Source organism: Rhinopithecus roxellana, chromosome 8 (genome assembly GCF_007565055.1).
Source record: "Rhinopithecus roxellana isolate Shanxi Qingling chromosome 8, ASM756505v1, whole genome shotgun sequence".
Classification (NCBI taxonomy): Eukaryota; Metazoa; Chordata; class Mammalia; order Primates; family Cercopithecidae; genus Rhinopithecus; species Rhinopithecus roxellana.
Window position 1 is genome coordinate 74,721,140 of NC_044556.1, and position 288,358 is coordinate 75,009,497.

General features: G+C 46.9%; 1 protein-coding gene across 1 annotated transcript; it reads left to right on the plus strand.

The window, feature by feature from the left end:
• The first annotated feature begins 9,737 nt into the window (after positions 1 to 9,737).
• Positions 9,738 to 232,687, plus strand: PLXNA2 (plexin A2). Its single transcript, XM_010365623.2, is given in 33 exon segments — positions 9,738 to 10,452; positions 35,446 to 36,713; positions 42,991 to 43,173; positions 112,053 to 112,187; positions 151,241 to 151,341; positions 155,527 to 155,650; positions 157,616 to 157,769; positions 158,375 to 158,471; positions 161,580 to 161,694; positions 169,905 to 170,105; positions 171,917 to 172,013; positions 174,906 to 175,096; positions 193,825 to 193,953; positions 193,955 to 193,977; positions 200,118 to 200,235; positions 202,190 to 202,326; positions 203,553 to 203,720; positions 203,873 to 203,966; positions 208,876 to 209,115; positions 209,760 to 209,903; positions 210,227 to 210,461; positions 211,771 to 211,913; positions 212,603 to 212,871; positions 214,916 to 214,982; positions 215,206 to 215,352; positions 216,001 to 216,160; positions 216,511 to 216,614; positions 220,373 to 220,472; positions 221,450 to 221,640; positions 223,192 to 223,361; positions 225,884 to 226,096; positions 226,766 to 226,916; positions 227,592 to 232,687. Coding segments are annotated over 32 exon segments (5,730 nt in total). The 5' UTR covers positions 9,738 to 10,452; positions 35,446 to 35,480; the 3' UTR covers positions 227,688 to 232,687.
• Positions 232,688 to 288,358: the final 55,671 nt, after the last annotated feature.

Sequence of the window (288,358 nt, forward strand, 5' to 3'; positions counted from 1 at the left end):
TTTGGGAGGCTGAGGTGGGCGGATCATAAGGTCAGGAGTTCGAGACCAGCATGGCCAATATGGTGAAACCCCATCTCTACTAAAAATACAAAACTTAGCCAAGCACGGTGGTGGGCACCTGTGGTCCCAGCTGCTAGGGAGGCTGAGACAGGAGAATCGCTTGAACCTGGGAGGCGGAAGTTGCAGTGAGCCGAGATGGTGCCACTGCACTCCAGCTTGGGCGACAGAGTGAGACTCTGTCTCAAAAAAAAAAAAAAGAAAGAAAGAAAGTGAAGTGCCCAAGTTAAGCACACTGATTAGCAAAAGGAGAGGTCAGAGGGAATTGCAGTGAGAATGCAGCATAGCAGAAGAGAAAGAATGCTGGACTTGAAATTAAAACACCTGGGTTCCAGTAACTTATCTGCCATTTCCTGGACATGTGATCTACAAGTCACTTATCCTCTCTGAGTGTCCTTGCTTCTCTCATTTCTGAAATGAGTTTCTTTTAAAAAAGCAGATACCACTAGTGAAAATATTTCAGCATATATTTATTAAATGACTTACCTGTTACAAGCTCACAATGAAAATAAACTAGTGTACAAATCCTTAAAACTCTGTATGAACAGAAAGTGTCATGGCATCTTAAAAAGGATGGATCTTGAGAAGGTCCTAAAGATTGTTCAGGCATCAGATGACCGTGGGAAGTGAGGTAGGGGAATGCCACATTCCATACTGCAGGATTAACATGGGCGTAGGTTCCGGGGAGTGAAATGAACTTAGTATCTTCAAGGAACCACTACGCCCCGGGGTGGTAGGGAGGAGGCTGTCAGAAATAAGATTGAGCACAGAGGGTAGCGCAAGATTATGAAAAACTTTGAAAGATGGCCTTTAGCCCTCTGATATTATGGTTATGGAGTGTAATTTTTATTCAAGGGGAAGAAAAAAAAAGTGCATGCTTCTCACCCAAACATCAGGACATTCTGTTCTTCTGTGATTGTGCTTCGTGAAAATGTTCTCCTGCAAAAAAGAAAGAAAAAGAATGATTAAGGGAAAAACATACTAGAGCCACATTCATTTCAGCTCCACTGAAAGCACAGCAGGAGAAAGTAGCTGTGTTTGCCAAACTCCAGAAAGAGACACAATTGATGGGGGGTGGGGAGAGGGGAGGGTGAGGCAGGGAGTGGCAGATGAGGAGGAGCGGTTCTGCGTTGTTTTATTCCCCCAAGAAGATATTGTAAATAATGGAGAGGTATCGTACATGGAAGGGGAAATTACTCTGACAGGGCCCTTTTAGCGAGGAAAATGGAACTAAATACACGTTCCATTATTCCTGATCTTTCATTCAACTCTCCATTTACATGGGGGCTTCCCGGAGCTGATGTTTCACTTTTGCTGTCATAAGTAGTCATTGATTGGAGCTGATCATTTCGAAATAATGGCCTGCAACTCTTCCACTGTCGTGATTAACACAGAGTAATAATTATTAACCACACTGTAACTGCAGAGGAGGGGGAAGGCTGCCAGGTTGCCCTGCTTTTCTGAAGCCAGGAAAGTTCCCTGTCATTCCACCAGGGGGGGGTGATGTCCTGGAGAGACCACAGAAGTCTTTCTGCTGGCTTCTCCAGGAGACCAGGAGCTGGGGCTCCCGCACCCTGGGCAATCGCCAAGGCTGGGTTTGCTGTCATATCAGGACGTTGTGCAACAATGCAAAAGCAGGAATTCCACAAGAAAAAGCGGAGGCTGGAGCTTGAGGGATGGGGGAAGAAGAGAGAAGGTAAAGAGACACTACAGGATTGTCCTATGCTCTTGGCCTTCAAAACACCAGGAAATATTGTCAGCTGAACGGATTGAAGGAGTTATAGCCACCCATGACTCAGAAAGATTCGTAACACCAGAGCCGTGAACGGGAGCGTTTATCAAAGGCAGGCAGAGAGAGAAATCATCCGACTTGAGACAATTCAAAGGCAAAATCCTATTTCTCAGCTCTGTCCCTGGATTGCACTCCCTCGTTGATTTTTTAGGCAGTGAGTTTCTCAGGCATAAAAAGAAGTCTTTTTTTTTTTTTTTTGGCATCAACATCCTTCCTCGGTTCTCCAAGGAGAGAGTTGGAAGGGCGGCAGCATGACAGGCTGGTAGTTGTGCTGGGGAGTAGAGTAGAGGGTGCATCAAAGCTAATTCCTGCTTTTTACAGGTGGGGAAACCAAGGCCAGAGGAAGGAAGGTGACCTATATGACGTCACACTGCCAGGGAGTGCAGAGTCAGGAATCAAACCCAGCTCTCCCGAAACCCAAGGTGGAGTTTTTTTAGTTCTGTTTGTTGTTGTTGTTGTTGTTGTTATTAATGGAGACAGCAGCCCTCGTCCTATCAGCATTGATTCTGAGTCAAAAGAAGCCATTCCAGAAAATCAGTGCTGTAGCCCCAGAGAGAAAGAGGAGGAAAGCCAGAAGGCAATGATGGAGAAAGAGAACTGCTTTTGCTGATTTTTCTTTTCCATCCCATGCAGCACTCATAATCCCTGGCAAGAGAGTATTTCACAAAAGAATCACAATGAACTTAATATTAAACTGACTAAGAGGGGAAACCGAAACACGGACCTTTCTTTCTAGGAATTCGAAACTCAGAATATGGAAAACATTGTTAATGTAGCTATTAATTGTTTCATGATGTCAGCGCTGATACAGTTGATTCCTGCCTTTCCAGCGCTCTTGCCACTCCTGGATTTTTCTTTTCAGACGCTAGTAATTCACACCCTGTCCTAAATTTATAGCATGGGGGCAGGCACTGTGGTTTGCACCTGGATGCCAGGATATTTGATTTGCTTAAGCGGATGTTTATTTATTTTTGCATGGAGTGATGGACTTCACTCTGCCAGCCTCCTTTCCGGAGTAAGGTCCCACCCACCCCTGCAAGGCCTAGACCAGCCTTCAACTGTCTGGCTTGAGGCCTCCCAGAACCCCCCAGGCTGCTGCTCGGCATTGCCTTACAGTAGACCGGAGACAGGCCCCCAGAGCAGGGACTGGCTTTTCAAACCAGCCCCTGTTCATCACTCTGGTCACACTCAGGGTTACAGTCCCAGGGAGAACCTGGCACCATGTTAGGTACTCCAGATATGAGTCAGGAAAGAGAAGTTGGAGGCTGGGGACTTAATGGGCTGTCCCTGAAGAGCTTGCAGTCCGAAGCAGGAAGAAATTCTTCTGCTATCATTCTTGTCTTTCTTTCTTCCCTAATTAGGAGGAACTGTGAGTTCAATTCTGTTGGGGTTTGTAGGGCACAGATGCAATCAAGGCGAAGTCAGACACTGGCGTTTTGCTCACCCGGCTCCCCGTGGATTACCACAAAGACCGACTGGCGTGCTCTCTCTAAGGGGTGGGGGTGACACGCGTTGCACCCAATTATCCCATTATTTTGAAAGGCAGGCGTGGCCACATATGTGGTGTTGTACAGGGCAGAGGTGACAGAAGCTAGTAGAGATTTGCATGTATTGGCAACTTCTTTCCTACAGGCCAGCTCCCATTGTTAAACACACACCCCCTATAGAATAGAGGAGAATTGAGCTCATTAGTATGATTGTTTATAAAAATCATGAAAACAATTACAACAACATGCTCTTCTTTGTAAGAGAAAATGACACTCCTGACCCTCGGCAGAACTAAAGCTCTGCGATGCTTTGCCTGATTCATGATGAGTCTGGGGGCATTCTCCTATGGCAGGGGCTCCAGGTCCTTGGCTGGGAAAATGCTAAGAAGCAGGATGAGGCCTGTTGCTTCCCACTTACTGGCATTCGAACTCCCACAGTGATGGGCCCCCACACTTTCATCACTTTCTCCTCTTCAGAAAAGGGCAAAATTAGAGAAAAAGGGGGCCAAATCAGCTTGCATTCACATTCTGACCATACCACATACTACCTGTGTGAACTTAGGACCATCAGTTGACTTCCTGATCATCAGTTGCAGCATCTGTAAAATGGGATGATAAACCAGGCATGCTGGCTCACACCTGTAATCCCAGGGCTTTTAGAGAATGAAGCAAGAGGATTATTGAGCCCAAGAGTTTGAAGCTGCAGTGAGCTATGATCACACCACTGCACTCCAGCCTGGGCAACAAAGCAAGACACTGACTCAAAAAAAAAAAGGAAGGTGGGTGATAATAGCTACTTAATTACCTTGTAAGATTAGAGTCGTGAGGATTAGGATTATCACAGAGTAGGAATTCAATCTATTTTAACTTTTACCATTTTATTTTGATAATTATGGGCAACTGAAGAAAAGGTATTGTTTTGTCTCAATGAAGAAGCTGGGACAAAACGATTACTTCCTATCAGTTCTGTGAATTTCCGATCTCAAAACAAATAAATGGCACTGATTTTGTCCAGTCTTATCCCCACCCCAGAAAGCCCTGGCAGGCCTGCCCAGGAGATATTGAGCCCTCAGAAAGCCTTAGCAACCCAACTGTAGTTCTGGCAGCAACTGTCCTCTGAACCAGGTTGGGCATCAAAGACAGGAGGTCAGTGACTCAGCACAGGCTGGGACTTCCTGGCCAGTGAGGGCTGCTGAGCAGGGGTGGACCCCAAAAGCACATTCGCATAATACATCTCAGCCCATGAGGAGTGGGGCCATGCTAATTCTTATGCAATCACAGCGTGTTCTCCGAGGCACCTCAGCCACCCCTCTCTGCTCTTGCTGCCTGGGAGGGTGTGGGTGTGTACGTGGGCTGCTTAGTAATGAGGACCAACTCCAGCATGGGTGTGCTTTGTGATTCCATAGTGGAAGGTTGGTGGACAGAATCTCTTTTTCTCTGCAGCATTTTTGAGTGGAAGAATAGGAGAGAAAGAAGGACCCCGAGGTGATGGACAACAGTGGCCCCAAAAGCAAAGGGATATTTCTGGTGAGTCCAGCTGATTTTCCTAGAAAACCACCCAAGAGAAGAACTGGAGTTGTACAGTTGGGAAAGAGGTTTGCCTCCGGATGGAACTTTCAGGTTTTAAGAAAACATTCCCATGCATTTGTATAATGCTTTCTGGCTAAGGACATTATTCCACTTTATAAAGGAGGAAACCAAGGCACCAAGAGATTTAGTTTCTCCTTTGGGGGGATTCTTTTAGAAAAAAAATAAGAGAGGAAGGCCCTTTTCCTGACCCTTAGTGCTAGGAATAGAGTAAAAGAAAAGTCCTGAGCCTCAGCCTTCACCTTCCATGCCTGGAGTCCAGTTGTCCATACTTCCCTCCCCCACCCCTCCCCTGAAGCCTTCTGACCTTGCAAATGCCAGAGCCTTGCAAACTGTTCCAGGGACCTATTTAAGTAGGTTTGGGACTGTAGTTGCCTGGGCTTCACAGAGAATATTCTTCTCCCAGAGCAACACACTAGATGGATGGAGGAGGGGAGGGAGGGTTAGGGAAAGAGGACGAGGTATACAGGGACATAAGCTCTGCTCATGGGAGGTTTAGTGAGAAAGGAGTGAAATCCTGCCTTGTTTGATTTGGAGCCTTAACAGGCTTGCTACTGTTTAAAGTACACAGGAAAGTGGGATTTGTGAAGGGAGGAGAGGGGAGGGGAGGGGAGGGGAGGGGAGGGGAGGGGAGGGGAGGGGAGGGGAGGGAAGGGTGACGTCTTTATGAATGGTACTGAGAACCCCGGAGCAGGTGCCCTGTTCCTGTGTCCTGGGCTGCCGGCCCTGTTGCCTGGGCTGAGACCCACCACTCTGGCATCCCGCAGTCTCTCTATTCCATTCACAGCACTTGGCCCACACACTCCAGTCTGGCCTGTCAGACCAATCCCTTTGTTCCTAACAATGTAGGGGATAAGGGGAGGCTGCTCTGCTGCTGGGGTTGCCTGACAGCATCTGCTGGATGAAGGTGAGGTACCTGGTAGGGAGACAGAAGGGACCACATTCCTGCCTGTCTATAGTGGCAAGCCCGGGCTCAGGGCAAGTGAAAGATGACATGCATCTTAGAGCAGAGACCAGTCAGCTTGGTGGTGGCATCAGTAGTCTCAACTTTGGGAGCCAGATACAAACTGGGCAACAGTCAGTGCACCATCCAAACATTGCCCTCTGACACTGGCAAGCAGGAGCTCCCTTGGCTCCCAAGCACAGGTCCAGGCACACATCCTCCTGAGACCACCTCCCAGCCAACTCAAGGCACCGTAAATATATGCATGCACACACTCGCAGGCAGCATTCCCATGCTAAACACTGATAGCTTGCCACCCCCCACCTCTAAGGGGAACAGACTTGATACTGAAAGCCTGCCAAAGTGTGGCTGGCTTCCAGCACCAAAAATACCTCCTGTGATCCGAGGGGCTACTGTACTGGCATCTATTTGTGGGGCTGGAGCTGCTGCTGTGACAGAAAGGACTTCCCCTGGGGATGGGCTAGCTGCCCATTTGGGCCTGTGCTCCCCAAAGCCTGAGAGCTTGCTTTCCAGGGCTAAGGCCTGCTCCCAGCCTGGGAAATGCAGGTGGGAGCAGCTTAGCCAAACCTGCCTTCCACAGGAGAAATATTCATTCTTCACAGGAAACATTCTGTGGCATTCCAGAATGCAGGTGCCCTGGCCTCTCCTACTTCTCTCATTCTCTTGCTTAAGTAATCCATCGAGTTTCTTAGTTTGCTTCTTTGACAAGCAAAGAAGAGACCTGGGGTCTGGAACAAGAATGCAGAAGTGACAAATGACTTTCAAGGTGAGGTTCCAGGAATATCTTGACTAGGGAAGGTAGGTAGGTGGGGGTGAATGGAGAACCCTGTTGAGTGTGCTACGATTTTCCGAAGATGAGAATTTGGCATAAGATAAACATTTCCCCATTCACTATTTTGTTCATTCATTTGATAAATATTTGTTAAATATCTACAGCCTGCTCACAAATGTGTTGCACTACGTCTATCCTTCCAGATGGAAATGAGGATGAACTACAAGGCCCTGACAGAGGACTGGTCAGTCCCCAGGGGCTGTGGGTCTGATATCAGATGGACAGAATGAAGAAGAATATAGTGAAGGCCAGAAACATACAAGAAAACCAGAAACCTCAGAAAGAGATGGATCTGAGGGTATAGAATCTGTAGGGTTATCGCCATGCTTTCTTTAAAAATACGTGCCAAAGCAGTAATTATGACCTATGTATAGTTCTATTAATCTATTTATAAAAGGAAGAAATTTAGTAAATTTGCTCTTCATAAATATTTGCATAATAAATGAATGAATACCCAGATCAAAGGGAGAAGGTGAATGAGCAGATGTAAAGACTAGAGGTTCAGGTATACCGCTGTTGTCTCAGATGATGTCGAATCTAAATACAAACCCAAGGTTTTGTTTTTTTTCTTTTTTAATTTCTCAGAGCATGCTATTATAATTAGATGTTTAGCTAATAAGATCCATATTTATTCTATAAGATCTATTAGGACTAAATATAACAACAATCTTTCCATTTTGATGATACTATTAATTCTTCCAACACTCTTACATATATCTATTTTAATTCCCCCAGCTGTCTGGAGAGTGAAGACAGAAATTCCCATCTTACAGAGGGACAAACCATGGCCTAGAGAAGTCAGAGGTACTTCATCAAGGGTACCTCCCAGGAGATCAAGTTAGCGCTCCTCCCATTGCTATGCTGACCACAGGCTCTTCCATAGTCTCACAGGACTGAGATCTTAGACCCTGTTTAGTGGCAATGTGGAATCTGGATGGCATCGTGCCACCCTGTCAGCCGCAATGTGTTCTCCCACCTGTGTTCCCTCTTTCTCTCCCTTTATTCAGGAAACAGAGGGGAGGCGTGGGGGTAAAAGATGGGGTGAGTGGAGGAGTCTGTTTCATTTCATGCTTCCTTGCTCTTCACTCTAGGATTTATTTCTGGACCACAGGAGTGGGGCTGGAGGGGTGTATGAGAAAATTATTTAAATTGTATCATAATCTTCCCAAGATGTGATTAAATTGAGGCATGGGGAAGAGAGGTGACTTCTTCCAGAGTCAGACAGCACTTGATTTAGAACCAGAGGGCCCTAATTTTCAGCTTGGAGCTTTATCAATTAGATGTCTCCAATCCTACCACTGCTGGTCTTAGGTGTAGCTGGCCAGACTCCATGAACAAATGGGGGAAGTGTTCCAAAATCTTCTAGCATCTTCTTCAAATCATCTTTCTTAAGAAATTGTGGTTTAGATTCATTCTACCCAGAGATAAAGGGATCGACTAGACAGTCTGCATGGGGAGACAAAATCTACTTATAAAAATAAATAAATAATAATACAGGGTAAATATGATAATTTATTGGTGTGTTACCAACAATAAATGCTCTCAAAGAAGTTTGAAGGAAAGAACAAGTATGGATCAGGCAACACAGCTTAGACAGATTCTTTGTGGCTCCACAGGACAAAACTAGCAGGAACCAGTGAAAGTTACAGGAACACAAATTTCAGCTAATTACAGTGAAGGACTTTTGAAGAATTAGCTGATTTCTGCAGATACTGGAGTAAAGCCTGGATCTCCCAGTCCTGTATTGAATGAACGATTGTTCGAGATGACTGGTTAATCCAGATTTCCTTTTCTTCTTCCTCTCTTTCTCTCTCTCTCTTTTCTCTGGCTCCCTTTCTTCATCCCTCCCTCCCTTCCTTTCTTCTGCCCCTACTGCTCTAAGAATTTCGTGCAATTGCTTTTAGGTTTTCTGCAGTGATTTATGTTGTTTTATCGATTTATACCACTGAGGACTGTGGCCACGAGAGGGCAGTAGAGGAAGCTTATCAGAGTACTTGGGCAGGAGTAAACTCGTGTGCGCTCTAACCGCGAGCAGGGACTACGCAGAGCCTGCGAACTCGCTGGGGTCCAGCTTGCAGGCCCCTTCCGAAAAGCAGTGTCTAGAAGCTGCGGAGTTACTGAGACTGGGTAGCAAGGAATCAGTGTCCTTGAGGGCACCGAGGCATTGTCATCCAGAACCCTGAAACCTCTCACCTTAGGTTATTAAAATAAGTTATCTTATCGCCACCCCTCTGATTCCCCTGCCAAAAAGATTCTCTGAATTGGATATAGAAAGCTCTTCTCCCGTCCCCAATGCCCCCATCCAAGTCGGGACTTATCAGATGCCCAGGATCCCTATCAGGGCTGGAAGCTTGAGATTCAATTCAGAGCAAGGTTCATCTTCTCGTTGCAATAATAATAACAACAACAACTTCAAGCCTTATTTGACAGCTTGTTGGCCTTTTTTTTTTTTTTTTTTTTTTTTAATTTACAAGAAGAGGAAATTTGCTCCCACAAATTCCAAGACTCTAGTCTCAACCCCATCAGACAAGCCCCGTTCCTCCCTACTCACTCCTCACTCAAAGATCAAAAGGGAGGTGTGCAGGATGTGCGCGGTGACAGGTGATGCGAATGGCGGGGGAGTCCCTGTCCCTACTGCCCTCACTCACTCTTCCTGTGTCCTGAGCTCCCCGCTAACCCCAATGCTCGACCTTCTATCCCCACCGGGGGCTAAACCAGCTGGGCTCGCAAGGCCCTACTCGAATTCCCGGGCCCTGGCAGCATTTTCCTTGCCCCCGTGGCTACTTAAGGTGGCCGATGGGTCCGGGCTGAGCTGGGCGCAGGACAGGCAGCAGAGCGGCCTCCGGATGCCAAACCTGCTTCTCCTTTGTTGACAGCTTGCGGAGGAGGAAGTCCGCGCGGGCGGGGGAGGGGGCACGGGGCTGGCTGTGGCGGGCGGTGCCAGCAGCGGGCGCGGCCCCAGCTCGGGCGGCCGCGGCCGGCGGGGAGGGGGTTAACGTGCGCGGCCTCTATGATAATGAGCTGCATGGTAAAATAGGGAGGCCGGCGCTCGGGGCTCCGCCGCCGCCGCCGCCACCGCGGGAGCCAGAGCTGCCGGGCTGAGAGGCATCCGCGCCAGACTGGAGCGGGAGGGCAGCGGAGCGCAGTTGCTGGGAATTTTTCAGCCGAGAGGGCAAGCGATCCGGAGAGAGACCCCGCGAGCTTGGGAACGGTAGGCAGCGCGAGCGCCGCAGCTGGCGGAGCAAACCTCGAAATAGATCTGGAAAGCCAGGCTCCCGGAGGAAATGGGACTGTGAACGAACCGGAGAGCAAGAAGGGAAGGAAGCGCCGGGATTGCTGATGTCAGAGGAGCCCGGAAAGTCGCGCTGGAAAAATCTGAAGACAGCCGGGGCTCTGCTTCTTCCCCACGAGAGACACCGCCGGCCACCCCCACACGCCCCCTCGGCGCCTCCGGGTGCCCCCCGCGAGCCGGCGACAGCGCCCAGCGGGGCTGCTGCGGGGCGACGGAGGACTGAGGGGCGCGCGGAGCGGAGACCGCGGGGCGACTTCAGGAATACAGATAAGTGGCTGGTGGCTTGATGTGGATTTTAATGAATTTGGACTCCATGTGGATTTGGTCTTCTCCCTGATTCCGAGCTGCGGGCAGGGAGAGGGGCCTCACGCCGCCCTCAGCAGCCGGCGGCCGAGGCAGACGGAGCGGGGACGGAAGGACAGACCGACGTCGCCAAGCTGGGTAAGCGGCCTTCTCCCCACAGGCGCGCACACCCGTGGCGGCTTCTCCCGCACCCGCCTCTTTGGGGTCCCGGCCCCAGGCAACCGGGCTTGGCCGCGGCGGGCGAGTCTCCGTGTGTGCTCGGCCACTTTTGCGGGCCGGAGCGCGGCGTGCGCGCGATCTCAGGCTCACTGGAGCCGCTGCCTCCCGCCCAGGGCTTCCCGGCCGCGGGCTGAGGGCGGCAGCAGCGCTCCGCGGCGCGCCTCCACCGCGCACCTGCCGGCGCTCTGCGGCTTTGGGGAGCTCGGGGTGGCAAGGCTGTCCCGAGAGCTGGAGCCCAAAGAGGGCCTCGGTGGCACCAGCGAGACAACCCAAAGCCACAGTGGCCAGCGATCGATTTGGGGGCGTTCACTCCAGTGCCAGAGTCCCTGGTGGCCGCCGGCTGTCCCTTCAGATCCGAGACTGGAGATCAGGGAAAGGGGAAAACATCATTTGCGCGGGTTCCATAAGGCTCAGGGAGAGATTCCTAGGCACTGAATGGGTCTAAGTGTTTCATCTCCCGGGACTCCCTTTGCGGTGTATCGCCCAGCAGGGGTCCAGCCCCATAGTTTGAGGACTATGCGAGTGCTGGGGGTTGAAATGGGAGTTTGCTTAGGGTCCCAGAGGCTCCTTACGAACCATTTGAGAATATTTCCTTCCATGTGCTCTTTCTTGCCCCACCCCACAAGTTAGGTAGGGATCCTAGAAAATTCTAGCCCTTTTTATCCATCCCACGGGTAGTCTCTATAATGCCAATCATAGTCTAGATGCCCAGAGAGTCACCAGAAACTACCATTCTAGGTCCCCGAAAAAGTGTCCACCTGTTTGGAATGACCCTTGCCCTAGTGGGACCTACCTACTCAAACTCAGCTCTGCTCAGGAGGGATAGAAATAATGGGGGAGAGGAAGTTGGATAAGAGATTTGAGGTTCTAGGTCATCAAGGGTCTAGAAATGAGAGCCCCAAGAGGTGGGCAATGGAAATATGAACAGGATTCCTGTAGGAATCTAAGATCTTAGAGTGACAGTGGCACACCATAGAAGGTACGCAAGGAACATGAAGGCAGGATCAGTTTGAGGGGATTGGGACTGCCAATCACAGCTTGAGGCAGTCACTTGGGGGCCCGTCGGCTTGGAGGAACCCACAGAAATTTGGGGTCACATTCATTTCCTTCCATTCACGTACACAGTGGACAAGGCTTATGAGCGGCAGGCCAAGATGAATATCTTGGCTGGCCTGGGCTGGACATTTTGAGAGCACGAGTCAGGTTTAGCTCTCCCCTCTCCCCACACAATAGCAGTCTGCCTCCTTTGCTGGGCTTCTTCCCTAGACATTGAAACTCCACTGTTCCCTCTGGGTTGACTTTGGATTCTGGGACCTTCTACTGAGTGACAGAGCCCCAGGAAGAGATAACCTTGGCTGGAGGAATTCAGCTATTCCTAACTGAGCACAACTTTTATGCAATCACCCCAGAAAGCTCCCAGATTTTCTTGCAGCCCTCTCCCCTCTGACCTCCAGGCAAGAGAAGAATTCATTAACTTCGCTCTCTCTTCACAGAGAACCATTTGAACTAATTACCTGGGATCTCTCCTCGGTGGTGTCCTGGGGGCTGAAGGGGCAGTGAGGAGAAAGGGTAGGGAACCAAGGAAACAGAGTGGAATCTGTGAAAATACCCTAGCGAGGTTGTTTTTCATTCCCCTTCTTCCACCCAGCATCACCACCAACCCCTCCTCATCCCGGAACTTGCCCCTGCTGCCACCAGCCAGCATTACCTAAAGGAGCTATTTCCCTCCACTCTGCAGCTGATCCTCTTCAGGGACCCGCTGATAAAGGGAGGGCAATGCAGACTGCCCTCTCTGCTCCCTCACTGTCCTCAGCAAATTGCATTAGGATGGGGGCAAATTGGCTTGCAAAGCAGTTAAATGGAAATGACATTTGGAGCGATGTGCAGGGAAGATGCTGAAGAGCAGCAGTGGTAAAGTACCAAGAGATCTCCTCTACCCAGGGACCATGAGTCTGCCAAGGAAATCCCAGCTGGTCCTTCTTTTTGACAGGGCATAAGGACAGGGGTCCCTCGAAGCCTGGAGCAGGACAGGGGGGCTGACTAGCTTTTCAACCCAAGTGTAAATGAAGAGTATGGCAGTGTCTTACGTCCATCACCCAAAACCATGCCATTACAAAGTTGGTGGCCCCCTTTCAGACCTGGTCTGAATACCTACCCCTGTCTTCAGAGCACCAGGGGAGCATTTACCCTGCAACTCTCTTGACCATCAAAAGCTGCAGATGTGGTGAATGTAAAAGTTCATTCACCATCTGTTTTACTGAAGTCTGCACTTAAAATGAGGTTAAAAAGAAAGCACTCAAAGAACAGCTACCTGTTTCCTAGGTCCCTTTCCCATTTACAAATACTTCTGATTACTCAGCTAATCTTTATTTCATGGGCAGGTTATAAGAAAACACAGGAGCAGGAGGGGAAACCAGTGACATGGTTAAATATACAAGGCAGCAGCTGACAGCAGCCCAAACTCACCACTTTAGGTGCTATGAAATATTTATGGTGCTAGAGTTGTCACTGTTTGGGGGTTTAATAGTTTCTATCCTACCTCATTTTCTATGCTTCCCTAAGATATAGGGTTTGGTATGGGGGAGGCAATTCCTGTCTCCAACAGCACCTCCCCACCACCACCAGCTGTCTCCCTGCATTGCCACACAGCTGTCTCCGCACACACGAACTGAGGCATAATATACTTCTGTCCATCATGGCAAATGGAGAGGCAAGGAGCGCCTAGCCAGCCCCCCACCCCACACCCCCGTTCTGATCATAAAGAGACTGCAGCATTGTGTTACAGTCTGTTAACTAGAAATAATTCAGGACTGTCCATAGGGAAACTGGTAGAAACAGGCTTTGAGGTGCTGGGAGTTTTACAGCTCATGTGCATTCCCCCCTTAGCCCCAATCACCACCGCCCCACCCAGGGGCAGTCTGTTATCAATTCATTATATGTGAATATTCTAATTCTACCCTTCACATATGTTCAGTTCAAACAATGATGAATGGAACCGGTTCCCTTAACAGTTTTTTCACTTCGTTACAAAGATTTCATGCCTGATTAGAGTAAATGAGGGGTGGGTGTGCATCCACTTCTCTTTTGGTCATTTCTAAAGGTGAGCCCTGTGGAGACAGAGAGAAAGGCAGTTCTTCCCAGGGTCAAACAGCTGGTCCCAAGGCGCGAGGGAGGGATGGCTGGTAAGAAGAGCATACCCCCGTCCTCCTGGGCTTAGCCCTCAGGCTCTCCTGGGCCTCATTCCCTAGCATTTGGGCATATGGAACCTCTTTATCTAGCTCCACACTGCTCCATCTGGAATTGGAGGGCACAAATAGAGGCGAGAAACTTCTTTGTTGGGGAGCAGGGTCCCTGCTGGGTAAGAGTGTAAGGGGAGAGGAGGAAGGAAGGGTGCATAGCTGAAATAAATGGCTGAGGCCTGAGCAGTGCAAAAGTTCTCTGCTCCTACAGTTGGTTAACCATTAACCGCCTTCTCTGCCCCGGTTCTGTCTCCCTCTTGGGTGAAAGAATATCTCTGGGAAACTCAGAGGACCAGCAGGTGTTCCCCCATCTCCCCCCTCCTCACCCCAGCTTAACATTCGCTCTGTCTCCACTGTCCTGCCACAGCCCCAGGCTCAGCCTCTGACCCCCACTCACCTCTTCCTCACCTTCTTCCCCTGCCCTAGCATACTCTTCCTACCCACTGCCAGTTGTCCCTTTACCCAGGCATTGCCAGTTGTTTGCAGGGCAGGGCGTGTGTCAGAGACTGGGAAGCAGGCAGGGAGGTGGGGAGAAGCTGTTGAAGGGAGCGACTGGCTTCACACAGGATTTGGAGCAGGAGCTCTGAGCTCAGGTTATAGATAGCTCTATAACCACTAGGATTTTCATAGTGCTTCTCACTGTGGATCTGGCTTGTGGGTGGCTGTTTTGGCCCTTTGAGGTGAGTCCATGTGGTCCAAGTCCTTCCCAAGGCATTCCTAGCGAGTCAGACCTGGAATCCTGAATGTCAGAGGAAACCAGCAGGTGGATGGAAGATGTAAATCAAGATACAGGAGCAAAGGCACACGTGGAAAGACAGAAGTCAAGATATGGGCACAGGCGCAGATAAATGGAGAGAGGGAGGGAGACAGCAAGGGAAAATAAAGACAGAGAGACTGACAGTGTGAATGGGGGCAGGGCAGACAGAGCTCAGAGCGAACATAAAGAGAAAGTGGGAAAGAGAGCCTTGCAGGCAGAAGGGGGTTTTCTGAATCTTCCTGGGCCAGGGAGGCTCCTAGCTGAACTGGGAAGCCGAAGTAGCAGGTTATCTCCACTAGAGGGGACTCTTGAAAGCCAGGCTTGGCCCAAAACAGTGGCTTTTGTGTGTGTGGGGTTTCTTTTTTAGAAGAAAAAACATATTAATAGATGAGATATATTCGAAACTTCCAGCTGTCACTTCCCAGAGACCACAACTGGTAGGGTCCTATTGCCAGTGAGACCTTTGGGCCTCTGTCTGTTTGCAGAGGATGAGAAGGCGCCTGCAGCATTAAGCAGGGGTGCATGGGTTGTGAGCAGCTCCGGAGAGGCCTGCCCCAACAGGTCACGTCTAGGGGTGGGTGGCAGGGAGGGAGTGCATTCTCAACTTAACAGGCAGTCCAATCTGCTGGCTGGCGCGCCAAAAGGCCCTTGCCAGTTCTTATCAGCAACAGAAGTTTCTGGCCCATCCCCGAAGTGCCTTTACATGCCTTCCCATCTCCCAACTCCCTAAATGCAGATTTTTGAGACTCTCAGGTGGTAGCAAAACTGCTCCTGAGGAGACTTTTTTTTTTAAAGACCTTTCAGGAACTGAATGCATGTCAACGTTGTATCGCTGATTTAATCTTTTTCTTCATATTCTCTGTGGGAGTCTTTCTCTGAATTAGAATTCCCCCTTTCATTTCAGCAGAGGACAATACTGAGAGACAGCAGAGTCCAGAGGCCTTTCTCATCTAAGGAGATAATAACTGCCTAAAAGGGGCATGGAAAAATATTGAAGTTTTGGGATGGGCAGGAGGCCAGAGCTTAGCAGCGTCTCTTCCGATCTGATAGCATCCCCTGATAGTTCATCTTGGTTTGCTTTAGCTCAGATGTACCTGGAGGTCAGGGCAGGGGGAAGGGAGGATAGAGAAAAGAAAGAAAAAAAACAAGATAAATGTATCGTGTTATGAAAGTTTAATTCTGCTTTTCTTTGGCTAAAATTACTTTGAGGGTGAGAGATAAAAGGCAGTGGAGTTGCCCTTGGAAAGTTCAACTTGTCTTTCAGAGGGAAGAGGAGGAGGGATCCCAGGGCTCTGAGTGAAGAGCTGGTGAATGAGCCTGTCTCCTCCGTGCCTCCCAACACACACACATTCTCTCCGAGGCTTTGAGAAGACAGAAGCTTCTGACAGAGGAACCCTAGGCCCTCCCAGCCCTCTTGGAGGAGTTGTTCTCCCAGGCTTTCTCTTGTTCTATCTAAACAGCCTCCCTCTCAACTGTAGTATAGAGGGAGAGAAGGAGAGATTCTTGCCCTTTGTACTAAACCAAATAGGATGACACTGAAAGTGGGAATTGGAATTCATTTAAGTTTAAATAAATAGGGATCGATCATCTCTGTGGTGCCAAGAATGTGGTACCTCCCTCCTAATACAAGGATGAAAAAGTAAGAGATTCTACCTTCAGGGCATTTACAGTACATTAAGGGAGGGAAGGAAGAAATTGCATAAGCCAAGTACCCCCAAATACCTGCAGTAAAAGGCAGAATGGCATTAACAATGTGTACTAGGGGTCAGAGGAAGTGAGAGCAGACAGCTCCTCAAAGCCTTTGCTTTAAGTCATGGGAGATGAAGATTTCCAGGAGAGACTCAGAGGTGCTGGAGAACTTCACAGTTTCCTGTGAAGAATGATGACTATTTAATGCTCTTGTGGGCTCCAGCCTCTCACAGCTACCCCTACTTACCCGATTTTTCCATCATTCTTCTCTGAGGATTGTAAATGGACAGCGTTGGAGTTGTTTTCTATTAGTCAACATCCTAGAGCAAGGACTCCAGGGTGCACACTCCCAAGGGTTTTCATGTTGTATTCTATGCAAATTGCATCCCTTTCTGGTACTTGTGGAGCTGGTGTGTAGAGGCCAGTGTGGTGCCTCAGGAAATAATATTACTCATCCACATTCACATTTAAGTGGCCAGAATCCTGCTATCATGCACCTACTCTTATCTGAATGAAGTTATTAAATGGAAGGACCTGAGAGGGAAGATTTGGATTTTATCCCTACACCCTGGCTGGGCAGGGGAGTCTGTCCACTCCTCGGGCTGCCTCTGCCATGTGCTTGCTATCTGGAGAAGGAGCCATTCTCTTTTAAGCTTTCTGTCCATTAAGAGGATTGAGGGATACTAATGGAGAAAGGTTAGAAGAATGAAGATTTCAACTCAAAGAGAAGGTAGCCATTCTCTTTTAAGCTTTCTGTCCGCAAAGAGGGCAGAGGGATACTAATGGAGAAAGGTTAGAAGGACGAAGATTTCAACTCAAAGATAGTCTCTAATCCTATAAAGGAAGGTCATGTTCTCCCTGCACCTTGTCTGAGGCTGGGGGAGCCACATCAGTGATGCTGTCAGGGAACAGACCCCTGCACTGGGAAGCACAGAGCTAGGGCCATACTTAGGCTTCAAGAGGCCTGTGAAACCTTGGAGATTCCATATCTTCAAGAATGATATGGGTACATGTTGTTTTGTATTTCTGAAGAGAAGGAGTTCTTGCCCCCTCCACAATGTAAAGAACCACTAGATCCCAGTCTCTAGAACCTTTCCTAGCCGTCATTTCCGCTTCTGCTCTAGTGGTGGAATGGGGCTTTGGATGAGGAGTTGTAACCCCAGTGCCTCTGAGTGATAGAAAACTCACTAAGTGAACAAGAGCACGCCAGGGACAGCTCAGAATGTCAGGGGAGCCTATGGATTGTGATTGCTCTGTGACTATGGGCAGGTCTTTTTACCTCTGAGCAGGGATTAGAGGGAGCAGCCGGCCAGGCAGCGTGCTCCACCCTTTAAGGGAGAGAGGGTGGAAGGTTCAGGAGCAGAGGAAAGGGTGAGTAGAAAAGCCCTGCCTTGGGGTGTAGAGGCAGGAGGACCAGCAGGCAGACAGAAGTGGCAAGAGGGGATGTTGCCGCTTTGAAGTGGTTTCCTGCTTCATAAAAGCGAAAGGCCTCGGCTGGGCTGGGTAAATATTACGTTGGCCTCTGACCTCCCACCTCCCCTGACTGCTCCCCCGGTTTCCCATTTTTTTCTCCTGAGGAACAAAAATACCTGAAGGAGAAGAGCCAGTTTTTTGAATTTCACTGAGAATGGGGTTCTTAGCGGGAGTCCAGCCCAAGCCGGACAGGAAGACCCAGGCTCCTTCCCTGTCCACAGACAGGAGGCCCCTTGTGAGTCAGCAAAGTTCACGTTCCAGGTCTCCGCTCCATGTTTTTGGGCAGTGGTGTTTTCCAGGAGCAGGGCCGGCTGGGGATTTCACAGTGCCCTGATGACACTGATGCCCCACCCTCACTCCTGCTGCCTAAAACTTTCTAACAAGTCCCGTCACTCTCTGTGAGATTAAAACCCAGGCTACCATGTTTTCTGTAAGGCAAACACCCCACCCCCGAGGTGTATCTGTAAATGAACAAAATTCGAGTCTACCACCCCACTCTGAGTGACCCCCCAGGGGGTCAAGTTCTTCAGCTTTCTTGGCCCACAGACTGAGAGAAAGATCTGAACTGCATGGGGAGCTGGAAGCCACTCCCAGCGCCCTCCTGCGGGAGGTTTAGGCCCCACTGAGATGGTTGAGAGCAGATGGTCAGGAAGAGCCCAGTGTCAAAGAATCAAACAGGAACTAAGTGCCTGCCTTCACACTTGTAGCCCTTCCCGCTTCCTAAAGATTTCTCACCTGTTGACCAGTGCTTACCCTCCATTTGTTCCCTGGTCCCAGGAGGGAGATAAGAGGTTAATTACGCTCTAGCAGAATTGGCTCCTGCCCCTTACCCAGCACCTTGGTTTCTCTGGCTGTTTAATGGAGTGAATACTCAAGCACCCTCACTTGTCTTTGTTCCTGGAGTCAGGCCCAAGAAGAGGGTGTTAGGTAAGTTGGAAAAATGACAAGTGCTGGAAACAGGGAAAATTATTCTAAATTTTGGAACAGGTATAAAAAGCAAAATTAGGGTTATTTTCCCCCTCTCTCTCCAAATTTGTTTGGAATTTTCTGAGAAAAATAAGATTTCATTTAAAGAAAATCTGTATGCTAAAGTATAAAGGGCTGAATACTTGGTGGAGATGGGAAATAGAGAAGAAAGTCAATGGTGGCCCTGCAAGGAGACCACATTCAGGGCTTGTGGTCAACACTTAGCCAGTGGGATTGGAATTTGAATTCTGACTGTGCCGCCCTTGGATTTTTAGTGCCTTCAGAGCTCTAAGAGTGGACACGAATGACACTGTCATAGGATTGGTAGGTTGGCATTGCTATGGGAGTCAACCCTTCATGGAAGAAGAAAAGGCAGAGCTCATGGGCGTCTGGCTGCTTGGCTTCAACAGGGCTTGCATCTCTCCTGCAGAGAGAGCTCCTAGGGGCAGGGACATGGATGGAGCAAACACATCATAAAGTGCGTTAGCAGGAGTGGAGTCCAGGAGCCCAAACTGGACCCTGGGTCTCAGGGATCATGTCCTTGGTAGTACTGATCATCGGTCAAAACATAGCAGGATGTCTAGGGAGAAGCATCAGCTGTCTTCTAGTAGGCCAAGAAGCTCCCTAAGCACCACAAAGAGACTTGTCCCTGTTGGAAGTGCAGAGTGCGGGATGGGGCCTGTGAGAGGAGAGTCCTAGACATCCCATAGCACTGTCCAAGAGCCTGCAGAAAATGGGGGCAGCAAGATGCCTTGATTTCCTTTTAAGAAAGAGTTTGAATTGCAGAATAAATAGGTGTTTGGTGTAGAATACTTGGGAAATGTTTTTGAGCGTTTAATAGTAGCTTTTACCCAGGCCCTCATAGTGGATGTGAAACCCAAGTCTAAACTGGGTAAGTGCATTGCTCTGAATCACACAGCAAGCTGCCATTCACTGCCCTCCAATTGCTAGGAGGTTTGTTTGCCCTAGCCTCACCCACCACACTCTCTTGATCTGCCCACTAGCTACCTTTTCTCTACAGTCTCTTGTCCCTGCACTGTGCCCAGTGACCTCCCCCATCTCTCTCTTCCTTGGTTTTGAGCAGACAGGCATCTCCCGATGACGCAGTATTCCCTGTGAGAACTGACCTCTCCTCTTCTCTACCCATCTGCCAGCCCTCAGCACACACCACAGCCCTTCCATGGTGCTGGGCAGTGTGGTGTCAAAAAACTCCCCCTTTTGAATAGCTCCAACCAGCTTTCCTCCATCCACAGTAAGCCTTGATATTTGCACAGTCAATGGCTCTGGCAAGGCCAAGCTGCCCCTCCCTCCCCGAGAGGCACTGTGGGCACTGTTTGTGTTTCAGTCTCTATAGACTCAGCATTCACAACTTGAAGAGGCTGAGACAATGACCCAAGCAGCTGCCTGCAGACTGTGCTGGCTGGGAGGTGCAGAGAGCTCCAGTCTCACAAGGCTGCGAGGGAATGAGAGGCAGGGAGGGTCGGCCCAGACTGGATTTGCACATCATGCACCTGGGAGCATTCTCGGGCAGCTGTGGCTGACCTGAAGGGAAGGAGGGGTGCTGGGATCCAGAGAACCTTGTCTAGGCCACCCAATTGACTTCCACTGCATGCCCCCAGCTTCCTTGGCCAAGTTTTCCACCAACTGTGCAGTCCCGGGGGCCTGGAAGAAAAAGCAGGGCCCTGGGGAACCAGCCGTGCCTGGCCTGGGGATGGGAAGAGGCAACATTTGTCTGCATAGAGAAAAATAGGAAGCTTCACCTGGGAGAAGAAAGATATATTCCTTGCAAGAAATTTTAAAGTTGGTGCAGCATAATTTCATTTGACTGAACAAGTGTTTATAGAATATCCATATACTGAGTATGGTAGCAGGGAGACAAGTCACTGTCCAGGTTCTTGAGGAGGTTTCAACCTGGCAAGAGAGGGTATGCACACAAATCATGGTCCTACAAGTCACAAATAAGTATTGCAAAAAGAAAGAAAGAGCAAGATTAATCAGAGCTATCCCAGCCTGGAAAAGGCTATCTAGGGAGGGAATGGGCTCTACAACATTTAGGGAATTCAAGCAGAGGCTAGAAGACGGCCAGGTCTCAAGAAGAGATTCCTGCATAGAGCAGAGATATCATAGCTGATAGCTGAGGGCCCCACCCATCCTAAATTCTCTAAGCTTGAGTTTCCCTGTTTGCTGCTCAGTAAATCCAAATTCAGTGGAGGAAAAGGCTCTGTTATGAAGTGGAGTGTCAGGTCCATACGGTTGAATTACAAAGTAAGTAAAGTTCGTTCTCACACCTTCAGGCCCATGGCAGCCTCCTCTGAGCAGGGTGCCAGGAAGGCTAGGCTGGGATTAGCCCTGGTCTCCTCTGGAACCAGAATTCTCCTAATCATGTTAAAATTAACACTCCCTCTACAAACAGGAGCAGACCCCTCTGAACCGAGATTTGGTCAATTCTCTGCTTGCACAGCTCTAACTTCTAATCATTGTCATAAACAGGACGGAAGCAGCTGCTCACTCCAGTCTATTATCAGCTTGGTTGGAGACAGAGAAATTTAAATGACAGTAAGATGCTTAGCAAAGAAACGAAAGTCAGTGTTAAAAATAAAGAAAACAAGACAGCTTGTTTCATCGAAATAGAAGGGTTATTAAACAGCCCTGAATTAATCAGTGATCTGCCACTGTCGGGAATTGAAGAGCAGCAAGGCCAGGGCTGAGAGCTGGGAGGAGATGGGTAAGGAGAGGAGTCTAAGGCAGATAGGAGGCTCCTGCGTTCTTGGGCTGGCTATAGGAACTGTAGAGGTGCTTGGTCTTCAGAGGGGTCGCTGGCAGCTAGCATTCTTTCCCACAATAAAGGGCCAGCTGGGGAGAGGGAGACTGGCACCGTGGTCTCTCCTTACAGATTTGTGCTTTTGGATCCTTTCCATCTGCCACCACCTGTGCAAGCCCCTGGCCATGTCCAGGCCTCAGCCCCTCCCCAGCCTTCCTTCTTTCCTGCCAGAACTGGGCAAAAGCCAAATGGCATTCAGTGGATGGCTAGCAGCTCCCAGCCCCAGACCTTTTCCTCTAATCATTCACAGGGGGTCCCCAAGAATTCAACTCTGAGTCACAGCTCCTTAGACCCCACCTCCATTCGCAAAGAGTAGTAACAGGATATCCTCAACTATGGGCAGAATATTGCTTATGTGCAGGCAGAGAGTATCCTCTTGAGTAAGTGATCTCTTCCAAGATATATCAGTTGGTGACATCTGCAATGCCAGGCAGCGGAGAAGCCAAGTGACATGTTTAACTCCAAGACCCCCCAAGTCTGAGTCCCATTTTCACATCTGGTGCCTTTGCCAAAATATTCAACCTCAAATATACCTAAGTCCTCTCACCTGTAAACTGGTGATGCGGATGCTGCTCTCAACCTCACTGGCTTGAGTAAGGGGTACATTAGTGGGATGATGCATGTGAAATTTTTAGGAAATTGTAAAATCACTGCACAAATACATGTTCATATTACAGTGGGGTCCCTTGCAGACTCAGAACCAAACATCAGAAGAAAGGTTTTCCAGAGGGCATGGAATGCATCTGGGAGGAGAGCAGACAGACGTGCTCACACCTTCGCAGGGGTGTGGAGGGGAGGGCGGGTGGCCAGGCACATCTGCTTGCACATGTGCCTTCATCCAGTGTGGAACATGTTGGATCTTGAGTCAATCACTCCGGGAGCATTTTCTTTGCTCCTTGACCTCCACATTCTTTCTCCTCACCCCTCCCTCTTGCTTCCCTCCTGGGTCCCTCCTGGCTGTTTACCCTTTTCCCGGCTTCTCTCTCACACCCCATTCATCATCCAGGGCCAGATTCTCACTCAGGGAGCTCTTTTCATCTCCTGCCCTAGGTCCTCCCTCCCCAGCCTGCCATTCCCACCCTGCTCCCCATCAGCACATTCCTCTCCCTGTCTCAGCCTCTCTGAAAACTGCACCCTTCACTCTCCCTCACAGCGGGCTGAGGGATCCGAGAGGGGTCCGGGGCTGGGCAGATAGCGCCTCGAGGGTCTCAAATGTCTACTTCCCATGCTCCTTCACCAAGGGGCTGATGCCACTCAAGGTGCTTAAGTGTCCTTCAGGCCAAGTGTCTGTACCTCTTGGCACAGAAAAGATCTTTAAGTGGTCAGACCTCTTCCCAGAGTTCCAGCCACCCCTCAGTTTCCGCATGCCCCTTTAATCCAGCTCCATGGCACTCCCCTTGCTTGGTGTGTATGAGTGTGAGAATGCCTGTTATTTAGGAGAGGCTGTCTGACAGCTAAAGATCTCTACTGCAAGAGCTGGGAGTCTCAGACAAAGAGAGAAAAATAATAGAAACTGCAGGTGGGAAGATACAGGGTGGGGACATAGCCTGCTTAAGAAGCTTCCTCCTGAAAAGGAGTTAGAGTTTTTTTATTGGAAGGCTGGTTGTTGGTTCAGAAAAGCACTAGAGAGAAAGAGAGGCAGGGAAAAAAAGGAAGGAAGAGGAACTTCAGCCTGTGTACCAAGGCGGACCTGTATGGGAAGGGCCCAGAGAATGCGGGACCCCAGCCTAAGGAGCTGGTATCTCAGCATCTTCTCCTCCTCCTCAGGACCAGTTTTCCTCTTTCCTCCTCTACGCCCTTCTGTGCTGCCACAGGTGCCTGGACAAACCAGCAAGAGCAACACAAGTGGTCCTAAATCACCTGAGGGCCATGAGAGGAGGGGTGGCCTGGAAGTCATGGGACCACTGATAGAACTGGTGGGAATGGCTACTCAAGACCTCAGGTTAGCATGGGGAGAAGGTGGGACTAGCAGCACCTTGTTTGTTTCTTCCGAGAGGACTGGGTCTCAGCAGGCAGGTGCTGGGTCACCACATTCTACTGCACAATGATCACCGCTCTCTTAAGCTAAAACAGAACCCTCAGAGTTTGTCACCATCATACAAGGCAGCCCAGGAGATGATGTCCTTGTACAGTGTTTCTCCAAAAACAGAAACAAGAGTAACTGTTGTTTACTTAAAGCTCTAGAGTTTACAAAACAATTTCACATCCATTATCTCATTGATTCTCACCACAACCCTGTGAGGTGTCATTTTACAGCTGAGGAAAGTGAGGCTCCAAAAGGTTAAATAACATGTTCAAGGTCACCGAACTCGGAAGTGATAGAATGAGACTTGAGCCCAGGTCCCCCTCCAAAGGCCAAGGTCTTTTCTCTGTGCCATCCAGCACTGTGAGTTTGACCTCCTTGTTGAAGACCCTGTTCTGGAACCTTCCAAGAGGACTTCCCCCACCCCACTCTGTTGATCACTTTATATTGTGAATTTTTCATTTATTATTATTTTATGCTTTTTATGTGATCCATGATATTATATGGTTAACGACTCTGGAGTGCTCTTGCAAAGACTCTTCCTGCACAGATCTGGATTATACATTCTTCAAAGACAGAGCTGGTATTTTCCCATTCTTCTCCATCTTTCTTCCCACCTCACCCATCTAGCCTCACCCAGTGGGTTCAAGGCAAATAATAGCCAGGATCCTTCCTAAATCATTCACCTCCTTCTTCACTACCTCCTGAAGATCAGTCATGACAGATCCCTGAGCCAAGTGTATTAGTTCAAATCATTTCTTGAGGCCGACTAGCAGGGACAGTGTCCACTGAGGGAAAGCAAATAAGCACCTGGGCCCCGCCTCTCGCTGCTCTCGACAATTCAGGCTGAGCACAATACGAAGTGAAAGTTATCATGCTAGCCCTGCACGGATACCAAGAAGCATGAGATACTGTTCCTGCCTTCAAAGGGCCTCTAATTCAGTGGGGAGATAGGAAATAGTCACATAAAAAAGACAGCCAATGCTGCAATGTAGTGTGTGCCCAAACCAGCAGTTTTTAATCGAGTTTGGAGGAGAGAGAAGGAGGTGGAGAGGCCCTAGAGGGTTTATAAGGCTTTGAAGGATGGGTTGGGTATGGATAGGCAAAGAAGGGAGTGGAAACAAGCATTCCAGGGCAGGGTGTTTTGGGGACTCAACAGACCAACCAGTTTGTTGGGAGAGGAGTCACTCTGGGAGAGGTGGGCAGTGAGGTTCGAGAAAGAAGAGCCAGCTGGGGAAGGACTTGAACTTGGGTGCTTAGCAGTGCTGAGTCTATCTGGGCAACAGCAAGGAGCCATAGAAGGTGTTTCCATAGGTGAATTTCACACTTTGGCCATGTGCCTGGCAAAGTTACACAGTGGGTCTGAGGCGCAAGAAATGAGGCAGCACAAGGCGCAAATTGCAGATATGTGGCTGGATCTTAGCTGCCAATGGGTTTTACCAGGGTCCGTCTCAGAGGAAGGCCTGGATGGTGACAATGTGACTGTCTTAGAAGCATTATTTTCAGGGAGGCAGCATGGGGATTCCTGGTGAAGAGCCCCGCCCTTTGAACTTTTGGGAACCCTAGCTTCTGGAAATGAGCAGTGCTAAAAAGTGCACATCATCTGGCACTAATGGTCACTGTCCCTGAGATAGAGATGAAGCATCACGGATTGGGAGTCATTCTTGTCCCTGGAGAGCTTCAGTGGCCAGCCATGTGAGGCCACTGGAAGTAGAAAGGAAGGTCTGCAAAAGAAAGCAGGAAGTTCTCTCACCTGGGTCTCCTGGGAGCCATTAACATTTTTCTTCAAGAAGAAAAAGATGTGGACAGCTTCAAAGGAGAGTATGTGGGATTTTAGGGTCTGTCGAGATGAATGCCTAGTGTTTTGTTCTGGTTTTTTCTTACTCCATCATTGTTCCTCCTTTTCCCTCCCCATAATGTAAATTAGAGCAGTGTCATTATTTTTGAAAACGTTATGTTTAATGGCAGCATAATATGCCATTATATGGAGTAACTGTAATTTATTTAGCCTTTTAGTTGAGTACTTTTTAAGCTTGCTCTCCTGCCCCATCTCAACCTCAAAGAGTCCCTGGCTCTCCCTTGTACAGTGAAGACTAGATAAGAGACATTTCCAGGCTGTTTGAAAATATCATTTGGAATTGCTCTGAAAGGTGGCTGCCAAGCTAGCAAGCCTCTTGCCACCCCTGGATTCCACCTGGTGCTTGATAACCACGACTCCTGTGTGCCCTACCCCAGCACTGCCCGGTTACCAAAATAAAGGATCAGCTCGGGGTAGACATAAATGGAACTGTGGAGCCTCAAGTTTTGACCTTTAACATAAAGTACTTGCCAAATCTTACTAAACATTCTGGTGAGTTCTCCCAGACCAGTGATAAGAAGGTTTGGCTGAAAAATAAGCCTTAAGAATCTAGGCAGTGTAGAGTAGTAGCGAAAGCATGGGCCTCAGCAATCTTGGCTTCCTAGCTGATACTCGTCAAGTTAGGCTTCCTGAGATTCCATTTCTTCATCTGTGAAATGGGGATAGTCATGCCCATCTTGCAAGGTAATCACACAACTATGGATAGCATATACAGGGCATGTAGCATAGTGTGCCATATAGCAGGTGGTTAATAAATGATAATAATAGTAGCTACTCTTCATTGTTTTCTTCCAGAAAATAAATGAGAGTTTCGAGTAATTTGTTACTTGTGGTCATTAGAGTATGAGGTCTCCTAACGTGAATCTTGACTTGGCTTAGCAAAGCCATATGCCTACTTTTATTTCCTTTTCCTGCCTTTGGAAGGAGCCTGAGAATTCCTTTTTCTGTCCTTTAATCCCGTAATGTCTACCAGAACAGCAACTCAACTGATAAGGTGGTTTAAATAGGGTCCTGTTAGAATCAGGGAAGAGGTGGGATGACCTTCCTTGGACTCCCTTAGCACAGAAGGCAGGAGTGCTCCCACGGCCTGCTTCTCATAGCATCAGAGCTCTGCTAATTTGGAGAATTTCTTTCTGACCCAGTGGGGAGGTGGCCATGGCAAAGCAGGGCTCCTTCCTGACCCTCCCCCAAAGGGGGTTGAAGAGGGCAGAGCCTAAGGAAGGGGGAGCAGGGGATGGGGTGGCAGGGAAGGCAGCTGCTTGAAATTGATTGCTCTTGTAGTTTGGTTTATACCATGCGGCTCTCTCAGCTCTGCCCGGGTGGCGACCTTTAGAATAATAAAGGGAATTCTGGGAGATTTCTGACAGGCCCATGACATATGGGGCAGGTCTGCAGGGTCAGGCGGTATATCTCCCTGCTCCCAGCCCCAGGGTAATGAATCTTGTTTTGACTTTGCAAAGCCAGCTCAGCCAGTGTCCCAGAAAGAAACAGAGCCCCCGCCAGTCCCTCAGATGAGTGCACATCTTGGAACCCTTCATAATTCAGGGATACAACTCCAAACTTTTATAGCCTGTGAGTGGAGAGGACAAACACTGCCTGTTTTGCTAAGGCCCTGGGAGAGCTGGTGTGGTTTCCAGGGCTCGATCAGAGCCTACTGGGAGACCTGGGGAAAAAAAAACAACAGAAATCTCTCCCTGACGTTAAAAGCAGTGGTCCCAGGACAGGGCCTGTGCCTGGAGGAGGACCCGGGGTGGGAGAAGGGGAGATCTCTCCTTGGGGTCTGGTAAGTGGTAGATTCACTCTTCTGGGTAGGAAAAGCGAAAAGAAAAAAAAAAAAAGAAAAAGAAAGGGTAGGGTCCACCCTGCAGGAAAAGCAGAAATCAGCACATCCTAATTCTCATCCCGAAGCTGTCAGGGGCAGAGCAAGTGAGTTCTCTGAGCTACTGTTTTCTGGACTGGGTGAAGGCAGCAGGAGTCAGCAGCTCCTGACTGTTGATACCCCCCCATCTCTGCAAGTCTGCATGTGCATGCACACCCACACCCCTCTTCTTTAAAAGAACAATTCCTGAACCATGAAGTTTGATTGCCTTTCTCCCCGCTGCTGTATTAGTTTGCCAGCGTTGCTGTAACAAAGCATCACAGACCAGGTGGCTTAAGCAACAGAAATTCATTTTCTCCAAGTTCGGAAACTGGGAAGTCCGAGATGAGGATATGAGGATGTTGGCAGAGTTGATTCCATATGATGGCTGTGAGGGAAGGAGCTGTTCCAGACCTCACTTTCTGAGCTTGTAGATGGTCAGATGAGGATGTGGATGTCTCTTTACATCAGCTGGCCTCTGTGGGTGTCTGTCTCAGGCTCCACATTTCCCCCTTTTTATAAGGACACCAGATCATACTGAATTAGAGCCTACCCTAGTGACCTCATCTTAACCTGATTACCTCTATAGAGACCCTGTCTCAGGGACTGGCGCCGTGGCTCACGCCTGTAATCCCAGCACTTTGGGAGGCCGAGGCTAGAGGATCACTTGAGTCCAGGAGTTCAAGACCAGCCTGGTCAGCATGGTGAAACCTCATCTCCACCAAAAAAAAAATAAATAAATAAAAATTAACCAGGCATAGCCATGTGCCTGTGGCCCTGCAGATCCCTGTGGTTCTTAACGCTGATGTGGGAGGATGGTTTGAGTCCGGGAGGTGGAGGCTTCAGGGAGCTGAGATCGTGCCACTGCACTCCAGCCTGGGAGACAGAGCGAGACCCCATCTCAAAAAATCCAAACCAAAACAACAGTAACAAGATACTGTCTCACACATTTTGAGGTACTTAGGGTTAGGCTTCAACACAGGAATTTTCAGGGGACACAATTCAGCCTTTAACTCAATCCCCTGCTTTCTTGCTAATACCCAGCCCCTGCACTTGTGCCTCATTACCCTGCCTCTGTCCCCCATTGCAGAGATGGATGGTCCCTCACTGTCACGCACGTATGTAAGATCCAAGGGCCTTGTCCAAAGCTGAGAGCCACACACAGCCCCCTTCTCACAGTCCCTGCTGCCCCACCGCCTCGAGCATGGGTTCTTTCCTCTTTACTGATTGGGACTGTGAGAGCGTGCCCAAATTTCCATCTCCTACTCCTTGATTATTGGAGTGTGGATGTAGTTTATCCCACCTGTGAAAGGAATCGCATCTATGAAGACAAGCAGGAGATCCAACTTCTTACAGTAAGAGAGGGTGACTGGGTAGAAAATGTCACCCAAATTTATCTTAACACCTCCTAGAGGGGCCATACTGCCATCTGTGTCACCTTCTCAGAGAAGGCTGCCAAGGGTGCATGCAGACAGAGATCTGTTTTCCTCCACTCTCTCCTCTCACCTTCCTTCTTCACTCTGGGGCAAGGTATAGCCACTTCGCTTCACATAACCGCACAGAGTCTAGGGAAAAAATGACATTTGATTAATGAAGCAAATGCAGCTGGTACAGAAGTGACATCTAAATTGTTCCTTTGGTCCCGTTATTTTCCGTAGGAAATTCTTTCTCTCCTCACCCCTCTCCCCCTTTTCCCTTTAAATCGCGTGCATAAAATACGCTAATAACAATCTTCAGTGTCTGTGCATGAGTGACAGCTGAAATAAGAAAAAGACTAATCGTACCTCCTGCAGCCCTGTCACATGGAGATTAAATGAGTCTCTCTCCCCACCCTCTCCCTGTTCCCCACCCCCTCACCCCCACTCTCTCCTCTCTTGGTTCTCAATGAGAATCATGGGCATTTGAATAATAATATTATAGACGCCATCAGGGTGACAGTGGGGAAAAAAATCAGCTCAAACCCATGATTATTCCTTCACTCTAATAATTATTTAAATACCAGATAACTCCTTTCACTCTAATTGAGGCCTTTCAGCCGTCGGCATTACCCGGGCTTTCGCGTTCGCCCTCTCGCTCACCTTGTGCTACCCAACGTGCCTGGACTACCTCTAAGGTCGGTGTTAGGCAGAGCGATGCTCAGAATGCTTGCACATACAGCTGCACAAGGGATATGAAGACAGGTCCTTGAGTAGCATTCCACCCACAGGGACAAGATGGGGCCTCAGACTCTCACATTTAGACCATTTTATTCTCATAGAAATCTTAAACCAAAAGGAGCCTTCTGAGACCATTGGGACCAATTCCCTGCCTCTAGGTAAACTTATTCCTAGGCAGCTTCCAGGAAAATTCGACATCAGAAAATTTCACAATCTCCTTGGCAGGATGCTCTGGAGATCCTCTCTAGACAGAATGTCACCCTTAATATCTAACTTTAGTCCCTTCTGCTGTAGCTCTAACTCTTTGGGAAGAAGGAGCTTTCTGTGCATAGACTAAATCTGACCTATCTGTGGGGTTGTGGCACAGGACACCATAGCCCCCAAGTTGCAGCAGAGGTGATGGTCCTCAGTGTGACATTTGCCTGGGCCTGCCTGGGCCTACAGGAGGACAGAAGCAATCATTCTCCCCGAGGGGCAAAGGAGCCATTCAGTCATGTGTCCTTCATTCGTTCTGCCCCTTAATCTACCCCCTTTGAATCTGCCCTGAGCACCACCTCGTTGTCCAGGCCCAATGCCACACTCACTTCTGCATATCATGGGGCTACCATCAAAGGCATCTACTTTCCCCAAAACAGGACAGCCTGAAGGCAAAACGTAACTAACTCCCAGGACCCTTCCACCTACAACAGAGGAAGCGTCTGCCTTTTTGTCACGAGGTCTGGGTTCTGACTACAGCCTGTTTCTGACTCATTTTGAGTCGCCCTGGTCAATTTGTTTCCTTTCTGTGGGCTGTGGTGTCTTTCATATTAAAAAAAAAAAACTAGTGGGTTGCAATAATCTTATAATCTCCCTCAGCATTCATCCAAAGTTCCTGCTTTAAAGGCACTACTCATTAGAAGGAAGAGCTGAAGGAGAAGACGGACTCCTCTCCACCATGGGAAACGAAGGAGGCTAAGTGACTTCCCCGAACAGCTGCTAACTTCCCTGAATTCACAGCCCTCATTTTCATGCTCATCTTTTCCCTACCACCATCTGGCTCCTCAGGGTGCGTGAGCCCCTTAGTAGGTGCAGCAGTAATAGTAGGCACCCTTTGCTGTTATTGTTATGAAAACTATCAGCTCCAGGATGGTGCTGGAGGTGATGATGATGTTGATGACAGGGTTGTTAGGAATGGAGTTAGTGGCAATGGTGGAGCTACAGATGGGCCCACGGGTATGAGAGCTACTAACATGAACTTTGACTCAATTTAGCAAAATCGTATTTCGAATCTAAATTCTCTTTCCACCAGCTCCTTTTGCTATAAGGGGAAGCCAAGTGGAAACATAGAGGCATGTGCACCCAGATCTCCTGAAAAGAGCAATAGGAGAGGGTAGCAGGGAGGAGAGAATCCTCCGCTGAGCTGAACTGGAAACGCCTGGTTGTCATTTCTTCTCTGCTTTGCCACTGACGCCTGCAGCAGCTGATCAGGATGGTATCAGATGCCTTCACTAGCTGTCACTAACACCTGCCTCCTGAATCCTGATTGGGGAGATGGTGTCATCAGGCCCTCCACATAAAATATTCAGTGGCACTTGCTTCCCAGAGAGGCAAGCGTGGCCTCTCCTTGGCATCAGGAACGCTCTGAGTTACATGTCCTGGGAGACTCTGTTGTTTGGGCAAGAGTCCCAGAGCAGCATTCCCTGGTTTGATACTTGGAGTAGGAGAGAGGGAAACTGGTAGAACAGAGACTAGGCAACTTTTGGCTCTTGAGAATGCATGTGACAAGTGACTTCATGCACTAGACAGAGAGGGATGTGACAGAAAGAAGAAAGCATTATTATTAAGAGAAACCTCCTGAGGTTGACACTAGCAGAAAATTGGGGATAGGAGGAAGTGCTACTTGGTATGCAAAGTCATAGACATGTTTGTTTACCGGTGTCTACCAAACTGAGGATGGGAAATTCATTCTACGACAGATGATGGGATGGATGGAGGTGAGGAGCTGGAAATAATGACAAATAAATTGCTAATAACAAAGGCTAATGTATCTTGAACGCTTAAGATGGCCAGGAACTGTTCTAAGTGCTTGATATGTATTAACTGATTTCATTGTAATAATACTATGAGGTAGCTACTAGTACTAACCCTCTTTTATATGGATAGTTAGATAACATCATAGAATGGCTAAGTACCTTGACCAAGTGTACACAGCTATAGGCTCCATTTGTATCCAGGCACCTATGTTCAGAGCTCATGCATTTAACTATTATATCACACTGCCTCTCACCAGAGGCACAAAGGTGGGCTCCCTCCCTCCTTACTCAGAATGTGGATAGGAAGCCTGGTCTTTGCCCACTGGGCTCTGCTTGGAACAGCTACTTAGTCACATCAATTTGGCATAGAAAGATGAAGGCTCTCAACGTGCCCTTGAAGTCAGCTGTCTTTATGAAGGCCACACTCCCAAGGTGGGGTGCAAACCTCCTTTCACTGCAGGAGACTGTGCCTCCTCTTGACTCCAGTGTCCAATGACAGCTGTTCCCAGGTGGGCGGTCCCTGAGCCCTGTGAGATGAATTCACTTGACTGGTTACCAGGAGCGGCTTATCCCGAAGCAGATGTTGATTGAGGGTGAGAGGAAAATAGCCCAGCTGGAGTGGTCTGTTTAGAACTCCTGGCCTGAAAAATAAAAAATAAAAAAATAAAAAAGCTCCTGGCCTAATCAACGTCTCCAAGTTGGAGTGAAAAACCTCAGTTGCTATTGGAATCACAGACTCTGGGAACTGAAGGAACCAAGCTTCAAAGTAGCATTTTATCTGAAAAAAGAAATCTTATAGGTTGACTCATTCAAGTACCTTTTGTTTTAAGATAAAAAAATAGGCTCATGGAAATGCTAGACTCGTCTAAAGTGAGTGACACTATAATTCATGAGTCACACAGGCAGAATGTGAACCCAGGGTTCCTGAGACTCCCACCTTTCTTCCTGCCCTGTGACCTCATGCCTTGTAGACATCAGGAAAGTTTTTTCATTCTCAGTCTAACTCTCAGGATCCTGTGTTTCCACCAGCCTTCCTGCAGTCTGCAGAGAGGCTACATTGGGACTTGTGCAGTAGTATGATGAGAAGATCACCTTAGATCTATTTCTTTCCGCTTGTCACATACTTCCAGACTTCCCAACTCTGTCACTGGGTCGGGGAGGCCTAGATTTCAAAGGCCCACCCACAATGTTCATCTCATTGTGAATGGGACAGGAAGAATATAAGCAAAAAGAGAAGTCAAGGGCTATGGTGGGATTTCTGCAGTGCCATCTCCTGTGGAGTCTTCAAAGATAATAACAGGCCAGGTGCGGGAGCTCACACCTGTAATCCGAGCACTTTGGGAGGCCGAGGCGGGTGGATCACGAGGTAAGGAGATTGAGAGCAGTGTGACCAACATGGTGAAACCCTGTCTCTACTAAACACACACACACACACACACACACACACACACACACAAATTAGCCAGGCGTGGTAGCACGTGCCTGTAGTCCCATCTACTCTGGAGGCTGAGGCAGGAGAATCTCTTGAACCAGGGAGGCAGAGGCCTCAATGAGCCGAGATCACACCACTGCACTCCAGCCTGGGTGATAGAGCAAGACTCCATCTCAATAGTAATAATAATAATAATAATAACAAAAACTAACACAAGTTAAGTGCTCACTGTCTGCCTGCAACCATGCTAAGAGGTTGGTCTCTATATTGTCTCATTTACTGTCACGACAACTTGAAAGGTACATACTGTAGTTATTCCCATTCTACCAGAAAGGGACATGAGACTTGACTTGCCCCGAATCCCAAATTTGTTGCTGAATTCTGTCTAACAACAACAAAAGCCACTCACTATTCAAACTGTGTCTTGCGAGGGTACCAAGCAGGGAGTTGAGGTGACTGATCTTAACTATATACCATGTCCTTCCATGTTATCTCTGCTACCAGGACCCCCTTCCTTCCCTCGCGGCTCCTCAAGGAGGAACCGCTCTCCACCTGGAACCCAAGGAGCTTTTCTTCCCAGAGACAAAGACAAGGGTGTGCAGAGAATGGCCTATTGCAATTCCCCATCCAGCTGGAGAATTTAAGGATTCTGTTATTTCCTTTCCACAGCTCCTCTTCAGGAATTCACGTCCTGCTACCGGCCTCAGGACATAGCTAAAAATAACCTCTGGTTTCCAAACTGAAAGCTCTGTCTGTTGGGAGGCTTTGCCGGTGTGCGCCTGGGGCCGGAAGGGCTGTGTCAGAGTAACTGAGGTCAACATGAATCTCAGATCCCTGTTGCCTTCCCCTTTCCAAGGAAGCCCAGGGCCTCATGAGTCACCCCAAACACTCCGGGGGAGTCAGGTTGGAAGAGGGAGTCAGGTGGGACCTACTGTAGCACCATGGTGGCTGCCAGGCCGAGGAGCTGAACAAGAGTAAGGGTCATTCCTAAAGAAACTCTAGGGGATTCTCTAAGTGGTGCCTGTTCTAATTATAACCCCATCCAGCCAGAATGGGGAGTTGAGGGAGAAAGGCCTCTCCTAAGCTGCCTTGGAGCAAATTCTCCATCCTTCAGATGTTTCCATCCCTGCCACCTTATGTGCCCAGAGTTCTGTCTGAACTTGCCTGAGAAGGTTGCTGGATGATCTGTCCAGATGAGAAAAGCTTTCTCTGCGCGACAGCTTGCTGCCTTCTCCTCCTGGTGCCGCAGTCACTTCCCACTGTCCCTCTCCATAAGTCAGGACAGTACCGTGATAGTGATGGAACAGGCCCTGATCTCTGACCTCCAGGTCCTGCTCACTGACCTCCAGGCTCTCCTCTCTGACTTCCTGCCCCTGGCCCAGACTGGCCCTGGCTACAGGCTGTCCTCAGGAGCCCCACCTTGCCTCTCTGGGCAGCTTCCTTCGAACAGGGAAGAGTAAGCGCCAAGGCTCTGGAAGTGGAGGAGCCTTAAAGCCTAGGAGTCAGGAGGCAGGGGGAAGTGTAAAGGAGTCAGGGTTAGAGACTGGGCTTTGAGCACGGCCCACTACAGTCCACAGGTCATTTCATGGATGCTGAAACAGTCAGGAGGCCCCAGCAGTGCCTGAAATGAGACTGAACCTCACTTCACCACCCTTTGCTGCTCCTCACATTCTCCCAAACCTGGTACCCCTGCCCCAGGTGGCTGAAGCTGGACTCAGCTAGCCAGTACTCCCTAGCAAGGAGACTGGTTCTCTATGTGTCCTGGCTCCCCATGTGCTCTGCCTGCAGAGAGGCAGAGGTTGAAGCAATTTCCCGAGGACCTGGCTGCCTGGCAGCAGCTGGGTGTCCACCTTGAGAAGGATGGGGGGATCTCAGGAGATCTGCCTGTCTCCCAAGGGCTTTTCAGGCTCCGGAATGGCACATGTGGGAATCCCAGTCTTGTTGGCTACAACATGTTTCCCTTTCCTGGCAAGTTCTAACAGCTAGTGATCGGGGTTCTTCTTGCTGGAGAAGAAAGGGTTGAGGTCAGAGAGGGGCACTCTCACTCAGGGTGACCAGCTCCTCACCTCTCTGTGGACAACAGAGTTTGAGAAAGTAAAGAGATGCAGTGGAGTGAGGTGATGGAAGTCTAAAATAGGAAGGAATTTTGTGCACAATATCAGACTCTGGGAGCAGTTGACCTGGAGAGCCTGGGGGAGGGCCTGCCTAACAAGCTTTCAAAAAACAGGAGCGATTTCCACTGGACTGGGATAAGACGTGCCGGTTGGGTGGGGAAGACTGGCTTTAGTCCTGACATCGGATTGACTGGCGGGGTGAACTTCAACAGCCTTTTAACCTCTCTGAGAAATGAAAACGATGGCTTCAGAGGCCAGAAATAGAGATGCTTTGTAAAATAAAATTTTTTTAAAAAGCAAGTATTCTATAGCATAAAGGCTAGAGACCAAAATAGATAACAGGATTCCCTGAACATCCCTAAGAGGGAGAAAGTATGTTAAAAATAGAAAAACCAAAATTCAGAAGAAAGAGACTCACAGAGCTAAACCAGGATGGGGACCCTGGGTCAGGCCAGCCTCTTCGCTCCTCCTAGGACTTATTTTTGGTCTGACCACTCTGCCTTGTATTTTGCAGAATCATGTGAGGGCCAACCAGGGAAGGTGGAGCAGATGAGCACACACAGGAGCCGTCTCCTCACCGCCGTCCCTCTCAGCATGGAACAGACGCGGCCCTGGCCCCGGGCCCCGGAGGTGGACAGCCGCTCTGTGGTCCTGCTCTCAGTGGTCTGGGTGCTGCTGGCCCCCACAGCAGCTGGCATGCCTCAGTTCAGCACCTTCCACTCTGAGAATCGTGACTGGACCTTCAACCACTTGACCGTCCACCGAGGGACGGGGGCCGTCTACGTGGGGGCCATCAACCGGGTCTACAAGCTGACGGGCAACCTGACCATCCAGGTGGCTCATAAGACAGGGCCAGAAGAGGACAACAAGTCTTGTTACCCGCCCCTCATCGTGCAGCCCTGCAGCGAAGTGCTCACCCTCACCAACAATGTCAACAAGCTGCTCATCATTGACTACTCTGAGAACCGCCTGCTGGCCTGTGGGAGCCTCTACCAGGGGGTCTGCAAGCTGCTGCGGCTGGATGACCTCTTCATCCTGGTGGAGCCGTCCCACAAGAAGGAGCACTACCTGTCCAGCGTCAACAAGACGGGCACCATGTATGGGGTGATTGTGCGCTCCGAGGGTGAGGACGGCAAGCTCTTCATCGGCACAGCCGTTGATGGGAAGCAGGATTACTTCCCAACCCTGTCCAGCCGGAAGCTGCCCCGAGACCCTGAGTCCTCAGCCATGCTCGACTATGAGCTACACAGCGATTTCGTCTCCTCTCTCATCAAGATCCCTTCAGACACCCTAGCTCTGGTCTCCCACTTTGACATCTTCTACATCTATGGCTTTGCTAGTGGGGGCTTTGTCTACTTTCTCACTGTCCAGCCCGAGACCCCCGAGGGTGTGGCCATCAACTCCGCTGGAGACCTCTTCTACACCTCACGCATTGTGCGGCTTTGCAAGGATGACCCCAAGTTCCACTCATATGTGTCCCTGCCCTTCGGCTGCACCCGGGCCGGGGTGGAATACCGCCTCCTGCAGGCTGCTTACCTGGCCAAGCCTGGGGACTCGCTGGCCCAGGCCTTCAATATCACCAGCCAGGATGATGTACTCTTCGCCATCTTCTCCAAAGGGCAGAAGCAGTATCACCACCCGCCCGATGACTCTGCCCTGTGTGCCTTCCCCATCCGGGCCATCAACTTGCAGATCAAGGAGCGCCTGCAGTCCTGCTACCAGGGCGAGGGCAACCTGGAGCTCAACTGGCTGCTGGGGAAGGACGTCCAGTGCACCAAAGCGGTAAGGAGGCACGCACCTCGCTCTGCTCCTGCTCCGTGACACAGGTTCCAACCTTCCTGTCCATGCCCTGGGGCACACCTGCTCCCACACCACCACAGGCCTGAAATGAAAGAGGTTTTCAGACTCAGGTTATCAGGGTCTTATGTACACCAGATACTTGGGATACGTGTGTTGATTCGTTATCATTTCAAATATATGTATTGAGTGCCTATATCACACCAGGTGCTACTGTAAATGCTTCAGGCTTCAGCTGTGAACCATATAGCCCTACAAAGCTCACTGCCCTCAGGGAGATTATATGCTAGTTGCGTGAGACAAATGAACACATAATATATGTTAGTTTGCCAAATGGGGATAATGGCTATAGAGAAAAATAAACAGTGAAGGGGAAGAGGCAGTAGTTGACAGGACTGACTCACTGAGAAAGTGGTGTCTAAGCAAAGACTGAGGATGAGAAGAAAGGGAGTCATGCAGGTGTCCAGAGAAAGCATTCCAGAGAGAGAGAAAGGGTGAGGAGAATGTGCAAAGAATTCAGGGCATGCCTGCAGTGTCAGAGGAACAATAAGGAGGCCACTGCAGCCAGATCAGAGTATATGAGAGAAAGAGCAGCAGGTGATTGGGTCTATCAGAAGTAATGGGCACCAGGTCATGTACACACAGAGCCATAGACCATTGTGGTTCCCAGTGAGGGGGTCAAGTGGAGATCGGAAATCTAAGTCAGAGGAGAGGGAAAGGAGTCTGACTTGACCAATTGATGGAAAACTGGAGAAGAATCAAGAGTGTGGACAAAGGCAAAAGAGGAGGGGATGAAAAGCTGAGAATCCAGACCTGAGGAAAGCAGAGACAAGAAAATCAGTGGCAAGCACTGCCCTGTCAGAGGCTCATGGTGCTATCATCAAAGTATTCACGATCCACTCTTCCTTCCATCATTTATCCAGCCATCCAACCATCCATTTATTTATCCACCCATCTCTCCTCCATTCATCCCCTTTCCTTCCCTCCTTTTATTCTCCTATCCATCTATCCCTCCCTCCTCCTTAGCTCTCTCCCCCATGCATCTCTCTATCCATCCATCCATCCATCCATCCATCCATCCATCTATTCAGCCATTTACCCATCCCTCCATTCATCTGTCCCTGATCCTTCCCTTCATTCTTTCCTCCATCCCTTCATCCACCTATCTCTTTATCCATGCACCCTTCTTTTTTTCTCCCTTAATTTATGCCTCTATCTTTATCTATCCGTCATCCATTTGTCTCTCTAGCCCTCCATCTATCCATTCATCCCTCTCTTTATTCATCCACCATCATCCATCTACCCATCCCTCCATTCATTTACAAATAGTATTGAAGATCTTCTGAATGCCTGGCACTGTACTAGGCACTGGGGATGCAAACATAAAAAGACATGATTGGCTGGGCACGGTGGCTCACACCTGTAATCCCAGCACTTTGGGAGGCTAAGGCAGGCAGATTGCTTGAGCTCAGGAGTTCGATACCAGCCTAGGCAACATGAAAAAACTCCGTCTCTACAAAAAATCCAAAAATTAGCTGGGTGTGGTGATGTGCACCTGTAGTCCCAGCTACTCTGGAAGCCTGAGCATGGGAGGTGGAGGTTGCAGTGAGCCAAGGTCGCGCTACTATACTCCAGCCTGAGTGACAGAGTGAGACCCTGTCTCAGAAAAAAAAAAGAAAAAGAAAGACGTGATCACTAATCTGACAGATCTTAAAATCTAGTAGGAGAGAGAGACACACACAGAGAGAGAGACAGAGAGAGAGAGAGAGAGAGAGAGAGCGAGAGAGAGAGAGAGAGACAGCTGGCAACATAATGTAGTGGCTAAGAGTTTGAGCTTCTGAGACAAAAGCCAGGCTTCAAATTCCGTCTGTGTTTCTTCCTCCCTTCTTCAGAAGCACCTTATCATCTCTATGTTCTCATCTGTGAGATGGGAATGAGAATGCCTAGCTCATGGGATGATCAGATGAGATAATACATGGAGAGATTAGCACCATGCCTGGAAATGTTAGGTTTATCATTACACAGGGAGTTAACAGGGAGTGTGAGAAGTGCAAAAGTAGGTTTCCTATACACAGTGCTGAGGGCTCTGGATCTGCAGCCTAGAAAAAAATATATGAGACCAAGGGGCCCATATGGCTACCTTCTGAGTACTCTAAATTAAAGGTGCCTGCCATTGGGACCAAACACTAGTACTTGAAGCAAGAAAACATCATTCCAAGGCTATGCTTCTATTCCTGTCATCATTTGCTTGGTGTGGTAGAAGAGTCGTGGTTAAGGCTTTGAAGTAAAACAGATGGGGATTAAAAATCAGTCCTACCAGTTACTACTTGTGTGACTTTGGCAAGTTATGTACCTGATCTGAGCTGTAAGTTTTTCATCTTTAAAATAGAGATAATATTATCTTCTTCTGATGGTTAGTATGAGGATCAAATGGAAAATTTATGTAAAGTGCTTAGCACAATACCTGGAACATAATAAGCATTCAATAAATGGGCAGCTATGATTATGAATATTAATCACAGTAGTAAAGAGCCAGGTATTTTCTTAGTTATCTTACTGTTGTAAAATGAGGAAGCTGGACTAGACTAGTCTCTAGTTTTTTGTTTTGTTTTGTTTTTTTAACACCAAAATTATATGGCCACTGGCCTTAACTAATGGGGAGAAGTGGAGAGGAAATGTAACCCTCTGTAAGGGTTAAACGCTTGCAGAGTCCAGCCTAGTTCCCATAACCCAGTGGGGGCCTTGTCAGGAGGAAACTGCTGATTCCTGCCTGCTTCTGAGCAAGAGGAAAGAGGAAGATGACACTCTTCTCTGCTCCAGCGCAGAGAGACAAGCCTGGGCTAGTTACAAAAGGACAGGAAAGGCACTGGGAGAGAGGTGACAGTGAGTGGGGCCGGGACCTTAGAGTGGAGAGCCCCTTGCCTCCACCCCTTCAGTACCACACCCTTCTGGTGCAGGGGCTGCAAGAGGAATGGCCCCTTAAAGATCCCGACAGTCCAAAGGACCAAGACCCGGGGACCCAGAAATATTTTGGTGGCCTTAGAGGGGAATAAGGATAAATGAAAGAAGCTGTGGTCACAGAGCTTGATTTTAACATGACTGGAATAACATGGAAATCTCAGATCAAAAATTTGAGCTCTGATCCCAGAAAAGGGAGGAAGAAGGGGTCTATCACTCATTGAATAGCAGCTATGTCCTAAAGGCTAAGCTTGGCAATTTAAGTGTTATCTCACTTGCTCCTCACAATGACCCCATAAAGCAAGAGTTATCATCCCCATTTTACAGATAAAAAAAAACAAAGGCCCACAAAGACTAAGCAAGTTGCTCAGATCTCCACAGCTATAAGTGATAAAGTGGGGATTTGAATTTAGTTGGTCTATATTACTTCTTAGTCCAGGCTCTTTCTATGTAGCCCTTCTGTTTCCAAGGAAAGCCATACACCAAGCTCTCAACCATTGGAGCAAAAGTAAAGGCACATCAGGTGTTTGGAAATATCTGACAATATATTGAAAAAGAACTTGAAGAGAAAAGAAATTCTAGCCAATCCTAAGGGCTTAGGCTGAGAATAAATCTTTTTTTTTTTTTTTTAATAGTTCTGGAGATTCTAGAATCAATAAGATGGTAGCAAAATCCAGAATTACTAGGTTTTTGCTTCTGCATCATTTCTCAAAAGCTGACTTGGGCTATGCCTGTGCCCAGACTCTGTGGCCTTACCAGCCCTGCAGAAAGTGGGAAAGAAATGGAAGCCATGAAATTAAGGACTTTTAGAGCTCAAAGGAAGCTTGACAATTACTTGGTCCAATACTTTTACTTTACAGATGAGAAAACTGAGGCTGAGACAGGATACATGACATATGAAGGTCACACAGCTGGTTTCAGTAGAGAAAGGACTAAAATCTGGATCACTTTCTTCTTAGCCAGGGCAGTAACTGCCTGGAGTGTAGGGATGAGATGAGGAAGAGAAGTACAAAATGTAAAATGTGTAGCTGATAACTCTGACCAGCCTTTCTAGGGAGCTAGAATTCCCATGGTTGGCTCCAGTGATGTGCTGGTAAATATTAAATAACTGGCTCTATGCAGGCCGGGGAGGGAGAGGAAAGCTCTGGTTTGTAGCCCCTGCCAATTGCCATGGTATAAATACACCTATCCTGGCTGATTTCAAGCATCATGGGATGTCACTTAATGCACAGCTATCCCCTGTGAGCTGGCTTCAGCACACCACAGCTTCACTCCCTTTCTGAGAAACTCATTCCTTCTGCTCTGCGAGGCTCCATATTATCCCAGGTTCAAAAGTCATCTTAACCTAAAAATTTGTTTTCTTTCCTGAAGAATATACACACACAAGTGCAGCACCATCATTCCTACCAGTAGCAGGAGCAGCAGCTCTCTACAAAACACTACGGAACCACAAAAAATGAGCCTCTGCTCCCTTTGGGACTGAGAAGAGAAAGGAAGGGAAGTCCTTGGTTTAAAAAAAAAAAAAAAATCACATGCCATAACTTATAAACCAATTATTCCAAAGAAATGAGGCTGTCAACGAGTGATGATGTGTCAGCCTGCTCTTCCCTGGTGAGGGTGAGAGGAGGCTGAAGGGAGCAGGGGGGCAGGCTGCTCTGCTGCTTTCTATGATTCCTATGACAGCCATTTCCTTCCTCCTCTGGGATGCCTTCGCAGACCCAGAAGGAACAGCTGCCACAGGACGCGGGGCTCTTTCTGGCCCAGATCCTGCAGCCTTTGCCACAGGATTCCACATTGTGCCATTAACTGGGGCATGTCAGAGCATCCGTGCTGGCCCAGCCCTGTGCTGAGCACTGTATACAGAATGCAAACCCCTCAGCAGCCCCTGCCTCAGGAAGCATTACAGTCTTTGTCTTTCATTCTTTTTTAGATGAGAGACCTAAGATCTTGAGATCTTAGAAATCATCAATTTAACATTACCTTCAACAGCCCTACAGGAGGACCCTACTGGTCCAAGTTTTCACAACCAGTTTGTGGCAGAACAGGGAATAGGATCAAGATCTTCCTACTTTCTTTCCAGCAATTTTTTTTGTTTTTCTTTTTGAGACGGAGTCTGTCGCCCAGGCTGGAGTGCAGTGGCGCGATCTCAGCTCACTGCAACCTCCGCCTCCTGGTTTGCACACAATTCTCCTGCCTCAGCCTCCCGAATAGCTGGGATTACAGGCACACACCACCACGCCCAGCTAATTTTTTGTATTTTTGGTAGAGACAGGTTTTCACTATGTTGGCCAGACTGGTCTCAAACTCCTGACCTCGTGATCTACCCGCCTCGGCCTCCTAAAGTGCTGGGATTACAGGCATGAGCCACCATGCCTGGTCAGTTTTTTTTTTCACTTGCTCAAGATGATCTTTCAAATGTGCTCCGGTCACTCCTGACAGACACATTATGGAGCCACACCACCACTCTCTTTAAAGGCTGGAAATACAAAGGACACCACCTCCAGAATTCTCTCTTTATTATATTTACCCAAACATTGTTGAAGATCTATGATGCACAATAGTGGAAATAGCTGGACAACTTAACACAAATCTTTTGCATGCATTATTTCATTTGTTCCTTCACAGTTCTATCAGAAAGGTGAGCAGGTATTATTCCAAAGGAAGAAATTGAGGCATATGTAGATTAACTTTTCCAAAGTGTAAGGTACTATCCAATATTATTATGACACTTCCGATCTCTTTCCAGTATGGAAAGATAGTAGGGAGCTAGAATTCCCATGGTTGGCTCCAGTGAGGTGCTGGTAAATATTGAACAACTGGATAGTTGAATGGCCTAAAATTTCTTGTGCCCAAAGGGAGACCCTACAGCCCAAGAAACAAACAAAAAACCCTCTCTGGGCTGGTAGAAATCCTGTAATGTTGCCTTTAGACTGATTATGCACTGAAGGAACTCTTGTCTGAAATAGAAAGATCCCCACAGAATGCCATGGTCCCGAGGGACATTAAAATAAATAGCTTGACAAATTGATCCTAGTTCTCCTGGCAGAAAGGTAGATGCAGGTGACTCCAGGTGAGTGGAAGGTTACTGCCTGTTCTTTTGTCTGGCTTCATAAGAACCAACATGGAATTTGTGGGTGAGCTGGTGAGAAGATTTTGTCTGCAGCATGTGTTAGGGCCCCTGAACTCCCACATCTGCCTCTCTGAGGCCTGGCGTCCTAAGACTGGAAGTTGGGGATATGAGTTATATAGAGACTCCACCAAGCCTCCACTGTTACTCACCCCAGTTCCTTCCCCTTTCCTCCAGCCTGTCCCCATCGACGATAACTTCTGTGGACTGGACATCAACCAGCCTCTGGGAGGCTCAACTCCAGTGGAGGGCCTGACCCTGTACACCACCAGCCGGGACCGCATGACCTCTGTGGCCTCCTACGTTTACAACGGCTACAGCGTGGTTTTTGTGGGGACTAAGAGTGGCAAGCTGAAAAAGGTAAGAGTCTATGAGCTCAGATGCCCCAATGACATTCAGCTCCTCTGCAGAAAGTCCCTCTTGGAAGGTAGCTATTGGTGGAGATTTAACTACAGGCAACTTTATTTTCTTGGGGAACGAAGGTGAAATTGGGAGGTAAGAAGGGGTTAATTTTGTGACTTAGCTTCTAACTGCTTCCTCCAGCCCTCAGTCATTGGGTATGTAAGGAATGCAAGCATGTTTCAATATTTCCCAAACTTTAAGAAAAAACTTGAAGAAGGTACATACATCTGCAAAAGCAAAAAAAAAAAAAAAAAAAAAAAAAAAAAAAAAAAAAAAAAAAAAACACATTGCTCTTCATTCCCAAATCAAGCAAAACTAAGTTTTTGGTTACGTACATTATAAATCTCCAACATCACAAATCCCTCCCTAGGACCTGTCAAGTTGATTATACTGGTCTTTGTTGAATTCAGAGAAGTTGGTTGAAGCAGATTATTGGTCCCAATTCTAAGACCTGGGGCAAACGGTGGGTGCTGCTCTCTGATGGTGTATGATGCCTGAAGAAAACGCCATTCTCCAGTCTTTCCTTTTCCTGCAATCACAGTCTCTTCCCTTCCCAGCTCCCCACCCAGATGTGAGCTGCCAGGTGGAAGTAGACATTTTACCTTGTGTCTCCTTGGGCACTTCTGCCAGCTGGAGGGCACAGGCTGTCTGGGGCTGGCAGCATGGGAGGCCTCTTGTGCAGCAAGCTGAAGCCAACAGCTTGTGCCTGCTTGTCTAGTGCCTAGGGTGCAGAGAGGGTGCACAATCTGGTTCATTATATGGGATTAGAGCAGCCACATTCTTTCCGGTCTCAGCTAATCCCCTTTTCCCAAGCTTACCCTCCTGCCACCTTTCCCTAGTCCCAGCACCTGTGGATCAAGGAACATGCAAGACCTCGCTGCCTCTCACCCTTTGATGTTGACATCACCCTGGAGCTCTTTCCTTATAATCCATTTAGAGCCTTGGGAGGGATGCTGCTTGGAAATGTGGAAGGAGGGTAACCTGGAGTGAGCCCAAGGAAGAATTTCCATGTTCTGCTTGTTCTGAATTACTGCCAGGGGAGGTGAGAAGAACTAGTCTGGGTTCACCTAGTAGTGCTAAACCCTCCAGGCTTCTTCTGGTTCCCATGATACCAAAGACGTTTAACCATTTCCTCACTTGTGTAGAAGTTCCTACATGTTCCTCTTCTGTGCCCTCCACTCTGCCTGGGACTAGAGACCCTAGCTTGGCTTTTCAGCACGTGGAAGAGAGAAAGAATGTGGTCCTTGTGTTTGCTTTTCCAAAATGGGAAGGGGAGGAGTTGCTCTGTGAAATTCTGCTAAGGTTTAAAAGTGGCTTCTACCAGGAAGCCGTTTGGCTTGGAACCCTGAAGCTGGTTACTTCCCTGCTCAGCCAGGGCCACCACATCCAGTTGGGCAAATTGTGCCTGGCCTAGGGGGATTGTGTTAAGGAGCCTAGTGGGAGTTGAAATCCAGCCTGAGCTCTCCCTGTCACATGATGTACCCTGTGGTATAAACATCTGCCCAGTGGGCCTTCTCTTTCTAAGTCATCTGCCCATAGGGACCACCTTTTCCTAAATGGCACACAGGCTCTCTAAGGGCCAGCAGAAGCCACACAGGCTGGTGTGAGCACCTTTCCCCGACCTTCAGTCACTGCTCCAGGTCATGTGTGTCATTCTGTCTCCTTGATTCTCTTGAAAGTTCCATGAAAGGCAGGGGTCATGCTTTTTGGACTATTCCCTTCTTCCCCTTAAATCCCCTCACCAAGTGTTCACTCATGGGATAGGCTTCAAAACTGCTTTGAAAAACAGAACCATTCTTTAAGGAACCTTAGAGAGTGCCTGGCCCAATACTCTCATTATTTGACAGGGAAACTGAGGTCCAGAGAAGAAAATTGACTTGCCCAAGCATAGAGATCTAAGACAAGTTGCTTCTTGCCTTGACACCCAATTTGGCACCATTTTTACTTAAAGAAGCAGCTCTAGAGCCCAGGGAGGGAGACTGAGAATGATCTTCAGGTCCAGGCTTGCTACAGAGGTCAGCTAGGGGCTAGTGCTTTCACTCTCTTCAGATCTAGATGTGAATTAAGGAATCAGTGTATAATGAATGGATGGATGAGAAGTGAATAAAGGAAAAGGGACCCAACCAGACACAAAGGGACCTTGGGTTGCCTTTCCCCATATCTCCATGCATCGCGCACAGCACACACCAGGGGCTGCTTGGCATCTTTCCAAGTCACACACCTGAGTTGGCCAAGTTCTCCTGGCCTTATTGAAACCCTGACAGACAAGTTGCTGTGGAGACAAGTCAGCAGGTTCAAGGGCAAAGCTGAGGGCGTGGTTACCCACAGCTTGTTCTGACCTGTGAGTTGGCTGCTGCTTCTCACTCTTTGCTTGGCCTTTCTTTGGCAGTTTCTATGAGCTCATGATACCCCTCCTTCCTCCTCTGTGCAGCTCACCCTTCTTTCCCACCCACGCTGCTTTGAGGTACTTGACATTCATATCCAGGCCCCTGCTGGCCTCCCATCTACCAACTTACTTGCTCCCACCCCTCTCCAGAGAAATAACCCATGAAGAATTTATGGAATGTCCCCAGGAAACCCTACTATGGTCCAGGCCCCATAGCTCTTTCAACACAGGAAGGAAAATAAAGAAAAAAATAGCTAAGAGTTTGGAAAGGGAAGGGAAGGCGGGTGCGTCAGAACTACTCACTTCTCCCGGCGTCTGTCAGGCTGTCCAGCCCTCATCTACTGTGGCCTGTAGAAACAGGATGTCCCTGTGTATGGAAGTTTAGAGGAAGCAGAGACTTGCTAGAAGTGATAGGACCACAGGGCGCTCTTATGTGCTGTGTCACATAGCTGCTTATACACTGCTGTCTGCAAGATGCATAGAGAGCACCCTAGACAAGACCACTGCCTTCTGAGCTGCAAACAAGTGGAAGGAACAGACAGAATAAGGTTAAGTCCCCAAAACCTGTATGTGAGGATGGGCGCGGTGGCTCACGCCTATAATCCCAGCACTTTGGGAGGTCAAGGCAGGTGGATCAGCTGAGGTCAGGAGCTTGAGACCAGCCTGGCCAACATGGTGAAACCTCGTCTCTATTAAAAATACAAAAATTAGCTGGGCATGGTGGCATCTGCCTGTAGTCCCACCCCCTTGGGAGGCTGAGACGGGAGAATCACCTGAACCCAGGAGATGGAGGTTACAGTGAGCCAAGATCATGCTACTGCACTCCAGCCTGGGCAACAGAGTGAGACTCCATCTCAAAAACAAAACAAACAAACAAAAAAAACCAGGAGTTTGAGACCAGCCTGACCAATGTGGTGAAATCCTGTCTCTACTAAAACTTTGAAAATTAGCCGGGCGTGGTGGCACGCACCTGTAATCCCAGCTACTCAGGAGGCTGAGGCAGGAGAATTGCTTGAACCTGGGAGGTGGAGGTTGCTGTGAGCCTAGACCGTGCCACTGTACTCTAGCCTGGGTGACAGGGCAAGACTGTGTCCCCCCTCTCCCCCCAAAAAACTATATGTGCAATGCTTGCATAAGCTAAGGGTCAGTGCATTGCAGGTGATAAGAAGACATGCAAAGATTCACCATAAGGGTGGAATAATTCAAACAAAACAGCAACTGTAGTGTGATCAGTCTGCAAGGCTTTACTGAAAAGGAAGATTACCAGGGTCTGCTTATAGACTAGATGAGACAGATGAAGTGATGAGTTGGGGGACAGAAGGGCATTCTAGACCTTGGGTGCCACACTGAGAAGGTACAAAGCACATGCAATGAAGGTCCAACATGCAGAGGAGCTTGGAAGACTTGGACAGATAAGAGGGAAGGGAGACCCCCTGTGAGACTTTAAGCCCTAAGGAGATCAAGCGAAAAGGATCTTGGGATTTTAGCGAACCGTGAGGTTGACATGAGCCAACTGTGTGATACATTACTTTAACAAAGTTAGTCTTCATCATGATAATAGAAGAACAGCTTCTGTGTCACGAGACATAGTGACTCCACTTTACCTTGAAGATAACATCACAAGAGGGTGTTAAGCAAACTCAAGTGCCAGATAAACAAGAGCTGAACGGATGTGGGAATCATGCTATGTGAAAGGGAAAAGAGTGAATAAAGCAGGACATAGAACAGCTGTCTTTAGATAACATAATTTACTGAGCACTTATTATATGTCACATGCTATTGAAGAGCTTTATATCTGTTAACTCATTTACTCTTTTACTCTATGAGGTAGGTGCTCTCACCTCCATTTTAAAGATGAGGAAATGGAGGCCAAGAAAGGTTAAAAAATAATAATAAAGCCACACAGTAAATAAAATAGCAGAGCTAGGACTAGAACCGTGATTATCTGGTTTTACAATCTGCCGGCTTATTCATTAAGCTATGGAAGATGAATTAGGCTTATTCAGTGTGACCCCAGAGGGCAGAATAGGGCCACTGGGTAGGCGTTACAGCACAGCAGCTTTCCCCTTCATATAAGGAAAACATTTTTTACAGCCAGACTGTCCCAGGATGGAAAGAGCTGACTCAGGAGGGAATGAGGTCCTAGTCAGTGGAAATAAGCAAGCAAAGACTGGATGGTCACCAACCAGGGGTGCTGCCAAGGGGACTCCTGCATCAGATCTCATGGTCTTTTCAATGATGCTGCCACTATTTCTCTGGCTCTGTCAGCAAAGCGTGCGATGAAGGAGTATGGGCTGAGGCAGAGAAGAGGAGCAGAAAAAGGAAGACCAAGGACCCCTCGGTGTGGACTTTGGAATGAGGCTGGTTTTGAGCCTGCCCTCAGAGTAGCAGAAAGCCCCTCAGGGTCAGGTGGGAGGGGCTCGGCACAGACACGGCAAAGCCTGGCCAGGATGATGAGGACAGGCAGGCCTGGGGCCAGATGTAGGGGAGGGAAAAGCAGGTTATCCTGGGGCCCAGGTCCAGTTCCTCATGACAGCATCCCTCCTGGTTAAGAATAGGCAGTGAGAGTCCAGATGATACAGACTGAGTGCGAACACCAAAGCGGATGGAGGAAGAGTGGCAACAGGAACTGGAAACTCATTTTACATGATTTTCCAGGTTTCAGGGCAGAGACAGGTGGCAAATCAAGCTCATGTCATGGGGCAAAAGAGGGAGGATGTCAAGCTGAGCAAGTGAAAGATGCCAGGACAATGGAAGGAAGGACTATCTTGGGTTCAGGGTGAAGTTCCTTTGGTTTCTTCCTTCCATTTGCAGCTGCTAAACTGCCACCTCAGCCCAGGTTTCACATCCCTGCAGGGCTCCTCACAGAAGCTGGAGGGTAGTGTTTTGCTGGGGCTCTCTAGCCTCTCAGTCCCAGGGACCTTAAACAACAGCAGATGCTGCTGGCTCTCTTCTCCATCCCCATCAGAAACCTCTTTTGCTGCTCAAGCATTGTGACATGTCCTTTACCCTATCCCTTCAACCACTGTGCATGGCACCCTCCTAGACCCCACAGCATCTGGCAAGGGAGCAGCTGCTAAGGTGTCTACCTCCCTTGAGATTCACAGATCCTTGAGGGCAGGGACCTTCCTTTTCACATTCATCACCCCATCCCCACTGCCAGATACACATTAGGTGCTCATGAAAGTGATCTCAAATGTATTGGGTGTCTATTCTATGCTAGACATCTATTGGTACTAATTGAAATAGAATCAGACACCAACAGTGACTCCTGTTGATGTGGTTGGTTGCAAAGGAAGGAAGGTATGATGTGTTGGGTAGGTCGGTGCCGGGAGGAGGAGGGTTGGCATGGCAGTGGCATGAGAAGTAAAGGAAACAGGACAACTTCTGGTGGGTAACAGGAAAGGAGTTTGTTTTCTGGTTAACAACATCTGGAAGAGGGTGGGGTGGTAATCTCAGAAATGTTGGCTAGAAGAAGGGGACAGCATTTACACCGTTGCCTGGAGGGCCCCAGAATAGTACAGACAGCCATCTACTTCACCTGGATCAGATGCAGGCTTGTGTATAGCAGGGAAGCAGGCAAGAATGCCCAGGGAACCACTGCTTCCTCCACCAGTCTCTGTTTATATGACTCCTGGGATGTTTTTGTAAATCCCCAGAGACTTTCCAAGCTCTGGGGAGGGCCCCAGCCTATTCTGGCACTACCTTCTTTCCCATTAGCTAATGGTGGCCGATGAAATGCCTGTGAAATTCTTAAAGGAAAATTCTTTCTGCCTCTCCCTAAGGGACATACCAACCCAAGGTCTCCAATCCCTGGCCCACAGGAAGCCCTGACGTCCCAATTCTATTCTTCTCTTTGTAATCACACAAACGATTTACTAAGCAAAGCCAGGAAAACTGTGAGCTTCTTGCAGTAGCAGCTTAGGCGTTGGAAAGAATCCATCAGGAGCACCAAACTATTAACTCTCCTCAGCCCTGGGGTTAGTACTCGGTTATTTGATAACCCTGACTGTTTATAAGATACATTTCCATGGTTCTTTTCATCTTCCTCAAATACTTCAACTGAGGGTACTGATCGCCCCTACATTTTTACCCCATTTTACAGATGTAGGAAACTGAGTTGTAGTGATACTAAATGTCTTACCCAAGGTTATATGCTCACCCCCACCCTCCAATGCCAATATTGACATTGGCCTTTAGACTTTCTCTCCAAACACACTAACCTGTTACTTGGCTCCTCTCGTGGGGTGGAGTTGCCTTGGCGGACGGAAGGCCAAGTTGGATGAAAAGCTGAGAAACATGCCTTTCTCTCTGTGCCAGCCCCACCAAACAATAGCCACTCATTCCTCTGAGTGGAAATGATTCACTTGTCTCTCTGTATGAACCCTTGATTGAGTAAACAGCCAGAGCTACAGGTCCACATCTAAGAGACTTAGTGGCTCTCCTGGGACCTGAGACCGCCCGTCCGATACCCTAACTCTCCCAGGTGTCTCAGCAATGCTGGACACTGGGGTGGTGGGGAGTGGAGACCCTCTCCCCTTCCTCAGAGCCTGCATGGAAGGGGTGGGGTGGTGGTTCAGGGAGCTCACCACCACATCCCTAGTAATGAGTTTGGCTCCCTGCCCGGGCTCCCGCCGCCAAGCTTGCTGTTTGTTTTGTTGTTTTATAGGCCTCTTGGGTCCCCAGAACTGGTCTTCTGAAAGCTGGGAAAGGCTGCATTTGGTTGGCACAAGAAAGGGGCATATTTACAGAATGCCCCACTCCCACCCCCTCGACACACACACTCCGGCCAGCACATCTCCTTGCTTGACCATGGCAGGTGTAGACAGGGGATGTCGGCTCTATCCAGAGCCCCAGCAGACCCCAGGGAAGGAGGTCCTGATCTCCCAGAGTCATTCTGAAAGGGGAGAAACTAAAGACTCATTTATTTTTTGTACTTTTTTGTGTCGTTTCTAATATACTTCAATCTTGGACAATTCTTGTATGAGGCATCAGGCTGTGTATTCAGCTGGCTGTTTTGCAGTCTTAACAGTGAGCTCCTGCAGCTCAGGGCTTTATTGCAGAGCAGGTGAAACACAGAAAACTGTGTTTTGGGGACAGGGGGGATGGGCGTCATGATTCAAGCTTGCAGAATCCAGGTGACCTAAATAGGCTATGCAAAATTTTCAAGAGGCCAAGGTGCTGGTGTTTACAGAGGTCCTGTCTTTAGGAAAATACAGACCCTTTTACACCATTAATCCTTGCCTGTCTGTGGATTTGGAACATGGACATAGATCTCTGAGTTGGAAGAGACTTACAAAGACCACCTAGCCCACTATCCTACCTTCAAGTAGGGACTAATTTGCGTAACAAAGAGTATAGGGTCTTAGGAGAGATCCAGTCCTGACTCCATCCTACTAGCTGTATAACCTCTGAGCTTTAATTTCCTCAATGTAAAATGAGGACAATTCTGGTACCTGCATCATAAGATTACAGTAAGGATTAAATGACATAATTCATTATTGAACTGATATTTATTGAATATGTACTGTGTGCCAGGAGCTTGGTATAAAGCAGTAGAAAACAAAACTGTCAAAAATGCCTGCCCTGCTGAGGTATGGTGGCTCACAGCTGTAATCCCAGCCCTTTGGGAGGCCAAGGCAATCTGATCACCTGAGGTCAGGAGTTCGAGACCAGCCTGGCCAACATGGTGAAACTCCATCTCTACTAAAAATACAAAAATTATCTGGGCATGGTGGTGTGTGCCTGTAATCTCAGCTACTCAGGAGGCTGAGGTGGGGGAATTGCTTGAACTTAGGAGGCAGAGGTTGAAGTGAGCCCAGATTGCACCACTGCACTCCAGGCTGGGGGACAGAGAGAGATTCCATCTCAAAAAGAAAAAAAAAAAAAGCTTGCCCTGATGGAAATTATATCTTAATGTGGGAAGTCAGACAAACAACATAAGTAAGCACAATATATAGTATGTTTAGTGGGTGATAAGTGCTAAGGAAAAAATAGATTACAAAGAAATAATTCATGGAAGGGATAGAGTGCAGAGCTTGGGCACATGGGCATATGTGCACTTAAATATTGCTACAATTGTGACTTAACTTGTGAACCTCTATTTTTTTTTTTCCTGTGGAGTGGGGTAGTAATAAACACTTTGCATATTTGTTGTAAGGATTAAATAAAATCATGTGTAAAAAGTGCTTAATGTAGCGCTTGGCATGGAAGTGCTTTCTATTATTACTGCCATCTTTGAGGCTTCCCCAAAACCCCACTTCTTCCCTGGCTCCTTGGGGTAGTGAAGCTGTCAGATCAGGCTCCTTTTCAGTGACATGTTTGCAAGGTCAGATGGAGGAAGAGAATCCTGTCCCCTACTCTTAGCCCTGAGTCATGGGAAAAAATACTTAGAAGACGGGACCAGCTGAGCCGAACTAATCTAATCCTGCTGGACTTTGGCATCCAGTTGCATTAGTCACCAGTGAGAGGTTTCACAGTCTCATATCACCAGACAATATGTACTGACCCCCTCCCCAGGGTGGGGCTGAAGGAAGTGTCAGTTGCCCAGTTGCAGTTTCGCAGAATTAACTAAAACAGGCCCATTCTCCCCCTTTGCATGCCTCCACACCAACCACAATATCCTGTGCTGCACAGCTCTGCCTTGGATGAACTATGTGATCTGAGGGGACCTCAGTTTACTCATCTGGATCACCCATGCCTGCCTGGCAAGATTGCTATGCCTATCGGACATGGAGGATACATAACATCTAACACAGATCTTGACGTAGTAGATGCTTAATAAATGGCAGTCATTGCTGCTACCATCTCTGTTACTGCTAGAGTGACTCCTCCTGCTAGTATTACTACTACCACTCCTCTACTGTTACCATGTTTTTTCTGCCACAGTCCCAAATTCTCTTTGATTCTATTAGTTCATTAATCCCATCTAATTTTCAGATGATCAAGAAGGATTGGAGGCCAGGCGCCGTGGCTCACGCCTGTAATCCCAGCACTTTGGGAGGCCAAGGCGGGCAGATTGCCTGAGGTCAGGAGTTCGAGACCAGCCGGGCCAGCATGGTGAAACCCCATCTATACTAAAAATACAAAAACAAATTAGCCGGGCCTGGTGGTGGGCGCCTGTAATCCCAGCTACTTGGGAAGCTGAAGCAGGAGGCAGGAGAATCGCTTGAACCCGGGAGGTGGAGGTTGTAGGGAGCCGAGATCATGCCACTGCAAACCACAGTCACAGAGTGACTTAGGTCACAGAGTGAGACCCATCTCAAAATAAAAAGAAAAGAAGGATTGGGATATTTCATTACTCTATTGCAGATGGTGATTCTGAAATTCAGAGATTATGGACTAACTTGGGGTTGACTTGTAAATCAAGGGAAGATGTGGAAGTTGGAACCAGAATGACAAATACTTCAGGGTGGAGATGGGCCCAGCATATACCTAAGTCACTTGTGTAGCCCAAGATGATCAAACTAAGAGCTTATGGCTACTTTAACATCTCTTTCCTTCTTGCTAACATGTGCCCCTCTGTCCAGGGAAGCAGGAAATATATGGAGATGAACGTGGTGAAAATGAATCTGGAGCTCTGGCCTTCTGAGTCTCTTCCTGTGGTTATACCCTTCTCCTGGCCTCACCCTCCAGGAGAGTTTCTAGCTCCAAGGCAGGAAAGAGGTTCAGGAGCTGGTGCCATTGAATGTCCCAATCAGCCATCCCTGTCCTACCCTGTGTTCTGGTTTCTATGGCAAAGGTTGAGTGTCGCCAGCTAATCTGGAAGGAGAAATGGCATCAACAGGCTTTAATAACAAATCTGGAATTCCCACGCTTGACAATTCAGGGGAAGAGGCTGGGGAATTGGGGTTAAGGCCCCCAGGGGATAAGATTGACACTAGATCAAGATCAAGCAAGATCAAGAGTCTTCCCTTGAATGTGTATCATAGACTTCGTAGCCGGAGGGGACCTCAGAAAACTGATCTGGTCACTGACTTTGGACAAGTAAGATGTGTATTGTTCTATTTTGTGAATGAGAAAGCTGAGGCCTAGAAAGGTGGAGTGATCTGCGGAAACTCACCCAGGTTCTTACCCACAGAGGCAAGAGCAGAACCCAGGTTTTTGAATTCCAATTTTTGGGCCCTTCTCTATATCATTTTAAAGGACATTTTCTTTTCTTTTCTTTTCTTTTTCTTTTTCTTTTTTTGAGACAGAGTCTTGCTCTGTCGCCAGGCTGGAGTGTGGCATGATCTTGGCTCACTACAACCTCTGACTGCCTCATTCAAGCGATTCTCCTGACTCAGCCTCCCAAGTAGCTGAGATTACAGGCACGCGCTACCACGCCCAGTTAATTTTTGTATTTTTAGTAGAAACGGGTTTCACCATGTTGACCAGGATGGTCTTGATCTCCTGACCTCATGATCTGCCCACCTTGGCCTCCCAAAGTGCTGGGATTACAGGCATGAGCCACTGCGCCCGGCCTGAAGAACATTCTGCGCAGAACATCAGACTGACCTCGGCCTCTCTGGCATGCAGGCATTTTCTATGCAGAGCTTAAAATTGATCTAGGGATTTTTTCCCTGGAACAAGAGTCCAGCTGAGCTTCGTGTACCAGGCCTGACCATACAACCTTGATCTAGCGTGACCAGCATCCCTGAGCCCTCACTCCACATGTCTTGGGAATCTTACCAGAACCTGCCCAGCAGGGAGACTTATTTAACTTCTTGCCTCAGAGCTAAGAAGTTTTGACAAATCAGAAGAACACTGAATCGGGACCCTCAAGTCTTACATGTTAGTCCTCTCTCTAGGAATGCCACATTTTTGGATGGGGATAGGCATAAGGGATCCACTATAAATTAAGCACTTACTGTATGCTAAGCCTGGGCTAAGTGTTTTGTTTTGTTTCAGTTAAACCTCATCAACCCTGGAAATTGTAAAAATCATTGGTCTTATTTCCATTTATATATAACAAGCTGAGGCTCAACAAAATAAGTAACTTGGCAGAGTCACACTGCTACTAATTGGAGAGCTGGGATTTGAATCCAGAGCTCTCTGACTCCAGACCTGTACTTTTAACCACTAGCTTTTTAGCATTCAATTGAACTTCTCTATGCTTCCATTCGTCCACTCATAGCCTACCACTTGCCTGATGGAGAGCTGCAAGAAGATGCATGAGAGGAGGGGGAAGGGCCACCTCTTTGCACTCTTTTGAGTGAAGGTGCCCTGGAAACTCGGGACATGGCAGCTGTCACCTCGGCACACGCTGTCTTGCTTGTGTCCCTCTCCTCAGGCCTCCTCCTCCACCTCCCCACCCCTCTCAGCTTGGGTCACAATGCACAGGGTGGCAGCCTTTTGTGCCACACACAGTCCCCAGCTGACTCCCCTTTCTCCAGGCATCACTGTTTGCCATGAGCTTTCTGAAGGAGAGACAAAGGAGTGTTGCTGACAAGGCCAAAAGCTGCTGGGTAAAGCGTGGGGCCAGGGCCCATCACCCATGCATCCCTCGGAGCCCCCGGGCTCTTCTTCAAAGACATTGTCTGGGATCTTTTGTGTGCCAGTCATACCCATTCAGAGCTGGCCAGGCAAAGGTTTCAGTGGGGAGAAGGAGAACACTGAGAAATGGAGTCATTTTGATCTGGCAAAATTGGAAGAGACATTAATGCAATAGTTAACAGCAGACCACTGCTGGGGGGATGGGCCCAAATGCTTGTTCTCTGTTTATGGGGCTTATGCAATTCCATCAATATTGATGCCTGATGCCTTTGATTCTGACACTAATCATTGCTATGAATTAAATTTGCAGCCATATAATTAGGATTGCTATTAATAGGGCCCTGAGCTAAGCACTCCGATGCAGCGTGTCTTTTTCTTGATAGAAAATGGCATCCTTGGAACTCTGCTAATGGGACACACCTGGAATTTGCCAAGAATGATGTGAAAATTATACATTCTATATTTGTATTGGTCTTTTACTGAAATACCAGCAAGCAAAGGTGAGGCTAGAGGGAGGGTTTTCTCCTACCCAGTGCTGTGGGCAGCAATTAGGTGTCTCTGCTGCTCTTTAAAGTCTTTAGGAAAGGATACGCCAGAGCCAATATTGGTCACTCATGGCCAAGCTTCAGACAGCTCATAGCCAGGAAGTTCTCCTTTATGTCTAATCTAATGGGAGTCAGTTTAGGCTGAGACACTAGCCAACTAAGGGAAGAGGAATTTTCCTCATACCCTAAGCTTGTTTGAAAGAGGCTGAGCCAAACTCCTATTGATGGGCCCAGTTGGGCCTCGTTTCTAGGTGGATGATTAGGCAAGACCCCTACTGACAACTGATTTCAAGGGTCCCCATCCAGAGAGCTCCCTGGGCCACAGAGAACCCGTTAACTTCACACACAAGGATTAGCTCTCTTTCATGTTGAGATTCTTTTCCAGGTAAATTTGCAGCATATTTAGTCACTGGGAAACCCAGTCTTTTCCTGCAATTAGCTCCCAGTTCAGCTTCAGTGACTGTCAATGCCCCATTCACCCTCAGCCTGAGTAATCACGTGTCATCATGCCCAAGGGTTATCTAACCCTTTTCCAACAATGGCACATGTGGTGACCTCCCTTTATCACTTAGAATAATAATTTGTACCAGATGGCACAAGGGATGCATTAGTCCCTGCTGTTTTGATCTTCAGACTGAAAATAATTTTTCTTCTAAACCATCATTTATTGATTTTTTTCTTTCATAGTTTTATATCATTGAGAGAAGACAATGGTTTGAGTTCAAGTCCTAACTCTACTGTTTACTAAGTACATGACCTTGGCCAAGTTATTTAACCTCTTGGCAATTCAGAGTTGAGAGTTCTTGTCTTTAAAACGGGGATAATACTACCTACTTCAGAAAGATTATAATAAGGTTCAATAAGCTTCTAAATCTCTTAGCACAAGTCTAGTACACCTAATAAGATTCCCTGCCCTCCCTTTTTTCTTTCTCCTCACATATACCCAGATACGGAGGAGAAAAGAGATAGTTTTCTTTTCCAACATCTACCCCGGCCCTTGCCACCCATTTTCTGAGTACCACTTTATTTTCCACCCATTCTCAGGGACAACACACATAAAATTAATTTCTCCAAAGCAAATGGCACAATGGAATCTGAATTCCAAATGCCTCCAGTCTTTCTCTCCCCACGCACTGCAAGGGTGAACAGGAGCTTCTTGCCCCCACTGCCATGGTTTCTGCTGTTACTCTTTCTTCTCAGTCAACCCAGGGTCTTAGGTGGACTGAGTCCATTCTCCTGTTCAATTCTCAGGACCCTACCACAAACTCACAGGTGTTCAGCACCTCCATGATAGGGAGAAAGGAGAAAGAGCATCTCAGCACCACCCAAAACCAAGGCTACCTGAACACAGGATTTGCATTCACTTCTGTCCTCTGCCCCACAAATACACTGTACATTTACCCACTCTGTTTAAGTGCATGCTTAAAGTCAAGTGTGTGGCTAGAAAGCAATTGGCTAATGGTCAATATTAGCAGAGAACAATTTTTTTTTTTAACATAAAACCCTAGGAAACAGTGTGTTCGGTTGAGTCCTCAAGTACCTGAATTTTTTATTAATTACCAAACAGGTATTTTACTTTTCATAACTGAAGTTGGGCAGGGATGGGATTCCTGTTGGGTGATTGTTGGTGTTGGTGTTGTTTTGGTTCCTACTAAATAGAAAACATTAATCAGTTCCTTCAATATTGGAAATGTGCCTGCTGTTGGGCAAGTTCATGGTTACTCATAGATGCATTCAGTCACATGCCCAACATAACTATACTCGCTCCCTTCAGTTATCTTGTTGCTAGCAAGATCTTGTATAGTACAACCAAACCCCAAAATTAGACTCCCCCATGAGGCCATATAATGTACCCACCACCTCCCTTGTACCTTCAGTCTTTCCAATAGTCTAATGGCTGCCCCGCTTGAAGCTGTAAAATGTTTGGTAATTTCAGTCTCAGACAGATTGGTGGTATCCCCAGAGGAATGGTCATAGACAGAGAAGTGAAGGAAAAAATATGCCCAACCTCCCCCCACCATCAAATCAAAGAAATAAAAAAACTGTCTCCTTGGTGCCTCCCCAGTATTTATGTCTGAGCTCAGCAGACACCCCTGGGCTGCAGCCAGTCTATGTATTAGCATTAGTCCATTACACTTTTTATGATGCATGTTGCCCACCCCTAACCCCCCCAGAAAAACTTTTTATGACTGTCCTTTTCATTTCTGGATAAAGCTTCACAGAATGGCAGATGCCTGAATCTCCCCACTCTTTGGGGAGCTATTTGTAGGCAGCCTGTCCCAGGCCATAAACAACGGGAGATAAACCACAGCCACTGACAGTAAATGCAGCCAAGGCCACGGAGGTGCAAAAAGTAGGGGGTGGGATAAGCTTGGTGGAGTCTTGTACAAGCACAGTGCCTGGTGGGTCTGTGGGTCTCCCCTACTCACAGAAGGAGAGTCAAGAGACTGGGGCCGAAGAGGTTGCCACCCTCCCAGATCTCCACAAAAGCTCGAGGGAAATCTTACCGCTCTCCCTCATGCCTGTCTCCCCCAGTGAAGCCATGCATCCCTTAACTGTGATCAGAACCAGTCAACTTTCCAATCAGAAGGAGAAGGTTCACTTTGGCATCATTTTCTACTGCCAGCTCATGCTGCTACCTAGATGACTACATGCCACTCATCTCCCACGGATGCTTCTAGATCTTGGAGCAACTTCTTGGAAGTTTCTCTGCCTTCTCCCACTCACTCTTCTTGTAACACCTACCCCTACCTCTTCCTCCTCCACTCTCCAATGCTCTTCTTCTCCCTTGTTGCCAAGTTCGAGTCTTACCAATCCATCGCCACTACTTCTGGCTGATTAAAACTTCAGCGTGGACTCCGGTGGCCATGGTGGTGATATTTATTTATACCACCTTTTGAGCTGTACCCACAAGCAAGTCACATAGGACACTGCAGGAAACAGCACCTTGAGCCAGCTTTGCTCCAGAAAAGATGCCCTTGGGAAAATAAAAACAAATTCTGAATGAATACTAGAACAGTGGAGATTTCTGATTCTTCCTACACACACGAAACAGCAATCGAAAGGAAAGAAGGAGATGGAAGGGCTGGGAGATGGAGAAGGACAGCAGCAAAGCCGTGAATAGTTAGTGCATGGCGGGGTTTTGTTTCTCATCTGCCCCATCTTGGTGGCAGGATGTGTAGATAGGATGGAGGTAATGGTGTTCTTTTTCTTTTCCTTAGTTGGTTTTGGACTCCACATCAGATAGAGACATGTAGATGAAAGTGGTGTGCATTTAAAATGTATGTACACATCAGACTGCTGGAGATTGTAGCTATTATACTGCGTGTATTTTTTTTTCTTTTTTCTTTTTTTTGCAGGGAGCTGCTAAATTATTTATTGGGCACTGAGCTTTAATCTCATAAACCTGCCTTCAGGCCTCAGGCACCGGCAGCCTGAGCACTGCATAAAACACATACGTCGGGCGGGCTGCATGGAGCACTCCGGTGACTCTAGGTAGTGATTGTTCATTTTCACTCAGCCTTTTCCCTCAGATCAGCTCATTAACAGCAGGCAGACCCTATCAAGAGCCTTCTAGTTTTCCCATCACTGTGAACTTGGAAATTGATTTGCATCTAGTAGCAGACAGGGGCCCCCAACCTGAGCACAAAGTACCAGGGGAACTGTGGCAAGAGGCTGTTCTCACAGTCTCTTTCCTTGGCTGAGGGATCGGCCTAAAAAGATGGAGTAAATGACTCCAGGATTACAAACCATTGCTGGATTGTCCAGAGCTATGTGCCCCATGTGCCCTAAGCTATGAACCCCCTTAACTGTTTCCCACCTGCAGAACTCATGGGTGACTGATCCTGGACAAGTGTTTTTTATTTAAAAATTAAAAAACAAATTTTAAATAAAATTTTCAGTTATTTATTTTACATTAAAAAATTTTTTTAGAGACAGGTCCCACTCTGTCACTCCAGCTACAGTACAGTTGTGCAATCATAGCTCACTACAGCCTCCATCTCTTGTGCTTAAGCAGTCCTCCTGACTTGGCCTCCTAAAGTGCTGGGATTACAGGTGTGAGCCACTGTGCCCAGCCCAGACAAATTTTTTATATTTTGGGCATCAATTTGCATTTTCTAAGTGAAAAAGATCTTTATTATCCTCCCTGGTTCCAAGGTCTGAGAGCAACTCTCTTGGTATGAATCTCCTTGTCAGTCTCTTAAATGCCAAGATAATAGTAACCTCCTTAAACTTATTCATTGGTTTCAGTTGTATAAAGAGCTTTCGTAAATATATATATATTGCCCGTTTTGATCTCATCTTGTAATCCTAACAGCCCCATGGGCTGTGATATTGTGGGTGAAGAAAGTGGTCAGAGTGGTCAAGTGATTTGTCACTATCACCCAGTAATGACACTGAGATTAGAACCTGGATGTCCATCCTTTGTCCACACTAATCATTGCCTAGATGTGTGAGCTAAGTAGCATTACACGAGTATGGAAACTGAGGCACAAATCATCTCTGGCACCAAGGGGCCCTAGGGCTATGAGGGAGTAATGTTAACACCAATGCCCTTGTCATGGAAATGTGAGCACAAAAAGGGTTGTGCTTTCCAAACCCTGGGCCTCTGCTGTCTTTGAGCAAACGAAGCAATGCCAGGACTGTCTGGGTTTCATCATTCACTGTGCTGCAGCAGCCAAAACCTTATGACCCTCCTTTACAAAATCAGTAAGAAGAGGATATTGCAGTAGTTGGATGCACAGGGTTTTTCATCTATGTTCCAGGATTCAGGGGCTCCATGATCTACCAGAAAAACGTTTTACAAACATTTGTATATTTAGTTTTTTGTGTAGCGGGCCCATTGCTTACATTAGAATTTCAAAGTTGTTTATGACCCTAAAATATTAAGACCCTTTGTCTAATTTTTTTTTTTTTTTTTTGTTTTTTGAGATGGAGCTTTGTTCTTGTTGCCCAGGCTGGAGTACAATGGCACAATCTCGGCTCACTGAACCCTCCACCTCCCAGGTTCAAGCAATTCTCCTGCCTGAGCCTCCTGAGTAGCTGGGACTACAAGTGTGCACCACCATACCTGGCTACTTTTTGTATTTTTAATAGAGACAGCCTTTCTCCTTGTTGGCTAGGCTGATCTTGAACTCCTAACCTCAGGTGATCCACCTCCCTCGGCCTCCCAAAGGGCTGGGATTACAGGCGTGAGCCGCCGCACCCAACCTGTCTAATGGTTTTTTAAAAATGTGCCTTTGAGCTCTAGGTAGCCACTCCCAATTCCCAACTCCACCCTCCTTCAATCAAAGTGTCTTACTTTCATCTATTTCTTCTAGTAGGGTTAGGAGTATGGTTTTTTTGTTGTTTAAGAAAAAGGTTCAAATGGCAGATGATGACATTTTAGGTCTGCTTGATCATCACATGTTGTGTACCTTGGGTATGTACCCTTCCCTCAGTACACACAGTGATTTTAGGATAAGGGCTGCATTCATTATCTCTCTACCTACAGTACCAGCTAATGTAAAAGACTTTCAATAAATGTTTCAAAAGAAGAAAAGGAGACAAGAAAAGTGGGGAGGGGGAAGAAATCCTAGGACAGGAGCCATCTCTCTGCCCCACTTTTGAGGCACCTTCTTGATGTGAGTCAAAGGCGCTTGCAGGTATGTGCTACGTTTCTGAGTGAGGTAGGACCTCGGGGATTCCTATCAATGTTTGTTGCTGGCCATGGGCAAAGAACAAGGTTCTTGGGGAGTACACATGATTCAGGCAGTCACATCTCATACACAGAAATTCAAGCCAGCAGTGCTGCAGCTGAACCCTTTTGGGACTGCCCTTTTCCAGAGGGAAAAATCCTTTAGCCTCACTTAGCTCATAGCCTCCCTCACCTGTTAGTGCCCCATCTGCAAATCCCAGCAGATGCCAGGTCTGCACTGAAAGTCAACTACAGAGGATTCTATCAACCTTCTGGGGTCCAGGACTGAGTAGACAGTACTCCTCCTGCCACCAAAGTTTCGAAGATGCAGAGCAATGCCCGTTATTAGTGTGTTCATTCATACAATTATTTACTCATTCATTCAAAAAAATGACTATTACATATGGGCCTACTATGTGCTGTCAAACATATTACTTGTTGCTAATATCTGTATTAATTTCATCAAGCCAGTGGTTTCCAACTGGAGGTGATTTTGCAGACATTTGGCAGTATCTGGTGATATTTTTTGATTGCCATGTCTTGGGCAGAGAATGCTGTTGGCATCTAGTGAGTAGAGGCCAGGGATACTGCTAAACATCCTACAATGGACAGGACTTCCTCCCCACAGTGAAGAATTATCTGGTCCACGATGTCAGTAGTACTGAGGTTGAGAAACCCTGATCAAGGCAACCAACATTTCTGGAGTGTCAACTATGTGCTAACCACTGTGCTAAGCACTATTCATTTGATCTTTCTAACAGCCCTGTAACATAGGTACTATATTTTTTGAGATGAGAAAACGAAGACTCAGGGAGATTAAATTATTTTCCCATTTATTCACATAATATGTAGTTATTAAACAACTCAGTATGTAGTGGATTTGAAAAGCAAACCCAGGTCTTCTAGCCTCAAAGTCTACTCATCTGCAAAAGCATGCTAGCTCTCTGCACAAGGTCAGAAAGGAGAAAACATGAAAGAAGTAAGTGATGAAGAAGCATGAGTTTTGGGAGGAAAATGTTGTTCATAACTGCCACTAGAAACAAAAAAAAAAAAATCCCTTTTCTGCCTCCTTCTCTCCCAGTCTCCCATCTATACTCACATACACACACATACACAATCGAACAAAATCCTTGAGGCCCCAGTTTGCCTTCAGGTTTACTTTGGTATGTGGTAATTTTAGCTTGAGATTCCACCCTCCATCCCCCAGCCCAAAATGTTTCTCATCTTACACATACAACCACACTTTTGGCTGGAAAGAGGGTGGAGATATTTCTCCTGCTCCTGAAATGCCTTGATAAAGATCTTCTCTCTGCCAACCTCCAGCTTCTCCTCGTGCTGATTTAGTGCCTGCTGTAGGAGGTGTGGGATTTTATTTGTAGCTCCTGACTGGCGGGCTGTTGGATAGGAGCTGTGTGTGTAGCGGGAAGAATATGGAGTTTGGCATCAGACTATCTTGGTTCAAATCCTATCATCTAAGGGGATGATATTGGGTAAATCCGTTAGCCTTATTGAGCTTTGGTTTCTTCATTTGCAAAATGAGAATGATGATACCTACCTTGCAGGTTGCTCCAAAAGTTAAATGAGGTCAGTTGTGTTCATCTTTTAGTGCAGTACTTGGCAAACAGGGAATACTCAGGAAATGCTAGCCAGTATGCTCATCCTTCTGCCTCAGCCCCAGGTTCGCTTGTCTTTTTTTTTTTTTTTTTTTCTCTTTATCTCTTCTCAGGATCTCAAAGAGAAGGGTAGGAGGAGTCAGGGTTCCCTTCTGGTGGGCCTGCTGGACCATGCTTCCCTCCCTATTCTGGGCCTCCTTTGGGGCCCTGTGTATGGCTCAGCCCAGGCCCTTGAATCAACCACAAGATCACTATCTTTGCTCTGCCTCTGTTTAGAGTCAGGTAACACAGACCACAGCTGCCGCCACCTCCCCAGGCAGGATCATGCGAGTGAGACTTATCACCATAAGACTCTCCCACTTCATCCCTAACTCAGCAGAGATTCACAACATGGCTGGAAGCATTAAGCAGTGGTACTCGTTCACCCTGTTAAAAAGGTAGCCTGAAATCCTTCAGGATATTGAGGCTGGGAGGGATCCCCAAGATGCCTTGTCCTTTTGATTGTCCTCATGACTGTCTTTTTGCCCTTTTCTTTGCGCTTCTCATAGAGAATGTTTTGGAATGGATAGAGACAGAAGGGAAACTCATTCATAGAGAACCTGCCATGCACCAGGACCTTTCCATCCTAAGGTGGCTTATCTCTTTTCCTGGGCACACTACATCCAGCCCACCTGGGACTGGAGTACATGAGCATTGCTCTTCAGAAGAAGAGGAGCTTCCACAACCCTCTGCCATCTTATCTTGGTGACTTCTGGAACCACAGGGTCTGGAAGATCCAATTTTACACATTGCAGTATGCAGTATACTTTCACATTTTTCCTCTCATTTAGTTCTCATAGCAGCTTGAGAGTTGGAGATACATAGCTCCATTTTTTTTCTTTTTCTTTTCTTTTCTTTTTTTTTTTTTTTGAGATGGAGTTTCATTCTTGATGCCCAGGCTGGAGTGCAGTGGTGCCATCTCAGTTTACTGCAACCTCTGCCTCCCAGGTTCAAGCAATTATCCTGCCTCAGCCTCCTGAGTAGCTGGGATTACAGGCACCCACCACCATGCCCAGCTAAAAATTTTTGCATTTTTAGTAGAGATGGGATTTCGACATGCTAGGCTAGTCTTGAACTCCTGACCTCGGGTGATCCTCCCACCTCAGCCTCCCAAAGTGCTGGGATTACAGGCATGAGCCACTGCTCCCAGCCCATATCTCCATTTTGCAAATGGATTGAACTGAGATTCCCATGGATTATTCAGTCAGTAAGCAGTGGATCCTTGGCATAAATCCCTAGTTTCAGGGCTCAAAGTTCACAGTCTCCATGAGGGCTCCATACTCTTGTTGTGTCTTTTCCTCTATCCTACCTAAGACAGGCATCCAGTCTATCTTGCTAGAACCTCTGTGACATGTGATCTCAGAAGGTGTAAAGGACAATAGAACATGGGTTCTTTCCTCAGGTGCCTAGTTGAAGGCATGAGATAAGCTTGCCTCCTTTGTACTTCCCCTCAAGACAGGATCTGGGAGCTCCATTCTCATAAAGATTCGGGTGTGTGGCACTGGTGGTGGTGCAATGTGGAGCTGGGGAAAAGAAGCCCATAATCAGGCAGGCTGAGCTCAGTCCCAACTCTACAGCCACTGGCCTTAGGGAAATCATCCAAGTTCTCTTATCCCTAAAATGGAGACATTGATCATTTCACTTCCTCCTTCACAGGATTGTGGGGCAGATTTAGTGAGATGATACGTGTGAAAGCAATAGTAACTGCACACCACTGCACAAATGTAAGGGTTAGTGCTGCCTTCTCTCTGCTACCTGACCCATCTGATGAGCAGCATCAGAAAGAACCTGACACCTGCAGGTTATATCCCTCAAGTACATGGCCTGGTAATGCTCTGAAGGTGGAGAAAATACTTGCCAGGGACTTTTACAAGATCTTGGTCATTGTGCTAACAGTAAGGGAAACAACAGTTCAGACAGGACAGAGTACCTTGCAGACATCTTCACATAGCACTGGCTGGTTTGCTGTCTCTAAAAAATTTTTTAGCTTGTGAGAGTTTCAGGTTTGCTTTCATGAGTCAGCGTTAGGGAACTAAGCTAAAATCACAGAGCAGAAAAGATTTCAGAGCTCAAGTGTTCAGGTGGTATTCTTTGGAACGCATTTGTTGTTAAGGCTGTTGCTCCTGCTTCCCTCCCTTCCAAATCCAGCCTCCCTATGGTCTCTCTCTCTCACACATACTACAGAACCAAGATCAGCCTCTCTGGGCTGTGTAACAAAAACCATCTTTCTCTTGCTGGTCCATGACATACCCCTGCCAGTCTGGGAGCTATTACCTTTTCCAGATGTGGAATAATTGCAGGGCTAATCACCCCTGGAGACTGCTGGGACCCTTCTCTAAGGGTCTCCAGGTCCTTTCATTTAATCCTCATGACAGTCACTAACAATAAAGAAGAAAGTGGTAGATGCTGAGTGAGGAGCTAAGGTATTTGTCCAGAGACACAGCAAGCTGCATGTAATTCTGGTTCAAAATTCTTAGGTCTGCAAAAAAACTGAAAAATGTCTCTTGTCCCTCCCCCTACCTTCCTACAGGAAGGATTTTGTACAGAATAACATTGCAATTCCCAGGACAGCCCTTCATTTCTTAGCTACTTCTCTACAGATGTGGGGCCACCTACTCTCTCCCCATCCCATTTTCTCCATCACCGCCTCCTGCCTCCAAGCCTACCTTTCTGAAAGATGTTCTTGACACTGTCATTAAACAGCTGCCAGCAACACCTGCTGGCATTCTCTGTTGCAAAGATAACAACCCAACTTTAAAAAGAGAGAATACAAAACAAGAAAGGCTATGGGAGGTGTAGTTGTGGGTTTTGGTTTTGTTTTGTTTTGTTTCTGTTTATTTTTTGCCAAATTACATTTTGTACATTTCTCTGTTGATTCTCTTATTCCTTTGCATTTTCTATTCTCTATTTATGAACCCCCTCTTCCAACCCCCACTTTGAAAATCAAGAAAAGGAAACCTGTTTCAGGATTAAATATGGTGTCAACATGTAGCTAGGATCTGAATACCTCAAAGAAAAGTCACAGGAGTTGTCTCCACCTACTCAAACCTTTAATGGTGAAGAAAGAAAGATGGATAAAAAAAAAGATGGAGGGGCCAGCATTTTCCTCCTACCCTCCTGGGCCTCCTTCCAACAAATGCTGATGCAAGGTGATGAAGATAGCGTTCTCAGAATCTGTGCCTACTGATAACTCCCTCAGAAAGTCATGGGAATGCTTTCCCCACCTGTGCGTGTACACTGGTGTTTTTTCGGTTCATCCAAGGAGTCATTGTAGGGAGGGCTACGTCTTGTCTGCTGCCCCAGTGGTTGCTAAGTCTTGATAGACAGCACTTCTATCTGCCCTGCCCTCCTGCCCACCCACAGAGATGTGGCCCATTCTGAAACCACCAGCACCTCTTCCTTGCCACACCTGTCTCTAAGTGCCACTGGATCCCACTGCACAGCTAATTCCCTTTTGCGACCAGCTGGAGGAACACAAAGCTTATTATTCTTTTAAGACAATAGCTCAAAAGCGATCGTTTTTTTTTTTTTTTTTTTTTTTTTTTCTTTTTTTCTTTCAGAGACCAACAAGGAATAAAGGGGCAGCTTCAGGAAATCGAGTTGTGTTTTGTGTTGCCAGGGGGTTGGGGGCTGGTGAGGGCTGGAGGGGTTGGGTTACTGGAAGCAAGATTCAAGGGAGCTTTGCAGAGGTCAACCCCAAGCAGTGTTTGTGGGAACCATCAAACTGATGACTCTGCTGATTTTCTATAGTGTCATGGAAAAGGATTGTAGGGAATTCTTGCCAAGTCTTTAGAAGAAAAGATATATATAGCTAAAGACATGTATATTTATAGAGAGATATATGGATATATTTATGCCAGTCATGCCAATGAGCTCTGCAACGAGAAGGAGGGGCCTTTAGAGAAGAGCAGGGCACCGGGATCTCCCTGCAGCATTTTCTGGCCCTTGGGAGAAGGAAATAAGAACTTCATTGAAGGCACCTGAATCTGTGGCCTTAATCCTGAGGGGCCCCACCTCCTGGACTGAGAGGGCCTCCTTAACAAGGCCAAGCCAGGAGTTTTCCTTTGAACGGTTCAGTCAAATCCCTGCAGCCTAGAAGACACCTTAGAAGGAAATCTTTCTGGGAGTCTTTGATCCCTGAGGAACCTAATGTTCAGAGAAGAGTGTGAGAGGCAGGGATTCCCTATGGGCCAATGCCAGATGTAGGGAGGGGGCTGATGGGAGGGCTGAGCGCTCCATGCCTAAAAGAAGGGAAGAATGGCCCAAAATTCACTTTTGCTTCCACCTGTGGGCAAAAAGCTTAATTGGACTATTGGGCTTGGAAGGGCCCAGACCCTGCTTTTAGAGGAACTGGGAGGATTGCCTATTTAGCTGGGACCATCTGTTGGTCCTCCGCTTAAGCCTGGGGGAACAGCTGAGGCTTACTGAGAAATTGGGCTAAAGATTCTTTCCAGAAATCTCCCTGGAACTGCATGAGGCGTGTGTGTGTGTACTCTTTGTGATTTCTCTGCACCAGCGGATCTCTTGATGTGAGTGAAGCAGCACAGGCTCAAGGGTGAGCTGGGCGGGAGAGGCTTTGCTGGGTGTGCCCAATATCTGGCTTTAACATCTCTCATTCCATCTCCATCATGTCAACAACTTTCAAGATTGACTGAAGCATAACTGCTTGCCTCATCCCCAGCCTGTGTGCCCCTTCCATCCCTGCCTACACCCACCCCAGTAGAGGCCCTGGGGTGTGATGAGTAAGTCAGGCTAATGACACTACACCCACCTTATCTAGGGCTGGCCTTGGTATCCTTTCCTTGGTTTTTTTAAGCAGGAGGTAGAGATGGGAGGCAGAATATGATTGCAAAACCTGTTTGGCTGTAGCTACCACCTGAATTCCTCCTTTGCTAGAGACAGCCTCCCCCTTCCTCCCCAGGCAAGTTGAATTGCTTAGGACCGGCAAAGAGACTCAGAGTCTAAAGAAAACCTTCAGGTTGGCAGAATAAACATTCTTACCCGTTCTTCCCTCCTCCCTGTCTCAACCCACCCCACGTCTATCCTCAGGGCCAGTTAGCCCTCATTCCTAAGGAGCAGGCTATCATGTGAACGTCTGGAGAAATCAAGAATGAAAGTTACACTTGAGTAAAAACTTCCTAGAACAGCACTGTCCAAGATAACATTCTGTGATGAGAAAAAACTTTTGTATCTGTGCTGTCCAATACAATAGCCATTAGCTACATGTGGCTATTGAGAGATTGACACATATTAGTGTGCCTGAAAAGCTGAATTTCCTATTTTACTTAATTTTAATTAATATAAGTATACATAGCTACCTGTGGCTAGTGGCTATTATACTGGATGGTGCAGTTCCAGAATGTGAAGTAGAAATAACTTAGAAGTCTAGGGTACCGGCCGGGCGCGGTGGCTCAAGCCTGTAATCCCAGCACTTTGGGAGGCCGAGACGGGCGGATCACGAGGTCAGGAGATCGAGACCATCCTGGCTAACACGGTGAAACCCCGTCTCTACTAAAAACTACAAAAAACTAGCCGGGCGAGGTAGCGGCGCCTGTAGTCCCAGCTACTCGAGGCTGAGGCAGGAGAATGGCGTGAACCCGGGAGGCGGAGCTTGCAGTGAGCTGAGATCCGGCCACAGCACTCCAGCCCGGGTGACAGAGCGAGACTCCGTCTCAAAAAAAAAAAAAAAAAAAAAAAAAAAAAAAAAAAAAGTCTAGGGTACCATGAAATCTTAAAGGAATAGTCTCCATCTCTCAGTCCCAGTTGAAAAGGGGGCAGTTTTGTGAGATGCTACGGTGCAATTTCTTTTTCATCTGCCCCAGAATAAACCAAATTCCCAGCTTAAAGCATCAGACAGGCCTCTCTCGGTGATCTGTTTCCCAGGCAAAAGAAACTGAGGGGTGGATAAGCAGGAGTGGGGCCCAGCACTGCCCCCCACCTCCGAAGAACCCCCACCCCCTGGCACCTGGCTCTGGCTTCTCGTCCACAGCAGGGACCCCAGCGGGGACGCTGTGCAGAATGGTGCTGCAACTGCGGACATCTGGTTTTCCTCCCATCTTTGCCCCTTCATTTCTTTTCTGTCAGCAACGACTCCTGGCTGTGGATGGTCAGCAGAGTCAATGAGGCCCTGCAGACCTCCTTTCCGGCTCCCTCTACTCCCCAGTCCCCTGCTGAGGAAGGTTAAGGGGGAAAGTGAAAAAGAGACAGGAAGGCAGAATGAGGGTGAAATGAAATGTTAGTGACATTCAAGAAAGTGACTTCATGGGGCTCTCACTGTCCTCCCTCCAGATTCAGGATGAACCTTGTCTGGTTTATAAGCCATCAGTGGCTTCTCCTGTCTGAGTTGCCAAACTCTTGTGCCCCCACCCTCCATGGCTCACAGCAACACATGTGCCTCCTCCCATATCATGGCAGGTCCATCTGTGACCTTTGTTCTTCTGACCTCTCCCCTAGACGAGGGGGGAGTGCCAGAAGAACTTTCCCTCCCTATCCCAGATTGAATACATTCAACTTGCCTCTCTGTACAGCCTTCCCCAGTCCCTGTGGGTAAACAGGAGGAAGAGAGGAAAGGCTGTCTTTCTTAACGAGGAGGTTAGCAGCCCCAGCTAGATTCCACATGGGAAGAAGTTGTTCCTTTTTCTGATCTTGGCTCCTTGGCTTTTACTGTCCCCCACCCCTAGCCAGGGATGTGACCACCCCGTGAAGCTGCATTAATTCACCTGGTTACTCAGCAGCCAGATTCTCTTCCAGGAGAGGCTGAGCTGCCCATCCGAGGAACGGGCTAGAACCCAGCAGTGCTGGATGCAAACTCCCCACACAGCTCTGCCCAGCTGAAAGGCTGCTCTTCAAACCCCTTTTCTTACTCAGAACTGCAGAGGAAAGCAGGAGAGCCCTTGTTTTGCTACAAAACAGCAGAGTGATGGCAAATACACCTCAGTTTGCCTATCTGCAAAATGAGGAGACGGACTCATAAGGCCCTTCCAGAGCTCCATTCCATGAGTGCAATGTGCCAACATCGCCAGTTGTGTGGGCAGAGCAGGATGCTGTCAGTAGCTATGGAACTGCCATAAAATTCTCTTGCAGTTTTTTGGTGGTTCTGATTTCTTTTTCTTTTCTTTTCTTTTTTTTTTTTTTTGAGACAAAGTATCTGTCACCCAGGCTGGAGTGCAGTGGCACGATCTGAACTCGCCGCAACCTCTGCCTCCCAGGTGCAAGCAATTCTCCTGCCTCAGCCTCCTGAGTAGCTGGGATTACAGGCAGGCGCCACCGCACCTGGCTAATTGTTGTATTTTTAGTAGAGATAGGGTTTCACCATGTTGGTCAGGCTGGTCTCGAACTCCTGACCTCATGATCCACCCGCCTCAGCCTCCCGAAGTGCTGGGATTACAGGCATGAACCACCGCATCCGGCCTCTGATTTCTTAAGGAAGAGAGATGAGCCCATTGCTTATCTCCTTCTACTGGTTTGATCCATTGTGTTTCGAGTTCTAAGCTCTGGAGCTGAGCTGAGCTGAGCTAGACTGAACAGACCATGGTGGAAGAGATGGGAGAGGTACTAAGTCAATTTGTCTTTGTAAAGCAGCTAGAGCAGGGAGGAGTTGAAATGAGATAATAGAAAGAACTTCCTAAATGGGACAGGGTCTCAGGGGAGTGTATGCAACATTTCCTTTCCTAGCAAAATTTCAAAATAAGAAAGTTGGAGGAGAACATTTGCCTCCCAGAGCTATTTTTCAGGACATGATTTAAAATTACAGCTTCTCCTATCTCTCTGCATTCCACCACTTCCCATCCCTGGACCCCATCCCTCCCTTCACAGTGAACTCGGGCCCACAAGGGCCTGGTCTACAGATGGTGGAAAGAGGTGGGCGGTTTTGCCAGACAGCAGGGGTGAGATTCCCTCCCAGCCCCTCTCTGACTTCTGACCTTTGCACCTTTCTTGCTCGTGATCCCTAAATTACTGAGCTGTCTAACCCTCTCTAGGGAGGAGGGAAGCAAACAGGGCTGACGGGAGGTGGAGCAGAGAAAGTATGAGGTGGAGGTCAGGGGTCTTTTCACAGTGTGTTTTGGCAAAGGAAGCCTGTGGAGCTGCCAGTGGGATTGGACTTTCATCTCCTGAGCTGGCCCCCTCACTGGGAAAGCAAAAGCTGTCACTGGAGCTGTGATTTGGAGCATGTGCTCTGGGGAACTGGGCTACATCCCTCAGGGTCTGGTCCCCTGAAGGAAAGACCAGAGAACAGACAGGGCCTTCCCTGCACCCTCCTGCCACCATCCTCCTCAGCCTTAGGAGGCAACAGCAGTGCCTGGGAAGGGGCTTGCTCAGAAGGAAAAGGCTTGGTCTGGCCTGCCTGGGTTGGGAAGTGGTGGATGGGATGGTCCTCAGGGAACCAGACAGCATGAAGCTTCTCTGATGCTTCTTATAGCCCTCAGTGTGTTCCAATCACTCCAGAGAACCTCCCACATGCATTTGTCTCCCAGCCCAGCAAATTAAAATCTGAAAGGAAGGAAGAGGTCACAGGCTCAGAGCCTGGACACTAGAGGTTTCTCGCTGGGTGAGCATGGGAAGGCTTGGAAGACTGGAGTTTGGGGTCACAGAGGAGCCAGGCTCCACCATCCCCTCTCAAACTTGGGCAGGGGGAGACCCCAGAAGCTTGACATGGCCAGGGCCAATAGCGGTTCCTCCCTTTCCCTCCTACCCCCATTTCCCTCATCACAGTCCTTTTTACCCCTCCTGGGGTATCTTCCATCCCAATTCCCCTCGATTGCTTTAAGGTGTGGGGCAATGGCAGCGAATACTCACCAGGGGCAGAAACTTCAGACAAAATCTCTGAAGACTCACCCGTGTCTCCACACTTCTTCCACCCCTTGCTAGCTGTGTTAAGTTAACCACTGTGACTCTCAGTTTCCTCATCTGTCAAACGGTGTAAATAATAGTGCCTTTCTAGGATGGATGTCAGTGTTGTTTGGATTCAACATAAAGCAGATTCAGAGGGTGTAACACAGTGCCTGATACATGCAGGTTAAGCATGAGCTCTTGTGTTTTTGTTTCCCAGGTTTCTTCTCTGTTGGAGGCTCTTTAACGAATAGCGACAGTCCATACGCAGGCAGCCACAGCCACTGCCACTGCCACAGCCAAGGCTCAGGCTATGTGATGAACTGTTTTCTCTGTCTTCTGCCCCTGCTCCCAGCCATTCCGGCAGAGGTGCCCACTCAGGCCTCCCACTGGAGCCCCTCTCCCACCGCTTGAATGCAGAGGCGTTTCTTCTGCTGACAGCCTGAAGACAGGCCATTTTTCTTCTCCTCCCATATAATGGCCTTTACTCCCCTACCACTCCACCCCCCTTTCCCAGCCTTAATGACTTTAACATACACACAGTTCTTTAAAAAAAAAAAAAAAAAAAAAAAAATACAAGCCCCCAGTGAGCTGCTCTAAACCGCCTGTTGTGGAGGAGAAAAAACCCAAGCACATGTTCACAAGTCACTGCATGTGATGACAGGGGCCTTGTGCTAATTTCCTCGCGTTTGAAGCCCCAGGGTGGGGGCGGGGCGGGAGGCAGCCAGAGGAGAGAGACCCAGGGCTTGGGTATTTGCTTGTTCCTTTGATCCTCCTAGAAAATGCTGTAGCATTTAGGGAAGTATTTCATCCTGGGAAATCTTGAAGAAGCATAAGAAAGATGCCTTTAGGCAGGGGTTAGGGGGTGGCAGGGGATACTGTAGAAGGAGGATGCTACCAGATGACCTTTTCTCTCCTTGAGATTCTGAATCCCTACTCTGGCTTCCCTGGGCAGTGGGAGAGAGGACAGGATCTCCAAGGGGAGGCTCCAGCTCAAGATATTTATGGATTTGCTGAAGCCTCCTACCCTAACACTCACACAGTTTCTGCCTCCAGTTTCTCTTTGTGGCTTATCTGGGAGAGGCTAATAGAGCCTCTGGGGCCCTCATCTGCCCCCACTGTGGATAGCATCTAGGATAAGCCTCTTCCTCTGATCTTGACCTCTAGGACTGATGTGTAGTCTATGAACCAAGGGATGGTCTGGTGGGGGAGTAGGGGAGTGAGTGCTGCCTGCCTCTTGGCAGACCATTGTGCCAGGAGGGAGGAGGTGCCTGACCACAGGCAGGTCCGGCAGAAGGGAGAGAGGACAAAGAGCCAAGAGCCCCGGTTGCACCCCCTAGCATGGAAATGGAGCTGGCTGGGAGCCAGGTTTTCCTCTAAATCAGAAGCAAATGCACCAAAGCTACAACCTTACCCCTTGACCGAGGACGGGAAAGTGCCTGTCTGACCTCAAGTTATTGGTGCTATTATCATCATTATTGGTAATATCACCATCATCATCCTGTAATTTACCAGCTTCAATGGCGAGGACGCTTAGGCCTCCTCTGGGCTTTCATGTTAAGAGAAAATGAGTTGTGGCAGCCTCCCCGCCTCTCTCCTCCCCATAACCACCCACAGGGCCTCTGCCCCTGTCCTCATCACCAGAGACTCTCCGTAGCCCAGGCCCAGCATGCTGTCGTGCTTGTGGGGATGCCGTATGTCAGGGCTTACATGCTAGGGCAACGGGGAAAGCCCCTTTGCATGGTAGCACGTGTCCCTCCTCTTTAAACCAAGAAAAAGACTTCAACCCACACCCTAAACTAGTGGTTCTCAAACTTAAGCTTGCATCCGAATCAACTGCAGAACTTATTAAAATGCAGATCACTGGGTCCTACTCCCAGCGTTTCTGATGTAATGAATCTGAGATGCAGCCTGAGAATTTGCATTTCCCAAATGCTGATTTTGCAAGTTCCCAGTTGATGTTGATGCTATTGATCTGAGTACTACATTTTGCAAACCACTGCCCTAAGGGTGAGTTATTGGAACTCTCCTTCTCCTCGCATCCTCCTGGAGACAGGTGTTTACATTTTCCCTCATTCGATACCTTCCAAATTGGGTTCCCAACAAGGAGGCCAAGGGCCCAGGTGCAGTGTGAGTGCTGCTAGCTCTCACACATAGGAACCCCTTGGAGAGAAGGCAGAGGCAGGCAACACCCCCGCCCCTACCCCGAAGATTTATTCTTTCATTTGGTATTTCAGGCCTTCCTCAAGGGGGTGCTGGGGCCAGCCTGACTCATTGTGTAAACCCTTTTTAGGAACACTGGGCCGCAGCCAAGCTCTCCTCCCTCAGTTAGGCCCACCCTCATTCTTCCCCACCTGTTCCTCTAGCTGAGCTTCAGGCTCAGCAGAAAGTGACAATGTCCCTGTGCACACTCTCCCCACGCCCAGTAGGGAACAGGCACCTGGCTGCACATTGTGTACATTAATTTTCAAAGCAAGGCTTCTTATAACTCTTTGCCATAGCTTTCTCCTCTCCTCTGCTCCAAAGAGCTCAGGAATTCCGCAAAAACAGTGCCATGGGAGCATGACCTTTGCTCTTTTTTTTCTCCTCTCGGTAGGATAAAGAGGAAAGAAGGTAGGAATGAACACTTATTATGCTCCTATGGAATGACAGAGGCTGTGCTAAATGCATTGCACATCATCTTCTATTACCAGGAGTGTTTTCTGCCTAATGTTTGTTCAAGTCCTCAGGGTAAGCCCCCTGTTTTGCAATAAGAGGTTTGAAATCTCCAGGTATACACTATACACAGATAACAAGAGATGGGCAAAGTCTAGTCCAGTGATTCTCAAACATGAGAGTGCATCAGAATCACCTGACTGCTTGTTAAAACACAAATTACTGGGTCCCACCCTCAGAGTTTCTGATTCATTAGTACTGGGCTGGGGCAAGGCCCAAGAATTTGCATTCCTAACAAGTTCTTAGGTGGGGTAGATGCTTCCACTCTGGGGACCATGGGTTGAGAATCACTTATCTAGTTCTACAGCCCATTGGTTAGACTTTTGCTGACTGTTATTTTATGTTTAACTCATCAGAACTGTATTTCCACCTCTAGACCAGATTGTACTCTTTCTAAGGTCCCTTGAGGTCACTAAGGAAAAATGTGATCAGCTTGCTAATTCCATGTTGTTTATTCATTTATTCAAAAGATAATAATCATTATAGTAAACACTCATTTAGTGCTTACTAAGTGCCGCTGTCCTAGAGCTTTGCATGTATTAACTCTTAATCCTCATAAATAATCCTGAGGTATCTGTAATTATTATCCCCATTTACAAATAAAGCAACAGAGATACAGAGATGTGAAGGTTACACAGCTGATCAGAGGTGGAGCAGGGATTCAAACCAGGCAATCTAGTTCCAGAATTTGTTTTGCTAATCAGTCCTCTGCATGGTGAGTATCTGTTTTGAGTTAGGCACTATGCTGGATTCTGAATGCATCAGGTAGGAAAAATGCAAAAAGGTGAGTAAGTCACAGCCTTTCCTTTAACAATTAACAATGTTTAACAGTTACAGCCTTTCTTTGTATGAACAATTGGAACATCATAGAATAGTACCAAGACAGAAATCGGTATCCAGTGTTGAGGCCCTAAAGCAGGCAGAATGAATAACTAGGTCTGGGAGAGTCGGCAAAGGCACCAAAGAAAAGTGTGCATGGAGCTTGGTTTGCAATGCAAGGAGTTTTGAGTTGTGAAAGAGGCAAAAGGCCATTCCCCAGCAGCAGCCAAAGCAGTCTGTGCAAAGGCACCGTGGTGAACTGGGCACAGCAGGTTCAGGGGACTATGAGTGGTTCAGTGCTAGAGGAGCCCAGGACTCAAGCAGGAAGGGAGTAGGGCAGAAAGGAAAAGCAGCTGACAGGCAGGCTATGGCTACGTTGTCAGCACTCAAGAGTTTGGACTTTGGTTATCAAGGGGAAACCATTTAAGGTCTTTGGAGCAAACGAGGGACGTAATCAGATGTGTCATTTTGAAAGATAACTCCAGGTTTTAGCTTTTAGTTCAGCATGGGCTACATGAACAGACACAGCAGGAGCTGGCCTTCCCTCGCATCCTCAGTCACTTACATCTCCCTGGGTAAAATCACCCTCTTTCCCTGGCACTTTCTGTCTACCTGGACAGCATCCCCTTATTGTCTGTTTCTCACTGTGGGACTTTTTCTAGTTGATCTTTTCTATTCTTCTCAAGGCTTTTCCAACCTGTACCCACCTAACTCTGACCTTGTCACTCATTAATTTTGCATCCTATTTTTCATGACCCCAAGATATTTGTAGCAATGTTGTTTGTAGCCTAGAAACCCGTGCTTAGGTTGGCCATGACTCCTTGCTCTGGTAGGTAAGGGCAGATGTGGATTCATGCATAATTTGAGGAGTAAAGAAGGGGCGACAGCCTCTTCCTACCCATGCCCGTGGAAATGAATGAGTCTAGAGTTAGTTGCAGGCCACTGGGACCCCTCTGCAGTGCTTACCTGTCTCACTCAACTCTTGTCATCTCATTGGAAAGGCTGATGGGAACCAGTACTAGAAGCGCCATCCCGGGACCTTTATTTTTTCATCTGTGAAATGGCAACAATTCCTTCCCTGTTTATTCCATAGTTATTGTGACCTTAACTCAAACCTGACTTTTGAAAGGCTATTGTAAACTGTAAAGTACCAGACAACTATGAGAGAGAAGGAGGGTACGTAAGGCTGGTTGGTTCCAACAGAAACAGAATTGAGCCATCCATCAATTCACTTCAGACAAAACCCCAAGATACCACGCAGTGGGAAGCCAGCCAGTGTCCAACCCTATAACCATCCCAGTGAGTCCCTAGGCACCTTTTAACTATGTTTTGAACCATACTGTCCTCTGTCTCTGGCTGTTAGGTTTTCTTAGGCACTCTCTTAGGAAGACTGCCTTTCTCCAGCCTGACCTCTGCCCACCAGGGCTTCAGGTTGTTTCTCCCAGGCCCCTCTGGGGCTATGGATGACCTTTCCAGATTTCCAGCCCATTCCCCTGGGGAGCAGTGATTCCTATTATAGAGACAGCTGGCCCCAGGACTCCAGCTCAGGCTTCTCAACAAAGGACTGGACCAAGAAAGAGAACATAGTTGCAGTCAGACTGCCTAGACTGTCACAGGACACAAGCATAGTTTAGTCTCCTCTACCCCTATAGGATCCTTTGGAGGCCATTTTACATTCTTCCTCTTCCTCCAGGCCAGATAGCTTCTATCTCTTCTTACTTTAATGCTGGGCCTTTGTGTCTTTGTTCAGAGGATGCACCAGCCCTGGAGGGATACAGTGGGGGAACAAGAAGGGACCTCCCCCGGGAAGGAAGGACTCTTGCCAAGTGACTGGCTGTATTCCATACTGGAGGCCACATTTCACTGTCGGGTGCTCAGCTAGGATGAGTGGACCCAGTTGGAATGTAGGAAGACTCACACTTTGTTCTTATCACATCCCTGCCCTCTTCCCCTCCACCCTTCAGCCTTCTTTCTCATCCTCCCTTAGTGGAGCTCCTGAGTGCTCTTCAGGTACAGGGTCTCCAGGTGTTCCAGTTCACTCATCATATACCTTTTCCCCCGAAAAGATTCCCAGCAGGATCAGCCAGTCTGCTCACTGCTGTTGAGTTCTGGGTACGGGAGCTCCCACAGAGCTGCTAGTGTGCAAAGTCCTAAAAACAGCTGGCTCCCAGCTGTCCCAGCTCCCCCAAAGGCAGCAAATGGCTAGGGCTGGACAGAGAGTTCCCAGCACCAGGGAGGTATCAGATCAGCATGGGCCAAATCCAATTTCCCTTGCATTCCAGAGGCATTGAGGGAGACCAGGAAACACCAGCTCATTTCCTCAGGGAATTTCTCTTGTATCCACCACTGTTGTCACTTTGCAGTCGTGAACTTGAGGATATACAGGTGGGTGGACACGTGAGGAGGAGAGAAGGCCTAAGGGCTAGTGTGGAGCAGGGGGTGCATTGTGGGGTTTGAGTTTCAGAACTGAAAGCAGAGGAACTGGGCTGGGCCTTGAGCAGAAGTGCCTGGTGACCCCTGTGGCCCTGGTGCATGGACCAGCCTATAGGGGGCATGGGAGCTCCTCAGCCTTCCCACTCTGATGGCTTAGGTCAGCAGCCTTCACCTGCCTCTTCTGCCCTTCCCGCTCTCCTCCCCTCACTTTGTCTTCTACCCCTCCTGCACACCTCCAGCCCGCCTCCTCCATATGGTCTCCACATCTGGCTGATGACCATCCAGAGAGTTTTACAATGCCTTCTTCACTCTCTCCACAGCCCTTACCTCCTCCCACCCCCACCCGCAGCGTCTCCTTCTGACACTGCCTTCTGTGTTCCTCCCTGCCTCCCCCAGGTGCCTCTGCAAGAATAGAACAAGCAGGCAGGCTTTCCAAAGAGTTAGCCCTTCTCTCTCCAGCCCCCAACCCTACACACAACTGTTGGCTGCCAGGCCTTAGCAAGTAAGTCCTCAGTCCTCTCTTTTCCATATTCGAAGCCCCTCACTGACAGGAGCTGAGGTCTGCCAGTGGGCAGGACCCCTCCATGACCAGGCAAGTGGCCTAGACACATTTGTAAAACCCAGTCACATCATGACTCAGAGATTCTGCCTCTGATCCAAATACCCTTCTCAGAGGGGACTTGGCACAAAGGAGAAAACCCACATATTCCAACTTCTCTTTTTTTCAAAGTGCTATCCCAGTGGGCTCCTAATTCTGTCTCCAGCATATGTGCTTCTGTGTGAGTGGGGGTGCTCACATGCACCACATCTCAGCATCCTGGTACCCGCGTGGCATTCCCAGGAGGGACAGAGGAAATGAAAGTCGAGCAAGCAGCAGCAGATGTTGCTGGAGTTCTTCTTCCTGGCTTGGTGCTGCTCATCCTTCTGCAGGTCAGGCTGGTAATGAGAGGATTAATTTTAGTTCCTCTCCTTCTTGGCCCCAATATGGCTGGCTAATGCTAGTTCAGCTGATAACATTTTCATTGGCAAATCCTCCACCCACCCTTGAGACAGGCTCAGCATGCACAGCCCCAAAACCAGATCTGCTGGGAACAGGAGCTTGGCCCTTATTCTTGGACAGATGTGACAGCTTGGTAGCAAATAACCGATCCTTTGTCCCCTTGCTGGTAGAGTGGAAAGAACACTGGACTGGACTGCAGGTGAATCCTGCTTGGCCGTGTGCTAGCTGTGTGATCCTGAGAACTTCACTTGGATTTTCTGAGCTCCAATTTTCTCAGTTCTTAATGAACATAATAACATGGGATGCACAGGGCTTGTTGTGAGGATTAAATAAGATAATATATTCATATGTAGTAAGCGCTCAGCAAATGCTAGATTAAGTCTGAAATCTAAACCGGGCTCACAGTGCAGGCAAATAGAACCGCAGACTTTTTAAGAGACCTTCAAAGACTCACTAATCCAACATCCTTGATGTAGCAGTAAAGGCATTAATACTAGTGGCTGTAATACTAATAAACACATGTGATGTTTTCTGTGCTATCTACTGTTCCAAGTACTTTATATATATATATATATATATATATATATATATATATATATGTATGTATGTATGTATGTATGTATGTATACTCTTAATCTTGCACCAACAGGATTTGAAATGAGGAAATTTTACAAATGAGGGCATTTGGCTTATAGAGGCTGAGAGCCTTGCTCTCGTTAGTGGTAAAGCCAGGAGCCCAATCTAGCAATACTGGTTGTAGATTTTGCTCTTAATCACTACCCAACAACGCCTCTCAGATGTGCCAGTGAGGCAGTTCCAGCCTAGAGGGCATAACTTGCTCACAGTCACCTCGCTCTTAATCTTCTCCCTCTTAGGCCTGGGTTCTTTTGGTGACATTGAACTGATTAGTTACATTCCTTGGGAGCTGCTAGAAGGACCTGTTTTCTGCAGCCAGCCAGCCCTCCCCAGAGTATCCCAGTTACCCCTTTCTTCTCTAATGCTGCCTGAAAGTGTCCCCTGAACACAAAAAACAGCTTCGTGCAGGCTCCTGCAGGGACTCTCGGGTAAGGCCTGAGCACTGTCAGCCCTGCCTTCTGCCAAGATGGATAGTACTACCGAAGTACATGATGAGATCAGCTCCCTGAGCCCTCCAGAATCTGTTAGAAAGAGAAGGTAGCTTCCTTGGGATAGCTGCCACCCAAGAACTCAGAAGCCAAGCTTTCCAGCGGTGAGATAAGTGTCAGGGCATGTGCTCGGCTCAGCCTGCCCAGAGCTGAAATCAGACCCTTGTGACCCCGAGGTGTCATCTGCGGATGTGGGCAGTGCTGTGGGCACAACTAGCAGGCAGAGGAAATGGAAGAGGAGGGGGCAGCGATAACTTGGAAGTACTTAGGAATTGTTTCTAAAAGCAATGTCAGAGTAGAGACCTAGAAACTGAAGGAAGAACTGAACACATTTTTCAGAAAGCAAAATCCAGGGATCCCTGGCCTTTCACAATATGACCCCACCAACCTTTCCAATTCCACAGTACTTCCTCCAACCCAAAACATTACCTCTGCAAATAGCAGAGCCCCAAACAGTGGTTTTCGCACAGGTCTGCAAACAATATGTGCATCTTTCCTTCGGAGCCACTCTTCAGGCTCCTATTATGTTGGTGCAAAAGTCATTGTGGTTTTTGCCTGTTTTCCCCCAGCTCTCTATTTTGACACTGCTTTGCACTTATCTCACTGCACAACATTTGTGCAGAAGTAATTGTGGGTTTTGACTTTTTTTTTTTTAATGGCAAAACCCACAATTACTTCTGCACCAATCTAATAACTGCTAAGATGTACTGAGCACCTACTATGTGCCCCAGGCACTATGCATCATGTGCATTTTCTTAAATTAATTCTCACCACATAATCCTATTAGGGTAGGAGCTATTATTATCATCTTAAAAAAAAATACTTTCTTTTTGTACAGGGTCTCACCGTCACCCAGGCTGGAATGCAGTGACGCAATCATGGGTCACTGCAGCCTAGATCTCGTGGGCTCAAGCGATCCTCTTACCTCAGCTTCCCAAGTAGCTGGGACTAGAGGCACATGCCACATCGTGCCTGGCTAACTTTAAAAATGTATTTATTGTAGAAACAGGGTCTCACTCTGTTACCCAGACTGGTGTCAAACTCCTGGCCTCAAGCCTTGGCCTCCCAAAGTGTTGGGATGAGGCGTGAGCCATCTTGCCAGGCCTATTACCAACATTTAATAGTTAAAGAGATCAAAGGTTAGCAAGTAGGTTATGTAACTTAGGCAAGTTTCTTAAACTCCTGGTGCCCCCATTTTCCTTCTGCTACAATGGGGGACTAAGAATTTTATTTTGAGGTTTGAATGTATTTTGACAATTAAATGATAGAGTACATATCAAACCTTTAAAATGTATCTGGGCTATAGTAAGCATTTAGTAAAAGTTAACTGTTATTATTATCATTACTGCATTAACCATCTCCTCTGATTGAAAGTACCCCAGCCCTTCCCCAGCATGCTCAAATCTTACTAGTCCTTCAGATTCAAGCAGTGACAGTGCCAACATGGCACCCTGCACTACCACCACACTGCTCTTCTTTGATAAGGACAACTTGCCTCTTCCCAAGTCTGTCAAATCCTAAGGAAGCTTACCTACTTACCTTTAATCTATGTCCCCTGGTTCAGATTGCAGCCCATCACGAGATGGTACCACTCGTTACAGCCTGTGTTGGGAATAACACCCCCTCCAGGAAGTCTTTCTTCCTCAGCCCCCGTTGATATCCCTGAATTCCTGCAAGACCATCCTCTATAATATTCAGCGTTTGCTCACTGGCATTACTTCCTGTTATTTTTCTTCCTCTGTCTTGCCCTCTTCAATGGATTGTAGGATTCTTGAGAGCAAGGACTGTATTTTATTTTATTTTATTTTATTTTATTTTATTTTATTTTATTTCTGTTTATACTGCCAGGATATTTATCACTCTGGAGGCACTTAAACCACTTGTTGGTTCATGCATCAACCAATAATGGTTAATTGTTCATTAAAAACAATGTAGATTATAGGGTAAAAGGCGATTTTTGACAGTACTTATTCCTACTTCAAAGGCCAGAATAACACTGGGGTCATGAAATCATACCATGAAACCTATTGGGCTTTGATCACATCAGATTCATTCCATTTTCTTGTGCTTGGTTGAACTAGCCCCTTATGAACATGCCCACAGACAGCTCTTGCCTGCTAGCCAGGCTCATGCCCCAGCTCTGGCAGGCATCCAGCCCCACAGGGCCTCCTGCTCCCCTGCCTCTGTGGGTGGCTGTGCCTCTCCTCCTGGCCATGGTTCAGATCCACCCACCCCTGCTTCCCCCTGCCTGTCAATCACCAGTCTCTGGAGATGGTCCCCAAGGCCCATGCTAGTTCTCCCCAGCCTCCAGTCACAAATGACTGCTTCAAGGCAGGCTGGTCTTTGTTTAATGCTCCTTTCATTTGACTTTGGGCTAAAGAGGAAGATAAATGACACTCTGTCTCTTTAAGGTAAAAGAGAGGCATTTAAAAAGGCCTATTTTTTTTTTTTTTTTTTTTTTTTTTTGCCTTTTAAGAAAAAAAATCCTCCAAGTTATTAGGGGAAAGAAAATCATTTGACTTAAGCAGCCTCTGGCAGTCTGTGATGCTGAGAACAATATACCTGTCAGCATCTATCAGGTTTGGAAAACAAAGCCATCTGCATATGGGGAAATGAAGGGGGGCTGGGGAGTGAGAAGAGGTAGTGAATATCTAATGAGGGATGCACAGAGCACCCCACTCCTAGCTGGGAAAGTTCTGGGAGATCCTGATGTCTGTGGTTGTCAGCGACTAGAAAAGTCTAGACATTTAGGGAGGGAGCATTAAGTCTGGACTTTGAGATTTTTTCTTAATAGTCAATACAGATTTTAGAGTTCATCCAATCTAAGCCATCTTTTTTTTTTTTTTTCTTCTTTTTGTAAACTCAAGACTGTAGAAGAGAAGTGACTTGCCCAAGGCTATACTTGATTTGCGCCATAATCAGGGCTAGAATCTGGGTTCCCTGGCTTTCTGGGTTTGGTTATCCTGTCTGCTGACAGAAGCCCCTTTTCTCACCTGTTGAACACGCTGTTTCTTGTCTTCTTCCTGTCCCCCAAATTCTGCCCCAATCTTTTTTTTGTTCCAGAATCTCTCCCTGTGGACCCCAATGTGACTTTCCAATCCGAGTCTTCTGACTTCCTGGTGCTCCAGCCCTTTGTCCACTTGCCCACCAGGCATACCTTCTAGGACAGGGGCTCTGTTTATTCCCAAACAGGTCCACGTACACTCAAAATAGACTTTTGGGTGCAGCAGTAACTTGCCCTGGGGCTAGGTCCCAGCAACATCAAGTCTGCTATGGAAGACAGAGAAATATCCGTGACGAGTTAAAGTTCTGCCCACAGACAAGGCTGATGGTTCAGACTTGCTGATCGTGTGTGACCTGTCTGAACTCTCCCTGTGTCTTGTCATCACTCCGTTAATCTGCACTTGTTTGTCAGTTTTTGAATGTGTGCCCTGTCTGCATCTGCAGTGTGCGCCCTGTCAACTCCTGCCTGCCCTTGACTCCCAAAGGTCAGTCTCAGAGCCTCTTTTTCCCTTGAGCTCTCTCTGGGGCACATGGAGGAGCTCAGTGCGGGGAGGAGTCTGCCCTTACCCCAGCCCAGCTGTTTCATGTTCAATAACTTGGTCTGAGAGCATCCACAGGCCAGAGTGAGGGCAATCAAGACCCTCTCTAGGGAGTTCATGACAAAGAGTGCAAGCCAGGTGGGTGATCAGCTTGGCCTTATAGAAAACCATTGAAGGGCAGGGTATCTTTTGAAATGAATATGGGGGTGGAATTGAGAGTCCATGATCCTGGAGGAGCCTGGTATTCTGACTCTTAGAGGTCCTGCTTCTTGTGCCTGCTGAGAAGTCCTGTTTCTCTGGCCTCATGTCCTGGTTGAAATTGGGTCTCACTGGGGTACCATGACCTGGCAACAAATGGCTCATTAGAACTGTGTTGAGCCATCAATCTCTCAGGAGCAGTACCTCTCATTCTTAAAACACACACACACACACACACACACACACACACTTTATCTTCTTTTTGTCTTTATTTTCCCTTTTAGAGACTCCTAATCTCTTAGGGCCTGCTGAAAGCAGCAGATAGAACCTTTGAGTCAGACACCTGAGTTTATATCCCAGGCTAGCTGTGTGCCTTGGGCAAGGCACTTACTCTCTAAGCCTATTTGTTCTTCCGCAAAGTGGGGGCAATAGACTTCCCCACATGGCGTTATTATACGAATTGAATAAGAGATGGAATATCATTCATTTATTCAGTAAATATTTCCTGAGCACCTCCTATGTGTTGGTCACTCTCCTAGATGTTAGGGATATATCAGTGAACAAAACAGATCAGCACCTGTTGCATTCTAGTGCCCTATTTTAAATTGGAATGTGTGTGTTTTAACTGAAATCTGAGGGAAGGATTTACATCCTTATACTCCATTCCTCATCTCTGGACAGAATACCTCTACTTGCTATCCAGATGTGGCTATATGTGAAGAGGAGAAAAGAGAGGGGGAGAAACATGAACATTTAAGGAGGACGACTTCTCCTAAATTACACCTTTTAGTCCTCACCGATGGTGTAGGTGTCACTGTCCCCACTTTTCATATAAGTAGATGAAAGCCCCAGAAGCTTTCGGAACTTGCCCAAGGTTTCACAGCCCATGAGTAGCAAAACCAGGATTTGAACCACAGCCTTCTGACTCTAAAGACCTGCCTTTGGATTCCATCAAGTTGCTCCACATAGCACATTCACTTTGTCACTCATCTCAGTATTAATAACTCTGGTCCCCCAAGCCAGAGAGCAATTCTGTGATGGATTTGGGTCGGGTGGGGTGGGGAGTGGCAAATGGGGGGCCAGCACGCAGGTGCTTGTGTTTGTGTCTGCTGAGTCTGTGTATGTGTGTGGGGTTTCAACGACAGGGATCTCAGTAGGGAATTGGTATTTGGGCTGCTAAATAACCACAATTTGTATTAAGCAGAAACATAGTCATTATGCACCACGTGCGGGCTGCTGCTGCTCACTCCCATTAGGGAAGAGCGCAGCTGATGGCACTTTGGCCTGTGGTCTGGTGAAAAGCTTCCACCAGGGGTCCTGAGATGGCCTTCTGGGGACAGGATATTGGGAGGAGGTGGTAGGAAGTAAGAAGAGCAGGGCGCTAGGGCATATGCACCTCAATTTCAGGAGACGTGCTCCTCGCCTCCTACCTCTATGGGCCTCTCATCCGTAAGGCCATTCTGGTTCTCATTAACACAAGTAAATACGCATCCCAGCACTGGGCAGGGGACACATGTGTTGATATTTAATTATATAGTATGCGCTGAGCACATTATGGCTCCTCCAGGGAATGGCAGCTGCAGACAATGAGGTGCAATGGAGTACATTCAAAACTACTTAGTTAATTAATGCATTAGCGGCCCACTTTGCTGTGAGGGGGGTGTGGGAGAGAGGGCAGGGATTTTCCTGGTGCTCTTTTCTCCCTTCCTGTTTCTCTCTTCCTCTCAGCCTGTTCTTCCAGAAACTATAAAATCGCCATAGTCAGGGGAGTCCTCATTAGGAACTGTGGTCCAGGATTTACTGAGAGAATAAGGTTAAAATGCAGCACTGAGATAAGTGAAGCTTGGAAATCATACATGGATTTCCTTTGCCTAGTTGATGCTTATCCCCAGTGACCTAGAGATGCTGGCAGTCAGCTAACTGACATTCCAACGTAGCCCCAAACTCTGCTCTCTAATTTGGGAACTCCCTTTCTCATTCAGTAGCCTCAGGTGCAGACTCAGGTGTGGAGTTGCAGCAACACACAAAATTCCATTGTGCTGGGAGCTTTGTGGTTTGACGTGAGGAAGAAGGAGTGCTATGCCTGACCCAGGTGAAGTGTGAGAAACCGAAACCAGAGGTTTAGAATCCATCTATTTAGAAAGAGACCCTTCCCTTCTAGGTTTCTTTCAATATGTGTTCCCCCCTCTCCTCCCACTCCACACGCCACCTTTAATTTTTACATCAATGCATGAAATCCTCATTCTGTGTTCTTTGCAGTTTTCATTGTTATAAACTTTGTACATTTGTTAATTTTCCTTTCCTCACCCTGGAACCCAGGGACTTTATCTCTCATTCTTTTGAACTCAGAGGCATTTTCCAAACTGCTCCATGTACATTTGTCATTAAGCGTCATAGTTACCTATATTGCTCCCTCTCAAAACAAGCTGCTAAGATCAAGGACTAGATCATACTCAGCATTCTGTGCATAGCACCATACTTTGCACAGGAGGCATTCAAGCTGTATTTGAATGCCTTCCTTATCGGATCTTCAGGAAGTACTTGCAGGTCAATGATCATGTCTTTTTGTCTTTTGGGATCCCTGCTGCCAGCTCAGTGGGCTGAGCCTGCTGAGGGTTCAAGCAATGCAGACCAGTTGGCTGCCTTAGGTCCAAGCCAGCCTAATGTCTGCTCTTAGGGCAGTCACCTAAGCCAGAAATCTCTCGGAGAGAAGGTGTTTTAGCAAATCTGTGACCAGGAATACAACTTCTGTCACTAATTGCTGATGTTATCGAGATTTTTTCCCTTTTTCAAAACCTCACTATTTGTGGTTGATTCCTTTCTATGTTGTGTGTTTAATGTGAGAAACATAATCTGCCCTTATCATTTCTTTGTAGAGGTGGGATGGTGGGGAAGGAGAGGTTCCCTTTTCAGAGTTCTCTCTCCTTGGGCTGTTAGAGATGGGGTCTGCCCATGGAAGTAACTGTCAGTTCATCTGTATGGAAGAAAGAGCCCTCAGTTGTAGTAGGAAGTCAAACCTTAGAGGGAACGTTTCTGAGCAGGAGAGAGGAGTACAGTAAGCACTGAATCAGTTCGTCAATGGGAGTTGTAGAACATTTGTTCTCTCTGATCAAAAAATGAGACCCAGATGTCCTGGCCCATGTGGGAGAGGATGAAGTCACCGGAGGCTTGAGGCCGCTCTCAGTCCTCGGACTCCGTAGTTCTGAGGTGAGGCAGACTGCTCAAGCTGCCTTCTGGTCCTGAGGGAGTGGAGACTAAGGACCTCAAGACCAGCCTAGGGTTCGACCAGCCCCAGACTCACGTAGGGGCAGCTGGGCTTGTGGGGTTTTAAGACAGATGAAGTTGAAAGAGGCTGTTGAGGAGAACTGCCCCATTGGTGTTTTCCTGATGGGAGAGTTAAGGAGAACAAAATCGTGGAGAGAATGGAGGATGCCGGAAGAGCCCTGGAGAGGACGTCAGAAAGCCCTTACTGAAGTCCACACTGCCACTTCCTAGATGTGTGACTTTGGGCAAGTCTCGTAAACTCTCAAAGCCTTGTTTCCCCAAATATAAAACCGGGTTAATTATCCTCACCTCATAGGCATGCTGTGAGGCCTCAGTGAGGTGTTCTATGTAGGAACTCTCAGACACAGTACAGACATTTTCTAAACACCGGGTACTATTACTTCCTCCCATCTGAGACTGTTTCTTTTCCTGGGTAAGAGAACGTAAGCTATAAGATGAATGAGGGCTTGGGTGCCCCCACCAGAGATCTGCTGGCATTGCCAAGGATGCCCAAGCCTCAGGCGGAGAAGGAGGGAGGCCAGGTGACTGCCATGACCCTCATTCGCTACATGGCTCCCCGGGCCTTAGAAAAGAGGCAACATTAATCCCTCCATCTCCACAGACCTTTGCAAATCATTGCAGCAAATTCAAATGGAAGGCAGAAGAGAAGCGGAGGGTCCAGCAGCTTTGGTTCCATCCCTGACTTCCCGCCCCAGAGGCCTCTCATCACTGTAATTCCCCTAGCAAGGCCCCCACCTAAGCCTCTTTGCTAACAGAGTATTTTTAACCTGCCACCTCCTTGCAGCTTTGCCGATCTGCAGACAAGGGTCCCAGTGAGATAAGAGAATCCATTAGTGCCGCTAGAGTCAGGCAGCGCCTGCTAAGTACGTCCTTAGGAGCTCCCTCCTCTGCCCCCAGGGAGCCACTGCTGGACTGACACCCAGGGATCTGAAGGCGAGGCGGGCTGGGTTTGGCGCCTGCGTGAAGGGAGCTCCAGCTTCTTCACTCAGCCCAGCCTCTAAAACAGAGTTTTTATTCTCTTTCTTAGGTGTTTTCAAAGATGGTCCCTGTCCTGTCTTTTTAAGGAGCCAAATTATTCCACTTCTAAGGGTATCAGATACTTTCATCTTCCCTTTTCCCTCCAAATTCTGTGGGGATTTGGAAAGAAAGTATCTCTTAGAAGGTGTCTGGAACTGGCCCTCAATGGAAGACACCACCAAAAAGCAGCTGGTACTAAACCTCCCTGTGAGAGGGAAGGGAAGGAAGGCTCACCTCTGCTCTTACCTTTTGCATTAGGGCATGGGGAGCAAAGAACTGCAGAGTCCTGAACAGGGTTCAGGGAGTGGGGGTAGAGCTCTTGTTTCTCATCTTGCGCCTCCGCAGGTAGATGTTGGTGGTGAATGGGGCAGAGGGGGGTTTCGGGGAAAAAGAAGAGGCAGAGGTGGATTGGGCTGGGAGGCGCTTGCCCAGGAAGGGGAATCACAGATCTCTTCCTCTGCAGCCTGAAGGGTTAAAGGTGTCCCCTAACCAAATGCTCTCTAATGGGGCACACACACACCAGCCCCTTCCTGCTAAGGTCAATTTCCATGCTAAATTGTTCATTATTGCCATGTGGCAAAACACTGTATGGAAGCGTCAGAACCCATAAGTGTGGGCAAAGTGGACAGGTGAACACATGAATACATCTGCCTTCCTGTGCTCCATGGGGAGAAGCGGCCCCTTTGTGGGAGGCAGTGATGAGATCCCACCATGCTGACATCCAAGAATGGGAGAAGGGCATCCAGCCCAGAGGCAGAGATCATCAATTCATTTAGCAAGGGTGTATGGAGCATCGACGTGCCAGGCACTGTGTTCAGCACCGGGGACACCGAACTCAACAAAACACAGGATGGTTGGGAGAAAGGACACCAGCAAGTGGTTGCACAAATAACTGTTTATTACATGGCTGGCCAGTGTTGTAGAGATGTCCAAAGCCCAATAAGCATCATGGAAACCTGTAACTAGGGAACCAGAACTACTGGGAGAAAAGGGATCAGGAAAAGGTTCCTGGGGAAGCGATATTTAAGCTGAATTGCAAGTGCTTTGTCAGCCTCGCTGTCTCATCCCTAATATGCATTTTAGAGCTCCCTACCCCATGCCCCTTGGGGCAGCCCATCCACGTTTCCCACCAGCCATTCTGGGCACAGGTGAGCTCTCTGACTCCCCTACTGCTCCCTCTCCCTCATTTCCCACATTGAGTTTGTTGCCAAATCTTGTCTGTTCATCTTTTCCCTCACCTGCCCTCCTTTCCACCTCCCCGCCCCAGCCCAGGCTGAGACTTTTTTATTATCTGTTCTTGAACTTGCACTGGCTCCTGCCCTGCCTTCTCTAAGTTAGCTTTCACATTTTTTTATATCATTTAATGGCTTTCCGCAGCTTGTAGGTAGGGTATAGCTGAGTCTCTTGAGCAAGGTCTTGGCATCCCTCCACCAGAAACACTTCATCCCTCCCTACATCCCTTCCCCATGCCACTTCTGCCACACTCACACCCTGTTCTTCCAGCTTTGTCAATTCCTCCGTCTTCCCTAAGTGCCCCCGTGCCTTGGCTCAAGGCTCAGTTCATGCCTGTGCCTTGACTCAAGCTGTCCCTGCCATGCCTCCCTACTCTCTGCCTGAGGAAGTGTCCTGTCCTTTCAGGCTTAAGTTATATCACACCTCCTCAGTGAAGCCTTCCTGATTTGCCCCTCTGTAATCCCACGTTTCTTATCATTGGTTACAGCACTTAGCAGAGTCAGCCATGTATGTGAGTTGCTTATATTTCTTGGTTAAAGGCAGTGTGCACAGGGCTGAATGTTACAGACTTTGGAGTGGGATTATTTGAGCTCAAAACCTGGCTCTGTTCTTACTAGGAGTATAACTTTGCACAAGTTACTTAACCTCTCAGTGCTTTACTTTCTTCATCAGGCTTACAGAGATAATAGTAGGACCTACCTCATAGAGCTGTTGTAGGCATTTAATGTCTTCATACAGGTAAAGCACACGGAACAGTACCTGTTTGCTGTTATGTTTATTTCATAGTTTATCTGCCTTCCTTGCCTGATTGCGAACTCCTGGAGGTCAAGAAGTATGCAGGATTCATCTTTGTACTCCCCTAAAAAGATTCTGCTTCTCCCCATAGTCTCCTCAAAGAAAGAAGCACAAAGGGCCAAAGCTAGAAAGGACCTCAGAGCTCACCTTGAGTAGATGCTAACTTTACATTATCAGTCAACTGAGGCCCAATACACTGAAGGACTTGCCCAAATCGCACAGCTAGAAACGGCTCTCGAAACCTAGCAGTCAGGAATGTAATACCCAGGTCTAGCTCACTTCTCTCCTGCTCCCATACAAATGCTATTTCCATCTCCTCTTCAGAGAAGAACAGATGGTTAGTGTCATCTCCAGTCTTTCCTTGGCATATCACTGAGCCACATTTTCCAATCATCCTCAGCCTTCTGCCCTTCCTGCTAATGGATGTCAGCTGTCCCGAGCCCTTTGGCCTTTCTTAATGAGGCAGGTTTTTCTACCTTCCCATCAGGGTGCTGTGCTTCTACACAGGGTGCTGCGTGTTCTTTAAACAGAGAGCTCTAAGGAGCTACAAGCAGGATTTGCACTTGGCCTCAGTGGAGACTCCAGGATGAAGAAGGGGAGAGATCAAGTCGAGGCACACATAGGCTGGCTCCTGCTCCCCGTCTCCTCCCAGCACCTACCCTGCCAGGCACCCAGGCCACATTCAGACTCCTCCTTTTACTGTGGATTCGATACAATCTGGAAAATGCATTAAACATGACACAGAGTAGTTGACGCGTAATTAATAAAGTACAGATTTTGGCTGGAAGCCTCAACTTAAAATAGCACCATGGCTGTGAAGAAAGGGAGGGCAGGGGAGAGAGGCTGGAGATGCATGCGATGAGAACCAATGCTGTTATCTCTGAGAGTAACAGGACCACTTTTCCCTCCAAAGCACCCTGAAATTAGGGAGGGAGGAGAAAGATAACAATTTTTTATATTATTATTAATGAGATGAAGCTGAGGCTGAGAGAGGCTAAATGTCCTGCCCAAGGACACTTGTGCACCACAGGACAGAGCCTTTGCCACTCATCCATGCCCTCAGGTGGTCAGAGTCCACCATTTGCGTATTAGTGAATTACTCTCTCGTGAAGTTGCACATTTCAGGACTGTTTTTAATTTGAGAGATGTTTTAATGGCATTTTGAGACAGACTGTTCTCCCACTGATTCTCCAGAGAGGCTGGAGGGAGCTTCGCATTTTCTTTGAAGAAGCAAAAAATAAAATAAAGCCTTTTCTTCTGCAAGCACGTTCAGAGAGCCCTTTGCTACAGTTAACCAGCCTTCTGGTGTAAGGGGAGAGGTGAGAAGGGGCTTGAGGAAGGAGAAGGAGAGGGTAGAAAAGGCTTCTGTGGTTCATTCAAATGCTTGGGCCTCAGGGGCATTCTCTATTGAAGCTGTATCCCTGCTGCTTTCTGCCAGAGATTCCAGACTGGTTTTCTGAAGCAAAATGCAAATTTCAGCCTAACTAATCAACCCTGATAAGACAGCATCACCTCCAGCCTGCTAGTCATTAAAAAGGACCCAAGGCAGACCTGGGAGACTAGGAGCAGCAGTTCTGGGTGGAGGAGGCTGAGATGGAATGTTCTGGAAACTCCAGAAGCAAATCACCAGAAAGCAGAATTTTGATAACAAAGGGGAAACCAAGGCAGGAAATCCTGATGTGATTCCCTCATGCCACTTGCAGTAATTCCTTCCTAGCTCTACAAGGTAGAAATGAACTTGATCTTTTTAAAACAGCAGCGGAGACATGAGGACGTGTAAAAGTCGATTATATTACAAGGCCCAGTGGGCCCTCTCTGAGAATAATTAATCTATGAATTATGTGACATAGGAAAACAGCACTGGTTTCTGTGGCATGATCTGTGTTGCATTTGTTTCTGTGCCCCAAAGCATAAATGCTATCCTTAACACATAGTAGGTCCTCAAAAATGTTTATGGCAAGATTCAGGAGACCAAAACCAAATCTGTGCTCTAAACCTCCCAGAGGCTTGGTATATCTGTCCACAGAATGGGGATAAAGAAAGCTTGTCTTTCTTCCAGCCTGTTAGGCAGATTGAATGAGATGATGCTGTCCGTGTGGAAGCCACACAACAGTAAGATGCTGTTGGGCTATCAGATATCTGGCTGCCTTGTTCTACCTAGTTCTGTGTTCTCCTTTCTTCCCTCCCATGCCTGGGTCAGGGCCAGCTAGACCGATCTGGCAATCAGAGGGACACAAGGAGTATCTCCTCCACCCCCGTGGCTCCCCTTACAAGCACACTGTTCTCAAATATTCAGAACTTGAACCCAGAACCTTATACAGCTACCCTTCCCAGGGGGAAATAGTTCAGAGCTCCAGAGCCAGAGGCCCAACTGTCAGCTAAATTCCCCACACTAACCCTTTCTACTTCTGGGCGGCGGGGGGTTGTACTAATGAAGGGAAGAAGGGACAGAGAAAAAACGTGCTATCTATCTCTAGTAGCAGAAGGAGTGAGGGAGGCTCTGGTGGGAGAGACGGGTTGGGTTTCACTGGCATTCCATAGCAGGCCTTCCGCGTGCAGCTGAATCAGAGCTGAGGGAGCTGCTGAGGGAGACCAGAGGAGCCTTACAGTCGACTGTGGGCAAACCTGATAGCCCATCTGGAATCCATCCATGGCCTGGCTCCCTCCCCCATGCCCTGAGCTCACTGCAGAAGCCATGGTCGGGGAGCAGGGCCAGGCGCCTCAACCAGCAGGCTGGACAAATCCCCCAAGTGCCAGCCCACCAGCCCCTGCTGCCCCCTCCCTGGCTCTGGAAGCACAGGTTCTCCCTCCCACACACCAGCCCCTGGATTCAGTTACTGCCCCTTCCTCTCTGAGAACCAGAGTGAATAATCTTATGGCTTTGAGTAACACAGAGAGGGGGAAGCAGCATCAGAGATCCGGCCCTCCTGAGGTTATTTAGAGGCCTGATAATGCTAGCTCCAGTCCATGTCAGCAAGAAGTGCAGGTGGGCGTCACGGTAGCACCAGACTTTCAGATCTTCACAGAGGAGTTGACCGGCCCTTGGCTGTCAGAGTCCTAAATCCCCTTGGATGGCTGGTGTCCCCAGTCTCCCATGACTCTAACATCCTAAATGCCCAAACTCTCAAGACAGGAAGAGCAGGAGCTGGAGGACATGGGATTGTGCGAAGAGCAGGGGCAGCCGTCTTCCCGGCAGCCATCTTCCTGGAGCCTGGTACTTGAGCATTGGCTCCGCAGAGTTTTGCTTGGTGATTTTGAGCTTTCACCAGGAATCAGTTCCTCTTCTGTGGGAAGATACTTCCCCCCACAGGATGATCATGAAGATCAAAAAAGAAAAATTAGGTGGTAGAAACAAACAAAATATCGTTACCTTCAGCCTACCCTCAGCCCAGCAGATGACAATGCGGTGCCTATTATGTGGACAAAGGACAGCACTGGCTGGGAGAATCCACGCCCAGCTCTGAGGAGCCCTCCCTAGAGCCTCTAGGGAAGGGGTTTCCCCATTTTCCTGGCATTTCTCCCACTCCCTGGTTGATTGGAGTCATGGTGGTTATGTTATCACCTGCCATATTTTAGTAACCTTTGACCATCGTCCAGCTAGCCTGTGGGGGTGGATGCCTATACGGCTCTCCCTCCCTCTCCCATGCAGAGAAGCACAGTCCTCCCTGGGAGCACAAAGGAATGTGCTTCCTGGGAATACTCCTTGCCCCGTGTGCTGGAGATAGAGCCCACCGCAGGGCTCCGCCACAGGGAAGATCCTGAAAGCCAAGAAAAACGACCCATTTGTTGGAGAAACCGACAGGGTCAGAGGCAGCTCAGACCACCTGTAGGGAATCAGGCCCTTTTGCCCACCACAAATCTCTTTTAACAACAAACTTTGAGAACAGCCTGTTTTCCCAGTGCAGCTTCCTGCATAGTGTTTGCCTAATCTGTCTGTCCAAAATCCCTCTCCAAACAGGAGGTTTCCTGCCCAGCACTGGCAATCAGAGAGCTAATTATCTGGGATTAGAGATGGAGTTGTCGGGGGGGGGGGGGTTCCTTTTAATTACAGGAAAAAATTAGTCCAACTAATGTCGGCAAGGCCACTGGGATTAGAATGGAAGTCCAGGTTTGGGCACAGGTCAGTTTGGGAGGTGGTAGAGTTCCCGTGCTCCGGGGCTGTTGTCTTCTGCCCTTAACTGCCTCTGAAGTCTGCGGCAGCCAGGGGGAAATGCGGGTCTCTGAAGAGTTTTTCTCTTGGGGATCTTGGAGAGGTCATGTGTATGTGTGAGAGTGGAGAAAGACACAGGGAGAAAGAAGCAGAGACAGCACAGAGAAAGAAATAGTGTATGTAGAGACTTGGGGATTGATGGGAGAGAGACAAGGAAGGGAAGGAGAAAGAGAGAGGCAAGTGGGAGTTAAGAGGCGATTTTTTTTTTTTTTTTTTTTTTTTTTTTGAGACAGAGTCTTGCTCTGTCACCTGGGCTGGAGTGCAGTGGGCGGATCTCAGCTCACTGCAAGCTCCGCCTCCCGGGTTTATGCCATTCTCCTGCCTCAGCCTCCGGAGTAGCTGGGACTACAGGCGCCCGCCACCTCGCCCGGCTAGTTTTTTGTATTTTTAGTAGAGACGAGGTTTCACCGTGTTAGCCAAGATGGTCTCGATCTCCTGACCTCGTGATCCGCCCATCTCGGCCTCCCAAAGTGCTGGGATTACAGGCTTGAGCCACCGCGCCCGGCCAAGAGGCGATTTTAAGTAAAAACAGACAGAGGGACACATGTTTCGAGACCACCATTTCTCTCCTCACACTCACTGTGGGCTAGCATTTTTGTGACTGTCTCTTTCAACGGGGGAAGAAGAGAAAGGCATCAGAAGCTATACCTAGGCTTCTGTCCTTCCTTCTTCCTACCTTCCTTCTTTCCCACTTCCCACCCTCCTTCCTCTAGTGTCCAGCACACTGGCCTGGTTTCACAGCACACGGTGCAGGTGACGAATGCTTTGGCCTGGCTGGGGACAAGGATGGCATGAAGAGCTTGGACTCCGCTGGGCTCCCAGTGATCTTGAGTCTCCTCTGTGGCCTAAAGATGGGGCTTTCTGCCAAACGGTCTTGCCGTCTCTCCTATGAGAAGAATCTCTTGGCCAGAAAAGCGTTCATTCATTATTTATTCATTCTTCCATTTTACAAATAATTACAGAGCCTTATTATGGGCCAGACCCATAGGAGTCTGGATTTTTATTAGTGCAGTGGAATACAAATCAACCCCTGGCTTTCTGTTTTGAATGGTATCTCCCCACCTCACCCCTGTCATCCAGCCCCTCGCTTACAACATCGTGAGAGTAGCCTAGACCCTCACTCAGAAACATCCACTGGCCAACTCCTCCTTGAAGAGGCAAAGGATATAAGCACAGAGTAAAGAGACCCGAGAATATTTTGAGGCAGTTTACAACAGGTACAGATTCGTAGGGTTCAAAGAAAAGACCTGAGCATAATTATTTGCATGTATTCATATCTCACTTCTTTCCAAAGAAGGAATTAAGATGACTTACAATAGAAGATTTGGCCAACATGGAATGATAACTGTCTTAGAACTAGAAAGGCCAAGCCACAAAGGGAGTAGAAACACATGTTACCAAGAAGGTCAACATAGGCACCAGGACCCAGCATGAGATTTGGCCTGAGTGTCCCAGCGGCCAAGTCATAAAGGGAAATGAAATGAGCTAGAAATCTTTACACTTTGAGAGAAGGCAGTGTCCCTACTTTTTAGGACAATTCCAAGACATTATATTCTGTAAGTGATTTATCATGTGAGACCTTGTGCAGACATCAGGACAAGAGTTTGACATCCAAATCAGATGCTTCTTTTATATGGCAATTTCTTGTATTAGCTCCCGACAAAGTGCCTAGGCTGTGACTTCCATGCAACAAGCAGCATTCAATGCGTTATTCTCATGGAGTAACAAACACTAAAAAATAAGTTCCTGAGGCTGTGAAGGAAAGGGAAGCTTGCTGGTTAGGCTTTTGTGGTCCAAGTTTGTGGCTTTCTGGAGCTCTCACTTGATTCAGGGATAGAATGCAATTTTTAAGCACCCTGTCATGCTTGGCACTCTGCTAAAAGTTGAATAAAATGAACTACACAGATTCAACTTCTACATCTGGGAATTTATAATTTATGTTGGCACTTAGATGAGGCTCAGACAGCAGAATAAGAGCATTAAAATGATAGACAGTGAGATGTTAACATTATACACAAGACAAAGGTGAGTGTATTTTAGGGAAGTAAATGGATTAATAAAAGATCTTATAATCAAACTGACTCAAGTTTGCATGCCTTTCTAGTACTGACTGGCTGTGTGGCCTAAGGCAGTTATTTAACCTCTCTGAGTCTCAGTTTCTTCATCAATGAAATGGTTTTGGGTTTCATCAGTGATATGGGTTTTGTAAATGATGTGCATGTAAATCATTTACATAAGGTGCCTGGCGTCCTATCCAATTCGTCGTATGTGCTCAATAGGTGTAGCTATGCTCACATTCTAGGATTGTTAAATAAGGATGAGTTCCTAGTGCTGAGAGAGGAGCAAGAGTTTTCTGATCCTCTCCAGGGAAGCTGAAGACTCATTGCCTCTGTTAACGAGCACGCCCAAAGCCGTTTACTTCCTAATAGTCAGGATGTCTGAGGCTGAACAGGAAATATTCCAGCATAGGTCATCTCAGGAACCGGAGAAACCTCTCCCTTTGGTCTGTTTCTATCACAACTTGACTGGGAAAGCCATAACCCTCCTTTTTCTCACCCTGCTTTCCCCACTTAGGAAACGCCCAGAACTTAGACTTTGCTGCCCCAGGGTCATTATTTAGACCATCCTTCCTCACCAGCCACACAGGCTCTCCGTTCCTTAAGAATCGGGTACTCTGTTGATTTGGGGAGGAGAGTTCTATAGATGTCTATTAGGTCCGCTTGGTGCAGAGATGAGTTCAATTCCTGGATATCCTTGTTAACTTTCTGTCTCGTTGATCTGTCTAATGTTGACAGCGGAGTGTTGAAGTCTCCCATTATTATTGTATGGGAGTCTAAGTCTCTTTGTAAGTCTCTAAGGACTTGCTTTATGAATCTGGGTGCTCCTGTATTGGGTGCATATATATTTAGGAGAGTTAGCTCTTCCTGTTGGATTGCTCCCTTTACCATTATGTAATGGCCTTCTTTGTCTCTTTTGATCTTTGATGGTTTAAAGTCTGTTTTATCAGAGACAAGGATTGCAACCCCTGCTTTTTTTTGTTCTCCATTTGCTTGGTAGATCTTCCTCCATCCCTTTATTTTGAGCCTATGTATGTCTCTGCATGTGAGATGGGTCTCCTGAATACAGCAGACTGATGGGTCTTGACTCTTTATCCAGTTTGCCAGTCTGTGTCTTTTAATTGGAGCATTTAGTCCATTAACATTTAAGGTTAATATTGTTATGTGTGAACTTGATCCTGCCATTATGATATTAACTGGTTATTTTGCTCGTTAGTTGATGCAGTTTCTTCCTAGCCTCGATGGTCTTTACATTTTGGCATGTTTTTGCGATGGCTGGTACCGGTTGTTCCTTTCCATGTTTAGGGCTTCCTTCAGGGTCTCTTGTATGGCAGGCCTGGTGGTGACAAAATCTCTAAGCATTTGCTTATCTGTAAAGGATTTTATTTCTCCTTCACTTATGAAACTTAATTTGGCCGGATCCCACTACTGGGTATATACCCAAAGGATTATAAATTATTCTACTACAAAGACACATGTACACGTATGTTTATTGCGGCACTATTCACAATAGCAAAGACTTGGAATCAACCCAAATGTCCATCTGTGACAGACTGGATTAAGAAAATGTGGCACATATACACCATGGAATACTATGCAGCCATAAAAAAGGATGAGTTTGCGTCCTTTGTAGGGACATGGATGCAGCTGGAAACCATCATTCTCAGCAAACTATCACAAGAAGAGAAAACCAAACACCGCATGTTCTCACTCATAGGTGGGAACTGAACAATGAGATCACTTGGACACGGGAAGGGGAACATCACACACTGGGGCCTATCATGGGGAGGGGGGAGTGGGGAGGAGGAAGGGATTGCATTGGGGAGTTATACATGATATAAATGATGAATTGATGGGTGCTGACGAGTTGATGGGTGCAGCATACCAACATGGCATAAGTATACATATGTAACAAACCTGCACGTTATGCACATGTACCCTAGAACTTAAAGTATAATAAAAAATAAAAAAATAATAAAAAATAAAAAAATAAAAAAACATTGCTAAAAGATAAAAAAAAAAAAAAAAAAAAAAAGAATCGGGTACTCCTTCACTGCACTTCACAGGGAGGTCCTGGTGTCAGGCAGAATGAAGGGCATTAACTCCCACCTCTCCTGGAGGGATCCCTTTGTCCAGATTGGTTGTCAGCCAGCCCCAGGCAGCCTCCAGGCTATAGCAAGAGGGGGTGAAGATGGGAAGCCATGTGACACTCCCCTGAACACCCCACCACACCCCCCTGACAGCTGGAGCCCAGCATCCCATGAGCCAGAGCTGGGCAGGGAGGGTGGAGCAGATCCAGTGCAGCCAGGTGTTGGGCCAGGAGTCAGGCAGGCCCCAGGCGGGTCCTCCAGGCACACCCCCTTGGTCTCGCCCTCCCCATCCTCACCCCTGCTTCTTTGCAGCTTCTCTGGTACTTTCCAACTTACTGCCAAATTGTCAAAAGCTATGAGAGGCAAAGTGCTGTTCAGTTAATGATTCCAGTCCCCGGAGAGGTGGAGCACTCTTTTAAGAGAAAAAAAATTCTAGAAGAGTGGGGGTGTGGGAGGGGCAGAGCGAGGGATGCTTTAGTACTTCACACAAAAGCCAGGCTATAGCTCCTTTCGGTGCTTTTTAAGGAGCATATTAGCAGTGGGTAGGTTTGCCCCGAGCTGCCTTCTCTCTGTGGGTGAAGGACTGGAGCCTCCCCCTTGCTTTTCTCTATTTCATAAAGTGAAAAGCGTCTGAGACAGAAGGCTGCCGTCCTTTCGGCCCAGTGGCCGTGGCCCTCTGTGTCCTCAGCGGTGGTCCTATGGAGACCCTAGTCAAACGACTCCTCCTTGCTCTGAGAGAGGCTGCCTTCAAAAGCAGGCTGGAACTGCCACTATGCAAGGGGCTCCCGCTCGACGCACCTGCTGCCCCTCTGCTGCCGCCCCCTCCTCCTCCCCGGAATCCTGCTCCCTTGGAAAGGACAGAGGAGGAGGTATCAATTTCCCCCATGTCCCCCTGAAGAATTTCCTCCCTGCCCAATTTTCCTCCTCAGTCTGGTCCCACCCAAGTCTATGAATCAGAGATAAATCAATCCAAAATCCCTCTCCTTCATGCTTTCCTTTCCATTTTCCCAAATGCTTTCACATTCCTTATCTCATTTGTTCCTGCCTCTGCCTTGTCACGCTGGCATGTTGTGTTACCAGCTTTGTAGATGAGGAAAGTGAGAATTAACTCCCTTGACTGAGTGCCCCTGTGTGGCCTCCACCCCAGAGAGCTAGACATCAGCCTTCACTGGACAATCAACGTCTATCGGAAGGGAAGATGGAAGTGCAGGGCTTGGAAGGTCTAGAAAGGAAATCAGAAAAATCTACGAAGAGACTGCCCAAGGTGACTCTTGTACAATCTCTAACTTCCATTGTCTCTTGCTGTGATCTGGCTTGGAGAGGGGAGAATTTTTTAAGGTTAGTTTTGTTTTGAGTTGGTCCTAGTGTAGTTCCCTCGGTTTGGTCCTCGGTCACCCACCTACATCCTCTGCAGCCAATGCCACTTTTTGGGTGCGGTGATATGGCTGCCCAGGCCCAAGAGCACATGACATCCTAAGTAGTGCCAACTTCTCAGGGGCCAGGAGGATTTGGGAAGGCCTGAGGAGAATAGAGGCTGCACTTTGCCTACCGTTGAGCACACTGGATATTCTGAGAACGCTCAGAGTAAAGGCAGGACAAAATTCCTTCTTCACAGGGCCAAGCCTTGCTTCTCTCTCTCCCACTCTGCAGTGAGATCCGGGCACCTGCTGTACTGTACCCAGCACCAGTGGAGTCTTCACGCTAGCACTCTGCCCAGCAGCTGTGGGGCGTTAGCACAAAAAGGTGGTGGGCATCGAGGACAAGCAGGTGTCCAGCCAAAGAGAACAAGGTGACCGGGGAGGGTCTTGGAGCAGTGATGGCAGGGAGCAAAGAGAGTCCATGGCAGAACAAGCAGATCGAGACAATCCTTACTCGCCACCCCACCCCCACCCCACCTTGATTAGAATGATCTGGCCCCAGAAGAATAGCAATGAATTAATTAGGGGCCTGTTTTCATGAAGCAGCTCATTATTAAAGCCCCTCTTCTGGGAGTGGAGATGGGAAAAGGTGTGAAGATGACAGCTATTCAAACAGAATCTTTTAAAAGAGCTAGACCCTCCCCCAGCTGTCTGTTCTGCCCTTGGGCTCTACCAAGCAGTTACACAGACCAGAGCACACAGGGTACCCCTGGGCTGGCTGCCGGGGACTGCAGGGGATGGAGGCTTTCTGGCCTGACTTCCCTTCCCTCCCTTCGCCTCTTACCCTGCTCCTCAGACCCCAACTCTGACCTCATCTTTGTGACCTCAGTCCTTGCTTTCCACCCGTCTGAGCCAGCAGGGCTTCCGTTTAGTGGCTCTGGAGTTCTTTTCATAGCAGTACCTTGAGTGTTTATATTACTGTCCTCCTAAGAGCTCTCACCAGTCCACTGGGGAGCCAGAAAAGATCATTTCAACAGAAACAAATGTGGATAGTGTGTTTACACGCCAGGTTCCAGAAGATTTCAGATGGGTGGAATGGCATGGAGCAAGATTCCCTCTTTCTCTGCTCATTTTTCTCTAGTGGTGGAAAAACAGGCCTAGAAAAATGAAGACCCAACAGAGTTTAGATCCTGACTCTTTTGCCTACCAACTTTGTGACCTTGGGGAAGTTACCTCACCCTACTATGCCTCAGTTTCCTCATCTCAGCCTTAGGGATAATAGTAGTGCCTACCCCATTAGGTTGTTGTGAGGATTAAATGAGAAAATGTGCATAAAGTCTTTAGCATGACATCGAACAATAATAGGGGTTCAATCAATGTGAGCCATGAGTAAAGTTCTACTCCTGCCCAGTCTCAGCAACAGGGATTCCTTCATTCCAGCAGCCTGTGTTACTGAGAGCCTACTGTGTGCAGGGCAGTACCAAGTGTAGTGAGCCATATGAAGCTGTTCAAAGCATGGTTTCTTCTCCAGGAGCCTATCTTTTTTTTTTCTTTTTTGTTATACTTTAAGTTCTAGGGTACATGTGCACAAAGTGCAGGTTTGTTACATATGTATACAGGTGCCACGTTGGTGTGCTGCACCCATTAATTCGTCATTTACATTAGGTATATCTCCTAATGCTATCCCTCCCCCCTCCCCCCACCCCACAACATGCCCTGGTGTGTGATGTTCCCCTTCCTGTATCCAAGTGTTATTGTTCAATTCCCACCTACGAGTGAGAACATGCGGTGTTTGGTTTTCTATTCTTGCGATAGTTTGCTGAGAATGATGGTTTCCAGCTGCATCCATGTCCCTACAAAGGACATGAACTCATCCTTTTTTATGGCTGCATAGTATTCCACGCTGCATATGTTTACAAGTAACTGTGCCAAGAGACATTCTAGGTGCTACAGGAATTCCAAGGAAGGATTGGTGCAGGCTTCATGGAGTAGGTGGCATTTGGATAAGGCCTTGAAGGATGGTTAGAATCTAGGAGGTAGAATAAATTGTCAAGCAAAGGCATGAAGACCAAAAAGTTGGGGATGCAAATTGGAAAATGGTGAGAAGACCGTGTTAGCTAGACCCCTGAATGACAAACTGAGGAGTATGAATTCCTCTAAATTATTAAAGAGGACAATTGAAGGTGGTGTGTGTGTGTGTGTGTATATGCCTGAATACGTGCCATGATTTACTTTTTTCAGTATTCCAAAAGTAGTGTATGTTCATCATAAAAAAAAAAAAAAAAAAATTAGGAGACTGAGATAAGCAAGAGAAAGAAAATTAGAAACACCTGAAATTTAAGGATTTTGCATACAGAAAAGGCAGGATCAAACAAGTGTTTTAAGAAGATTAATCTGGCAGTGTTCGGTAGAATAGATTAGAACAAGAATATGCTGGAGGCAGGGAGATTTCTCAGGGTATTGCAGTAGCCCAGATAAGAGGCAATAAAGACTCAGCCCCAGCGCACTAGCAATGGGAAGAGAGATTCAATGGCATGGATGTAGGCTCCATTTCTCTCGGTTACCATGGGTTTTCTGCACCATGGTGGGCACATGCCACATGTGTGTGTGTTTTTAATGACTTCTTTTAAAATCTCTGGGAGTCTCCTGCATTTAGGCACAAGCCCAGTGTCAGATAATGGTGCTCAGTGCTCTCGACCTCCCTTCCCATCCCTACAGCTGGAAATGCCATCCTCAGTGTTAATCAAAGCAAAGATTACTGTTCCAGATTATAAAATGCAAGGCAATCTCAGGCCATAGAAAAGAATGAATTAATTAAAGAGAGTAATAACCCTCTTAAACACCCCATCCTTTGCTCCTTTCTCCAGACTGCAGGTGGCCGCCTTTGTCACAGCAGAGGAGACAGCTATATGATCTATTTTGTTCACCAGGACTTATCTCCAGAGGCACCCAGCGCTTTTTAAATGTAGTTTTTAGTCCTAATGTAGGCATTGCCCTACTGTTTAACTTAGAGAAAGCCTAGGCTCTGGAGGGAGGCAGAATAAAAGAGTTCAGGCTTTGGAATCAGACAGACTCAGCTTCGAGTTTCGCTCTGCCACTTTCTAGCTGTGTGATCCTGCAATAGACACTTAGCATGTCTTTTTCTATAAAATGGGGATGCCTACCTCAGAGTTTTGAAGAGTATTCATGTTTCTATCCCTAACTTTTTGCACACGGGTTAACATAGAATAGATACTCAATAAATGTGTTGAACTAAATTTATAAAGAGAGAGAAGCTGTTTGAAAGCACCATGTATATCCAGTCCCAGGAAGTGCTAATTTCCTATTCCTGCCCATTTTTGAGGAGTGAGATGGGCATTTCCAAGGTAGTTAACCTGTCGATATGCCTAATTCTGCCAGTTCTCACCACACCCTATTCCAGAGCGTGGTGAGAAAGGCTGCCCTGCACTCCCCATGGACTTGAAAGAGTGGCTCTAAATCATTCCAGTTCAAAAAGCCTAAGAGGTTCAATTCTATACTGAAACAACCAGGGCATCTCCAGGAAAGGAACCTGTGTGCAGTGTCTTGAATGGAGATTCCGAGTGCCCACACTACTAGAACTTGGGGTAAACAAGTGTTCAGATTTGGCAGAAGTTCCTCATTATTCTTTATTAATTCCTCCTACCACCCCTCCAGCTACACACCCCCAACTCTATGTGCTCCATGTGAACTATTGCTTTGCTTCTGCATGATTTGATTTCATCTGAGGCTGCTTAATGCTTCGGCCGTCTCCGCTGTGTTTATCTTATTGTTTCCCAGAACAATCAAATGCTTCCTCTGCCCCTGGCAGCTTTGTCTTGTTCCTAGAGCCTCCTGACCTGCCCAAGCCTAGAGTTGGAGCAGTGTTTAAAGGTGGGGTTGGACTAAGGCCTGAGCCCTGTGTTCCTGAAACACCCAATGTAATTAACCTCTCATAAGCTCTTGTCCTGGCCCTTGGAGTTCAAAATTCTCCAAAAGTAGAACCCAGAGGTCTGGATTCTTTTTGCTTCTAGCTCTTTGTGTCACTCTCTCCTTAGTGACAAAGGGAGAGACCCCAGGGATGGGGTGCTGGTGCCTCTGTGAGTGTAGTTTATCATTAACTGTAGGAAGGCATGGAACAGAGGCCACTCCTCTTAGTTCTATGAGCAGCATGGACCAGTGATGGCTTGGCCATCCTCATCCACCCTTATGTGATGAGGGAGCAGAGACACCCCAATTTATAAACAGAAAACTGGTCTCTGGAGCTCCTCACCAGCCAATCTCCCCACCCTAACCCTTGAACACAGACCTTACTCATAGTAAATGCTCAATAAATAGTCATTTCATCTACTGTCCTTACTAGCCAGGCTATTAGTTCTCATACTGTCCCAAGATGCAAAAGTCCAGAGAACAAGTGAGTCCTCTGGGGCCTCCTCCCCACATTCCAGGAGAAAGATCTCCATGGCCTGGACCCCTGAAATCCAGGACTCTCTAGCCCCATGCACCCCGCTGTTAGCTCCACCCACCCCTAGTTGAATGTCTAGGGCAGACTCTTAACATGCACAGAAATAGAAATAATTGTACATGGAAATGTCAATCTCCAGTGTCAACCGAAGATTGACCGACAACTCATTGGGGACCAGTCCTGGAAGCACTGTGTGTGTGCATGTGCGTTCATGTGTGTGTGTGTGAGTGTGTGTGTGTAAGGGTGGGCGCAGCAGAAATTCTCAAAGCTTAGAACATCTTAACAACCTCCTTCCCCTTCATGGACAAGAGCGACCCTCGTCCCTGTTTCCTTTCTTCCTCTCCTCTGCTAGCTCAGTGCAAACCACAGGCCAAGTTTTCCAGGCTCCTGCGTCCCCCTCCAATTAGCCAAGCATTTAGGGCCAGGCTCCTAGCTGTCCTCCAGGGAGCCTGAGCCTGCTGAGTTGTGACTCTGCAAGCTTAGTTAACGTTTTCACAGCTCGGAGGGCGGGGCCAGCAACAGGCACCCTGGACTGCCGCCGCTGCTGTTGCTGCTGCTGAATGTCTATGTGAGAGCGTGTGTGTGTGTATGTGTATGTGTATGTGAGTGTGTGAATGTATGTGCAGGATAGAGGGAGGAAGAGTCTCAGAGACAGAACTTACCAAAGACTTAAATCTATAAATAATTCGGGTCATGAAGCTCTACAAAAATAACCTTCAGCTCGAATCTTCTCTCGTAGCACCAAATGCTCAACTGCAAATACACTGTCTCATTAGCTCACACCCAGGGTCAGCCTCAGCAGCACCAGGCTCTCTCCACCTTTCACCTCCTTAAAGGGCTGAACACACACACACAATATACACACACCACACTTATACACACAGACTGCATACACACACCACATACAATGCATATACACCATACTCATGCAACAGACTTACACACACCACACATACATACACATACAACACATACCATACTCATACACACTCACAACACATACACACCACATTCATATACACAACAGACTCATACACACATACTGCATACACACACACCATATACATACACATACAACACATACACACCACACTCATGCACGCAAGACTTATACACACCACACACATACATATCACACATACAACACACATCATATACATATAACAGACTGATGCACACATAGCACATACACATCATACACATACACGCAACAGACTCATACACACACCACATAGGTACACATACCACACATGCCACACACATACACATTCACATGCCACATATATGTTAATATATGCCACAAAAGCGTAGGGTCCTCAGGTGAACAGAGGTAGAAGCAAGTGATAAAGGTCTCTTCTGAAGTGAATTTGAAGACATCAGATGCTGAGACCTGCTGAGAGTGATGTTGAGTCCTCAATAACTCTGTGTCAAAAGTCTCATCCTCTCCAAATGCTCAGGTCTGAGAAACCAAGTTTCTAAGAAATCTGAACTCAGATGTAAAAAGAACAGCTTTGTATTTATATTACACTGTACATTTTCCAAAGAACTCACATTTCCACTCACGCATTTCATCTTCGGCCTCACCTCGTCCAGGAAGTACCCTCTCAGGGCCTCCTTCAGGCCAGGTGAGATGCTGCTCTGCCCCCTATGCTGGTCTCCCTGGGACCCCCATGCAAACCTCTTCTCACAAGGGGTGACCCCTGTGTTCGTGAAGACCAGTTAAATTGTCCATTTCCCCATCCCCAGGCTTCCTGAGGGGATCCTTACCCTTTATCACATATCTGCAGCTCCTAACACAGGCCTAGCTCATGGTAGGCACATGATAGATAAATACTGGACAGTACTGGCATTCATAGCTAATAACTCATTTTACTTTCACAATATCTTTTTTGAGCGAAGGACTATTACATCCCACCATTATGGGACAGCTACAGAAACTATTACATAAACAAGTGAAATGACTTGCCTGAAGTCACACAGCCAATTGAAGAAAAACTTGGGATTAAATCCCAGCCCTCCAGACATGATCCAGTGCCTCCCTCTGTGTGCTGATGCCTTTCAAACCAATCTCTTTGCCACTAAGAAACTCAAGAAGAAGATTCCCAATTCTACTGCTCATCCATAGCTCTTGCAAAACAAACAAACAAATAAAAACTATTACTGCTACTACTACTACTACTAATAACATGATATTAGAGTACCAAATTGCAAGTAAGGGCTCCATAAATTAGGGGTAACTAGAGAAGAAACCGAAGCACAAGAAAAGGAGTTTAGAGGGGGCTGCAGGTAAGCGAGTTAATTGGATATGCTGATTGGAATTGGATATTCAAGAAAAGAGGCTGACATTAATTTCTGTCCAGACATAGCTGTAATTTAAAGGAAAGGTACTAATAGGGTTACTATTTCATTCTCATTTCAACTGGAGGAATGAATACTAAATCTCTGCTGGATTTTACCTCACACACTCCTGCCCCAAAGGCAGCCCTGATAAACTGAGTTTTATCCCCCAGGTAAGGCCCCCCAAAATTAAGTTCTGAGTTTACTGTTGTCCCCAAGAAATAGGAGAATGTCCCACTTTGAACTTGGGATCCTAAAGGGGGAAGAGTGGATGAGGGGGAAATGTGGACTTTTAGATGACCCATGTACTCTGTTCAGCGGCAAGGGCAGCTTTGTTTGCCCCATATTAGCCCCTCTTCAGAGAATTCAGGCTCCAGCTGTGAATCTCAGTTACGCCACTCTCCAGCTGTGTGATCTTGGGAGGGTTGCCTAACGCTCCTGTGCCTCTGAGTTTTTATCTATAAAATGGGATTAAAAATAGTATTTACCTCAGGAATGCTTGGAAGTGTTAAATGAGATCATTTTTGTTAAGTACTGTGACAGCACGTAGCACTGTGGTAGCTATTATTAAGTTCTTTAGGTGAAAAGAACCTTTCAAAATCCAAGTCTATCCTACTGCCTTCAGGCCGGGCCAAATTTAACCATGAAGCAAAAGGGGTTATCCTGGGTTTAAAACCCTCCTGAGGAGATTATAGTCTCCTATAGCCACCCATTCTATAGTAAAGTCTCCAGTTCTTACTAGAGCTAGACTAAATGCCCTTGTGTCGGTTTAGTGGCTCACACCTGTAATCCTAGCACTTTGCGGGGCTGAGGTGGGAGGATCACTTGAGCTCAAGAGTTTGAGACCAGCCTGGGCAACATAGCGAGACCCTGTCTCCCCTCAAGAAATTAAAAAGTAGCCAGTTGTGGTGGTGCACACCTGTAGTCCCAGCTACTTGGGTGGCTGAGTAGGAGGATCGCTTGATCTCAGGAGTTCAAGGCGTCAGTGAGCCATTATTGCGCTACTGCACTCAGCCTGGGTGGCACAGAGTGAGACCCTGTCTCAAAATAAATAAGTAGTTTAGGCACATTTTGTCTTCTGCTGGTCTCAGTAAAGACTGTCACTCTCTTCTGTACCTTGTGCTACCTGGCTGCTGAGCCTTGTCCAAGCAAAATAGCCTGCATTTCCACCGAGGTCAAGTCTTCCCAGAAGAAGAAGTAGATCCCAAATAGAAAAACACACTCCAGTAACTCATTTCACCTCTCCCTGTCACCTCCCTCCTCTGCCCCATCTCCAGTATCCTCTGCTGCCTGGTTGGATTTTGGGACCTGTGCAGCTTGGTGTTGGACTGCATATAACGGCTGGTTCAATTTATTGCTGTCACTTTGTAGGACACCATAGAATAGACTCAATTAGTTGGCTTTTAAAATCCCACTCTTGTTTTGGGACTCCTTGACACTCCCCTCACCACTGGCCATCCTGTTTCTGGCAAAGACAGAGGACAGCTTTGAAACCCAAAATTTCCTGTCCAAGACAGAGACATGCGAAGAATCACAGACTTGAACTGCAGTAGCAGCCTTCTTCCTAGTCACTTCCAAGGCGTTCTCCCCATCAGCCATGTGCTTTCCTCTGGACTCCACCAGCTGGGGCTGGTTTGAACCCCAGTTCCACCATGGATTGGAAGCTTTGAATGGAAGAGTTTCGACAAGATTAGCTCCAGTAATTTTTATAAGTCTGTGATTCTCCTGTGATAGGTACCGAGCAGATTGCTTCTTCTAGTTATTCAGAGAGGATCACTGAGGCTCAAAGAGGTAACTCACCTAACAGTGTTCCATTAGGCAAAAATCAAGCCCCAGGGAAGAATAGAGTCAGAATGGAAACCCAGGATGCCTGAGGCCCAGACTTATACCCTGCACTCATTGGTGTGTTGCCTTAAGGGAGCAAAGGGGATCAATGGAGGGGAAAGATCTCTGCTGCCCAGGGGATCTGCTGCCTTCTCTCTGCCAGCCCCTGCCCCACCTTTTTCTCCTTGACCTGGCCTCCTGGCCCCTACTTTCCATCTTCTCTGACGCCCTGTAAGTATTCTGAAAGCTGACTCAATCTTGGGGCAGATAGCATGGATCAGGGGGTGAGTCAGGGAAGTCACAGACTTCCTGGCCAATATCACCTTTCTCTCCAGGGATTTAGACTGAATGAAGTAGGATAGCTTAGTTCAGGTTCAGTACCAACAACATTTTCTGTTCTAGTTTGGTTTTAGCTCTGACATTTGAGACTTTATGTAGGTTTGATTCTGGCTTCAACTGGTTTATTAAAAGATTGGGGTTGCAGACAGGGAAAAAAATAAAAACCTTCAGATTAGGTCTCTGATTCAGTAAAACATTAATGGTTGGGATTGGTCGTGACCGAATGCAGCAGAGTATGTGATGATAAGTTGTTTTTGGTTCAATTCCAGCTCTAATCTTGCCACGGGTACCATCTGGTCCCAGGGACCACAGAGGAGGGGCCATCACCATGGCATTCATTCTCTCTTCTGACTTGGTGTGCAGGCCTTGCTGAATCCACACAAGTGTTCAGGCTCTGGGAGAGGGTAGAGTCCCACGTGTAGGAAAAGGCAGATGAAGAATATTGAAGTGCCGTTAGCATGAAAATAGCGGACTATTCCAGCCAGCAGAGTGTTAACTGGCCTTCTGGGGCAGGAGATCCCAGACCAGGCCTGAGGGAGGGGCCTGGCTCTGCAGCTCCTGGGACCCAGCCCTGTAGCTGCTGGGACACAGTCAGCACCTTGAGGAGACTTAAATCTCCCTGGAGAGGAGTAACTGTCACAGGGAGGGTGGGGGAAGCACTGAGACACTTTCTCTTTAGAGGAGGGGCACAGTTCAGACTAAGGCAAGAAGCAGGGCCTGAAACCCCCATTTTATGGAGGCAGAAAACTGAGACCAGGCCAACCAGAAGTCATGACAATCATGTCTGCCCTCTACCTCCTGCAACAGCCCAAGAACTTTTGTGACTAAAAGCTATGATTTTCTGTAAGAGTCTTACAGAAATGTGGGTCTGTCTATCTAAGGGAGAATGTCAAGGGGAACCATTTTAATTGTGGGGCACTTTCCCAGACAGAGACCCTTGTTCCTCCTTCTGCTTGAATCTCCTAATCAGAATTGCTCCAGGTTCGAGGGTGGTGGCCTCAGCCCTGTAACACCACTGCTGACTCTTAGAGTCCCCTTGACCCTATGAAAATGAAACAAATGGTCTTCTAACAACATTTCTGGAAGGAGGGGCTTTACTGATAGATGACAAGGCAACAGCCTTGAACAGGAGGAAGCCCATTCACTAGGTAGAAAGAGGGCAAGAGTGGAGCTTAGGGGAAAGTCCCACAAGGGGAATGATGAGGGATGGGAATGGCTGAGAAGAGTTTATTTGGTTCTATTGAGGTTACCTCCTCAAGTTCAGGCCCAGAAGCCTCCAAGTCACCCAACAAAGCAGGTGAGGAGGAGAACATAGTGTCCTTGCCTCTAGACCCTGACCTACCATTTTCATCCCTGGGGTATAGGAACAAGGGCCTCAGGCAAGAATCTGCTGTTTCTACCACCGGGGACTTCCGGGCCAGAGCTTCCCACCCCATGATGGACTCATGGTCTGTTTCCCATGCACCTCGAGTCCATCCCAACCCGACAGGTACAGACCAGTCCCTGGCTCAGGCCCCTCAAGTATGCAGATTCTTAGGACAGTAGAGAAATAGGAATGGAAGCTCTTCTCCCAGTCCCCTAGCTCTGCAATCAATAATGCTGTTGGCCTTCCCCACTTGGCCAGTAAGAACTGAAAACACATCCATCCATCCATACTTGTGTACTTGTTGTGGCATCAGGCATTGAACTTGGCACTTGGGATGAATAAGTCATGGTGCCTTGGCCTGAGGAGCTCTCAGTGTGGTGGGGAGAAATAGGCAGAGGGAGAAGATGATGAAGGGCACAAGAGATAATCCAAAGGGTGTAAGGGAGAAGAAGCCTTAATCTTAAAATGTTCCAGAAAAAATGTCTTTTGACCTCACTTTGATTCAGCCCTAAGGAGTCTAGGATATGCTGTCAGTTGGTGCACAGTTCATGTTCTTTCAACAAGCATTTCACAAGCGTTCCCTTTTATCCATCGCCAGCTGTGTTCCCAGCCACATACTAGTCCTCAGAGGGTTATAAGATAAATAGAAAAGATATCCCTGCCTTCAAAATGTTGACAGCACTTACACACATCTGAAGCAATCAGAGAACAATTCGAGTAGGTAGTCAATACATGTTAGCTAGTACATATACAATGAACAAATCAATTGATTATAATCCTAGGACAAAATGTCTGGCAAAAAAAAAAAAAAAAAGGCATCAAAGTGGGAGCAATTAATTAGCCATTACAGAGGATGGGGAAGGCTTCGTGGAGGAGGTGGGGCTTGAGCTAGAGATGGACAGTGAAAAAAGGCTGGGGTCATGAATATTGGTCAGCAGTCGGCTACTATGCTGGAAGCAAAAAACTAGAAAAACTGGAGGTGGGGCGCATTCAGACCAAGGGCTCCCTGCCACCAACTTTTTGTATGACCTTAGGGACCTCTTTCCTTTGAGGTCAGCATTCAATATAGGGGCCTAGATAGTACTTCTCAAACCCTTATAATAACAGCATCAGCATCAGCTGGGGAATTTATTAGAAATGTACATTCTCAGCCCTCATGCCCACTGAGTCAGAAATCCTGGGGGTGGGCCCTGCAGTACATTCTACCAAACCCTCCAGGTGATTCTGAGGACATACCAGTGTGAGAATTGCAGGACTACCTCGCTGCTTCTCGACCCTGGCTGCTCATTAAATTCACCCGGGGAGCTTTTAAGTCAAAGAAGATGCCTGAGCCCCACTCACAGAGATTGTGATTAATGGATGTAGCCCTGGCATTCATATTTTTTAAGGTTCCCCAGATGATTCTAATGTGCAGCCAGGGCTGAGAAGCACTGGACTAGATGACATCTCAGTCCTTTCTGACTTATTTTGCTAGGATGGGCTCGGAGAAGCTAAGCCAGGATTCCTGGCTTCCCACATCTCACAGGGTGGATTTGTGGACAGTCAGGGCATATGTTTGGGGGCTGAAAGACCCTCCTGGGATCCAAAAATCTTTAATCTCTTAATGAGCAGCTTTTTGATGATTTATATAAATTGTTCACCATTCCTTCATACTTGTCTGAGGCTAAGATACTGTGAACAGACGTTGACTTTCCCATCCCAGCCACCATGAAGGAGTGAGCATCAGCACACACTCACTTACACACACATACAATACACAGTGCTATAAATAGATGTACATGCACACAAGAATAACTGCGTAGGGATATTCAAAATCATTCCCAAGGGTGTATATGCACACACAAATAAATCCACTGTCAAAAATCCCAGGCCCAGAACACCGAGACTGCTTGGGAAAAGATTCCTTTTGGTGGGAATTGGGCTATTTAAAAGAAGTGGCACTTCAGTCTATGGAGTAGTGATTGGAGGTTAGCAATGGTCTTCTGTAAGCTACCTGCTCTGGGCAGAGGCAGGTAGCCCACAGGAGGATACTGAGGGCAGATGCTGAGGACATCCTTGTTTCTCATACAGATTCGGGCTGATGGTCCCCCCCATGGTGGGGTCCAGTACGAGATGGTCTCTGTGCTCAAGGACGGAAGCCCCATCCTCCGGGACATGGCCTTCTCCATTGATCAGCGCTACCTGTACGTCATGTCTGAGAGACAGGTAAGTGATAACAGCCATCTCTCCTTTCCAAACTCCAAGAAACTGCTAATAATCTGTCACCTTTGTTCAGAAACTGTTCAGTCCAAGAAGAGAGACCTCTGGGCTTGCAGCACAGGGGTCCTGAGAGGGGCAGAGTCCCTGTAGGCTTTTGCAGGGAGCTAGAGAAAAGCAGCCGGGGGCCAGCCACTTCCCGGAGGCTTCACTGTAGGCCACAGCCCCTGTCTCAGCAAGTAATGAAGAGCTCTGCAAGAACAGGCCAGACTGCGTGGAGCAGCTTGGTGTGATTAGGAGGTAGATTTACTGCTCTCACGCCCACAGAGTCTGCGGCTCAAGGGAGCCAAAGAGGTGTAAATAATCCGGGCCTCCAGGCTGGGCCCACTCCTGGGAGAGGCAGACCCAAGATAGGGCCCCAGAAGGAAATAAAAATCTTGGCGTGAGTCTTAGACTGGTGCAGAGTATAAGCTGGTCAGCTCTGGGAAGCTGAAACCAGGCCTATGGAGGTGGGGAGCCCAAAGAAATAGACTTCCACCCTCTGTAGGGAAACAACTGAGCAAGTCTTCCACCCTCTGGGATGGATTGAGACTGTGTGTCCTGTGAATATGTGTGAGTAGAGAAAAGGCAAATGCAGAGAGAGCCATGGTGAAGGGAAAGAGAAGCAGGGAAGGCAGGGGATTCATGAGATCAATAGAGACCCAGAAAGCTAAGCAAGGACCTTAGCCAAGCCTGGCACATTCCATTCATTCGGTCAGTGGGTTAATAGTTGTTCAGCAGCAGCAGGGGTCTTGTCATTTTTCTTAACAGGGTAAGTGAAATAAAGGTCAAAGAAATGAGGAAAAGGATTGCCAGTCTGTCCCAGCAGCTGAGGACACTGACTTTGGTAGAGCTGAAAGCCCAGAGAGCTTTCACCAGTTGCTTCCCAGCTCATGTCATTCTCAGAGAATTCTGCAAGAGTTCCAATTCTGCAAGTTGATCAAACTTACCCTTTCCAGAGCTCTCCTTACCTCCTTTCTTTTCGAATGTAAGAAGTCTGAATCAGGGGATGAGGGATGAGCAGAAGAAGTAAGGAAGAGACAAGTGTGCACACAACAGCATTAAGGGAAGCAGTGATGCAGTTCTGACTTGAAAATTAGTTCTTGAGGACAGATGACGTAAATCATATGATAATTGCATGCAAATTACATCCAGATCCTCTTGAATCCACCTGTCTTTTTCACCTTCTTTCATGTGGCCTCTGCAGTTGAAGTATAAACAGGTCCAGATGGGAATTTCGTGGATCTGCAGACAGCTTTGCCTAACCTAGAGTGGGTAAGACAGTCTTGGAAATAAACACTGACCTGTCATTCCAATGAAACAGTCAGTGGGCCCAAAAAGAACTATTTCTGGGCACATATTTATTGGGAACAAAGTGCTGGGAATCATCAAAATGAATGAGACTTAGTCACTACCTTAAGTTGATTGCAACCTAACAAGAGAGAGACAGGTTCTCAAATAGCCCAATAACGTAAGATTGAATTCTATACATGCTCTTTTATCCTGTTCTTCTTTAAGGGAAAATATTATTTGTTTAGTAAAAATGGTGGATGCTTGTGATACAAATTCAAGCAATGCATACAGAAAAGAAGACAGCAGCAGGTCACTAAATCTCACTACCCAAAATATAACACCATGTTAACATTTGGTGAGCACCATTCCAGGACTTATGCAGAAATAGATACAGATAAAAGGACAGATGGGTAGATGATGACCTATATAGGTAGATAAAATGATGGGTAGAGATTGAATAGGTGCACATTTTATGCAATATTTTTCAGAGGCACTGTGTGTAGCAGAGGACCAGGCAGGTAGCTCTGGGTAAGAGCTTTCTTAGATTCTCTGAGCCCAGCAAAGTGGGAAAGAAGAAGTGACCAATGAGACCTTAGTGGGACCGAGAAGGTACCAAGGCATACATTTTAGCTGCATATCTTTTTATCCAATGAGACACTTTCTGAAAATCCATCCGAAATGTAACCAAAGAATAGGGGCTGGGTCAAGGTTGGAGGTGGATGAGTGGGTTTCAGAGAATATAGTCACCTCCTAGATCCATATCTGACGCCATCTCTGAGAGCATCAGCCTGGCCACACCAACTGTCCACATAGCTTATCTGTAAATATCCCTCCTCTGTCCCACCTTCTGCTTCAGGTACCCAGTTCTTGTTACAATCTGCACCAAACAGAGGGGTTTAGCAGTAGCCAGCCACAATGAGCAGAGATAGGAAGAACTTAGGTTTCATGCCATGGACTGTCTCCGGTCAAGTGAGATATTAGTAGGGGGAGCTCCCTGTAGCAGATGGAGCTGTGATTAGGAGGCAAAGTCTAAGGGGGATTTGTGGTGGAGCTCTGAGACCTGTCACCTGGAGAGCCGTGAATTATGTAGAAATAGGTAGCCAGGTGACTTCACCAGGGGCTGAGTCCAAAGATGAAAGCCAAGAACAGCTCAGGAGGCCCATCTGTCTGAGGCTGGCTGTGAGTTAAGTACTCACAGACAGCTCAGATGTCTTCAAGGAAGCAGTTGAATGTGTGGCAGGAGAATAATCTGTAAAAATGAAGCCAGATGTCCTGGGTTCTAGTCCAGCTTGTGCTATCACTGATAATAGAATCCTCTGACAGCTTCAGCTCCTCGTTTGTAGCTGAGAGGAGTTGCATCAGATAACAGGCTTGTCTCTGAAGTCCACGGGTCTGATTTGGACTTCATTTCACCATTCTCTATCTGAGTGGCCTTACACAAGTCACTTAACCTCAGTGTTCTCACACAAGGTCAGTGTGAGGCTCAACTGAGACAACAAATGGGGAATTTCTTTTTATACTGCCTCACATGCCACATTCTATATGGCCCCTTCTAACTCTCATGCCTCATGATCCCATTTCTCAGGAGTATGGAGATGGTGTGTGATGAGGAGGGGGCAGGGGGACATGACACAGCCAGTCATCCTCAGCCTGAGCCAGGAGATCTGTGTTCTAGGCCTGGCCCCACCTCTGACTTCAAGGGTGACCTGGGCCCTCAAATTCTCAGGGTCTCAGTTTCCTCATCTTTAAAGATGGAGGTTATAAATCTAACTCTAAAGTCTCTTTCAGATCTTACAGAAATTTGTTTAAGGGCCTAGGACTAGGACTCTGCTCTGTCTCTCTCCAGAAGATGACACCAAAAGCACAAGAGATGGGCTTGAGACTAAACCAAAAGCACAGTGTTCTCTTTTTCAATTTTTAATTTAAAAATTTTTTTATTTTGTTTTGTTTTGTTTTGTTTTTGAGACAGAGTCTCACTATCGCTCCGTCACCCAGGATGCAGTGCAGTGGCGTGACCTCAGCTCACTGCAACCTCCGCCTCCTGGGTTAAAGTGATTCTCCTACCTCAGCCTCCTGAGTAGCTGGGATTACAGGTGCGTGCCACCACACCCGGCTAATTTTTGTATTTTTAGTAGAGATGAAGTTTTGCTCTGTTGGCCAGGCTGCTCTCAAACTCCTGACCTCAAGTGATCCACTCGCCTCGGCCTCCCAAAGTGCTGGGATTACAGGCGTGAACCACCGTGCCCAGCCAATTTAAAAAATTTTTGTAGAAATAGAGATGGGGTTTCACCATGTTGCCCAGGCTGGTCTTGAACTCCTGGGCTCAGGTGAAAGGTCTACCTTGGCCTCCCAAAGTCCTGGGATTACAAGCGTGCGCCACCACGCCCAGTCAGTACAATGTTCTTAAGGAGAGATTTATGAGGCCACGTGTGCTCATATGAGCATCTTTCCTGAAGGGTAAACACTGTAGAGAAAGCTGGAATGCTGGTTTGGTTATGGATATGTGCAGATGTTCTTCAACTTACAATGGGGTTGCCTCCCAGTCAAGCCACTGTAGGTTGAAAATATTGTAAGTCAAATACATGTTTAATACACCTAACCTACCAAGCATCATAGCTTAGCCTCACCTACCTTAAACATGCTCAGAACACTTACCTTCATCTACAGTTGGGCAAAATCATCTAACACAAAGCCAACTTTATAATTAAGTGTTGAAAATCTCATGTAATGAATTGAAGATTGTACTGAAGGTGAAGGAGAGAGTGGTTGCATGGGTACTCGAAGTACAATTTCTATTAAATGTGCATTGCTTTCACACCACTGTAAAGTCAAAAAATCATAAGTTGTATCATTGTAAACGGGGACTGTCTATATTCCTACTTGGAGGCAGCAATTTAAGACTTTCGAGTTCTCTAAAAGTCCTAAGACCTTTTAAGACATCATGGGAATGGGTTTTTCATCATTTCACTTTCAAACAAACCTCTGGGCAACCTGTCTTACACTCTGCCCCCAACCCTTGCCTCTCTGTTCCCCCATCCCTCCTCCAAACATGACACATGTCATATTCTTGGGGCCGTGACAGTGGAACACATGGTGAGAGTAAAACCAAGTTTCTGGTCTTACATTCTGCCTAGAGAGGTTTTCATCTCCCCACAGAGCTAGAACAATCCAATATAGCACTCATGGGTTCTCTCTCATTCTCAATTAATTAATTAAATGTAATTAAGAAATAGGACTAGTAAGTGTTGGGTCGTTAGTGTCACTGCCTAACAAGTCAATGTTAATGTACTGTTAATAGATCTAAGACTGGCCAGTCCCAGGGGAAAATTTGGGAACTGATTCCCCAATCCTGTTAATTGCCCAGGTGCTCCACTGAGAGGATGCCTGGCTCTTTCCTAGAAAGTCTGCCCCAGCTTCACTGACAGCGAATCAGCAGACGTTATGGGCATGCATACAAGTTGCTCCCATATCCTCAGTGTCTAATGGAAGTCAGACAGCGAGTCCAGGGAAAATCAGGCTATGAGCCAAGTGAAAAACCAAGCAACAAGATGAAAAGAAACTTGATAGCCCCAGTTTTCACCCAACTTGTCAGGCTGGCCACTCCCAGAAAAGGAGTATAACTGTATACACAGGGTGGATGGGAAAAGAGTATAGGGATGGAAGCAATTATTCTATTTTCTACTTTAATTAGTTTGAATTAGCAGAAGGAAGAGAGGCATAAAATGATCCAGCGAAGGGTGAAATGGAAAAAGGGAGTCACAGTGGAGAATGGCTCCGTACAGACTAGAAAGAGCCTCGGGAACAGCAGAAAGGATGGTGATGGGTGTGTGTGTGTGTTTGGAGTGGGTGGTGGGGCATGGGATTCTGTTCTCTTATTTCAAGGCCTGGAGAGGCAAAATAGCATAGATGTTAACAGCCAGCCCATGGGAGTCAGGCCAACCTCCATTCCACAGACACTTACTAAGTACATGGTTTTGATAACGTTATTCAACTTCTCTAAACCTCAATTTTTTCATCTGTGTAATGGGCCTAATGCAATTGTTGTGAGGATTGAGAGAATGTATATAAATCACCTAGTGTCGTGTCTGACACATAGTGTTTTCAATCAGTGGTGGTAATTATTATTACTAGTATTATTCTTAGAACTTCTTTGGAATTTCAGAAAGGGCTAGAAACATCTCCCCCACAAATTATGGCTGGCACAGAATTCCCAGTTTTAGGCAGTGGCCTCCAACTGCCATTCCTCCTGCTTCCTCCCAAGCACTGCCTCAGAAGCCTCTGGCCTGGCCAAATGACAGCACTGGGCTAAGTCTCTCATAATCTGGTATTTATTTTAAAAATCCAGGAATGTGCAGGGCAGACTAAACAGTCCCGCTCCCCTCAATACACAGGCAGGCAGCCCCAGGCCGATGTGTGAGGCCCAAAGGCCAGGATAGCAGGCATCTATAGAGAGAAGGGAAGGGGACCCTGTGAGCCTGGGGCTGCATGCGTGGACAACGGGCCAGAAAGGGAATACCTATAGGGCCTTTCATTTCTGGTTTCTCCAGGTAAGTAACAAAGTCTCATGCTCATTGTGAAAGATGGGTCCGTCACTCTCCAGGTAGTGAACATTCAGACCCCAATTCCGAATGTCCTAGATGTGCTAGTAGTTGGCACAGTGTTCTGGTTATTTATTGTTTTGTAACAAACCACCCCCACATTTGGGGATATTTGTAAAAAACATGTCATTATGCTCAAAGACTGTGTAAGTCAGGAATTCAGATAGGGTGCACCGAAGATGTCTCATCTGTATTCTATAATATCTGTAGCCTCTGCTGGGATGACACGAATGGCTGGAGCTGACTAGAAGGACAAGGGGCTAGAATCATCTGGAAGCTTCTCCTCCTACATGTCTGGGAAGTAGAAGCTGGGATCAGCTGGGACTATTGACCTCAGTGCCTTAGACAAGCCCCTGCCATGTGTATTGGGCTTCCTGACAGCAGGTGGCCCCCAAGACAGTCAGAATTCTTGCTCATGGCAGCTCAGGACTCCAAGAGTGAGTACTCCCTACAAGAAGGTAGAAATTGCATTGCCTTTTTGTGACTTGGCTTTGACACTCAATCAGTCTACCTGCCTCTTCCCTCTGCTGCCCACCACCCATGTGATTCTGATGCATGTGGCCCATGAGCACACATTAAGAACATGATTCCCCGGCTACCAAGGTCATGGAATCACAGCGCATCAGAGCTGGTAAGGACTATAGAGAGCACCCATTCTGACCCCAGAGGAGAAAGATGAGGCCCAGAGAGCACCCTGTTTAGCTGTCCCATCAGCATTGTGCAACACCCAGCGCCCAGCTGGAGTCATCAGAGCTGGATTGATTTCTCCAAACATATGGGGAAGCACAGACAGCTTTAAAGCTTGCTGTTGATTTGCTGAAGGTTGTGTAAGTCCTAAGTGAGGTCTATCAAATGCCTATGGGCCCTGAAAATGCTTTCAGGAAGGGTTTGCAGGAATCCATCAGTAGCAGGATCACACTGCCTGGAAATTGCCCCATCAAGGGTATGCTGCTTATGAATAGCTCTCCAGGCAGTCTTCCTGTGGCAATATTGTCTCATCTTGCACAAGAGCAGGCCTCTCAGTGACTTACCTTCAGTATGCAGGGGAATGGGACCTCATCCCCATGGATTACAGGAAACTGGCTTTTTAACCACATCTGTTTAACGTAATTTAAGAGAGTTGAGGCAAGGAGACTGTCAGCCTGGAGTTTTCAGAAACAAAAATTATTTGGAAAGATTGTAAAGCCACCCTTTCCTGAAGGTACTAAATGCAGGAGAGACACCCCACCACCCCCCAAGAAATTCTCTGCATTGTTTGAAGACCCTACGCAGTGTCTGGGGAGAGATGGAAGGACAGGCCAGACCCTTAGCATGCCATCCACCAATGTCCAGCAGCTGCACCAGAAAACTAATTGTGATTTCCTCAGTTTGGAGGAGGCCCTGTCAACTACTAACCTGGATCTAGAACCAAAAGTAAGAATCCTTTTCAGAGGTGCTATTGTGATCCATGGGGCAGTAAGTCTTCTACCTGTAGCCAAAGCTACTGAACTGTCAAGTCCCTAAGGCACCTAAAGACCTTGGAGAAGGGAAAGAAAACACGTGGGGTGCCATGCTTCCAGATGTCCCCTGCTCATTTATTTTGACATCTCAGACTATTATTTTGATTGTGCACATTTGTTTAGTCCAGGCAATAAGGCTTCCCAGGGTGCAGGCAGAGCATGCCAAGGTATATTTTTACAAGGCGGGCAAAGTCTCAGTAACAGGAGACCTCCCTTCTGCCTGGGCTGGGAGGCCTTGGCTGAGCCTCTGGGGAAGAGAGAAAGTGAGGGGGCAGGGAGGAGAGTTGAGCCTGAGGGACTTTGGGGAGAATTACAGAGTTTGCGGATTAGGAAAGTGAGGATATGTGAATTGCTGCTGCACTTTTGTTTTAAAATGTGTCACTTTCAATCCAAGCCTTTGATGCACATGTGTTTCTGGTTAAGGATGCAGGACCCCAGTGTGGCCAGGAGCTGAGCGCTCACATCAGTGCCTTTCCCAAAAAAAAGGATGGAATCCTGCCTCCCCCGGGGCTGCCGGTGCAGGCAACAATGACCACCTCAAACCCGGGTTTTGATTTTTTCCTCTTTCTTTCCCCCATTTCAAATGTCAAGGAACAAAGAAGCTGACAGGGAGCTGATTCTCTGGCTATTAATATTCTCATCGGAGCATTTTTTTTAAATAAATATTTTCACATGAGGGAAAGGCAATGCAAACCCACCCTATTAATCAGGCACTTGGCTTGCTGTATTTAAGAGAGAAAACTCCAGCCTCTTATTTTGAAATCCTTTGGTTTGGAAAGAAATGATTGAATACAATGCCCAGGCTGGGAGAAGTGGTGCCAAAAACCTCATTTCTCTAAATGGGCAGGGGCTTGGAGACTCTTTCTCTAGTCTTTGACGAGGGATTTGATTTTTCTTTCTAGATAGGTACTGCTGAAGGCTGACACTGACTGCCCAGAGTGATGTTCCTATGACCGGGAGATGGGAAGTTACAATGTCTCACCAGAAGGAAACTTACCCTCCCCCATTCTTTTAAATATGGGGAAACTGATGCCTCCAAAGGGGACAGTCATTTGCCTAGGTCATCATCTGAATTACCAGAAGAATCAGGGTAAATCCTGAATAACCTGGTCTAGCCCAGCATCCTTTCCCAACTTGACAACAGTTTCACTCTGCACAGGCAAGAGCAAACACTGACTGTGTTTAAAACTTTTAATTAGCAAAATTAAAACGACCTAGGCCCAAGAGAGTTCCTGAAGATGTTCCGAAGGGTCAAATTAAAATAGGGAAAGATTTGCATATTGTTTGCATATGCAGACTCATTCATTCAATAGACCATTAAGTGTTGACCATGTATAATGCATAGAGCTGTCCACTGACAAGTCATTTGCATATGTAGATATAGATAGGGCTGTCTTTCTAAGTAATATTCCAGCAAAAGTCTCCTTCTAAATAGGGCTGCCAGAAAGATAAGTACCTTCTTGATTTCTTTCTGCTGTTTTCAATGCAACAGTAGCACTATCATGTATGTTTTTGTATAGCAAAAAATAAAATAGAATCCCTGCCCTCAAGGTGGTCAAATTCTGGAGGGGCGCAATGATGTATAGATAAATCACAAGATATGGTTATTTATTTGTACATCAGAGCAATCCTGTAGAATGTGTTTATGTAAACGCATACCACCAGGAAGGGACCTGTCCTGGTTCCCTCCATAATTGGGTCACTCAGGGGACTCACCCTCTGCCTAACATAAGAATCCACAGCTGGTTTATCCAGAGATTCTCTAGTGAAGAGCAGCCCTTTATTTTACAAAAGAGGAGATGAGAGGTCTGAAGGGGCAGTGACTCCGGAGAAGAAAGGGTGTACCAAGCTGCACGTGGAGAAGCAGACAATGATTGACTATCAGTAGTTTCCTGACAGCCATGGGAAGCAGCCAGCCTGGGTTCAAGTCCTGGCTCTACCGCTTACTGCCGTGTGACCTTGGGCAAGTTGCTTCACCTTTCTGTGCTTCAGTTACCTCACCTGTAAAATGGGCATAATTATGGCGTCTGTTTGAAGATTAAATTAAATTAATTAATGCATAAAAAGCACTCTGAAAAGTACCAGGAACATACTACCTGCTTAGTAAATGGTAGTAGTAGTAATTATATTTTTACGGTTGTGCCCCCATACATCGTCATCAGGCCAAGCCCTGCAGATCATGCTTTGCAAACAGCCACACCTAAAAAAAAGCTTAACCACCCTGACTTGCCTCTCAGCCCTACCTTATTTAAGCTGTGTTGAAATCTAACTAATATTTTTGCTGTGTTTTTCTTATTTTACTTTACAAACATGATCTCAGCTAATACACCAGTCCCATGAGATAAGTATTATTGTCCTTGCCTTTTTTAACAGATAACAAAACTGAAATTCAAGTTGACTAAGTAATTTGCCCAGGGCCACCAAGCTGTCCAACAGCAGGGCTGGGACTCCACCCCACACTTCTGAAGCCAAATCCACACCTCTTCAGCTTCCTGAGACAGCGCCCCCTGGCTGCCCTGTGGCTGCAGAAGGCTCCTGCCCTCCTGTTCTCCCCACACGCGGCTCCCAGTTAGGAAAAGGGTTCAGAGGCGGCTTTCTGGGCTCCAGGAGACCAGCACAGACTCAGTAACTCCTCACTTGACACCTTCAAGAAGATTGGAGTAGTGCACTGTTTTGTTTAAAAAACCAATAAAGGAAAGCAAGCACTGCCCCAGACCCTACATGGACAGTCAGAGGAAATGCCTCTGCAGGTGGTCAGAGTGCAGGGAGAAAAAGCGCTACTCCCCAGGAAGTTACTGTGGAGTTTATCCTGTACAGCCGGCCAAGCACCTCACAAGCATGATCTCCGCTCCTCCCAACAACCTGGGAAGACAGGTATTATCTCCCCCATTTAGCAAATGAGGAAGGCCAGGTGCAGCAATGTTGAGGGATCTGAACTGGGTGTTTCTATGACTTTTAGGAGGCAGAGCCAGGAGTGAAAAGCCTGTCTGTGTGGCTGCAAAGCTCCTGCACTGCTCGCCCTCCCCCGGCACCAGGAGAGCCCATGCAGAGACCCCAGAGGGAGACATCATGACTCCCCTGCATATTTTTCTACCCCCATCCAAAGCTTGTCGGTCTGGCAAAGGAAAAACCTTTGCAAGGAGGGCAGCTGCAGAACACATGGGAGGCATTGAAGCCCTGATTCAGCTTCTCTGGTGCTATTTCTAGTGTGAACCATGCAAACTCACATCAGCTCATTCACCGGCCCTAAGTAAGAGGTTCTCAGGCTCAAGAAAGCATCCTCTATTCGCCATCTTAAGTCTTATCCAGCCAGACACAGGCGGTGGGGCCGGAATGACACCTCAGAGCTCTGCAGCCTGCTTTTCAGCTCCTTCCAGGAGCGCTCCCTTGTGCTCCCTGCGTTGAGTTGCAGTAATTGAATGTGTTTTATTTAGACCATAACATATAGTGCCACTTTGGATTTCCAATTAGGCTTCAATCAGATGCCGAGAGTCTGATTCGTTTTGTTGTTTTGATCAACACAAAAGATGGCAACATCAGAGGAGCCGTCATGAAAAGTTATTTCCTTCCACTGATGACTAGGACAGTTTCTGTAGTGTGAAGATACAGGTTCAGAGGTGTCAAGAGAGGCACCATGCATCAGGGAGAGGGGCGGAGGCAAAGGGGAAGTCAGTGAACCCCTAGAGATAAGAGCAATTGGAAGTCCTGGGGTGCATGGCCGGGACTTGACAAGGCCCCCCTGTATATGTGGGCCAGGGCCCTGGGTGCCCCTGAGGGAGGGGAAAGGTGTTGGTCTCCACCCCAGCAGGTTTCTCACACAAATGGTTCAGGCCTGGCAGCCCCTCTCAGGCCTTTTATCCAGGGAGATCTTTGTGAACACAGCATTCCCATGAGGTGGGAAGCTATAACCACCACCGTTGATTTCTTTAGGGAAGGCCTCTGAACTCCTCAGCCAGAAGTGACCAGCTGTACTCATTTACAGAAATATGTGGGGGCTTTTTCTCACCACCTGTGAGTTCTAGCCAGCCACTCACACATGCTGCCTGTCAGATAAGGTTTCTCAATGGGGTTGATCCTAGGGACAAAATTTGGAATCCAACTTTGAACTGCCAGGGAGTTTATTGTGGGAGAGAGGTGGCAGGATGGCAGAGGGGTGATGGGACAGTGGCCGGGGAGTGGAAGGTAACAGTCTGCCTGTGCCAGTCATCAAGATCACTCACCATGCATCTGAGTCCAGGCCAACTGGAGCCTCCTTTTCCCCATTGATAAAATGTGTTTGAATGCCCCTTGCGGCCATGACATTGGGTGCATTCTTTCTGGCCATCAATGTGTATGGAATGGAAGCTGCATGCACAGCGCTTGGAGGCTGACCTGGGTTCGAGTATGCATGTGCTTGTGAGAACAGAAGTTGGTGGGGTTGGTGAGTGAGATGAGGGCAAACATTCCTGTGTGTTCTGGGGGTGATAGTGTCTACACTATGTTAGTGTTAGTGTCTACACTATGATAGTGTTAGGCTCTTTCATATACCATTGCATGTACCCACTGGGGGAAATGTGTGTTCGAGCCCTTCTCCTCGCAGTTTTATGCTGTTTTTAGAGCCCAGCTTGGCCGCATTTCCAGCTGGCTCTTTGATGTTTCTGTAGCAGGCCAGCTCAGGGACTCAGCATTTCAGCAGAAATCTCCACTTCATAGAGTGCATGCCTTGTGGTTAAGTTCCCCGAGCCTTTGCCACTGTGCCTCAAGTTACCTCCCTCACCTCACCTTGTTCCCCCCAGTTATTATTGGTTCCCACTTTGCAAACAGGTTGGGGTTTGAAACTCCCACCAGGTGGAGAGAAGACTGACTGTGTAATCAGCTGTTGGTGGCTTAGCAAACAGTCTGGGTTCAGCCTCTGTCCCTCAACTAATATTTAATTACAAGAAAGAGGTGGGAAGAGATGCGAGCCAGGTAGAAGGAAAACAGGAGGGGGAAAAATGAACTGAGATTAAAAAGATGTTCTAGCCACTTAGCCATTAAATAGCTCATCAAACAGCCTTTGAGGACCTACTCTGCTCACAGCAAAGAGCTTATCCTTGCACTATCACACATACATATGGAAAACAGACAAGTAAGTAGTGAGTTACAGTACGGTATGCAGAGTGCTGGGATTACGGGAGAGGGTGCCACCCAATATAGCCTGTGAGTCAAGGAAGGCTTCCTGGAGGAGGTGATGCTCTAGGTGAATCGTGAGAGGGGAGGGGGTCACCCAGTGGAATAAAAAAGCAAAGAAGTATTGTTCAAGTTAAGGAAAGCTTGGAAGTGTGAAAGAGTTTGGTATATTCAAGGAATATTTCCCAAAACTTGATACTGGCAGAGCTGAAGGCAAGGATTAGGAGGCATCCATCCTCACAGAATTCCTACAGCATGCAGGCGAGCAGCCTTCAGGCGGGCTCAATCCACCCACCTTTCCTAAGAGGGATTCCCCCAGCCCCGGCTGCTACAACATAGAATTGATAGGAAGCCATCATGCACCCAGCCCCTGGTGTTCTCTGTGGCAAGCTCATCAGCAGGTCCTCTGGACATGCCCTGGATCTAAGTAACATCATCAAGAAAAAAGATGCTAGCTCTGGCAGAGCTCCAGTGCTAAAGCCTGTTGTGACCTTGCCAATCCCCTCCCCTCAGGACAGCTGTTTCTCTGACTGTACAGCAAGGAAGACCTCTGCCCATCCCAGGTTCGTGGGAAGAGGATAAAGGAAATGAGATAGTGCACCCATTTCAGGCATTCATTGTATCATTTCTGCAACATTTGTTGCAGGCAGAGACCTTGCTGTCTGGGCTGCTTCTGTCTCCCCAAGAGATACCACAGTGTTTGGTACTTAGCAGTACTCAAGAAACACTTGGGCTGGGCACAGTGGCTCACGCCTATAATCCCAGCACTTTGGGAGGCCGAGGTGGGTGGATCACGAGGTCAGGAGATCGAGACCATCCTGGCTAACACGGTGAACTGCTGTCTCTACTAAAAATACAAAAAATTAGCCAGGCATGGTGGCGGGCGCCTGTAATCCCAGCTACTCGGGAGGCTGAGGCAGGAGAATGGCGTGAACCCGGGAGGTGGAGCTTGCAGTGAGCCGAGATTGCTCCACTGCATTCTATCCCAGGGGACAGAGCGAGACTCCGTGCCCCCACCCCCAAAAAAGAAACACTTGTTGGAGCTTAGGAAGAAAGAGAGGAGGTGAAAAAAAGAAACAAAGGAAAATATCTATGAAAAGGAGGCATTCTAATTTACTGTAAGGCCTCATCTTGGGAGGCAATTAGAACTGTATTCAAATCTTGGCTCTATCACTCTTTGATATGGCCTGGTGTATCCTCTCTAAGCCTCGGTCTTGTCTTCTGTAAACTAGGGATAACAATAATACCTACCTGATAGGACTGCTGAGAAAGTGAAATCCCTATACAATGCCTGGGACAGAGTGAGAGCCAAACCCTCGGACATGGCTCTAGCTAAGCCCTGTGTTTTCTCCCTGCCTCCATGGTAATCTCCCTCTTTCGCTACCATGGAGGCCCCCACAACTAACATGTTGCCCATTTTTCATCCTTAAGTCATCTGCCAGTTGCATCTATTTCTAGCCTCTGTCTTACGAGACAAGAATAAGGAAGGAAAACAGATAACTGTGGAGGCTCATTTGCCAGTTGTCAGCTTCTACCATCAGCTGATCTCTCTTGTCTGCTTCTCCCTGGGTGCCTGAAAAATCATTGTGACCTTTTATTTACTGGTTGATCTAGTCAGCTCTTGGCTCCAGAACTCTCCTCAGGCTCCCCCCAGCTCTCCCAGCCCTCCATCAGCCAGTGTGAGTTCCCTGCCTCCCAGGCAGAATCATGCTGCAAGACAGGCAGGCTGTGCTGGGCCCTCGGAGCCTCCCTGTCTTCATGATCAGATTCCTAAAAACCTGTGGGCACGGAGAGGAGGGGCAGTCAGAGCTATTGATCTTCCCTACTCACTGCTCCCACCAGAGGGAATTTCTGCTGCAGATCCTCTCCTGCAGGTCCTCTCCTGCAGGCCTCTTGTTCCCACCCCATTTTACTGAGCAGCTAAACTGAGCTCGAGGCTAGCGAGTGGCTGCCCCGGAGTTACTCCATAAGTCAGCAGCATACTCTCTCAGCCTCTCATCCAACTTTTTGAGCTTTACCAGGTTCTTTTCATCCATGTCCCTTCAACCTCTTCTACTCCCTACATCAGCTCCCAGCCTGGCTGGCTGGCCATGGCCAGCAGCTATTTCTGCTTTTCTTTCTCTTTCTCCCTGGGCCCAGCCATGCATTTCTCTGCAGCTCCTCTGAGCCAATTGGACTGAGGTGTGCACCTCGGGAAGTGAAGGGTGGCAGTTGGGAATAGGGACAATTGTAGTGGTGATGAGGAGACAGAGGAGGCTAACAAGTGTGTGCTGACAAGAAGACATGCCATATTGGTCCCTGGAAGGCCAGGAATGAGCCAGGCAGACCCAAACTATGTCTGGATTGGTTGCAGGAGTTAATGGTATATACAGCATAAATGTGACCTTTTGTTTACTGGTTGTGAGTAAATAAAAGGAGTGTGTGTGTGTATGTATGTGTGTGTGTACATGCACACATATGTGTTTCATACCCAGATCAGCTTCTGGAAAAACAATCATCCAAGGTAGAGTATGGCTTTCTCACTTCATTTTCTTCAGGCCATCTCCTTGGACTTCCCAAAGTTTTCATTGCCCATATTGGAATTGGGAAGCCTTATGCCTCCCTCAAATTTGGAGAAAGGAGTTTTAAAAGCCTCTTGTGCAAGTCAGCTCCCTGCTTTCCAAGCTCTCTTCTTGGCCCTTGCTGTCAGCATCAATTTTCTGCAGGGAGTGATTTAACCTTCATTTATTCATTAATTCCTTTTTCCTCTTAACTTCATTAGGTAAGATTTATAAAGGTGCTGAATTGGAAAGGTCACCTGTCCCTGGGCCCAGGACACAGTGTGCCTGCCTCTCTTCTTGTGTGCTTCCTTTCAGGAGTGCTCCTGAGGTAGGCAGGTGAGGAGAGTAGCAGAAGAGAGAGTGAGAGCAGAGCCTGTGCTCCAGGAAGGCAGGGCAGGCAGGCGGATACCATAGGCTCTGAACATGCTTCCAAATTGCCTGCTTACTGTTGGGAGGCAGGATGGCATGGTGGGGAGGATAGGCTCTGTGTTAGGCACATCTGGAATCCTGGCGCTGCCCTTCCTAAGCATCAGCCTTCCCCAAGTTACCTGTCCTCATCAAGCCTTCAGTTTCCTCTTAGAAAAATTGTCAATAATGCTATAATCTACTCCATCAGGTTCTTGCAAGGATTAAATGAGATGCTTCATGAGCACAGTGCCTAGAACACAGCAAACATTCAACAAACAAATTGAAAATCTTTTTTAAAAGATCTTCAGTTTTCCAAGACCAGCCTTGGTAGCACTGGGCAGTCAGTCATTGGATCATGGACCATTAGAGACTAGTGTGCAGGAAATCTATTTGATTCCTCCCCCAAGCAAGCTAAGCCCACATATTCAGTAACTGACCGTACCTCCAGAACCACAGGAAAAGCCTGTGGTTTCCTCATGGGGGAGCCAGAAAGAACCAAACCACCCCATGGGGCCAAGGTTGCTTCCCAGAGTCTAACAGATTTCGAAGAGAGTTAGGGTAAGCTAGCCTCCTCTTCACTGCTGTCACCCTCTGAGGCCCACCCAGCAATCATTCACAGTCATAGACCTTTTTTCAGTCCCTGAGGCCTGCTGGGCTCAGCTGCTAACCATCTCATCTTAAGGTGCTGTCTCTCTCGTTGCCAGTCTCCCTGGAAGGAGGGGATGCAGTACAGACTAAAGAGCATGCAAGTGTTTTGAACTTGTCCAAAGGTCAGAATATCTGCCTGCTGCCATCTCCGTGTTGTCTTTCCTCCTGTGACTGCAACAGAACTCAAAACCATCTCAATCCACCCCAATTGCAGTGAATTCAGTCCTCTGAACTTCTCTAACTCTTACGGCAAAACTGCCTGTCCGGATCTATCTATGTGGTGTCTTCCCCCGTCAGGCTTTAAACTACTTGGGGAGCAGACATAGGTTGGAAGCAGCCCATCCCCTCCCAGGGCCATTTGTGCAGCCAGAACTCAATCAATGTTTGAGAAAATAATTTTAATAGAAAAGCACAGAGGAAAGCGGGCAGGCAAACCTGTTCTATGTGCCAAGCTGAGAATATTGGGTTTGAATATGATCACAGAGGATTACAAGAATTAATTTTATTTTATCTAATATGCTTCGAATTGGGCTTCTGAAATTCAACATGCAAATGTATGCTCCTAGTGCAAATTGGAGCATGCCCAGATTAATGGAGAAAATTCTCATCACCTCGCTTTTCTCAGAATGTGATTTCCCTCACCTGGGATCACCTATTTGTTTGCCAAGGATGAACCAAGGGGTAAATTCTGATGGAGGAAGGAATCTGAGGGCTGGGTCAATCTGACCAGTACCTCCCCATGGCAGGTGGAATGAAGAGAGACACTGAGCAGTGGATGACGGCCCTTCACAGAGCATGGGGACTTCAGGGCAGTAGCCATGGGAAGTCCAAACTGCTCCTCTGGTCCCAGACCAGCCTTCACTGCTATACAGATCACTTCAAATGCATTGTATTAGTTCCTACTATCTTCCCTCGCAGATTTCATGACATTCTTGGGCATCGTTAATAAACAATGCCTGACCTTTTTAGAGTGGCAACCATTATATTATTTCATGAAATATGGCCCTACACAAAAGGCCATTTGGTGTAGTTATTGTTACAGTTTGAAGTGAATTTGGGTCTAACAACGAATTTGATTCTGAGACTTTCACAGTATCCATTGAGAAAACTGGAGATACTAGTCACTGAATAGCCTAAATAGAAAGTGACCAGTGTTTATACCTGAATGTCATGGCTCTACGTCATTCTCTGAGTTTCTGCCCTCATTCTCTAGCTGTGGCCGATACCACTACCACCAAGCCTGGCCACTAAGGACGCTGTGACACGAGCTTGGCCTAGCTGTGGACAATTTCCTCTCCCTGTAATTCAAGCTAAATCAATATTTGAATGTATAGGAAAGAAAGAAGGCCTCACATGTATAGGAAATTTATTTTCTCAACCCTCTTTAGTTGGGCTTGCCTAAAACATAGGGTATCCCTGGTTCTTTTTTTTTTTTTTTTTTTGTCAGAGTTTTGCTGTTGTTGCCCAGGCTGGAGTGTGGTCACATGATCTCGCCTCACTGTAACCTCTGCCTCCCGGGTTCAAGGGATTCTCCTGCCTCAGCCTCCCAAGTAGCTGGGAATACAGGTGCCCACCACCACGCCCAGCTAATTTTTGTATTTTTAGTAGAGACGGAGTTTCACCATTTTGGCCAGGTTGGCCTTGAACTCCTGACCTCAGGTGATCTGCCTGCTTCAGCCTCCCAAAGTGTTGGGATTACAGACGTGAGCCACCGTGCCTGGCCCGGTTCTACTTTTTAAAACAATTTTTATTTAAGGTTCGGGGGTACATATGCAGGTTTTTTATTTAGGTAAACTCGGGTCATGGGAATTTGTTGTACAGATTATTTCATCACCCAGGTACTAAGCCTAATACCCAATAGTTATTTTTTTCTGCTCCTCTCCCCCTTCTGTCCCTCCACCCTCATGTAGGCACCAGTGTCTGTTGTTCCCTTCTTTGTGTTCATGAGTTCCCTTCATTTAGCTCCCACCTATAAGTGAGAACATGTGGTACTTGGCTTTCTATTCTGACAACCACTGGATTGGTTCTACTTTTTATGAAGTTCAGTTTCTTTACCAGTGGCCCTAGACTAACATCTAGTGGCCATGGGGTAATGTTGGTAGACGTCAGTGTAGAGTGAAGCTGCACACACAACTTGGGCTTTAAATAGTTTCTCTCTCTGGGGTCAACTAGGTGGAATAGTTACCTGGCCATTTCTGTAACTCTCCAAGTAGCTTCCCTTAGGGACACATCTCCCTTCGGTTATAGAAGAAAGGTGGTTTATGTTTTTCTAAGTCCAATAACTAGCTGCATCCCTTTCAATCCAGATGAGAAGCTCCTCCAGCCTCAGGAACTGCATTTGGCCCAGGGGTACTGCTTCCTGCTTTCCTGTATCCTAAGGCTACAGTCTTAACATATAAAATTACTTTAAACACAAACAATGACAGATAACCATTAGAGGAGAGTCATTCTTTTACATTGTAAAAATCAAACTGGGAATTGTCACTTTTAAGAGGTGAGAGAGACTTACGGACAGACTACCAAGAGGCCCTTATTTGTCTCTTAACATTAAATCTAAATCATAAAAACCATAGACAAGAGACTCTTACACTTGGAGCTATTTCATTTTCTTTTTTTCATGAGAGGTGTATGGAGGGTGCAAAAGGCCCACACTCGAAAATATCATTTCACTGTGCTTCGGTTTCCCGGATGGTAAAAATGAAAGAATCCAGCTTCCCAATCTCTTAAGTCTGTATATTAATAACTAAACTGGATCAGTGGGATTTCTTGGGGTGAACAGTTGGACAGTTTCCATCATGATACTTGCTTGTGTGGGAGGATATTAAGCTCTTTCACGTTCTTGCTCTGAACTAAGAAATTTAGGAAGTTACTAATATAGGCTACAATATGGATGAACCTTGAAAACATTATGCCAAGTCAAGAAGCTAGTCACAAAGTCTCATGTATTGTATGATTCTATCGCTGTGAAATGCCCAGAATAGGCGAATCCTTACAGACAGAAAGTCGATTGGTGTTGCCTGGGACTGGAGCAGACAGGAGGGAATGGGAGTGACTATTAATGGGTATGGGGTTTCTTCTGGGGGATGATGAAAGTATTCTGAAATGGATTGCGCTAATGGTTGTACGGTTCCTGAATATTCAAAACACCATTGAATTGTGCAATCTAGGTTGGTGAATTTTATGATATGTTAATTATCTCATTAAAGCTCTTATATTAAAAATCTTGGGAAGATCATGTCCTAATTTTATGGCTACTCCAGCACCTCTCCTTCTCCTGCCAACCACCACTCAAAGAGGAAGTGGACACTGCACCATGGGTGACGTCAATGTGTGTATCTGAGGGCTCTGCCATCCTTATTCTCTGTTCCTCTTCCCTTCTCCCAGTTTTCTTCCCCCTGCCGTGTTCTCCTACTCTTTCCTATTCCTTCTATCTCCCTTCTCCTTTTTTCCTTATTTTCCTACTGATCTCATCATCCAATGGGTGCATCTTGTGGGCTTTCCTTAACCCTGGGAAACTTCCTTAAGCCTAGGAAGCTGAAAGGGGCGTGGAAGAGGGAACAAGAGATAGTGAAATTTAACAATCATCATCATAATAAAGTGTTAATATTATTATAAATTATTATTATAGCTGTCCAGGACTTAATTTAATCTTCACAACATTCCTATTAGGGAGATAATCATCCACATTTTGTAGATGAAGAAGTTTTTATGGATAAAGATGAAGAAACAGACTAACATGGCTAAGAAAACCCAGCCAGTTAGAGGCAAAAACAGAATGCAAACCAGGTTCTGTCTGGCCTCGGAGCCTATTCTCCAAAGCATGATAGGACCTTAAATATGAGGCTGGGCCTGGTTATTTATTGATGAATTATAATAGAAGTAATTTGATGGGGTTCCAAACTGCAGTATCTAGGATCTCATCTGTTGGTCTGATATTTATGGCCGTTTATGGGTGATATCTGCGTGGCTCTTCCATTCATTATGGTTTTCATTAAGACTCTAATCCTGTTTAGAAGTCTGTTTGTCATTTTTAACTCTCCTGTTTAATCTTGGGCAGCCCTAATCTTTTTTCACTACCAGCCAGAGGGAGACAGCTCCTGATGGCTCTTTTCTTCTCACAATTGTGTGCAGGTGGGGGTGTGAGGGGAGATGAGTGTGGTGGGCCTGCCTCTCCATGACTGTGAGGGACACGAATGTGTGTGTGGAGTATCCATATGAGCTGTGGTGTGAGCATGTGTGAAGTTCGTGCATGGTGTCACTGTATTGGTGGTATGCACTGTGAGTGTGTCGTATGGATGTGTGTTTGTGTTCATGAGTGTATGTATGTGAGTATGGGTATGGGTTTGTGGAGTAATGGGGTACATATGTGTGTGTGTCGGGGGCTACCATTCATGGTATTTGTATTAGTCTGTTCTCATGCTGCTACAAAGAAATGCTCTAGACTGGGTAATTTATAAAGAAAGGAGGTTTAATTGACTCACAGTTCCACATGACTGGGGAGGCCTCAGGAAACTTACAATCATGGTGGAAGGCACCTCTTCACGGGGCGGCAGGAGAGAAAATGAGTGCCAGCAGGGGGAATGCCAGATGCTTATATAAACCATCAGTTCTCATGAGAACCCACTCATTATTATGAGAACAGCATGAGGGAAACTGCCCGTATGATTCAATTACCTCTACCTGGTCCTGCCCTTGATTACAATTCAAGGTGAGGTATGGGTGGGGACACAGAGCCAAACCATATCAGTATTCTTTTTTCAGAAGCATGAGAAGTCTTGAGTGGAAACCTAACCATCTGTTTCTAAAACACAGAGACCATTCTTGCCTCACATCTGACCTTCCCTGGTGTATAAATCCTCCCGGGGTGAATCTGGAAAGGGATAGAGATTGACCAGGCCCCCTCCCCTAAGACATTCTCAGAGCCAGAGAGGATTCTTCAGTCTAGCTCTCAGTCATGGTGGACCTTACTTAGGTTTCCCTGGGGATGGAAATCTCCTTCCTAGAAGCATTGGTTTACAGAGAAATTCTTCCATTGGGCTCTTCATCCTTGAGGGAGGCTTAGATTTGTTTTACTTTTTCAGTTATTAAGTGTCTACTCCTAAGGAATGAGTAACAAAGGAAATCTACATGGGTGACATCCCATATTGTGTCCTTCACTGTCCCCAGAACACACCCAAATCTCATTCTCTCTGCTTTGGCTTATGGCGTTTTCATGCCCAGGCCACTTTTCACCTCCCCCTTTTCAAGTCTTGCCTCCATGGAGCTTTGCCTGCTCTCAGACCCAAAGGTGATTCCCATCTCTCTGCACCCTGTGACCTCCCCTCACAGACATTATAAGAGGGCCCACAATATTTAGTACTTAAAAACATTCTATCTCTGGGTCCGCCAGGCCAGAACTCTGGGAGACCCACCAGCTACATTTCAACTCCCTACTTCCCTAGGAACTTGGGCATCAAGGCTGAAATGATGGCTCAGGAAATGCACCACATAAAGGCACCTGGCTGAGGGGCAAGTAGGGGCTGAAACAAAGTCCTCATTCATCTTACCAAGCCATGTGCCTAGAGGGGGCACTTCTTTCTAATCACACCAAAATACCACACTGGCAAGTGGTAGTTCTCAAAGGGAGTCTCAGAGAGTTCAATCTTCTTGTCTCAGGGCCTGTAGTAGCAGCCAGAGGAATGCTTAATGAAGAACCCAAAGAGTGCTGTCTGCCCCTCCCCGTGTGTCAAAGATGAAGTCTGGCCTCCAGTCTGTCTTCAGAAAGCTTCACCCCCTCCCTGATGAATCCCACCCCACTCTAATCACCACTTAACTCCACATGCCCTTGTCTGGCTCCAGCTTAATTTTCACATCTCAGTATCTGCCTTTTAGGAGTCCTAAATCTTTTTTTCACATCTTTGTTATGTCCTTCCAACTAGTTAGCAAGCTCTAGGAGGGCAGAGAGCATGTTTTCATTTCCTTTGCTTTTGGCCACCCTTGTGACATCCATCAGAAAACTCTGCACCCAGCTGGGGCTAAATCAGTATTGTTGACACACTGAGTCACCAGCCAAAGGTGCAGAGACACCAAAGCCCCATGCTTAGAGCTAGGAACTGGGCCAGTGACCCCTGTCCCCAAAAGCCAGCTCAGCCAGTCGTCTCAGGGGACACAAATCCATCCACTCACTTCCCTCCTGTTCTGGACCTCATTACCCAAAGAAATGTCCCTAAGGATTAGAAAGCTCCAGAGGCCAGGCACAGTGACTCATGCCTGTAATCCCAGCACGTTGGGAGGCCGAGGCAGGTGGATCACTTGAGATCAGGAGTTCGACACCAGCCTGGCCAACATAGTGAAACCTCATCTCCACTAAAAATACAAAAATTAAATTAGCTGGGCATGGTGGTGCATGCTTGTATTCCTAGCTGCTTGGGAGGCTGAGGCAGGAGAATTGCTTGAACGCAGGAGGCGGAGGCTGCAGTGAGCTGAGACTGCGTCACTGCACTCTAGCCTGGGTGGCAGAGCAAGACACTGTCTCAATAAAATAAAATAAAAATAAAATAAAATAAGAAAGAAAAACAGAAAGTTCTGGAGAAACTCAGCCAATCTCATGGTCTCTTTCTGTGGTGACATAAAGTGCTGGACAGGAAGAGGAAGAAGTGGCCCTAGCCCTTCACCAGACTCACCTTTCCTTATCACTTAGTGAAGGATTGATTCGATTTCTTGTGTTCAGGGGCTTTGGAGGGACTAGAGCTTCACCCCTCCCTCAAGGTGTGTTTGCTTTGGATCAGGGACAGGCCTGTTTGCGGACAGAGTATCCGGAGACCTTTCGCTGGGTCTGTGATATGGTGGCTTTGTCACTCTCCTAGACAACAATGTATATGGCATGCCTGGCCGGTGGCATCAGGGAACGTATCTCCTGCCACTTCTTCCTGGAGACCTCCAATCCTGAGCCCCTGGCTGACCTCCTCCACTTTCACCTTTCAGCCTCATACTCCTGTGCCGCCTCAGCACACTCTCCTGCTCTAAAAAAAAAAAAAGCATTCAGGCAGTCACTAAATAGCAGTATTGATGCCCCATCCCCACATGCCCTAGAATGATAATGCATCACCCGTGGTGCGTATCCAGACGGAGCCAGATTATGCTCAGGTGGTTAAAAGTCCAGGTCTAATTAGAGTTCCAGGGAATCAAGCCATTGTATTATTAATGATGCTCCAGCAATGTTCTGATTAAAACAGTAATTTTAATAAGCACAGCTCGATGCTAAGTGTTCACTGAGCACCTAATTACATCAGTTATAACTCCAAAATTATTTAAAATTCCGCTTTTTTTCACCAGACCCGGCGTGCACCAAATAAAATAGAGACTCAGACAGCTCAGTGATTATTTGCTCCAATTAATTTCCTAAGCACCTGTTTAAAAAAAAAGAAAATATATATATATATGTCTTTGTCTCTCTTCTATCTCCCCCAAGTTCCTCCCACTCCTGTGACCCCCAGAAGCTCGATGACATTGGTTACATTTGAGGCAGCCATATAGGGAGGTCAGGAATAGAAAGCTGTGAGGAAGGTAGATTTGAACAGTCCCCACACTAACCTTCAGGTAAGGGGAGGCTGCAAAGTGCTAATCCCCATTGATTGCCCAGGCAGGACAAGACCCTGGGATGGGGGAGGCAGAAGCACCCAGAGAGGGCTACTAACCCAGAGCCAGTTCCTGACTGCAGCCTTATCTTCAGCAGACCAGCTTCAGTTGTCACATTTAACCATCACACTTGCATCTCCTGGAAGAGGGTGGCCAGTGGGTCAAGGGGCTTCCCTGTGTGGCTGTTCTCAAATTCTTCTGGCCACTTTTGTTGCAAAAGAAACTGCCTGACCTAGTCACTCCCTGGAAGGACACCAGGATTTCAGGAAAAATGGTCTGCTGAACCATCTGAGGGTTGGTGTCCACAGTTTTCTTTTTTTAAACAATTTTATCAGTAAGTTATCCATCTGTACCCAATAAGCCTGATAGTGAACAATGCGGTGCTGAAACTCTCACTTTTTGTGACCCTCATGACAATATGCTAGTGAGGAACAGCAGTCCTTAACATCATCGCACCCAACCCACGTGCTGGGAGATACCATCACAAGGCAGCTTTCTGCTGTCTCCCACTGTCTCTTCAAGATGTTTATCATGAGTAAAGTTTTGCCTGGATCTCAGGCAGGTGGCATAGCTTCTCTGCATACTTGTAGATAATGAAAGCCCTTTTGTTACTCCAGTCTCAAACACAGCCTCAAATCGGAATGATAATGTCCAGTTCCAGACCAGACTTAAACTGTGGACTGATGTGCAGATTTTTTTCCTCCCCTTGCCTAAGCCTGCTGCACGGTCTCCAGTTACTTCTCTCTCTCTCTTTCCCGTTTGCTTTCCCTTAAGTGGATCCACTTTGTAGAAAGGAGAGGGGTCAGAGGGGTTCTTTCTCACATGAACTGGAATTGGCAGCAGATAGCCTCTGTTCTCAGGCCTGGTGGATATTTCTGACTCTTACAGGGCTGGGTTCTTCCTGGGCCTTCAAAACTACCCCCTCCTGAACCATTGCATGGCTGCAGCTCTCATCAAGTGGGTGGTGCTTTCTCTTGACCGGACACTGCCCTCTCGGCTCTGATTTTCCAGTTCTCTCCATACAGATGTTCACAATGGGGTCCCAGCACCACCTCCAGGGGGTCTTTTGGATGAGTTGTAAAATGCTCCAGGCCAGCCCTCCCTCCTAAGATGTTCACGTCTGCTGCAAGGGAAGTACTTGCCCATCCTTAGCCTGCCACCGTTGTGGGGGTGCGGTGGGAGCAGTGACCTGCCAAGTTGCTGCTTTGCTGTGCCTCCTGTGGGCTCACCAGTCTACCTTCTGGGTTTCCTCCTGCATCTTCCTATTCACTTCCAGGTGGTCCTATTGAAGGGTGGTTAGGTTTCAGCCTTCCAAGGGCTCCGTCCAAAAAATTCACACAATCTCTTCTTTTTTATTCCTTCAACCCTTTTTTATTTGAGACAGAGTCTTGCTCTGTCACCCAGGCTGGAGTGTAGTAGTGTGATCCCGGCTCACTGCAACCTCCACCTCCCAGGTTCAAGCTATTATCCTGCCTCAGCGTCCTGAGTAGCTGAGACCACAGGTATGCACCACCATGCCCGGCTAATTTTTGTATTTTTGTAGAGACAGGTTTCACCATATTGGCCAGGCTGGTCTCGAACTCCTGACCTCAAATGATCCTGCCCGGCTCGGCCTCCCAAAGTTCTGAGATTATAGGCATGAGCCACTGCGCCCGGCCCCTTTAATCCATTTTTTCCATCCATCTGGGTCGGGGACACAGGATCAGAGGCGGAAGAATCATGAACCTGGATCTTGAGAATCTACTCCGAAAAATTGTATGGCAGTCTCCCACTTTACCTTAGAACACAGCATTATTATATCATGGTGTCTTCATGGATGCCTTAATTTTAACATCCAGTAATATTTAACAAATGTGAAAACTGAGGCCCAGAGAGGTTAAGGGACTTGCCTAGTACAGTTGAGTACGTGGTGAGGCTGAGCCACGTTCTTCTGACCTTAACAGCTATGTCCTTTCCATGACACCAAAAGCCTCTGCTGTGTTATAAACATTGACTATTTAAAAATTTTAAAAGCCCTCAAGTCACCTAATGGATCCTCGCAGAATACCAGGGGGCCTCAACCACACCTAGAGAACCTTAGCATAGTGCATTTGATTAAGGAGCTTAAAATAAAACCTGGATCATTGGGCAAGTATAATTAGCTTCTCAGCAGGTATTTATAGACCTATTTTGTACAAGAAACTGAAGTGGGAGCATACAGAGATATCTCATAAGAAGAAATAAAAAGCAGAGTCCTATAAGTAATCTAAAAAGATACCTACCTAAGAAGAGTATAAAAAGTGCATTAGAGTCATGCCAATTGGGCAGATAGTCAGATTCTCAGTTCAGAGAGAGAAGTAACAAAGGTTGATCAAGGAAGGCTTCCTGGAGGAGGGAGGGCCCAGGGGTTTGCACATGAGCAGGAGAAGGGAGCACATTTGGATTAGCGGGAATGTATGAGCAAAGGCATGCAGGCAGGACTGCACAAAGCATGAGGGAAGGCCAGGCTGGCAGTAAACATTGACCAAAGGGGTCGGGAGTGGAAACGTCAGCCTGAGTGAGGAACAGAATTTAGAAGGCTGAAATGTCACACTGAGGTGTTTGGGCTATAAACTTCATGAGATAGGCAGAGTTTTCTTGTTGTTTTAGATTTTATTTTCATTGTTGTGTTTCTTTAGCTGAAATTATCGGCACAAAACACTGCTCTTGAAAGCCTTCCCTGATTTGTACTTCTCTTTTGCTCCAATAGCTTTTACCATGTCTCAATCATATTGCCAATATTTCATTATAGTTTGGGAGGTTTCTCTGTCTTCCTGACAACACTATGAGTACTTTGGGATCAAGGTCATATCTGTTCATTCTGTGAACTTAATTTCTACACAGACTATATTTTAGGTGTTTAATACATATTTATTAATAATAAGTATCAGCTATAAGCAAGGCACAGGGCTTAGCATTTTCTAACCCATGCCATCCTTCATGTCTCAGAGGCAGTATGGTGTCAAAGTTGAGAACATGGGCTCTGTAGCCAGCCTGCCTGAGTGTAAGTCCCAGCTGTACAACTTACTGATCACGTGAGTTTAAACAACTTCACTGAGACTCTCTGTGCCTCAGTTTCTTCTTCAGCTGCAGACAAGTTTTATATAACTTATATATATAGCTAGTCTGGTGGATGGATGGATGGATGAATGGATGGTTGAACTCATAGTGGATAGACTAATGATTGAGTAAATGAATGAATAAACAAGCAAATGCACAAAGTATATGTGCCAGATGTATTTCAACCACATTCAGGTCTACTTGGTGATAAATCGAATATACCAGAATGCAAATTCACAAGACCATGCCAATCAACCCACACTGACTAACCCCTGGGTACAAAGCACTGAGGCCATGTGGCCATTGCTGCCTCCATGGAATGGTCTTGGTCCAATTGAGCAGGCTATAAAGCTTCCCAAAGCAACACAGAGGCATGGAATCCAGCAAAGCCTAGGAGCTTTCCTGCCTCTCATATCATCACCTTGCCAGGGTTGAATGCATGAATGGCAGGAATGAATAAATGAGCTCTATACAGAACGGAAATTAAAATGTTCCAATGTAAGTATAGGAGACTTAGGCAGAGATTTAACACATATTCTTATCCTCCATCTCCCTCCCCCTCCCTCTATCCCTCCTTCCCTCTCTCACTCTCTCTCTCTTTCACACACATACACACACACTCATTTACTCACTCACTGCATCCTAGGAAGCTGTGATGGACAAGATAATTCTCTATAGTTCTGCCCAAGGGAACCAGTCACTCAGCATACCAAGAAAAGTCAGAGAGAATACTATCAGGGGGTCTGATGTGTCAGAGAGGACAAGATGCCCAAGTTTTGGATGGTTAGAAAGGAAAGCTGAGAGACAGTGGAGAAGATGCATTCCATGGTGTCTGCTGAAAACCAAAATTCTGTTTTACAGCATGAGGTTCCGGTGGCTTCTTACCTACTCAGAGTCATACAACAGTTCAGGCAGAGAGGTAGAGGCTGGTCTCAGTTTCGGCGCCTATGGATAATGCTGAGCTAGCTCCCTGCTTCCTTGTGTACACAGCTGTTGCCCTGGTGCAGTGAAGAAGGCCTTGGGCAGTCAGGCTTCGCCAAATCTGGTTCTATGTCATACCATTTGATGACACTGTCCTCCCTATGTAAAGATGACCTGGGAACATCAACTTGGGGTTCCTTCATAACTGGGGAAACAGATTCTAAGGGAAGTGTCAAGGATGGAAGATTAGAAAATGAGGAGTCCCTAAGAACCTACATGTTATCAATAACCACAAATGCCAACAGCAGAGCAGGAAGTGTTGCTGGGGACCAAGAGGCAAAAACTGGAGCTCTGTTGGGAGGCAGTGCCAGGGACTTTGCCAAAGGGAGCTAATTTTTATGGTCTCTTTCAGGAGCAGTGATGTCCTAAAGGCCCCACTTTCCCTATTATAAAAGGATTCTCCCAAACATAAATTCTGAATCCTCATCTCAGACAACTCTAAAGGTGGCTTCGACCTTCTATTCAACAACAGCAAAGATGCTCTTACCTCAGCTGTCTGACCAATTTCTTCTTGGGCTCCTTCCCCTGATGATTTCCACTCCAAACCTCACCTTCTATGCTTAAAAAGGCCATAGGCACTTTAGATTTAAAAATGCATTTGGGGCTGGGCACAGTGGCTCACACCTGTAATTCCAACACTTTGAGAGGCTCTGGCGGGCAGATCGCTTGAGCCCAGGGGTTCAAGACCAGCCTGAGTCACATGGCAAGAACCCATCTCTATAAAAAATTTAAACAATTAGCTAGGGGTGGTGGCACATGACATGCCTCTAGTCTCAGCTACTCAGGAGGCTGAGGTGCGAGGACTGCATGAACCTGGGAGCCTGAGGCTGCAGTGAGCCAAGATCATAGAACTGCACTCCAGACTGGGCAAGAGAGCAAAACCGCATCTCAAAAAAAAAAAAAAAAAAAAAAAAAAAAAAAAAAAAAAGAGAGAGCGCATTTGGGATTAACTGGAGTTCCAAACCCCTTCTTTCATGCTCTCTTAGAGACTGGAAGGCAGGGGAAGTAGAAATCAAATGGGCAAGGCCCTGAGGTAGGGGCCTTTTAGGCAGATGCCCAGTTCTTGGATGAAGTCAAGCTCTATGGTAAGGCTAGACTCGGGCTCTATGTGTCCGGGGGCCTCACTGGAACAATGTCTGGGCAAACAACCATTGTGGAATGGATGAGTAGGAATGAATGGGTAAGGGGCATCCCTGCCTTGTCACCCCACCCCATGCCATCATCACCTTTCCCCCTCCTGGGGTAGGGCAGTCAATGTGGGCCCTATAAAGAGCTTTGTAGGACCTGGCTAATCCCAGGCATCTGGTCCCCAGATGAGAGGTCTGTTTTAGTTATTTCTTAGGCCCCAGTTCCCAAATCCTCCTCATCTCCCATTTCCTATCCCAGCTGCTTTTTCTAACTGAATAAGTCCACTGTTGTCATGGAGACAACATAGTATCAGCATCTCTGTTTTTTTGTAGGTCCTTCCAAAAGCCAGAACTTCCTAGAAAGTGTCCTACTTCTACCTCCCTAGTATTTCTGGCACGGAGTCTTCTCTGATAGAATATGGTGTGGTGTTCAGAATATCTGCTTTGCCCATAAGATTTTCTACCCTCTTTGTAGTTTTACCTTGCCCAAGTTTTACCTTTATCCTTAGCAAGCTAAGCTTAATTTGACTTCTTTCAGCCAAGGATCCTGAGTTTCAGCACACTTCCAACATTGGGATTATTTAATAAAGACGGCAGTTCCAGGGGCTGGATGGCTCTTCATGCAAAGGGCAGACATAATTCTCCCCATGTCATAGATAAGCAGTCTCAGCTCAAAGAAGCTTGGTGGCTTGTGTAAGGTCACCCATCATAGAAGCGCAAAGCCAGGGCCCTCTGCAGCTTTTCCATGCAAACACTGCCACCTTCAGTGGGGTCTGCATCTAGAGACTAAGCGTGGTAACTACCACTATTGAGCACCAGCTATGTGCAAGTCTGTATGTACCGACATCACGTAAGCCTCAGAACAACCTTGTGAAACTGATATCAATGTTGTCACCATTTTACAGAGAAGGAAACTAAAGCTCAAGAAAGTCCAACATCTTACTTAGTGTCATATGGCTGATAAGCATAGAAGCTGGATTTGAAACTGAAGGCTGTCTCTTTCAAAGTGCAAAACCAGTACAAAACACGGCCTCTACCTGAAAACAGGTTTCAGGAACAGTCACTGCCCCAGCACTCATCCAAGGGTTTAATTCCACTGTATGGGACCAGAAGTTTCTTTTCGTATTGTTCTCTCCCCTTTGACTCCTGCAGGACCTCTACTGAGTTTTTATGAATGAGGAGAAAAAAAATGTCATTGAAAAGTTCAACCAACTTTGGACTCCTCTCTCTGAGTGATAGATAGGTTTAATTACTCCGAATTACTCAACCACTCTACTCTTCTCCCCCAAGTCATTAAAAATAGATTTTCTCTTTGAACTGCACTCCGCCCTCAGGTCTCCAGATAGTCAGGAGTTCTTAGGAGACAGCCCCGGGGTCAGCTTCTGGTCAGAAGGTTGTGTGTTGCTTTAGTTGCAATCACAGTCTCCGGAAACTCCAGCTGGTTTTCTGGGGTTCTTGTGCCTCATTTTTCTTAATGATGTTGATCATGTGACTTTCACAGCCCAGAGGACAGGCAGGAGGCAAGGTTGGTATTTACTTTATGAGAATTTAAGGGGATCTGGATGCATGACTATTGATTTTTAAAGAAATGGATCTAACACTGAGAACAAACAATAATGAGTTCTTCACATTAATTACTGTGAAGCTGATTCATAGGAAAAATCTAAGCTGAAAGTGTGGGCTCAGAGGTGTTCTGCTTCCTGATGAGCCCCAGAGAATGGTGGGGCAGGTATTGTCTTTATTTCAAAATAAGGAAATGAGGGCTTGAAGCATAACTGGAGTGCTCATGGCGACACAGCTGATCACTGGCAACACCGGGGCAGAAAACTCTCCTGTGGCCACTACCCAAGCTGTGCTAACAGAGGGCTCAGTGATATTTTGTAGGAGCCTCAGATGGAAAATGTGGAGCCTGCTCACAGCCTCTTCTCTTATTGTTCTGATCCTAGTAGGCTTAAAAAGAGAAGTTCAGCCGGGTGTAATGACTCATGCCTGTAATTCCAACATTTTAAGAGGAAGAGGCAGGACAGTCCTTGTGCCCAGGAGTTTGTGATTAGCCTGGGAAACATAGGGAGACTCTGTCTCTCCAAAAAAAAAAAAAAAATTAATTAGCCACGTATGGTGGCACACACCTGTAGTCCCAGCTACTCAGGAGGGCTGAGGCAAGAGAATCTGTTGAGCCGGGGAGGTAGAGGCTGCAGTGAACTGTGATTGCACCACTGTACTCCCACCTGAATGACAGAACAAGACTTTTTCACTTAAAAAAAAAAATCCAGTAGGGAATCTTTCACCCTCCCCAATCTATGTCCCTCTTCACCTTCTGGTATCACCTCTCTTGCTGTCTGGCTCCTGATTCACCCAGCTGAATCATTGTTAGAAAACAGAGAGGAGTAAAATGAGCTAAGAGACTTGCAGTGGTCAGGTGGGTGAACATAATTGCAGCGTCCCGCAGCTTGCCTAGGAAGCAGAAAGATGTTTTTTCTAGGAAGAAGGATGGCCCCAGCGGCTGCTTTTGGGGCAGCTCCAGGAGAGTGGGCCTTCCCTCTATAGTCTTTGCCTCTGTCTGTCTGGATCCCGCTGCATCGGTGTGGGAATTAGACAAATTTAGACTCCAATTTTGTTTATGTTACCCTACAAAGTATATGACCTTACGTGTGTTACTTGAGACTCAGTTTTCTGATAGGTAAAATGGGACTAAGAATACCTCCCTGGAAAGGTTGGTGTAAGGATTAAATGAGGTAATCTGTGTGACATGCCTGGCATGCAGTAAATACTGGATACATGCAGCTGTTGTTATCATTGTTCCTGCTGCTTCAATCCATTCAACAAGCTCGGTCCACTGCCCAGCTCAGGGCAAGGTGGGGCCAGCCAGGAGCCTGCCAGCTGTCAGGAGACCTCAGTGCCCATCACTTCCCCCAGAACCTTAGGCAGCAGATCCAAAAGGACATGATTTCCTTGTTGCCCCCCTCACCTGCTCCTAGCAGGGGAGACTGAGATTAAGGTGTTGCTTCAGGCATCCAGTAGACATCAGCTGTTTCCTGCTAAAGGATAGAAAAAGGTGTGGGAATTTTTCACTGGAGACTTGCTGAGCCAAAGGGGATGGAGGAAGAGGCATGTCAGGAGGGAGGGGGCCTGGACTTTCCCCAGAGGGTCTACCTTGGCTTCTATGCCTGAGAGAATCAAGTCAGGGGCAGGGGCAGGGCTAGACCTCCCCAAACATTGGCCCACATTTCTCTCCCTGTGAGGACTCTGAATGAGTGTCAAGGGAAGGATAGCACACTAGGCTGCCAGGCAGAAAACTCACAGAAAATCAACATCTCCGTGTTAATTGCACCCATTTACAGAAGGGCTTACAAGATTTGGTGCAAGCCTGTGAAGAAGAAAAACTCCACCCACCCATTTATTCCATCAGTTAACAGCTACTGGGTACTAGGAGCTGTAGGGTGAAGAGAAGCAGAAGCCTCACCTGCCCTCAGGTTGCTTCAAGCCTCGTGATCCCTGCTCTGCTCTTGCCTCGGATCTCACAATGGACTCCTGGGCCACCTTCTCCCTCCTCATCCCTCAGAAAGAGCCCTTGCAGTATATCTGAGAAGAGCAAACGGTCGGTCCCATCATGGGCCGTGGAGGGTTCTCCTCCACTTGGCCACTTTGCCACTCACTGCAAGTGAGGACTTAAGTGCCCTTCGGGGGCCTTAATTTCCCGGTGGATCCAGTGGAAATCATAACACATAAAAATACCTGTCCTCTCTTCCTCTCTGGGGAGTTGCGCAGATCAAATGAGATAATATGTGTGAAAGCGTTTCGAAAATGCCAAAACTCTCTGCCAGGATTGCTGTGACTGCGTTATTGATCTCTGTCCATACAGCAGCCCCAGCGGGGGTTTCTCTTCAATCCACCATCAGCTGTGTGTGTAAATGAGTGTCAGATCTTTTCTTGAAAACAGGTTTGGATTGGGGAAAAGAGAAGAAAGTGGCTCTGAGACCCTACAAACCTGAAGGGGTGAAGGGGTGGGCCTGCAGGGAGGGACCACCAAGAGGACGTACAAAGGAAAGGAGAGAGGCCCAGGGAGCCAGCTCCATCAGCTTCAGCTGCTGTGTGCTCTTCCCTGAGCCCTGGGGACCAGGAGGCTGTTGATGAGGCCAACTGGTGCTCCATTCGGGCATCTGTGCCACCTCCCACCCCTGCCACCTGGCTCCCAGCCACTGAGAAGGCCTCTGTTTCTTCCCTTGTGTCAGGAACAGGGGACACGTGTGAGGACAGGTGTACCATCTGGCAGAGGCGAAAGCAGATTCCAGGGAAGAAGGGGATTAAATTCTCAATCTTGGAGGGGCCCACCAGCCTGGGGAACAATTTTCCCCTGTTCCTTTCATCCCTCTGTGTCTCTCTTGCATGATTGCAAAGGAATCCTGCAGGTCGCTTGAACACTGAGTGCTCTTGCCGAGCCCCCTGACGCGAGCTGCCACTCTCTGTCCTCTGAGCCATGACGGTCCTGGTTCTCCTTCTATTGTGGCATCTGTCCCACCATATTGAGATTATCTGTTTCCTTGGTTTTGTTCTCAACTGAACCATGGTCTCCAAGAGGGGAGAGAATGTAGCCCTGATGCCTAACAGAGGGTTGAGCACAATGTAAGTGCTCCGTAGATGTTTAAGGACTAAATGGGCCTCTGGCATGATCCACTGTCAGAATCATGTGAGGTTTTCTGCTTTCACCTCAGGCATTTCTCCATAAGAGCCATATAAGTGCTCAGAACCGTGTGGGTCCTTCCAGGTGTCCATAGAGGGTGGCAGAGGTGCAGCGCTGATTCTCTGTTCCCGAGCTCACTTGGCAAAGGGCACTTGTTCTTATGCCTACCATTGGGAAACTCCTCTGTGGAAAGGGTGATGTGTCGTCTTGCTCCTGACGGGAGTAACTGCCCAGGGGCTCTGTCCAGGATGACTCACTCTCAGGGCCTCTGAGGCCTTCCTGGCCTTACCTTGGATGGTCCAAACACTACACATCTGCCATGCTTTTCGAGGCCTTCAGGAAAAAGACTGGGTCCAGCAGCTTCCCTCAGTTACTTGTCCCCACTGCCTCTAATTATCTGATAATGTGTCTGGCTGTACTAGGCCTGACACTCTGTGGGCTACTCGTGTGCTGAATTAAGAAAGTTGGTCGGGGAAAGAAAACTGCCCCACACTCTGTACCCCCTGCCAAGTCCTTCCCACATGTATCTTCAGCCCCGCTGAATCAGGCCAAGGAAGGCACCAGAGATGTGGGGCCCTGGGACCAGGAGAGCCAAGAACACAGTGTGAGTCACCTTTAATTAAGAGTATTTCTTAAGTAAATGACTTAACAGAACAGTTATATTCATTAAAGGCATAATTACAAGCCATAAGATCAAGCAGAAAAGAATGTCGAGCATGAGGGTGGACTCCAGTTTGAAGCAGTACCACCGGTCCTGGGGAGAAGGCCATAGGGGGACAGGAGAAGGGCACCCTCCCATTGTATAATTACTATCGTCACACTCACCCGCCAGCCCAGCCACCCCCAGATCCCAGCATTCAGAGTGGAGGGGGCCAGGGAGCCTCAGGCATAATTAAAATGCAATAATAATAAACAAATGCTAAGTAAAGTGTCATAGAGTGTCCCATTAAACTCTGAGTCAGCCCCAACAGAGGGCGCTCGACATGGTGGACACTCTCCAGGAGAAAACTCCCTTTCCTTCTTGAGCTTCTGAAGACATCTCCCTCCCCACCCCACCCAGCCCTAGAGCAAGTGCCGGACTGCCACTGGGGTGCACAGTGAAGTGGTTCCTGACTGCAGAGGTTTGAACTTGGTCCTTTATGGACTTCATAGTCGCAGAATGATTAGAACCAATTTCTCACTGGGCATAAAGTAGTCCCTAGAGTACTGTTGCCTTCCCCTACACCCCTAAAATCCCTCTAATTCCTCCCATAGCCCCAAGGAAGAGTGATATTCTGTTTCTTCCTGGCCCCAGGACCTAACATGTAAAAAGACCCACACGGGGAGCTGGAGTCACGTATATCAGTGGTTGACCTGCGTAAGAATCGGCTGGAGAGTTGTTAAGACCCGTTTCCTGGGCCCCTTCCCCAGTGTTTCTGATTTAGTGGACCCTGGATTTTCATGTTAAGTAATGTCACAGGTGACACCAATGGTGCGGGTTTGAGAACCATACACTGAGGGCCATTGCTCCTTGAGAGCCCCAGGCCTGCCTCATGGAGGACGTTGTTTTGGCCAAGGCTAGAAGGCTCGGAGGCATTACATATTCCAGCTCTGTGTTCTTTGCAGTTCTTCCCATGGTCACCCAGACCCACATATCCAGACCTGAACCATCCCTCCCTTGCCCTCACCAAAGGTGTCTGAAGGTGCTTTCCAATGTCTGCTTATATGGTTCTTTCCACCTGGAATGCTCTTCATCTGTCTAAATATTCTTCACTTTTTAAGGCCTAGACACAAACTGTGTATACTCCATTTAGGGAAGCACTGTCAAATAGAAATAAAATTCTAACCACAGGCATGAACTACATGTGTAATGTTAACTTTTCTAGCAGCCACATTTCAAAAAGGAAGAAGAACAGGTGAAATTATTAAGACATTTAACTCAAGATAGGCAAAATATCTAACATGTCAATAAAAAATTATTGATGTAATTTTATCCCTTCTTTCTTTTCCTCAGTAAATCTTCCAAATCCAGTGTGTATTGTAGACTTACAGTACATCTTAATTTGTCCTAGCTACATTTCAAACTCAATAGCCACATGAAGCTAGTGGCTATTGTATTGGGCAGCACAAATGCAGGCAGTGTTTTCTCCTTGCTCTGAATTCCCTCAGCCCTCTTTGAATACTTCTCTTAGAACATGTATCGCTTTCTTCTTTTTATTGCTTGCCTGTTTGCAACTTGAAGGTGCTAGTTGTGTTTTAATGCTGTTGTTGTTTTTATTCTGAAGTGCCTAGCACTGGCCTGGATAGAGGACATGATCAATGAATATTGTCTGACAAATGAATATAGAAGCACAATAATATAAGAGACAGAGAAGGCTCCTGGGAACATCTGACTTTGAGGGTCTCCTCCCGGTCACTGTGACATTTCTTTCCTCTGGTTTGTGTGTGGCTATTACATCTTAGAGGAGAGAGTAATTCAAGTTTTAGACCACCCCCCCACCACCCCCGCCAACTAAGTTTCCTGTTTCACTTTGCTCTTCAACTCAGTGCATTAAAAAAAAAAAAAAAAAAAAAAAAAAATCACCAGGAGGGCCCAGGAAACAGGAAAAATAGTTGTGCTATTGGTTTCATGTTTGGAGAAGAACAGGGTTTCACTATCTCCGTGGCACTTGGCGTGAAAGTGGGCTTTGTTGCTGGAGACACTGCTCCCATTCAGGGCCCCTTTTCCCAGCTGCTGAGGGCTGGGCTTTGTTTTGACAGACGGCCCGAATGCAATGCAGACAGTTGTTTTAATTTGCAGCCAGATGCAGACATCACTCACAAGGAGCCCGAAACCCAAGAAAAGGACGCTAGGCACTGGACCGCCTCTCTCAGGCCTCAGAGAGTGGTTTGGAGGGGGCCAGCGGAAGCCTCCCAGGCACCCTGGGTCTCTGATATCCCAGAGGGCTGATAGTCACCAGGCTCAGGAGAGGCACATTAGAAGGTCTCCTGCAGATACCTGTCTGAAAGGTGTTTCTTGTGAGCATTGTGGGCCATGAGGCAGGGTTCAAGGGTTGTTCTTTAAGGCGGTGTGAAATCAATTGGTGGTGGTGGTGGCTACATGTTATCTTTTAACTGTAAGTTTGTAGAGGACAAAAATCATCAACGGTCTCAAGGAGGAGTTAGGGAAACTGTGGGAAATAGAAAGCTGGAACGTCAGAATTGTCAGGGACTAATGTAGCCTTCCTCTGAGGGCAGAAATCCTTTCTTCCAGCCTTTGGGATGAATGTCATGTTGACTGCTTATGCATCCCTGTGATAGGCGTTCCTTTGGAAAGCCAGGCAGTTGCATGATGTTGAGCTTTTCTGAGCTTTTCACCCGTGAGTCCTACTGCAGCCATACTGCTCCCCTTCGAACACTGGAAAACAGCCTACATGACTACCTTGAGACTCTTCAATGGACTAAATAAACATCCCAGGTTCATCTGCTCTACCTCAGACACCACTTCTCTGTCCCACCCCATCCTGGCCTCTCTCCAGGAAGGAACTCTGCTTGAGCAACGCCCCTCCTAGGGCAGATTGTGGAGACCTGAACTCCGAACTCCCCAGTGTGGGGTGGCTTCTCTCGACCCTGATGCTGTGTGTGTATTTATGCAGCCCATGGTCAAATTAGCTTCTTTCATTATCACATCACCCTGTCAGGTCATATCAGACTTCAAGTTGAGTTGACTTTGAGTCAACTCAAACCCTCAGGTCTATTACACTTGAACTATTTCAAATCAGCTATCCCCCATCTTACACTTAGAGTACCAGGTTTTTAAAAAGCTGAATTGCAAGATTTTATACTCATCTCCCTGCATTTCATGTTTTTATTATTAAAGGGAGGTTAGAGATGTTTAAAGCTGATTATGTCACTGACTTACCGAAAAGCCTCGTAATATGGAATGTTAAGTGTGAAGATGTAGGAAGGATGGGTGGGGACACCCAAGAGAGGAAAGGCAGGCTCATCTCTCTCCCCTCCCACCCACTCTACATCCTACACTTAAGTTTATACTGAACTTGTCCGTGATTGCTTTTGCTCACCACAGTCCTTCAGCTTGGCATATCTTTCCAGGTCTCTGCATCTGACCCCCTCTTACCCTTCAAGGCACCCCTACCCCACTGGTCACCTCTTCTCTAAGTTCCCCAAACCTTCAGCACTCACAGCAATCCCACACAACAAAAACTCAGCACAATGTAGAGCAAGTCTCGGTTTGTAATTAATAACTCCCACTGGACCGTAGGGTTCTGGGAGGGCAGAATCTGTGTGCTGTTCGCTATCGCTTCCCTATTGCTTAGCACCAGAGCTCCACAGCGTTGACATCTGATAAACACTTGCTGAGTGAATAGTGTTAGGATCCGTCCAGAACCTCTCAGGAGGATGGCGTGAAGTTGTCTCCATCATATCCTTTGTCCCCCTGCCAGAGGCAGAACACTGTGCTGCTGGACCACAGGTTATGTTTTTACTTTTTACACATCTGGTAGGTGGGGGACCTCTATGCCCTAACAAATAAGAACCCATTCCCAGCCCAGCAAATGTTTTTGCAGCCCAGCAGCCTCCTGCCCCAGCCAGCAACAGATACCTAGGACGTATCAACTGGAACACTTCAGTCCTCTGACCCCCCCTGCCTGGTCTTTATTGTCACCACTGCTGTGCAGGTGGGGGTGAGTAATATCCAGACAGGCCCAGCTCAAGTCCCTGCAGGGCCCCAGCAGAAGACCAGGAAGAGTGTGCACGGGCTGCACTCTCTGCGGGGGTAGGATCTTGATCTGCAAATTCCCACTTTCCAGGCAAGACAGAATCAGGCAGCTCTTTTCTGTGGATGTTCCCATTTAGCCAGACTTTTCAAAGGATAGGAGATTTACTAGAGAAACTGAATGCAGACATCAGAGAATGGGATAATTGGATCCAGGTGGTATATTTGGTTGGCTGTAAAGAGTCTGTGCCATACTATGAATATTATTTGATGGGAAAAGTTTCTCCTTTCCCTTTTTGAATGTTTTCTGTGTAGGCAGGATGTCTCAGCCCAAGCCCAGCTGAAAGCTCTTCAGAGATGAGTTTGTGCCACTCAATAGCCTTTCAACAGAGTTAACCATTTTGAGTACTTGCCGCTGGCTTGCCCAGCTCTCGGGAGGATGCTAGTGGCAGGCAGAAATAGATGGAGCCTTTGCTGCTACCTCTGGCGAAGACAAGAAGTCTTAGGCCTGCAACTCAGAGATACATTCGGCTTAGCCTACCTGCCTTATGCAGGTAAAGAGATGGGGGACATTGAGGCCATGCCTGCTGCCCAGTGTCACCTCTTTAGGGGAGTTGACAGTGCAAGTGTGAATAGACACAGGACTCTGTGACACACACCTGCTAGTCATCACAGCGTAACCTCACCGTGCCCTCTTTCCTCTCTCTGCCAGGTCACCAGGGTCCCTGTGGAGTCGTGTGAGCAGTATACGACTTGTGGGGAGTGCCTGAGCTCTGGGGACCCTCACTGTGGCTGGTGTGCCCTGCACAACATGTAAGTTTGGGGTATCCTGGAAAAGGGTTTGGCATGCAGAAGACCTGGGCTTTCCTGGAATGATGGGATAATGACAGCATTTTGCAGAGAGAGGAATTGTCCTCTTCAGAGCAGGGATTCTAATCATGGCTTCAGTGTTGAGAATGGGAAGAGGCAAAGAGGCCATGGGTGGGCCTTCTTTCTAAGTGCAGAGCCTTTGCCTCTCTTCTTTCATTTTACTTCCAAATTCAGCTCTTCACCTGCTCTGAAGTGAGGTGCTTATATCCTTGTGTCTTTGAAAGAACTCACAAGGGAAACTGTAGTCTTTAGGTTTCCCCAAAACATCCTCAGTGTAGCCTGAAATAGGTGCCCCTCTGTGCCAAGAGTGTGCAGATGGTGGTGCACTGGCACTGGGAAGCTTAGACTCCAGCTAGCTGCTGTGTGACCCTGGATGGGTCCTCTGACAACTCCAGGCCTCTGTTTCTCCATTGCTGTTTAGGAAAAAATGCATTTCACAGGTGAATTGTGAAGACTAAATGAAGTAATAAATGCTTTGGTAATAAGGAAGCCCAGAAGAGGCTACACAAATCAGAATAATTATCATGGACCCTGTACCCTTGGGAGGACCCTTCTGGCCTCATTATTTCATGATTCCAAGAAGTTTGCATCTCACTTCAACTGGCCTCATCATCTGCCATTGAATACCAACTGAATATAAATGCTAAATCACACTTAAACTTCCTAATTTGAAGAGCCCCAGGGGAAGAGAAAGGGTGAAAACCCCGAAAGACAGGAGCTGGCTAGGAATTCTGTTGCCCAATGGAGTTGGAAACTCCAGGGCTCTGTGCCAGCCAGCAAAGCATCTCCATGAAATGAGCTGGGTTTGGGGTGGAGGCGGAGGCGGAGGGCCAGAGTTCAGGGTCCTGCACAATAGCTCTTGGCTTCCAGCCTCTGCAGCAGGTGTTGGGAGGGCTCTGGAGGGAGGGAGGGAGGCTGGTGCCTCACAGATGCAAAATCTGGACTGGATTTGAGCCCATGAATACTGGGTTCCCCGCTTGGGATTTGGAGGTAAGAGATTCCTCACAAAGTTTTGCAGAAATGCTCTTAGCAGACCTGGACAGTGTGTCTCCATTTAGGTCCGACAAGTGGTAAAAATGCTCATGTTGTGCCCCAGGAATGGCAAAAGCGGGTAAATTTTGGTTCCCTGCAGTGAGGCTGACCCATCGGCCAGCAGGCAGGGTCTTTCCTCGAGAGAATTTCTTTCTCCAAAGAACCTGACAGCCTTCTGCCAGCTCTGTGCAAAGGGCCCTGGGCGGCCTGCCCTCTAGCTCTGCAGTGGTCTTGTCTGGTGGTACCTCCTACTCCCCATGCCTCCCCCACTCTGTCCTCCCAGCTTCAGTGCCTGTGGCACTTCTCCCATGTCGAACACACCAAAATTATAGATCGGGGATTATCATTTATTCAACAGCAAGGAAGTCTGCTTTCCCCGACTTGAACAAGTGCCTATAGATCTATCAACAATGCCTGGGCCTCCCCAGTGCCACAAACCACCCTGTCTTCCTCCTGATGCAGGTCAGCTGTGCAGGTCAGCTGTGACTGCTGGAATGAGCCACATCAGGATAGTCCCAGGTTTCCTCTGTTCCCTCAACTCCTTAACTCTTCAGAGAGTCCTCGCTACCTACCAGGGCACTCATCTCCCAGCTATTCTGCCCCAAGAGCTCATGGAGAACAAGACTTTTGCTGTTTATACCCAGAGGTTTCTCTGCATCTGTTCATTCTCTTCTCCACCAGACCCTCCTGCGGCACTCTCCCGCCTGCCAGCAGCAGCCTGGTATCGGGCATGAGGAGATGGGGGAAGCTGCAGCTCCTGGGTCCCCACGGAGGCCTCTTTAACGGAGGCCGAGGGCTGAGGAGCCTCTGAGGGGTTGGGGGGACTTGAAGCCTTCCTGTCTCTTCTGTATGCCTTGCTCTTGCAAGTGTATTATTGTCTCCAAGGCTATTTATCTCTGTTAGGGCTGTTGCCATAAATAGTATGATAAAAAAGAGCCATTTCAGTGAGTCAATGAGATAAAGGCTCCAGTCAAGAGCTCACTTTAGAGCTATCTTAAGGATTCACTTAAACCTCAATAATTCTTTTCTTTGACAGCATTCATATTTAGATCCATTATGTGCCTGAAAAGGAAGAAGAGAGGAGTTTGGGGGGAGTTAGGGTCGAATCACTGCTTGATTGTGGAATCGCTAGTGTCCCGATGGCTATTTGGTTTGGATACACTGGCACCAGCCAAGGAGTGGGTTTCCAAGTGGCAAGGCAGGCAGCAACCTGAAGCTCCCGAGTGCTGGTGTCACCTGCCCACCTGCCACTGTGGGCAGGGGGAGCCTAGAGCCCGAGATGAATATGCTGGGAGAAACAGCCAAACAAGTTTTCTGACAGAGGCAGCCCTGGCTGCAGCGCCTTGTCTGTCTCTTTGTCTCAAGGCATTATTTCGTGACACAAATATTTATTTAAAATATACCATGTGACAGGTAGAATATCCCAATGAATAAAACATGGCCACTGCCTTCAAATAGCCATTAATCCACCCACAAGATCATCTGCACACTGTCCCACACTGCCAAGACCCTCTCCTATTTTCTTAAAAATTTCTCTGGAGGAGAATGAGAATATGAATCATTATCAGCATCATTAATATTAAGAATATAAGGGCTAACACTGCCATGGCACCTACTATGTGCCAGGCCATTTTCTAAGCACTAACTCCTTCTTACACCAACCCTGTGAAATAGGTATTATCATCATCCTCATCCTTTTTTTTAATTTGAGATAAGGTCTCACCATGTCACCCAGGTGAGAGTGCAGTGGTGCAATCACAGCTCACTACAGCCTCAACCTCCTGTGCTCAAGCAACCTTCCCATCTCAGCCTCTTGAGTAGCTGGGACTACAGGCCTGTACCACCACACCCAGCTATTTTTTTTTTTCTTTTTTTTAGAATGGGGTTCCACTGTGTTGCCCAGGCTGGTCTTGAACTCATAGGCTCAAGCAGTCCTCCTCACTTTAACCTCTCAAAGTGCTGGGATTACACGTGTGAGCCACAGTGCCTGGCCAATCCTTATTTTTTTACAGTTGAGGAAACTGAGGCAGAGAGAGATTAAGTAGCTTGTCCAAGGAGTCACAGCTAGTAGGTAACAGGTCTGGGGTTGGAACCCGGGCTCTTTGGCCCCAAAGTTCATCTGCTTTTCCATGGCTGTACTGCTTTTCAGGTCCCGCAGTCTGCCCTCACTCTTTGGTCTCAGCATCCCACAGTGCTGTAAAGAGTCATTCTAAGGCCAGCTGCAGTGGCTCACACCTGTAATCTCAGCACTTTGGGAGGCCGAGGAGTGTGGATCACGAGGTCAGGAGTTCGAGATCATCCTGGCTAAGATGGTGAAACCCCGTCTCTACTAAAAATACAAAAATTAGCTGGGCTTGGTGGCGTGCGCCTGTAATTCCAAGTACTAGGGACGCTGAGGCAGGAGAATTGCCTGAACCTGGGAGGCGGAGTTGCAGTTAGCCGATATCCTGCCACTGCACTCCAGCCTGGGCAACAGAGCAAGACTCTGTCTCAAAAAAAAAGAATCATTTTGAGGCAGGAAAACAAGGTCTGGAGGCAGGGAACGTAAGACTGATTCACACTTCAGCTCTGATGCAAAATATCCTCTCCATAGACGTACACTGGCTGTAAATGACTTTGTAGCTTTCCTTCATCCTTTTCATTTACATAAGACATACTCCCAGTAGAGGGTATTTAAACTCCCCAAAATTCTGTAACAGGGCCTTTGAGCCCCTATGCTTAGGCCCACTCCCACACTGTGGAGTGGACTTTCATTTTCAATAAATCCCTTCATTCCTTCCTTGCTTTGTTTGTGCGTTTTGTCCAATTCTTTGTTCAAGGTGCCAAGAACCTGAACACCCTCCACTGTTAACAATTGTTTACGTCAAAACTGCATCTCTTATGTTGGGGATTAATCCTCTTCCCTCTCAGTCTGTCCTTAACTGCAACAGAGACTGTCTGGGAGTCACCAAAGCCCTCTGGACTACAGTAAAAGTCTTCTTGAGAAGATAGGACACAGGCCTCAGGGCAGCAAACCCCCATCCTGCCCAGGGGACAATGGAGCCAAACAGATGGGTCCCAGAGGCCTGACCTCTTGTGAATCTGTGTTTGTGGCAGGTGCTCCCGCAGGGACAAATGCCAACAGGCCTGGGAACCCAATCGATTTGCTGCCAGCATCAGCCAGTGTGTGAGCCTCGCAGTGCATCCCAGCAGCATCTCAGTATCTGAGCACAGTCGGTTGGTAAGTAACTCATCCGGGGCATGGGGAGAGGGAGCACAGTGCATGCACCTGTGTGAGTGTGCTCCATTCACGCTTGCACAAGTATCTGTAAATTGATCGGACTTTAAATCCAGTAAGGAGACTTTATGTTTATAGCAAATGTATGGCAATGCCTATTGTAAAGGACATAGTCATTCTCCAGTTTCCCTGCAAATTCATTACCCATTGATCTATTTGGTAAATCTAGATTTTGCATTTAGTGACAACCGTCTGCAACATAATGTAATCCAATACCAAATAACACATCTTTAGTATCTGCTGTATTTACAATTTTCCACTTCCTGTACTCTTAAAGAAATCTGCAAGTTGTGTGTGTGTGTGTGTGTGTGTGTGTGTGTGTGTGTGTGAGACAGAGACAGAAAGAGAGAGGAAAGAATAAGAGCAAGAAAGAGACTGCCTCAATTCGAAGTCAGTGTATGCTTAAAGAGAATATTAAAGAGAATAAAATAGCCCTTAACTATCTGTCAAGGTACAACCCAAAATATTTCATGTCCTCAGGCCCTGCATTATTATTTCATTCTGAAGGTTTTATGAGCATTCACAAATGTTAATTAGTTAATGAACATTCCAAGATTTCAGTTCATTCATCCCCACCAGGAGCTTTTGGCTCCAAGGGAGCTGAGGAAACAAACAGGGGAGTTTGTATCTAAGTCTCTTGGCCCCATGGAAACGAAACTGGGGCAGAGATTCAGCAGCAGACAAATGTGTGGAAAGGCTAGGTGATGCCCACTGAGACTGAGAAACCCACTGCAAATAAACAGCACTGGGTGTTGGTAGGAAGACAGAGGGAAACCTACAGGCTGGGTGCAGTGGCTCACTCCTATAATCCTAGCGCTTTGGGAGGCTGAGGTGGGAGGGTTGCTTGAGCCCAGGAGCTCAAGACCAGTCTGGAGAACATAGTGAGACCCTGTCCTTACTAACAATTAAAAAAATAAAACAAAGGGAAACCTACCTACGCCATCATGGTCCTCAACTTGGAGGCCACCAAGATGTCATCACCATGAACCCTGTGGGCACACCTCATGGGCCAAGAAGCCAGTCGCCTTTCTTACCTACTCAGATACCACTTAGATGCTGTATTGTGGTAATTTGAGTACAAACTCATTTAAAAGTGCGATGGATTTAGAGCAGCATTTTGCCATTGAATATTTTCTCAATCAGCAGATTCCTCAGAGAGTCTGTGATAATTTTTACTATTAAAAGGAGGATCTTCAAATCCAAAAATGCTGAAAACCACTGGCCTAGATGATTGGAACCCATAGGTAATAGCAGATATCAAGCAGTTGGTGGCCACTTCTCTGATCCCCTGAGCTCGTTATGAACCTACTGGTCCTTTACAAGGGAGCTGCTAGAGAACAGAGAGCCCACATGGAACAGAGAAGCAGAAATTCTAGGGAACCGGCAACCTTTAGAAGCAGCCTCTTAATGAATGACAGCCAGGGTAAGGAGCTAGCTATCTTCCGCCAACCTAGTGAGCTCCTGGTAAACCTCCAGGTTGGTGATATTTACTCCCATGAGCCATGCACAGCTAAGGCCTTGTTTGTGAAGGGCTTGGTTCATGACTTACTTTCAAGTTTGCGTGGTGCCTTGCAATTAATTTTCATGTCAAAATGAACAGAGGCTTAGATGGATTTTGGTACCTTTCCCTCTAGCACCCCCACCCGTAGGGCTTTCTGATGCTGGAGAAGATGAAAAAATTAATTAATTAATAATAATATTAATAAAGACCATTGACCCTACACACATTGAATAATTAAGGACTGTAACTTCAGTGTTCAAAGCTGGAAGACCACCTAGACCAACATCCTTCTTTTATAGATGAGGTCAGGGGAGATCAGTGAGCAAAGTGGGTCATAGCAGGGCTGGGCCTGGAGCCCAGGTCTCCTGAGGTCTTTCTTTGGCATCATCTCTTTGCTCCTCCCACAGCTCAGCCTGGTAGTGAGTGATGCTCCTGATCTATCTGCGGGTATCGCTTGTGCCTTTGGGAACCTGACAGAGGTGGAGGGGCAGGTGTCAGGGAGCCAGGTCATCTGCATCTCACCTGGGCCCAAGGATGTCCCTGTTATCCCACTGGATCAAGGTAAGAAGTATCTGCCATGAGAACCACAAATGAGGGGCTTCTCTATACTGAGGAAGCTGGGGGTCACAAGGACCAGGCACAGAGTCTTCTTATACCAGATACTAATATTGGCTTAGACAACTTGTTTAAGTTTGAAAGCAAACTGTCATGCCCCAAAGTGAATTTCAGGAAGCAAAACCCTTGCTCTGCTTTCAGTTAAGGCTACACAGAACACAGCGTCTTTCCAGATAGCCCGTCCTTCCCAGGAATGGAGTGGCTTCCATCAGTAGTTTTTTTAGTGGGTCTCTCCACAGAACTGGGGGCTCAGACCTAATATTTCTGAAATCCTTTCAGTAATGGAACATGGCTGACCAAGGTAAGGGGCTCCATGGAATTCTGCTTCTTCCTCCCTGCAGGCAAAGGAAGTCTGGGTCTGAGGGGTGGGCTGGTATTTACCCAAAGAGAGTCCCTTGGGAGGAGAAGAGACGATTCAGGCAGATTCCACATAGTATCTGCATCCTAACAGAGCCCTGTGGTGGCTTCATGACTTACATTTTATTTTTATGGCTGTCCACTGGGTCCCCACGTTGTTACCCAACCCCGTCCTTTTTTGTTTGTTTTTCCAGACTGGTTTGGGCTGGAACTACAGCTGAGGTCCAAGGAGACAGGGAAGATATTTGTCAGCACCGAGTTCAAGTTTTACAACTGCAGTGCCCACCAACTGTAAGTCCTTATTAGAAAGGGTCTTGCTTTGGGTCTGGGTGTGGGTCTGGGGTTTCTCCCCTTTGATGCTAAGCTCCTTTAGGACAGGAACCATGTTCTAGTTACCTCACAGTTTCCCCATGGGGCCTGACACTTTGTTTGGACAGAATACTATACATAAATATTACCATATTAAACCAAATGGTATTTACTCTCTATAGTCTCTGAATCCTTGGACGCCACTCCAACACAACTAACCCCCAACTCTCAGGCCATGATAGTAAAAAGAGAGTCATAGAACAGGAACCATAACAAAAGTTCTTCATTTTCCATCACTTAGTGGTGACTTTGAAGGTGGAGGCTGACAGTGAGTGGAGTCACCCACAACCTGATGAAGAGGGATTCTGAAATAGGGACTCAGCTATGCACACAGTCACCCATAGAGGAGGAGCAGGGAAGGGGGAAAGTAGCCTCTCTCAGCACATGATAAAAAGACCTCGATGGGGAGGCAGAGCAGAGGACTTCACTCCATCATTTTTTAAATACATCCTTCAAAATTTTTCAGAGGAAGGGAAACCAGACAGGCCAAACCACAGCCTTCAGTGGGGCTTGACTTTAATTCTACTGACCTCACCAGCCATTCCAGCAGCTGAATGTCTGCCAGTTGGTGCCCACACACTATGAGACTCCACAACTGTGTGAGAAGCTGGGAATATTTCACAAGGAAAAAGCAGAAATGGAGGGAGTGAAACCCCTATTTAGTTTCTGCTGATCCTCTCTGGTAGGGAAACTGAGACCCTTTCCACAGAAGCTGGGAACTCATACACCATTTGGTTTAGAAAGAAGGAAGCACAGGCCTCTGTAATAGAGCCACATAAGGGTCATAGGACCAAAAACCCTGGACATTCAGCAAGGGGAAAGGTCAATGAACAGCTCCATATCAGAGGAGGCAGTGATTTGCAATGTTTACGGACTCATCTTTCCCATTGCCCAGGGCAGGAACCACTTGGGATCCACATCATAGTCAGGACTTCAGGGGTATCCAGTCTGTAGGGTCCAAGCTATGGGCATGATGGAGTCAGCAATCAAGATAGGGAGAGGGTCTGTTTGCAGCTAAACCCTAAAGGAATCTTTAGTCATTAGAAGAGGCAAATAAGCTAGTCCTCCTTATTCTCCATTTTTCTGAATTTGATTTTCATAATTAGAATAATCTTCTGGAGTTCTTTGGTCTCTACGTTAGTCAAGGAAGGAGCCCCATTGGGACAAATAAATAGATGTACTGAGAAAGACAGAACAAGTGATAAAAAAGGCCTGGCAGGAACCAGGGAGGGCAGACAGGGACTGAAGCTGAAATAGACAAAGTTGCCCTCTAACCACTGCATTTGAATCCCAGCAAACCCTGCTTTGGGAATGGCAAGCATCTTGGCAACAGAACCTCTTACCTCCTTCTCAAACTCCAACATGGTGGTGATGGAATCCATTGTTTGTGAGAGCAATCTTATCTCCATGGCAACCCAGTATGATGTCACCACTTTCAAATATGTATTGCTATGGCAACACAGATGCTGTCACAGGCAGCAAGTTTTAACAGAAAAAAAAAGCAGGTCTCCTTGACAGCAAAGATTCCATTTTAATGCCAAACACTGTCTATCTTGCCCTTCTTTACTGGAATTCAGTTAAAATTCATGGAATCAAGTATAGTCCCCTCCTTTCAATAATTTACTTTAATAAAAGTAAACCGAGACCCACAGAAAGATTCGTGCTACAATAAAGGTCACAAAGATAGCCAGGGGAAGAGCCACATGTAGCTAGAGCCCCAATAACCATCCTCCTGAGGCCTTTGATCCATTTTCATTATTTATTTGCTGAATCTTAAGATGTTACCAAGAACCAGCCTATCTGAGAGTACATGAGATAGCATGAAGCTCAGAAACTAAAAAAGTCTGGGCAATGGAGAATGGGATAAAAATGCTCTGCATGGGAAGATGAAGTGTAAATGGGCTAACGAACCTAACATACTATGGCCTGTGAGCCGGTGACCCCTGGATCAAGCCCCAACCACCTAAATGTAATCAGAGCCCCACCAGGTGGCGCCAGACTGCAGACCTGGTCCTGTTCATTCCAGATTGGCCTAGTTGTGAAAGACTAGAGTAGGGGGACTGCAAAGAGGAGCAAGACTAACCCCACCTGCAAAACCCATTTCAATTACAATGACCTGATCACACACAGAGAGCCAAAAGAATATACACAGTCTCCAGGTGAAACTGGAAGGAAAGAAGTGTTCACCCTGTCAAGAAAACCACATACCACACACATATCCTATTGTTCCGTGCCTGGGGGAATGGGACAGAGTTACCACTTAATACTGTTAGCTCCCCCAAGCCCAATAACACAGATGATATGAACCAATCGTTAACACTCAAATGTTGTTTAAGAGGTTGAAATAACAGGTAATTTAAGCGCTTGACAATAATACTCACATTTAGCATGGCACTTTTCAAAATCATTTTCTATACATTATCTCATTTGACACCAAACAGCCCTGTGGCACAGACAGGAATGTTTTATTACAGGCAGATGAAGATACTCCAACTCAGAGGGTGAAGTGACTTACTCAGTGTAACCCCAGTGTCAGCGGCAGAGGCAAGTCTATGATCAGATCTGCCTAATTCCTGTCCCTGTGCTCTGTCAGCTACCCTGTCTTTACAAACAGTGAAATATTGGGAAATGTTTAGCTACCAGCATTCAGAAGAAAACCTAGTTTGCAGCATTGCCAAATTCTGTGGCGCAACTATTTCCGCCATGGCCGATTTCAAACTACTACCATGATGTCTACCAGCTTGCAAAATTCCTGAAAATGTGAATAATCAGTTCTCATGAGCTTATACAAGCACACCCCTGCTTTGTAAGTTATACTATTATCTGGTCTCCTTTTCTTTCCAATTTTCTGTTCCCACGAATATCATGGATGGAGAATCCACAATTCTCGAGGCTAAAGGATGGCCCACCAGTCTTCCCTCCTGAGAATGAGACTAGGATTTAAACACAGGTTAACAGACTTCTATCATGCCACATGCCACATTCCATCTTTGTTCTCTTCTTTGCCTCTCACCATCTCTGTCCTTGCAGGTGCCTGTCCTGTGTCAACAGCGCCTTCCGCTGCCACTGGTGCAAGTACCGCAACCTCTGCACTCATGACCCTACCACCTGCTCCTTCCAGGAGGGCCGGATCAATATTTCAGAGGTAAGAAGGGCTCACCCTAACATGGCAGTGTTCCCAGTGAGTCTGAGTGGCCCCTCCCTCCTTAAATGGTCAGTCCAATGGCTTGGCCATTTTCTTGCCCTGGTCCATCTTGGCCATCTTGCCAAAAATTCTGCATGCTAGAAAGTCCTGTTATTATAAAGCTGAAAAAAGTAGCAGCCAATGACCCCAGAGGCAGAGGCTATATCTACTAGACTCCTAAGACTCTATGCATTCAAAAGTGGGGAGGTAACTGGGGGTTGAGACTGAAAGCTTAGAGGAAACATATTCAACCAAACAGACTCCCTGGTCTAGAAGAGCGTAGTGAATGGCATTTATTCTTTGAGTCTAGCCCTTTGGTTGGCTGCAGACATAGTCTAGTTCAATAGAACATTCACTCCCAACCATTCTTTCATGCCAACTTCTCTTCCAACTCTAAAATTCAATGATTCTTTGACTCTGATGTATAACTGGGTGGGTGGCCTTGTAGAAAGTGAGAAAAATTCAGCTAGTGAAAAGAACCAGGCATTGCTAAAAGTCCTGTTTTATTACAGTCGAAGCTCCATCCCTAAAGCCTGACCCACCTTTGTGAGCAACACAGTGAAATATCAAATTTCTTATCTTTCTAATGGATATTCCATTCAATGATTATTCACTGATGTCGACTTTCTTACATATTCATAGCATGTCTCAGGATAGTGAAGCCTGCTTGCTCAATCTCCCTTTCTTGTGTCAAATGCTTTTCGTACCCCAGGGGGGCCACTTGGGTTTGAACAACTATAGAGACCTTATGTAGTCACCCAAATGCACGTGTGCATATACGCATATTCCTCTCTTACTCTATATTTTAGAAAATCTAAAAATGGTAATAAGTGAAAATGTAGCATTATTATATACTACTGTAGTCTTTTTTTTTTTTTTTTTTTTTTTTTTTTTTTTTTTTTTTTTGATTCAAAGTCTCACTGTGTCACCAGGCTGGAGTGCAATGGCATGATCTCAGCTCACTGCAATCACTGCCTCCCGGGTTCAAGTGATTCTCCTGCCTCAGCCACCCGAGTAGCTGGGGCTACAGGGGCATGCCAGCATGCCCAGCAAAATTTTTGTATTTTTAGTAGAGACAGGGCTTCACCATGTTGGCCAGGATGGTCTTGATCTCTTGACCTCATGATCTACCTGCCTTGGCCTCTGAAAGTGTTGGGGTTACAGGTGTGAGCCACTGCACCTGGTCTACTATAGCCTTTCTATGCACATCTTCCTCTTGCACTAGACTACAAGCTCCTTGAAGGCAAGGACTACATCTTACCTTTAAATCTTCAGTGTCTTATTTAGCAAATGTTTGTAGAATGCATGCATGTGTGAAAGAATGGATGAACCAATGACCTCTCTATTTGAATCCCATTGATGGCAATTGTGTCAATTTGTCTAAGATTTCAAGTAATGGAGTCTTGCATCTTCTAATCTTGATAGCAGTGCTGATTGCTTCCATGGCTAAGCATAAGAAAATAGACTCTGCAAGGTTTCTCAAACACATACCCCCTCGAACTCTTCTTAGTTTATGAAACAACAGTTGTTACGTTCAGTCAGAAAAATAGAATTTGCCTGTCTTGAAAGGGAAAAACATAAGTGCCACAGGTGGCTTTTCAAACAGACCCATCCACAGGTGCCTCAGCATGACGAAACCAGGCATCTAGTGCCCTGAGAACCTTTCAGAAAAGCATTTTCCTCTAGCCAGTTGGTATGCTTTGATGCAGCTGGCCTAAAAACCCTACACCAGCCTTCCTGGACACTGGAGATTAATTCTAGCCCTGGAATTCTGCAAGGGTGTGAAACTGCTCTCACTTAGAGAAAAGGGCAGAACTGCAGGGAGGGGTGGGAGTGGGCACCACAGCTTGGGAGCCAATGGAAGAATGGCTTAGAGGGGCAGACCTAGCCAGGAACAGCAGCACCACCATGGGAGGCCTGCGCAGGGGTGAAGTCTGGGCAGTGAGAGTGTGAGACACAGTCTCAGAAACTAACCTTGACGTGGACCACTTTGAAATTTTCTTAATAAAATAGATTGAGGTGGCCCCCAGGATACAGAGAGATTGGGTGAAGTACAAATCTAGAAAAGAAAGAGCAGCTGCTCCACTTTCTCCTGAGGCTACCCACCTCAGGCCAAGAGAAACCCAAAGCCAAGCCTGAAAGCGACCTGCAGCTGGAGCAAGGGCACGAGAGTGTCACTCAAAGCAAGATAAATAAACTCTGCTGGGGTGTGTGTGGAGGCCAGAGAGCTGAGCCCCTGCAGGCTAATTGGAAGCAGGCCTGGCCTTCCTCACACCATTCAGAAGTCACTGAAATACAGCTCCCTGTCAGCCATGGATGAGAGATTCAACATTCCAGGATTGGGCCAAGAGAAACCGTTGCCTCCCTGCAACTCAGGATTAAATTAATAACAAAAGGGACCTCCAGGCAAACTCGGAGACTCCCCACCTCCTTTTGTTTCATTTTCTGTCCTTGATGTCTGTGCCTTAGGGTTGGGGAAGAGCAGTCCCCTTTGTCTCCCTTCATCTCCCCATTGCCCTGAGTAGGAATGGTGGATGGCTGCTCTCTCTCTTATGCTCCCGAGCATTGGTCCCTGGCATGGCCCCAGGAATTGACTGTCCGGAGGGCTGTGAGGGAAGCCCAGACTCCATCCAGCTCCCAGCTTTGCTCAAGAAAGGAAACAGGATGCAGATTCTCAGCAAGGTTGCCAGGGCCACTTCCGGGGCTTCCTAAAATACTGCTTTAGCTCTTAACCACAACTGGCCACATGTTCCTTTTCAGCAAACAGCAGCCAGGCCCCACTCTTTTCTGTCCAAAGTTCTGCTTTAGGAGAACCCTATCCCTGAAAATTTGAGGAACAGCAAAGATGCACGTGCCCAACTTGGGTAGGGTGTCCCTTACTCTCTCAGGCATCCCAGCTGATATTTTCATGTAGTTTGGGGAACTAGAATCCCCTGGATTTCCAGTTAACTGGAAATCCCTTAGCTGTCTCTTTAGGGGTTCCTAGAATATCTCTTTTAGAATTCCAGTAAGCCTCCCTTCCCAACTTTGAGTCAAAATTTTATGTCTGTCTGCTTCCTAGAAACAATATATAACTGATTAGCTCCATTGATTAATATAGCAACATTAATGTATCACACATTTATAATTTCTTCACATGTGCCAGAAGTTCTCAAAGTGTGCTTGGGAACCAGCAGCATCAGCATCACCTGGGAACTCATAGAAATTCAAAATCTTGGGACCCATCCCAGATGAGGCTAAAGATTGAGAACCACTGACATTTGGCATTTCAATGGATTCTCACAACAGCCCTGCAATTTCATGTAATTTATATATGACATCTGTAGTAGCCAGAATGCTAAAAATTTCGGGATTTTGCCCAAGGCTACAGAGAACTCAGGCGTCCAAAAAAGCTGAGTACGGTATGCTTTCTACCGAAAATCGGCCTGTGAGCTTGTTTGTTTCCATGGTCACAGCCACACTTGCTGGCCTGACTTCAACCTGGTCCTTCGCTATTGGTCATTAGGGTTCAGGCTATGGATGGGCCAGCACAAATCCATCTCCACAGATGGAGAAACTACCCACAGAAGATGGGTCAGTGGTGCCATTTCCAGATAAAAAGACAGCCAGCATGTGAGGTAAATCTGCCCACATCTTTCCAGAAGCCTGATGGACCAATTCCATGCTTAGGCTTGACAATGAAGAACAGCTGTGCTAGAGCAAATGCAAGTCAAAAATAAAAATATTAGTACTTATTATATATGCAGCATATATATATAATTTAACCTTAAGTACTCTATGAAGTGGATATTATAGATGAATAGACTGAGACTTAAATAAGTTAAACAGCTTTCCTATGATCATCAAATAAATGCAGAAATTAGGATTCAGAGACAATTTTTCAAGCTTGAATAAGTTAAAGTCCACTGATTCTGCATTTGCACACACATGCGCGTGCACACACACACACACACAATGAATAGACAGTAATATTAACAATTGTTAATCCAGCATATTACCACTTACAACACACACTGATATTCCTCCTTCATGCAATCTAGGTTTGTCAGATATTATTGGCACCATTTTATAGATGAGGAAACTGACTTTCAATTAAACCATCTGTGAAACTCTCTTTAGGTAATGAATCAGACCTTTCCAGCGCTCAGAGCCCAGCAGATCTCTGACGGGCCGCCCCCCCCAAATCTCTTCCTCCCTGGGCCAGATCAGGCTGTGACATGGTGTTAGCAAGCGGGTGTGCACGGGAGGATGTATGGCTTTCAGCTTTTAAAGCTCATCTCCCTCCATGGCTAAACCAGGCCTAGTGAGATGTAGATACATAAATATCTCCTTTATGCCCTGTCCCAGGGGAAAGATAGAACCAAATAAATCCGATTAGCTTCCCAGGATGCTGGCTGCTCTCTCTTTGAAGTCCAGTGGGTGAAGATAATGCCATTTCCACATGGGAGAAGTCGCCTCAGAAGGCTAAAGGGTCCCCAGCACAGAAAGCTGGCAGAGCACAGCTAAACAGGTGGGCAGTGTGAGCCCAAGACTCGTAGGGCTCCTACACCAGGGTCCCTGCTCTCCCTGCACCTGTTTCCTCTTCCCCAGCCTACCTCCACCCCTAGGATATTCCCACAAGTTTAAGTCTTGGTTTAAAGTAAGATTGCTGCTGAGGAGGTGATCCTGGCTCCAGTTGGCCTAGAGACAGAGGAGAACGAAGATGACCCAAAGAGATCACTCAGAAGGCTGTGAGGATCCGAGGTAGCAATCAGTATTTTAAGAATGTGAACAACAGTCTTAACATTCTGCAGGAAAAGCATCTTAGGATGATTTGCTTTCCTGTTCATAGGACAGGTACTATATGTGTACGTACACATGTGTGTGCCTGTGTGTATGTGTATACCCACAGAAGCAAACAGGTTGGAAGGGGCCTCACTGTGTCTAATTAAACCCTTCACCATCCTCAAGCCCCACAGATATTGAAGTTTCAACAACTTGGCTATTTTATGGGATGCCAGTCTCCTCCACCCACTTTCAGCCCTTACCACTGCAATTTCCACCCAAGATGCACAGATCTTTCATGAATATACTCACCAGAATCATCTCACAACCCGAAAACCCTGTATCTACCCATTTCTCAAGATGAAGAAAGCGTACCTGGGGCATCAACCACTTCTTTCCTTTGCCTTAGAGAATAGAAGGGAAAAAATCCTATTCTGTCTGACCTGAGAGTGATCGCCAAATAAAGAAACAAAGCATAAGACTTTCTTTTTCTACTAGAACAATCTTGAGGCCTAGTTCAGCATTTGGGAAGACCCTAATTGTTATCCTTAAATTTCATTCTAAAAAATCTGAAACAGCAGACCATGGGAAATTTCCTAAAATTCTAGAATCCCTTAAAAAAAACTCATATAATGGTACTCATAAAGTCTACTCATGATTCTCCAACCTCCAGGCTGGACTGGACTTAGCCAAGCCGAAAAGATGAAAGTGTGTGTGTGTGTTACATATAGGTAACATTTGTGTTATATATAGGTATTACACATAACATCTATATAAAAGTATACTTTTTTTGGTCCAAGTTAAAAGGATTCAACAATCTTTTTTTTACTAACCCTAGACATCATACTTCCAAAAGCACATCTTTAAGATCCTGCTACTGAAATCTGAATTTGTTGTCTAAGCTCATTAGAGATGAAAAACAACTGCTCATCATTTACAATTCATCAGCTGGTTTGGAGTAAGAAAATTTCTCTCTCTCTTACTCTCTGTCTCTCTGTTTCTCTCTCTCTCTCTCTCTCTCTTACACACACACACACACATACACAGAGAGAGAGAGAGAGACCATTATACCTCAGCCTTATTTCTAACTTAAATTCTAACATTAGATTTGATGGAGATTTTTTAGCTGCTAACAGAAAGTGTTATCTCCTTTTCCATGAGATGCCTGGGTTTCCCTAAAGTGGCGCTCATCCTTTTTTTTTTTTTTTTGGCTATAAATATATGAAAGAGTCTGTCAAGAGTGCCTGCAGGGAATGAAAGTAAAAGTGCAGTAAAGAGCAAGTTTATGAGTTGGCAGCTTGAGTGACTGGCTCCTAAACAGGGACCCATCTGTTCTGGGATTGCCTTATGATTCTCTCTCGTGGAGGCCCTGCCTGCCTGGAGTCCTCACATGCAGGTGGCCAGCTGACAAAGGATGACACCAGTAAGCCTGCAGGTGTGTCCAGACCCTCTTAGGTAGGTTTCTGTGCAGAACTTCCCCCGGATCGAGTTCTTCGTAAATTGTCCTTAGTAAATGCAGACATGCCACTTTAGAAATCACGTGACTCCAAAACCTATGACTATTTCCAACTCCAGCTTTTGAGAACCAAATGCCTTCTCAAGTCTCTTCAAGTCCAGAAGGCAGGCTTTACCTCATCTCTAAAGAATCTACAAAGTTGGAGCTAAAAAAAGATTTTTTCACAGGTCACTTTATTTTATTTTCCATTTACCCTCCCACAAGCAATGACCAAGTGTCCATTACATGTCAAGCACTGACAGAAAGACTGGGGAGATGGAGGTGAGTAAGATGCAGCCTAATCCTCAAGAAGCTCACAGCCCAGTGAGGAAAGCAAATCAAGAAATTGTAATTCTGTGGGTCAAAACCAATCATGGGTGAATATTCATAACCCATCCTGAAGCCAGTGCAGGGACAGGGTCAGGGACAGCCTTGCAGAGAAGAAACTAGGCTGAGTTTGAAGGCTGATTAAGAGGTAATCAATTATTCATTCTCAGAGAAGGTGATGATTAAAAACACAAAAAAGTAAAAGAAGAGGTAATCAACTGAAAGAGAGGTTGAAGTCAGGCAGCAGCAGGAGGAAGATAGGCAGGAGTGAGTGTTTCTGATAGACAGAAAAGCATGTTCAAAGGGCCAGAGGCAGATCCTGTAAGGGAGATGGAATCTCAGTGTTAACCGTACATTCAGTATGGCTGGACTATTATGTGCAAGAACCACAGAGCTCAGAGGGAGGTAGGCAGGGGCCAGATGCTGAATGGCTTGCAAGTGGGGCCCAGAGAAAAGAGGCAACAGCCTGAGCCACACCGTGACAAGAGGCGGCCACAAGAGATTACCTGTGTGAGGCTGTGTTGGCATTGCACAAGGCTTCTTAATTATTGCATTTGCCATTAGGAGGACAATACTTTTATCATTGAACACGTCCTACACCTTGTAGGAAGTCCAGTAATCTTGGCCCCTGGCATCAATGCCAGTAACACTTTCTGCAGGCCCTGTAGCAGCATCAGCCCCCACACATTCCCAGAAGTTGCCCCTAAGAACTACTGCCCAGGAGAAGGGGACAGAGAAAGGGGAGCCTCCTGTGAGAATTTTGCTAGTGATTCCCCGTGGAGGTGTTTCCCACATCATCACTGCCAGGGGCTACCGGGCTCATCTTCCCAAGGAGAGAAGGAGAAAGAGGAGATTGGCACAGTGGGGTGGCCCTTTGACCTCTGGTGGAGAATCAGCATCTAGTCATGGAACTCCAGAAAATCAATGTGTCTTTCTTGCTGTCTCTCTCTCATGGTCCTTTCCAAAGCCCCTCCCTACCAAGACTTTCTTTTTTGGTTTTGTTTTCCAAAACAACATGGCATTCACGCAGGGCCTGGTAATGAAATGAGATTAAAAAAAAAAAAAAAAAAAAAAAAAAAAAAAACCACAGAGCAAGTGTTTAGAGTATTGCTGGGAGGGCTTGATCCACCTCCTGGAAAGCCCAGCTTAGTTGGGGCTGGGAAGCTGAAGCTGCTGATAACGGACGCCCCAGGCATTGGACAATGCAAGGGGCCGAGTATCTGGAGCCAGAAAACGAGATGAAACCCAGAGGTAGGGGTGCCAGGTTGGGGACAGGGACACATGGAGGCTCTTTTATCCAGTGTCTCAGGAGATAAAATCCACAGCCTGCCACACTGTGCTTGAAAATTAATTCCTGCATTGTAACACACACAGCAGATACAGGACAACTTGTGGGATGGGGATGACAATATCAAAGCCCAGGAGCTAAGAGCGATTCCATTTTCCCTGCCCACTCCATGGGCATTACATGAGGTAATGTTCTGCTCTTGGGCAGCCCGCCTGATACAAGAGGGGCCTGCCTGGCCCAGGCATGTAGTACAGCATGAACAGGGGACCTATGGAGCCTCTTCGTTTGTTCCCCCAGGACTGTCCCCAGCTGGTGCCCACGGAGGAGATCTTGATTCCAGTCGGGGAGGTAAAGCCAATCACCCTTAAGGCACGAAACCTGCCCCAGCCGCAGTCCGGCCAGCGAGGCTACGAGTGTGTCCTCAACATACAAGGGGCCATCCACCGGGTCCCTGCCCTGCGCTTCAACAGCTCCAGCGTTCAGTGCCAGAACAGCTCGGTAAGAGAACTCAGGCTGGGCCCTGCCTGGAGGAGGGCTTCCTCTCACACTTGTGCTGGGGCCTCAGTGTGGCCAGCCCTGGCTTCCAGAGCCTTCAAGGTTCACGGGGCAATCCCACATCCCCAGGGACGCAGGAGCCAGCCAGCACCCTAGCCGCTGAGCCAAAGCAGAGCAGGTGACTGGTGCCAGAGGAGACAGTTCGTGAGGACCCTCATGGCAGACACTGAGATCTTTGTGCCCTTTCTGAAGTTGACATTTTAAATTTTTTATTTTTAATTTTTGTGGGTACACAGTAGGTGTATGTATTTATGGGCTACGTGAGATGTCTGATACAGGCGTGCAATGTCAAATAATCACATCATGGACCTTTCTGAAGTTGAAAGAGCACCTCTTTTTGTCTTCAGTGAAACTTGAGCCACAGCAAGTCAACTCCGCCCCACACCCCATTCCCATCCCCGTTCAGGGAGTGAATAACCAGGAGAGCGCAGGCGAAAGCTGGAGAAGAGAGGAGCAGGAAGTGCGATGGGAGGAGGGGAAGTGGGAGGGGAGGGGAAGGAGGAAGCAGTGAATTTCAAGAGCAGCAAGGGTTAAACCAATCCTGAATGGCAGACAGAGAGCATGAGGTGTTTAATTATAATACTAACCCCAAGAAGATCTTTTTGTCTGCCAGCTCCCTGTCTCCGACTGTGGGGGGTCAGCTGGAGATGCGGGAGGGGAGGATGTGACAAAGGTGTTGAGGGAAGCTAATTCGCCTGGGAGAGATAAAGGGAATCTGGGCCTCTTATCAGGGAGCTGTCAGATTCCCAGGTCACAGGCGCTTGATAGAATTTGTAATCGTCGGAAGGCCGCCAAGCGCAAGGGGAAGGGAGATGAGAAAGAAACGGGACACAACAAAGGGAGGCTGGGGCAGGGGAGGGCGGGAGCAGAAGGCTGACAGTGACATGCCCTTCAGAGCTGAAGAGTGGGGTGTTGGGGAGATGCCCCGAGGTCTCCTTCACAGGGTGCCAGGACTGGCCACCCAGGGGTGTTATTTCTGAAGTGTGTGAAGGGCATACATGTCTTCTGTGGGATCAGCACAAGAGAGAAAGTCATAAACTCCTGGCCACAGCTAGAGGACTTTAATGGTAGGGTTGATGAGATGTGTGCCCAGAAAGCTGTGGGCGCTTCTCCTTAGTGGACCGTTGGCTAAAATAGGCTCGTGTGGAAATAGAGGGCCACCGCAGGGGTTGGCCGGGTGACTGCTTGATGAGACTTTCGGCCTTACAAGAGTAGTAAGAGGGCATTACCTCTGCCTCCGGAGACATATGGACTTTCTATGGAGACACGTGAAAAGAGGCACAGCAGATCCAGTGCAAGACAGAAAGTGGCAACACCAGGGGACAGACAGTTTGGGACAGGTCTGCAGGGTTGTGGGGAGGACTCCTGGGGAAAGTAGAGCTGAGCTGGGCTGGAAGAATACGGTGGGTTAAAAGGATGGAGGTTGTAAGGAGAGGGTTGCATTCCTTATGAGACAGGAACTCAACAAAGACAGAGACGGGCTTAAGAAGATGTGTTTGGAGAATGGTAGATTCAAAGCTTTCCACAGGAGAGTTGTGGAGGAGAAGACTGGAGGAGTCGGTTTGCATTTGATTATGCGGGGCACTGAATGCCAAGCTAGGAGGCTTGGGTGGGATTCTATTGGCATTAGTGACTGGGATCCAGGGAAAGGGCATCATAGGAATAATCTGAGCGGCACACAGGGTTTCCCTGAATCCCTGACCCCTGTGATAGAGAGTCACGTGAGCCCTGTGCCTCTGCCCGTCTCCCTGCAGTACCAGTATGATGGCATGGACATCAGCAACCTGGCCGTGGATTTCGCCGTGGTGTGGAATGGCAATTTCATCATTGACAACCCTCAGGACCTGAAAGGTAAGCGGCTACTTTCGGGTAGAAGTTTGATCTTTTCACGACCCGGGAAAGACTGGGGCCAGAGGGATCAGAGCCAGCCAGCCACTGTGCCATGAATAATACACTCCCTCTGTCAGCGGAACCTTTCAGAGGATCCTAAAGCAACATTTGGAGCCATCAAAGGAGTCCTGTTGGGAGCCCTGTTTTATTACAACCAGAGCATCCGCCAGGCGGCTGCCGGCCCATCCACGTTATTCTTTGGCTCATGCAGGCTTTGAAGTGTCTGTGGAACCTGACCTAGGAGAACAGCAGGCAGGAACGTCCGGCCAGTTTCCCTGGAAATGGAGATATTGTTTCCAGTCAGGCTCTTGTTCCCCTGTCCTTGGCTCTGGCCGTGATCACTGCACTAAGAAAGTTTTAAGGCTGCCCTCCTGCTCCTGAGCTGGGCAGGAGAGAGCCGCATGCAGAGTCCAGCTCACATCTGGAGCAAAGAAGTTCAGGAAGGGGATCTGGCTGAAGAAGGAGGGGTGCTCCATGAGACTGACCCTTATTCATCATCCTGTAAACCCATGTCGAGCTCCTCCCATGTGCCAGTTAGGCCCAACCCTCAGTGCAGCAAATACCAAGATTCCACCCCGCTCTTGAGAATGATAAAAGTGACTCCAATATGATGAGCACTCATGATGGGTAGGCACTCACTAAGTAATTTATTAGAAATTATTTTCCTTAAGCATCACAATAACTCTGAGAGGTATGTACTATTATTATTCTCATTTTCTAGATGAGGAAACTGAGACCCAAAGAGATTTAGAAATGGGCCAAGAGTCAGATAGTAAGAGCTGGGATTAGAACCAAGACAGTCTAATTTCAGAGCTCGCAAACTGAGCCACATCACTGTGAGGATCTGCTGCTTAGGCCACCGTGGGATTTAAACTCCTTCCCCTCTGGAATACATTCCTATCCCCCACCCTCCTCCTACCCTCAGCCACATGCCTTGCCACATTTCAAGTAGCTAGGGTTGTCACAAGCCTCTGCTTCCACCTGAGGAGTCAGCCAATGGAGATGGGGTAGTCGGCAAGGCCATAGCAGGGGCTGCAAGTTTTTCAGCATCTTTAGGGCTGTAGCTCCCTGTCCCAAATGCTGCCATTAAAATCAAGGCTACTTAGACTGGGAGAAAGGAACTGAGCCAGGAGGATTATTTTTTTCTATTTCTCCTCATACCCAGGCCAAACTTTCTCACTGCTAAGACATAGGAGACACTTTCCCTGCTGGGAATCTGGGCTCAGATCCCAGAGGTTGCCTTAGCACCTGGAGCTTAGAGAGCAGCCATATCCAAGCTGTTGCATCAGAAACTCTGCTTGTGACTCTCACAATGTTGAAGAAGCTCTGAGAGTGCACAGACAGTGTTGTCTTCACATTCGTATCGCCTCCACCCGCTAGCCTGAGTGTCACTGCAGGCTGTGCATTAGGCTGGATGGAGAGGACCACACTATTTAAAAACTTAGGTTCTAGAATCCAGCAAAGTGGGGTTCACCTGCTGGCTCTTTCACTTACAGCTGTGTGAACTCAGATGAATGGCTGTTCCCCTTTACATGAGCTCATGGGTATGGACCATGTGGTACGTATTTATAGATGCTCAGTGTGTACTCATTCATTTTAAGATTCCCATTTCCTTCCCTCTACCTTACAAAGCAATAAGCATGAGGGTATTTAAATATAGGCCCTGCAGCTGGGACTAAAGGATGCTGGACACAGCAGAGGAACAGGATGAAGACCTATGGGAAGAATGTTAAAATTACACTCTCCCTGGGGCGTGTATCTCACTTCCAGCAATGGCATACCACCTGGTCCTGAAAGCTTGTGTGTGCTTGTCCAAAGGAGTGGAAAAATGAGTTTTACGTGTTTTGCTTTTGGAAAATTCTACTTTTAACTCGAAATCCTAGCAGGCAAGGAGCTAAGACCAGGTTCCTGAACCTGAAGCACAGTTCTACTAATTCGCTGGTTATACTAGCACTTATGAGTCAGCAGGAGACAAAAGCAAAGACAAAGGGTTTGCACACTCCAAATGTTATCATTTAAGTAGCCAGTTTGCCCTCTCTGGGGACACATTCTCAATTCATAAGGGCTGTGAACAGACTGTGTCACCCTCTTTTTTTTTTTTTATCAGCAATGCTTCCCCCACTGCTAGCCACCTGGCCTTTCTTTAACCCCAAGCTGACTCCTCTCTCAAACCCATGCAATTTTCAGTTTGCCAGACAAGACTCCTCTCTTCTCAAGACCTACCATTTAGCAGCATAGCAAGTTGGAGTTTGAAGATTCCAGTTTGGGTCACTAATCTTACTAAGCTCTAAGAGTCATTATCTCTCTCTGAGCCTCATTTTTTCTTCAGTGGAGGAAAACAGCCCTTACTTCCTGCATGAGGACCATATGTGAGAGTGTGAGAGTAAGAGAAAACGCAGCATAAGAATATAGCACGAGTTCAAAGAAAAGATAATAAACATGTATAGGGCATCAGATATGTTACAGGCATTGTGCTAAACACTTAATATGCAGTGTCTTATTCCAACCTCACAAAAAAATCAATGATTATCTTCATGTTAGAGATTAGGTAAGTGGGGTTCAAGGAGGTGAAATCCTTTGTCACATTGCTAGGAAGTAGTGAAGCCGCAATTAAAGCCCTAATCTGATTCAATCTAGAGCCAGAATTCTTAAATAATATTATTCTTCCTAGTGCCCTTAAGTGACTGGTAAGAGGCTCAATTTATTAATTCCCCATCAGTCATTCTTGCAATGATAATGATGATCGGTGGTGTTATCCATGGTGAGGAAGACTTTCTATTACACCTGCAAGAGTAGGGCGTATTGTGAGCAGCCCTTTCTGGTTTCATCTGTGACCACCTGCTCTCTTTGCAGTCCATCTCTACAAGTGTGCAGCCCAGCGGGAGAGCTGCGGCCTCTGCCTCAAGGCCGACCGGAAGTTTGAGTGTGGCTGGTGCAGCGGGGAGCGCAGGTGCACCCTCCACCAGCACTGTACCAGCCCCTCCAGCCCCTGGCTGGACTGGTCCAGCCACAATGTCAAGTGCTCCAACCCTCAAATCACCGAGGTAAGTCCTCCAAGTCCCTAGAGCAGGAAGGGGCAGCCAAGAGCTGACCCCAAGACAGTGGGCGAGGAGTGCAAATTGAGACTCTGTGGACAAATTCTTGGCGTAGAGTGAGTTTAATGTGGGGGGGTGTAGGAAACCTCTCATGTGTGTCTCGACGGCCCCTGTCTAGGTATGAGGTAAGCGTATGGAAGCACATCCTCATGCCTGTGCATGAATGTACAAGTGCATTGGTGTGCACGTGCACACGACAAGGGAGGCAGAGCCAGCCCAGTCTCCCTGCCAGGCTGGCTGAGCCAAGTGAGGAGGAGAAATTGGCTCCATGGTGGGTGAACATTTCAGAAAACAGGTTTAGCTTTTCTCAGCAGAAATGTGATTTCAGGAGCCGCAATTAGCTCAGAGTTGCAAAGCTGAGAACGGAAGAGGAGAGTAAAGGCAAGCACTGCATTAGCCACCGTGCCATTTCCCAGGATTTACTCCCTGTCCCAATTTTTTCATGCATTTTAATAGAAAGAAAAGGAAGTTAATTATCCTGGGGAAAAAATGATGTTTCCAAAATAGCAAATTTCAAAGGAAGATGAATGGATAATGTGGATGAAAATGCAATTGCTTGGGTTTCAAATGGCCTGGGAGAGGAGTCGCTGTATTTAACTCTGGTTGTGTTCTGTGCTCCCTTTTCACTGCTCCCTAGTCTATAACTGTCACTCATACTTTGAAACTAACTGCACCTTCCTGATGGTGACTAGGAATAAAGGCCCGGGCAGATACCCGGTGGTCTGCGTGTTTAAGAAAGGAGGAAGGGGCTGCTCCTTTTCTGCCTCTTCCCTGAGCTGCTGCACCATCCTTTTCCCTGCTTCGTTTTCCCTGCTGGCCAAGGAAAGCAACTCTTGTCCTCACCTATATCACAGAATATTGGGAAACTTCTAGAACATCTCTATGATCATATCAAAACCTCAGATCAGTTTTAAAAAGAAACCCTTAAGATGGAATGGGTGCTGCTAACCTACAGATAGGTTATTTGAAGAGGTAGAAATTATTTATTTAATGTGTGTAAATTACATTTAATCCTCACAACAGCCATGGGAAATAAGTATTTTCACCCCCACTGTACAGATGAAGAAAATGAGGCTCAGAGAAATTGAGTGACGTGCTCAAGTTTATACAGCTGATAAGTGGCAGAGCCAGTATTTGAACTCATATTTAATTATACAACCATTTTTAAATTCTTTACCAAGTACATAAAAGAAGAAGAGGTGCTTCCCCTTCCTTAACTTTTCCTAGACCAGATAGATGCAATCCATCCACAAGGCAGCATATCCCAGACAGTGCAGGGCTATCGGTGGGAGAGTGCTTACTGCATCCAGGCCCTCATTCATCCATGCAGAGAGGAGTTAGGAGAGCACAGACACTGCCTTTCAAAGACAGAGCTACTTCAATCCCATTTTATTCTTGATTGTGACCAGGGATGGTGCCTCCTGACTTTCTCCTGTGTCTTTATGTCTCTGGAAGAGAATGTTTGCAGGGGCTGCTGGCAGTGCCCCAGCCTCTGCCCTCAGACAGCTAGCTTCCTGAGCTGCTCAGGGCTCCGTGCCTTCTCCCTGATTCGAGTGATTTCCGGCCACTGCTGGCCTGAGAACTTGCACTGTTCCGTAATTCTTGCTGCTACAGTTGTCAGTCTCTACATCTGTGGGCACCCATGGTGTGGGGGAGCTTAAATTAGGCAGAGACTTGCTTCCATCAGCACCACCCGCCTCTGCCAGCCCCAGCAGCTGCACCATCCACTCCCCGACTGGCTGGGGCCCCTTTCCAGCCCCAAGGCAAGCTTCTCACTGGGAAACCTCTGCCTCAGCTGCCCCTGCTGGCTGACTGGGGGCTGATAGGCTGCTCTGTTCACAGAGGACACCCAAGCTACACGAGGGCTAATTAACCCCCTGAGGTAATTAGGCTGTAATTGATTTTCCCAGTGAACATATCAGCAGGCATCAGAGGCCCCAATCTCCTGCTGGTGCTTTTCAAGTCAAGGCTGTTGAGAAAGGAAGGAGCATCTTTGGAGAGAGACAAATCCATGCTGTGTCACAAGCCACTCGGCGCACCTCACTCTGAACAGGACATGGGGGAGGGAGCATCCGGGCCTGGAATGTTGTATTCATGATTATCTGGAATATTTTCTTTCATTTCTTTATTTTCATTTCAATATTTTTTTCTTTTCATTTTCTCCTAGCCCCACCCCATCCTCCTTTCCCTGTAAAAGTCATTGTCTCTTTCTTTAACTTTTCATTCTCGAAATAATTTTAGACTTATAAAAAAGTACAAAAATAGTACAAAGAACTTTCATATACGCTTCACCCAGATTTCCAAAGTTAACATCTTACATAACCACAGTGTAATTATCAAAATCAGGAAATTAGCATGGATACAATAATATCATCTAATATACATGCTTTATTAACATTCTGCCAACTGTCCCACCGATGTCCTGTTTCTGGTCTAGGATCCAATCCAGGATCCCATGTGACATTCTATTGTCATGTCTCCTTTGTCCTTTAATCCTCAGTCCTTTTTTGTCTTTTATGACCTTGATACTGTTGAGAAGCACAGGCTAGTTATTTTGTAGAATGTCCCTCAATTTGGATTTGTCTAATCTCATGATCAAATTCAGGTTATATATTTATTTGGCAAGAAGTACCAAAAATTACCTGTACGGGACCTATCAAAAGGGCACCTGAGGCAACTCAAAGGGGATCTCAGAGGCCGAATCTGGGCAATTTGAGCAAGAACATAAAAAATGATAGCTGTGGATTACACCAATAGAATACGAATCCGTGGTTCTTCCTGATAAAAAGAAACAAACAACTAAATAAATAATGGGGGGACAGCTACGATGGCTCATGCCTGTAATCCCAGTTCTTTGGGAGGCAGAAGCTGAGAGGACTGCTTGAAGCCAGGAGTTCAAGAGCAGCCTGGGCAACACAGCAGAATCCTGATCTCTAAAAAATAATAATAATAATTTTAAATTTTGCTGGATGTGGTGGTGCATGCCTGTAGTGCTAGCTACTCGGGAGACTGGGGTGGGAGGATCGCTTGATTCCAGAAGTCTGAGGCTAGAGTGAACTATGGTCATGCCATTGCACTCCAGCCTGGGCGACAGAGAGAAACCCTGTCTCTTTTTTAACTTTTTTTTTTTTTTTTTTTTGATACAGGGCCTCGCTCTGTTACCCAGGCTGGAGTGCAGTGGCACAATCGACTCACTGCAACCTCCAGCTCCCAGGTTCAAACAATTCTCTTTCTTCGGCCTGCTGAGTAGGTGGGACAATAGACATGCACCACCACGCCTGGCTAATTTTTGTATTTTTAGAAGAGGCAGGGTTTGCCATGTTGGCCAGGCTGGTCTCAAACTCCTGACCTCAAGCGATCCGCCCACCTTGGCCTCCCAAAGTGCTGGGATTACAGGCGTGAGTCACCACGCCCGGCCAAGACCCTGTCTCTAAATAAATAAATAGACAGAAAAACTCATCTTTACACTAGAATTCCAACTAAAAAATGTAGAAGGAATTACAGAAATAGAAACCACCATTTGGCAAAGTACACAGTACTAATTGTTTCAGGCGAAGAATGGTCAATGAACACTAAAATTAGTAGATGGAAGTATGATGAGAAATAGGATATTTACATAACCTTAAGCTACCTTCCCATAAGATACTTATTAATTATAACAAGAACAATAGTAACTGGGCAGTGAAGAAACGTGGTAGACCTCACCTAAACCAATTGATCAAAGTAAACAAAGCCAGTAATGGGAAAAATCAACCTCATGTACCTTTCAATAGAATGCTCTGAGAAGGACACAATCTCATCTCTATGGTGTTTTCGGCAAGAATATGTAATTTGCTAAAAGTAACCTTTAAGGAGATTTTCTTTTCTTTTCTTTTCTTTTTTGAGATGGAGTCTCACTCTGTCACCCAGGCTGGAGTGCAGTAGTGTGATCTTGGCTCACTGCAACCTCTGCCTCCCAGGTTCAAGGGATTCTCCTGCCTCAGCCTCCCGAGTAGCTGGGACTGCAGGCATGTGCCACCACACCCAGCCAATTTTTGTATTTTTAGTAGAGACATGGTTTCACTATGTTGGCCAGGCTGGTCTCAAACTCCTGACCTCAAGTGATCTGCCCGCCTCGACCTCCCAAACTGCTGGATTTATAGGCATGAGCCACCATGCCTGGCCAACTCATTTTCTTTACTTCAGCTTTCTTGGCTAATCCCTTCGCACTGGCATAGATGTTTTCCCCAAACCTCTGAATCATCTGACTTCCATGAGGCCCATATCCTTTGATGTAGACCTCCTTGTCCTCAGCCTTCATCTTCAGAATGGGTGCCCTCCTTAGTGCAGCCACTCTATGCAGTAAATAGAAGCCACTTACTACAAAGATCCTTCTTGAAGGATGAAAAGAGAATGATTCTAAGATGGCCTGTGATGGCAGTTGGGGGTGGCAGAATCTCCACCTGGAAATAAGTGGAAGCTGGAATGGATGCTGTCCTTCCTGGGACAGCAGAGAAATAAATGAGATGATCTCAAAGGAGTTCTATGTTAGAAAAAGAAGTGGGCGCACACATAGTTAGATAAACAGCTGTGTTCTTCCGTAACCCCTCCTTACCCCATCTTCTCCATGGCAACCAGGCCCACCCCGAGGAACCCATCTTTTATGGCAGCTTCATGTAGAACAAGTTGTACAGGCTATTGAATTTCACAGTTTGCATAAACTTCAGGTTAGGACCCCCTCAGGACTCACCGTCTGCTCCTTCTCAGCGAGTTCGTAGTGTGATAATGATGCTGTCCCCCGTGGGAGGCCTCCTGAGCTGCTCCCATTTCCAGCTGTCATCATGGGTGTCTGTGCACGTGTCACCTGTTCAACCCTAGAAAGAGGAGATGTGCAGAGGACTGGAAAGCCCATGAGATGCCTGGCCCGCCACGTTTCCGTTCCCCCAGCTTGTGCTTCAGGACCTGCTGGGACCTCAAAGAGGAGGGTGTTAGGAGCCACCCACTGGAAAGGAAGGCCCAGAGAAAAACATTTCTTAAGGAGCCATGAGTAGGCAGGATCCAGCAGTAAAGGAAGAGACTGAATATTTTCTCAGAAGGATAAACTCAGGGAGGGTAACGGGATTTTGGAGCTCACATAACAGAGGTCTTCTTCACTCCAAGCGAGTATATCAGTTTCCCAGGGCTGCCCTAGCAAAGAACCACAAACCGGTGGCTTAAACAACCTGAACGTATTTGGAGGCCTGAACTTCAAGATCAAGGTGTCAGCCGTGTGGGTTCCTTCTGAGCTCTGTGAGGGGGAATCTGCTGCAGGCCTCCTTCCTGGCTTCTGGTGGTTGCTGGAATCTTTGCCATTCCTTGGCTTGTAGAAGCATCAGCCTGACCTCTGCCTTCATGTCCACATGGCATTCTATCTCTGTGTGTGTATCTGTCTCCCTAGTCTTTTTTTTCTTTTTTTAATAAATACCCTGCCATATTGGATTAGTGCCCACCCTAATTATCTCATTTTAATATGATTACTTCTTTAAAGACACTATATCCAAAGAAGGTGCCATTCTAAGGTACTGAATTAGGTCTTTACCATATGAATTTTGAGGAGACAAGAATCAAACCATAAGAGTGAGCATTCTGATCAGAGGGGGGAGATGCCACCATTCCAAATACATTAATTCACTCATTAAATGAATATTTAATTAATGACTACTGTATGCCATGAACTGTGCTGGGCTTGGAAGTTGTCTGTCACATGTATACATGAGTCCTGGTTAGGGAGACTGGGTTATGCAGCCTCTTCCAATGTAGCCCCAGCCTATCCTTGAACATTGGCTACCTGGAAGAGGCTGGAAACTGACTGCCCTGCAGGCCACTGTGCTTCCTCCAAAAGGCCTGGGACAGACTTCTAATCTCCACCCTCTGCAGTTGTGTCCTGTGTAGAAGGAGGTCTGAAGCAGGGATACAGGTCGCCTGCTAATGAGGACACCAACCTCAGGCAAGGAACATGAGCAGACCAGCCAACATTCTAATTCTGGGAGTCTTCGTGACAATTGCTTCTCTTTAACAAGACTCTCCCATGTGCCAGGCTCTGAGCCTACTCCTCCAAACAACCCTGCAAGATGGCTATGATTATCTTCACTTAAGAGTTGGGGAAACAGTGCTTAGAGAAGTAAAGAATTAGCCCAGTGTCACACCCATATCTGGTTAGCAGCAGAGCAGAAGGCAGACTTCCTTCACCACACCATGGTGAGGGGGATGGGGGACTGTTCCTTGGCTATACATTTCCCCACCTCATCCCACCCCAAGTGTAACAAAAATGTCTGCGTCTAGGATCAGAATCCTCTTGGAACTTACCAAGAGATGCCAGACAAATTGGGAATATTGGTTACCCTTTGTACTGAGCCTTAAAGTAACCTTCACTTAACTGTCTTCCTAAACATAATGAGGTCCACACTTACTCCTATGAGTGAGAGGAAAAACAACAAGAAGGGGGTATTGGGGTGCATGTGAGCTTGGGGCAGTCACTTCTTGCCTTTCAGGGGGAAGCATTATTCTAACCCCTACCCCAGTTATTTCTTGAAGCTATCACATTCAGTTGGGTTTTGTTGTTGTTGTTGTTGTTGTTGTTGTTTTTGCTATGCCCACCAATGAGATGGCCATTAAGCTAAAGTGAAAGCTGGATTCCCTGGCCTGGCAGCTCTGACCTCTCAAGCATCTCAGCCTGATGGGAGAGGCCAGACAATGGGGCCCAGGTCGTTCACACTTGCAGGCAAGAACAGATCAGGGTGAAGCCAAGGCAAAGCAGGCTTAAGATGCAGGAGATGAACACCAGAGTTGGTGTGACCAGGAACCCACCACCCTTAAGATGTGAAAGAACATTCCTGTGTGTTCCCAAAGTCACCTGGCACATTGCACCATATGGCCACACTGATGCCAGGCAGTGGGGGTGTTAGGTTTACAGCTGTTTCTCCATTGACCACCATGTAGCTCTTACTTTATGAATTTTTCAACCTCAGTAACTTCTCCATCACCTCCGTAGTCCATGCTTAGGGAATATAAATTCTCTTTAACATTATCTTACATATCTTAGGTACATGTAACTGAGAGAGAAAATCAATTATAGAAAACCATGTACACTGGCCTCTAAAACCAAGCTCAAATAATTGTTGATACCTTAATAGTTTAAGATGATCCATCACTCCTGCTAGCTCCTGTTCTCCACTTGCACAAATAATTTAAAGTAGATTGGTTTTGCCTGGATTCTCTCAGATGCAAATGCATTTGTGAAACTGTTGGGGAAACTGGGACATTTACAAGTATTTATCTGTAAGGCTGCACCAAATCTCTGCAGGAAAGGCCAAAAGCCACCTGCCCAGGGCCAGAGTGACTCACTGCAAAGTTCCCCACAAATAAATAAATAAGTCAGCCAGCTTTCCTGAGAAACAAGCCGGCACTCTGATCTTTCGTTCATTTATTTGCAGGCCTCATTAATATAACATCACTGCAACAAACAGCTAACGGGGAATGGTGTCAGGATGAATAATGGAGTTACTCTGCTGAGATAACAATTAGGTTTTGAATGTACTATCAGCTAAGACAGAGCCAGCAAGGATTCACGCTGGGCAGGAGAGCTGGCACCGCCAATGCCATAGATTCCTACAGAGCTCGTCAGCTGGGCTCTAGTCTACTGTGAAGAGTGCACACACAGGCACACACACACACATACACTCCAAGTGGAAAAGAATACCACAATTTGCTTTCTCAGACCCAGCATCCAGGTGTCTTTAGGAGCCAGGAGGGAATGAAAACGTGCAGCCACAAAGTTGGCATCGCTGCCCTCTAAAGTCAAATGAGTGAGAGGATTAGGAAAGAGAGGAGAAGCTGTCAACACATCCTCGACTTGTCCTCACTGGTTTGTCCTGATTAGGGGGCTCCTCAGGGCAGAACCCTCCTGAAATCCCAATCTTAGACACAAAAGCTTTTAATACAGAGTATGAACATCCACTGAGGATGCTGACGGGGCTGAGGCCATTCTAGAGTGGCTTCTTCAGCACCTCTTCTCCTTCTGGGAGGCTCTGACATTAGTTTCTCCTGTCTCCTTTTACAAATCCAGTGGGCGGGCACTGCCCACCTGCTGGTATCCATGGTGAGAGCTGTGCAGGCCCATCAGAGGGGCAGCCAGTGCCACACTGGGCAACGTCCACACCAACCACGTCTCCTTCTCGAGTCAGCCTGTCTGCCCCTGCCCTGAGTCCCCATCAAGAACAGGATCCAGAGGCTCCACCTGCATAGGATGCTCGTGAAAACAAAGCTACTTTTCCTTTGGACCTCAGCTAACCCCGCTTCCACCTGGATTTCTTCAACATAAAATAGTCATGAGAAAAATCATAGCTAACTTTCACGGAATACTTACCTTGCACTTAGCTCAGCACCTCACATATGTCATCTCATTTCGACCTCAAAACAACTGTTATGAAATAGAAGTTAGTATTGTCATTAGACCCATTTCATAGATGAGGACACTGAAGCACTATGAGGTCTGATAACGTTCTTTTTCTTTTTTTGCTTTTTTTTTTTTTTTTTTGAGATGGAGTCTCACTCTGTTGCCCAGGCTGGAGTGCAGTGGTGCAATCTTTGTTCACTGCAAGCTCTGCCTCCTGGGTTCACGCCATTCTCCTGCCTCAGCCTCCCAAGTAGCTGGGACTATAGGCACCCACCACCATGCCCAGCTAATTTTTTTGTATTTTTAGTAGAGATGGGGTTTCACCATGTTAGCCAGGATGGTCTCGATCTGCTGACCTTGTGATCCGCCCGCCTCGGCCTCCCAAAGTGCTGGGATTACAGGCATGAGCCACTGCGCCCGGCCAAGGTCTGATAACTTTCTTGAAGTGACACTGAGAGTAAGTTTTAGAACTGGAATTTGACCTGCAGCTACTTGACTCAAGAGCCCCTATGTTTGACCCGTGTACTATCCTTCATCTCTTTCCTGAGCTGACTTGGACAAATAGAACTGTCAATCTGCAGAGCCAGAGGAGAGAAAGGAGCTGGCACCAAGCTCTTCCTCAAGCCTGCTGCAGAGATGGGAAGAAAGTCAGTAGTCCCCAGTCCCGGCATTGTTTGGGGAGACTGGACATTCACAGGGAGAGACAAAGGGGCAAGGCCAAGAGGGGAGTGTGGATATTGCCTGGGTGAGGTCAGAGAGGAGTGGGGATGGATGCTGAGAAGTTAAGGGAGTCAGAGAGAGCAGGAGTAAAGGCAGTGACCAGCAAGGCCAACTCCAGAGCTCCTTGGAAAGCAGCAAGGCATGGCCTTAGCCATAGCTTAAGTCCTCGCCATGCACTTCTTGATCTGTGCATCTTAAGCCTGCTGCCGAGATGGGAAGAAAGGGAAAGGGGCTGGAGTGCCTAAGCAGACAGAAGCGAAGAGCAGGCCAGGGCATGCATTCTTATGGTGGGTGACCAAGGATGGGGTCTCCCCGGGGCAGTGCTGTGGGAAGGCAAAAAGCAGCGGTTAGATAAACCTGGCTGGGCTCTGCCACTTACTATGGAACCTTAAACAAGTTACTTAACCTCTCTGGGACACTATTTCTCATCTGAAAAATGGGAATGATAATAACACCTCATAGCTTGTTTTGAGCCCTCAGTGGGATAAAATATGTAAAGCCCCTGGCATAATTCCTTACTCATTATAAGCACTTAAAGAATGTGAAAGCAGCAGCCATCATTCTTAGAATCTTCAATACCTTGGAGCTGAAGCCCTGCTTCTGGCTTCTTTCTCGCCATCTCTATGAGCTCAGAGATACAACCAGAGGAAGATAGGGTGTCTAGAATGGGAGCTCAGCTTTGTGAAGCTCCCACCAAGCTCCTCTGCCCCGACAAGCCCCTACTCTGAAGTTGGCCCCAACCCTGCCCCAACAAGGCTCTGCCTGAGGCTGAACCTAGGAACAGCCCACCTGAGCACTCACTTCCCAGGCTGCCAAGCCCCTGGGCCTTCCAGTGCCTCCCCGGTGCAGCCCTTCGCATCTCCCCAGCTGTAATTAATCGGCTGCATCTGCTCTTGCCCTTGGGCTGCTTTGTGGCACAGTTCCCTCCGAACTGTTCAATTAGTGGCTGCAAGAATGAGGTCGGGTGCAGCATCACGGCGGCTGCTTTCCAGGTCATGGCACCCACGGAGGAAAACAAACATGACAGGGTCTGGCAGGAACACAGATTTAGCTGGGGTGCCCTGGCACTCTCCAGGGTTCAGCTGGGCTGTGCTGCTGTCAAGGTGCGGTCTGAGCAGGTGGAGAAGTGACTCCCTAAACCAGAGGTTCCTGGAAGTTTTGAGAGGGCCTCAGCAGAAGATAGGAATCTCCTGCTTAGTCCCCTGCCATCGTCATATGTGCTGTGACCTAGGCATGCCTGCCTGATCCCACATCCTGCTGGCCTAGTCTTCCTGGCTTAACATGTACAGATCAAGAAGTGCATGGCCAGGACTTAAACTAGCCACCTTTCTACCTGGATGTGGTCACTGAGTGCTCCTGGGGCAGGGTTTAGCGCTGCTAGCCTGAGCTCTCTACCCTAAAGTGTTTCCCTTATTTTCCCTCTGAATCCTGCAAACAATAGACAAACTTTTTATTCTACAACCAGTCAATAGATATCAGTGATCTTAAGGCCAAGTAATAACACAACTTAAAGTCCCATTAAGATGCAAATACATTTTTCTGTACTTGTTGTATACAAATACAGAAAGGGAGGAGGGAACAGCTGAGTGAAAAGTGCCTAAAATGAGGGAAAGAACCCCTGGGAGGAAAACACAAAAGAACATGGGAAAGATACCAAATGTTTATCCTCCACTGGGTTTGCCCAGGGCCAGCCCGGTTAATGGCGTGTGTGACAAGCAAAGGAAGTCATCTTCGCAGGCCCTCCTTACTGCACATCAATCAATCAGGCCTTTGCTGAAGCCACAACCTGAGTTTGGGTCACTACACTCTCAAAAGATGCATAGAAATCCGAGGGTCCAGAGAAAAGCATCCAAAATGATCAAAGGGTTTAGAAACCAAGATCTTCAGTGAAAAGGCTAGAAGAACTGCAGAAGCAAAGGCCAGGGGTGACTTAATTGCTGTCTTCAGTAGCTAAAAGATGTTTGATGAGGAGGCAGCTGTTCAGTCCTCCATTCGATGAGGAATCAAACCAGAAATTGGTTTAAATTAAAGCAAGGGAGATTGCAGGAAGAGCTGTTTAATGATCCCGATGTTAAAATACTACATCACTCTCAGGCAACAGTTACGTACCTCCACTCCTCCAGTCATCATTAAAGAACACAGTCTGTTCTAGTATCTGGTTGAGACCAGCATTTCCTTTTAACAGGGAATTGGGGATATTTATTGACAGTTACTCTGTTCCAGGCAGTGTGCTAAGGATTAGTTTACTAAGAAAAGCTAGATAGTCCCTTGTCCCAAGATAGTTATTGTCTTATTGAGGGAATAAGCAGTTACAGTGTAGTGTGGCAGTCGTGGTCCTGGAGGTGTTCAGAGAGGGAAGTGGGAGGATAGGAGAAGGGGCTACTAAATCTGCTAAAGGAGTCAGGGGAGGCCTCCCTGGGGGGGGCATCTTTTGAGTAGAGACTTGAGGATGGGTAGGCATTTGTCAGTGGACATGCTTGACCAGCACAGGGAACAGCATGTCAAATGCATAGAGACTTTATACCCTATAGCTGTGGGGGCCCCTGAGCTCTCCCAGCAAGCATACGTACAGTCATGCATCACTTAACCATGGGGATGCATTCTGAAAAATGTGTCATTAGACAATTTCATCCTTGTGTGAGCATCATGACAGGTACTTACATAAACCTAGATGGTGTACCATACTACACAACTAGGCTGCACACCTGTACTGCATGTGACTGGTCGTGAACACCATAGGCGATTGTAACACAATGGTAAGTACTTGCGTATCTAAACATAAAAATGGGCTGGTAAAAATATGATGTAAAAGATTAAAAATGGTACACCATATTTAGGGCATTTACGATTTCCAGCTTGCAGGACTAGAAGTTGCTCTGGGTGAGTTCCGTGAGTGGTGAGTAAATGTGAAGGCCTAGGACATTACTGTACACTACCATAAACTGTAAAGACAGTATGCACTTAAGCTATACTAAATTAATTTAAAAATTGTTTTCTTCTTCAGTTGTAAATTAACTTTAGTTACTACAATTTTTTTTTTTTTTTTTTTTTTTTTTTTTTTATGAGATGGATTTCCACTGTTGTTGCCCAGGCTGGAGTGCAGTGGCACGATCTTGGCTCACTGAAATCTCTACCTCCCGGTTCAAGCGATTCTCCTGCCTCAGTCTGCCGAGTAGCTGGGATTACAGGCATGCACCACCATGCCCAGCTAATTTTGTATTTTTAGTAAAGACGGGATTTCCCCATGTTGGTCAGGCTGGTCTCAAACTCCTGACCTCAGGTGATCCGCCCACCTTGGCCTCCGAAAGTGCTGGGATTACAGGCATGAGCCACGGTGCCCGGCCAGTTACTATAACTTTTTACTTTATAGACTTAATTTTTCAACCTTTTGACTCCTTTGTAACAACACTTAGCTTAAAACACACACATTGTATAGCTGTACAAAAATATTTTCTTTCTTTATATCCTTATTCTGTAAGATTTTTTTCTAGTTTTGAAATTCACTTTTTAACTTTTCAAACTTATTTTGTTAAAGACGAGGATGCAAAGACACAAATCATCCTAGGCCTACCCAGGGTCAGGATCATCCATATCACTGTCTTCCACCTCCTTATCTTGTCCTGCTGTGAGGTCTTCAGGGGAAATAGCACGCAAAGAGCTGTTGTCTCCTATGATGACAATGCCTTCTTCTGGAATCTCTTCTGAAGGTCCTCCCTGAAGTTGTTTTACAGTTAGCTTTTTTTTTTTTTTAAGAAGTAGAAGGAGTACACTCTAAAATGACAATAAAAAATATAGTAAGTATGTAAACAAATAACCTAGTCATTTAGCATCATTATCAAGTATTATGTGCTGTACGTAATTGTATATGCTTCCCTAGGCTTTCCTACGACTTATGACTGCCACAATGCCACTAAGTGGTGGGAATTTTTCAGCTCCATTATAATCTTAAAGGACCATCATCGTATATATGGTCCATCATTGACCAAAACTTCTATTTGCAGCATAAGACTGTAGTCCGTAAGAGGACAGGGCCAGGACTCTGGGGGGTCCCAAGTGTGAGGGGTGGGCAGAGGAAGGGCACACAAGCATTGCCAGCACAGCACAGAGGGGAGAGCTTCAGTGACCCCTTTCACCCCAACTCAACAGCAGCAGGCTGCTTCTAGGATGTTCTTTCTCCAATCCCCTTCTTCTAGCTCTCACTTCTGAGGTCCACATGGGGAGAATTCAGATAGACTTCTAGTCCACAGTATAATACGGAGTGAAAAGCATGGGGCTCAAATGAGTCAGTACCCAAAGATCTTCCCTGCTGATTTGACGTTTCACTTCCCTTCTCTCTCTCTCCACCTCCCTACCACACACACACACACACACACACACACACACACACCCCAAACTGTCAAATCATTTGTTTGTGTGGGTGTCTCATTCAGAAGTACTTCCCTGAAAGAATTAATTGAGTTCATTGTGGAATGCTGCACCTACCCCAGAATGGCTGATAGCCAGGGAAAGAAGAAATGGCCAGAAGGGAGGGAGGAAATAATAAAGAACGTTTTGTACAGGGCCAGTGTTCTTCCAAACTTATTTTGGGTGAAAGGATGATGTCTGGCTCTGAATCTGCTTCTGTGCAGGGCACAGAACTCACCAAAGCCAGGGCCCTATTATGGTGGCATCACCACTCTCTGCCCAAGCTCAGGCTTCAGGCATTCTCCAATAGTCCCATGAGCGCTCTTTGCACCTTGGGTCACCCTAACATCTGTGATGAGCTCCCTCATCCATGTGTTGCCCTCCATCACCTCTAACCCTGCCAATTCTGACATCCCATGTTTAGTCATCTATAAAGACAGAGTGCAGGGAAGGAGATTACCAATTATCAAGACCTACTCTCTAAACCAGCATACTAAGAACTCTCCAAATGTTATCTCACTTAATCTTCACATCATCCCCGTGAGGCAAGCATTATTATCTGTTTTTGAATGAGGATATTGAGATTCAAGGTCACATAACTCGTAAGTGTCAGAGCTGGTATTTAAATTCAGGCCTGTCTGATTCCAGAGGTTACTCTCTTCCTTCTGCAGACACTCTCCCAGCATCAGATGGTCTTTCTCCCCTACCTGAGTGTAGCCAGCAGCATAGAGCTATCTGAAACTGACCAAGAATGGATCCGCCTAACATGCTGGCTGTACTTTGGTTTCCCTTCTGTCATTGGGGCACTCCATGTGACTCCACCACAGCCTCTCATCCTCACCTCTGTGGGAGATGAGCTCTCCCCTCCCCTGCGGCCTCTCAGCTCCATCCAGATCTGGAAGAACTTGCTTAGAGTCCTGCAAGCGGTAGCTGGGGATTCAGCCAAATTGCCCCTGTATAGATCCATGTAGAAAGGCCAGACGTGGCTTCCAGGAGAGCCAACTTTGTGGAATGCAGACCTGAGTGCCCTGCAATCAAAAGCTGCTTTTAAGAGAGAGCCCTGGGGACATGGTCTCTGTGTGTGTTGGGCAGGGCTGGTGCGGGTGGGGGGATTGGGACCCTGCGGCTTCCTGGTCTGAGGTGGTGTCCTGCAAGATCCTGCTCATTCCCTCTCTGGAGAAGAAATTCTTTGTCACCAAGCCTCCTCTCCCTGGCCATCTTCAAATACTTGATCCTAAGAAGAAATGCAGAAGGCGGGATGCAGGGTCCTTGCTTCCCGGGCTCACCACAGAGATGGCATGGCCCTTAGACTCATTCTCAGCTGCCTGGAAGGCTTCAGACAACAGAAGCTGCCTTCTACAGGGTGCCTCTCTCTGTTCCTTTGCACTCTGCATGCAGACCTCCACCTTGAGCCACTCTGATTTTTAAGCTGGAGGTGAATGGGTAACATGTCCAAAGGCTCAGAGATTTTTAAAGAGCGTGATGTAGAAAGGAACCACTGAGAGGGTAGGACATGAATGATGTGCTATTGAATAGAAAGTGTGGCAGAAGGGGTAAAAGGGATCAGAATCAGAAAGACCACACCTACCAGGCCAGCCTTAGGAATTAGGGACTTTGCCTTGGCAATGGCCAGAGCCATGGAAGGTTTTTAGAGCAAGTGACTAGTAACTTGGTCAAGTATGTGTTCGTGAAGGTCACCCTGGCAGCTACTGGAAAGTAGATTTACATGCAAACCCTTGGGGTTAGTGTGGGTAGGAGATGATGGAGCCCTGCTGAACACCTACTCTGGAACACATGGGTTCAAAAGACACCTGGGAGTGAGAACCGATAGGGCCTGGCGACTTTCTTTATTATTCGTGGTAGATGAGAAAAAGAAACAGTTGAAGGTGCTTGCAGAATTCCTGGCTGGGTGCATGGTGAGTCCATTAACCTTGAAAGAGGATCTGGGAGGGTAATTGGCTTGGGGGTAGGAGGAGGAAAAATTAAGAGTTCATTTTTAGACATGGTGAAATTTGAGGCACCTGAGGAACATAATGGGGAAGTGGAGATGCCCACTAGCAATTGGATATATGGCTATGGAGCTCAGGAGAGGGGCCTGCGCCAACCATATAGATTTGGAAGTCGTCAGTAATGGAGGCCTTGGGAATCCACTTGCAAATCAGATAATCACCACTTCATTTATGTTTTGGAAATTCAGGCTTTTAGGTATCAGTTTTGCTTTAAGCAAGGAAGCTATAAGCTGTGTCTCTTGTAAGCCCCAGAGCATGATAGTTGCTTCATTGTCCCCTGAACTCCCTTGCCACCTACCCCGGATGCTGGCAGCATGGTACACAGCACAGAAAGAAGACCGCTATAAAGACCCTACACTCCCCAGGCACTTTCCAAGCCCCGTGGATCTGGTTTAATGACCCACAAGGATACTGATTCTCCCAGCTTGGATTCCCCCAGCTGCTAGCTGGAACTACCTATCTCACTTGTATCTTCATGCCAAGATTATAATACGTGCTAGTAATTTGCCCCCCCAAAAAAGTCTTCTTCTCTAAACAATATAAGCTGAATTATGCTTCTGAGCAGCTCTGTGCTAACAAATAGACCCTACAGCACCCCAATGGCCACAACCATGTGTCTGCCACTGATCCTCAAATGTTGGAAGGGAAGCACTACAGTGATTTACCAGCAGGAGGAAGCTACCCCATGGAAGCTGCCAATGCCGCTGAGGATCCACAATGCAGTCCCCACATGCTACCTGCAAGACAGAAATATTTTTAGGCTTTCCAGAAAGATTTCATTTCACAGTTTTTCTGAAAGGTTGTAACTAACTGCAGCGAGCAAAAGAATGTTTTTTAAGAAATAAAAGTAGGGGAAGGAGAGAGAACCAATCAACACTGTTTTGTCAGTTCCTTTGGGTAGGTGGGTTCATGCCATCCAGGTGGCTAGGGAAGGGGATGGAGGGGCTGGTGAAGCTCATTCCAAGTGGATTAAAAGAGAACCAGGAACTAAAAGCAAATTGTCTCCTAAGGATGCTCTCCTGCAGCAGGTAAGGAAGCAGCCCTTTCCATTTCTCATTAACGAGTATGCATTTCCCAGAGCCTAGGAGTCCCAGGTCCCTAAGGAAACCGTGCCAGGGGAGACTGGAACAGCCAGGATGGATTATTGTTGGATATTTTTAGAGTGCAGGGACAGAAGAGCTATAGTGGCTGTTAGTTCCTCATGCCAGTTCCTTCCTCTCCAAGTTGTCCTTCCTTCTCCCACCCTCACCCCCAGCATACAGAGACACCTCTGAGTCCCCTTGACTATATCTCCCTTGATTCATTTCATGTGTGTTGTTTATTTTTATTCATAAGGGAGATATTTTATTTTCAGACAAGAGAGTCAGAGCCATAGACAAGGTGACTTGGGTAAAATGAGCCTCCAGATAAGAGTGTTCAGGGCCTGGATGGGACAGAGGGAAAGAGGCAGAACCATCTTTGTCCTACGGAGGATAGACAGGCAGGAGGTCTGAGTTCAAGTCCCGGCTCTGCAGCCAACTTACCAAGAGACTGGGAGTCTGAACAGCATATCAGCCGGGCAGTGAGGGAAGGAGGCATCTTTTCTCTCTCACTATCACTTGGTGGTTGGTGGCTGAATTGGCGGCACAATTCATGGTGCCCACATCACAGGAAGGGAGCAGTGTATCTGCCAAGAAGCAATGAGATAAGAAGGGTCTCCAGATCTCTCGACAGCATGTTACTCATCCATCATCTCCACCCCTGGGTACACTGACCCTGCCACCCCATCGGACATTCCACCAGCACATACAGGGTCATGAGGGAGACTGTCCAGAACTGTCCAAAAACAGTTAGGCTGTGGCTCTGCCCAGGTATCCTCTTCTGAGAGATTCTAGTGGACCCTCGATCTTCATCAAGTCCCCTTTTTTTTTTGCTCCTTCCTTCTTTCATCCTGCCCTCCCTAGGATGTAGTAAAAAGAACACTTGACCTTTTTACAACTGTGTATACAAGTTGTTCAAAACTTTGGATATATCCCTGACTTCTCTGGGTCTCATGCATCTTGCTGTGAAAAGTAAGGATCTTAGAATAAGGTGCTCTGAGATCCCTTCCAGTTATGAAATTCTATGTTCCTCTGCTATTTAGGATTGAGTTCACTTCTAATTATTTTTCCTGCTTCACATAACTATTGGCCAAAGTGTGAACTTGCTCACTGGGGACTGTTGGATCCCAAAGAGCTGCATTTTTCCAAGAGCCTGGTCTGTTCCCGGATAGAACTGTATTATATCTTGAGAGACCCGGATTCTGCTATTCTGTTTCCAGTGTTTGGGGGCTGAATTAAGGAATGAATAAATAAGCAATCCTTGCTAACAGGAAGCCAGCAAAGATTTGGAACATCCTAAAGTTATTTCTTCTTGGTCCTAGCGTGTGTCATAGGATGTTTTTTGCAGAACAGTGTCAAATGCACTTTCCATCTTTGATCATCTCCCCTGCAGCCACACCTAAACTCTATTCCCTGCACTCCCACTGTTTTCCTTCTGTATCTGTCTTACCCCTATATACTCCAAATCAGTGGTATTCATGAACTGCCTTTATCTCATCCTCCCTGACTCTAAGTTTCATAAGGGCAAATTTCCTGCCATATTCATCATTGTACCCCCAACAGGCTCTAGGACACAACAGGGGCAATAATAACACTGTCACAATTACAAAGTCCTCTGGTTTCCAAAGTGCTCCCTAGCACACCTTCTATTTGGTTCTTCCAAGCTCCCTTCGAGGTTGGCAGAAATGATTATACCTCCTTCACAACTAAGAAAACTGAAGTTCAGAGACATTATGTGACTGATCGTAATCAGGCAACTAGTGAGTTAGAGATACGTCTCAAACCATGGTTTTCTGCCTTGAGTCTAGTATTCTTTCTGATAATTTTTTAATAAGTAAATGAATGAATGAATGACCTAAAGAACCGAGGAAGTAGTGTAAAACAGAGCATGATGTCAAGATCCGAGATAACCTAAAAAGTGGACAAAACACAGTCACTCACCAGAATTCCTGGTGCCCATAGGTTCTTAAACCTCCCTGGGGGAGGGGGAAGGGTGCTGCTGTTTCTGTTCCTGTGGCCAACCCAAATTTTAATCCCATTTTCCTACTGCAGATTTTGACGGTGTCTGGACCGCCGGAAGGAGGGACGCGAGTGACCATCCATGGCGTGAACCTGGGTCTGGACTTCTCCGAGATCGCCCACCATGTGCAGGTGGCTGGGGTGCCCTGCACGCCCCTCCCAAGGGGAATACATCATCGCTGAGCAGTGAGTCTGCCCTGGCTGGCCCTTTTCCCATGGGAGCTTCAGAGTGGAGACCGGAGACTCCTCTTTCCCTTCCCTGGGCCTTTTCCATGATTCATCTCCCATTACTTTCTCCTCCCATGGACCTGCCCCAGAAGCCTCCCCAGAGCCCCCTCCTCCCTCACCTCCACCCTCAGGCGGTCTCATTCTGTTTGATTCCCTGTTCCCTGGCTCTTCTGGCATCGGGGCTCCGGCCCTGACCGTCTCTCATTGAGTCTTTGCCTGCCCGCCGGTGTGACTGAGCGTTTCCTCCTAGGTCTCCCCCAGCCCTTCCCCCTGCCAGCCCCCATTGGAATGCATCCCGCACGGTGGGCTGCGGGCAACAATTTGTTTGGTGCATGGGGCTCTGACAGCAGCTTAATCCAAGCAGGGCCTCCGCCGGAGCAAATTCATTTATTTCACTAAGGGAAATGTCAGCTAGAAATTAGAAAATAGGCATGTAGTGGCGGACAGGCGAACGGGGCTCCAGGAGTGACATATGTTCCAATTTGGGGTGTTCGTTTGGCAGTGGCAGCCTGCTGTGGAGTTGGTGGGCAGGAGGTGGGCACGGAGCTGGGGGTGGGAGGATGGAAAAGGGGAGGCTACCCCTCCAAAGGAGAAAGAAGGGAAGCAGCCAAATCATTCTGCATGATTTATCAGGACAGTTGGGTCAAGCCATTCTGATTCCACTGTGAACACAGCTCTGCAGGGGGTACTGGGAGCATGAGCAAGAGCATGACTTTGGGGCAGGGACTTCCTTCCCTTACTCTCAACCCTCTGCCAGGTCAGGTTGTTTCCTCTGATCCCCCACTCCCCCGACCAGAGCCTGCCTTTAGTGGCAACCATAAAAATGACATCGCTTTATCTTCCATCAGCACTTTGCAGTTAACAGAGCACTTTCTCATCCACTATCTCATTTTTAATTGGTAAGGACTCTGAGACGTAAATATTGTTATCGTCATTCCGCAAAGCAGCAGAGAGCAAAGGACTCATGAGAAGTGAAATGACTTTCCCCAGTTCATTCAGGGCATAAGTGGCTGAGGCAGAATTAGACTTTGAGTCTCCTGACCCCTAATGCAGGGCTACTTCCCTTCCACAACAGTGATGGCGCACAACTCCTGGACAGGAGCAGTCCGAAATTCCACGAATCAGTGTGTAGCTCTGAGGCTCAGAGGCCATGATTCTCGCAAGGTCCAGAGAAGTGTCAGAGTCCAAAGGGGTGAATTCCCAGACTCTGAGGGCTGTGTGATGCCTGCCAGCCACAGCAGGGGAGAAGAAAGAGCTGGCCTGATCTCTCAGATCCTTCAGGTCTGATCCTTCAATGACAGCCTTATTCCTGCAAGGAATGAGTCCTGGAGGAAAGGCTGGCTGGGCCTATAGGAAAGAGATGAGGAAGATGGAAAAAGAGAAAGGAAACAAATAGTGCTTCTGAGCCAAAAAAGAGGTGAAAGCTGTTGTGGCAGGAGCCAGGGCACCCACAGAAGGCCTCCTGGCAGACCGTCTTTACAGAGCCCCGCACCCTGCCAGACTGGGCAAGGTGCTCAGTTACATGACCCCAAATCCACCTCAACCTCAAGGACCTCCCTTGGGCCCCTGGATACCGACCTGTATCCGACTTGGTGAGATGCCACAGGAATCCAAAGGAAAGGGCTAGGGTATGGGGTGAGGGTGGGAGGTAAGGCTTTTAGCTGAGAAGTGCAAATTCCTGGGAAACTGGCCTTCAGAATCATATGAGGTTTGGAATGAAGCCGTGTTTTAGACCTGCCTCCTCTACTGACCAGCCCTAAGACCTTAGCAAGCTGTTCAATCTCTGTGACCTTCATTAGCCTAATGTGCTGCCCAAATGTAAGGAATTTCAGTTCTATTTATGAAATGAAATGTACTGCACTCACCCCGCACCCAGGGTCATGGAGAAGAAAGTGTCAAGAGAAGCTGCAAGTGAGGCTATGAAAGGAGCGTGGGGAGGGGAATGGTCCCCATGCATTCCTGCAGAGGCTGGTGGTCGCTCCAGAAAACCACTACCTCAGGTATGGGGTAGGCAGAAGGCAGAGAACACACCCCATGCCTCGCTGGATGCAGCCCTGGTTTCCAGCCATGCCAGGCTCATTACCACTCCCGAGGTTTCAGAGTTTGTTAACATCATTAAAGCCTCCATCCTGGGCAGTAAGCAGCAGGCACAATCATTACAGATGTCTGTGAGAAATGAATTTGGCTAAAAGGGCCTGGTGCAGAGTCCCGGGCGCGGGCAGGATTCGCCAGCACGGTAATGATTCACCATATGCTTGTGCCGTGCCATCTATCACTCAGCAATTAGGTTAATGTTGGTTAAAGGGCCCCGCTTAGTCCTGCAATCAGCACCCCACAGGTCTGTGGAGGGCTGGATGATTCAGTCACAGGAAGATTCCTGGACCATGGGATGCAGGTTGAGGCTGCAGCTCAGCCCCTCCTGGGACAGGGGCTCCACATGGGGCAGATTCCCCTCAGATCCTCAGGCTGCTTCCCTCTCATCTGCTGTACCTGAGAACTCAGCCACTGCGGGGTGGATGTGAGATGTGTGTGTGCTGCTGCCCCAGGGAGCAAGGCACCATCTCTGCAAGTCTATGGTAGGTGGTGTAGTGTGGGCAAGGGTACTGGGTTGCCTTTCAGGAGACTGGTGCTCAAGCCTTAGCTCATCTGTGGATGAACCAGGTGACTTTGGGCAAGTTACTTTGCTCCCTGCTCCTCAAGCATCTCATCTGGAAAATAGATATTTAGGAATAGATGATTTCTACATTGGCTTTGGTGGTCCTTTGGATGTCCAAACCAGTAAATGGTGTGCCCATGGAATCTGCAGCTCCCATTGTAAAGATTACCTGTGGCACTGAGGTGCCTCCGGAAGACCCCTGGCACCAGGAGGAGTCAGGTCTTCAGATGTCAAAGCTGGACAGCTGTTTGGTCCAACTTCCCATTTTATAAGGAGAGAATCTAGGCATCTCCAGCTATTGTCACCTAACAATATATAGGGACCCCAGAGCCACCAGGGACACAGGGAGGAGACAGGGAAGGCAAGAGGCCACAAGAAATCAAACCACAAGAAATCAGCCAATCTTGCTGACTTGCAAGACTTGGAGGAGGTGGTGGTGGGCACACCACTGCCTATGGTTGTCTACAACCAAGAAGGTAGAGGGGACAAGTGGTTAGCTCTCAGAACCTGAGGAACCCAGCTCAGCCTTTCTTACCACCCCCTGCCAACAACCTCACCTCTACCATTGCTGCCATATCCATACTGTCCCTTCCTTGAAAGATGTACAGAGCATCCCACTAAATCTATTGGCAGTAGAGGGGAGTGGTCAGAAGCGTGAGCTCTGGAGTCGAGCTGACCCAGATTTGAATCAGGGCTCTGCCACTTACCAGAATTATGGCCATAGATAAGTCACTTAGCATCTCTGAGCCTTAGTTTCATTGCCTGTACAATGGAGATAAGATCCGCTCTGTAGCAGAGCCTGAGGATGGCATGAGATCCTGTCTTGTAGACTGCCTGGCAGAATCAGTAAACTGTAGTTCTTGTTATTAAGGTCTAGAATCTACTATGGCATAATGCTCCTTCTACAATATAACCCTTTCCACTCCCTGCAGCTGCCCTAGCTTCTTCCTTTAACTCCTTATCTTCCTGAACTCAAATAACAAGTGCCTGCAACAAATACTTTCAAGCCCTTTCCACCCTTGCCTGCAGGCACTGGGTCCCAGTAATGAAAGGGAAGAAGAGTTGAGGTGATTAGAGTTTGTCTGCAATGCAGCCTGATTTTCTTAGGACTCTCCAGTTCTTAGATCTTCCTGCCCAGACCCTTTTCTACAACCCACTGCTGACCACAGCCCTCTGCCCACTCATTCCACACTCATTCCACAGCTGAGAAGGGGGCTCAGCTGATGCCCGAGAAAAGCGACCCATGGCCAGCTCTGATTCCTCCCCAGCACAGCCCCTGGACCCCTGCATCCTGCCTTTCCAACTACAGGTGCCCCTCCTTGGACACTTGGGTGGCATCCACCTCTCAGTCATCACTCTTCTCCTAGGCACTTGAATATACTGCTTTTCTTTTGAAACAGGAGCCCCAAGCAGGAAAATGTCCTAGAAGAGACAGTGTGCCAAGGGCCCGTCATTAGCTCCACACAGGGGCAGCTGACCAGGACTGTTCCAGGCCTTCTCCTTTCCTACACAGACCCAGGACCCAGGGAAGAACATTTCCATGCTGCCCATGACCTTCACATGTTCTCTTATTTCTTTTTTCCTTAACTTCAAGCCTGTGATGATTTCTTCCTCCTTTTCTTCTCTAAGATCACTCCAACAGAGTGTCTGAGGGTGATGACTGAGTAACAAGAAAACCCTAATTAGAAGAGAGGGAGAGAAACGTACCTGCTCCCTCCTGCTCTCTTCCCTCCTCTCCCCCGACACTGCCCACAATATCCAGTTGATCCTCCCCTGGAGCTCCTTGAGCATGCTGGGCATCACTTGCAGGATGTCAGGGACCTGAAACAGCAGCAGGTTGTCAGGGCCCAGGAAACAGGATGGGAGAGTCGTTAACCACACGCAGGTAGCAGCATGAAGATAACCACACGGTACCTTAAATTGAGCTTCTCAAATGCTCCCCTAATGGGGTTTCAGGAGACAGTTATGTGTAAAATATTAATTGATCATCACTATCATGTTTACTCGGGTTCATAATTAATTGATTGATTCATAGAGAAAGGGAAAAGAGACTATTCTTACATATGCATTCAGTACTTTCTTGTTGAATCTAATATGCTAAACATAATAAGACAGTTATTGCATGTTAAGTAAATATTCGCCAGGAGTGAAAGTAGTTGTTTGGGATTAACTGTTATGAAGGAGATGGAGATCAGTGGCGTGCCGTGTGTGTGAGCATGCAGCATATTTGTTTAATGCAAGTTTTATTACATCAAAATGAAATCTCTGTTTAGTTACCTTCCTTCCTAGAGAAGCTGTTGAGATAAGCATCGCTCGGTTAAACACGGATCTTCCCCACCGTGCCAGGATAATGCTGGGGATTAGCGGAGATGGGGTCTGTTTTTCTGACTTCCCACTAAGCAAACCTACTAGCAGCACCAGACTGCTCTGAACCTCCGAAATGATGTTGGGAGGAAAGGAAAAATCCTTCCCTCTGTTCCCAAGCTCTTTTTTGCTAAACTGTCAGGGCCCTCTCCCATCCAGCCGAGGCCCGAACATTCCAGGCAAGAGTTTCCCCAAGTCCGTGATTCCTTCATCTCTCCCCATCCTCAGCTGCCCACCCTTTCTAGAAGGCTACCGTGGCTAAGGCAACCAGTATCTAAATGTGCTTGTGTAACTGTTCTCAGGCGCCAGGGAAGTCATCACTAGGGGTATTGATCTGGGCAGCTCAAGAGACAGCGCTGCACACCTCTTCCCTCCAGCTCTCCCGTTAGTGTGAGACGTGACTTTCACTCAGGGCCATGTCACTGCCTCTTCTACCGGGTGTACTTAGCCCTTGATGAAGTGAAAGGCCAGTGTCACCTGCTGGCCTAATGAACTCGTCCAGCTCCCACCCCTTTGCCTACTGCCGCAGGACTCCACCCCTCCCGTTCTGCAGGGAGCTCCTTCTTTGAGCTCTCACTGTCTCACCAGATTATCTCTCCCCTTTTAAAAACTCACTACAGGAAGCAAACCACAATTGAATTGGCTTGGCAAACACGCCCTCACTCCTTTAGGGAGTGTAGCAATGTCGGCTTGTTACACAGGAGAGAGTGTCAGCTAGATTGCTGCCCTTAGATCACTCTGTTGGACATTCCCTTTATTCCACAAATTCTAGGCCCCTACCCAATGCTAGCCACTGCGCTAGACATGGAGAACCACAGAATTAGGCAGCAGAGAATATCAGAGGCACATAGGGCTTTAGAGATGATCCAGTTCAACCTTCACACTGTACAGATGAGACCAAAACCCAGAGAGGGAAAGCACTGTACCCAAGGTCACACAGCAAGATGGATGACCAAGCTCTCTTGGTCTGGCATTACTGCAAGACTGTGATGACTCATTTGCCATGACTGGGAGAGCAAGCGGGCAGGGATGCCAACCCTTGCCCAGCCCCTCACCAGAAGGTTTGCCTTCTCCCCAGGATTGTCTGTGAGATGGGCCATGCCCTCGTGGGAACTACCTCCGGGCCGGTGCGCCTGTGCATTGGCGAGTGTAAGCCAGAGTTCATGACCAAGTCCCATCAGCAGTACACCTTCGTGGTGAGTACTGGGTCCAGGGCCGGGTGCCAGTGCCCAGGGAGGGCACTCACATGCTCCAGACTCCTCCCAGGAAGCCCCCAATCCCCTCTACCAACAGGCTTCTTGCAGACCAAGGAGGAGAAAAGGGACCCTCCAGATAAGGCAGCTTCTGGTCTTGCTACTTTCAGAGCCTGTCTTTCCAGGATGAGATGGGCCTGTGATTAACAAAGCTGTGGAGTCTTAGGAGTCCCAGAGGGCCATAGGTCAGCGTTCTAAATAAGGCAAAATCCAGCCTTTCTTAGAAAGTGGATCCTAGACTGGGGGCGGGGAGGGACTGCCTCTTGTTCCACCAATGTAATATCTTAGTCTAATTCTAGCCTAATGAGGATGCATAGCCTGAGGGACCTAATTAAATAAGTCTATATTTATCCACATGCTTTGTTTTCTGCCAAGGATATTTTAAGTGGGAGTTTAGAAGAGTCACTGAAATCTGGCAGGGGTGTGTATCTGTACACAGGACCACCAGAGTCACTCTGTATACTACTATAGTTACACACATTCACACACTCACACTTGAAAACATCTCTTTATGCGCAGGCAACAGGTAGTCGAATTGCAAAGACTTTTTTTCTGTAATGGCGCTCTATTCATACTGAATCAATAACTTGCTTCCGGGGCCCTGGAGCCAAGCGGGGCTATATTCATACTGAATCAATAACCTGGCTTCTTCAGCCCCAAAGTCTCTTTTCTGACACTTACCTACATTGCTACATGGAGTACTTCATTAAAAGGCATTAACACTAGCAGATGGGGTCAAACCAGCCTTGCTGAGAGTTTTAAAAAATCTTTAGAGCACAAAATTCTATTCTCTGTAAAGCATTTTACTGCTTGTTTCAGGTTTTCTAGCCTCTGCCTTCTTATCTTGGCATCTCCACCTTTTTCTTACATGCTCCTCTCTCAGATTGGAGAGTACCTTGCCCTATCTGCAGCCAACCTACTCCATCTCTTACTCAGGGCAGGGGCAGGGGCAGTGGGCATTTGTGTTAGAAGCAAAGGCAGGAGAACTAGCTGGGGAGAATGTCAGCACTCTGACAATCCGGAGAAAGTCAGAGCTGAGAGGGGCTTTAGAGATAACCTAGCCCACCCTCCTCACTTGACAGAGGAGTAAAGAATGATCTGAAAACTTGCCTCAGGACGCACAGCGGATGAATGGCTGGTGCAAACTAGAATTCATGCCTGTATAGTTGCTCAGTTAAATGTATTTTCCAATTCACTCCACTCCACTGCTCTCCAGGCAGAAGCAATTCTTTTCTGATTAGGTCAGCCGCCTGATGCATTTTAAGCTAGGCATTTCTTTTAAGCTTCAGGCTGAATTTTACTACTTAGTGAGCTTAGTAGAAAGCCCCAGCCAGTGATGCGCCATCCTCCTGATGAGGGTCTGAAAAGCCATCCTAACATTTACTGACAACTCTCTGCACCAGGTGCCCTGCTGTGCCCTTCTTATGCTTAGGGAAGGACAGAAGGGCATGTACATGGGCCATTAATGGAGGACTTTAGCCTCTCGGTGGCCCAACCCAGGCAGGGACGCTTTATTCAGCCCCATCGATTTTGTGCCCAAAAAATCAGTACAGGCTCTAGATAGAAAAGCATTTTCAAATTGTTCTCAATTTGTAAACTAATTGATAGATTAGTCAGTGTCACCTCTGCTTTCCCTTCATTGTTATGACCATGAGACTCTGGGGAGTTAATTAATTTCAGCACGTGGCTCTTCTGCCTTCCCGGACATGCCCAGAGATGATTCTTAGAAAGGTTCTCACCTCTGGAGTAAGCAGAGTGAGCTTTTAGGATTAAAAAGCACAGGACAAGTACCACCATGCCCAGAATGAAAACAGTCTCTCCCATCTTTAGATCTAACCATGGTCCATCCTTTTGGACAAAACCTAAGCTGTAGTCATTTCTCTGCTTCTTTCCAAAGAACCCTTCTGTGCTGTCACTCAACCCAATCCGAGGTCCGGAGTCAGGAGGCACTATGGTAACCATCACCGGGCATTACCTTGGGGCTGGGAGCAGCGTGGCAGTCTACCTGGGCAACCAGACCTGCGAGTTCTATGGGTGAGATGAACTTGAAGGCCCACCAGAAGACTGCACATCTGGGACACATGCTGTACACATGTTACTGTGCATGTTCATTCATAGGCCTGCCCCATCACTTCCATATTATTTGCTACACCTAGACCCAAATACCATACCAGTCACTGTGAGAAATACATGCCACTTGTCAGTTTATATCCCATATATGAAAGGGGCTGGATACTTCTAAAAATAATGAGAAGTGAGGGCCATGAGAACACCAGATGAAGGAGGCTCCTAGGAGCTCCCCAGTCACTGCTAGGATCAAGCATTCATTAAGTCCTCACTATGGTGACTTGAGAAACACAGAGATTGCATAGCCACAGCTCTTAGAAAGCACAGACTTATGTTCAGGGCATCCTCTGTACATAAAAAATTGAACACCTACCATTTGCCAGCACTCCCCTAGCCCTGAAGATGTAGAGAATTCTGAAAGAATCCATGGATGAGAACCCAGTTTGCCCAGGATTATCTACTTGATTATCTCCTTCTTAGACTGCATATTCCACAAGGGCAAGGACTGTGCATTCACTCCTATATACAGTAGGTGCTCAGTGAATATTTGTTGACTGCCTGACCAGATTCTAAGCACTGGCTAAATAGTTATATTCTAAAAAATTCCAGAAAAGAGGCGTTCCCCAAAGTCCATGAAACCCTATCCCTGCCCCTCATTTTCTTTTTCTTTCTCTCTTTTTTTTTTTTTTTGAGACAGAGTTTTGCTCTTGTTGCCCAGACTGGAGTGCAATGGCGTGATCTCAGCTCACCGCAACCTCTGCCTCCCAGATTCAAGCAATTCTCCTGCCTCAACCTCCCGAGTAGCTGGGATTACAGGCATGCACCACCATGCCTGGCTAATTTTGTATTTTTAAATAGAGATGGGGTTTCTCCATGTTGAGGCTGGTCTCGAACTCCTGACCTCAGGTGATCTGACCGCCTCGGCCTCCGAAAGTGCTGGGATTACAGGCATGAGCCACCGCGCCCGGCACCCCCTCATTTTCTAACCCCCTTCTCCAATTTGCTACCTCCCTAATCCATTGGGGCACTGATCTACACTGAAGCAGGATGTGTTCCATCGTATAGAATATAAAAGGATGAGAGAACACTTCTGTGGCCGTACCCCCAGACCAAGGAAAGCCCCTTGTCAAGCCGGTGGACACCTCTTGTTGCCCATGCCTTTCTTCTCAACCCTCCTTCTGTCTCCCTGTCAGGAGGTCAATGAGTGAGATCGTGTGTGTCTCACCTCCATCATCCAATGGCCTTGGCCCAGTCCCTGTTTCTGTGAGTGTCGACCGAGCCCGTGTGGATAACAACCTGCAGTTTGAGTACATAGATGACCCTCGGGTCCAGCGCATCGAGCCAGAGTGGAGCATTGCCAGGTGAGGCAGAAGGTGGGAGGGATGCACCTGGAAGCCACCCAGCATGATCCCTGCAGCCCAAGTCTGGCTCATGAGAGTATTCCCTAAGGTGGAGGTTTACCATGCCAGATTTGAGGGGGTTTTTACCTAACCCAGCCTCTGCCTGTTTCCAGTGGCCACACGCCCCTGACCATCACAGGCTTCAACCTGGATGTCATTCAGGAGCCAAGGATCCGAGTCAAATTCAACGGCAAAGAATCTGTCAATGTGAGTAACTGTTGGTCCGCCCTAGCCTTTGGTAAACACAGCTCTGTGTTGATGTTTTGCAATGGGATGAGCTCTGGGTTAGGCACTGGAGCCCCTGAATACCCAAGAGGAAAGCTGGCTTAAGATTCTGAGCCTGGAATCATGGTCCAAATACCTGAACATCACAATTTTTTTTTTTAAGACATGGCCTCACCCTGTCACCTAGGCTGGAGTGCAGTGGTGCAACCACAGCTCACTGCAGCCTCAACCTCCTGGGCTCAAGACATCCTCCCGCCTCAACCTCCTGAGTAGGTGGGACCACAGGTGCCTGCTTGACTAGTTTATTATTATTATTATTTTAGAGACAAGGTCTCTTTTGCCCAGCCTGGTCTCAAACTCCTGGGCTCAAGTGATTCTCCTGCCTTGGCCTCCCAAAGTGCTGGGATTATAGGCATGGGCCACCATATTCAGCCCTACAATGATTTTTATAGTATAATGACAGTACAATTTCTTGTCAGAAGGTGATATAGTGAGTGTATCAAGGTACTGGCTTGTGAGTTTATGATACAGCACAAAAGGACTCCTGTTTTATGACAGGTTGACTTTGAGGTCCGATGAAAACCCATGTTGGGAGTGGTTGGAGAAATTCTGGCTCCAGATTCAGACAAGTCTGGAGGGGAAGCAGGGCTCTGCCATCTATTAGCTGTACAAGCATGGTCAAGTCATTTAACCTCCCGATCCTCCACCCCTCAGCTATGAATGGTGACAAGCAAACCTGCCCCAGCTTCATAACCTGCCAGCCCGTGGCCAGCATGAGGTTGGCAGTTGATAAATGCTAGTCACTGCATCAGATAACTCCACCCCGCTTGCTAAGATGATCAGTTTGGACATTTTATATTAGTCTTCCATGCAGAGCCGTGTAATTTTTGTAATTTTTAAAAAGTTGTCTTTATCACGGGGATAGAATGTCTGGTACGTTATAAATTTTTTAATCATTTTTCTAGGCTCCATCTCATTCTTTCAGACAATACTTTTTGAAACATGATTGTGTTCATAATTTTATTATAGCAGATGCTACTATGGCCATTCTTTTTTATAGAAATTACTAATATTACTGCTTTGACCTTCAGGGGCTTGACTAGGCTAAGATGGAGATGGAGAAGATGGTGTTGTGTCTCCCGTCTTACCCCTGACACATTTCCAGGGTACTTGAGGCTTCCATAAGAAACATGGAGATACATAAAATGACAGAGTGCTAGAAGGTTAGATATGGAAAGGTCTCGGGGATCATCTGATGCAACCCCTTCATTGTGTAGCAGAGGAAACTAAGGTCAGAAATGTTAAATGACTTGCCCCCAATCATAAAGGTGACTGGTGGAAGAGCCAAGGTGGATTCCAAACATCCAGACTTGTCGTAACTAGGTCACATGAAATGCTGGTGGGCTTGACATTACCATCCTTCCGGAGATGTAGGGGCACTCCTACCACACCTTCGGTATCCACCACGGTCACTCCTTTTTGGGCTAAGTGAGCGCATGCCTCCTTGTACCAGGTGTAAAACTTGATCCATGGGCAAAAGAGCCTAGGCGCCCATTCCATTTCCAGACTGAAGCTTAGGGTCCCCAGAAGCTCACAGGTAACTCCAGGGTCTAGGGTGAGGTATGGGAACAAGAATGGTAAACTCATACCCAGGAAGGGTAAGAAAAAAAAAAAAAGCAAACAAATTAGATACACGTTTTAAAATATAGGTTTTGTTATTATTCAGGTATGGCAAGACCAGAATATAATTTGTTCTACTCATAGATCAGATCCCAAGAGAAGAGGGCAACCCATGCCCCAGGGGTCACAGGGGGAAGCACCGGGGTTGGTCTGCCTGGAGGTGGAGGGAGAAACCGTGGCAAGAGTCTTTATGTGGTTTCTGCAGGAAGGAACAGGCACAGCAGGGTAAGCAAGTTTAGGATCAGCTAGTTTGAGTCATTTTAGCAGGCTCGGGCCCAGGGCTGTCCCTAGATGTTTGGCGCCTGGTCCTGGAATGATTAGGGGATGAGGATAGAATGGAAAGGGGCAGTTGAGCTGTGGGGTCTGGATTGGTTTCTGTATATGAAAGGCAGGCTCACAGGCAAGTTATTTGCTATCTCTAGGATTTTGCCCTGGGAGGGACATTCCCTCCCCAGTCAGCAAGGCCCCAGATGTCAAAGCATCGGCATACAGAAAATAAAAGACATAATTAATACAGTCTAGAGATAATTTTGGAGGTGAGTACGTGACCTCCAAAGGCTTCAGCCTTAGTCCTCAGGAAGCCATCGAAGAGAAGCCTGGGCTGGGAAGCCCCTCTCCTTCCCCACACCTGACACCTGTGGCCGAAGGCTCAGGTCCCAATCCCCCTGCCCCCTCACCAGGACTCATTTACAGCCCTGGGCTGGAATGTTCTAGCGCTTCCTCCAGCCCCGTGCACCATGATCTCAATGTTCCAAGGACTTAAGAAGCAGTTCTGCCCCCTGGGGAGCTGGGGGCTCTCAGCTTCAGTGGTGACCTGCCTGGTATCTACAGGCTGGCAGACCTGGAGGAAAGAATGCAGGAATGTAGCTTTCCGTCAACCGGCTCCAGAATGGGAGACTCAGAACCCCTGCCCTGTGCTTCCACTTTCGGGAATGGTAGGAGAGAGGGAGGCACTTTGCCCTTGAAGCCCTGCCTGGTTGGGCCCCATCTCATCCTCAGCACACCTGGGCCTACCCCTCGCCTTTGGGTTTTGAAGCTGCCCCAGTGGATAGCTAGGAGGGCCAGAGTGAAGCCGCCAAACCCAGAGGAATGTTTGGCAAACAAAGTGCCGATGCAGCATGGGGCAGGAAGTGTACAGAGGCCTCTTGCTTGGGAGTGATTTGCTTATTCGTTGAGGAGCCTGGTCTAGGGAAGCTAGACTAGGACCAGCAGAGAGGAAGATGTTGGTAGTGAGGCTTACCAAGGCTTGGTGTCTTCTTGCAGAACCCAGGAATTGGGACCCCCCTGGCTCAGCTGTACCCATTTCACCAAACCCCTCAACCTCCCCATGCCTCATTGCACCCTGCTGGAACATGAAAGGGGCATTAGGTTCATAAGGGGCTGCAGAATTGCACCAGAGAAAGGGCAGGAATGTGTCCTCACTCCCACTACAGCATAAAGGCCACAGTGAGCTGTTTTGTTTAAACTCTTAAATTCCCTCTGGAAAGGAAGGGTTAAGACTTGGACTTGAAGCTCTGACATAATCTCTATGCAGTGTCAGCTTTTTTTGCAATTTCACACACAGTCTTGGTTTCTGAACATGAAGCTTGTGTGTGTGTATGTTGGCCAGACGCACAACATGTGTGGACCTGCCAGGACAGCGTGTGCTTAAGCAGTCTGAGTTCTCAGAGATGCCCTGGCTGTTGCTGGGACGCCGCTGCTCCCAAAGCTGAAACCGAGCTGTGCCGTGTGGGAGCCAGGCAGAGAGGGAGTAGGAGTCTGGGTTTTTGTTCCCAAGCCCCACGTGGGCCCTTTAGTGGTTTCTGCAGTCTGACTGCTGTCTTGGGCAGCCCCAGAACCAGACCTCCACAGGAGAGAATGGCACAGCTCATGCTAAGGAGGGACTGGACCAGCCCAGCCACGATTTTAGTTGGCACCAGAGTCCTCCAAGAGAAAAAGGATATCATGAACTCTGTGTCAAAACCAAGCTTCTGTCCCAGTACAGAGTTAGGGAGCCCTTGGTTAGAGAAGAGAGAGAGGTCCTGCATAAAACATTTAAAGAGGGATGGGCACAGTGGCTCAGGCCTGTAATCCTGGCACTTTGGGAGGCCAAAGCAGGTGGATCACCAGAGGTTAGTAGTTCAGGACCAGCCTGGCAAACATGGTGAAACCCCATCTCTACTAAAAATACAAAAATTAGCTGGGCATGGTGGCACATGCCTGTAATCCCAACTACCCAGGAAACTGAGGCAAGAGAATTGCTGGAACCCGGGAGGCGGAGGCTGCGGTGAATCAAGATTGCACCACTGCATTCCAGCTTGGGTAACAGAGCAAGACTCCATCTCAAAAAACAAAACCAAAAAAAAAACCCCAAAAAACATTTAGAGAGTTGCAGAATCCTATTTTTCATCAGTATTCAATCAACATTAACTGAACACCTACTACATACTGGGCAAAGTGCTCATCTCGTACCACTTCCTGCTCCACACTCTACACACACACACACACACACACACACACACACACACTATGCTATTCTGTCCTACTTTTTTCTCAAACATCCCATGCTCCCTTGTCCCCAGGCCTTTTGGTGCTGTTCCCTCTGCCTGGAACTTGTTCCCCTCCCCCTCCCTCTCCTTATCTAGGTAAGTCCTACTCATTCTTCAGATTAAATTTCATTCATTTCTTCCATGGGAAAACTTCCATGAGTCACTCCTACCCTGCTTCAGGCTGTGCACACCCACATGTGTGCATACACGCATACACACATACACACACACACACTCATGCACACACACAGACACTCCTAGAGTAGCTGGTCCTTCCCTACCAAGGCATTTATTTTTCACATCCCTGCATGCATCCAACAGTGCCGTGTGTCCCCCATGCCCCAGGCCCTCTTCCAGGACTAGACTGTAATGCTTGTTTGTCTCCCCTCCAGACTGTGACTATTTCACTCTATAGCCCCACCTCCTAGCACAGCACCAGCACAAACTATAAACTAGATGCCCAAATAGTGTTGGTGAATGAATTAATGAAGAAGCGAAAATGCCCCCCACTCCCCCAAAATTTCACTGCCCGTTCCTGGAGGGCTTTCCCATGGAATGGAGACAAGCAAGTAAACCCAGTGACAGGACACAAAAACAGGGAGAGGGTTGGAGAATGGCTGCGGGCCCCTGGGCTCTGTCTGCCAGGCACTCAGTGTGTGAATGCTGTGCTCTGGATCTCTTAGGTGTGTAAAGTCGTGAACACAACCACCCTCACCTGCCTGGCACCCTCTCTGACCACGGACTACCGCCCTGGCCTGGACACTGTAGAACGGCCAGATGAGTTCGGATTTGTCTTTAACAATGTCCAATCCTTGCTGATTTACAACGACACCAAGTTTATCTACTACCCCAACCCGACCTTTGAACTGCTCAGCCCTACTGGAGTCTTGGATCAAAAGCCGGGATCGCCCATCATTCTTAAGGTATGAATGCCCACCAGAGAGGACCGGGGCAGCGATGCCAGAGAGTGCCCCTCACACTCCTGGCCTTTCTTTCTGGCTCTCTTTTCTATGCTATCGAACCTGCAAAGCTGTCTCCTTCCTACAGAAGGAGCTCATGGATAGATATCGACCCCTCAAGTGATATCCAGGCTTCTCAAGAAATACTTTAGAATATTTCTGTTTGTTCTTGTGAGCTTTGGGAACCAGAGGTACTGCAATGAGTTGGGAGTAACTGTTTCCTTTTCCGTCCACTCTGTGGCCACAGGTACCTGCACACACATTTCAAGAGGTCACAGTCCCCGGCACTGTCCATCCAAGTGCTTTGTTGCCGCACTACTTTCATGAAATCCCATGTATCCTCCCCCAAGTCTTCTCTTGTTTAGTGTTTTTTCTCCCCTGTATTTTTCCCACTCTCTTCTTCATTTTTGTTCTCTCCTGCCTCTGTTTTCTCTCTTTCTCTCTAGAACATGGCTGTTAGAAGTCCCCTCCACAAAAATTTGCCAAGGAGTCATTTCCTGGTTTTTGTGCTGCTGCCCTTCCCCCTCTCCTTAATCTCTTTTTAAGTAGGCAATTAACTTGTGCATGCATGTGTCAATTATGCCTATAAAGACTGCTATTCTCTACAGGGCAAAAACCTCTGCCCTCCTGCCTCTGGAGGGGCCAAACTCAACTACACTGTGTTCATTGGAGAGACCCCTTGCGCTGTCACTGTATCTGAGACCCAGCTTCTCTGCGAGCCTCCCAACCTCACTGGGCAGCACAAGGTCATGGTGAGTGAGCCCCTCCTCTGTAGTGCCTCCTCCCCGCCTCGTGGTGCATGTGTGATCTGTCCTAAGGAAAGGCTCTCTTCTGCCTCGTTGTCTGACTCACCCCCTCCATATCTCCTCATCTCTGTGTCCTACATCAAAATGGATATAAGCTGAGAACACAAGAAAAGAAAGGCAGATGCCAAGGCAGGAAGTTGCTTTTTATCCAGATCTGCACTGTGTGGTTGTGGTCTGTCATGTCCTTCCTCACACTGTAAGGATCTGCTGGCATGCCAGGGCTCTACACCTTGTGCATCCGTGTGCGTCTGTGTGTGTACAATGCACAGGTTCACGTGGGCGGGATGGTGTTCTCGCCTGGCTCGGTGAGTGTCATCTCAGACAGCTTGCTGACCCTGCCAGCCATCGTCAGCATCGCGGCCGGCGGCAGCCTCCTCCTCATCATCGTCATCATCGTCCTCATTGCCTACAAGCGCAAGTCTCGAGAAAATGACCTCACTCTCAAGCGGCTGCAAATGCAGATGGACAACCTGGAGTCCCGCGTGGCCCTGGAGTGCAAGGAAGGTTAGTGGAAGCACACCCTCATTTGCTGGGTCCCTCTTTCTCCACCTGCCTTATTGCCCTTCTCCCTGCAGACAACTCCCATCTTTACTCCCATTGTTGCCAGCCATGCCTTTGCATTCCACTTTCACCTCTGTTTTCCCAGAACTTCTTTTGCCCATAGGGCCAGAAATGTCCAATGAAGAATGCCCACTGCATGAGGACCCAGGTCCGACTACATTGTTCTAGTCTCTTCTTCGCCCTGACTCATCCCACAATCTGGCCAACACCTTCTCTCTCTCAGGTCCTCAATGTCCCCACAGTCAGAGCCCCCAGGCTCTATAGCCTCAGACTCTAGATTCCCCACAGGAGTGTCCAGCTCCTATTTTTTGCACACTATCTTCGCAGCACGTGAGAGCAACGGCAGGAAAGGCAGAAGAGCACCTGCCTCATCTGCCCCAGGGTTTGTTTGCCATCAGTGCTGCAGGCTGAGCGCTCTGAAGGCCGCCACTTGCTGGTGTCCTTGGCTGTGGACGTGTGTGGGAGTGCACTTTGTGTTTTCTCCTGTGTACCACGCAACCACAGCCTCGAGGTGACGAGTGTACCTGGCGTCCTCTCAGGCTGAGGACCTGGCAGGCTCTCAGGGTAAACAGCTCAATTAGGAATGAAAACATTTCTCCTTTTGCTGCAAATGTCAAGATCAGAAACAAGCCCTCTGCTGGATGACAGGGAAGAGTTGGGCTGGGAAATAGGACAGGTGGAGCCAAGGCTTTTCCTGGCAAGAGGACTGGTGAGTTTGGGAGAGGAAGGAGCCAGGAAGACAGGTGTGCCACCACCAAGGTGAGGCTTCTAAAGCCCTTCCCGTCCCAAACTCGGCTCTGAGCTAAGCGTCTCATGACCAGGCCTCCCCTAGGCTTTTGCATCTTGATTTATTGTCTTGCTTGGAAAAGGGCAGCACTTTGCCTTTTCTGGTCTTTGCTGGACCCCCTCAGCCATGGTCTCTCACCTGCTTCCAACACCTCCGGAATCTTTACTAAACAGCCCAATCATAATATTCTTTTTTCCTTGTTGTAACTACACTTGTAATATGTAAAGAGAAAATTCAAAATTATAGATAAGTACAGAGGAGAAAATAACATAAAAATCACCCATTTCCCCACCACCTAAAAAAGATAGGCTGGAAGTAGCCCTGCCCTCTGGAGACACACCCCCATAATCCTCAGAGTTTCTACACCCTAGATCCTCCCCTCCTCCTTTGCAAACTTCTTCTCCCTCTTTCTCCTCCCCCGACTGGGGCTTCCCCACGAGCCTGTCTGTGTGCTTATTCTCATAGCTTTTGCTGAGCTCCAGACGGATATCAATGAGCTGACCAGTGACCTGGACCGCTCGGGAATCCCTTACCTGGACTATCGTACCTACGCTATGCGAGTCCTTTTCCCGGGCATCGAGGACCACCCCGTTCTGCGGGAGCTGGAGGTAATGCCTGCCTCCTGGGCCCAGCCACCCAGCAGGGATGCAGGCCCAGTGTATCCTAGGGAATCCAGATGAGACCCAGCAGCACAGAGTAAGATTAACAGTGAAGAGGGGTCAGTAGTTCGTAACAGCATCTCAGCAACAGAGCTATCAGGAAGGTTACAGCCAAGGGGGCACCCAGGCTCACTGGGATGGTTCCAGGGCAAAGCTTATTGTCATTTTTTAATTAATGACTGAAATAATTAACTAAGATACTGCCTCATTCTAAAATGGATTTAAGATGGCTTAAAGAAAGACACAGGATTCTATGAGGTTTGTTTCTTCATTTGTTGGTTTGCTTTACTAAAGAGAATAAATCAGGCAGAGGAGATTAAGGGGAGACTAATAAACTGAGAAGTTTGAGGGGGCATCTCCTATTCTATCCTTGGGAAAATCAGGCAGCCTCCCCTCTGAGAGCTCCGCATGGAGCCCAGCCTCCCCGGCCCAGTGCAAGGTCAGAGCAGACTGTCGACCTCAGAGCCAGCTGTTCCTACATCATCGCAGGTGGGCGGAATAGGGTTGGGGTGGTGATAGGCCTCAAAGATAGGGTCCTACAGCTAGTGTCATTGCCGGCAGGCCCTCAGTGAGACCCTCGGGTAAGAGGCCCCATGCCTGTTCTCTAAGGGCATCGTCTCCACCATGCCCCACCCCAGGTACAAGGAAATGGGCAGCAGCACGTGGAGAAGGCCCTGAAGCTCTTTGCCCAGCTCATCAACAACAAGGTGTTCCTGCTGACCTTCATCCGCACCCTGGAGCTGCAGCGTAGTTTCTCCATGCGCGACCGGGGCAACGTGGCTTCACTCATCATGACCGGCCTGCAGGGCCGCCTGGAGTACGCCACCGATGTCCTCAAGCAACTACTCTCTGACCTCATCGATAAGAACCTGGAGAACAAGAACCACCCCAAGCTACTACTCCGGAGGTCTGGCCCGCAGCAGTGGGTGGAGAGGGTGGCAGGACTCTGAACAGGGACAGAGTACCTCATTATAGCAGGCCCCACAAGCAGCATGAGAAGGCCCATTCCCCAGAAGGGGCACCCATTCAGAGCAGCCTGTGTCCTCACGTCTCTGCAGGGCAGAATCTGACTTTCCTTCAGCCCAGGGAGACTACAGAGTCTGAAGTTGCCCAAGTGTGATGGACGAGCTCAGACCTTTCCTCAGATCTCAGCTGGAGTCCCAGCTCTGCCTCCTGCTAGCTCTGTGATTTCTAGCCAGTGTTGTAACCTCTCTGTTGTTTAGTTTCCTCCTAGACAAAATGAGAACAATTCCTATCTCATGGTCTCTTCCTCCCCATGTCTCTAGAGCTGTGCTGTCCAGCACAGCAACCCCTAGCCACAGGTAGCTGCTACAAATTAAAATGAAATAGACTGTAAAATCCAGCTCCTCCATTGCCCTAGCACCTAGCCGCATTCTAAGTGCTTGGTCGCCACATTGCAGCTAGTGGCCACCATATTAGACCACACAGATAGAGAACATTTGCATTATCGCAGGAGGTTCTATTGCGTAGCACTGAGCTCGGGATTTGGACAGCCTGGAAGGCTGTGCCTTTTGAGCTCAGCTTCCTGGATCTGAATCACAGCATCCACTACACATGCCCGCTGCAGTTTTCCTGGCGGGGAGAGGGTTGGAGACCTCAGCATCCCCCGAGCCCAACCTCTCTAGAGGCCGTGGAGAGCCAGGCACAGCTTTGGAGTCCTCTGGGCAGCAGGGGCTGGAGGGTTCCACCTCCATTCACCACCCCTCCTCTTTAGCCTTCCTATAGCAAGGTCTCAGGCTTCCAGACCCCACGTGGGCTGAGGAGGGAGGAAGAATGGCTGTGTTTTATGAGTACTGAGCCCCCATCCTGCCAATCTGAGCATTAGAAACTCTCATTAAGAACTGTTGTATTTAAATTAGAGCTAATCTCAGGCACAATGCAGGGAGAGGATGCTGGGAGGAGCCAGGGGAGAAAGCTACAATTTTTTCTGCCATTGTCACTCTCTCCCAGGCCCAGATTGCAGAGCAGCCCTGGCAAATGCCTGGGATTTACTGCAACCAGAGGGTATAATTTGCACCACGTGCAGGGAGTTAAAATACCCCTCCGGCATCCCCTTCACTGAGGGTCTGTCACAGTCGCTTTGTTCCTTCCCACATCCCCAGATCTGTAGCCCTGGGACGGGAAGGGGAGGGGGGCCAGTGCTTGCATGAGCAAATCCCCTGTTGGCAAAGCACTTAAGCCTTGCTCTCTACCTGAGGGCTGGGATCCAAGACCCCACATGACAGCAATAATGACAGCTAATGCATAGTGCTTAGCAGGTGCCAGGCACTTTTCTTAGCACTTTACAAATACAAATATTAACTCATTCAACCCTGACAACAACCATCGGGGGTGGATGTTATTACGACTGTCTCCATTTAGAGATGTGACTACAGAAACCAGAGAGGTTAATTGACCTGCCCAAGGTCACACAGCCAGTGTATGGCAGAATCAGGATTTGAACCCAGGAAAGTCTAACCCTGAGTGTTTTTGGAGGGGAAGGGACCAGGCACCTTCCAGATAGGCAAAACAGGGTGCTCATGCATGCAAGAAAGCCCAGAAGGACCGGGAAACTCTCTAGTTATCACCCTAAGACCAGAAGTGAGTTGGGAGAACCGGTTCTTTATAGCCCCATGGGATAGTGAGGTGCCTTTATCCACAGACCTTGTCTCAGATGCAGCCAAAGCAGTTCAGAGCACCATGGACCATCAGGGCTGAAAAGGCCAACCTCTCCATTTTCATAGGAAATTGAGGCCCAGAAAGAAGCCACCCCTACCTCCAGGTCACAGTCTAGTTACTGGGCGAGCTGGGCTGGGACCCAGGTGTCCTGACGCCCCACCCTGCGTTCTCGCATGCTCCACTGTTCTCTTGGGAGACCTCGCGACAAGCCCGGGCCCCACACGGAGACCCCTCTGTGAAGGACTGCCCCTTACCCTTTCTTCCTTCCCCAGGACAGAGTCTGTGGCTGAAAAGATGCTGACCAATTGGTTTGCCTTCCTCCTGCACAAGTTCCTAAAGGTGAGAAAGGGAGTGAGATGGGGCCTAGAGTCCAGGGCAGATGGTGCTACTGCTCAGATCCTGGCCACAGGGCTGCATGGGGACCCCCTCCCTCAGGAGCAGGAACCTGGACTGGGTGTGCTAAAGCCCCTCCTTCCACTGGCCTCGCCCCGAGAGAGGAAAGGGAAAACATGCAAACCTGAGGAAGCCATGCCCACACTTCCTGCCCTGCCTGTGCCCACAGGAGTGCGCGGGGGAGCCACTCTTCATGCTATACTGCGCCATCAAGCAGCAGATGGAGAAGGGCCCTATTGACGCCATCACGGGTGAGGCCCGCTACTCCCTGAGTGAGGACAAGCTCATCCGGCAGCAGATCGAGTACAAGACCCTGGTGAGGAAGCCAGAAGCTCCGGGCCCACATGTGTATCTTCTGCTCCTGTCCCTTACTCTGCCTTCTGTCCATAAAAGCAGTCTAGGGGGTCAATAAAGAGGATGGGAGGCTGGTCTGGGGTGAGCCCAAAGGGCAACTACGTGTACCAAGAGCAAGGCAGGCAGGCCCACCCCCCAATCCCATCTCATTTGGTAAGCCCTAAAAAGCACTCCATGCCTAGACAATATTGGGGGAGAAAAAAGTTCATCCATCATTAGGTATTGGGTAATTGGCATTATGAGAAAGATGTATGTTGGTTTCTAACATAGAGGCTTTGGGGAAGTGCACCACTAGTCTCTGATACATCTAGAACCATCTCTGAACACCGAGGGTGCCTCATTCCAGAACTATAGTCTCTCCTAAGCCATCCAGGAGCTAGAAAGTAGAGTCTTGGTGCTTTGAGAATGAAGAAGTGGACACAATGACTCAGGCTGTCATTTGGCAGATGTTACGAAGGTGAGGGAAACTGAGTCACAGACCAGAAAAGTACCCTTATTCCCCCTATAAAGAGAGTGAACTTTGGAAAAAGAAGATTCTGAGGTCCTGACCCTCTCCCTCAAACTACTCCTTCAGCTCCTGTCCTGCTCACCCTCTGTCCCCCACTTGTAGATCCTGAACTGCGTCAACCCTGACAACGAGAACAGCCCAGAGATCCCAGTGAAGGTGTTAAACTGTGACACCATCACACAAGTCAAGGAGAAGATTCTTGATGCCGTGTATAAGAATGTGCCCTATTCCCAGCGGCCGAGGGCGGTGGACATGGACTTGGGTAGGAAGCCTGGACTCAGAGTGTGAGGGCAGGGGTTGAGGGGTGAAAGAAGGGAAGCTGCCCTGCACACAACCCTTGCAGGGGCATGACTGTGTCCTGGCCAGGTGAGGCCCATGTGAAATGCTTCCCGCTTTGGGCACTGCCTGTTCAGATGTGGCTGTCTCTGAGGAGACCCACGTGTTTCCTCTGCTGCCTGGGCCCATGGAGCCCTAGATGTCTCTAGCCTCTGTTATTGGTACCAGCTTGAGGAGGCCAGGTTGCCAGGTCCCTAGAGAAGGTGCAATCGGGAGACACTGGCTCACAGCCCTCATCCCTCTCACGTTGCTCCCTGCACCACCCCCTCCTCCCAGAGTGGCGCCAAGGCCGGATCGCCCGGGTCGTGCTGCAAGATGAGGACATCACCACCAAGATTGAGGGTGACTGGAAGCGGCTCAACACACTGATGCATTATCAGGTGAGAGGGGGTGTCTCTTCCCCTCTTCAACTTCCCAGAATATTCCCTTCCCGCTAAGCCTTGCTCTAAGGCCTCAAAAGTCTAAAAAAGATTTTCCTCTCCCTGCTTTCCTCCTCCTACTGGAGCATAGAACAGGGATTCTTAGCCATGGCTGCTAAGATTGGAATTACTGAGGGAACTGATAAAAAACATGAGTGATGAGACTTCACCCTCAGAAACATATTTAATGGGTCTAGGGTAAGGTCTAGGCATTTCTATTCTGTGTACCTCTACATTTGGAAAAAAAAAAAAAAAAAAAAAAAAACAGCTGTATATTGCAAAGCCCTCCACATGGACAGCTGCCTTAAGGTACCTGGCACTCTCTCGCTTTAGCATCTTACTAATGCAGCCCACACCTCTGACTTACAGTGGAGCAGGGAGTTGGATAGACTTCTCTTGAGGTCTTACATTCTTCCTCTCAGTAGCTGGTTTCCTTAGGAAAATTACCCAGGCTTTCTTTTCTCTCACCTGTAAAATGGGGCTCCTGGTGAACCCTGCCCCGAACAGTTGTATGGAATAGACACAAGATAGAAGGTGAGGTGTTTAGCACACAGGCAGACACATTAAATGAGCAATCAAAAAAAAAAAAATCCCTGCAAAAGAACACAAGATCAAGGAGGTATCTACTCCGGCGTCTTCTCCCCTCCCGTGGTAACCACTCCCAGCTGGGGGGGGGTCTCTGTAAGATTAAGCACAGGTAGACAGGTTGGGATTCAGAAAAAATACTAAAATAGAAACTGGAAATAAGAGACACCAAGGGAAATTAAACCAACCAGAGGAAGCGCCTCAGGCTGCAAGACCCATGGGATCGTCTGATTAATAACATCCTCCCATGTCCCTGTCTCAGAAAGAAAGATTTGCAGAGGGGCTGGCAGGCTGGGCTCTCAGGCACTGAGCTGCCAACCACCAGGCGCTGGAGCTGGCAGGAGCCTCCATGGGCACAGAGGAAGCTAGGGCACAGGGGATCCCCAAAAATGCTCTTCTCCAGGCTCCATCCCCCTGACTCACCTGCACCCCCCATCCTGACACCCCACCTGGACCCCTGCCCAGAGGACATGAGTGTGGTGTAGTGAGAAGAGAAGAGACTTTAGAAGCTGTATTTAACCCCTGCTTCCTCACTCATTGGTGTTGTGACTTTAATCTCTCTGCACCTTGGGCTCCTCATCTATAAAATGGAGATAACAACCCTTACTTGTGAAAGTGTGAGGTGCCCAGGATTGTACTTACAGATAAGGTAGCTGCCATCACTCCCTGTTAATTCTGTACACATACACACATGCCCAACCACCACCACTTCATATGTTGCTTAATGTATCCGGTAGAACAATTGTAATGAACCAATTAAAGTTGAATAAGAAAGTGCAAAAGAAAACAGCATGATGCTCCCAAATCATAAGTTTCTAAAGGGCAGGAGTGGGGTCTTTCTGCTTCTGCCTCTGATACCCTAATGCTTGTTACTGGGCTTTCCAACCTGCGGCTCCCAATCAGAAGAAGGAACTATTCTGTTCTTTTGGTGCTGATCATACAAAGCACTTTCAATTCCCTGATGTCATTTATCATTCATGTATGCATTCATTCCTCAAATATTTACTGAGCTTTTGCTGAGTGCAAGTCACTTCCCACATGCTAGCCCTGAGTGACAGGGGACAGCAGGGAGTATTCCCCGCTTTGGGAGACTGTGATGATGATGATGCTAATAGCACCACTAATACCAACATTTACTGCATGCTCACTGGATACCAGGCACTGCTCTCAGCCTTTCTGTGTTTTAACTTCTTTAATTCTCACCACAAACGACATGCAATTATTATCCCCACTGACCACTAAGGCTCAGAGAGGTTAAGTCCTGGAGCAGGTAGGCAGCAGAGTCAAGGTCAGACCCAGCCGGTCATCTTGACCATGGATTTGCACCACCTGTTGGTTAAGACAGAGAAAAACCAAGGACAAGAGAGGTTTAGCGATTAGACCTGCAATTGAGTTGAACTGTGGTCATTTGAGTCACCTTGTGAATCTTTCATTAGGTGACAAGAAACTATAAATGATAATGTAATCTGTTCTCCCTGAGAGTGTAAACTCCTGCCCCTGCCAAGCTTTCTGGGTATCATTTCTGGGCTGTCAGTTATAAGGAGAATTCCTGAAAGACGGAAGTAGAGACTGCCCCCCTCCCTGTCCTGGTGCTGATGGTACCAACAGCTGACAAGTCCAGGGAGCTATTCTAGCTGGGAAGTAATGGAGTCTTGGCACCTTCCAAGCACAGGACCTTGGAGCTTTATACCGTCAAGTCAATGCACTGCCCTCTTGTTACCCTCTCTGGAGTCAAAGGTCCTTGGAGCCCCTGCAGAAGAAAATCTGCATAATCTTAATTAACAAAGAGATGTTAAAAAACTTCCCAGGCTTCCGCAGATTTATAGGGAGGGTAAAATTAAACACCACCACTAAAACCCGCTATCAGGGAATCTCGTTAGCACTAATGTTCATTTATAGTTTGACTTCCCCACATTTAATTCTTTTTTGGTGGGAGAGAGGGACTGACAATTTAAGACCCAGAAAGATGGTTTTATGACTGGTGCAGCTATAAATCAAACTTATAAAGTTCATAAAAATTGTTAAAATAAAAAATGGTTTAATAGGAATGTTTTATGGCCCATAACATTATTATAGCTGTTTTATTCCCTCTGCGTTAGGGGTTTAATTGGATCGCCACGATTCTGGGGATTCTCTGTTTTTATTGGATGGAGGGTAATCTTAAATCAAAATGGCCCCAAATGTCTTCAATATGGCTCCTCATTTATCAGCCCTCTCCCTGCAGGCTGGGTGCTGAGCTGGGGCGCCCTCATAGAGGATGGGACAAGACACCATCTTTCTCCATCAGTCCCCAAGAGTGGCTGCCCTTTTGGTAAAACTATTTGAAGTGATCCAGGCATTATAGGACCCAGGCCAGACAGAAAGCAGAGCCAAAAGGGAAAATGGGCTCCAGACCAGTGTGACTCGAAATAAAATTCCAAGTTAGAATATATAATGAGAAGAACATGTGCTCTGGAGCCTGACAGACCTGGCTACAAATATTGGCTCTACCATGTATGAATTATGTGACCTTTAAGAGGTTGCTTAGCCTCCCTATGATTCCATTTTTTTTTTTTTTCATCTGTAAAATGGGAATACTTGTGTGTAGCTCACCAAGTGGATGGGAGACTGGGTCTAGCCCAGTGCTGTCCAGTAGAAATATAATGCAAGCCACATGTGCAAGCCACATGTGTAATTTAAACTTTTTGTATTAGTCACATTAAAAAGGTAAAAATAAAAAGATCAATTAACGTTACATATTTTATTTAATCTAACTGGTCTAAAATCATTATAATTTCAATATGTAATCAATTTAAAAATTATCAATAAGATAGTTAATATTTGTATTCATACTGTCATTGAAATCCAGCATGTAATGTATATTTATAGCACATCTCAATTTAGACACAGCTCATCTTAGTTAGGATTAACCACATTTCAAATGCTCAATCAACATACATGGCAAGTAGCCATTATATTGGGTTATGCAGCTCTAACCCAATAAAAGCTCAAAGAACAGCAGTAATGGTTGTTTCTAGTATTCCTGTACTCCTTGCTCTCTACCCCACAGCTATCTTATAACCCTCTAGAAATACTTGACTCCAACTTCCCAAGACACCTACATTCACCATACTCTACCTTTTTACCCTTTTCAGGTGTCAGACAGGTCAGTGGTGGCTCTGGTCCCCAAACAGACCTCCTCCTACAACATCCCTGCCTCTGCCAGCATCTCCCGGACATCCATCAGCAGATATGGTGAGAACCAGGAGGGCAGACTGGGCAGCTCAGAGCAGAGCCTTCTGTGACCTAGCAGGGCCCACTCGCTACCCCTTCTAACAGCAGGCAGCCCTTACTGCTGCTGGCCCAATCACAGGCTCCTGCCAGTTGGTTTCTGTCCTCCCCAGTCCAGGCAGCCTGCACCCTCAGACCTGTGGGAGCAGGTGGCATCATGTGCCCTTTCTTTGATATCCCTGCCTGGTGGAGGAGTCAGAGTGGCCTAGAACCAGGAAGACACCTGGCTGGGGATTCATATATCCCAGGTTGCCTGGGCCAGTCCAGTTTATGCCTGTCGTCCTGGCTGAATTATTAAGAGTGCCCCTCCCTTTACTCTTAAAAGTGTCCCAGTTTGATCAATAAATTAGTCAGAGGAGTACTGGGACCCCCAGACCCTCTGGGCAATGAGGTTATGGCACCTCCTTGTCCCTTATTTTATTTGCTCTGGTTTCATGTATGCACTAAGGCCCTGGGCTTCCCAACCAAAAGGCACCGCAGGACTGAACCCAGCAGCACCAAAAAGGGCTCAGGAAATTCCATACCCCAGACCCCATGCAAGAAGAGACCCTTAACTCCCAAGAGGAGAATTACAACTTGTAGCTCTTTAGTATCCAGATTTCTATTAAAGCACTGACGAAAATATCCTATTGACGTTTTACCTATTAATTATTCATTGCTGGGAGTGTCTGAGTAGAGGTGACTCCCATATTCCCGAGGGTCTCTCTAATTCACAAAATTCATAAATCCTCTTCTAAAAAAGCCTTCAGGCTCTTCTGTCCTCATGCCAACCAAGGATCCCTAAAATAACCTACCATATATGAGGTCCCCGCAGCCCCTTTTCAGCTGAAATGAGTTTATTCTGAGTGGATGCAGCAGGCGGGCAGGGATTCTGGGAGGATTCTACAAGCAAGGACGGTGACTCAGTTACTCACAGCCCTCCACCACCCCCTTCTCCTCAGACTCCTCCTTCAGGTACACGGGCAGCCCCGACAGCCTGCGGTCCCGGGCCCCGATGATCACCCCAGACCTGGAAAGTGGGGTCAAGGTGTGGCATCTGGTGAAGAACCATGACCACGGTGACCAGAAGGAGGGTGACCGGGGCAGCAAGATGGTGTCCGAGATCTACCTGACCCGGCTACTGGCCACCAAGGTAACTCCCTGCTCTGCCCAGACCAGAGAGCGCTTGTTAGAAGAGCACGTCCCTCCACTCCACAACACAGAAAGGAAGTCTAGAGTGTGTCCTTCAAGAGGACCCAGTCAGACAGTCCAGGTACAGCCGGACATGGTGGCTCACACCTATAATCCCAGCGCTTTGGGAGGCCAAGGCAGAAGGATGACTTGAGCCCAAGAGTATGGGACCAGCCTGGGCAACATATCAAGACCCAATCTCCACTAACAAAAAAAAAAAGAGAGATAGTCCAGTTCCCCGGGCAGGGCTTCCAAACAATCAGGCCACTGCTGTTCTCTGCCCTTTGGCAAAAATAGTAAACATATCTTTGCTTTCTGCATACTTCTTGAGACTACTGTTTCGCTTCAGAGGAGTAGCTCTCTCCCTCTGGACCCCTTAAGCTCTAGGAAGGCACTGGGGTTTCTTGCTGATATTAGTTGGATAGATATGCTGGCCTCCATTATCATTGCCCTTTCTATCCCCTTTCTGGCCACAATAGGAGGGAAAGCACAGAGGCCTGGCCCTGCCAGTAATCCAAGGGGAGGCTTCCCCTTCCCATCCCATCCCACCCCAGCTACCCCCAAATGTTGATGCAAGCGAGGCTACATCTTCTAGCCTTCCTAGCAGATAACAAAATAAGCCTGTAAGTATGACAATCAAAGAGCCCATATTTTCCAGGCAGGGCTAAATTTCAAATACTCTCCCCCATGGACCCTCCAACAATGGCACTGAAGTTTTAATACAGTGGCATCCAACTTACAGCTCTCAGACTTGCTCCCAGAGTGGCCCAGAAATATTCCACCAGACCCCGTGTCTCCATTTTAGCTTTGCCTGATATGCTCAGCATAACAATAAGAGACCAACAAAGAGATAACAGAAAAGGCTAGAGGTTTCTACTGACTCTCAGAGGTGTGCCATGAGCCTGTAAAGTCTGGGAGCCAGGCCAAGTCTTATTCCTGTTCCAGAAACTCTCCAAAACCCTGTGGATCAGCACTCTGCCTGGGGGTGTTCTTGAGTCTAGACCCTTCACCCGCATTCCACACTCCAGATACCACTTGTCCCAGGCCACCAATATCCTAAGCCTTTTCATACCTTTCTATCAGACTCTCCCGGTCCTGCTGTGCTCCTGCCAGGAGGCACCTGGTCCTCCAGCTTGTTCCTTGGGCACCCTTTCCAGACTGGCTTACAGCCTGTGTCCCCTCATTCACCCATGGGAAGCCCGGACTCAGGGCACTTCCTGTCTTCCTATCAAAGACCCCGATCCTACACCCTGTGTGGAATGTGGAATGTGGAATGTGGCTGCAGGTTGGAGGAGAGATTCTTCCCTAGGATCCACAGCCCACCCAGGTTTCTCCCACTTCCCCAGCTACCCAACAGTGCCCTTCCGCCTCACCACCCCACCCCACAACACTGCCTGCACAGCCTCGTGTCCCAAATTTCCAAGGCAGGATGGATCCAAGGCACCATCTGGTATGCCTGTCTGTTCCTGCCATCACCCCCACTCCATCTCACTCTCCCCCACCCCTCCTCCAGGGCACCCTGCAGAAGTTCGTCGACGACTTGTTTGAGACCTTGTTCAGCACTGTGCACCGGGGCAGCGCTCTCCCCCTGGCCATCAAGTACATGTTTGATTTCCTGGATGAGCAGGCAGACAGGCACAGCATTCACGACACAGATGTGCGGCACACCTGGAAAAGCAACTGGTAAACCCTAGGGGAGCTCGGCAGGAGGTGCAGCCTGGAGAGGCCTGGAGCTACGAGGGATGAGGACCAGGAGACGGGAGGGTGGGAGGGTAGCCTATTCTCGGCTGGGGCTGGGTGATCCGAAGCTCCTGGAGCAAATAGTGCACATATGCTCTGCAGAGCCCACACAGTCCCCAGCTGCCTGTGCCAAGTAGGGTCTGCCTGGCTTGAGGCCCAGCACTAGGATGCACCCTTGAGTCCCCCAAGAAGAGCCTCCTCCCCTGGCTGTGAGATCTCTGGTTCTCAGGAGAAGGGAGCTGGGGGAGCCCATGCAAAGAACTGCATTTGAAGCCTGCAGCGGAGCTTCACAGCCAGGCATTGTGGGGCATTCTGAGTGGGGCAGTTCTAAGGCACTTCCTGAGATAGGGAAGCCCTGAATTAAACTGAGACCCCTGGTGAAGTTGGTCAGCACTGGAGAGGGAGTTCACACCTGCTATAGACTTGAGCCCACTGACAGGGAGGATTTTATTGCAAACTTGATCTCTTAAGGCCAAGTGATTATCCTGGCGCCATAGCTTTCAGGAAGCAGCAGGCAGAATGCCCTGCAGGCATGACTCTGTCCCCTAAAGTCACCTCTGCAACCAGACCAGCAGTGGGAGAAGCCCTCAGGCCCCTGGTAGGAGACTTTATCCTCCTGGGTTTTGAACCTGGACCACAGACCAAGCTAAGGACTGGCTTTCAGGTCAGACAGGACCCGGCCAAGAGCTGGCATCAAAAGGCTTCCTTTGGGAAAGAGCACGGAGAGGGGAGAGGGGAGGTCCAGGCATTTGGGTTGGGCAGGCAGCCCATGCAGCTGTCTGGAGTCAGCGGTCTCCTCAGAAAACAGAGCCGACACAGATGGGCCCAGGCTGTTATTTGGGAATCAAAAGTCCTAGCAACCAACAAAACACTTTGGAAAAAGCCAACCCCAGCCCCATCTTTTCCTTCCTCCTCCCGGGTCTTGTGGTCACTGAGCCTTCCTCAATCTGCAGCTTTGATCACAGTGGAGTGAAATGGATAGGCTGGGGTGGCCCTAGGGTTAAAAGCCCACAGTCCACTTTGCCAGGACAGGCCTTCCAGATCTGCATTCCCTGGACAGCACATGCCTGTACCCTTTGCTTTGGAGCATCCCCAGCCCAGTGCTGGGAGAGGGCAATTCAGGGGAAATCAAGAGAAAGTCCAGGGTTATCCCCAACCCTGTACCTTCGGTGTGCTGGCCAGACCCAAGTAATAGAAATGCACTACCCTGGCATTGTGGTGTGGAGAGAGTTTCCTTATCCAGACCTCAATAGCAAATGTCCAGGGAAGGATTACCAGAAACTACCCAAGGCTGCCAGAAGAAGGGGAGGGCAGAAGAGATGAGTCAGCTCTCAGCTGCAGCAACTCCTCCCGGGCTAAAGGAAAGTGAGGGATCCTGTTGTGTTTTGGAGGATAGGCAGAAATCATCATGGAAGGGCCCGAGTCTGGGTAATGCAGATCTTTCCCAAGACCTGGCACTACTGAGACATTTGGGAAAGTTTGGGGCCCATGAGAGTCAAGAGAAGATGAAGAAGGGGAAAGAAGAAGCTGGGGAGCTGGGAACATCATCTCAGGCTGGAGGACAAGCCTGCGACAGGGCCTGTTCCACAGAGGAGTCAAAAGAGTTAAAACCCAGGAGGCAGCTGGAAAAGAAGGCAAAGCTGGAAAAGGAAGTAAAAACAGCAGCTGTTCTGATTTTGAAGGAGAGTAAACGGGCTTATCTGCTTTATGGCCTAAGGAGCAGAGAAAACTCATTCTCCTCTGGTTATAAATTCCCAAGTTGCAGAAGGAAGTCTCCTAACTACTGATCGGTTCCTCTTGGGGTGGGAAAATCTCTGAGCTATAGCGAGTCATTCCCAGGATGCCAACAATGGCCTCCACTTCTCCCTCTGCCCCTGCCCAGATACAAGAATGCCCTGGGGAGAGTCATGAAAGAACTTCCCCCAGGGGAGCCCATTCCTCAGCCCAGTCAGGCCAGGCCAGCCCTGGGAAGTAGCTTGGGCAGCCGGGCTGGGCGGGGAGCGCAGGTGGCGCCCTTTGTGCCCGCTCTGAAGCTGAGCCTGGGGCTGCTGGCTGCCTTCTTCCGGACAATGGCCACGGGCACTGTGAAGGGACTCTAGGAGCCTGGTGGCTTTGTCTGAGGCCCTGAGAAAATGTGCTGTCCTCTGTACTTGGGCTTGCCGAGGGGCACAGAGGCCTTTAGAAAAGTCTCCCAGGAGGGAACAGAACACACCCAGCCCCAGCCCTCGGATGTTAGAGATCAGGGTCAGTGTCCCCTCTTAGGACACAAGGTGCCTCTCCCTCCATTTCTCCCAGGTCAGTAACAGCTTAGGCTAAATTCACCCTGGCTGGACCCATTTTCTTCCATTTTACTCCTTTGCCCCTTCAGGTGGACGATTTGAACTTTGTGGGGGAAGAATATCAGTGGGCAGCAGAAGGGGCATGGCCCGCATGCATTCTCAAGTCTGCTCTGCCTTTCCCCACAGCCTCCCTCTGCGCTTCTGGGTGAATGTGATTAAGAACCCCCAGTTCGTGTTTGACATCCACAAGGGCAGCATCACGGACGCCTGCCTCTCTGTGGTGGCCCAGACCTTCATGGACTCTTGTTCAACGTCAGAGCACCGGCTGGGCAAGGACTCCCCCTCCAACAAGCTGCTCTATGCCAAGGACATCCCCAGCTATAAGAGCTGGGTGGAGAGGTCAGTAGCACCCTCAGGACAGGCCCATGCCCCTATCTCCCTGCCCATTCCCCCCTCTATAGACATCACTGACCGAGGACCCAGACGACAGTGTCTGTCACCTCTTCAGGACCTCCCGCTCCCCTCCCTGCCCATACCCCCTGCTTCGGGAGGAAGGGTGGCTTTGTGCCCGTGGAAGTCAGATGATTATCATCCTAATTACCATTCATTGAGCATGTGCTAAGCACTCAGCGTTCTAATAAGATTTTGTGTGTATCATCTCATTAAACTGTCCAGCAGAGTTGTGGAGCCGCTATTATTATTATCCCCATTTTACTGATGAGGAAACTGAGGTACAGAGAGGCTAAATAACCTGCCCTGCGTCACACAGCTAGCAGGTACCAGAGCTGGGATTTGAGCACAAAGAGCCTGGTCAGAGTCTGGGCTTTTAACCACTCTGTTGGGTACCGCAGCCACGAGCTCTCAGCTAAATGGAATCTACTGAAGAAACCCTGGCCTTCAGCCTCAACCTCAGCTTGAAGCAAGAGGCCAGAGGAAGCCACATCAGAAGAGAAATAGGAGGCAGGAGCAACTGGGGACATCAGTGCCCTCGAAGGACCTGGGCCCAGGGTAGCTATAGGTAAATATTTGCTGAGGCCTCCATCAAGGTGCCTGTCCTGTCTCTGGCAGATACTACGCAGACATTGCCAAGCTCCCAGCCATCAGTGACCAGGACATGAATGCCTACCTCGCCGAGCAGTCCCGCCTGCATGCCGTGGAGTTCAACATGCTGAGTGCCCTCAATGAGATCTACTCCTACGTCAGCAAGTATAGTGAGGAGGTGAGACAGGGCCCCAGCGGGGACAGAAACCAACAGGCAAGGAGCAGGAAGCCTAACTCAGTCCTTAAATAATAATAGATGGCAATTTAGAAAAACATTCCGGGAGTCAGAAGCCCATGAGCTCAAAAATTATCATTCCTTTATGAGGCAACTCAACTCCTGCTTCACTGAAGGCTTTATACGCTTCATTGTCTTTCACTCATTGTTAACACAATAAATAACACTTTTAATCATTTGTTTTTCAGTTCAAAGTATTGTATAATTAATTTCATTCTCTCTTAATGAATCAAACTATTCTTTGCACTCGGGCGGATCCTGTCAGTTACATTTTGGATAGACAGGTGGACCCTAATATGAATACAAGTTGAATAGGACAGCTTTGGAAAATTCACAAAGCTTCTATAGCATTGAACCTGAAAGTAGTAGTAGTAGTAGCAGCAATAATTAACACTTGCATAGCACTTCCTATGCCAGATAATGTTTTAAACACCATGCATACATACATACATATAGGTGTGTGTACATGTATTCATTCAGTTAATCATTTAAATTATTTAAGGTTACGTGCATGAAGGCAGAATGGAAAGGTAGACAGGGTGAAGAGGGAGGACTCTGGAAAACGGGGTCTTCTATGCTGAGTCCTGAAGTCTTCCTGCCTTTGTTTTTGCTCCTCAGCTCATCGGGGCCCTAGAGCAGGATGAGCAGGCGCGGCGGCAGCGGCTGGCTTATAAGGTGGAGCAGCTCATTAATGCCATGTCCATTGAGAGCTGAGAGGAGGAACCTCGCATTCCTGGGAAGAGGGACCTGTCCAAGCTGTCACACTGGGAGTCTCAGATGGAAGGACAAGTAATGGGGATCAGGCCCCAGAGCTTGCTGTCCCCTGAGACCCCATCCTGGGGAGAGGGGAAGGCCCCTCTCCCTATGCCAGCCAAGTTTCGTCATAGCCAGTTCCAGCCGGGAGAGACTGGGTGTCAACCTATCCACAGTGAGAACACCAGAGAACCTGGGGCCAGGAGAAGGTGGTTCTTCAAGCCGAGAGGCACGAGCTGGGGACAGTTCTGCCTCTGTGACTGCTGCTTTGCATGAAAACTCATTTGATGTATATTGGGGAAATAATAAGAACTTTATTTAATTTTTTTTAAGAAAAAGGGAAAAAAACAGAAATAAAACAAAAAGCCGCCCTGTTGATCCCGTCCAACTTTTGTTTAATTCTGATTTCTGTCTCCCTTCCTTCTTTTCCCCCATTCCTCCTTCTTTATATAATGCCTATTTCCAAATGCCAGAAAAAGCAAAGAGATGCTGAGAGACATTGGAGAGAAAGTGACTGTCTCCTTTTCCTTGAAATTAAACAAAAAAAAAAAAAAAGTGAAGAGGAGGAGAAGAAGAATGAGCACAAGTATGCACCAAACACTTCACAAAAACGGAGGCCAGTAAAACCTGAAATTATACTGGCAGCCAGAAGAGCATGGGACTTCCAGAACTTCGCAAAAATTGCAAAGCCATCAAGAGCTCACCCTGGCTGACTGGAAACTGAGCTTTACCTACCACATACCTGCATATTCTCATCTTTTGAGAGGAGATGCGTACCTAGATAGTACCAATGCTTTTTGCTACTGTTTTTTGTTTTGTTTTATTTAATCTTAAACCTCAACAAATGAGGAGCTGGTCTTTGATATGTTTCCTTTCAATTTCCCTAAAGTTACTATGAGAAGTGGGGTGAAGTGGGCCTCTCCCAGACCAGACACCTGGCCTCCCTGTGAAGGTTGGGCAGCCCTGCCTCATATCAATCCCTGTCATAAACCAGACACCCTTGGGAAATGGCCTGGAGGTGTGTGGGCCAGGCCTCCATGAGGTTCCATTTGGAAGTTGATTTGGGGACATGGGTGTTTGACTTTGGAGTTCACTCCCATCATCCAGTAGTTCCTGGTAATTAAAAAGAAAACAAAAATCAAACACTGTTTACAGCAAGCAATACTTGAAGAGCATAGGTTACAGAAGCTGCAGTATTTATTACTATGCTTTCTTTCTTTCATTCTCTTGTGCCTGGAGAGGGGAGACAACCCTTCGCTCATATATGGAAGCTCCTGACCATCTGGGCCTACAGCACTTCCTCAGTAGAAATGACTGTGGCATGCCCACGTTACTACCTTCTGCCTCTCATGGACTTGTGGGTGTGAAGGACAAGTGGATGACTTCTCACTGGACTTTCCTTCTCTGTCTCTTCTGATGACGCCTAAAACTATGGATGACCAATTCTCCTGAGTGTAGTTTCCAAACAAAGAGACCAAAGCTCCATGCCCAGGTCCAGAGGCCCCATAGAAGCCAGCGGGAGTCATCGAGAGGAAAGGAGCTCTGTTGGTGTCAGGACCTTGGTGGCCAGGATAGCCATCAGAGTGTCCAGGCCTCCCACATTAGCTTGGATCCGAGCAGCCAGCTCCAACTTCTCTGCAAGCAGCATTGGCGTCAGGGGGTAGGAAGACAAGGGAAGCAAAGGGGTGGGACTGGGGAAGATAAAGAGGAACAATCTGCCCTTCCTCACTTTTCAAAGGGTCGAGAATCCTAGGCTATGATGCTGGGAAGCTAGACCAGCTCCTCCAAGAGAGACTGGACCAGGGTCATTTCCTCTGCTATTAACTCTGGGCTCCAGCTTCTCTGTGCCCTGCTTTACCTCCAAGTGGTTCCAATTTCCAAAGGCCCTGCTGACCACATGTGATTCCCAGGAGAGGGCTGGGGGAGGGAAGCGTAGAGGGCTGGCTTCCATCCTTGGCGTGTAGCTTTGGATCGCTGTCTAACCACACAGCAGACGTTGCCTGGTCCCCCCAGCTCTAGTTTCTTGCCTGAATGCAGCTGACAAATGGGAAGAGAAAAGCATTCAGCAAAATACTCAGGAAACTTGCTGTTTTCATTATAATTCACAACCAGCCATGCCAAGGCCACTTTCTTTTGAAAATCCACTTCTGTTAAAGTTTCTCGGGCCCTATTAATAACCTGAAGGAAATACTAATGACTGGCCTTCCGCACTAAGCCAAAGTGTTTGCTTTTCATAGCACCCAAAGCTTATCAGCGCAGAGCCCGTAATTTATGGAGATAAAAGGAAAGGAGATACAGGCAAAAAGAGTGTGAGCAGGAGACTTTATGCTACCCACCCATCCAGCCCACCTATCTAACTTCTGAGCTCTGTTTGGGTGAAGATTTTCTGGCCACACAGCTGCTCAGACTGGCATCCAGGCTTTGCTCCACCAAGAAGCTAAAGGTAGTTGGACATCTCAGCAGCATCTCTACCAACCCTTAACTCAATGCATCTACCTGGCATCTCCCAGCAGTTACTTTTGGAGATAATTCACTGCCCCTGGGGCGTTTCCTTGAAGGTTTGTGAGAGCGTGGAGAATGATGGGGCAATGGCCAATTGGAGGGTGGAGAGGAAAGAGCCAGAGCTGGCTATGAGTGGTTTGGCCACATTTCTCAGGATTCCACGGGAGAGTTGGGGAACTTGGGCTGACAAAGGAAGTGGCCTGGGGCATCCTTTAGGAAGGAATTAAGAAAAGGGAAAAAGCTGGACTCAAGCCATGCCATGAGGGTGAAAGGTTGTAAGGCCCTGCCCCCTTTCCAGCTGGCCACTTGTTCCTCCTCCACACCTCTTGGCTTTGGGCCACCAAGAACCAATGAAGTTCACACCCTTTGGAATGAGAAAAAGAGGGAGTTGGTTGGCCTCTCTTCTCCCTGTTATCCAATTTGAGGATATTTTGACCTTGGGTAAGGATGAAGTGTTGAAGCCACAGCTCCTCTCTACAAGAAGCCATTCATCTTGGAGGAGGCAGAGACAGAAGTCTGTCTCCAAAGTCTATCAGTTTTGCTTCATTTCATTGATCTGCACAAGAGACAATGCTCTGGAAAAGAAAGATGACCCCAGAAGGGTGCTTGGCAAGACAGAGGATGCTAATGGGTAACGGAGAGCACTCCCTCCAGCTGGCCCTTGCTGCTGCCTCCCGTCCTCTGCATGGGGTCAGGTGCTTCTGTGCTTGCCGTCCTACCTCTCTCCACAGCACGGCTCTCAAAACCATTTTGATCCCCCATTGGCAGAGAGTTCCCCTCTTTACAGAGTTAAGTCATTAAAAGCACGACTCAGCTGTTAATCTCATTGGAGGAGGGAACTGTTTCCTGAATTCATTCATCCGGGAACCTTCTTGAATAGCCACTGTCTGCCAGCCACTGCTCTAGAGATGGGAAAACAGCACAGAACAAAACCAAGGTCTTTCTTCCAGCGAATTTATATCCTTCAGGAAGCTGGTTCCTGCCACCAACTTAGCAGGCAACAGTTCTCCTCCCCTAGTGGCACAGGGTACCAGTTTTATAGGAAACGGGCTCCAGCAAAGGAAGAGAGTAGTCCAACCCAGCTGCCTTACCTTATTCTGGGGCCACTCCCCCAGCGACGAGAGCTGCTCTTGTTTCTACTGCCGCTATCTCTTCTGGCAGCACATCACCTGCTGCTTGAGCTCCTGACCTTCCTTCAATTCCACCAAATGAGGACAGGAAATAGTCAAGACCCCTGGCCCTGCTGAGCGTGAAACAGAATCAGTGGATGGGTGTGCTGGACGAAAAATGACCTGGGTAGAACAAATAGGGAGCATTTGAAAGCCTCGGGCTGATAAATCTCCAGGTGCATCCCGGTTGCCACACCTGCCCCCATTAACCTGCTGCTGGTAAATACTGAGCCAGCAGCTGCTCCAGGAGAGGCTGTTTTTTTCTCAGCCACACTGTGTCTTGCATGAGACTCCTGGGGCCTGGGCACAGACAGAAAAGAATTGAGACTCAGGAGGCTTGGTGGGTGAGAAAATGAAAAGTGGCTTCATAGACACAGGGCTGTGGGAGCAGATCCCACGGGGAACTTGGGAGATGAACTTCAGGGCCTTCCGATGCCTTGTCTCAGGAATATGCTTTGAGAAAAATGGTAACATCCTTTCCATAACTCAGTCTTTCTTCCCTAGTTTCCCTGAAGTGTGACATTTTAGTATCTGGAGCTCAGTGATCCCCATCAATGAGGGATAAGGTTTCACTCTTGGTATTTTCTAACTAGTACCAAGGAAAGTCCTGAGACATGATCATGGCCACTGCTCGGCAGACAGGGCCTCCGCCCAATACGCAAACTGGAGATTCCTCAGCCTCTCGTGGACACCCACATCTCGTTCTTCTCAGCGCAGAAAAGCTCTCCCTTCAGCCTGAGCTGTCTTCTTTCTGCTGCAGTGCAGCCTGCTCCCTCCTGCCCTGGCCACAAGGAAGGTGGGAAACATCTTCTGCATTTCAAAGTCCTCACTTTGACTTATTTGGCCTTCATCTTGGCGTGGAAGGTATGGCAGGCAGAATGGAAATGGTCCCCCCAAACAGAACAGATGTTCTTGCGTGTGTAACGGAAGAAGGGACAAGCTCTCTGTCACATGAGACTAGGGGCCAGAACCCACCTGCCTTTCCCCACAACTTTTCCTGCTCAAACCCACTCCTCTTGACACACTGGAATCTGTATTATATATATTTTTAAGAAAATACGATGATGGTTGTCTGGTTTTGTTGTTTTTACAGGTGTTGTGGAATAAAAACTGTAAGAAAATTAAGTATTTAAAATGTTCCAATAAAGTGGGTTTTTTTTGTTATTCTAATATATTACTGTGTACCTATTGTAAATACGAAACACTCCTATTTTGCAAGCTGAGGACACAATTTGTACTGTTGTTATATATAAATAAAGTTTACTGAATTAAAAATCCTTAAATCTTTAATAAACCTGATTGTTCAGCAGCATATATGCAGAACATTTTACAGGCATATTTAAGAAGGGTACTCATGGAAAGATGAGCTAAGTTGTTTTGAGGGAGTTTTAGAATTCTCTCTGGAGCCAGAGCTTATTAATGTACCAGTCATCATCATCAACATAACACACACACACACACACACACACACACACACACACACACACACACACACACAGAGAGAGAGAGAGAGGATGCCCTGGCTTATACCAGTGGGTGAACACTGCCCCCTAGTCCCAAGACCTCAGAATACAGCTTTCCTCCAACTGGAGGCAGCAAGTGCACTCCATGAGACAGGACCCCTTACCAGAAGTGAAGGGAAGTTTCAGAAGAATGAGATCGTCCTCTGCCTCCATGCTTAATACATGTTCTTCATGTGTATGTACACTCATGTGTACAAAGTGCACTCATGTGTTTGTACATAACATGTATTAAGCACGGCCTGGCACTGTGGTAAGTGCTGGGGGATAACATAATACATGAGAAAGACGTGATCTTGTCCTCATCAATCTTTTAGTGTAGTGAAAATCATAAGCATTCTTAAAAAGGAATGTTTCACCATGCATTGAGAAGGGGTGTTTTGGTGGTGGTGTTTTTTTTTTTTGTTTGTTTTTTTTTTTTTTTTTTTTTTTGTCATTTTCAGTTAAAGGATTAAAGGTAAATAAAGGAAAAGATGCCAGATAGTGTGTGCTTTTAGATCCAGTGCAGGTAAGACAAGAAGGTGGGCCCTGCCTAGGGGAGAACAGTAGCTGGACTGACAAAGTCCAGAGGCAGCATAAACATCACAATTCCGCAGTAAGGCTGAGAAGTAGGGAATTGATCTTAGGACTCCTAATCCTTAGGGTTCCCTTAACCCAAGGAGGTCATGCCTCCTCTCCTCTGTACTTTCATCTTTCTGTTTTACATGCTGGTATTCCAAAGTGTGTAGGTAACACTTATGCTCTCTGGTAAGAGAAATAGATGAGAATGACTCAAGAATCCATCTGACATCTCAACTTAGCATGCAAGCAAACTGCTGTTCACTGTTTTCATGATAATGGGACCAAGAGAGTTCTGGGTCTTCAACCTCATACCAGGCACTACGAGTAGAGCCTCCTGAAGGATGAGGTGCAGGCCCTGCCTTCAGAGTGCCTGAAGTCTAATATGGACAGCTAGCACACAAGGGAGAATGGGGCCTGGGACTTATAAAACAAAGCATGTAAACAAGTCCATGTTGGTAAACATGGTGTGTGCTTACAGCTTTGAAGAGATCATAATTGGGAAGATCGTCAGTCCCTACTTAGCAGCCACTGAGTTCACAGCGTGTGTCCCCCATCCACACCGCACACATATACACACACACACACACACACCCTTCCCAAATGGAATGGAGAGATGCAAAAGCTGGTCCCGAGGGTGAGAAAAATGCAAACATAACACCATGAGGAGTCAGGAGGAGAGGAGAAGAGTTCAGTGCTGAGGCCTGCATGTAATTAGTGTGTCATTTTCAACAACACAGTGGGCCTCAGGCCTGGGAAGTGCACCCTTGGGCTTGGGGAGTGCACTAGAGCTTTTTACTAACTTTAAACCACCCTCCTCTTCTCTCTGAAATGCAAAACTAGAACCCTGGAAGCACTCTAGTGTCTAGCAGTGAAAAAGGTGTCTTTTCTCAGTAAAGGCAACAATATGGCCCCGGTGAGCTCCAATGTGGGACGGAGCAATTAGATGAGCCTTGCCTCTGTCACTGCCTGACTGGGCTCCTGGCTTCACAAGAGGCTGGGATGCAGGGAAATTTGGACAGAGGAGGACATTTCTCAGTGAAGGATCCTTACGTCCCTGAGTTTTCCCCAATCTTCTTGTTTCTCCCCTCATCCCACTGACATCTGTCCCGTCAACAACTTGGACTTAGGGTATCCCTACTATTAAATACCTGCTGCAGAAACTACCATCCTCTGGAAAGGAAGCAAAGGAAGAGGATGGAAGCTACCAGGCTGTCTGTCTTGTTCACTATCATATTCCCAGAACAGAGCACAGACCCTGGCCCACAGCAGATGCCCCATAAGTATGTTCTGAATAAACAGATGATTGAACGAATGGAACTTGGGAACCATCTACCAAATTCCAGGCTCTGGAACATCCTCCCTTTTAGGCTTCTCATGCTCACATGATAAGAGTTTTCCACTTTTAAGTCTGAGACTCAGAGAGACAAGGGATTTACTTAAGACTGCACAGCTGCAAAGTGGTAGAGCCACACAGGTCTGATTCCAGACTTCATATTGCACAGGCTTTTTCCACTGCACCGTACTACCTTTCATTAGCTCTGGAACCACTGACTACTTGGAAGTCCACCCCAGAAATGGATCCTTCCTCTTGCAACAAGAAGATCCTATGGAGACACTCTTCCTCATTCACTAATAGTCATATTTGTTCAATGCAATCAATATCTTTTCCTCACTTGCTATGAGCATGACACTAGACTAGGTACTATTAGGGACACAAAGGGGAGGGAAAAGCTAAGTCCTGAAGTTGCAGCTTTCCCAGGGTTTACGACCTAATGTCAATACCAAATCATTATTCTATAAGAAAAAGACTCATCCCTTTTCTTAGGGGTACTTCTATCTCATTTTTACCACAAATGCAAAATAATTTTGCCAAACTGCATCAGTAAAACTCTCAGAGACCTGGTATCCTCAATTTGAGGGTAAAACCTGCATGATAAGACACTCAAGAGAATTTAGGGAGAGGGGTGCTGCTGATTATCTGTGCTTGATCGCATTGACACCACGAGCTACCAAACATCTCTGCTCAGCAAGTGAGCTGAAAGACAGATGAGTCTTCCACCTGTTTTGTGTTGGCTGCTAAAAGCTTAGAGCCAAATGAGCAGCCCACCAAAGCACATGTACAGAAATTTCCACTGTGTGTTATTGCATTCATCTTATTCCTGGCTTTGCTTTATGTCTCTGTCTCATTTATCTTGATTCCTCACTCCTACTCCTTTCTGATTGCTAGGTTTCCTGTATCCCTGGCTAAGAGCATAGGCTTCGGATTCAGATTGCCTCGGGTGGAATTCCATCCTCAAGCTGTATAGTCTGAGGCAAGTTACATAACCTCTTTGTGTTTCAATTTTCAAATCAATAAAATGAGGGTAATAATATGCATCCAATAAGGTTTTTATATGGGTTAAATAAGGTAATGTATGTAATGGACTAAGTAAGTATTACAATAGGTAAATGAGCGGGAGAGAGAATTAACCATACATCCTTCTTTTACAGGCAGCCCAGCAGGACCTACAGGCAGGAATTGATGAGCATCTCCATTTGACTGTGGGGAGAAGTTGAATTAATAGACAGAAGTTTTGGAGATGAAAGTCGGTGCCTGAGAGTTAAGTCCTTAGGAGACTAGTCATGGATGCTGACATAGGAAAACAGAAGATGAATCAAAGTTTCACCCAGTGGCAGAGCTAGCTATGAACCTGCCAGTGAATATGCTATAGATAAATAGGAAGTGGCAGACAGAAGTGGATCAAGCCAAATTTCTATGTGCTAAGGCCACAGACAGGGCTCAGTTGGCTACAAGAGTCTGTCAATGGCCTCCTGACAGCATGCCCAGGTCGAGGGTCTGATAAGGATTTGGGGCCTACTAAGAAAGGTGGTTCTTCACCCTGAGAGCCAGGGGGCAGGGCCGGCTCACAGGTAGAGGATAACAGCAACAGAGGGGAGCAAACAGGCTGGAGGCAGAGGGCACAGACCCCAGAAGGACTATTCCCTGCAAGAAGTCAAGGAAGTGGAGTAGGAAATGGGCTGGAGCACTCACCAGACCTGAGAGGGGAATTCACCTGTCTCCCCTCAGGGAAGAGTCTGGGCACCTCCATCCTGATTTGGTTTTAGGTAAGTGATTAGTCAGGGTTTTCCAGAGAAACAGAACCAGTAAACCAATAGGTTGAGTGTGTGTGTTTGTGTGTGTGTGTGTGTGTGTGTAAGAAGGAGTGGAGATTTTAAGGAATTGGCTCATGCAATCGTGGGAGCTAGCAAGTCTGAAATCTGCAGGTCAGGCTGGCTGGCTAAAAATTCCTGCCAAAGCTGATGATGACTCAAGACTCCTGCAGCCTTGAGTCCAAAAGCAGTCTGGAGGGAGAATTTTTTCGTCTTCAGGAAACTTCAGTCTTTTCTCTTAAGGTCTTCAACTGTTGATGAGGCCCACTTGCATTATGGAGGGTGAACTGCTTTACTCAAAGTCTACAGATTGTAAATATTAATCACATCTAAAAAAATACCTTCGTAGAAACATCTAGACTGGTATTTGATCAAAAAACTGGGCACTGTAGTCTAGCCAAATTGATATATAAAATTAACCATCACAGTGAGGAAAAAACCAGTCAATCCGTTCATCAAACGCTGAAACTAAATGAAGTGCCTGTGATCCTTAAATCTATTCACTTTGATGATTTCTTGTCTGGTTTCTTTTACCCTTAGTCTCTGAGGAGAGGATGCTTTTGAAAGATCCTAACCTTTACTGGGTAACCAAAGAAGAAGAGGAACAGACATCAATGGGTATGGAGGGCCCTTGAGAGGCAGAGAGGGTACTGGCTCCAGATAAGGGAAGTGGACAACTCTCAGACTCATTATAGGAAATAATAAGAGGGAAAATCTGGAAGCCATCCCCCATCTGGTTTTCTTCCCAATATCATTAATGTCTGAATTATTGCAGCCTATTTAGAAGAGACCCACCTAAGAGGCCAACACCAGAAAACCGGTAAACAACAAAAACATGTGGGTGGTTATTTAATCCTCCCAAATCGGGTAGTACTCCAATCTTCCTGATCCATCTCCCCAGACTCCTCTCTCTTTGGTTTTCCCATCTTCATGTGGCTCCATTTTGGAGGTTCTACTTGCCATCACAGGTGCCCCTAACTTTCATGACCCATTTTAGAAAAGCTCACCTGGAATTCTCCTTTTGTCGCAATCATTATCATCATCCTCTAGCATGCCACAGCATCCTAAAATGCCCAGGGCCCCACAGAAGAGCCTGCAGTGTCACACACTGGAGGGTGGGAAGGGAGCCTCCCCAGCCTAATGGTACCTGACTTCTCCTCTGCCTGGCACTGACCCCGAGTGACTTTAAAGGCCACAGGATCTTTTCAGAGCTGAGATCTGGGTGACTGCAGTGAACGCCGAGCTTCAGTGACTGCGGAACCTAGCTCGTGCCCCTCCTCATTTGAGGCAGCCCTTGGTTTTCATCTTGACTCCATTTCCCTGTTCGAACGGTAAGGATGCTGAGGGAGAATGGAAGTACACATTGTCAATCCTCCAGGCCATTTCCCCAAAGAAGTTTTTCTTCCACCTTAAAGAGTCTCCCTGGTCATTTGTTTATTTAACTAAATCTTTAGTGAGTCACTTATATGCTCTGCTGTGTGCTAAGCAGAAAGGTCCAGGACCTGACCTCTTACTCTTGTGAGCCTCCCTGGCCATGATGTTCATCTGGTAGCAATGGTTTAGTGTGTCTATTGCACTTTCATTGCATAACCAGCACTGTGGTTAGCACGTCACAGACATGATCTGATTGACTCTTATGAAGACCAGAGGAAAAAACTGGCATTCATTCCCATTTTAGAGATGGGGAAACTGAGGCTCAGAGAGATTATACAACAAATCCAAAATCACACAGAGGTCGCGAGATCCTTAGGATTTGACCAGATCTTCACAAACTGTGGATTCAGTGGCCATGAAGAAAGGCCCATTGCTCTTTGGGGCTCAGGGTAGGGCTGTTCCCTGTTTCGGCACATAGTTACCAAAGCAGAATGGCCCTTGCTGCTCACAGCCAGCCTGTGACAGTAGCCCTGGCCCTCAGGCCTCTCCCAGCCAGAGCTAGGACAAGACACAGAAATCCACGAGACTCTTGGAGAGGTGGGTCCTATGACTCAGCAATCGGCCCCTGCCACTGGGCCTGTCTCCTCCTAGAGCCCTATCTGCTACTAAACCACTTGAGTGGCCCTGGCAAAACCTTTTTCTTTGCTCAGTTTCAGTTTTCTCCTTCATAAATTGAAGGGACTTAGAAAAGATCAGTAGTTTCCAACTTTTTATCAAAGAAAGGCTCATACAGAATCCAGATCCAAGTGCAGTTGCTCTGATGGAAACAGATGGGAAGGCAAGGCCCTACTCATTCCACCTCCCCTTCCCACACCAGCCCTCCCCCAACCTTGCTCCAACTCCCTGTGTTGGGCCCTGTATGCTTCTGCACAGCCCTATGCCTCCATGGAACGCTACTGGTTCTCTAAGGTCCCACCTTGTCCTGAAAGTCTACCACCCTCCCTGTTAGGCAAAAGGCTTCTGACTACAGCTGAGGTATAGGCCACATTAAGAGAAGTGCCCAGGTCAAACTGGAATTAGTGTCCTAGGGTTCCAAGCCCCACCCTGCCCTGGTTACCCTTGCCCCCTGTGCCTGTGTCTTGGCTTGTTTTGAGTCTTCTGTGAACTGAGACAGAAATAAAGCAAGGTGGTGGGATAATTACAACAGGCCAAACAGTCCACAGATTCTGCCAGCACGGAATAGCAACATGGTGATGACTCTGGCCTGTTCCAAGAGCAACTGAAAGGAAGGGTCAGCTCAAACAGATGGAAAAGGTAAAGACATGAGGCAGGAGTCCTGTGAGTGAGAAACAAGACAGCCTCAGGGCTCAGGGGGAACCTCATGATCCTTCTCCTCCCTTCTATAAAGAGAGGTCAAATAAGCCCCACAGAGCATCCAGAAGCAGAGGTACAAAGCAACTCCCTAGATGGAAAAACATGCCAAAGGCTCAAGGTTGGGCTGGGCATGGGTCTTAACGAAGGTTCTCTCCGGGCCTTTCTTCAGAGGACCAAACCCTCCATCTCTGGCCTAATTCTCCAAAACTAGGAAGTTGGTGGAGGTGATGTCCACAGAGGCACTGGCTGACTCTGTGACCTTGGGCAAGTCACTCAGCCTCTGGGGAGCCCTGCATCTCTGTGCTTTTGTGACTCTTATGATTATCAGAATAGCACAGATAAAATTTGGGAACCTGGGAAAGAAAGCATCTCACAAAGAAACTCAAAGTAAACAAAAGAAAAAGTCAAAGTCAGAGCCAGGTGCCTAGATCCCCAGCCCAAGGTTCTGTCTGCATCAGTGGAAGACTGTAAGACTAATACTTTGTGCTATTTCATTTCCCAAGCCCCCCGAAACAATAAATTTCCCCACAAAGCACATCTGCCTTGTACTCCCAAGACCAGACCCTTCCCTATCAATCTGTTCATGTGTTGACCCTTTCAGACAACATTTAAAATATGTTTTCGGCCGGGCGCGGTGGCTCAAGCCTGTAATCCCAGCACTTTGGGAGGCCGAGACGGGCGGATCACGAGGTCAGGAGATCGAGACCATCCTGGCGAACACGGTGAAACCCCATCTCTACTGAAAATACAAAAAACTAGCCGGGCGAGGTGGCGGCGCCTGTAGTCCCAGCTACTTGGGAGGCTGAGGCGGGAGAATGACGTAAACCCGGGAGGCGGAGCTTGCAGTGAGCTGAGATCCGGCCACTGCACTCCAGTCCGGGCGACAGAGCGAGACTCCGCCTCAAAAAAACAAAAAATATAAAAAATAAAATAAAATAAAATATGTTTTCTTAATGTATGAATTAACATGAAGGAACACTATAGGCCATCAAAAACTGAGTGGGACAACTGTGTCCATATGTGGACATGTGAGGATGGGGTAACTTCAAGTGGAAAAGTAGAGACTCCACCATACAGTAGTACACAATGATTACATGCATAGAAAAGCAACCATGTGCATGTTGTTTATTGACCAAGATTAGAAGTAAATTGAGATTGTGATCTTTAGATATTCAATAAGTGAGTGCTTATTATTTTCAGATTCTGGCTGTTTCAGCCCTCTGAACCACTGTTTTGATAGAAGGTGGCCAGGCCCGCAGAACACTTTTTAAAGCAGTGGGCTTCTACCTGTCTTCCTCCTACCACTGCACCCCACCTTACCCTGCTACATACACGAGCTCTCTCCCCTACACCACGCAACCTTGCATCTTCAGGTAACAAGGCAAACTTGCCTGCCTGACTGGGATGAGGAAGGTGTGGTGGTCTGGGGTGAGGAAGGGAACCAGAGCTTCCACCCCCACTGAGCTCTGGCTCAGGTGACCAGCTTCAAACCTCTGTCCTCACATCACCAGATTCTGTTACCATGAGAGCTGGAGTTGGAGACAAAGCAAAGCTCAACAAGCCTAAACCATTTTCTCCAGGGGAGGGGCTGTGGTGGTCATTCTGGCTAAGTCAACTACCTAGTGGCTCGGAAGTAATGATTGTGGGTTTTGGAATTGGACACAACTGGGATGAAAAATAAGCCACTTTGTAGTTGGATGATACGTGGTAAGTTTCTTACTCCCTCTGAGCGTCTTCTAATGTGGAAAATGTGGTTAACATTAGTTCAGGCAATTATGGTAAAAATTAGAACTAAGGTATATAATGTCCTCATCACAGGCCTGGCACAAAGCAGGAGTTAAGAAATGCAGAGATTTGTAGTATAGCATTACGATCTTGTACACCTCTCTGAAACTTTCTGGGCCCTCACTCTTACCTGGGGAGTCTGGAGTCTGGGACCCCCTTTCAGGCAGCATCTGGCCATACTGAACAGAGAGAAGGCCAGTGGCAGGGATCAGGAATCAGTCTCCATTGGCCTGGGTGTTTTCTGAACTAAAACCAAAGCCCTGGCATCAACCTGCTCTACTGGAGTACCCTGAGGCAATAAAAAGCTTCGGAGCAGAGGCTCTGACCGAGGAGCTGACTCTGTATTCAGGAAATGAATCCTGGTTTTGCAGAAAGCAGGTAGTGACCCTGAGAGCCATCTGGAGTGGATGGCACTTCCCTCTAGTACTAGGAAAGACAGACAGTAATCAGAGCAATGGGAATAAATAGATGGCCTAGAAACAGACCCTTCTATATATAAGGACTTAATAAATGATAAAAGAAATGTTATAAGTCATTGGTGAGTTATGCAAAAACTGGAGTTTGGGAAAACTGACTAATTGAAAGGGAATTAATTTTGATTCCCATCTCACAGTATACACTAAAATCCCATTTAGATAAAAGAGTTAAAGCTGCAAAAACAACGTAAAGGGAGAAAAAAGGTAGCATGCCATTTTCCCGAATGATAGGACTGAATAGTATAAAGATGCAAATGCTTCATGAATTAAGATATATATTTAATTTAATCCTTTACAAAATCCCAAATGAGATTTTTTTTTCTAGACAGCATGACTCTAAAATTTATTTGGAAAATACATGAACAGAAGTAGTCTTTTTTCCTCCTAAAAAATAGAGTAACTAAGGAAGATTTTTCTGCCAGATATTAAAATGCTATATTTCATACACAAATATGTTGTATTTTTAAGTGTGTGAATGAATAAAGATACAATAATTAAAACAGTGTGATTGTAATAGAAGAACCAACTGAACAGAATAAGACAGCTCAGAACAGTCTACTGTATATGTATGTTTAAAAATTTAGCATAAGCCAAAGGCAGCATTTAAGCCAATGGGGAAAGGAAGCCTTTTTTTTTTTTTTTTGGACAGGGTCTCATTCTGTCACCCAGGCTGAAGTGCAGTGGCACGATCTCAGCTCACTGCAACCTCCGCCTCTCAAGCTCAACTGATCCTCCCTCTTCAGCCTCCCAAGTAGCTAGAACTACAGGATGCACACCACCATGCCTAGCTAATATTTGTATTTTTTGTAGAGATGGGGTTTCGCCGTGTTGCCCAGGCTGGTTTCAATTTCCTGAGCTCAAGCCATCCACCCACCTTGGTCTCCCAAAGTATTGGGATTATAGGCATGAGCCAACATGCCCAGCCAAAAGCATTCTTTAATAAATGATTCAGGGATAAATGATTAACTATTTGGGGAAATATCAATCTAAATGCTTACCATGCAACACAGAACAAAATAAATCCCAAATAAAGTAAAAAATTAAATGTGAAAAAAATCAAACCTGACTGGGTGGTAGGGTCGCTCACACCTGTAATCCAAGCACTTTGGGAGGCCTAGGGAGGAGAATCACTTGAGCTCAGGAATTTGAGACCAGCCTGGGCAACATAGGGAGATATCACCTCTACAAAAATTAAATTAAAAAATTCTAGACCTTAGCCAGGAGTGGTGGTGTGGACCTGTAGTCCCAGCTACTCCAGAGGCTGAGGTGGGAAGATCACTTGAGCTCAGGGGCTCAAGGCTGTAGTGAGACATGACTGCCCCACTGCACTCTAGCCTGGGTGGCAGAGCAAGACTCTGTCCCCCAACCTCAAAAGAAAAAATCATAAAATACTTAGAATAAAATATTAGTGTGTTTATCTCAGTGTGGAGATGGAATTTCTAAGTATAAAAGCAATTGAAGGAATCACAAAGAAAGAATAGATATATTTGGCTGCATAAAAATTCAGGCCATATCTATAAAAAACATCATGGAAAGTAAAAGTAAACAGCAAAATCAACCTGAGAAAAAATGTCTTCAACAAAAACATCAAAAAGTTAATGTTCTTAAAATACAAAATAGCACACACATAAAAAACCCCATTAAACCCAAAAGAAAAGTGTACAAAGGATGAGAACAGGCTATTTGCAGAAGAAATACAAATGATTATTTAGACATACAAAAAAATGTTGAAACTCACTAGCAGTCAATATATGTGAAGAAAACACAATAATGAAATACAATTTTTGCCCTATTAAATTAGCAAATACTTATAAAAGTCAATGTGGATTATTGATGAAGGAAGGTGTACTACAATGCTGGGTGCTCTCACACACTATTAGAAATTTGTACAATATTTCTAGAACACAAGATGGCAGTAAGTCTCAAGGGCCTTTAAAATATTCATTCTCTTTATGGTAATAATTTCACTTCCATTTTGAGCAAGTAAAAACAAGGACAAACATATATGTACATGTCTTTTATTTAAAATAATAAGTAGAAACACATTAACTATCTGCCAATAGGGGAAAGTTAAGTAAATTATAGTCTGTCCACAGGATGAAATATTATATTTTGATTTAAAATTATGTCCACAAAGAATTTTTAATGATTTGGAAAACTGTGCACAGCATGTTACGGTATGGTCTAAATAGGGGAGTAGGATTGTGTGAGAATTTCATTTGTTACTTTATTCTGTTTCCCAGCACAGCATATTACGGTGTGGTCTAAATAGGGGAGTAGGATTGTGTGAGAATTTCATTTGTTACTTTATTCTGTTTCCCAATCACCCTCCCAAATATCTACAAGTATAATGACAATCTAAAAAAAACCACTGTACTCCTAAACTCCTCGTCATCCACAATTACTTGCACAGAGTAGCAGAAAGTCCTCTCCCATTCCCTCATCTCAGGGAACCTACACCCCACCTCCCAGTTCCTAAACTAAATTGGTGACGTCTTTTCCTCCTCTGAGGCTGCCCAGTGAAGAAGGTGGATGGTGACTCACAGCGTGGGCTTTGTAGGACGCCACAAGACCCACAAAACCTAGCGCTCAAAAGAAGGAAAAGCAATTCCCTAGACTTTGGTGTTGGTAGAACCTACCTGGTTTCCTATCTTAGCCCAGCCAAGTATGAATGTGGGTCAGTGACCTTGGGACCATCTCTGCAACGAGCAGGAACGTAGGCTCCAGGAGAGCAGGTTCTGTCCTGTCCACCACTGTGTCTCTGAGGCCTATCTTATGATATAGGATTCAGCAAATATTGAATGAATGGATGCACAGTCTTCTTCTGTGCAGTGGATGAAATAAGCCTGTTTCACAGAGTGGTTTGATGTTTGTAAACAGTCAGACCACAGCAGACGCTCCTTAGAGGTTGGTACCCATGCCACACCTAGCTGTCCATAGCAGAGGCCTCAGTCTCCTCACTCTCCTAAAGTTAGAAAGCTTTGCTGGAGGTATAAATGGTTTAGCCTTGTCTCTGAGTTTTCTCAGATGGTCTGAGACACGTGGCTTTTTTCACCTTTTCCTTCTGGTTTCCTCTGAATCGATTCTGCCACTGGTGAAGGGCAGTCAATTAATAACTAGAATTCCCCCCCTCCCCGTGACAACAAGACCAACAACTAATTGGCTCGATATCTCCCTGTTGCTGTAACACTTTGGGATTTTTCTGGGTGAGATATAAATAAGCCAATTCTATTAATAAGCCATTTGGCCAAGAGAAGAAAATACACTTCCGAGATCCCAAGGGGCCTGGGGAAGCCGCTCAGTGGCCCATGGAGTGAAAGACTTGATTACAGGAATGAAGTATTCCGCCTCTATGCCCTCCTCCCTGCAAATCTGTCCTCCCGGCAGACTCTTCTCAGGCCTGGTGGGGAGGGGGAAGTGAGTCTTTGTTAAGTTTAAAAATTATAATTTAGATAAATCTGTGCATTCATTGGTGTGAGCATGTCTCTGGAAAATAATAGTTAACAGGGTAGAACCTGCTGCATTTCAGGGGCTTTATTGTCTCCTTATAATTAAGTCCTGCACAGAAATCCAATTACAAATGTTCTCAATCGCCCTCCAGCTAAGTGCTAACAGAGAGGGGAGGAAGGCTCCTGGACTTAAATAACTCTGGATAAAAATTAATATCGTGGCCGTGTTGGCTAATTAAAAGTGCCGCCTCTATTAGCAGGCCTTTATATTAATAAAAGAGACTATTATTATCATATCCGACAACCAAGGTCCTTATCAAGTCTGCTCTGTCAGCCCCGCTCTTGAAAGCACAAGTTCATGGCCCCAGGTCTGGGCTTCTGTGGGAGCAGAGGGGACAGCTCCATCCTAACCAACAGTTGACTGAGGTGGGAGCATTAGCACCTGCTGTCTTGTGCGGTCCTCACACCAACCCTGTCTGGTGTGTGTTACGGTTCCTGCTTCACAGCTGAGCAAATTAAGACTTAGATGTCGAGTAGGTTCTCCTAATAAGAGGCAGAGCTCGAATTCAAACCTGCAACCTCAGGACCCTGGGTCTAGCACTCATTTTGTCACAGCAACTCATTGGCCTTACTGTGGATGGTTTGGGTGGGTTGGATGGGTGGCAGAATTTTACTATGGACCAATACCTAGATGGTGGAAAACTTCCCCTCAGTAGATCTTCAACATCCTTTGTGGGTCAATCATGTATTTACTGATCTCCTCCCATGGGTTACGCACAGTTCTAGGTGCTGGATACTATGGCCAGCCCTGCTCTTAAGAAGGCAAGCAGGTATTTACAATGACAGGAAAGTGTAGCATGCCACAGAACCACACCAAGGAATATCCAACCCGGGCTTGGGAAATACGGAAGATTTCTCAGGGGAGATGGCATCTCAGTTGAGTTTGGAAAAACAAAGAGGAGAAACCCAGGCCCAGAAGTGAGTTGAGGGAAAGAGTTTCAGCCAAGGAAATCCTGTGTGCAAAGGCACCAGAGAGAGAGAGAGCAGCTATAAGCAGCTTACTGTGTCTGAAACACAAAATTCAAAGTGTGTTGTGAAAAAATTATATAGCTGGAGAGGTAAAAAGGGCCAGATCACATGAGGCAGGACCTTGTGGCTGTGCTCACAGCTTGGGCAGCTTACCCCAGAGGTGGCTGAGCATTTTTGAGTGGTTTTTGGCAGAATGATGTGAACAGAAGCACTTTTTGTGTTCATCCCTCCGGCAGGAGTGTAGAGGATGGACTGGCTAGAGGCCACCCTAGAAACCAACAGCCAGTTAGGAGTCATGCAGGAGAGGTGAGAGTGACACTGGGGATGTGGAGAAGTGGCACTTTCCAGAGACAGGCAAGAGATAGAACTGACCAAACAGTGACCGACCACAAGTAGAGTGTGAGGGAGAGGTGAGAGCCATGTCTGACCCCATTTTTCTGGCTTGAGCAAAGCAGAGGGATTTTAGAAGGCGGGAAAGAGAGGATGAGGGAGCAGCTTTGGGTGAAGATAGTAAGTTCAATTTTGACATGAAGAGCTTTCAGTTTCTTAGGAACATTCAAGGTCAGGTGTTCAGTGAGTGGTTAGATCCATGAGCCCAGAGCTCCAGAGAAATAATGGACTGGAGATAATGCTTTGGAAATTATCAGGTCACAGATGATGACTGAAGTATGATCATAGATTAAATTATCCAGGAAGGGATGGAGTGGCCACACAGGTCTTAATCTCTGTTCATCATTTCGGTCCACATGTGCCATGCTTCTCCTGTATGCAAACCACTCATTTCTTGTCACTAAGCATTTTCATCTATTAGTATAATATTTCCTTAGTGACAATAAATGAGGAATGTCATGTCCAATTTCCAACCAAGCCTAGACATCCTCCAACCCACGCAGAAACACGGAATTTAATGTGAGTCATCAGTATCTGTTGGCAATCCAGTGAACACGAATTGAAACCTTGACTTGACCTCCAATTTACTTCAACGCCTGACCTATCATGAAACCAGGAGGACTGAGAAAAAGTAGCCAAGTACTTCTTCAGTTTCACAGAATATTTACCCTAAGTCACCAGAGCCTGGTAATGAAATCCAGACTCAATCATTTTAATGTCTAAATTCCAAAAATAATGATAATAATGAATGAAATGCTGACTAGTCTTAAGGAATGAAAGCTTTTAAGTGAGGCAGGGGTGGAAGGAAGAGGAAGGAAAGAAAAATATCTGAAAACAACATCTTGTTTTTACAAAGTAATGGCCCCACTATTTGCCATCCATCAACTAACAAATGCAGGAAAGTCCTGATTGATAGGCACACTAAGAGATTGGGGTGAAAGTTACAATGTGATGAATTTTCTCATGATAAGGAGATTGTTTCAGCTTTCACTGAAAACCTTGCCAGGGTGTCTGGTTTAGCTTTCTTGCTCTAGTAAGTCAGCTTATTTTCTGATCCTGTTTCTGGTCAGACCTGGGGCAGGTGAGAGGCAAGCCTGGCCAGGGTGGAGTTCAGGAGGTAGTTCCTTTTTTTTTTTTTTTTTCCTGTTTCTTTTTTTAGAGACAGGGTCTCTCTCTGTCATCCAGGCTGGAGTGCAGTGTTGAGATCATAGCTCACTGTAACCTCAAACACCTGGGTCCAAGCGATCCTCCTGCTTTAGCCTCATGAGTAGCAAGGACTACAGTCACACAAAACCATGCCTGGCTGATTTTTAAATTTTTTTTTTTTTTTTTTGTAGAGATAGGGTCTCTCTATGTTGTCCAGGTGGGTCTTGAACTCCTAACCTCAAGCAATCCTCCACCCTTAACCTCCCCAAGTGCTGGGATTATAGGTGTGAGCTACAGCACCTGATGTCAGCAGGTAATTTCTTACACAAGATTATGAAATGTAAAGTCAGAAGGCAGATCCCCAACATTATGTCTGGGGAGGTACCAAGTTCAAAGCCACTTGATAAGGCCAAGACCTGACCAGCCATCAAGGCCATTAGAGAAGGAGCTTAAAGGAGGCTATGGAAGGGATGGGAACAGTCAGGAAGCTGGAGGAAAGGACATTGGGACAGGGGTGAATGGGAAGGAGTCTGAAAGATCCCCAGTGATCAAGAATTGGCAACATCTGGGGATATTCATTATCCATTGCTACATAACAAATTACCCCAGACCTGAAACAACCAACATTCACTAGCTTGCAGTTTTTGTGGGGAAACTGGGCATGTCTTGGCTGGATGCCAGGGGCTCAAAGCCTCTCCTGAGGATTGAGTCAAGGTGGAGATGGGAGCTCTGCCTCTTCTAAAGCCTCACTGAGGGGTGGGAGAGGGAGGATCCACTTGTAAGCTCACTCACGTGATTGAGGAAGGCCTAAATTCCTCATCCCATAGGCCTTCCCAGAGGCTGCCCAAGGGTCTTCAAACATAGGAGCTGGTGATTAGAGAAAGAGGGAGAGGAAGAAACAGTGAGAGAGAAACCAGGAGAGAGCAAGTGCCCCAGGTGGAAGCCACAGTCTTTTTATAACCCAATATTGGAAGTAACATGTCATCACTTCTGTCTCATTCCATTCATTTGGAGCAAATTCATAAGTTCAGCCCACACCAAAGGGGAAGGGATTATACAAGTAAGTGAACACCAAGGGGCAGAGAATGCTGAGGGCCACCATAAAAGCTGCTGGCCACACTGGGGTTACTTTTCAGGTCCCAAAGGCAGGACTGAGTGCATGAGCATGCCAGGTCTATTAAAAAGGCTATCAGGCCAGGCGCGGTGGCTAACACCTGCAATCTCAGCACTTTGGGAGGCCAAGGTGGGTGGATCACCTAAGGTCAGGAGTTCAAGACCAGCCTGGCCAACATGGTGAAAACCCGTCTCTACTAAAAATACAAAGATTAGCCAGGTGTGGTGGTGCACACCTGTAGTCCCAGCTACATGGGAGGCTGAGGCAGGAGAATCTCTTGAACCTGGGAGGCAGAGGTTGCAGTGAGCAGAGTCTGCACCACTGCACTCCAGCCTGGGCAACAAGAGTGAAACTCCACCTCAAAACAAAACGAAACAAAACAAAAAAAAACAGCTATCACAGGCTGGACAGCAGAATATGACACCAAATTCCTCTTTGGTGGATAAGAGTCTTACAGAATTTCTGGACCACATAGATTATTATGTTCCATGGCAGCGGGAGTCAAGACAGAAGGTATAGATAGCTACGGTAACTATGTACTGATTCTCAGATATTCTCTAGAAGTTGACTTTTTGAGTAAATCACTGATGGAATTCTGACATCTGTCTCCCTTTCCCCACTGACCTTTCCTTTTAAAAAATTTCTAGGTCGGGCACGGTGGCTCACGCCTGTAATCCCAGTACTCTGGGAGGCCGAGGCGTGTGGATCACCTGAGGTCAAGAGTTCGAGACCAGCCTGGCCAACATGGTGAACCCTCGTCTCTACTAAAAATACAAAAAAAGTTTAGCCGGGTGTGGTGGCGACTGTCTGTAATCCCAGCTACTTGGGAAGCTGAGGCAGCAGAATCACTTGAACCCGGGAGGTGGAGGTTGCAGTGAGCCAAGATCGTGCCACTTCACTCCAGCCTGGGTGACAGAGCAAGACTCTGCGTCAAAAACAAACAACAACAACAACAAAACAAAAAATGAAAAACGAAAAACTTCACTATTATTTTCTGTGCTATAAATTAGTATTTCCTATAAAAGGCACTACCTTCAAAATTTTCCGCACAATCTCACAGGGTTACCTTGATTGAGAAATCTTCTGGGAATAGAGCTGCAACTCTGAGAGCACAGTCAGTCACATTAGGAAAATCGAGTTGATTTCTCATGGAGGCTTGTGAAAGGCCTTTACTTTTTGAAAGGAATTTTAAGAATCAGCAAGTCTAGGAGGAACGTGGGTGTGATGTATGGTTAGGATGACCACACACCAAGTCAAGACTTATTCTGGGCTGCCCAGCTTGCCCTGTGGAGAAGTCTGACTCAGTCCTCTCAGAATGCCTTGGGGAGACCGTAGAGAAGGGGGATCCTGGGAAGATCCATGAAAGGAACACATTGGGACCCTGGCCACATATTTCCATACTGGGATTGGGACTTTTGGGAGATTCCCAGTGGAGAATGTATGCTATAAATACATCTGCCTGTATGGTTAAGAATAGCCAGTGACCAGGCCTGGTTTATGGAGAGGAAATAGAGAAAGTGAGAAAAGAAAAATGGAGGGTAGCAGAAGACAAAGAAGGGAGAGGAAAAGAAACCAGATGAAAGAGCCCACAGCAGCCACTGCGCCCCCAGGGCCCAGCAGCACTACGTCCCTCATGAGTGAATGCATTTTACCACCTTTACTGAGTTCCTACTATGGCCTAGGCCCAGAAGATACAATGATGAACAAAATAGACATAGTTGCTGTTCTGTCCAAGTTCACCATAGTGAGGGTAACAGACATGGAATCAGTGCAATAAAGCTTGCAAGGGAGATGGCAGGTTATAAGGATGAAATTGTAAGGCTAAAGACATTGAGGCCACCCCCACCAGCAAAGCAGGGTCTGGCTTGCATCCCTTCTGCAAGGTTACGTAGGTGGGGGAAAATGCACACCAAACCTGAGCCCTGACTTTGGGCCACAGCCCATGAGTCTTGTGTCAACTGCTGCCCTGCTCACAGATCCACCTCTCTCTTGGACTCTCACTGTGCTGCCCATCTCTCAGGATTTGGGTGTCTTTTATCTTGTCATTGCCTCTTCCTCTGTCCACTCAGACTCTTTGGAAATGTCAAGGGTACAATAAAAATCCAACAGCTGGTGTTTGCCATGGGTTTGGAAAAGAGCAGTATCCTCTAGTCTGGCTGACAGAAAGAAGAAAGAAGAAAGAATTACGTCCAACAGATCTCTACATGAGAGACATAGAGGGTCATTTGGTCTGAAATAGACTGAGGCCCAGCGTCTGCTCCCACCTTAAACATCTCTTAATGGCCCTGTGCTCCCTTAAACCATGGGGGCTGACTCTCTGGGCTCGCTACAGGGAAGACTCTCAGCAAAGGAAGAAAATGGTAGCTGGGGAGTCTGTAGCTCCAAGGTGGGCACTGACCTCAAGTCTACCCAGGGAACCCTACCTGTCTTAGGTTGGTGAGCTTCTTCCCAGCCTGCAGGGAGGCCAGCTATCAGCTCCTCCCCTTCCAGCATTCCAAAGTTCCAGCATGGACTACTGAGGCAACTCTCAGTCCTTTCTTCCAGTCCTCAACCTACTTTTATAAGTGAGGGTGTCTTCCTGATGTCTGCCCTAGATCCCTCCTGCTGTTATTTCTTTTTATAATTATAAGCAAAGAGCTAGAGTCGCCCAAATGTCACAGATTCTGGACACTGCAGCACACTGTAGCCACGTGCCTGAAGGCAGCCACTGATCACACTGGTCAGCTGAGGGTGAGGCATATCAAGTAGGACAGAGGGAAGCCAGGGTGGGGAGGGGTCCCCAGAGGCCCAGGCACCCCAAGAGTCGGGGGACGTATCCCAGTGGATATGTCTCCCACAGCTGGAGCTCCACTGACAGGCCTTGTGAATGCACTCCCAGATGAAAAGGATGAGCCCCACCCTGGGGAGATGCCCCCAGCACCAGTCCTGTCAGTGGTTAACCCAGAGCGCCTCCCCAGAGGCCCGGTGTCACGACTTCTCTGGCTCTTGCCTACCCACTTCCACCCAGAGCTTCAGCGTGCATGTGGAGTCATCTTTTAATTTTCTGCATGGCTCGGTAGATTGCAGATGCTCTCTCCCCAGAGCTCTGGGCCTGTGCACAGCTTCCATTTGTTTGTGGCAGTGATGCTCCCTTCTCTCCACTTTTCCATGCTCAGCGAGCACCAAACTCCAACCTCCCCATCAAACAAGCTTCCAGACACTCAGAGGCTGTGTGGTCCCTACTCCCCTGCCATCCTAATCCCAAGACTCCCTCCTTAACCCCCAACCCTGAGACTCACCAACGGGACAGCTCCTCAAGCCAAAAGGGGCAGAGAGGGAGCAGGAAGGGAGAGACTGGGAAATCAAAGCCGCGGCCCTCTCCACATCTGCCACTGCAATCACCGCACCCTCCCACCCAGAGCTGACAAAGCCCTTGTTAGAGCCAGTGGCTCCAATGCCAGGCAGCCCCTTGGAGCAATGACAGCCATGTGCTACATTTGCCCAATTCTGCAGCTGGGCTAATTACTGTGGTTCCCGAGCTTAGGGTCCAGCCCCAAACCAAACAAATTAGGACAAAAACCACAGGCTTCTTCATTCCCCTCATTCCCAGCCAGCAATTGCTGCAGGACCCCTATAATTGATAACAATGCAATAAAAAGCCCACCACCTGTCCTTTATCCCGAGGACTTGGCAGCCTGGCCGACAGCTCAGCACATCCTTCAGTGGCCACAGCTACATGGAATTTAGCACCACCGCATCTCTAAGTGCCGCATCACCCCAGGGACAACCTGAGACCTGTTATATCCAAAGACGTGGCCCAGACTGGAAGAAGCACCACAGCTGAATGACTGGATAGGCAGCCTAAGAACAGGGAGGACTTGGGGCTAGAAGTGCCCACCCTGATAGGCCAGCCCGTAGAGACTGGAGCTGATGCTGGTGCTGAGTGAGGACTGTGCAGTCAGCAGATGCAGGGGTGTGGTAGAGAGAACGGCAGGAGCTGGTGGCCCAGGCCCTCCAGATGCACTTGGGAGGAGGCCACAAGGAACATCACAGTGGCTGGGAATCACCTCTCAGCCGGCCATGTTCAGAAATGTGGGGAAGCAGGACTTGGTATCAATGAAGTCTGGCCATCTGTAGAATCCTGTAGCACTCCGGCTCTAGCATCAAGGTTCAGGAATAGAAATTAAAACAAAGATCCAGTGATGTGTGAGGTCTGGGTGCAAGAGAGGACCCAGGTACCTGGAAGGAGGAAGAGGCAAGGAAAGAGGCCCAGTCAGGGATAGGGAACCAGATTTTGAGCCGAGGTGATGTGGACTTATTCTCCTCCAGCTGGAGTCTAAATTGAGAGGAAGCAGGTTCTTTGACAGGTCTGGCCAGGAAATAGCAGGCACCCCACTGCCAATGCTGGACAATGGGAGACAGACCAACAGCCCAAGGTCACCTCAGGATGCAAGGATCGGTCAAGTCCAGGTAAAGGAAACAGAGAACACTTTGGAACTGGATACAAAGTGAGGGTCCTACCATGGCCACAAGAGCAGTCTTTCAGGAAGGTGCCAGAAGGGTTCACTGAAAGCAGTGATACCAGGACCAGCAGCATCGCATCACCCAATAAAGTGTTAGAAATGCAGATGATCAAGCCTCATCCCAGTCCGCCTGAATCAAAAACTCAGGATGGGGCCCAGCAATCTGTGTTTTATCAGCATTCTAGGCGAGTCTGACTCTAAAGCTTAAAAACAAAGTGCCATTTCTCAAGGGAGGCATTCTTTTATTAATCAGTTTTTCTCAAACTCTACCTGAAGAGTTTGCTAAAACCCAGATTGCTGGACCCCAGCCCAATCACTAATTCAGGAGGCCTGGGAAGATAGGGGGTGAGACTGAGAATTTGTATTTGTAACAAGTTCCCAGGTGAAGCTGATGCTACTGGTCCAAGGACCACACTTGGACAACCACTGATTTAAATATCTGGAAACAAGATATAATCCTCAGGCTGAAAGATGGCTGGTCTCAAACCAAATTTCTGGGCCCAGGGGGCAACAGGAAGCTCAAGGAGGAACGATTCCAAAGAGGCAGTTGTTTTAGTCTCTTCGGGCTGCTATCACAAAATACCACAGACTGGGCGGCTTAACAACAGAATTTATTCCTTACAGTTCTGGAGGCCAGGAAGTCCAAGAGCAAGATGTCAGCAGATTTGTTGCATGATGAGGGCCACTTCCTATTCCACCATAACCTCACATAGCAGAAGGGGTGAGGGAGCTCCTCTGGTTTCTTTTATAAGGACACAGATCCCATTCAAGAAGGCTCTACCCTCATGACCTAATCACCTCCCAAAGACCTCTGTCTCCTATCATATTCATCAACATATGAATTTGGAGGGAGGGATGCAAACATTCAATCTATAGAAGTGATGTTATGGGCTAAAAGCTCATGTCCTCCCAAATATAATGTATTAAGAGACACGACCTGTGAGGAAGTAACACAAGTTAAATTAGGTCATAGCATGTGGCCCTAATCCAATAGGGCTGGTGCCTCTATAAGAAGACACCAGAGCTCTCTCTTTGCCACCTGAGGACACAGCAGGAAGGCAGCTGTCTGCCAGCCAAGAAGAGAGCCCTCACCAGGAACCAAACAGGTTGGCAGCTTGACCTCAGACTTCCCAGCCTTCAGAACTGTGAGAAATAAATTTGTGTTGTTTAAGCCACACAGTCTGAAGTATTTTGTTGTGGCAACCTATGCAAACTAAGACAGCAGACTCAGGGACCAAACAACCTGATTTAATAGCGAAATTAAAATCATAGTAATAATAGAAAGATCTTCATTTATACCCCCCAAGGGGGCAACACAGATGACTCCCTTCTGGCCCCCAGCTCTTTCAGACCCACCCTCACCTTCTAATTGATCCTTCTTTGTTTTCATGCCCAGACAATCCTAACAAGGGTGCCTTGAAAATCTCTTTCTGATCCCTGCTCCTCTCTCTGTTTCTCCCACATAGTCCCAGCCAATTCCATCACAGCCCTTCATCACGCACTCAAGTTACTGCCTCAGCCTCTGAGCAGCCCTTTCTGCCTCTGCATCCATCTCCTCTCACCTCTGCCCTCAGCCCTGGCCTGGATTAATCATCCCAAACCATAGTTAGGAGAAGCAGGGGTTGGGCAGATGAGGAGAGGATTGGCCCAGCCAATGAGTCCCTGCAGAGACAGCAGCCACAGGTCAGGGAGGCTCAAAGATTTATTGGCTACTAAACTAGGCCAGAGAGGGTGGGCTAAGAAGGCAGCACATAATCAAAGTGATACTTTATGTTGCTCCATCTCGGGAAAATAATTGTTCCACTGGAACATCATTACACTATCATTTTTCTACTCCTGTGCCACTTACAGAGAAATAGAAACTCACTTTCTTCTTCATAATAAGCTGCAATTTCAATAACTCAAAAGACCTTATCTGAGATGGAGCCACTCTCCTACCCCCACCTCATCCTCTGATGATGCAGGGGAAGACAGGTGCCTCTTCCAGACTCTAGGCTGGGAAAAAGGCCTCACTGGTTCCTGAGCATGACTATCCCTTCTTAGTGCTCTTCCTGCCTGTCACTCAGATGACCAACCGTCCTAGTTGTGTCCCAGGAGGCTGAACTTTCAGTGCTAAAACCAGGTTAATACAAGGGAAACCAGGACAGTTTGTCACCCTACCTGCCACCAACTGGGGACAAGGGAGCAGCCCATCATTCATGCATTTAACGAGGATTTGTTAAATACCTACAATGTTCCAGGCACTTTTCAGGTGCTAGGAATTAGCAGGTTACAAAGCAGACCAAAACATTGCCCTCGCTAGGTGTGGTGGCTCATGCCTTGTAATCCCAGTGCTTTGGGAGGCAGAGGTGGGAAGATCACTTGAGGTCGAGAGTTTGAGACCAGCCTGGACAACATAGTGAGACCCCAGTCTACAAAAAAATTTTTAAAAAATTAGCCAGGCACGGTGGCTTGCACCTGTAGTTCCAGCTGCTTGAAGCAGGAAGATCACTTGAGCCCAGGAGGTCCAGGCCATAGTGAGCTATGATCACACCACTGCCCTGCAGCCCAGGTGAGAGAGTGAGACCCTGTCTCAAAAAACAAAAAAAAAAAAAAACAAAAAAAAAAAAAAGAAGAAGAAGAAGCAAAAGAAAAAAAAGTTAGCCCTCAGGGACCTTACATTCTAGTGGAGGGAGCAAACAATACACATGATAAATAAGTGCATTGTATGATGTACTAGAAAACGACAAGTGCTGTGAAGAAACATGAAATGGGCAAGGAAGGTTGGTAATGAAGGGCAGGAGGTGTAATTTTAAACGCAGTGGTCAGGGTAGGCCTAACTAAGAAGGTGGCCTTTGAGCAGAAGTTTGAGGGAGGAGAAGGAAGAAGTCCTGAGGATACCTGGGGGAAGGGCATTCCAGGCAGAGTGCTCTGCCAGTGCCAAGGTTCAGAGGCAGAGCTTGACTTGCATATTCAGACAGCCCCCACAGGGAGGTCTGTGGGGCTGGAACACAGTGAGCAAAGAACAAGCAAAGGGGAGAAAAGTGCCAAAGTAGTCAGAGAGGCCAAGTTGTGTAGGGGCTCTGTAGACTGTTGTAGGGTCATTCAATGTTTTTTACCTGGAATGAGATGGAGGCAGGGACATGATCCAATTTATGTCCTAACAGGGTCACTGTAGCTGCTATGTTCAGAATAGACGATGTGGGAGAGAGGGAGAGCACAGAGGTTGGAAGAGCAGCCAGTAGGCTATAGCAAGGGCACAAATAAGCAAGGATGGTCCCATAGACCAAGATGGTCACATTGTAGGGAGTAGACGAAAGCTGGATTCTGGTAGAGCTGACAGGCTTTCCTGATGGGGCTTGCGTATAAGGCATGAGAAAAAGAAGAAGAATCAGCATGGCTTCCAGTGCTTGAACCCAGAGAGGCCAGTATTAAATCCTCAGGATAAATTATATCCATTTCTAAGACCCATCCTACCCCAAAGGACGTGCACTTGAGATATTCCTGGATTTAAGTTAGAGACTAAGATGCACTTCAAATAGGATCATTAAGACTCTGGAGTGTGGCCTTCACATGCAGAATAGATTGGCATTCATTCCTGGGCCTGGAGTGGGTGGATAACATGGCCACACAGGTCAGCTCTCTAGCCTGCTGACTCCAGATAGCCCATTAGTTAAGAAGGTCGGACCTGCGCTTAAACTCTCTGGAACTCAGTTTTCCAATGATTGGTGTGAGAATTAAGCAGGATCATCCTCATAAAACACTTAGCACAGAGCCGAAACCTTAGAAAGCGATTCGTTCCTGGTGAAGATAACACACCCACTGATTATACTCTTAGAACGCATGGTGTTGAAGCTGACAGTGACCAGCAGAGGGCGTCATCAGTAGAAGACGGTGGAGCTGCACTGCTGGGGAGACTGGCTTACCTGCCTTGGATCCAACTAGCTTCACACAAATGAGGTATTGGGATTCACAGTTTTTCTCTCTCCCCTTTCTCCTCACCCCTTTTTGCTGAATTTTAAATGTCCTCTGGATTCTCCCCCTCATTGGAGAGATCTCCTGCTGTGCAAAATGGGTCTTCTGGTTTGAGGTCTCTCCTGCTCAAAACACCCCCAAAGCCCTGACATTAGAGGAAAATAACGTAACTGTCTCCAGCATCAGTCAGCTCATACCTCTACCCCAAAGCCCTGCGGGATACCCAGAGACTGGATGACTCTTCCAGCACACTGGGTATGGGGGGATGGAGACAAGCGAAGATAAGGTTTGTCCAATTTGTTCTGGTCCCGGGAAATTCTGCTTCTTATCTCCTCTCCCATTGCTTCATCACATTGCCAAAATTACCTCGATAATGTATTTTTTAATTTAAGAATTCATTTTCACTTCAAGAAAGAGGAACACTGCAGCCAGATAAGAAACTCCATCTGTCTTCGAGAGAAAGGGTCGTGGATTTGGGTGTCACGAATCCTGTAATATCTTAAATTAAGGTGCCACTTCTGAATGCTTTCTTCATATTTATGAAATGATTATTCTACAGAGGTGCATTTAATATTGTTAAAATAACGATCATGCATGTTTAATACATCAATTTAAGTTATTATCTCCCATGCTATAAAATGCAGGATAATTTCATAAATAATTATAAAGCATTTACAAATGGTGACTTAATGCAAAGTGTTCTTGCTAATCCTTTATCTTTCACAAACACAGAAATAACAATTAGATTCCTGGAATGAAAAAGGGAGGTTATGTTCTAGAATGTGTCACCTCCTCACTGAATGCAAATAAGAAGGCAAAAAAAAAAAAAAAGACAGACCTGGGTAGAAACAGTGCTTCTTTCCTCTTTTTTGACAGATGACAGATTCCTGTCCACAGTGTCTTTATTCCAGGTTCAGGGACCCTTTTTCTGTGGCGACTGGGGATGGGGCATTGACTCAGATACGAAGAATTCTTTGAACCTCTTTTGAGGAAGGCTAATTCTGCTTTCTGCTATTGCCTTTGAGGAAATAGAGAAGCTGCAGTACAGAGGCCTGGCCATGTGGTTAGACTAAGAAGCACTTTTCTCCATGCACCTGATATTCTCACAACACATACATAGGCAAAGGATGGACAGGATAACCTTAGATTCCTGGCAGTAAGATCCAGACCTTCAACTCTTCCAGAGGATGAATGGAGTTATAAGTCACTAGGAGTCAAAAAAGATTTTTTATAAAAGCACCATGCATATTCATTCTTCAGTCTGCCTGTAAATAACAGAATTAGAAAGACAAGGGATGCCCTCAAAGAGCTTACACCCTAGATGGGGAGTCTGAATGAATGTTCACGTTCGAAACAATTTGGTACTACTTACAGCACAGGATAGAACTACAGTTAAATTAGCTCTATTAAAATTAGGTTGATGTTAAGTTTATCAAGGAAGGCTTCTTGGAAGAGGTAAATTGGAGCCAGGTCAGATCAATGAAATAAAATAAATCAAAGATAGGCTGAAGATACTGAGACAATACATGGTTCCCATCATACACACACACACACACACACACACTCACACATACATATATGCGGGGAGCACCAGCTGTGCACCTAAAGCAACTAGTGATTCCAGCAAAAGGGGTTCCTAAACAGCTCATGGGTCACCTTGCAGCTGATCCAAAGCTACCTCTGCAAAAACAAACAGCTTCCTAATTTCTGTGACTGTGTTTAAAGCTGAGATATGGAAACACAAAATAGGAGAGGAAAAACCTCAAAGGTCCCAACGCTGGCCTATCAGCTTCCTGTCACAGTCTATTGCCACTATTTACATACCAGCAGGTCCAAAGTGAGTCCCAGCTGTTGACTGATGCTTCAAATGTAGGGAAGAGATGCAGCAGGGGCAGTTGATCAAGAACAGACCACGAGTCAGCGGACCAGCAAGTTGGGCTGTCTGAAGCTGCAGCCCTAAAGAGGAAGCTGCTTATAGTTCCTGAGTGGGCAGGGGGGCAGGCTCCCACTACAGGTCAGAGGTAAGGCCCTCAAAGAAGCCACAGGGCATCTTCTTCAACTCTGTCAGTCCCATAGCAAAGCAGGGAAAGCCATGGGACAAGGCGGCCTGAATCCTTACAGCTGACCAAGTTCCTGATCCCTCTCCTGCAAAAGATGGCCAAGAATTCATCACTAGAAACCAATGCTAATTGCACCTTACTCCTCCCATACCTGCACCCGCCACCTGTTCCACCAGCCCCATAGCTTCCTCTTTCCAGGGCCTTGCCAGGTTCTCAACACTCAGTTCTAGTCCCAGCTCTGGGAACAAGTTGCTAGGTGATAAGCCATAGGCAAAAAAAAAGTTAACTTATCTGGCTCTCACATATTTCTCTCATCCTGTATCTCTTCCTCCCTCCTAAATATGCCCTCTGTCCTGTAGTCACAGCAAAATCAACTTACCTAATAATGAACCCATGAAAACAGGATATTTACATAGCCTCAAAGCATCTCCTCTCAAAATAGATATTAACTACTTGGTGATTTTAACATATCTCCATAAATTCTTTACTACTCTTTCCTCCAGGACTGGGAGTTTAATTTCCATCCCCTTGAATATGGGTTGGACTTAGTGACTGGCGTCTAAACAAACAGAAGAAGGAAAAGGAAAATAGTAACTTTTCAGTGGAGAATCCAGACATGGCAAAGTATGCAGCTTTTCTTTCTTTTTTTAAAAAATTATACTTTAAGTTTTGGGATACATGTGCAGAACGTGCAGGTTTGTTACATAGGTATACATGTGCCATGGTGGTTTGCTGCACCTGTCAACCTGTCATCTAGGTTTTAAGCCCTGCATGCATTAGGTATTTGTTCTAATTCTCTCCCTCCCCTTGGCCCCCACTCCCCAACAGGCCCCAGTGTGTGATGTTCCCCTCCCTGTGTCCATGTGCTCTCAGTGTTCAACTCCCACTTACAAGTTAGAACATGAGGTATTTGGTTTTCAATTCTTGTGTTAGTTTTCTGAGAATGATGGCTTCCAGCTTCATCCATGTACCTGCAAAGGACATGATCTCATTCTTTTTTATGGCTGAAATATGCAGCTTTTCTAAAGCAAGAAATTTTTTCTAGTTTATCTAGATAATAAGGTACATCTTAGGCAGGAATGCTAGATTATTCTGGAAAATTAGGCTGAATCTGTACCAAGAGAGAACCTTGCAGAGCTGGCTTCTGCAGTCATGTCATGTGGATGTCATTGTGTCTCCTGATACGATAGAATGAGAAGGGCACTTCACCTCTGTCACATTCTTCCTAAAAACTCATCACCTCACTCAAATCATAAGAAGACAATGGACAAGCCCAAACTAGGGACAGTCTACAAACTATCTGATTGGTGCTCCTCTGAACTGTCAAGATCATGAAAAACAAGGGAAGGCTGAGAACTGTCATAAACCAGAGGAGATGAAGGATGACTAAATGTAACATGATCCCCTGAATTGGAACCTGGAACAGGAAAAAAAAACATTAATGGGAGTACTAGAGAAATTAGCAGAAAGTCTAGAGTTTACATAATGGTATTGTACCAATGTTAATTTCTTCATTTTGATAAATGTACCATGGTTCTGCAAGATAGTAACCTTAGGGGAAGCTGGATGAAGGGTACATTGGAAGCCTGTCTTTGCAAGTTTCTGCAAATCTAAAATAATTTCAAAATAAGTTTTTGGTTTTTAAAAAGAACTCATTGTTTTGCTCCCTCCTCATAAAAATAAAATATTTTTTAAAACCCTCCCCACCCTAACATTATTGTTGATGCTGCTTTGTTTCACAAAGTCAGCACTTGGAGCTATTTCCCTTTCCCCAACACAGCAGGCTCCCCCTGTCCTCTGGAGCTGAGCTCCTCCTGGCCCTCCTAGCTGTGGGCCTCCCTCTTAGCTGCCTTCCTGTTGACTCCACTATGCCAGCCTTTTGAGGCCAGCCCCAGGCTCATCTCAGTGGCTCTCCCACAGTCCACACTCCCTCCGATGGTTCTCTGGGCATTTGTTGTCCACACTACTCATTTGGATCTCAATAACCAGAGAGTCTTTTTGCAGGGTTAACCCCCAAATTGGAAACATCCACCACACACCCTGCTTGCTGCTTTCCCCACCAACCCCCCAGATATTGCTCACCCCCAGCCCTGGGCTAAAACAGAGCAACAGTGCCTCCTAGTGACTGATCTGGAAATCTATCTAACTCAGCGTTTCCTCCACATTCCCTAAGCTCCTGTCAGGGCCTGGGCTTCCAGGCCTCTGTCCCACACTCCTTCTCAGCAATCACCCCTCACGGCTCAGTTAATTTCAGTTAATTTCACCTAGGACAATCTCATTCCCACATAAACATACATCCTTGTCCATACTAGTTTTCTCCCCCCACTCTCTCCTGTCCAAACAGCCCACCGTTTCTTTATTATTTTTGTGATGTGTGTGAACAAACTCTTTAACACCCTTAATTGAGACCAATAAGAGTTGGCCTCTTTCTACAGCAAAAAGGGAGTGGGAGGAGCAACCTCGAGTTCTGAGCAGAACTTAGATCAAATAGAGAATCAGTCCCAACTTCTAAAACCCTGGAAAATACTCAGAAATTCCATTCCGATTTTCCATTAGTCTCTCTCTACTTGCTCATCCTTTTGTAACCATTTTTCTTCAAAACTGCAATATTCTAAATGAAAAATTTTACCTATTTTTATTCAATACTATCATACTTCTCTTCTAATTACTAGCCTTGCAAGAGTATTGTTTTCTACTATTTTTCATGGCAAATGCACAGTGTTTAATCTATACTATGGGTTAAATAGGTTTCTGGCAGCCTGCCCAGGAGCCTTGCCAGCACTGATATCCTTGTTGTTATGGGAAAAAGCTTCAGACAACTAACTCAAATGAATTTTTGGAACTAAACCTATTTATAAGTCAGGAACTGCCTGTGCTGCCTTGGATGGTTATTTGATTGGTGCGGGGATGTACATCTTTCTTGTTTCCCAAATGAATTCATTCAATATGCAACAAATACATATTAAGGTCTATTACAAGCAAGCCCTACATGAGGCCCAGGGGATGCTGTGGTACACAGGACCCAGTTTAGTTTCTGTCCTCACTTTCTAGTAAAGGAGATGGTCAGGAAAGCAGGAAAGTCTATGAGCAGATGCAATGGGATATGTATCCATCGGGGTTCATCAGAAAAACAGAACAAGTACAGATAGATAGATCTTAAGGAACTGGCCCATGCAATTGTCAAGGCTGACAAGTCTCAAATCTGTAGGCCAGGCCAAGAGTCAGAAACTCAGGTATGATTTCTGTGTTTCAGTATTGATCCAGAATTCCTTTTTCAGGAAACCTTAGTCTTTGCTCTTAAGACCTTCAATGGATGAGGCCTACCCACATGATGGAAGGTAATCTGCTTTATTCAGTCTATTAGTTGTCAATCTAAAAATAATCTTCACATGCCAGGAGTGGTGGCTCATACCTGTAACTTTGAGAGTCTGAGGCAGGTGGATCACTTGAGGTCGGGAGTTCGAGACCAGCCTGGCCAACATGATGAAACCCCCGTCTCTACTAAAAATACAAAAATTAGCTGGGTATGGTGGCATGCACCTGTAATCCTACCTACTTGAGAGGCTAAGGCAGGAGAATCGCTTGAACCAGGGAGGTGGTGGTTGCTGTGAGCCAAGGTCACACCACTGCACTCCAACCTAGGCAACAGAGCAAGACTCTGCCTTAAAAAATAAAAGTGAAAATAAAAATAATCTTCAAAACAATATCTAGGTTTGTATTTGACTAAATAACTGGGTATCGTAGCCTAGCCAAGTGAACACATAAAATCAACCATCACACGATAGAAGCTTAGTAAGCCTCAGAGCCCAGAGAAGAGGACTCTTAACCCAGTGTGTGTGTGTGTGTGTGTGTGTGTGTTGGGGGATGGGGTGTAATGTATAAGCTGGAGCCTGAAATAGGCTTTAGCTAGTAAATGGTAGCAGGGAGAACTAGCACATCCTTTCACATCCCCAGGTGGCCCGTTTTGTGACAGGGTCATAGAATACTATGCTGTATTTTACTCAGCCCCACTCTGCAACATGAACATGTCCCCCACTGCCTCAAGATCCTAGGAGGGGTCACAGCCTGCCTGTCTGCTCTGATTGCTATCGGCAATCCCTGACGCCCTGGGACATTGGCGTCAGGCCAATCACCCAACTGGGCAACGGAGGAATGAACATCTCCCCCTTCCTCTCCTTCCAGTGGGACTGGGGGCTCCTTCCTGGCATCCACTTCACACTCACATTCAAGAATGTGAATCTCTCCATTTGACCCCTTGCGAACCCAGTCCAGACCGGCCCCATGTGCACTAGCCTGCCTGGTGGCCCCCCCTGGCTGCCTCCTGGCCCTGTGGACCCCTCCCTGCCTGCCCCTGGCAGAGGGTGTGTGTGAGCATCTGGTGCTGCTGCCTGAGCAGTCCATCAGCCTTCACACCGCTGTCACCAGGAGACGTGGTGGAACGAAAACAAAAGATGTGACAAATTTGTCCTTTTCTCTTTATAATTAACCAAAATATCACAGCATGTAGCAAAGCACGGCTCCTAATTAACAGACAGGCGAGAGGCGATTAAGAAAAAAAGCCGTAGTCCCTTCTCACCACCCCTCCCACATGCGCTCACCCCTCCCCATGTGGCAGCCCACTCCCTACCCCCATATACTCAGCCCACCTCCCCTACCCCGTAATTATATTTGCAGGAGAGAATGATATTCTGGTCAGACACGACAGACAGAAAGAGCCCAGTCCCCAGTGAGGCAATTAATATTTCACACCTGCCAAGGCAAAGTGGCAACTGCAAGGGGAGGGAGAGACACTGGAAGGCGACTCACATTGTCACCAAGCTGGGGTTTGCAAAAGCCAAGTAAGGACGGTCCTTCTGTTGGGCTGCAGGAATGGGCAGGCCAGGCTGGCACAGAAAACAACTCTTCAGGGTCTGCATAGAGAAAGGGCAGGGGAAGTCATTGAACAGAACAAAGAATCTGCGACTGTATGCGTTCCTACTTTGTTCCCTAACTCCCAGCTCACTTCCATACTCCGCACATTTTCCCAGCCCTACTGAGAGTGTAGCATGTGCAACCCTAAGGGGATGGGGTGCAAGTGAATGCAGAGCAAGTGGGCATAAAACACCCACCTGCACCCCCACCCCAGCCCCACTCCCACTGATTCATCGGCCACCAGTCCTGCCTACCACCCACAGACCCTCACACCGTCTCCCGTGCTCCCTACGGGGCATGCATGTGTACACACACACTCTCATGCTTTTACACACTCATGCTTTTACACACTCCCATACAACCATCTCCAAGTCAAACAATCAGGTAAGAGTTACTAGCTATTTATTAGGGTCAAGTTCTTGGAACTAAGACCTTGAGAATGTAGCATTAGTTTTGGAAATAGAACTGCCTGAGATTTTACACAGAGGAACTAACAATATAGAGCCCTGACTGATAAGGGACACGTGTGTGGTCTAGTAGCTTCCTAGCGTGCATCAAGCACTTACCAATTGTCAGCCATGCTCACTAGCCACTTCACATGCCTACAAAACTAGTAAAGGACAGATTAGACCGTTGTGTTTTATATCTAAGAAATCTGAGACTCCTGAAGGTTAGGCATCTTACCCAAGTTAGAAAGTTAACAAAGCTGGGATTTAAACTCAGTTCTGTTTGATGCAAAATGTGTGTTCCCAACAGCCAAAGGTGGGAAAACCCAAGTGTTCCACCATGCATGAATGAGTAAATAAACAAAATGGGGCATATACATACAATGGAATATTATTCAGCCTTAAAAAAGAATGAAGTTATCGCATATACTACAATGGAGATGATCAGGGCATTACACCAAGTGAAATAAGCCAGTCACAAAAGGAGAAATACTGTAAAGCACTGTATACTGCTTAGATGCGGTACCTAGAATAGCAAATTCATTAAGACAAAGTGGTTACCAGTGGCTGTAGGGAGGAGGGGATGGGGAGTTACTGTTTAATGGGTATAAAGTTACAGTTTGGCAAGATGAAAAGAGTTCTAGAGATGGATAGCGGTAATGGCTACACAACAGCGTCAGTGTACTTAATGCCACAGAACTGTAGATGGCAAATTGTGTGTGTTTTATCACAATGTTTAATAAAACTTGTGTTGCTAACTATCATGCCAAGGGAACCGAGAAGGAAGAAAGATTCCTGTGTGCTTGGTGACCAGAGCAAGATGCTTGGAGGTGAGAGTTGAATGGGACCTTAAAGAGTGGGGAGATTTGAATAAAAGGAGTAAGGGTGGAGGAGGACAAAATAAACAAAATGCAAGAGAGACATCGGTGTCCACTTGGAAGATGGAATCTGTGGAGACTGTTTCAATCCAGGGAAAATAATTTTTTTTAATTGAGATAGAGTCTCGCCAGAGCTGGAGTGCAGTGGTGCGATCTCAACTCAACACAACCTCCACCTCCCAGGTTCAAACAATTTTTGTGCCTCAGCCTCCCGAGAAGCTGGGACAACAGGTGTGTGACACCACACCTGGCTAACTTTTTTGTATTTTCAGTAGAGACAGGGTTTTGCCATGTTGGCCAGGCTGGTCTCGAACTGCTGATCTCAGGAGATCCACCTGCCTTGGCCTCCCAAAGTGCTAGGATTACAGGCACGAGCCAACGTGCCCAGCCCAGGGAAAACACTTTTGTCAGAGATGGTTCTAGCAGGGATTCCTGAATCGGATGGGAGGCTGGATTAGGTGCCATTTGGTTATCTTCCAGAGTGAAGAGTCTAAGATTCCATGACAACCGAGCCCTCTCTGAAGATGGAAGTGGGTAAATGAGTCTGCCTGAAGTGTAGGTGACCTGAGGAGGAACAAGGCCACCACGGCTAGAAGAGTAGGAGTGGATGGGGAGAGCTTAGCTGAAGCTAAGCTGAAGAGCTTGGATTGTGTCTCTAAGCAATGGCAAGCCCTTGCAGAGCCTGAGCAGGGAGTGGCTAATGACCTGTGGCTTGAGGATACGCTCCTACAGAGAGGGAGGAGAAGGTGGTGGGGAGTGGAGTAGGAACTGGAGCATGAAAAGGAAAGCAGCCTCACCCAGGAAGGAGCAATGCTCCTGGGGCTACACTGGACAAAAGAGAGGCAAAAAAAGACTCCAAGCCTTTACTCATAGACAGACAGCAGAGTGGCAGCACCAGGGACACTATCACCTTGAAACAAAGGTGCACAAATAATGGAAGGTATATTTCACCTTGGAGTGCAGTCCAGCCCAAGGTCCCCAGTCAGGAATGATGACAATCACCCCTTAAGCTGGCAAACCTTGTTGATTCTGCCTCCAACACATGTCTCAATCTCATGCCTTCTCTCTAACTCGACTGCCACCACCCCTGTCCAAGGCGCAGCCCTTCTGCTTCCCTCTGGCTACACTGAGGGAGAGATGAGTATATCATCATCCCCAATTTACTGGGAAAGTAACACCAATGAAGTGATATTACTCATTTAAAAGATCACACAACTATTACTGATGGACTCTATTCAGAAATCTGAGTCTCCTCTTTCAAAATCAGAGCAGTTCTGGTGTCCAAGGACCTGTTCAAATGTTAGCCATCATCCATTCTCACGGAGCTTACAATCAATTTGGGATGATTGAAAATGCACATAGGTAGAGAAAAATAGTGTCCATGACTGTAGGATGAAGTGAGTTTATGCCAAGGCAATTTGGGGAGTAGAGAGAGTGTACTTTTTCGTGGCCCAAACTCAGCTGGAATCTCAGTGTGCTCCTTTCCACAGTGAGGCCATGAGATCACAATCCCATTACTTAGTAAGCCTCATGGATCTGCATAACGGCTATACATTCTTTCATTTATTCACTTCTTCCATTCGTTCATTCATTCATTCATTCAAAAGTAAACATTGAACAGATCCCATGAGCCAGGCATTGTGCTAGCCTCTGGAGATAGAGTCCTGAACATGACATGGAGTCTGCTCTCGTAGAGCTTATATTCTGGTGGGTGGGAGGCTGAAAGAGACTAGAAAGAGGCCATGCTGTAGTAGAGGCAGGAGAGGACAATGGCTTGGATTAGGGTGGTGATCATGGAGATAGAGAGGGAGAATGAATGTAAGTTATGTACTGGAGGTAAGAATCAGCAGGGCTTGCTGATAGATTGGATGTTAGAGCCAGAGGAAGAGAGGGGCAGAGGACAGTAACTCTTACTATGAGAATTAGAAGAGCTGGGCACAGTGGTTCACGCCTGTAATCCAAACACTTTGGGGGACCGAGGTGGGAAGATCACTTGAGCCCAGGAGTTCAAGACCTGTCTGGCCGATACAGTGAGACCTCGTCTGTCATTAAAAAGAGAAAAAAAATTTTAAGAGAATTAGAAGCAACACATGTAAGGTGGGCAGCATAGTACCTAGCACACAGTGGTGTTCAAAGATGGTCACTTCAAGTATTATGAACACTGAAGGAATTAGAAATTAATCACAGAGAGGTTTCTACAAGGGAGGACAGAGGGGAAGAGTAATGGAGAAAGATTTCTGGAAGGCATGAATTCTCAGCCAAGTCTAGAGCAGGGGAGGGAAGTAGATTGACATGGGGGTGGAAGAGGAGGGTGTCAGGAATTTCTGGTGGGAGGCAGGAAGGAATAGACCAAACACAGGCTTGAAGGGGGGAACTGTGAGTCATCAGACTTCAGAATCAATTAGGGTTATGTGTATGAAGATTCTGCTTACAAACAAGAACACTTGACCCTTGAACAATGAGGGGTTTAGGGGCACCAATCCCCCCACAATTCAAAATCCATAGAAAAGACTACACATTGGGTACAGTGTACACTGCTTGGGGAATGGGTGCACCAAAATTTCAGAAATCACCACTAAAGAACTTATTTGTGTAACCAAATATCACCTGTTCCCCAAAAACTTATTGAAATAAAAAAAAAAAATCCATATAACTTTTGACTCCTCAGAAACTTAACTACTAATAGTCTACTGTTGACCAGAAGCCTTACCAATAGTCTATTAACACATATTTTGTATGTTATATGTATGATATACTGCATTCTTACAATAAAGTAAGCTACAGAAAAGAAAATCAGGAGGAAGAGCAAATATATTTACTATTCATTAGGCAGAAGTGGATCATCATAAAGGTCTGCATCCTTGTCGTCTTCATGCTGAGTAGGCCGAGGAGGAGGAGGAGGAGGAGGAAGAGAAGGGGTTGGTCTTGCTGTCTCAGGGCGGCAGGGGTAGGAAAAAGTCCTTGAATAAGTGGACTTGTGCAGTTCCAACCAGCTGTAATATGTATGTAAGATTTTACCGAATCCAGATCCTAAAACTAATTCCTGTCTCCTCTTCAGAGCCACAAGCCTAGATTAGGAGATGACTTCCTCCACTTACAGAGTACCCCTTTCTGTGTATCTAACGGAGGAAATGAAAGCTCCGAGAGGCTGAGGGGTGAAGGCTCTGGACCAGGCGGGCGGGGCTGGTGCCCTGAGCCACCTCAGCACACCTACAGCCTGTAGACTCCCGAGTGTCTTCTAAGAAAATAGCCCCCAACCCAGTGTCCATGCTGGGTTCCTCTTCCAGCAACTGCTGCCCCAGACAATCTCCCCTTCATTTTCAATCCCCACTCTCCACTGAGGCTGTGTCCTCCAACCTGCACAGGCTTCAGATGAATGGCCTGGGCCCTGGCACACACAGAACCCCCAAACCTGACACTGGCCCACGCCCCTGCATGCTGCTGTCTGTGTGGGCAGCAAAAGCCCAGCCCCCATGAGGGGTGTGGGATAGAAGCTGGAAGCAGCTCCTCCGTCAGGTGGGCCTTGCCCTCCCCGGCCTCATGCCATCTACTCCTGATTTTCTCAGTGTGGCTGAAGACTCCAGGGTTCCCCGAGACACTTTCAGAGGACCATGAAGTCAAAATATGTTTATAATAGTATCAACACATGATTTGTCCTTTTCATGGTGCTGACATTTGCACTAGGGTGCAAAGGCATTGGTGGGTGAAACTGTTGACACCCACATCAACAAAGTGAGAGTACAAAGTCTAATAATAGTTATTTTATTTTCTCTTCACCACACACTCACAGTTTTTTAAAAGCCATTTCTATTTATGAATATTCTTTATAAAGCAGTAGAAATCACTAATTTTATTCCATCTCAACCCTTGAGTACACATCTTTTTAATATTCTGTGTGACTACCTTAGAAGTACATACAGGGCATTTCTGCTGAAACGCGATGCTTGTCTCACAGAAGAAACACTTGTGCAATTGTTTGAGCTTTGAGCTGAGCTGGCCACTCCTTTTACAGAACACCATTCTTATTTGAAAAAACAACTGACATGCCACAGTTATTAGGACTTGTGTTTTTCGTAGAAATTGTCTTGAAAATGAACAAAGTGAGCCTGTCACTTTAAGGAAAACGATTGACAGATTTGTGGCCAATGATAAAATATGAACTCTCACCTGAAAATTAGAATTTTGGAAAATTTGTGTTCACCACCATGAACTTGATAGCATCCCAATACTTAAGATCTTTCCAGATGAGATCACTGGTAATAGTAACAAATCTGTTTTGGCTTAAAAACATTTTTTGTATAATGAAATGTGTCAACATTTGGAACATCTACATAACTCAGTGAAATAATACTTTCCAAATGTCCAATGCATGATTTCCAAGATTATGCATGGATAAAAGAATCACTGGAAACTGTAGAACCACCAGTGTATTTTCATGCATTTTGTACAGTACATAAAATCAAGTGTAAAAGTTCGTCGATATGGTTTCAAATTCCACATTGTAAACAATCTTTAAGAAACTACCATTTATTGAGTTTAAGTGTAGAATCAAAGACAAATAGCCACAATTATCTGAAACAACTATTAAAAACTCCTACCTTTTGCAACTACATATCTGAATAAGGCCAGATTTTCTTCCCATATTTCAACCAAAACAACATATCCCAACAGACTGATTGCAAAAGCAGGTGGTGGGAAAATTCTGCCAGACATTAGAGAGATTTGTAAAGATGTATAACAATGCCACTCATCTCACTGATGTTCTTTTGTTTTGGAAAATGTTACTTTTCATAAAGATATGTTATTTATATTAGCATCTAATAAATTTATTATTTTCTTTTATTTTTGAGACAGGATCTCACTGTGTTACCCAGGCTGGAGCGCAATGGTGCAGTCACGACCCACTGCAGTCTCAGCCTCCCGGGCTCAAGCAATTCTCCAACCTCAACCTCCTGCGTAACTGGGACTACAGGTGCACACCACCAGGCCCAGATAATTTTTGTATTTTTTGTAGAGATGAAGTCTCACCATGTTGCCCAGGCTTGTCTCGAAATCCTGGGCTCACGTGATTCTCCCACCTCAGCCTCCCAAAGTGCCGGGTTTACGGGCATGATCCACCACGCCCAGCAATTTTGCTTTCTATTTTTTTAGTGACAGGATCTTGCTCTATCACCCAAGCTGAAGTGCACTGGCAAGATCATGGCTCACTGCAACCTCAAACTCTTGGGCCCAAGCGATTCTCCTGCCTCAGCCTCCCCAGGACCTGGGATTAAAGGCATGCTCCGTCATGGCTAGTTTTTTCCATTTTTTGTGGAGACAAGATCTCACTATGTTGCCCAGGCTGGTCTCTAACTCCTGGCCTCAAGTGATCCTCCTGCCTTGGCCTGCTTTTTTTTTTTTTTTTTTTCAATTTTTTTGGGGGGGACGGAGCCTCGCTCTGTCGCCCAGACTAGAGTGCAGTGGTGCAATCTCGGCTCACTGCAAGCTCCGCCTCCCAGGTTCACACCATTCTCCTGTCTCAGCCTCCCGAGTAGCTGGGACTACAGGCCACCACTTCCGGCTAATTTTCTTTTCTTTCTTTCTTTTTGTTTTTTTGTTTGTTTGTTTTGTTTTGTATTTTTTAGTAGAGACGGGGTTTCACCATATTAGCCAGGACTTTATTTTTAAATTAATGGAAAATTAGGTATTTAAAATTTTGTTGTCTTAATGTCTAATACAGGAAATACTGTGTTTGAAATTCAACCCAATTAGCAAAAGCTCTTTGGAGTCCTTCGTAATTTTTAAGACTGTAAAGGGATCTTGAGACCAAAAGTTTGAGAGTCCCTGCTCTAGCTCACTGCTCCTCACCACTATCTCCTTTTTGGGGGCTGGAGCCCAAATGCTTCTCCTGTGTTCAAGTCCCAGCGTTAAGTTTCTGAACCATAGCGCCAGGCCCAGACTATGCCAGCTCCCTCCAGGGATTCCATCTTGGGGTGGCCCATGAGAGCTTCAGTCTGCTGGTGTCCCACTGTCCTCACCACCTGCCCCTGCCCACACAGACACACACGTGCACACACACAGAACAGTTGATCCTATATGGAGTGAAAATCAATGTCTTCCTAGTGGCAGCATTTTCACCCTGGGCAAATCAACCTATTAGGGCTTATCTTCCTCACCAATAATACACGGTTGTTAATACTAAAGTCATCCTCGTTGGGCTGTTGTGAGATTTAAATGAGACATTGGGTGAGTACTAGATATTCTGCATCTGCCAGTCTCCTCTCCTCCCTTCCCCACCCTGCTCTGGCTCCTTGAGGCTTCCAGTTGGGTCTGCCAGGAGACTCCAGAGGAAGATTAGAGGGCTGATCACCCTGCTGCATGCATGCATGTGTACACATGCGTGCATGCGCACGCGCACACACACACACACAGTTTGGCAATGCATCTAGGGGTTGAACAGCCCCGGTCTCATGCAGAGTAACTCCTCCTTCCCTGGTCCCAGCATGCCCAGGGATGGAACTTTGCTCTCCCCAAGGTGCCTTACCCCACTTGTTGGTTTCCTTTAATAGTAACACCTTTGTAAATAGCACTCCCTTAAATTATCCTCAATGGACTTGTCTGAGTATGTCATTTATTTCCTGCAGCAACCTTGACTGCTATAGGGTGTGCAATATTATAATCTTGGATGTGTCTGTATCAATGAAAGACCTGTTTCTTTCTGAGTTAATGTCTTCTATGACCACTGGGCACCCCCACCTCTGAGGGATGCAGGGGAAGATGGGGATTTTATTCCACTCGGCACAGTTTATTCTTAGCACCACTTACGTTCAAGGAACTATTCAGAGGGTTTGCAAAGATGCCCAAGGAATAATTGCTGCCCTGAAAGAGAACAAATGAACATCCTGCACTTTCCCATCTTTGTGCCTTTGCTTACAGTGTTCCCTTCCCCCTGAATGTTCTCTTTACATTAGTCTAAACCCTCCACTATTACCTTCTTAAGAAACCATTCCATATCCCCAAACCATAAATAAAGTCTTTCTCCCCCAAACACTTCTTTTGAAGCACTTATCTCTTTTTAACTTATATTATTCAATTTGGTTCAACACACATTCATATCTGGTGCTTATTTTATGCCAAGCCCTAGGCCAGATGCTGAGAAGTGCAAGGAAAAATATTACACAGTTTCCACCCTAAGGGAGCTCACTCTCTAGCTGGGAAGACAGAAACATAAATACTGATGATGCAAAGGGAGAGAGGTCGTAACAGAAGTTTATACAGAACTCCACAGGTTTTAGTTAAGGGAAACACTGTGGAAGCATCTATATAGATGTGGGACAATCAAGAATATTAGAAGGATGGCACTACACTGTCAGGTGTAGGTTGGGGAGGCTGGAAGCTTCAGCTTAACAGAAGTCCATCACACAGGCACATCCAATCTGGCACAGAGCATACAAACAGCCATTGGGAAGGTGCTGGCTACATAAGCGAGCATGAGGCTGTGCTCTTGTTTCCCTGCTACATCTATTGATGGCCTGCAGGGGTGGTATAGGATCACCCATGCCCTGGTGCCTAGTGGGCCATGGACCAGCTGAAGTTTGATGCCTGATGAAAGGGCTCTAGCTGCTTCCCATCTAGTCACAGACCAGACCATAAACTCTGACAGTGGTGCCAGCATAATCCCCCAAACAACCAAACCTCCCGGGGTCATGGGGCCGAGCACAAGCCCAGATCGGCCATTCTGCAGGAGAAAGCTGGACAATTTGAAATGATGTAAATTCAAGATATCCTTCTCTCCACATCTGCACAAGGTCTTGTAAACTCATTACCACAATGAAGAGGACCAGGGAGAGGGAGAAGACATTTCAAAGACTGAGCATTTACCCCCCAAAAGAATGAGTCATTGTTTTCTGACAAGATGGCCAATGAGCATAGGCTACTGGCCCCCACCTCCAAAATTAATCTTGGGGAAAACACAGCAGAGAAAATGTACCATGGATCTGATGATCCGAAGATAAAAGAGTGAGAAATTCCAGGAAAATCAAAGGCTTCTGAAGACGGAAATCCAGTGTGTGTGGAGGGGATGGGTGGGTGGATGAATGGGAATAGAAAAGGGAGAAGCCCCAGTGGGATATAAGTTGCTCTAAAGTTGTGGTCTTGTACCCCCTCTACACACACGCTCACACACACACACAAGCGCAAGGTGACCATTATCTATCTAGAACGAGCAGCATCATAACCAAGTCCTCAGAGATTCCAAGAGTATAATCAGAGAAAACCAAAAACCCTATAAGGATAAAAGCTAATGGGACAAGAAATGGACTTCTGTCTGCCCTTGGGTATTCATTCATCCATCCTACATCCCCTACTGTCCCTTTAACCCTGAAGGCTGCTGGATCTACTAAAGGGATGGCCACCTCCCAAGTCTGCTTCTTTGAAAGGAAAATACTGGAAAGAGGGGTTGCATAGTAAGAAAGTAGCATCTAAAAAGGATCCTAAATTGGGAAGGGGGATAGCAGGTTGTTGGAACATATCAAGAAGGTTTCTGTGGAACCAGGGGCTCTCTGGCTTGGAGCTCATTCCCTCCCCTCTTATCTAAATTCAGCAGGAAGTAATAGACTAAGATTTCAGATGCTCCTTCACTACCCATTACTGCCCAGAATAACTGACAGCCCCAAGGGAACATAAGTTTATGGGCCAAATTAATTTGACCTCAAGGAATAAAACCACTTTAAAAGAAAGGCAACAAACTGAACAACACGCATCCCTTGAACCGGGATAATTGAGACAGATGCACCAAGATTTTAAATAAGCGTAATAAATATTCTCAACAAAAGAGATGACACTAAAATATGGAACAGGTAGAATAAATTATAAAAAGGAAACAAATAGAAATATTGTATATGAATGATTTGAAACAAACAGAAGGGATAAATAACCGGATGGACACACCTGAAAGCAGAATTTCTAAGCTGAAAGATCATGTTGAGATGTTCTCCCACAGGGTAGCAGCCGCAGATGAAAAGATCGAAAATATGCAAGAAAGTCTAAGAATGTTGTGGCTTACATTTACTTACGATATGGTTATAAGTAAACTGAGGTGCTAGTATCCAAACAATGAGATTCCCAGGAGATGAGGAAAAACATGGAGGGGAGGAAACATTTGAAGAAAGAAGAATAAAAGACGAAAGACCTCAGATTGAAAGGACTTACACAGTGCCAAGAAGAACAAAGAAAAACCCACACCTAGAATACTTCAGTGAAACTAAGAATATTAAGCATACAGAAGAAGACCAGGAGCAGTGGCTCACGCCTGTAACACCAGAAGTTTGGGAGGTCGAGGCAGACGGATCACTTGAGGACAGGAGGTCGAGACCAGCCTGACCAATATAGTGAAACCCCGTCTCTACTAAAAGTACAAAAATTAGCTGAGTGTGGTGGCACACGCCTGTAATCCCAGCTGCTTGGGAGGTGGAGACACGAGAATCACTTGAACCTGGGAGGCAGAGGTTGCAGTGAGCTGAGATCGAGCCATTGCACTCCAGCCTGGGCAACAGAGCAAGACTCTGTCTCAAAAAAAAAAAAAAAAAAAAAAAAATCAGAAGAGAATTCTAAAAGTTGTCAGAAAGATAAAACAGTCACCTAAAGAAAAGTAAAGAATCATAATTTACCAGATTTCTGAAGCGTACGTTGGGCATAGGAAAACATGGAGAAAAATATGTTCCAGTTATTAAAGGAAAAAGAACGCTGAACCTAGAATTTCATATCCAGCCAAACTGTCACTCACATGCAAGAATGCCATGAAGATATTTCCAGGAATATGAGGCTTCCGAAAGTTTGCCACACAAAATCCCAATCTGAAAACACTCTTGAAAGAGTACCCGATAAAAAGAGAAATAAATTCAGGAAAGTGCTGAGAGAGAAATATGATGGAAGAATGGTCAAATTACTTGTTAAAAATTATTGTGTTAAAAAAAAAAGCAAGGATCAAACAAAATATAAGAGAAAAGCATATCCAAATGACAAAAAGAAAAAAAGAAACAGAAAAAGGCCTATCTATAACCTCTCAAAACTAAAATTGTAGACATTATCAAGACAAATAATTGTAGGTTTTGGATTAAAGGCAGCCACCATAATAAAAAAGTAGAAGATAAAACTTTTAAATAAGCATAAGAATATTTGATCTATCCAATAGAAACCATAAAGAAAACAAATAAAAAATAAAATAAATGTAGAATAAAAATAAAATATAAAATAACATAGCAGAAATAACTCCGCAATTAATAGAATTTCAATACCCATACAGGGACTTAGTGCATCAATTAAAACACAGCGGCTCTGTCCAAAATTAAAACAGTGTGGTACTGCTGCACTAATAGGCAGACTAATAAAGCAGGAGATAAAGAAATAGAGTAAGTCCATAAGAAACGTATTATATGAAAAAGGTATCATATCAAATCACTGGAGAAAAGATGAACTTTAAAATAAATAATGCTAAGGCAATTGGATAACTATTTGGAAAAGGATAAAATTGGAACAATACCTCACACCCTATCCAAGAATAAACTGCAAATAGATCAGATGTGTGATGCATACAAGAAACCACGCAACATTAAAGGAAAACAAGGTGCTATGGTTTGGATAGTTGACCCCTCCAAATCTCATATTAAAATCTGATCCTTGATGTTGGAGCAGGGGCCTACTGGAAGGTGTTTTGAGTCATGGAGGCAGATCTCTCATAAATGGCTTGATGCCTCCTCATCGTCATGAGTGAGTTATCACTCTATTAGTTCCTGAGATACCTGGTTGTTAACAAGAGCCTGGCACCTTCCTCCTCTCTTGCTTTTCTCTCTTGACTCCACTCTCATCATGTGATTTCTGCACAGGCTGGCTCGCCTCTGCCTTCTGCTGTGAGTGGACACAGCTTGAAGCTCTTACCAAAAGTAGATGCTGGCACCATGCTTCTCCTAAAAAGCCTGCAGAATCGTGAGCAAAATAAACCTCTATTCTTTACAAATTACCCAGCCTTAGTATTCCTTTATAGTAACACAGACTAGGACACAGGTGAGTTATCTTATAATCTGGTTGATTAAAAAGTCTCATTGTGACCCACAATTCAGAGTCAATAAAAGACAATATTCATTAATACAACTACATTAAAGAAAACTTTCACATGGCTGAAATCACCATAAACACAGTCAAAAGACACATTATATACTGGGAAAATATTAGTAATTAGCAATGCATGTCACAGATAAAGGATTAACATCCCTATTACACAAACAACTCATAAAAATCAAGGGAACAAAAAAAGACATACAAATCATCCATAAATATGTAAAAAGACCATCAGAATAAGAGAAATGCTAATTAAAATCACATAGATACCATCTTGCAACTGCAAGTTTGGCAAAAGTTCAAAAGCTTCACAAAACATTCTGTTGACAGGATATGGAAAAAATTGGCACTCAATTTCAATGCTGGTGGGAATGCAAAGTGGTAGAACTCTACAGAAGAGATTTGGCAATATTTAATACAATATCTAATATTTGGCAGTATCTAACACAACCATGTATGGATTTAACCTTTCATCCAATAAATGATAATATATTAATTTGCTTTGAAGAACCATATCCTAAAATATGAAACAAAATATGTACAAGATCATTTATGGTACACGTTGAGTATCCCTTAGCTGAAATGCTTGGGAACAGAAGTGTTTCCATTTTCAGATCTTTTTTGGATTTTGTAATATTTGCATATAAATAATGAACTATCTTGGGCGTCAGACCCAAGGCTAAATATAATATTCATTTATGTTTTATACATATGCTATCCATGTAGCCTAAAGGTAACTTTATACAATATTTTTAATAACTTTGTGCATGAAACAAGGTTTTGACTGTGACCCATGAAACAAAGTCTGGTGTGAGATTTTCCACTCATGGCATCAAGTAGGCACTCAAAAAGTTTTGGATTTTGGAGCATTTTGAATTTTAGATGTTTTAATTAAGATTCTCAACTTGTAGGATTATTTATAAGGACAAAATATTGGAGACAATCTATTATGCATATATGAATGATAGATTGGTAGAATAAGTCATTGCATATCCGTTCAAAGGCATAATACACAGCTATAAAAATGGGAAATAGCTCTATAAATTGACGTGAAGTGATTGCCAGGATATTTTAAAGTAAAAATCATAGATAGTATGTTATAGTTTTGTATGAAAGAAAGTAAAATAAGAATATATGCCCATTTTTGCAAAAGAAAAGTAGGAAGGATAAATTAGAAGCCAGGGAAATTGGTTTCTGGCAGGCAGTGAGTTGAAACAAGAAGAAAATGCTAAGAAAGGGGAACAGTTCTCTAAATGTACCTTTTATTTAGTTTTACTTCTTGACCCACCAAATATTTTACTACACATGAAAATAAAATTAAATCATCAAATGTTTTCCTCATGTTTGATGAAGAAAATTGTGTAAACAGAAACAAATGAATTTAATCTATATACCTTTGGTAGTTGACAAGGTGTCTATACAGAAGGGAAACATCAATCCAAGTAACTCTTGAACATAGTATTTGAACTGTACATTCTCAGGGGAACATGTTCTAAATAAAATAAGAACTGCAAAGAAAGTTTGAACTTTGTTTTGTTTTGGTAATGTTATACAATAACAATTCCCAAACTATTTTGGCAAATGACTGTATATGCTGATGTTGTTGAGAACCAGGGAAGCTAAGAACCTTTTGGAGAGAATCACTGTGGAAGAATGAGATACAAATAAGGAAAAGAAAAAGAAGAGGAAGACTCCTGCAGTATTAGATTGAAGTTAGAAGTATTAGTAAGTACTTGTTACTTTTTTTAGGCATTTATTTTTCTCCAATCTTACTGAGTTATAACTGAAGTACACTAAACTCCATGTTTAAAATATAGTATTTGTTGAGTTTTGACCATCGTACATTCAAAAAAATTGCCATGATAAAGACAACAAACACTTCCATCACTTCCAAAAACGTATTTGTGTTCTTCAACATCCATGCCTGCCTCCACCTCCATTTCTAAGCAACCACTAATCCACTTTCTGTCACTATAAATTAGTGTGTATTTTCCAGAATTTTATATAAATGAAATTATACGGTATGTGCTATTTTTTGCCTGGCTTTTTTTTACTAAATACAATGATTTCAGATTCACCTAGGTTATGTATCAAAGTTCATTCCTTTTTATTGTTTTTATTTCCAGGATTGGAATGGCTCTGTTACTAGATTCATATACATTTATAATTGCTACGTCTTCTGGATGAACTGTCTCTTTTATCATTATGAAATGTCCCACTTTATCTCTAGTGATATTCTTTGCCTTGAAATCTATTTTAGCTGATTTAAAAATAGCCATTCTAGGCTTTTTATGCTTATTATTTGCCTGGTACATATTTACTTTAAACCTATCTGTGCCTTTGCATTTGAAGTGTGTCATTTGACGGCAGCATGTAATAACGACTTGCCTTTTTATTCACTCTGTCAATCCCGGCCTTCTAACTGAAGGGTTTAGATCATCAGCATTTAATGTACTTATTCATATTTGTTGGATTTAGTTCTACCGCTTTACTCTTTGATTTCCATTTGTCTCTTCTTTTTAATATTTTTTCTTTTTTTGAGACAGTGTCTTGCTCCGTCACCTGGACTGAAGTGCAGTGTCACCATCATAGCTCACTCTAGCCTCAAACTCCTGGGCTCAAGTGATCATCCCCCCTCAGCCTCCTGAGTAGCTGGGACTACAAGTACGTGTCATCATGCCTGGCTAATTGTTTTTTCTTAATTTTTTCTAGAGATGGAGTCTTGCTATGTTGACCAGGCTGGTCTCAAACTCCTGGGCTCAAGTGATCCTCCTGCGTTGGCCTACCAAAGTCCTGGGATTATAGGCATGAACCACTGCACCCAGCCTCCCTCTATTTTCTTTCCTCTATGCCCCTTTTTCAGCCTTCTTTTGGATTACTTAAATAATTTTTAGTACTCTGTTTAAACTTATCATTAGCATTGTGGCTAAATCTGTTTGTATTTTATTTTTAGTGGTTGCTTTAGAGATTACAATATATATATGTATTTTCACATTCAAGTAAAATATAGAAGCTTTGCAACCACATAAAGGTCCTTTAATATTCCCTTCAAATGACCTATATGTTATAATTGTCATTTGACTGGATCCTCACACATTAAATACTCCACCAGCTAATGTTATAAATTTTACTTCCAAAGGTCATAGGCGTTTTTTAAAAACTTTTTGTAAAAGTCTCTTATATTTACCCAGATATTTACCATTTCTGTTGCTCTTCCTTCATTCCCTAAAATCCAACTTTCTTTGTTATCATTATCTTTTAGCCTTTGATGAATTTCCTTTATCATTTATTACAGAAAATGTATTCTGGTAACAAATTATCTCACTTTTCCTGCATCTGAGAGTAGCTCTATTTTGACTTCACACCTGCAGGATATTTCTGCCGGATGTAGAATCCTGAGTTGGCAGTTCCTTCTTTTAGTACTTTAGAGATGTTGATCCCATCTTCTGACCTTTATGGGACAAGAAGAAACCTGTAGCCCTCAGAACTTGTGTTCCCCTATATGTAATGTGTAGCTTTTCCTCTAGCAGCTTTAAGGAGTCTTTCTTTGCTTTGATTTTCACCATTTTGACTATGAGATTACATGAGGTTTTCCTTGAGTTTATCCTGCTTGTGGTCTACTGAACTTCTTGAATCTTAAATCTACAAACATGGAATAATATTAAAATGCAAGAAGATGTTAATAGAAGCATGGAGCAGATACAGTGACTGCCCAAAGGAGGAGCAGTCACTGCTACAGAGGAGGGGAAGGGGAAGGGATGCCAGGAATGTATGAGACATAGAGTATGGGACAGGCCGTCTAGGCACAGGGGACAATGTGAGAAAAACTATGAGATATGACAAATAAAAAACCCAGTTCCCCATTCTCCACTTCTTTCTCATGTCACATCACTTTTTTTTTTTAACAGCTGGCTTTGTTTTGTAACATTCTTAATGACATCTTCGGGACAGGCACATTTTGTAACTCTGCCTTGTCTTTTTATGGACAAAAATAGCATTTCTCACTTTCCTTGTATCTTTTGAGGATGTCTAACACAAGGCTTTTCAAATTTAAAGAAACAAAAAACCAACAACCTCCTCTTTGGACAGCATGTGGGAGGCTAATGCTGGTTGTGGCTCTATGAAAATGAAGTGATAGAACCAAGAAAATCAGCTTTCACTGTTAAAAGAGCACAAAAGCTGCCTCTTTAGACAGAACAAGTTAATTGATTGAAGCAGTTTGAGACTCTCAAATAATAGTAAAAAGTTTCATTTTATTACCCAACCGTACACCTATTAAAATTAACCCTCCAAACCTGAAATGATCATCCAGAATTAATTACTACATTTAAGGGGCTAAAATTGAGTGCTTTGTTGGTTTCTCTAGATAATTTACATATCATTACTTTACAATTCATGTTGTAATAATTTTTATTAAAATTAGTAAATGAAAATGGAATGATATTATATCCAAGTTTATAGGACCCTAGAATCAGTCACTAATCTTTTTTCTCCTTTAAAATTATAATTGTCAATTTAAAATATGTACATATGTAGAACTTAATCATTTATTTTAAAAAGAAAAGCATGAAACCAAAATGAGTTAGTATTTACAATTTCATTGAGATTGTATAAAACCCACAATCAATGCTGTAGAATGTAGAGAACAAGAGGAAAAACAAAAACAAAAAACAGAAAAAAGTGGAAAAAAATTGGCCAAAGTAGAGAAGAGATGGAAAGCAAAGAATACCAAAAAGTAAGTCAGGAGAAGAAGCACTGTTTAATTTTGTTAACTCAGCAACTTCCAAATTTATTCAACTCTGGAACCCAAAGAACACTCCAAGCACCAACAGTGCGCCAAGATCTTCCGTCCAGTCTGGAAAACCTGGTTAGCGTCTTCCTCAAACTTCAGCCAGGAGTAGCATGCACCATTGGTACAAAGAGCTGGGAGTTGCAAGACAAAGATTGGAACATTTGTTGGAAGTCCTCCTGTGTCTACCAATTCCCAGCAGAGACAAGTGGCCCTGGGAGCCCACACTTCAGTCCACAGCATTTCCTCCCACAGTCCACCTGTCTGGAAAAGCCTAACCAAAGGTAGTCTGCAGTCTAGGGGGTGGGTGTGAAGTGTTTGGTAAAACACAACCCACCTGTGAGATTCCTGCTATTTACTCAGACCCTGGGCACTCAGTGCACCTCCACACAAAATAGAGAGTGCGTCAGGAATGTGCCTCACTTTGGAGGCAGCACCCCCTCTCTCCTCCGGAGGAAACAACACAGTAGAGACTAAGGGAGCAGAGATCCCCAGACCCCAAAGCATGCCCATCCATGCTGGAGGCAGGAACTGTGAGCTCTTGCCATGGACTTCTATATTTCTTTTATTCCATCTCTCAACATCCCTTTTTTCTGGCCCCTCGGTATTTTCCGGTGGTCTCCTCTGCCTGTCTTCCTCCCCCATGTTCATTTTTATTTTCTATTTATCTCATTGAGATCAGAAGGATCAAGGTTCTTCTGGCCAGGTGGGGATCTTCCAGGACTTCCCCTGGCTCTCTCTCCCACTCTAAATAAATCCACCCACCCGCCATGCTCCCTTCATCTCCTCCTCAAGTCATCTCAAGCACAGTGACTGGAGGAGCCTTAGGAAATCCTCCAAACAGAGAGGGAGTGGGGCAGTGTTCATGTGTCCCTGTCAGTATCACCTCTGAGCTGGGAGGGGACGGTCAATTCTGGAGCAGAGTCTACCAGAAACCCTGGCTCCACTGCATCCCTCCACAGGCAGGAATCGGCCCTTGGGACATTTCCTGACAGCTCTGATAGGCCTCAAGGAGATAATTAATGCCTCACAGCTGCCTCTAACAGGAAAGGTGCTGGAAGAGGAGGGGAACAGGGAGGGAAGTGTGTAAATTTGCAAAAAGTTATAAAGCAACAGGAGAGAGCAGGGAGGGAATTGAATGAGAATCTTACTGAACAAATTTTGCTTGGAATCTCCTCAAGGGCTGTTCCGAGGAAACCAAAGGCAAGCTTAGGAACACTGCAGAGCTGGGCTTGTGGACGTCTCTGCAATGGACATAACTTCTGGAAAGAAGACGAAAGCTGAGGAGAGGCCTGTCCCTGGTCTGGAATCCTGAGATGTGGGTCCTTGAACCTCGCTAGTTACCGCGCAGGACCAAGGGGCTATCAAATGTTCCAGGTGCCCAGTTTCTGGGGCCAGGGAAGGGGAGGGCAGCCTCTGAAAAAGTGGTTTCTGACGAAAAGGCAGACAGACAGGGAGATGGAAGGGTCTCCTTTCCCAGACATCCCCACGATTGTCTGGGCAGACAGATGGGCCTTTCCTCCGGGCTTTATAGATTAATGCATCCTTCTTATCGATTATGGAGACAAGAAAGTGTAATTTTCTCCCCATGTTTATACTGTTCAGGATTAATCTGGCTGTAAATGGATAATCTGTCAGCTTTCTGAGACACTGAAGTGGGGAGGGGGTGGGGCGGGAAACAGGGAAGAGATTTACCAGCGGGTAATGCCATCTGCTTTATTAGGTTGTTTTATAAACCTGACATTCAATTTGTTCGGGAGGACTTCGTGACAGATTATTCTGCAAATTCCCAAATAATTACAATAACCAGAGAAAGGGAGAAAAGGGAAGAGGTAGGTGGGTTTGGGGGAGTAAGGGTGTGCAGCATGTTCGTGAGTAATGGTTCCAAGGGTAACATCCGTCCTCAGCTATTACCAAGGGTACTGAGAAAAGCTGGGCCTTAGAGGCAGGGGATTGACAAAAAGGGCCCTGACAGCCCTTCCACTCTGGGTCTCATATAACGTCCTTTTGTTTTCAAACCTTAAGACAGCTTGCTCCCCTCAAGGTGGTGAATTCAAGTGAGCAGGGATTGTGTTATCATATTTTTAGACTTAAATATGCATATCATATTCTTTCTCCTGTCCCTGAGTCTAAATCCTGCTCCTCTCCTTACTAGCATATGAACTTGGGTGTTACTTAAACTCTGCCTCAGTTTCTTTGATGGTCGAATTAGGACAATAATAGAACTTACCTCCTGTGGCTGCTGTGAGGATCAAATTAGTTCTTATATGTAAAGCACTTAAAATAGTGCTTGGCACACACTGAATGCTAGATAAACTATTTGCTGTATTCTCATTATTTGTATGTTTATTCCACAGTGCAGAGCCCAGTGCTGACGAGATAGATGGTACACTCTCAGCAGATCTCTGATGGTTGAATCTGAAAAATCACAATGGTAGAATCAGAATCTCAGAGCTGATGGGCCCTTGGCAATCACAGGACCTATCCCTCTTCTCCATCCTCAGCTTAAACAAGGGACTCCCTCTAACATTGATGCCTCATTCCTTCATTGAACGTTTCCCACGACTCCTCAGATAGTCCTCACAAAGCCAAAGCCTGCCCTTCCCTATTGCAGCCCTCCCAAAGGGTTAAAGCTGCTGGCGTCCTGGGTTTGCAAAGAGAGACGGGGAGAGCCCCTCCACTAAAGCATAGCCTCGATTATGAGCTTTGAGAGCTCATTTTTCAGCAGAATGCTATTCAATTACCCCATGCATGTTTATCTTTTACATTTCTGAATGCTGCCTTCTGTGGCTTTCTGTAATCTTATTTGTGATTGAGTTGGGACGGGGGTAGCTGGGGAAAAGAAGGCCACATAGTGCATGTCCCAAGACTCACCTACCTGACACCTGTCTTTGTGTCCTCAGGGACCATGCTCTGAGCTACAAGCATGTGATCATGGCATCCCATGCATGGAGAAAGGAGAGGGGTTGAGAATCCCTACTGCCTGCCTTTTTTTTTTTTTTTTTTTTTTTTTTTTTTTTTTTTTTTTTTTGTGAGACCAAGTCTCACTCTGTCACTAGGCTGGAATGCAGTGGCATGATCTCAGCTCCCTGCAACCTCCAGTTCCCAGGTTCAAGCGATTCTCCTTCCTCAACCTCCCCAGTAGCTGGGACCGCAGGTGCCTGCCACCATGCCCAGCTAATTTTTGTATTTTTTAGTAGAGACAGGGTTTCACTATGTTGGCTAGGATGGTCTCAATCTCTTGACCTCATGATCCGCCTGCCTCACCCTCCCAAAGTGCTGGGATTACAGGCAGGAGCCACTGCGCCCGGCCTGCCTGCTCTTTCTGGTGAGCTCTGTGCCTTTCCAAGGACAGTAATCTATTACCCCAGTTGGCCACTGGGTATTGAGTCTCAGGGAATGGAGCCATTTACTCTGTGGCTTTCTACAAAGGAAATGTCTGTACCATGGGATCCAGTAATGGAATACCCCCTAACATCTCAGGGTGCATTCTTGACCATCGGCTTCATGCTATGCATTGTGTTAATATAACATAAATCAAAACTATGACCCCTCTTTCAGATGAAGAAACATGCAACATGAGGATAAGTCATTTGCTCCATACAGTCATACATGGAGTTAAGGCTTAGAGGGTGTCATAGGCTGCAATTGTGCTGCCTGTCCAGAACTGATCTCCCCACTTCTTCGAGTAAAAGATTTCTGTGGGGAGTCCATTGCCAGTAGTCTGGATGGCATGGCTGCTGCCCTTCTTCAGGGATGTGCACAAGACCCTGGCCTGACCAATCAGGATACCTCATGCCCTTGGTCACAGTGATTGGGTTCGGGTGGTCATGTGACCCAAACCCAGATAATCAGATCTTCCTATAGGACTTTTCTGCCAAAGCTAGTGGGGAAGGAGCTTTATTCTTCCTGGGGTTGGTTGCTAACTGGTAGGATGTGAGTCTTAAGCTACTACCCAGCCATGCCTAATGCCACACCTATGCTCTGGACTTTCCACTTAGATTAGTCCAAATATTCCCTTCATGCTTGGTAGTATGAGGCTCAAAGTATTTACTTTATAGCCTCATTAATATAGGGTATAATTGGCATCTCCTCCCCATCTTCAAACTTCATCTTGTAAATTCAAGGTGTTTATCAAGGAAGGACTGGGAGCTAGGGTGGTCCCCTGCATCTCAACAGACGCTGGATTATACAGCTTTGTAGGACCCTCTCAGTTTCCAGATGCTTCCCTTGTATGAAAACCCCCTTTCCTATTATTGTCCTTGTGTGTGCTGACAAGTGCGTTTGTAAAGTTTCTCCTATCCCCCGCCCCCCACCCCCTGTGAAGGCTTCTGTCTCTATCAGTAATTGTAAACTCCTGAGGGTAGGGCAAGCAACCATTCCTAGGTCGTTTTTATCTCCATCAGTTCCTGGTCCAAGGCTCTCAAGTATCTGATGTGGCTTCTGGTGGTTTGAGGGTATCGGAGTGTTTATGTGTATATAACTGTGTAATTGGAAAGATGGGGGAATGAAGAGGAAAGAACTGCCAAAAAGCATAAATGCTGCACGAGAGAGAGAGACAGAGAGAGAGAGAGAGAGAATAAAAATCTGAGCTGAGCACAGAAACCTCCTTGAGTTTGCAGCATCTGGGAGACTGCTCAGTAAGTTCAGTTGGCTTTATGTCATCATTTATTCAGGCCCCACCTTCTACCAAGAGAGAACTGAAGGAATCCACAACTGTGGCTACTGAGATACAGACAAGGATGACATCAAATCAGTGTTCACTTTCTTAATTGTGTCTTGCCCTCCCCAGGAAAATTTGACAGGCATGGGGGTTGTTGGTTTTGTTTTTTATTTTTTGTTTTAAGAGACAGTGTCTCGCTGTGTGGCTCAGGCTGGACTCGAACTCCCAGACTCAAGCCATCCTCCTGCCTCAGCCTCCCAAATAGCAGGGATTACAGGTGCCTGCCACCAGGCCTGGCCTTCCCAGGAGAATGTACCCGCTGCCGCTGTCCCATCTGCACACTCACACCATGGTTGGCCCACAGAGCGACATTTCCCCACAATAGCACAGGCTTTGGCAGCTTAGAAGCAGACAAGGGCAAAAGACTGAATAGTGTATTCCCAAGATTGGAAACAAGGCTCAAATGTCTACCTTTTTAAGAAATATATTTAATATACAACTGAGGTTCTACCTAGTGCAAGAAGGCAAGAACAATAAGTGAAAAGCATAAGTTTCGGAAAAGAAGAAGTAATGTTGTGTATATTCACAGACGCTGTGATTTGTGTACACAGAAAATTCTAAGAAATCTAGAAAAATACCACTAATGCATGAATTTAGCAAGCATACAGGAAACAAAACCAATATGTAAAAATCAATTGTATTTCTATATAGTCGCAAAAACCAATTGGCAACTGAAATTTTAAAAGCATTTTTTATTTTAAGTACTGTAAGAAAACATTTAAACATTTTATGTAAATCATTTATGTAAATCTTGACCACCCCTGACCCAATTACTGTGGTCCAGGGCATGAGGTATTCTGATTGGCCAGGCCAGGGTCTTGTGCACATCCCTGAAGAAGGGCAGTGGCCATGCCATCCAGACCACTGGCAATGGATTCTCCACAGAAATGAGAGTTTTTGTTGTTGTTGTTGTTGTTTACCAAAGGCCCTGTGCACCCTGAATGTGGGCCTGATGTGTACATCCAACACACCTGGGTATCTTAGTTTCTAGGGCTATCACCATATAGCACCATGAACTGAGTATGAGATCACAAAAATTTATTCTCTTACACTTCCGGAGCTAGAAGTCCAAAACCAAGGTGTTGCAGAGCCACGCTCCCTCCAAAGCCCATAGGGAAAGGATCCTTGTTTCTTCCAGCTTCTGGGAGCCCCAGGAGTTCCTTCCCTTGTGGCCACATAACTCCAATCTCTACCTACATTCCCCTGTAGCCGTCTTCCTTCTGTGTCTCTGTGTCCAAATTCCCCTCTTCTTTCGAGGACACCAGTCACATTGAATTAGGGCTATCCCACCCTATCCCAGCATGACTTATTCTTTTTTTTTTTATTTTATTGTTGCCTTTAGTTTTTTAAGAATTATTTTATTTTATTATTTTTTATTAACCAGTTTACATCTGCAAAGACCCTATCTCCAAATAAGGTCTCAGTCACATGTACTGAAAGATGGCTTCCAGTACACATATTTTGTGGGGGGACATAGTCTAACCCATAACATCAGGTCTCTGCCTACACTAAAATGTATCTGTGAGGATGTTTAGTTGTACACGTGTCCGGGCTTGCCATTACACGTGTCTGTGCGGTGCCCCTGCGGAGCACACCTCCATGCTCTGTCTGTGTGGACCTGTGCATTGGCTTTATATCAAACATGGAGGTTTCTTTAGTACTAGTCTAGTTTGCTCCCTGCTCTGTTCTAAGACTCCTCACCTGCCTACAGGGTGCTGTGCTCATATACAAAGCAAGGGTTTTCAATGACTTTCCACAAGTAAAAAAGTTATTTCCTGACAGATTTCTTCCTCCAATTATATATTTACCTCCCCCAGTGGCTTAGTCAGGAGCAAAGACAAAAGTCTCAGGACTCAGGCTGACTCGGGGCATGCACACACATACACATACACACACACTTACTTTCACACGGACCCCACAGTTCTTCTTGAGTGAGATAAATATATGCAAAATGCCTCACAGCACCGCAACCACTAGGGTCTTCTACTCTAGAACTGCATGTACATTTAAAGGCACAAACATTAATATCTGAAAATATTCTTTGCAGATAAAAAGCCCAATAATAACTCATCCCCCCGCCCCTCCAAAATTACTCTAAAGTTGCCACTGATTTCCCCACTGGCAAGTGGGAGCAAGTAGGAGGAGGGAATAATATAGTCTTCTTGCCTATCCTGATCCCAACGCCCCCGAGAAATGGGGGTTCACAGATGGAGTTTGTGGACCCAGAATCATTGGG